The sequence below is a fragment of the Ovis canadensis genome, chromosome 8 (assembly GCF_042477335.2).
Source record: "Ovis canadensis isolate MfBH-ARS-UI-01 breed Bighorn chromosome 8, ARS-UI_OviCan_v2, whole genome shotgun sequence".
NCBI lineage: Eukaryota > Metazoa > Chordata > Mammalia > Artiodactyla > Bovidae > Ovis > Ovis canadensis.
This window is the reverse complement of record NC_091252.1, coordinates 36,221,189-36,509,546: the sequence shown is the minus strand read 5'-3', so window position 1 is coordinate 36,509,546 and position 288,358 is coordinate 36,221,189. Positions and strand designations below refer to the sequence as shown.

At 41.1% G+C, this 288,358-nt stretch overlaps 4 protein-coding genes and 1 long non-coding RNA gene across 19 annotated transcripts; 2 read left to right on the top strand and 3 right to left on the bottom strand.

Moving 5' to 3' along the window:
* Positions 1-36,939: 36,939 nt before the first annotated feature.
* LOC138444728 (uncharacterized) lies at positions 36,940-42,473 on the bottom strand. Its single transcript, XR_011258563.1, has 3 exons — positions 42,379-42,473; positions 41,927-42,137; positions 36,940-37,573 (listed from the first exon to the last, which is right to left on the bottom strand). It is a non-coding gene; the product is annotated as an uncharacterized lncRNA (long non-coding RNA).
* Positions 42,474-64,172: 21,699 nt separating this feature from the next.
* On the top strand, positions 64,173-81,327 carry CCN6 (cellular communication network factor 6). Of its 3 annotated transcripts, none has more exons than XM_069598077.1 (6): positions 64,173-64,457; positions 64,964-65,075; positions 70,932-71,229; positions 75,391-75,633; positions 78,816-79,009; positions 80,088-81,327. In XM_069598077.1, exons 1-6 carry the CDS (start codon positions 64,447-64,449, stop codon positions 80,367-80,369), a joined length of 1,140 nt encoding a protein of 379 aa, XP_069454178.1. In that variant the 5' UTR covers positions 64,173-64,446; the 3' UTR covers positions 80,370-81,327. The 3 variants fall into 3 exon arrangements, 2 of the variants coding, with proteins under 2 accessions (XP_069454178.1, XP_069454180.1); XR_011258562.1 differs by lacking the exons at positions 64,173-64,457; positions 64,964-65,075 and adding exons at positions 65,174-65,319; positions 77,789-77,850; XM_069598079.1 differs by lacking the exons at positions 64,173-64,457; positions 64,964-65,075 and adding an exon at positions 65,113-65,319.
* TUBE1 (tubulin epsilon 1) lies at positions 81,162-103,038 on the bottom strand. Its single transcript, XM_069598076.1, has 12 exons — positions 102,909-103,038; positions 102,740-102,813; positions 101,609-101,661; positions 98,530-98,587; positions 92,673-92,788; positions 91,457-91,578; positions 88,419-88,606; positions 88,019-88,194; positions 87,112-87,252; positions 83,082-83,222; positions 82,283-82,457; positions 81,162-81,932 (listed from the first exon to the last, which is right to left on the bottom strand). The coding sequence occupies exons 1-12, from the start codon at positions 102,931-102,933 to the stop codon at positions 81,774-81,776; spliced, it is 1,428 nt and encodes a 475-aa protein (XP_069454177.1). The 5' UTR covers positions 102,934-103,038; the 3' UTR covers positions 81,162-81,773.
* Positions 103,039-103,075: 37 nt separating this feature from the next.
* Positions 103,076-112,667, top strand: FAM229B (family with sequence similarity 229 member B). Of its 6 annotated transcripts, none has more exons than XM_069598080.1 (4): positions 103,076-103,215; positions 108,548-108,707; positions 110,597-110,735; positions 112,442-112,667. In XM_069598080.1, the coding sequence occupies exons 3-4, from the start codon at positions 110,611-110,613 to the stop codon at positions 112,557-112,559; spliced, it is 243 nt and encodes an 80-aa protein (XP_069454181.1). In that variant the 5' UTR covers positions 103,076-103,215; positions 108,548-108,707; positions 110,597-110,610; the 3' UTR covers positions 112,560-112,667. The 6 variants fall into 6 exon arrangements, with proteins under 6 accessions (XP_069454181.1, XP_069454183.1, XP_069454182.1 ...); XM_069598082.1 differs by having other exon boundaries at positions 103,082-103,215; positions 108,551-108,707; XM_069598081.1 differs by having other exon boundaries at positions 103,082-103,226.
* Positions 112,668-118,224: 5,557 nt separating this feature from the next.
* Positions 118,225-263,349, bottom strand: LAMA4 (laminin subunit alpha 4). Of its 8 annotated transcripts, none has more exons than XM_069598067.1 (39): positions 263,168-263,349; positions 262,167-262,513; positions 224,751-224,852; positions 216,395-216,519; positions 211,360-211,440; positions 200,124-200,338; positions 198,040-198,135; positions 195,703-195,854; positions 193,782-193,892; positions 186,844-186,955; positions 183,837-184,004; positions 181,106-181,299; positions 176,421-176,537; positions 172,806-172,954; positions 168,519-168,660; positions 167,725-167,821; positions 161,515-161,631; positions 159,747-159,926; positions 157,578-157,717; positions 155,215-155,391; positions 154,385-154,530; positions 153,781-153,943; positions 152,766-152,899; positions 152,129-152,300; positions 145,536-145,667; positions 144,265-144,407; positions 142,079-142,217; positions 141,492-141,629; positions 139,346-139,479; positions 138,274-138,438; positions 135,272-135,425; positions 131,688-131,875; positions 129,288-129,477; positions 128,372-128,527; positions 126,638-126,797; positions 124,549-124,679; positions 123,435-123,528; positions 122,846-122,965; positions 118,225-118,683 (listed from the first exon to the last, which is right to left on the bottom strand). In XM_069598067.1, exons 1-39 carry the CDS (start codon positions 263,268-263,270, stop codon positions 118,538-118,540), a joined length of 5,730 nt encoding a protein of 1,909 aa, XP_069454168.1. In that variant the 5' UTR covers positions 263,271-263,349; the 3' UTR covers positions 118,225-118,537. The 8 variants fall into 8 exon arrangements, with proteins under 8 accessions (XP_069454168.1, XP_069454169.1, XP_069454175.1 ...); XM_069598068.1 differs by having other exon boundaries at positions 198,061-198,135; XM_069598074.1 differs by lacking the exon at positions 263,168-263,349 and adding an exon at positions 262,810-262,983 and having other exon boundaries at positions 198,061-198,135.
* Positions 263,350-288,358: the final 25,009 nt, after the last annotated feature.

Below are 288,358 nucleotides of genomic sequence, written 5' to 3'. Positions count from 1 at the left end.
AAATAAATCAATGACCAAACCTATCCATGGTCACAAAATACAGATATATGGAAAGGCCTAATTCATGATTTATTTATTCATTTCCTGATTGCTGGACACATTCTGTTTATCCCCCTACCCCAACCTCTTACATTTTTTTTTTTTTGGTATTATAAATTTTGCTGCTATGAAAATCCTTGTATTAACATCTTGGTGAACTTTCATTCAGATAATGAGTAAGTGGGTGAAAGTCACTCAGTCATGTCTGACTCTTTGCGACCCCATAGACTATAAAGTCCATGGAATTCTCTAGGCCAGAATACTGGAGTGGGTAGCCTTTCCCTTCTCCAGGGGATCTTCCCAACCCAGGGATCAAACCCAGGTCTTCCGCATTACAGGCAGATTCTTTACCAGCTGAGCCACCAGGGAAGCCCAAGAATACTGGAGTGGGTAGCCTATCCCTTCTCCAGCAGATCTTCCCGACCTAGGAATCACACCAGGGTCTCCTGCATTGCAGGCAGATTCTTTAGCAGCTGAGCTACCAGGGAAGCCCTATTCAGATACAAAGAGGGCAAATTCTGAACACTAAGAAGTTAATAGAAATGTGTAACAATCATGGTAGGTCATAGCTACCTTTTACTAAACAACTACTTTGAGCCAAGAAAAGTTCTAGATGTTATTTTTAAAGTTAATAATTAATTAGTTAATTTGTCTGTGCTGGATCTCAGTTGTGGCATTCATGATCTTTTAGCTGTGGCACACGAATTCTTAGTTTGTGGCATGTGGAACCTGGTTCCTTGGTCAGGGATCAAACCTGGGCCCCCTGCATTGGAAGTGTGGAGTCAGCCACTGGACCACCAGGGAAGTCCCCAGGTATTACTTTTAATCCTCACCATAACCTGCAAAGTCATTGACTTCATGGTCACGGGGGAGGGTGACCTGAAATTCAGGCAAGGGGAAGGTCTTGCCTCAGGTAACAGCTGCCAAGGACAGAGCTGGAATTCAGTTGCAAGTCCTTCTGACTTGAAACTGACGTGGCCACCTTAAGGTTACAAATACCATTCGAGAGGAGATTATCAAACTTATGAACATGGGAGAGGGGAGGAGAGGGTGAGATGTAAGGAAAGAGTAACATGGAAACTTATATTACCATATGTAAAATAGATAGCCAATGAGAATTTGCTGTATGGCTTAGGAAACTCAAACAGGGGCTCTGTATCAATCTAGAAGGGTGGGATGGGGTGGGAGATAGGAGAGAGGTTCAAAAGGGAGGGAATATATGCATATTTATGGCTGATTCATGTTGAGGTTTGACAGAAAACAACAAAATTCTATAAAGCAATTATCCTTCAATTAAAAAAAACAAACAAACTGGAAGGTCCTTGGCCATCTCCTTGTCTAAAGCTTTCAATTCTAGCCATGGCAGGGAGTCTTCAAGGTCAATGTTGTGCCAAAGGCCGCAGAGCTAGGTTGAACCCAGGCCCTGCCTTCCGAGATGGAGCCTTCCAAGTTCACTGCTGGGTTTGCATGTTGGGGACCACAGATGGCCTTCTTCCAAGGAAAAGCTTGTGTGAAGCCTAGGACTTCAGAGCTGCTCTGTTTGAGCAGGAGAAGGTCCAGTGCCCACCTCTCCCTGTTCTCTTTCTAACTCTGTCTTGGAACCTCTGGGGAACACAGTTTGACAACCACCGGTTTATACCACGGCTGGCTTCTGCAGGCAGAGTTAATTATCCTTGTGGTACTGAGTTCCTCCCCATGGCTATGTAGTGCCTGGGGCCCCTTGGGTTCCCTTGGCCTCACCCTCCTGTCTGGTGGCCTTATGATGGTGCCAGTCCATGCTTCTTGCCTGTTGGACCGTCTATTACAGATGCATTTAGGACCCTGGGGTTGTAAAAAGCCACTATTACTAATCCTAGAAGAAGAGAGGAAAACATATAAGAAAGAAGAAATAATCAAAACAGTTTAAAATGTGAAACTATCTTCTTCTGCCTGGGGTGGTGTGGGCAGAGACGTACAGCTGCTAAACTGACAAGTGCGATAAGTGTTTTTAGGCCGGATGTACCACAAGAAGAAGAGTGAAAACACCAGGAGCCATGTGTCTATAGAGGGAGCCAAACAGGAAATTTGATGTGAGTCATTGGAACACAGACCGCGCAGAGGGGCGTGTGGCTTCATCAGAGATGAAGCGCATGGTGCTGTGTCGTTTAGGGCAGCGGGTGGGAGAAAGCACATTGGCGGGATCTAAGACAGAGACGCGGGGCGGCTGGGTGTACCTAAAGCTGAAATGAACAGATTCTGCTGCTGGAGGCGGGACAGTTTAGGAAATCGGAAATGAACTTCAGCTTCAGGCTCTGTGAGATGAGCCTATACTGACGCACAAGGAGTAATGCGAGGAGTTCTGTGTCTGAGGTGCTATAAAAACCTTCAGCAGACCATGTGACCTCAGCTCATTTTCTGGTCATTTATCCAACAGTTTCTGTCACCTGCCACCATGGGGGTGGGGAGGCAGCATCTTCATCCTTGCAGGTAGGCATAGAGTAATCAGAGCTACACAAGGCCAAGCAGGTCTTCCGTTCAGTGAGACCACCATTTGACAAGAGTGAGGCTGCCTGCACCCTTGGACCCTGGGTGGAGTGGGTGGGTGGGGGTCCCATGGCCCCTGGTCTCTACTCTACCTGGCTTCCCACACATGCAGGAGGTAAGGCGGAAGGTTGGGCACAGGTGATCTAGGCTGTGATGCCATCTGAAAACTGGAGCACCCTGAACACTGAGAGAGCCCAGGGGTCCTTTTCTCCAAAGAGGAATTCTGGACACTACCTCTTGTTCATATCAGCTCCCCTTTCAGCCTCAAAACTGACAGCTTTTGTAGGCCCATGGATTCCAGCTTGTGATACCAGTAAGAGGAGGTCCAGGTGGTTTTGAAGGTGTTCGAGTCATTTCCCACAAGGACATTAACAAATGCTGCAGGATGAAACAAAGGCAGAGAAGGGAAGAGTCCAGGATTTGGACTCTAGAGAGGAGGCTTTGAGAGCCTCTCTTGCCACTGGACTCTTGGGCTTCATTTTTGTCTCTTTCCTCTCCTGTTACATAAAGAGGCTGGACTATGAGATGACTGAGGCTATTCCCACCAACCTTGGTGGCAGGACACTGTCTCCTGACTGTTCCCCACTCCTTGGGTCTCTCTCCTTTCCTGGACACCTCATATCTTCCTAAGACTAATCTGACTGCGTGTCAGCTACAGCACTGTTCATAATGCGTAATGGATACAAATTGCTCAATGCTATGGGGAAATAGATGGGGAAACAGTGGAAACCGTGTCAGACTTTATTTTGGGGGGCTCTAAAATCACTACAGATGGTGATTGCAACCATGAAATTAAGACGCTTACTCTTTGGAAGGAAAGTTATGGCCAACCTAGACAGCATATTAAAAAGTAGAGACATTACTTTGTCAACAAAGGTCCATCTAGTCGAGACTATGGTTTTTCCAGTGGTCATGTATGGATGTGAGAGTTGGACTGTGAAGAAAGCTGAGCACCGAAGAATTGATGCTTTTGAACTGTGGTGTGGAGAAGACTCTTGAGAGTCCCTTGGACTGCAATTAGATCCAACCAGTCCATCCTAAAGGAGACCAGTCCTGGGTATTCACTGGAAAAGCTGATGCTGAGGCTGAAACTCCAATACTTTGGCCATCTCATGTGAAGAGTTGACTCATTGGAAAAGACCCTGATGCTGGAAGGGATTGAGGGCAGGAGGAGAAGGGGATGACAGAGGATGAGATGGCTGGATGGCATCATCGACTTGATGCATATGAGTCTGGGTGAACTCTGGGAGTTGGTGATGGACAGGGAGGCCTGGCATGCTGTGATTCATGGGGTCACAAAGAGTCTGACATGACTGAGCGACTGAACTGAACTGAACTGATGGGGTAAATGATCTTTTCTCTACCTTACAGGTGGAAGAATCGAGGCACAGAGAAATTATGTAACCAGTTCAGGGTCACATAGGTAGGAAGTGGCCAAGCTGAAGCAGAAACATACTGCCTCTAAAGTGTACAGTCATTCAAAAATGGGTAAAGGACTTGAATGGACATTTCATCAAAAGATATACCAATGGTCAATAAACACATGAAAAGATGTTCAACACCATTAATCATTAGGAAAATGCAAATAAAAACCACAATGAAATACCCCTCTAGACTCATTAGAATGGCCATTATCAGAAACCTAGAAAATTACAAGTGCTGGTGAGGACATGGAGAAATTGAAACCTTGTGCTTTGCTGGTCGGACTATAAAGTGGTATAGCTGCTGTGGAAACCAATTTGGTAGTTCTGCAAAAAGTTAAAATAGAATTACCATAATGAGCCAGCAATTCCAATCCTAGGTATATATCCCAAAGAATTGAAAGCAGGGGCCCAAAGAGATACTTTTAAACCAATGTTCATAGTAGTATATTCACCATAGCCAAAAGAAAGTAGAAGCAACCCATGTATCCATCAACAAATGAACAGATACACACAGTGTAATCTATACACACAATGGAAAACAATCCAGCCTTAGAGGGGAATGAGGTTCTGACACATACTGTAGCGTGGATGGACCTTGAAGACACTACACAGCATGAGATAAGCAAGACACAGAAGGGCAAAGGTTCTATGAGTCCACTTGTACGTGACACCTGCCGCTGCTGCTGCTGCTGCTAAGTCGCATGAGTTGTGTCCGACTCTGTGCGACCCCACAGACGGCAGCCCAACAGCCTCCTCTGTCCCTGGGATTCTCCAGGCAAGAATACTGGAGTGGGTTGCCATTTCCTTCTCCAATCATGAAAGTGAAAAGTGAAAGTGAAGTCGCTCAGTCGTTCCCGCCTCTAGTGAGCCCACCAGGCTCCTCCGTCCATGGGATTTTCCAGGCAAAAGTACTGGAGTGGGGTGCCATTGCCTTCTCCGACGTGACACCTAGATCAGATGAAGTCCCAGAGACAGAAAGGACATTACAGGTTATCGTGGACTGGGGGAGGAGGAGGTGGGGAATTATTGTTTAATGGGTACAGAGTTTCTGTTTGAGATGATGATAAAGTCCCTGAGATGGATAGCTGCAATGGTGTACAATCATGTGGATATGCTAACTGAATTGTACACTTAAAAATGATTAAAATGGTACATTTTATGTTTTGTATATTTTGCCACAATTAAAAAGTGTGCGTCCAGACTCCTCATCACGATATACACTGTGCTCCTCCCGCTCTGCCACCTTCAGCGGTTCCCTTGCTCCTTTCTAACTCAGCAACAGCACCTCAGCCTGGGGCAAGAGCATCACCTGGGTCTCCCCACAGAAGCCATGCTTCTGTTTACTTCCCTGCCCTTGCCAAGCTGCTCCTGTCCCCACATGCTCCCACCTCTGCTTGTAACCCGCAAGCAGAAAGGTTTAAGCCCCCCTACTCTTCAGCAAGAGACCTTCTCTGTCTACACCGGTGCTTTGGGCTCTGTCTTTTAGGAATTTCCCTAAGAGATGGAGTCAGTGCTACAGTCTTCATACTGACATACATGGTCTCGTAGCAGCACCTGTATGTGTAAGGACTCTGCATCAACATCTATTAATAGATTCTACTCTGGATCTAGAGTAAAAGACAGAAGTGGAAATGCAGCAAATAATAAAGAAACACTTTGGGACTTGCCTGGAAACAATGATACTGCTGGCTTTTTTTGTCAACTCCAGCCTCTATATTGCCTTTGAGATGGGTCTGTGTGAAATGGACTGCAACTTGCAAAGTCAGGACTAAAGAAGGGACAGGTGAACATAATTAGGAAAATTAGGAACAGAATAATAGGAATCAGCCAGCCTGCGATCTGTTCGTGGGTAATGGCCTTCGATTAGAATCGTACTGCTCCTTGAGTGGCAGTTCTAGAAATCTCAGCATCGAGAGAGGCTGTAATTGCTTCCAGTGTTATCTGCTTTGTTGTCTTGTCATTTTATTTCTTAGCTGTTTTATATTCTGGGCACAGAACCAGCTGGGGAGGATACCAACCCAGTGGTGTCATTGCTGGTGGCTCGCTGCTGGTACCGTCTGTTTAAACCTTGGCTTTTTATCCAGGTCCTTCTTACTGTTCATGGTGGGTCACTTGGAAAGATGTGGTTCCATTTGGTAAGTTGAGGAGGAGAGGGCAAGCGTTTTAAAGGTCACCAATTAGGCAGTGCTTTACAATTGGAAGTACCTTTGGCAATTTGCTTTTTTCCTTTGTTATACTTCGGCCTGTGTCAGGAAGAGCAACGCACGCACTTGCAGGCTCCGGCCTCCTGACATACCTGCCCTGGGTGTGACCAAGCAGATTTCCCAGCCGCCGGAGCCTGCAGGTTCCTCCCACTGTGTGAAGAGAGGCGGTCAGCCCTTCCCCCACCCGCCTTGAACATGAGGTTGGAGCGTAATGAGCAGCGACCTCTAGTGTGTGGTTCAGGATTTGCGTTTGGCTAAGAGCACAGAATGAAAAGAGCAAAGATGGGAATTCTGAAATTCCCTGCAAACAAAGGCAAGACGAACGGTTTCCTCCTTGTTTTTCCCGGGTAGACAAGCTCAGGACGGAGGATTTGTTTCACTTGCATTAGCACACAGCCATCAGGTCTGTAGATGCTACTCAAAGAGTTACCTTTTTATTTCTCCAGCAGATTTCCTCCAAGTAGATCACCAGTACTTTTTTTTTTTTTCTTTTAAGCCTTCTTGGTTGCTTTTAGAGTTCAGTCAGGTTAGCATCAACCTCTCTAACTGTGGAGAGTGTATACCTACTGGAGAGAGCGTTGAGCAGGGGAGGATCGGGATGGGGGGATGCTCAGAGAGGGGCGTCAGGCAGGGTCTGTGGGGAAACTCAGGGTCTCCAGCTCGGCCTTCCTCGGTGGCAGCGGCTCTCCGGGGGTGGCTGTCTCTCCATTTCTTCATCTGGCTATCGGCTGTAGAAGACTTCCTTCCCCTGACCTGGTCCTTCCAATAACAGCCAGCGAGGTTCCTGCCCTCTCTCTCTCCTTTCCTTGTGTCCAGCCCTTCCCACCCTTCTGAAGCCGGGTTTTGAGTCTCAGGGGTGATGTTGAGGCCAAGTTAGCTCACAGGCTGATGGTGTTCGTTCCCTCTGAACAATGAGGTCAAAGGATGATCTCCAAACTCTTGTCAGGAGCCAGGAGGAGAGTGTTCAGAGAAAGGCTAAAATCACAGTGCCTGGTCCATGACTTTGCTGTTTTGCAATGGGAATGGGGGTTTGGGGTTTGGGGAGGGAATATATTTCCCTGTAACTTCAACCCACTGAAGGCTGTTACGTTCACAGGATGTTTTTACGATAAGAACTGGGTTTGCCTCCTGCATCGCCCCCACCCCCTGCCTTTTAACAAAACTTCAAAGTAGAAATGCTGCACTTTTATGACTGCTTTTACTTTTTCAGTTATTTATCTTTTACTGCGTTGGGTCTTGGTGCATGTGGGATCTTTTGTTGTTGTGGGCAGGCTCCAGAGCATGGGGACTCTGTAGCTGTGGCCTGAGGACTTAGTTGATCCAAGGAATCTGTGATCTTAGTTCCTCAACCAGGGATCAGTCTGAGTCCCCTGCATGGGAAGGTGGATTCTCAACCACTGGACCCCCAGAGAAGCTCCTTGGCTGCTGTTTTTAAAGCTGTGAGCACATCACTGTGCTTGAGCCTTCCTGGTTTCACGAGTGCTTCCTCCTCCCTGCACTTTTAGATCGCGGACCTAAGCAGATGCTTCAAGTAAGAGCCAATCTTACAGCTGACAAACCAGATCCTGGGCTCAGGTTGTCCCTGGCCCTGTGTGCTCCCTTAACATCACACTTATATGCCAGGATCGGGAGTGACAGAGGAGGGTGAGCCCATGAACAGGAAGATAAAGGGAGTGGTGGGAATTACACATAGTCAGGGCCAGGGAAGCCTGTGAGAGCACTGGATCGGTTCAGCAAGTTTTCCCAGGTGGCCTGGCTAAGCCTGTGGCACAGCTTAGGAACAGGTTTGGGGCAAGAAGAAGGTCAGGCCAAGGGGGAGGGACATAGCGAAGAGGAAAGGTGGCTAAAGCTCCCTGGCCTTGGAAACAAACGATCAGCACCTTGGCTCTGTCTTTGGTGATGTGGAAAGCTGCTAGAATCCCAGCTCAAGAAGGGTAAGAAAAGTAAAATAAAAATGACGGCTCAATAAAAACAATATTACTCAGCCATAAAGAGGAATGAAACTGGGTCATTTGCAGAGGCGTGGATGGACCTGGAGTCTGTCATACAGAGCGAAGTAAGTCAGAAAGAGAAAAACAAATATTCTATATTAACACATGTATGTGGAATCTAGAAAAATGGTACAGATGATCCTAGTTTCAGGGCAAGAGTAGAGACACAGACGTAAAGAATGTATGTGTGGACACGGTGGGAAGAGGAGAGTGGGATGAATCGGGAAATTAGGTTGGACGTAAATACACCACCATGTGTGGAACCACAGCGGGTGGGAAGTTGCTGCATAACACCGGGAGCTCAGCTTGGCGCTCTCTGATGACGTGGATGGCTGGGAGGGAGGGGCCGTATGTATATTATAGCTGATTCATTTGTTGTACAGCAGAAAATAACACAACATTGTTGAGCAGCTATACTCCAATAAATAAAAAGAAAAAAAAACAAAAATGACACCAGTAGGGGAAGATAATTCTGGTTGAGGTGGCAAGGGTCAGTGCAGGAGGGTAGCAGATTTAGAGGGAAGAAGTCTGTGGTGGAGGATTGTCCCCATGGGAATTTATCAGTGTCTCTTCTCAGGCTGTGACGGTACAAAAGAAAGGTAGGAGGACTCAATAGTAAGAGACGAAAGTGGCAGCAGGACTTGCTAATGAACTGGACTAATGAAGATTAGGAATGAACCAAAGATTTCTCAGAAGTTCTCTGTCATGGAATAGGCAAATGGTAGCATGGATGAAGGGAGCACTCAGGAAGGGCGGGCTTTTCCTGGAAGTAGATGGTGATCCAGGTAAGGGCTGCACCCTGCAAGCAGAGCCCCGCTGGAGAAAGGTCAGGCTCACTTTCAGTTCTCACTGTCCCCCTTCTACACCCCTCTGCCTTTGCCTGGCATGGTTGCCATTCATCCAAAATGCGTGTTGACCCAGCAGATACTAATGGCCTTCTCTCCTTCCTCAAACCTCCAAACCACCTTCTTCATCTCATGCTCCTTCCGGTTACCTGCAGGAGCAGGCGCAGGTAGTTTTGGTTCTCCCATGACTTATAACTCTTTGGAGGGGAGTGAATCATCTTACGTGTCCTTTATTTCTCATAGTGTATGCTTGGCATGTCACTGAACACCTAAAGTGTTCTTTACATGCATATGTCAGTCAGGGCTCTTCAGAGAACACACACACACAGACTTAAGAATTGGCTCACATGCTTGTGGGGTTCTGGAAAGTCCTAAATCTGTAGGGCAGGCAGCAGCTAGGAAACTCAGGCGGAAATAGATATTATAAGTCTTGACAGCATTTCTTCTTTGAGAAGCCTGTTCTTGCTCTTAAGGCCTTCAGCTGATTGAACAAGACTCACCCACATTGTTTAGGGTCATCTCCTTAAGGTCAACTATTGTAGATGTTCACCACATCAACCAAATGCCTTCACAGAAACACCTAGATTAGCATTTTATTGAATAACCAGATACCAAATTGACATATATTAAAATTAACCGTCATAGAGCATTTGTTAATGGAAGCATGTTGAAGTACCAGTCACAGCTCGTTTCTTTGCACTTTGCTTTATTGTGCTTTGGGCTTCCCTGAAAGCTCAGTTGGTAAAGAATCTGCCTGCAGGATTCTTTAGGAGACCCCAGTTCAGTTCCTGAGTTGGGAAGATCCCCTGGAGAAGGGAAAGGCTACCCACTCCAGGATTCTGGCCTGGAGAATTCCATGGACTGTACAGTCCATGGGGTCGCAAAGAGTCGGACACGACCGAGTGACTTTCTCTTTCACTTCACTTATTGTGATTCATGTACACTGTGTGTTTTTTTTGTTTGTTTGTTTTTGTTTTAACACATGGGAGGTTTTGGGTAACCTGTGCCAAGCAACCCTATTGGTGCTATTTTTCCAACAGCATTTGCTCATTTTATGTCTCTCTTTCACATTTTGGTAATTCTCACCATATTTCAAACTTTTTATTATTATTATATTTGCTATAATAATAATATAATTATATAATAATTATCTATCTATCTATCTATATATGGGCTTCCTGGTGGCTCAGAGGTTAAAACATCTGCCTGCAATGTGGGAGACCCGGGTTCGATCCCTGGGTCAGGAAGATCCCCCGGAGAAGGAAATGGCAACCCATTCCAGTATTCCTGCCTGGAGAATCCCATGGACAGGGGAGCCTGGTGGGTTACAGTCCACAGGGTCACAAAGAGTCAGACACGACTGAGCAGCTTCACTCATATATGTATATAATTTGTGATCAGTGATCTTCGATTCTATTACTACAACTTAGCAATATTTTTCAATTAAAGTATGTACCTTTTTTTTGGCATAATGTTGTTGCACACTAAATGACCACCGTATAGTGTAAATGTTAACTTTTATATTCATTGAGAGACCAAGAAATTCGTGTGACTCATTTTATTGAAATATTTGCTTGACTGTGATGGTCTGGAACCAAACCTACAATATCTCTGAGGTCTGCCTATAACTCATTGTATAGGATTCAACAAAGTGGAGTCTTCAGAGAGAGAATGGAGAAAGATCACCGAGGGAACTTGACAAGATGCATCAAATCTCTGGGGTGTGCAGAGCAGAAAGCTACACTGTGCTCCTGGTCAACTGGCTCTCAAGAAATTTTACGAATCAGCGGGAACTTGCAAGATTTTGGCTGTTTGAGGATTAAAAGGAAGAGGTGGGGAGATCACTCTTGGAAGGTGCTGGAAATATTTCAGTGCAAAAGAGTGGGGTGGGCTTGGGGAGAAATGAGGAGAGACAGAAGCAAGGGAAGAGAGAGAAGGGGGGTGGGAAGGAAGGGAGAGAGAAGAGGGGGAGAGAGAGGAGGAGGAAGAAAGGAGAGGCAGGGAGGGGAGAGACAGGGCAGTGTTTCAAGTCGCTGTTTGTTGTCTGTGACTAAGCGAAACTGAGGTTAAATTTAAGTGGCTTCAAAATTAGAAAGAAATTTTGTCTTCTTAAACTGATAGAAACTAGTGAGAGACTCTGGAAATGTGAGAATAAAGTCAATAGGAACCCGAGAAAAGCAAAGCAGATGCTCTAGTGAGGAGAAGGAGCTTTTGACAGATTTTCAGATGACAAAAAGCCAATTTTTATCTGGAAATTGGTTTTTTTCAAATAAATTTGTGTAGATAAGACCTTGCAGGAGTTAAAGAAAAAAAAAAACCCAAACAATTAGAAAAGCCAAACAAAACCGCTTACAACAGAAATCCAGATATCTGCTGCAAAACAATTAGTATTAGCATTGCTGCAGCATTCCCGAAATAGATGAGCTTCACCATTAGCCTTCTGTGAATTCAAGCAAAGAGGCATCATTATCCAAATTATATGCCTGGAGAAGGGGGCTTCTGCACCAAGATGAACTTGTGAAAAGACCGTTTAAACTGAAGGCAATTTTGTCTGTCTGTAATTTGTACTATTCCCCTTGCTATCATTGAAGATATTTGTGCTTGAGCAAATTTCTCACTCTCAATCTGATTTCTCCTTTTTCTTAATCCAACCATGAAGTCATAAAATCCCCTGTTTGGGACAATATGATTTGCTGCCATGGAAACAATTACAATATCATAAATTTATCTTGCCCTGTGATATCAAAGAGGAAAAGCAATGATACTAACATTTTGCTGTTAAATAGTGCCACTCATTCAGCAGTCACTGGCTGTAAATATCATCGATTTGCAGATGGGGAAAACTGAAGCCAGGAGCTCTCAGGCTTGGGTCTAAAACTCCTGAATTTTAGACTGTGGCAAGAATGCCCAGCTCTTTCTGATTCCCACCCAGAGCAGCAGTTAAGGGGCCAGACTCTTGGTCTCCATGCCTCTTTTTGGATGAGGGTGGAAAACCGCCTCCTCTCCCAGTGCCTGTAGTTTACCAACTGTTCCCAATTATGAGAGTATTGGATGGAAGCTAGTTTGATAAAATATATAAATGAAAAGCCTTTGGCAGTTGCCACAGTAGTGAAAACATTTATATACATAGGAATAAGAAAGAGGTTCTGAAAAGTGCATTAAAAAATAGCACTCATATCCAGCCCAGCCTTGGCCTGACACTCCTCAAGTCTTATCTATATGCTCATTCTCTTGGTTCCTTGCCATCTGTGGATTTACCTAGAAGCTAATGGCACTTGAACTTCAGGGCTCCTCACATGTATAGACTCTTTTCAAGGCTCTGGGAAGGTGCTCTAGCATTGTGTTCACTAGGCAGACTTTTTAAACAGATCTGCACTCCTACTTCCTCTTGTGTTGCGTGTTGTTGACATTTTGGGTTCCTGGTAAAAGGAGGTGAGCTAGGGATGCATTTGTATTAAGTGCTTTGCACTCACTTCTTGTATGGTTAAGTTACAGGTAGCCATTTGCAAGCAGCAGTGGCTTCCAGGAATGCTCTTATCATCCAATATGTGGTGTGAAGTATTAATAAGTCTCAGGTACCCATTACTGGAAACAGGCATTGTTGGCCTTCTTTCTTCGTGGAGCCATGCACATGATGCGATAATTTATCCCTTATTTTGGAGAGGATGCCCTGGCATTCCTCAGATCCCTGGGGACCTAAAAGTCTTACCAATGTTCCTGAATCTTCATAGGATTTATTGCCCACCCTCTAGAGTGCATGTTGCTTAACCAGGCCTGCAATGTGTTAGCCACTTCTTGTTCATCCAATCCAATTAGCATGATGTCACTAGTATAATGAACCAGTGTGATATTCTGTGGGATGTCTAACCAGTCCAAGGTTTTATTTTGAACTATGTTATGCTTCCCTGGTGGCTCAGATGGTAAAGAATCTGCCTGCAGTGAGGCAGACTCAGGTTCAATTCCTGGGTCAGGAAGATCCCCTGGAGAAAGGAATGGATAGCCACACCAGCATTCTTGCCTGGAGAATTCCATGGTGGGCTGCAGTCATGGGGTTGCAGAGAGTCGGACATGACTGAGCAGCCAGCACATACATTATGACAGCAGGGGGGAGAGCTGATCTAGACCTCAGGCTGGAGTTATACACACTGTTCTCTGTTTCGGATCCTCTTTTTTGTATTTGCCAGTTCAGTGGCTACATTCCATGTACCCAAGGCCATGTTCATCTGGTTAAACAAATATCCCACATCTGGTACAGCAGCTGTGTTTGGGCTTGGTTGAGTGGTGTCATCTACAGTCATCCTTTAGGGCCTGTCTGGTTTTTGTAGAGACCAGACTGGTTAAGTAAATGGATATGTATCCTCCCATTCCCCTAAGAAACTATATTGCCTTTGATTTATTACTATTTTGAACTGGGTTTGGTAAGAAATGCTGTTTCAAAAGTTTCCACTTGGATTTCCCCACAGTCCAAGGCAATAGTGTGGGTGTATGTGCATTGAACTGTACATTTAGAGACTTGGGAATAACCATTGAATGGGTCCATGGATTCAGTAAGCCAGACCTACGCCAGGCTGCCTCCTGGAACTGATGTGTCCTCACTCAAAACAGAAGGGCCACGTTGACACTGAGTCTCCAGTTATCAATGTTGAGTCAGATCTTAGGTTCAATAGACCTCAGAATATTTGGGCATTTTCCTTGCCTCAGTGTATGTGTGGCAAACAGCACACTTCTTTTTGGGAAAGGACTGGAGGAATCATTCCTGGCTACACTTGCTGTGATGTTTCAGGGTCCTTCCTCCTGGGGACCTGACCTCTCCTTCAATTATTAGGTCTTCAAAACTTGCTCATATCTGGAAACAGGGCAAGGGATCATGGCTTCTTATTGGTATGGTAGCCCTTAGCTTCCTGGTCATTCATCCTTGATTTATCTTTGTTTCAGATTAAATAGCATCCTTTCTGGGTACCCATTAATTTTATCCTAGGGATATAGAGAAGTGTGGGGGTGCTTCTGAAGTCTCAGAGAGTTCAGAACAATCGAAGAATTCAAGATTTTGAGGGCTCCACCTTAACTGCTCCTGTCCGGGGTGTGACTTGTATTACATGCACTCCAAGGTCTATTTTACCCCTGAAACGTCTCTCAAGAATGACATTTTAGGGACTTCTTGGTGGTCCAGTGGTTAAGCACCTGCCTTGCAATGCAGGGGATGTGGGTTCAATCCCTGGTTGGGGAACTAAGATACCACATGTTGCAGACCGACTAAGTCTACATGCTGCAACTACCGACCTCACGTCCTCTGGAGCCCCTGCCCCATAACTAGAGAGTCCATGCACCACAGTGAAATATCTCACATGCCGTGACCAAGACCCAGGGCAGCCAAATAATTAGTTAATTAATTTAAAAAGAACGATGTTTTAGATCTAATTCCTTAAGCAGCAAGACACAGGCTCTGGGAGCAGACCACAAAGATTCTAACTGTGGCTCTGCATTTAACTAACTATGGGACCTTGAGCAAGTCACTTAATATCTCTAAGCCTCAGTTTCTTCATCTCTAAAATGGTAAAAACAAAATACTTCTCTAAGAGGAGGAAATGAATTAATGTATGTAAATAAAGCATTGATCATGATGCCTAGTACACGTTAGGTTGCTTTGTGTAAATGTTTGTTATCCTGGCTCCTGTGTTCAGTAAGCTCACGCTCATTTTCAGATCTGAACATCAATTTCTGCTGTCCCTGTGCCCTGTGTGTTCTGCATGCCATGTTTAACCTTTAGCACAGTGCTCAGCACATTCATTATGGTGACTTGGGCCTTTCTGATTTTCCTGCCTCAGTTTGAGCTCCTCAAGGGCCCAAGTATGTCTTGGGTTCTCGCTGCTCCTGACAGAGCGCAGCTGTTGAATAAATAATCCTTTGAGTGAATAAGTGAGCCTACAGTCTAGAAACTGGCCTGTGTTAGGCTGGGTCCTAAAGTGATTTTAGGACCCAGCTTTTTCTTAGCCAACTGCAGCTGCATTCTATCAGACCTGCACATCTGCACGCCTTGGTCACAGAGCACTTGCTGCCTGGCTTCTCCAGCCAGTGAACCATCCTCCAGGCACACATGCATTCTGACTGTCACTACAGTCATTCGTTTCCCCTATTTATGAAACCTACGTTCTGCCCCCTTACTTATTTTGGTGATTGAGAACCACCGGTTCCTACCATTTTCCTAGCTTTGCAGATTATTAATTAGCTTCTCAAAATCAGCATCTTAGCTTTTCACATCTCTGCTTTGACCTCCATGCTCCTAAGCTTTTGTTTTGCTCCCTAGGCAAATAATGCAGAATCTCTTGTTTCTGTTCTGGCTTCTTGTGCTAAGATCCCTCACCTAGCTTCTGGCTTCTTGGAAAGCTGAAGCACTTTTAATATTTCCCATCTCCACACCTAGGTATTTGATTGGTACTGCCTGACCTCCTACAGCAGGGATGACACAGTCATGGCCACTCCCCATCCTGTGCCCAGGGCAGACAGGGCTAATCAATCACAGCACTCTTTCCTTGTGTCCCCACAAAGCTGCAGGTCATGTTCAACTCCCAGCTGCCACTACCAATCAGAGTTGGCACATGAGTGCAATCCTGTTTGGCCTCCTTGAATTAGATCATGGCCCTTGCCCACATGGATCCAGTTTGCTAGTTTCACCTCTGCCTCTCTGGACTTGACCTTTCTCCTGTCCATTTGACAGATGAAGCCCACCTACCATTCTTCTTGGTCCTTGGTCCCCACCAGACAGCTCTGGGCTGGTTGGACTTTAGCTACCAAGACTCTACAGAATCTAGGAGAATTATGTCACAGGGTCAGATGTGACTCTTAGCCCACAACTTCTCTATCCAAGTGTTTGAAGGAAGCCCAGAGACATCACAGATCTTTTCTGAAATGTCCTGGTTTCTTCTCTGTGCCCATTTATAGGGTTTTCTTGGGGAGAGATCCAGGTCAGAGTAATTGGGAGAGCTTTCCTGATGAGCACTTGGAACTGGTCTTTTTAGTAGGCTCTGTGAGGACCCAATCTCCCGTCATCCCTGTGTCCTCCACCAAAAAACCCCTTATTCCATCCCTCTATTCCCGAGGACAATTGTGCTGATGTGGGTCAGTGAGATTACTGAACCCTGGTGCTAGGGTTGAGGCTTGTGGTGTGAAAAGCAACACGTTTAAATACTTTGGCTTCCACATAGTCATTTGCTGAGTTTCCACTTTTCTCTTTGGCTGCTTGTTGTGGGGTGCCATCTCCGGCCGGGAAAAACTGAAGAGGAATCAGGGGCCTGGGGCAGGAGGTTACATCCCAGGGCCCTGGTTTTAGGGTACGCTCTTTTTCTTTCCACTCTTTGCTGAGGTTGGTCTTTGCTCAGCCCTCTCACCGTTGCAAGGTCAAGGTCAGCATGTTGCTGGGAGAAGAGCCCACAAGGCTGGCCCACGTGCCTTTGGTATCAGCTGCTTAGGATGCCTGATCTCTAGCATCTCAAGTGGCCATTGCTGCTGCAGGGTGCCAAGGGAAGCCGCATGCCTCACTGAAGAGGTCAGCAACTGACTGCCTGGTGGCACCTACAGCCCACATGATGTATTTTTTTTGAAAGTGAAGTCGCTCTGTTGTGTCTGACTCTTTGCGACCCCATAGACTGTAGCCTACCAGCTCGTCTGTCCATGGGATTTTCCAGGCAATAGTACTAGAGTGAATTGCCATTTCCTTCTCCAGGGGATCTTCTCAACCCAGGGCTCGAACCCAGGTCTCCCACGTTGTAGACAGACGCTTTACCGTCCTTTTTTCCATATAATATTTTTCAAGAAAGAAAACGTAGTTGTCTACATTTTAAAGTTGAGGATTTCATGTGAAATTCCATATTTCTGCTTTCTCCTGAGAAATAAGATGTACCATCCATGTTGGTTGGACCCGCATTATGGTGGACTTCCACTTTAGTGGAAGTCAAGTAATGGCTCCTCTTTTAGAGGGTGTCATGGGCTAAACTGTGTCCCCCCAAATCATATGTTGACATCCTAACTCCCAGTACCTCAGAATGTGACTAAATATGGAAATTAGCATCTTTAAAGAGGTGATTATAAGATGAGATCACTATGGTGGGCCCTAATCCAATATGACTGGTGTCTCGATAAGAAGAGATTAGGACACAGGGAGATAGAGAGGAAAAGAACATGTGAGCACCCAGCCAAAGACAGCCATCTGCACGGCGAGAGGAGAGGCGGCAGAGGAAACTGAACCTGCCACCGCCTTGATCTTGGAATTCTAGCCCCCAGAACTAAGAGAAAATACATTTCTATTGTTTGAGCCACCCATCCTGGGGCGCTTTGTTATGACAGGCCTAGCAGGCTAAAACAGACTAACATAGCATGCTCTCCAGGGGGCCACGGTTCCCACCACTCCTCTTCCTGGTCCCCTTCAGCCATTTCCACTGTCCCTCTGACCCCTGGGGGCATATTGTTTGTGACCCAGTTCTTATCAGAACAAAGAGACTGCTTTTTCCTTTTGGGGGAGGGCGCGTCCATCTACTTCCCTCACATTCTCACGGAGTGGTGGGTTTGATGATTCTGAATCTGGGCCTAAAGTCTATACTTTGCATCTTGACGACCCTTTAAGATACTTCGAATTCATTTATATCCACAGTGGGTTTAGTCACTAAGTCGTGTCCGCCCCTTGCGACCTCATGGACTGTAGGCCACCAGACTTCTCTGTCCATGAGATTTTCCAGGCAAGAATACTGGAGTGGGTAGCAATTCCCTTCTCCAGGGGCCCCCACCCAGAGGCTGAACCCTGCTCTCCTGCATGGCGGGCAGATTCTTTACCTACTGAGCTACCAGGGAAGCCAATATTCAGCGTAACCTTGGGTAATGCAGCATTCGTGCAGTCCCAGGAAATCCAAAAGAAAGCACTGAGGCAAATTCTGAAGTGAGAGTCAAGCAGAGACAATACAAGGAGCGTTAATCTGAGGAGACAGTAGCGTGCTTGCAAACTAGGGAAGAGGCAGCTGGACGGAGAATGCAGACACCGGGCAGAACAGACATGCCCAGGGTGAGGGACCAGAGTGGGAGAGCAGGCCTCAGCGGGAGAAAAGCCAGGAGGTTTTTCTAGAGTGGCTATGACTGTGTCCCTGGTGATGTATGGGAGCTTAAACAACCAGAGGAGGGCCATATTGTGCTGCTGCTGCTGCTGCTGCTAAGTCGCATCAGTCGTGTCCGACTCTGTGGGACCCCATAGACAGCAGCCCACCAGGCTCCCACCATCCCTGGGATTCTCCAGGCAAGAACACTGGAGTGGGTTGCCATTTCCTTCTCCAATGCATGAAAGTGAAAAATGAAAGTGAAGTTGCTCAGTCGTGTCTGACTCTTAGCGACCCTATGGACTGCAGCCTACCAGGCTCCTCCATCCATGGGATTTTCCAGGCAAGAGTACTGGAGTGGGATGCTGCATGCTATTTAAAAAAAAGCCTCCTTTAGGCTTCTCAAACAACTTGTATAAGTTCTCAGCCTATACTGGGGAGGCATAAACCAAATTAAAGTGGAAGTTCACAGAGGACAGAGATCCCCACTGGTTCCAGCCCCTAGAGGCCTTACCAATTTACTTACACAGGAATTAGGGAACGGGCATTGCTGGTGACCACATAAGCCTCTCCACTCGACTGCTTTTTCCTAGAATGTATTAATATTTTTATTTTGATACCTTCTGTCCTTCTGTGTGAGAGGATAAAGAATTGTTTCCTCCTGCTGAGGTTTCTGTGCAGGTGGATTTTGCTTATGTTGGTGGAGGAAAATCAGGGCTTTTGAGTGACTGTTGTTCCATCACTCAGTTGTGTCACCTCTTTGCGACCCCATGGCCTGTAGCACGCCAGGCTTCCCTGTCCTTCACTATCTCCCGGAGTTTGCTTAGACTTATGTCCATTGAGTCGATGAGGCCATCCAGCCATCTCATGCTCTCTTCTCCTCATGCCCTCAATCTTTTCCAGCTTCAGGGTCTTCTCCAGTGAGTCAATTCTTCACATCAGGTGGCTGAAATATTAGAGCTTCAGCTTTAGCATCAGTCTTTCCAATGAATATTCAGGGCTGATCTCCTTGCAGTCCAGGGCACTCTCAAGAGCCTTCTCCAACACCACAGTTCAAAAGCATCAATTCTTCGGCGCTCAGCTTTCTTTATAGTCCAACTCCCACATCCATACATGACTACTGGGAAAAACCATAGGTTTGACTAGACAGACCTTTGTTGGCAAAGTAATGTCTCTGGTTTTTAATATGCTGTCTAGGTGGTTCATAGTTTTTCTTCAAAGGAGCAAGTGTCTTTTAGTTTCATGGCTGCAGTCACCATTTGCAGTGATTTTGGAACCCAGGAAAATAAAGTCTGTCACTGTTTCCACTTTTTCCCCATCTATTTGCTATGAAGTGATGGGGCCTAATGCCATGATCTTCGTTTTTTGAATGCTGAGTTTTAAGCCAGCCTTCCTACTCTTCTCTTTCACCTTTATCAAGAGGCTCTTTAGTCCCTCTTTGCTTTCTGCCATTATAGGGGAATCAACTACATCTGAGGTTAGTGATATTTCTCCTGGCAAACTTGATTCCAGCTTGTGATTCATCTAGCCTGGCATTTTGCATGATGTATTCTGCATGTAATTTAAATAAGCAGGGTGACGATATACAGCCCTGATGTAATTTGAGTAATATGTTGGCTGAGGGCCAGCTCCTGCCCCGGGTGGAGCAGACTGCACTGTTTGCTTCATTGCCTACGTCATGGCTTTACTGGTGCTCATGAAGCAAAGTTGACACCATGCCTTTATTATTTCAAGTCTCCACGGTATATGGGAAGTTGGGTTAGTTTCTGCTATACAGCAAAGTGATTCAGTTATAGACACATATATGTGTTCTTTTCCATTGTGGTTTATCACAGAATAGTGAATATAGTTCCCTGTGCTATAGAGTAGTTCCTTGTTGCTTATCTATTTCATATATAGCAGTTTGTAGCTGCTAATCCCATACTGCTAACTTAGCCCTCCTCTCCCACTTTCCCCTTTGGTAACCATAAGTCTGTTCTAGGGTCAATGAGTCTGTTTCTCTTTTGTAGATGAGTTCAGTTGAGTCATATTTTAGAGTCAACATGTAAGTGATCTCAAGTGGGATTTGTCTTTCTCTCTCTGACTTACTTCACTTAAGAGAATAAATCAGCACTTCCCTGGTGATCCAGTAGCTAAGACTCCAGACTCCCAGTGCAGGGGGCCCAGGTTCCATCCTTGGTTAGGGAGCTAGCTAGATCCCACACACTGCAACTAAGAGTTCACTTGCTGCAACTGAAGAGTCTGCGTGTGTGACTGAAAGATCTCGAATGCTGCAACTAAGGGCAGTCAACTAAATAAGTGTTTTTTTAAACAAGAAATAATAAATCATTTTTTTCTCTTTGTAATTTTGCACACCTAAAGATTCATGACTCCCCTTCATCTGTCTCCTTAAAACCAAACATAGGCCATCTTTTTTGTATTTTCTCCTAAGACCTGTTTTTCGAAACTTTCATTGTTCTCGTTTTCCTCAGAAGCTTCTTTAATTGGTTTACATTGATATTGCCATTTGGAACTTGAAGAATATACTTAGTATCCCCACCGGGTTTGTACTTAGTGAAAGCCAAATCAAACATAATGAACTCATGCCTGTTTGACCTTAAAGTTCCTGCAGCCCAGCCTGACACATCAGGCTCTGCTGTTGCCTTGGGGCCCTCCATGGACTTCCAAACCATTTATGACTCATGCTCAGCCAGATCAACAGTGCCAATCCTCTGCTTGCTCCATATCTGTTCATGTGGAAACCACTTTGTTTTTCTTCATTGAGTCTCTGACTGATCTGAGCCCAGTCTCTAATTTTGACAAGGCACATGTTTTATTATCCTCACTCACGCAGGAAACCATCACTTTTAGTGCTCAGATACTTCATCAACAATGTTTTGGTCTAACAAGAATCACATCTTCTGAAAATTCACATAATAGAATTCCAAATTACAGAATAAATGTACCAAATGTTTTATAATCCCCTGGCCACATCTATTTTGGGAAATGAAGCATTTACTTCATTAGATAGATATTAAAATACATTATAAAACTCAAAAAAAGCACATCTTATGAGTATATATTAAGTTGGCTAAAGAGGAATATTCACTAATTCACTCATACTCTCAGTAACTGTTGATGTTCCATTCTGTGCAAGTATATGGAGGATATAACGCAGAACGAGACATAACTGCTCTGGCCTTAGGGATGAGGCTCCTTCTTTCAGTTGACCAAGAACATAATTGTGATTGAGTATATATTTTCTTCCCTCCTTGGACATGCTTCAAATTCAGAATATCCAATAAAGGTTTATTCTGGGCTTAGTGAACTGCTTTCAATAAGTGACCCTCTCCTCCACCTTCTCCCCCCAATACACACCACCACCGTGTTTGCTTCTAATCTAACATGTGGGAATTTTGATTTTGCAACTGGGAGCAAGAAAAGAAGATGAGGTGGAGGAGATCCTGCAACATCTGTCCCCATCGAGTCCAGGGAGCAGGTGAGTGCTATGCTCAGGGGTGGAGGAATCTTGTCAGGAGCTGGTTGGAACCACTCAGACTGTGGAAATAAACTCAAGGTACAAAGCCTGGCCCAGAGGTGGGAGAAAGGGCCATTCTCCCAGACACATCGGGAACCTGCCCTAGTTTTTGAGCTCTGAAGACTGGACACGTCATGACCATTAGAAGGTAATACCCTAGATGCAAGCTTTAGGTTGTTGTGGTAAGTGTACCCATTTGGAATACATCAGTTCAGTTCAGTCACTCAGTCATGGCCAACTCTTTGTGACCCCATGAATCACAGCACACCAGGCCTCCGTGTCCATTGGAGTACATGGGAGAGTCTAATTCCCGCTAACTTTGCTCCCTTCCTGAGAATTCCTAACAAAAGCAGGAAATGAGAGCATGACAGCTAGCTTGGAGACTTAATGGGTTGTTATTTGATATATAAATTGAGGACTTCCCTAGTGGTCCAGTGGCTAAGACTATGCTCCAAATGCAGGGGGCCCCAGGTTCAATCCTGAGTTGGGGAATTAGATTCTACATTCTGCAACTGAAGATCCTGCATGCTGCAGTGAAGATCAAAGATCCAAGCTGCTGCAACTAAGACCTGGTACATCCAAATAGTATAAATAACTAGAAATAAATATTTTTTAATTGAAAATGTCTAGCTAGAGTGGGCATTGCAGGAAGGGAGGAGAAGGAAAAAGGGAGGATGAATATTATCTTGAGTTTATATAACACACAACACATTGGGTGTTTGAAAAATATTTTGTCTTAACTTATCCACACAATAACCCTGTGAGACAGAGATCATCATCTTTATTTTCAGATAAGTAAAACAAGACTAAGCGAGGTTAGGTTACTTGACTAAACCAGGATTTGACTCTAAAGTCTGTTTGACTCAAATACTATATTCTTTCCATGATCTTAATACCACTGAACCGTTATTATGAATGAGATTCCCTTTCACACTCTTCTGCTGTCGTGTCATATGACCTAACCACATAAGCTTGGTCTGCTTTGGGAGTGAGGCCTCCTTCTCATTATTTTGAGATAATGTGACTCACCATCACACTCCCAATACAGAGAACTTCCAAGTCAACAGAGAGCGTGTTGCTTCAGTGCTCTTCTCTTCTGTAACAGAACATTGTTCCAAGTCTGGTTTGGGGTAGAATCTTTCTGTGTGGTAAAAGCCCATAGATTCCTCCTAGAAAAGAAATGCTTATGCGATTTTTTACTGAATTTTAATGAGAGGAAAATTGGGTCTAGGAAATTAGTTACTTACCCACCCAGCTGACTTCAGCTGGTTGTCAGAAAAGATTTCAGGGACCTTTAATCAGGCATACTTTTTCTTTTGTATCTGGCAATGTTATATGCACCATTTTCTTTGCCAATAGAGTATCTCTGGTTTGGAGTACTAGGGCCTTTTTCCCTGTAAGCATGGTTGTGGTAATATGCTGATACTTTCTCATAACTAAATTATCTGAAATTTTTTCTTTAACACATAGATAATAGATATAAACATGATATCTACTAACAGCATTTGTTGAACTCCCACAATATGTTAGGCAAGTTTTAAGTATGGGGTTAGCCAAAAATTCATTTGGGTTATGCTTGAATGAATTTTATGAAAAACAGCTTACATAAAACCCAAATGAACTTTTTGGTCAACCCAGTTGATTACATGTATTATCTCATTTTATTGTCAAATGACCATTTTATTGTCAAATGATAAGTTAGGTACTGTTAGCACCCTCATTTCACAGATGAGAAAACTGAGACTTAGGGAAGTGATTTTTCCAGCATCTCACAGCTAGTTAAAGTGGTAGAGCTGGGGTATAAATCCAGACAATCCTACATCAGTCCAGTGCTTCTTACTTTATCCCCATGATGCTGCAGGTCTCCTCTCCTTTGTTTTAAAATGTTTGATAGCTTTTGCCTTATGAAACTTTGAATATCAGTATTCTTGTATTTTCTGCTGGATTTTTACCCACCTTTCAACTAGGCAAAAAAAAAAAAAAAATGCCAAAATGTTACGCTTTGATTTCATTTCTTTATCTGGTTGAAATGTGTCATAATCATTTTTTGTTCTGACCCTTCAAACTTGCTTTTCCTGGGGGAAATGGAGAGATTTTTAGCCAAGAAATGACGTGATCTGACTTGTACATTTATTTTCTTTCATTTTATCACTTATTTGTTTTATTTTCAGTTATATTCACATCAAAAGAATAATTTTCAATAGCAGCTATAATAATCAGAGATATTGTTCTACAATTATGTACTCATATACAATCAGACCATTGAATTCATACAGTAACATTTAAGCTGATGCCTGTTATTTTAAACATTTTAAAGCTATTATTGGGCTTTCCTGGTGGCTCAGTTGGTAAGGAATCTGCCTGCAATGTGGGAGACCTGGGTTTGATCCCTGGAGGAGATACTGGCAAGAATATTGGCAATCCACTCCAGTATTCTTGCCTGTAGAATCCCCATGGGCAGAGGAGCCTGGTTGACCATGGTCCATGGGGTAGCAAAGAGTTGGACACAACTGAGTGACTAAGCACAAAGCTATTACTACTTTTCCCTTCAGAAGATTACATTAAATAACTAAAAAATACTTCTTGATGAGTAGGCATATTCATGTGGCCTAGAATATTAGAAATAACTGGTGTATCATGTTTTCTCTTAACTTACAAAATTAATATATTCAAAAATAAAAATAAATAATATATAACAAAAAATAATATATTCCAAGGAGAAGGAAATGGCAATACACTCCAGTGTTCTTGCCTGGAGAATCCCAGGGACGGGGGAGCCTAGTGGGCTGCTGTCTATTCAGCATGACTGAAGCGACTTAGCAGCAACAGCAATATATTCCAAAGTAACATATTCACCTCTTTTTTTGTTATTTTTTTGCTTTGATCTTCTTTAATAAATAGCAGATATGTTTATTTGCTAACCGTATATATGTATACATACAAATATATGTATTGCTGAGTCTCTTTGCCTGAAACTATCACAACATTGTTACATTGTTACTCTGCCATACCCCAATACAAAATAAAAAGTTCAAAAAAAATATAGATGATATTTAGAATTAAGACTGGATGAGAGACGATTAATGAAGTAAGTTACATAATAAATAACAATATTGCCATGGTTGACTTGTGTCTTTAAAGGCTCACTCTGTGGTCTAGAGAAGAGACTGCAGGAGGGCGAGGGTGGAAGCAAGGAAAACAACCAGGAGATACAGTAATCGAAATGCGAGCCATGGTGTCCAGGACATAAGGGCGAGAATTAGCTAGGGTCTACATATATTTTGAAGGTAAAGTCAAAAGATTTGGGTAAATCAGCTCTGGGTAAGGAGTCACAGAGTGACGGGAGGCTGTCTGTGCACAGAAAAGGAAAGATGGCTCGTCTTCTGAGCATGGAAGCCATGCTCCTCCCCATAGACCAGAAGGTTCCTCCTTGTGGGAGTCATCTTAAACCCTGAGATAAAGGATATTAGGGTTTTAATGGTTCAAGTTAGCCATGGTTTCCTTTATGAATGGTCCTGTCTACTGCTTGGAGCAGTTTATAAAAACACTTTTCTCATTCAACTATTTTTAGCAGCATACATTCTTATAATATCCATGGTTTTGATTTGATTTTCTTCTTGTTTAAATTTGCCCCCTTTAAATTGCATTTCCCATATTGTATGAAACCTCTTTTGAGGTGTCTTCCCAGGGCATTGTCCCTCCTTCTGAGAACTGTTCACCCTGATCTCAGGTGATGGCCTTGTCTGCCATTTAATTCTTTATAGACAGCCTGTGTAATCTTTAGCTAATAAATTACTCCCTAATTTATCAACCTGGATAAATTGCACTGATGAACCTGGATTTTCTTATGTAGGTTTCACCTATCAAAGAGATAGACCTTCTTACTATTACCCATAAGAAGACTGTCTGCATGTTAATATAAATAATTATCTATATGTATACCCAGATCTGTATATGTTTATGCATATATATATTTATGAACATTTACTTATTTAAACTGTCAAAATTTAAGGTTAGGGGTTCGAGCATGCTGAGTCGCTTCAGTTGTGTCCAACTCTTTGCAACCCTATGGACTGTAACCTGCTAGGCTTCTCTATCTACGGGATTCTCCAGGCAAGAATACTGGAGTGGTATGCCATTTCCTCCTCCAAGGGATCTTCCCGACCCAAGGATCGAACCCGCATTTCTTACTTCTCTTTCATTGGCAGGCAAATTTTTTACCACTACTGCCGCCTTGGAAGCCCAAGGTTAGGGGTACCACGAATAAGTCTCTGTTAGGATCCTAAGTTAAGATCTCAGCCTTAGCAATAGAAATTCTCATTCAAGTCCCTGTGGGAGCTCTAGAGCTGAAAGTGAGACTGGAATCATACCAGAGGGATGAGATGCTGCTGCCCAACCTGGGCTCTGTGATTATTTAGGCATAGGGTCCTAATCTCCCCATGTTCTCTTGCTCATAATTTTAAAATCAGATTTGTTTCTATTACACAGTGATGTAGGCTATCTGAGCAGGAATCATCAGTCCATCTGGCTGAGTGATTCACTGAAAGTGACAGAAACTCAGCTGAAACTGACTTAAGCACAAAAATGAATTAATTGGCTTATGTAAAAAATGTTGAGGTTAGTCTGGCTTCCCTGGTGACTCAGACGGTAAAGAATCCGCCTGCAATGCTGGAGACCTGGGTTCAATCCCTGGGATGGGAAGATCCCTGGAGAAGGGAAGGACAACCCACTCCAGTATTGTTGCCTGGAGAGTTCCATGGACAGAGGAGCCTGGCAGGCTACAGGCCATGGGGTTGCAAAGAGTCAGACATGACTGAGCACCTTTCACTTTGCTTCACAGTCTGGCTTCAGGAATGGTTGAACCCAGGCACTCACACTACACAGCTGGGAGGAATCTGGCGCTTTGTTTCTTGGCTCGGTTTTCCTGTGCTCTTCATATATATAGCTGCACTGGATCTTCATTACTACACAGTCTATTCTCTAGCTGCTTCTCATTGCAGTGGCTTCTGTTGGGCACTTCCCTGGTGGCTCATACGGTAAAGCGTCTGCCTACAATGCAGGAGGCCCAGGTTCAATCCCTGGATCAGGAAGATCTCCTGGAGAAGGAAATGGAAACCCACTCCAGTGTTCTTGCCTGGAAAATCCCACGGACGGAGGAACCTGGTGGGCTACAGTCCATGGGGTCGCGAAGAGTCGGACACAACTGAGTGACTTCACTTTCTTTCCTTTCTTTCTGTTGTTGCAGAGCACAGGCCCTAGTGCAGGGGCTTCAGTAGTTGGGGCTCATGGGCTTAGTTGCTCCAAGGTATATGAAATCTTTCCCGACCAGGGATCGACCCCGTGTCCCCTGCATTGGCAGGTGGATTCTTTATCACTGGACCACCAGAAAAGTCCTCCAGTGTTCTCAAGGCAGGATCTCCTGACCACATGAACACCAGCAGCTCCAGGCTTATGTCTCAGAGGCTGGAAACGTCAGTGAAAGGAGAGTCAATTCCAGCAACTGGGTCTCAGTGGGACTTGGGTTATATTCCCAACCCTGTTCCCATCATTGTGGATGGTGGGACATAATAGCGTTTGTCTGTATGACATGGAAGTTGAAAAGACATGGTACCCCAGAGAAAATCACTGGAAGCAGAGAGACAGATTCCAGACCTTCCCACCAGCAGGTGTCCTATCTTAGATTTAAGTTCTGTTTCTGCTCCCTTGGGCTCTATCCTTAGTGGACAAGCATCTTCCCTGAGGCTTGAGTAAACGGTGTCCATTAAATTCCCAACTTGCGAGAAAGCTCTTTTTGGAAAGTGAAACAATAAGGTTGTTTCTTCAGGAGCTTTAAAAAAAGTACTTCCTCCCCCCACCCCGTGCATGAATTTGATCTTTATATTTCCATCAAAAATACTTTCTAGTGTTCTTTCATCCACAAATAAACACTGGTGTTGTCTTTGTCTGCATGTATTATTTATCATTCAATTCATGGTCTCTCTGTCAATCAGCCTGTGGGTGTGTGTGCCTGAATTTAAATGAAATTTATCTGTGTGGTCAAAGAAGTCCTTTAGGAAACTAAAAAAGAGGCTGGGAGTGGGGGTGCAGCAGCTTGGGCACGTGCTGCCCAGGGAGCAGGAAGCTGACTTTGGAGCAGCTGCCTCTACAGAGCGCATGCGGCCCTTCTTAGCTCTAAGGTCACCAGGCAAGTGGATCTAGAAGCCTGGAAGGCAATTCCTGGATCTACTACAAAAGAATCGGTCAGCCCAATGAAGACCTTCAAGTACCTGATAGCAAGGATACAGCATAGATGGTTAGCTTGCAACTCACAACTGATGAGAACTCATTGCCCATTCTCCTGCTTTATAATTTCTAATTTCCCTCAAAAAGGACAACTGCAAGGAAAAGAAACTGAAAAGCAATTTATTTGTTCCCTTCTACTCTGAAGTGGTTATAGGTTTTCAGAATTTGTTGGTGGAAATTATAGATGCCATTTGCAAAATAATAGTAATAATACCAGCATTTCCCTGCATGTAGCCAGCCGCTGGAAACAATAGTTGAAGGGTTTTCATTCCCATGGCAACAGGATGTACTCCCGGAAATAAGGCGGAGGGGCCAACACCTTGGAGGCCTTTTACTCTCTCTGTGGACCCTGTGTCTGACTTTGTCCACTTGGCCAGGAAACGTTCACAGGGTCAACAGCTAATAGTTTCGGTCCCTGGAGCTGCTGTTTAAAGGTGGAGAAGCCCAGACTTTATCTTGATGAATTCCCAAGTGCAGCTCTCCTCTTCTGATGCAAATTTAAAGAGATTTTGTTAAAAGATGAGATGCTTTTGAAAAGAACCACAAGTTGGAAAATTTCCTTAGAGTTATTGAAAAGAAAATTTTAGGCAAAATCTCCACAAAGGATATTCTCTTTCCCCTCCTCCTTTCCTTGCCCAAGTATCAAATGAGTGAATTAAGTAGGAGGCATACATAGCAGCATCCAAACTGGAGAGACAAGGCTTGGGCTTGAATAAAAACAGCCAGTGGCAATGTACAGTAATCACTGCCCCGTGGCACACAGCAATTCGCACAGGTCATTGTGGCCTAACAAACCTGAAGGAACGTCAAACAACAACTCCCTTTGTGAATCTCGTTCAAGAAAATATTTCAACATCCTACAGTTCCTTAGGGCATTGTGTATTGTGTGTGTTATTGGACAGGCTGTCCCCATAAACGCTGCCAGATCCCGAGCTGTGTGTGAATTACAGCTGTAGGACTATTACTCCCTTCCTCCTCCCCGTTTCCTTTTCCCCTCCTGCCCCACCCTTCTTTCTTTAGCACTTTTTATAGAATATCTCTTTCATCCCTAACTTCATGGTGACCTGTGTTCATTTCTGGTGAGGAACACCCTCCCCTTAAATCTCACAACACTGTAGAAACTCAGACCTTGACTTGCAGATTTGAGAACCTCTCCCTTCCAGCTGGCATGTGGAGTTGGTATTCTCCCAGTGGACGTGAGAATTGCTTACATTCTGGTTTCCTTTTGGGGACAGAGTTCACATATAATCTTCTCTCTGCCTCACAACTTTTCCTTGATATAAGATGGGGGTCAACTTGGTGTGCCTTCAAGAAGCCCCCATCCAGTACCATAGAGCTTGGTGGCTGTGGTAGAGAGTGCAGACCCTGGAGCCCAACCACTAGGGCTTGAGTTGTGCTTTGCCACTTGTGTGCTGTGTTGCTTTGGTAAATCACTCAACTTCTCTGTGCTCCTCTTAACTAAGTAAATCACTTAACTTCCTTTACTCCTCTTTCACATGGGGGCAACAGTACCGACGTTGTTGTTCAGTCACTCTGTCGTGTCTGACTGTTTGCAACCCCATGGACTGCAGCATGCCAGGCCGCCCTGTCCTTCACCATCTCCCTACTATACATTGTAGGGTTGTGAAAATTAAATGAGTTAACCTATGTTCCAAGCTTCCTTCCTTAGAAGAGTGGTTACCAATGGGTAAACTACACAATAAGTATAGCTGCTGCTGCTGCTAAGTCACTTCAGTCATGTCCAACTCTGTGCGACCCCATAGACAGAAGCCCACCAGATTCCCCCGTCCCTGGGATTCTCTAGGCAAGAACACTGGAGTAGGTTGCCATTTCCTTCTCCAATGCATGAAAGTGAAAAGTGAAAGGGAAGTCATTCAGTCGTGTCTGACTCTTCAGGATCCAATGGACTGCAGCCTACCAGGCTCCTCTGTCCATGGAATTTTCTAGGCAAGAGTTCTGGAGTGGGGTGCCATTGCCTTCTCCGATAAGTATAGCTATTATTATTCAAAAAGTGATGGTCCTGGGGCTAACATCTGAAGCCAAGCACGGTACTGAGTTAGTACATCTGACCTGCACAAAGCCCTTTTGGGGCATGAAATATTACCACCTTGGTCTTGTAGATGAGGAAACTTGCCACCTGATGTCAGTCAATTATCCATTAACAAGTAACAGAAACAGGTAACTAACCTGGTTCTGTGTGATACTGAAGCATAGACACTGAATTACAATGCTGGACTGTGTGTATATGAGTTTGGCTTTTGTTTTACAATGTGGGTGAAGGTTTGGGTAGGAAAAGCAACCTTTTCAGAGAGTAATTTTTGTCTTCTTAGTCTCTCACTTGGATTTGAGAAACTAATTCCTGTTAGATAATGACTGGATCCATGAAGATCATTTTATATAAGCGGATCCTCTGCATGCATGTCTTTCTTGGCATATATCTCTTAGATGCTCAATGGATTATACATGGCGTGGGAAAGTATGGCCAATTTCAGAAGTGGGTCCAAAGCTGGGTAAAGGAAGATAAGCCACTGCTATTGACTGTGGCTTCCACAGTATCTAAAAGTGCTTCTCTTCCCTGAAAAACACCAGCCCTGTGTTCTAATCAGTTTACTGGTCACCTTGGAGGAAGCTCAAAAAATCGAGTCCAGGACACAAATTCTAATGAGAGCAAGAGGGGGCAGGACTGGGGCCTCCACAGGTGAGGGGCCTGGGTAGCTGGGATTACTTGCAGGTTGTTGTTGTCGGCCAGTCAGTAAGTTGTGTCCAACTCTTTGCGACCCCACAGACTGCAGCACACCAATCTTCCCTGTCCTTCACTATTTCCTGGAGTTTGCTCAAACTCATGTCCATTGAGTCGGGATGCCATCCAACCATCTCATCCTCTGTCACCCCCTTCTCCTCCTGCCCTCAATCTTTCCCAGCCTCATGGTCTTTTCCAGTGAACCAGCTCTTCACATCAGGTGGCCAAAGTATTGAAGCTTCAGCTTCAGCATTAGTACTTCCAATGAATATCTAGGGTTGATTTCCTTTAGGACTGACTTATTTGATCTCCATGCTGCCCAAGGGACTATCAGGAGTCTTCTCCAACACCACAGTTAGAAAGCATTAATTCTTTGGCGCTCAGCCTTCTTTATGGTCCAACTTTCACATCCACTCATGACTACTGGAAAAGCCATAGCTTTGACTGTATGGATGTGAGAGTTGGACTGTACAGAAGGCTGAGTGCCGAAGAACTGATGCTTTTGAAGTGTGGTGTTGGAGAAGACTCTTGAGAGTCCCTTGGACTGCAAGGAGATCCAACCAGTCCATTCTGAAGGAGATCAACCCTGGGATTTCTTTGGAAGGAATGATGCTAAAGCTGAAACTCCAGTACTTTGGTCACCTCATGCGAAGAGTTGACTCATTGGAAAAGACTCTGATGCTGGGAGGGATTGGGGGCAGGAGGAGAAGGGGACGACAGAGGATGAGATGGCTGGATGGCATCACTGACTCGATGGACGTGAGTCTGAGTGAACTCCAGGAGTTGGTGATGGACAGGGAGGCCTGGCGTGCTGTGATTCACGGGGTCACAAAGAGTCGGACACGACTGAGCGACTGAACTGAACTGAACTGATTGTATGGACCTTTGTTGGCAAAGTGATGTTTCTGCTTTTCAATACTCTGTCTAGTTTCGTCATAGCTTTTCTTCCTAGGAGCACATGTCTTTTAATTTCATGGCTGCAGTCACCATCTGCCAGAATTTTGGAGCTCAAGAAAATAAAGTCTGTCACTGTTTCCACTTTTTCCCCTTCTATATGCCATGAAGAGATGGAACCAGTTGCCATGATCTTTGTTTTTTGAATGAGTTTTAAGCCAGCTTTTTCACTCTCCTTTTTCACCTCCATCAACAGGCTATTCAGTTTCTCTTCAATTTTAGTGGTATCATCTGCATATCTGAGGTTGTTGATATTTCTCACAGTAATCTTGATTCCAGCTTGTGAGTCATCCAGCCCAGCATTTTGTGTGATGCACTCTGCATGGAAGTTAAATAAGTAGGGTAACAATATACAGCCTTGATACATTCCTTTCCCAATTTTGAACCAGTTTGTTGTTCCCATGTCTGGTTCTAACTGTTGCTTCTTGACCTGCATACAGGTATCTTAGGAGACAGGTAAGGTGGTCTGATATTCCCATTTTCTTAAGAATTTTCCAGTTTGTTGTCATCTGCATAGTCAAAGTCTTTCACGTAGTCAATGAAGCAGAAGTAGGTGTTTTTCTGGAATTCCCTTGCTTTTTCTACTTGCAGGTAGCTGACACCTGAGGCTGTCTGGGGTTTCCTAAATGAAGAAGGTGTTGATCAAAAGAACTATTGCAGATCACTTTTATTTGAGAACTTTTGCCTAAATCTGGCCTTGGGTAACCCATTAAGTTTCTGGAAACCAGTAGTTCTTCCTTCATATGCCAAAACACATGCACCGCTTACTCTCTGGGGGTATTTAAACACTGGTGTTGTATTAAATTTCACCTTATTAAAATAACTGCTATAGGGGGGAAATCCTATTGGGCACACGAGCTGTAGCAAATGGAAGCTACATTTATTCTTTCCCTCTTTAACATGCACAGTCCACTGGGCTGATAACCAAACCCCAGTCTCCCTCAATAAACTCAGAGGACTGCTCTGTCTAGAAATGAATATCTGTAATTACAAGGTTTCTTTTACATAAGGAGCACCCTGAATCACGTACCTTCTAGGTCCCTTGTGGCTTTGTCTCAATTCACAAAGGAAGAATTTCATTTTCTTTCTCCAGAGGAGACTTTTAAAGGATGTTGGCTTTCGCCAAAGCGTTTTCGGAAGTAGGACAATGAAGCAGGTTGGCTTTTTCCCTGAAGCCCTGGTTCCATCTTCCTTGGTGAACTGCAGGCATTTCACCCCCATAGACAAGGATCCACCTGCTGCGGTTTTGCATTCACCTGCAGTTCCCATGGGAACGGCCTGAAGCCATGTGACTTCCCTGAACCTCATTTTCCTCCAGGTTTAAAATGAGTTTAACAGAAGTAACTGCTTCACAAGACTCTTATGAGAATTAAGCAATAAAGCACAAGAAGCACCTGGTGCTGTGCTTGTCGTAGAATAAGCACTCAATTAACAACTAGTACGATCCCTCCAGCCTTGTTGGAGTCTGGTCTTGTCTCCTTAGGTGTCATGGTTCTGAAAAGTCCATTCTGGTGTCTTCTAGAAACTCGTGAGAGAGTCGTGTAATTTTCCTTAACTAACTCCTTGCAAGCCTGTGCTAATTTACCCATGCGGTTCTCCAACAGCATTAAAGGAATGCCTCACACCTTCTCAAATGTGGAATTAAAATCAAAGACTGTAGTCATTGCCCTCAGTTATACGAGGCATAAATAAACTTCTCTGAGAGACTTGGAAAGTTGCCTAGTTCAAGGCTAGTTAGCTCTACATCTCCAGACTGTGTGTACTATGGCGCAGGGCTCCCTCCAGCTTGGAAATTTTGTTATTTAACGATATTTCAGTGCCTGGGAGGGGGTTTCACAGCACATCTCTAAGAGTCAGGGCCTCCCTCCTTGTGTTTGGGGTTTGAGAGAGGGTGTAGTCCCTCTGACCACAGAGACTGTGTTTCAACTTCAGGACAACTCTTTCATGGGGAGTTGTCAGAATGCAGTCAGCCTTGGTGGTAAAGAAGGACTCACGAGGCAGACCTTGGATGAAACAGTCAGGTGAAATCTTCAGCATCCACCTATTTTCTGAATCCTAGAATTTCAGCTAGAACATTTCCAATGGCCATTCTCGCAGTTATTCTGAAAGTGAAGACAGGTAAGGGGATTGTTTTGAGTACTGCCTTCCAGGGCAAAGCATCTCGAAAAGTTGTCAGAGCTTGCTATTTCTTGTTCCTTTCTCCATTCTCTCCTGAGACCTCTCCCATCAGACTTTTGACCCCTTCTCTGCATTTAAACAGCCCTTGCTAAGATTGACAGTGACCTCCACGTTGTTACACCCAGTACTCCTAGAGCTCCTGTTACTGGACCCATCATTGTATTTGATACGGTTGATTACTCTCTGCTGTTTCAGAAGCATCCAGTGGGTGCCTCTCAGAAGCCTCCCAGTTTCCCTCTGGCCTCTCCATCTGCTCCTTTCAGTCTCCTTTGCTGACTTCTCCCAGTATCCCACACTTGTGAACACTGGAGGGGCCCAGGCCTGGGTTTTGGACATCCTGTTCTTCAGGCACTCCCTGGGTGGTCCAGCCTCATGAACATAAATACTGATGACTTGTAGATTTATGCCTCCAGCTTGTACCTCTCCCCTGAAATCCAGACTCATATATGGAATTTCTTATGCAACATCTCCACTTGGATGTCTGGTAGGCTGAGGCTACCTCCAAAACATATCTGCCTCATAGTTCCTGCCACATATGTGTGCTACTTTAAATGGCAAAGGGCAGTTGATGATTATGCGATTATGTTAAAGGTACTGAAACACGGAGATGCTCCTGGTTTGTCTGGGTGGGTCTGAGATGCAATCACCTGTAACCTTACAAGAGGAAGGGGCAGGGAGACCTGACACACAGAAGACGAGAAGGCCGTGTGACCACGTGTCCATGGAAGCAGAACTTGAAGTGCTGCAGGAATGCCAGGAGCCCAGGAATGCCAGCAGCCACCAGGAGCTGGAAGCTGCAAGGAACCGATTCTCTCCTGGAGCCCTGTGGTGGCCCTGCTGACCCCCCGATCTCATCCACTGAAACGAATTTCGGACTTCTGCTCTGTAGAACTGTGAGAGGATACATTTGGTTATTTCAAGCCACCAGGTTTGTGGTAATTCATTAGGCAGTCATAGAAGGAAATCGAATACCAGGCAGCGGACTTCGCTGGTGATCCAGTAGTTAAGACTCTGTGCTTCCATTGCAAGGAGCGTGGGTTCGATCCCTGGTTGGGGAACTAAGATCCCACATGACATGCGTTGTGGTCAAAAATAAATAAATAAATTTAAAAAATTGAATACCAGGCTTAATAGGTGTCTAGAACCCAACCCTATGGATCCAGAATCGCACTCCTGAGATTGCCTGTAAGTCTGCTATGAAACTTCGATTCTTCCAACTGCTCAGACCAGAAACCCTAGAGTTAGTCGTAACCCTTCTCTTTATTTCGTATTTCACATCCCATTTGGTGAATCCTGCTTACTCTGCCTTCAGAATATATCCAGCTGCTGCCCCTGCCATCCTGTCCAGGCCGTTGCCACCTCTTGTCTGAATCATCACAGAGCCTCTAGCACGTCTCCCTTCATCCTCTTGCCCCTGACATAGTCAAGAAGAGACCAAACAGCATCCAGAGACCCTCCACATGGTGCCCTGGGGCCCCGAGGACGCGTGTGCTCAGTTGTGAAAGCAGAAGCCAAAATTCTCAGGATGACTTCAGGGCCCCCTATGACTCGACGCCTACCTCCTTCTCTTCATGCCCTCACACACTTCTCACCTCTCATTCTATTCCAGCCACAGGGCTCTGGCTTCCGTTCCCTGAACTCTCATGCCCTGAGGCCTTTGCACTCGCTGTCCCTTCTGCCCACAGTGCTCTTCTCTAGGGTATCTGACTCCCTCACCTTTTTCAGGGCTTTCAAATGCCACCTTCCTCATGAGGTCTTCCTGGTCATTCTATTTAAAATTTCTCCCCTAATGGAAACCCTTCACTCCACTATGCCCCTGATTTCATTTTCTCTTTAGAGCTTATGAAGATCTGACGTACGTATTTATATTATATATTTTATATACTTATTGTGTTGATTGCCCTTTGCCTGCACCAGAATATGAAGTTTATGAAGAAATAGTTTTTTTTTTTTTAAAGTTCTGTCCAGGGCTTCCCTGGTGGTCCAGTGGTTAAGAATCTGCCTGCCAATGCAGAGCACACGGGTTTGATCCCTGGTCTGGGAGGATCCCACATGCCACAGGGCAACTAAGCCCTTGTGCCACAGCTACTGAAGCTGGCACACGCTAGAGCCTGCGCTCGGCAATAAGAGAGGCCTCTGCAGTGAGAAGCCTGCACACCACAACTAGAGAGAGCCCACGTGCAGTGATGAAGACCCCGTGCACCCAAAAACAAATAAAAACACATTTCCATTAAAAAAAAAGTTCTATCCATTGCCATATGCCCAGTGCCTAAAGTAGTACCTAATACATATTGAAAGTATTAGTCGCTCAGTCATGTCCGACTCTTTGCGACCCCATTGACTGTAGCCCACCAGGCTCCTCAGACCACGGAATCTTCCAGGCAAGAATACTGGAATGGACTGCTGTTCCCTTCTCCAGGGGATCTTTCTTACCCAAGTATTCAACCCAGGTCGTCTACATTAAAGGCAGATTCTTTATGGTCTGAGCCACTAGGGAAGCCCTAGCACATAGTAAGTGCTCAATAAATACTTGCTGAATGGTTGATAGATGAATGAATGATGAATTAATTTCCTGGTGGCCATTTTAGCCAAGGGAGTAGAGATATTCACACCCCTTTCCCAAAGAAACTACAACACTCCCACATCGTAATTAAGTTTCACTAGTGGTGTGAAGTATAAGAGATCCTTTGTTTAGGAAAGAATCCTTTGTTTAAAATGAAAAGAGAATAGTAATTCCTTAATTTCCTTTGTCCTCACCCACTAGCCTGTTAGCTATTTCAATTCTTCATTCATAGAGTCTTTTAAAGTTCTCCTAGTCTCTTGAGTTTCTGGGGTTATGTAAATTATGAGAAAGTTAGAAATGTAGAGAAGAAACTGATGAAAATCTAGGATCATTTTACTTTTAATGGTTCCGTATCAGAAATAATAAAATAATATAAAATATTCTTCCCTGGCAGGTCACACCAGAACACGCGAGATCCTTAGCTCTCCTCTAGCACAGGGAAGGTGCAAAGTTAGTGCCTAGTAAATGAAAGTACAGTCAGCCTTCTGTATTCTCAGATTCCATGCCTTGGAATTCAACCAACCACGGACTGAATTTTCTTGAGATAGGGACCATTACTAATCTTTTCTTTAAAAAAACAATGAAACTCTGGCACAAAGAAATTAATTTGCTAAAAGTCACTGTATTACTTTTCCCATGGCTACCATACGTAACAAAGCTCTACAGACTGGCTGGCTTAAACAATAGAAATCATTTCTCACGGTTTTGGAAGCCAGAAGTCTGAATCAAGGTGCTGGCAGGGCCATGCCCCCTCTGCTCCAGGCCTCTCCCCTAGCTGTGGCTGTCCCTGGCCCTGCGCGTGTCTTCACGCAGCATTCTCCCTCTGTGTGTCTCTGCGTCCACATTTCTTCTTTTTATTAATATAAGGACACCAGTCATATTGGACTAGAGGCCCACCCTTCTGTAACATGATCTCATTTTCACTGATCACATCTGCCAACACCCCAGTTTCCAAATAAGGTCACATTCTGAAGTCCCTGGGGGAGTAGGACTTCAACATATGAATTCTGGGAGCACGCAACCGCAGTCGCCCACCAATCAGCAAGCGGCAGAACCAGGACTTGAACTCAGTTGTCTGCTGTTGACACCACGATGGTCTATGACCCGTGCCTGGACAGATTGCAGGGACGATGGTGGTGCTGCAGAGAGGGTGGGGACCAGATCCGCGGCTGTGGTGCTTGGAGTCATTGTCTTTGTACGGTGCTCAGGATGTTCATTTGCCCTCACCTTCTACTTCTATGAAAAAAAAAAAGAATAGAACCATGGCTGATGTCTCACACGTTTTATAATAAATTTTTGCCTACTTTTGACTGTTCTGTTGCCTTTCTGACAACGCTGATGGTTTTCCACTGGGATTTAGGATGTTACAGTGAGACATCTTGGAGTAATGGATGGGGGTGAGTGAACATGATTCCCCTACCCTGGACTAGACTGAGAGCTAACGATTTATCTTCGCATTATTTAATCAGTAAATTATTGAGCCCTCCTATTGTGCTGGGCAGCATGCTAGTCATGGAGATAACCTGAGACCATGTCAGACTTCAGGCCTGCCCTCTCAGAGACTGCAGTCTCATAGGGGGTGGGCAGTTATGACAGAGGCTGTGGATTTGGGGTGAAGCGCAGGTCCATGAATCAAAAACCATGCAAGGAAGGCAGTGGTAAGCTTTTCATGTTGGTGAACAACAAGTATAGTTCATGAAAAATCCTGAGGATACTTTCATATCTTAGAGGAAGCAATACCATGGACACACGTGCACAGCATTTAGATTGCTTTCCTATTACTGAGCCATGTGGCGGATGGAAAGAGGGTGGAGTGAGGTAAAGTTGCAGTGGCTGGTTTTCTGCACCCCATGATTGTGATTTTCTATGTCAAGCCTTTCATACTTCCACCCCTACCCAGCCCACATGATTGTCGGTGTCAAAGACCAAGCTGGAAAACCAGCCGCAGGACAGCTAACAACAGACAATGTCAGGAGTCTTATTTCTGCTCCAGGCAGGATGCATTTTTATCTCTCTCTGAACACTGGAAATCACTCTTTCCATCACGTGCTTCCCTTCTACCATTTTACTCAAAAGCCCAGAGAACATGGGGCATAGAACACACTCATGACAGCCCGTGGGGCAGAGAGAGGGTGTAAGAGAGCCAGTCCCCCAGTGACAGGGAAAGATTCAGCTGGCAGGCAGCATGGTGCCCAGTGTGTGGGAGGCACAGAGCTGCAACTCAGCCTGGAGAGAGGCCAAGTCAGGCAGCAACCAACAGAGGAGGGGCGGCCCAGGAGAAGAGGCGCCTGAACACATCAGAACTCAAGCCAGTTGGCAGCAAACTCCTTTATCAGCTCCCAAATGATAAAGAGGTGGAATTATGTCTTGGATCCCAACGCACACCATCATCTGAAGTTGTGTGTGCAGAGATGTCTAAGTGCGCTCTGTGTAACATACATCTGGCTCTCAGTCCAGGGTACTGGTCCAGCTTCCCCCAGTAAATGCTTCTAGCATGTCCTTAAAAATCCTTGATCCAAGAACCTTCTCAGGTGTCACTTTAGATGGTTGTCTGTATGGAGTATTCAAATCTTTTCCGTGGCCAGAGGGGGAAAACTTAGAAAATCATACAGCTTCCAGAATGGAGCTAAAACATGGCTTATCTCAGTCTGTTGTACCTTACACCCTCATTACACAACAGGGACTGTGTCTTGATTTTTTACTTCCCATAGCACCAAGCACTACATGTGGCAGGCATTAAATAAACATACATATATATGTATGTGTGTGTGTGTATATATATGTATATATATGAACATATGTTGAAATAAACTACATGTTCTGACAGTTTCAGTCAACACTACACATTTTGGGCTGGGGTTTCCAGGCTTTCTGTGTCATCCAGCCCCATAGGGCTGCTAAGACATGTGAGTTTTGACTGTCTAACCACATCCTGTTGTGCACAGGTACTTGCCACCCAAGCACTTGTGAAAGCAGTTGACTCTACTAATCTAAAGTGATAACAGATTACTGATGGTGACGTTGGATAAGCGCCTCCAAGAGTAGTAGACCCACTGCCGTTACTGTTTGTTAATCAGACGTGAGCTGAGATGATCTTTCCTGAATGTCAAAGAGGGCAGGGTCCATAGAAAAAAACTCTCAGCGTTCCAGTTGATCTTTAAACAGGATCTCTCATCTTGTGAGGCAAGATATCTGATACACAGAGTAAATATGCCCAGTTGAAGGACACAGCTACAAGTTAAGCTGTAGAGTTTAATTCCTGGTGAAAGGGTCAGAGGGCAGCCAGTCTCCTCGCAGGAGCTTTTAGCATCATGTGTCTGGGTTGTGAATTCCCAAGTGGTGGGGTGATTATTGCCCTCCAAAAGGTAAAGACAGAGAAATCTGGCTTCTGTTCTTCCTCATTCCCTCCTCCATTCCATGCAGCCCTAGGAACACACTTTACAGAAGTGTGGGCTTATGAGGTCGATGACCTCTGGGTTATCTACCTGAGTAGCAGAGTCAGTGAAACCTGGACGGAGTAATGGGTTTTGGGTTTGAACTCAATATGTATACCTAGAAGTCTCTATTGCTAACCTCCTCCTTTTTATTGGCCAAACGAAATGCAAATCAACTGATACAGCTCAGAAGTGTGGCATCCAGAGAAACCCTAGGCTTGCACCGGAGGTAAATCATGGTTCAGTCAAGTGGCACAGAGAAAACCCAAGAGCAGAGGGCCTTCACGGAAGGGCCCAGCTTCTTGCTGCTCGGGCCTCACACTGTGGGAAAGAAAAGGACTGTTGAAGAAATATCTTGCTGTTCTTAATTGCTCTAAGAGCTGTTCAGGCAAATTTAAGGGAAAGAAATCTAGGCCAGGAATCATTCTACCCCTGTATTGCTGTAGGCTCCACTCGCCAACTCCCTCTAGGACGAGGCTCCCTGCTGGTACTCATCACAGATTCCTTGTACACTGAGACAATGAACTTGCCCTAATAGATTTTCTCATGTTCAAAGTATTAAGATTGGGCTAGAATACAAAGCTGTATGGCAGTTGCCCTAAGGCTGGTCTGAGGGTCAGATGAATGTGCTGTGATTTGTGTACAGACAGAAGGCAGGTGGAGTGACAAGAGAAAACTAAGAGCCCACAGTTTTATCCCAGGAGGATTCTGGTGAGATCGGATCTGTTGACTGGCTTCTGAAGGCATCCTCTGTGGACCAGTACAGTCTTCATCTGCAAGACTTTCTGCTGGAGATGCAGAGACCACCTAAAGTCAGTCCTCACTATGCAGATTTCTGCACATTCTGTCTTTGGCACTAACAATAAACAAGATACATTAGGAAGGACGGGAGTCGGGAGGGCACAGGGATTCGTGGCACTTAAGATCTGGTCGTCGGACGGTGTGAACTATTGCTGAAATGGCTGTTGAGCAGGACTGCGGCAGAGGCGATGGTGAACCTGCTTCTCTGTGTTCCCTGTGGCTGCTCTCCCGGGGCCGCACTTGGGCAGGAGGAGAATCTGGTGACAGCAGTGGCTTCTTTTCTCTTCCACGCGCCGTCTCTCTGTTATTCAGCAATCTGCAGGGTGCATTATGTGCAAGCATTCTTCTCTTTCAGCTTCTCCCCTGTTTCCCAGGGATCAGATTCAGGGAGTCAAAAGTTACTGAGGGAACGTGTAGCCCTCCATTCTTCTCTAATCTCAGAATAATTCTGCAGAGCTGTGCCTATCATATAAGTGTTTTAACACAATTTGACACCCAGGACCCCCTAAGTTTAAAGGAAATGTCCTGGGTCTGGGACAAAATGCTCGATTTAAATCATGCAAACAAATAAATAAATCATGCGCGCCTGTGTGTATTCAGCACATCTGGACACGCACCTACTGTGTCACTAGACTTTAACGAAAGCCTCCGACTTAACCTCCTCCCTCTTTAGACTTTCTGTGATGTGGCCCCATGCCACCTATCTGATCCTACTTCCCACTCATTTGGAACCTCTTTGGCTGAGTACACACACCCACGAGGGTGTACCACAAGCTCACTGCCGGCACGCAGCGTTGCTGCTGGCCAGCGTGCCATCTGTGATACTGCTCATCCTCATCACAGCACGGTTCACCGAGAGGAGCCTGCAGCTGGCCTCCAGTAAATACTAGACTCATCGGTTCATCTGTGAAGCCACTGTCTTTGAACTCATCAGTGAGGGGTATCTGGAGTTGCCTGGTGCAACTGAAAAGGGAAATTTTGAGAAACCAAGGAATCTAGGGCAGCTTCTGCTTTGAATTTGGGACTGAAGCTAATTTAAAAGGCTGCCAAAAATCTGGAACCACTTTGCTGGCTGCAAGTTGTTGGTGAAGGCATGGAGAGTGTTTCCTTTTTCCTGAGGTCAGTTTATAACATTCTGGAAAGGTTGTCCTCTCCCCCAGGCTGAAATCAACCTCACCCTCATTAGTTTCCTTTAAGGCTTGCCTGTCCTTCCCAGCATCCCCTGCCACACACACTCACACACACACACACACACACTCGGCTGGACCAGGATTGTTAATCTCCTCCTTTTTTAAGGCTCCTGGAATTCATTACCATCCTTTCCCACTTACCCAGACATAACCTGAAATCTTACCAACATCAGAATTGTCTTCATATAAGGTGTTTCTTCAGTGACTCTTTGCACTCAGTGCTGTGCTGGGCAAAGCAGCAGATAAGCTCAGGGATTGAGGTCTACGCCGCTCGGTTGTATTGCCTTTCCATGTTTAGGATCTTTGGTCAGTTAATAAATAACTTCTTTTCGTTTCCCTTTACTTTTTCTTTGCATTATTTCCTTTTCTTTTTGCCTGTAAAATGGGAATAAGATCACTTATCTCATGGAGCTGTTCAGAGGAATAAGTGAAGTCATCTACCCAAAGCACTTTGACAACTATAAAAACTCATGTAACATGCTTGCTGTTATTTCCATCATCAAGTGGAAAGCCTGGCACTTTAGCACATTTTGGTTGAAAGAAAGAAAGAATTAATTAATTAAATAAAACCCAAAGTCTGAACCACAGAATCAGGTTGGGAAGAGGTTACACTCACCCATGATATACCACGAGAACAGTGTCTAACGATACCTCACTAACTGAGACGCCCGTTTTGGGCAGCAGCAATTATTGAGAACATAGTTGAAGACCAGTGTCCCCAGGTCAGCCAGAATAAATATTCCTGAACACATGCACCAAAACACGTGCCCTTTACTCACTAAGGCGGTCTTCAAACAGAGCCGATTTGTTCTCACGATTTTGTTTGTTCTTCGAACAACATGCTTCTCTGGGCTCCCAACCTCACAGAAACATTTTGGAGCAAACGAAAGATGGGAACATCTGGCTAAAGGAAACTTGTCACAGGCCCAGGAGGCATCACCGTGATCGACCCTCATGTCATAATTTGATGTTTTTAATGACGGCCATTTGTAATCAGGCAAAGCCTCAAGTAGATTTAGTACCTCCTGAAGTCATTTAAGCTAAATAAAACATTTAAGAAATGTCAGAAAGAAAAGAAATTTGCGTGCTTAAAATCAGAAAAGCGCAGGGAAAGTGTAGCATGGCTGTGTCCCCAGATGCGGAAGGACACTGTCTGGGTTACATATGTGACTGCTGAGAAGGGCAAGCCGAGGCTGGTCACAGAGGGCGTCCCTTCCCAGAAGAGAGGATGTGAGGGGTAACCGCTTTTGTGGTAGCAGGGGTCTTCATCTGTGCTCCACACAGCTCTAAGTGCTTTTCCTGTATCAACACTAAATCCGTGGAACAGCTTTATGAAGTAGCCTTGTTAGTATCTTCCTGTTATAGATGAGAAACAGAGAGGTTAAGTAACTTCCCCCAGGTCACATAGTCGTGGAGGTTAGTCTGGCTCCAGACTCTATGCTCCTATTGCTCCCCCAGGTTTTAAAAGAGGAGAATAAAATTCACCGATAGGAAGAAAAACCATAGGAGCAATGCACTGAGTGCGGATGATGAAGGAAAAAGAAATTATTAAAATAGTACTTTGAAACTGTGAGATCAGGAAGAAGGCTGCCCTGTAGCTTTTTGCTGTTGTTAAAGAAAAATTCATGGGACATCCCTGGTGGTCCAGTGGTTAAGACTCCCAGCTTCCATTGCAGGGGGCACCAGTTCGATTCCTAAGAGAATCCAACTAAGGGAGAACTAAGAACATGCTGCCGATTCAGCAAAACAAAAAACATCAAAAAAATTCATGAAAAGAATGTGGTTTAGGGAGTTGTCTGAATGATGCATTAGAAGAGACCATCATTCAAAAACAGGAGTGATGATGATTTTATAAAACTCTTGTTTCAATTGTGAGTGTGTGTGCTGGGATGTGATAAACTATTTTTCTTACTAAGAGTCACAGTCAAGAGACTCTGAAAGCCCTTGCCATCTAGAGTTCGCTGCTCCACTGGGACTAAGCTGGCTGGATTTGCAGTCTCATTGCTGCTGGTCGCCTAATAGCTCCATCCATGCTGCCCACTCATTTCCAGCGGGAGAGTCCATCACTGACCGACTTGCTTGGGCAGCATCCAGAGTGTGGGTACGTGGATTCGTTCACAAGGGGCTCGTATCAGAGGCTGTGTCCATAGGTCAGTTGTGAAGTGTGGGAAAGACCAGACTGACAATAAACAAATGTGGATCAAGCGCCTACTATGTGAAGCGGCCTGTGTTAGGCGACTGGCGCTCTGACATTTTTGATTTAACAAATCTAAGTCTGGTGTAAATTTAAGAAACAGCAGAAGGAAAATTTTGTTTTGAAATGAGAGAGAGAAAACCAAGTCCTCCCCCGTGCGTAGCTCTGTAGCTTGACAAGCTTCAATATACGGGCTGGCTTTAACTCTGTTTTCACTTCCAGTGGGTATGCTTTGAGTTGGCACACAAAGTCAGTGTGTGAATGGCGTGGGAGTTGAGAAAGTTGCATTGCTGTTTCTCTTCTTAAAATTAACAGTGAAATCCTTATGAGAGCAGTGTAGGCCCAGGAATGTGCCTCACATGGTTCTCTAACTGCATAATTAGGGAGTTCTTCGTAAGAAAATAGTCCTCATTCTTCCCGAGATTGGTGCCCCCTCCTCCACAGCCTCCTCTGAGAAGGGGCTGACTGACAGAAGCGCCACAGCTTCTCCAAGTCCTAGAACCTTGCTGTCGATATAGTATCCACCCCTCGCCATTAGGCCCTGTCAGGTGAGGTTTACGGATGTTTTGAACTCTCCTGAAGCCGTGTTGTGTTGAGCTTCCCTGCTTTTCTGAACCGCAGTGGCTGTCTCATCATCTAGAGTATGTGTCTAAGTTCCCAGAAGAGGTCAGTCTACAGTGGCCCAGGGCCACCTTCATAGCCAAGAGCCTTCTACAAAAAGTGGTCAGCATGGGAGCTTGTTAGCAATGCAGACTGTCAGGGCCCATCTTCGCCCCACCAGATCAGAACCTGCATTTAATAAGAGACTCAGGTGATCTGTGTGCACAGTGAAGTTAGAGAAGTACTGGGGTTGAAACCTAGGAGCAACTCAGAGGCAGTCTGCTGCTGCTGCTAAGTCCCTTCAGTCGTGTCCTACTCTGTGTGACCCCATTGACAGCAGCCCACCAGGCTCCCCCGTCCCTGGGATTCTCCAGGCAAGAACACTGGAGTGGGTTGCCATTTCCTTCTCCAATGCATGAACGTGAAAAGTGAAAGTGAAGTCACTCAGTTGTGTCTCACTTCGCGACCCCATGGACTGCAGCCCACCAGGCTCCTCTGTCCATGGGATTTTCCAGGCAAGAGTACTGGAGAGGGCTGCCATTGCCTTCTAGAGGCAGTCTAGAATTCGATTAATATGTGGAGCCTCAACCAACTGCTGACCTAAAACAAATAGACTGCAAGTTATTTCTTCAACAAAAATTGGGTTTATTCCAAGGTCAGCAAAGAATTACAACTGGAGTTTTGCAACCTTGGTGAACTCTATGCTAGTCCCATCACAGCAAAGAGGGGAGAACTCTTCTGAAGATGCGGAGAGGAAGCTAGGGTGGGGGTGGCCATTGGAGGAACTGAGAGCTCAAAGTATAGTGGTTTTTCACTGGCTGAGTGTGACAGTCGCTCGTTGGCCTAGCTCTTGCCAGGCAAGAAGAGGAGGTCTTTCTTCTTCCTTTTGAGCTCTGCTCTGGTGGGAGGGGCTTGAGAGTTCCCCCTTTTGGCCTCTTGGCTCTGTTTTAGTTGCAGGTTCTCTTTATTGATTTTTACACACCAACCAACTAACCAGCCAGTCAATGTCTACGTTTCTTATAGAACATCTACCATGTCTAGCATGATAACCAATACAGAGATCAAAGCAGCAAAAAAGCGCAGTCCTCGTGCCTCCCGAGTAAAAACTTTCATCACAATGGAAGCAGGATCAAGGACAATACCTAGGTCCAAGGAAGCAGTAGTAAGTGGGAGGCATTTGGTAAGTCTGTGGTTCCTGCAAACACGGAGGTCGGGAGGCAACTTTGGCTAATTGTGATTCCATCATAGTGAGTGGTCAAAGTGACAACAGAGAGAAAAACTTTGGTTTTCGTTTTTGACAAAAAGTAAACTGTTGGGACAGGTGGGAGGGCATGAAGGTAGGCACTGTGTCCTGTTGTGGCTTGAAACCTCTTCCAGAGAACTGTCAACCAGAGTCTGTACTTATACAATGGCTACAAAACCACTCCTTAGGAATACACCAGTCATGGACAGTTTTCCCTCGGTATCCATGAGGGGTTGGTTGAGAACCTCTTGTGGATAACAAAATCCATAGATGCTCAAGTCCCCTCCCCATCTCGTCCTTTCGTGGGTGTTGATCTCTGTTGAACATCGTGCACCCCAAATTCCCTCTCAGAGTCTGCTTGCAGAGAACTTGCTCTGGGACAGTAAGATTACCACATTAACAAGCATTACAGGAAGACACTGGCTAGTTCATCTGTAGCCTGACAAGCCTATACATTCAGGTCGGCTACCAACTAAAAAATTCATCTCATTGGGAAATTGGATTTTACCTTATGAGCAAATGTTTTTATTTGCATACCCTCAGCACTCCCCCCTCCGCCCTCCAGGAAATGGCAGCGCGCTCTAGTGTCTTGCCTGGAGAATCCCAGGGACAGAGGAGCCTGGTGGGCTGCAGTCCATGGGGTCACACAGAGTCGGACACAACTGAGTGACTTAGCAGCAGCTGCCCCCGCCTCGCAGCAGTGTTGTATTCAGGCCCATCCACTCCATGTCCTCCACACTGCATTCTGCTCCCTGGACCACACCCCACCCCCCTCATTCCTGCTCTTAGGTTTTGTCTTATGCTGTTCCCACCGCTATAAATGCCCTTCCTTCTGCCCTGTTGCATGTCTGTGTAAATCCTACTCATTCAAGGTCTTCAAGGAAGGTACCACTTCCTCCATGAAGGCCTCCTTGCCTCAAGTAGCTCTCTTGTTATTCCTTTATTTTTTAAATTGAATTAATTTTATTGTATTTTAATAATACAGCTCAATTAGGCACTGTTATTCTTATCTTGTTTCATGTGAAGCAGATACCAAATTCATACTTCCTAGTACCTGATATAGTCCAGAGCATTAGGTAGACACCCATAAAATGAAGAAGGCGATGGCACCCCACTCCAGTACTCTTGCCTGGAAAATCCCATGGATGGAGGAGCCTGGTAGGCTGCAGTCCATGGGGTCACTAAGAGTTGGACACGACTGAGCGACTTCCCTTTCACTTTTCACGTTCATGTATTGGAGAAGGAAATGGCAACCCACTCCAGTGTTCTTGCCTGGAGAATCCCTGGGACAGGGGAGCCTGGTGGGCCGCCGTCTATGGGGTCGCACAGAGTCGGACATGACTGAAGTGACTTAGCAGCAGCAGTAGCATAAAACACTAGTCAACTGAATAAAAGACATGGATGATGATATCAATATTGAAAATATTAGGAAATGCATCCAGGAAAGTTTAAATTTTAAATCATACCCTGAAGCAGTGTGTTCCAAAGCCCACTTCTTGAATTTGTTGTTTAAGATAGTTTTTGCAGTCAAATTCATTTGGAAAATTTTGCCTCTAGGGTCTTCCTACTGGAGATGGGCACACTGGCCTATCAAATAGTAAAGGATCCGAGAAATCCTAGAGTAAACAAATCTGGTTGACTTTAACCCAAACTACTTTAATATAAAAAAATACATTCATTTTCCATTTTTCCATAGCATCTATTAGTATCCCCCATGGAATTGGTATAGAACACACTCTGGGAGCCATAACCCAGCAGAGGGCAGAGGGGGTGTCAGCGCTGAAAGCACAGGTAGGCCTGAAGGCAGAGACATCAGCAAATGGGCCGATGAGTGCTATTCCCAAGCTCAGATGGGCAACAGGGTCCACAGGCAGGGGGACAATAGCAGAAGGACCAGCAGGAGGCAGGGCTGCAGTTCACACCAACGACTCCCGGGAAGGGCTCGCTTTAGGCAGCCAGGCTTAGCTCTGGCTGCCAACTGGCATCACCTGGGGGAGCTTGGAAACATCCAGACGCCTGGGTCTCACCCTGCAAAATGTTGATGCCACTGGTCTGAGGTGAGTCCTAGGCACTGGGAGGTTTCAAGCTCCCCAAGTCATCCCAGTGGCAGCTCAAGTTGAGAGCCACTGCTTTAGGGGAAAGGGAATAGAAATGTTGAAAAGGATCGGCTCTTCTGCATGCTGGTGTTCCTTTATTGAGTGTGTCTGCTGTACCAGAAGTTGCTCTGGGAGACTGTCAACCTCTGCTGCATAAGTAACAGCCATGCTGCTCACTGTGGACCTGAGCTTTCTGCTTCAGGTTGGGGTCCATGGGCCACCAGCACTGACTCCACCTGGGGGCCAGTCAGAGGGGCAAAACTCCAGGTCCTGAATGGCGATCTCTGTGAGATCTGTATTTGGCCCAGAGGCACTGAGCCAGCACAGCTGCTCCACTCAGCGTGATGCCATCCAGAGAGGTCGCCTGTGGGCTCTTCATTCATCTTGGGTTGGAAGGCACATCTCTCCTGGTCCATAGTCACTGGCCTCCTAGACCTCAGGTCTGCTACCCAGGAGGCCTGGCTGCCTGGCTCTCGAAGGAGCCTCCAGGGTCCCCAGATTAAAATTTTCAAAGTCAGTAGTTTGAGTCATCCAATCCTAAATTGGTGGAAACTTGTCTAGTTGTGTTCCCCTGATGCGGTCAAAAAAGAAAAACAAACAAACCAGAAATGTAGTTAGATTTACAGGGATGACAAAGGGTGTCCAAAATGGTTCTTTAAGCTTTGGGTTAAATAAAGAATGGGGGAAAATCAGAAATCTAGGTCATAAGAGATCAGCCAAGTCATCCAAATTGGTCTGAGTCAGGAAAGAAGAGTCTGTTGCCCAGGAGCTTCATGGGGCTGAGCCAGGTGGGCAAAGATGGGGAGCTTAGTGGAACACCGCTCCCCCACCCCGAGACAGAGGTGAGCCACTTGTGGCCCCATGAGTGACTGTCCCACAGCCTGAGCCCACGTCTCCTGCTCCGTGCGCTTTCTACCTTCACAGAAGGATTTAATTGTCGGTTCTCGCGATGCAAAACAAACAGACCCAAACAGCCTCATACTTCTGTAATAAGTTGAGACCCAAACAGCCTCATACTTCTGTAGTGAGTTGATGTTCTGGATCACCAGCTGTCCTCTTCCTTCTCCATTACCAAGCTCACGGAAGGTCTGTCCTTCCAGGGCCAACACGAACGGCAGGTTCCTCATTCTACTCCTTCCCTCGTGAATTAGCTCGCTTGTTCATTTGTTCAACAAAGGTTTATTATCTAGTGTTTATTGTGAAGAGCAATACATATGCTCATGTCTACCCAGAACTCAGAGAAAGCACACCTGTGGACAGTGTTGAACTGTTGGGAGCCAGCGTGCGGAACTCCACCCATGGCAAAGGTCATGAGGAAGGAAGCTTGGCATACGCAAAGGTGTGATCAAGCCTCAGGAAAACCCCTGTTCCCGAGCATCTACCCCCAAACCAGAGTACTTTACGAGGAGCTCTCCCCCATAACCATTTCTCTCAGAGAAGGAGTTAACCTGCAGCTCCAGTTAATAAAAATTCCTGGGCGTGACCAGAGTGTTTCAACTTACGAACTCTGAAGTTTCTCTGGCCTGCCTGATCGGGCTAGTCCAGCCGCATGTGATTGTTTACAGCCTCCCAACTGTGAGAGGCACGGGATGTTTTAAAACTTTCTAAATACAGACTCTTTTGAGAAGTTAGAAGATCATTAGTATAATATAGTGGGTTGATTAGGAATTATATTGGTGAAGGGTTTTTTCATTTATCCTGCCAATAATTACTGCTAATTCCCTGCCCTGGGTGTGACAAGGATGTCTCAGGTCAAACCTCTCTGCTGACAGACTAGCTTGTGTGACAACCTCTCAACCATAAACAGCACAGAGAGTTTGGAGTATTAGCATAGGGCTTTTTTCATTGATGAGTCAATGATTGCCATCAGGCCTCCATATCCTTAGGCACCTGGGAATATATTAATCAATGTATTTGGAATATAGAAAAGGAAATATAGTAGTTTTTTGATGTTAGCAATACTAGACTTTTTGAGTTAATGAATCTTCTCTTTTGTTATAGATCACTGTACTTTGTTATAAATCACTGTGCCCTTGCTATGCAAAAATGTAACTTTATCACTATCTTAAAACAAAATAGATCTTAAGGGGAACATTGGTGAAGGGTTTACATTTGTTGAGCCAATATTTGCTGCTAAATCTCCATATTCCTGCCCTTATAATGAATATAGCTAGCATATAGGAGAAATAAGTATTAACCTTTAAGATTAATCATGTTAAACCTTAGGTTAAGTAAATTCCTTTCTTGACTGTAACTCACTACACCCTCACCCTATAGGAATGCAACTTTATTTGGAGGGTAAGTGCCTGATTTAAGAAAAAAATCACCCCTGGAAAAATAAGTTTTCTGGTTAACTGACCAGTATCAGAAAGGGCCATAAAATGACAGCAGACCTCATGGCTAAAAGATGATGAAACTCATAAGACCTTTGTATAATTTTATATGAAGCACCTGACTGTGACAAGGATCAGGTCTGCTGACCCCAGCGTGACTCTGTATTCATCCCTATGTATAACAAAAAGGCATATAAACAAACCTGAAAAATAAAGAAATCGGATCAGTTTCTGGAAAGACTGACTCCCCCGTGTCGTTTCTTTCTCGATCCCCGTTTTCCTGGCTGAATTCCCATCTGAAATGTGGGTACTCACCAAGCCTGCTTATTCTGCCTGGGCTTCTGAGATCGGACCGGGGAGGCCTCAGTGCCTCCTCTCTTTTGGGAGAATGGAAAGACGCCTGTGGCCTACGTAGGTGGTGATTGGTATTCCATGTAAACCAGTTATTCAGCCTCTTTTCTCCACTAATTCTCCTACTACACTATCTGTTTCTAATCTCCCTCTATATCTGTAATTAAATAAGTTTTTTCCAGGACACCGACTCTGTCCCCACCTTCAAATCACCCTGGATCCACCGGGGCTGGACCCCGGCATTGAACGAAAAGTTTCTGGGCTGTTAGGTGAAAACTATATGTCAGGTGAAACTATAAACTCTACTCCACCAAGAGAGAATACTAATTTATTAACCTAAAGGAGAAGATCATTATTAGAGGTGTTCTGGCACATACACTTCAAATAAAAGCTGACCATTTGTATATACATTCAGTCACTCTAGGCTTCCCTGGTGGCTCAGACAGTAAAGAAACTGCCTGCCAATGCCGGAGATGTGGGTTTGATCCCTGGGTTGGGATGATCCTCTGGAGAAGGGAATGGCAACCCATTCCAGTATTCTTGACTAGAGAATTCCAAGGACAGAGGAACCTGGTGGCCTACAGTCCATGGGGTGGCAACGAGTTGGGCACGACTGAGTGACTTTCACTTCTTTCACTCATTCTGAAGACAACTTCTTTTCCTCTCTCCAGAATGTGACGTGAGCCCTCAAACTGGTAACTTTGGAAGCAGAGCAGTGTGTCTGGTACCTGCTCGGTCCTTCTGACCTCTTCCATCACAGGCTGGGCTGTGGTACAATAGTCAGGTCAAATATGGCCCAGTGGCAGTCTAAGCACTGTAGGATTGTGCATGAGTTAAGCTGACTTTATTTTTCTGGGCTCCAAAATCACTGTGGATGGTGATTGCAGCCATGAAATTAAAAGACACTTGCTCCTTGGACCAACCTAGACAGCATATTAAAAAGCAGAGATATTACTTTGCCAACGAAGGTCCGTCTAGTCAAGGCTATGGTTTTTCCAGTGGTCATGTGTGGATGTGAGAGTTGGACTGTGAAGAAAGCTGAATGGCAAAGAATTGATGCTCCTGAACTGTGGTATTGGAGAAGACTCTTGAGAGTGCCTTGGACTGCAAGGAGATCCAATCAGCCCATCCTAAAGGAGATCAGTCCTGGGTGTTCATTGGAAGGACTGATGTTGAAGCTGAAACTCCAATACTTTGGCCACCTGATGCAAAGAGCTGACTCCTTGGAAAAGACCCTGATGCTGGGAAAGATTGAGGGCAGGAGGAGAGGGGACGACAGAGGATGAGATGGCTGGATGGCATCACTGATACAATGGACAGGGGTTTGGGTGGACTCTGGGAGTTGGTGATGGACAGGGAGGCCTGGTGTGCTGTGGTTCGTGGGGTTGCAAAGAGTCGGATACGACTGAGTGACTGAGCTGAACTGAACTGAACTGATAGAAATGTGCCCACCTTGGGGACTGGAGCAGGAATGTAGATTGAAGGTGGTCCAGCAAGAGCCCAGAGAGGAAGATGTGTTTATTTTTGGTCATTTAGTTACTCAAAGAGGTGAAGGGGAAAAGCAAGGTTCTTGGGTACAGACCAAAGGCAGGACAGTTCACTGGCAACACACTGGGCGCCTCACAGAAGGGTCAGGAAGACTGCAGAACTAGGCTTGGAAATTGGGAGGCTGGGCAGGGCGAGCCCGTGACGGTCAGATCTCAGGAATAATCAGGGCGGCCCATTGGCACCAGCGCCAGCCCCTCTGGATTGGAGTCTGGACGTCAGCACCACCGTCACCATGACGGCCACAAGTCACACCTGTGTCGCTCCTTCCAGAGTCCCGATTTTGAGCATTCAATGACCCCGGCCCAGGTCCTGTGTCCACACTGTATCTGCCAGGGGAGGGGAGAAAAGGGTCACCTGGCAACTCCCACCTCCTGTAGTAGGAAATGGGACCCTATCTCCCTGCAAGGCGCATCTGCTGGAGGGCTTATTCCCAAATAAATGGGTGTGGTTACTGGGCAGCCAAAAATATGGCACAAGTCCACCAAAGGTCATACCTTTGAAGCTGAGTCTATCTGAGCTCTCCTGTCCCACACACCCTGCCTGAGCATCTGAGGAAGCTTAGGTCCACCCGGCCATCTGCACACGGAAGATGACAGGTAGCACTCCAGAAGATGGCACACAAGTTAGAACTCTGCTGGGTACAGGGACTAGAAACCCAATCTGAATTCGCTGACTTGAAACAGAATATTATTTTAAGAGTATGAGGAGGCATGTGTTTCTTGGAGCCCAGGGGCTGGTAATCGTTAAGACTGTGGCGACAACACAGTCCAGTAACTTGAATGCTGTCAGGATCCTGACTGAATACTATTATAATTAATCATAATATTTGTGAAGCAGTTATGTCCTTACATTTATTATTATTATTTTTTACAACAACTCTGTGAAGTCTGAACTAAAATCACTCCCATCTTACAGAAGATGAAGCCTGGAGAAGTTAGGGCTTACGGCCAGCGTAAGCTACTAGGTACAGTACCTAGCACAGCTGGTGGGTAAGAGCTGTGACCTGGGAACCCGTGCACACGACCCTCAGCACACGTGTCCTCCTGGCTCCTCAGTGCAGACCACCGTGCTCTGCACCCAGCTCCACAGACCCCAAGTTTCCTGCTCGGGTCCACTGGCCCAGGGAGACGTCACTCTCCCCTGTGTCCCAAGTCCAGTCTTTCAGCTGGACCACTGTGATTGGCGTCACCCCGAGCCACTGTGTCATAACCTAGCAGATGTCGTGGGCAATGGCTGGGGGCTTCAGAGGCATGGCAACTGTTCTCAAAAACTAAGGGTTGCTGGCAGACAAACACTCATTAACTATACATTTCCACCGTGCCTCCTGGTGACTCTTCATGTTTGCCTCACTTTCCAGCAATTTAGAAATAAATTTAATTTTCAAAGGCAAGGACTAACTCAGTCCATGTGTCTGGGAACATCTATTTCTCTCTCTCACAGAATTGCTTTCTTCTTTTATTATTAAATTTTTTTTCAATTTTTCCATTTCATGCTACACTTGATTTTTTTGGTAATCCTTTTTGGAACTTTTATGAAAGTAGGTGATGTACACGTCATAGATTAAAAGCGAAAAAGACCAGAGCATTGTGCTGTCCAGCAACAACCAACAAAACATAGCCACGTATGGCTATTTAAATTTAATTAAGCTAAAGCTGAAACTCCAGTACTTTGGCCACCTCATGCGAAGAGTTGACTCATTGGAAAAGACTTTGATGCTGGGAGGGATTGGGAGCAGGAGAAGGGGATGACAGAGGATGAGATGGCTGGATGGCATCACTGACTCGATGAACATGAATCTGAGTGAACTCCAGGATATGGTGATGGACAGGGAGGCCTGGCGTGCTGCGATTCATGGGGTTGCAAGGAGTTGGACACGACTGAGCGACTGAACTGAACTGAACTGAAAATTTAAAATTCAGTTTCTCAGTTATACTAAGCCATATTCTAAGTACCTAGTAGCAAGCACACTATCACAGCAAACTCTATATTACAGAGTCTTTCCATCAGAAAGTTTCCCTAATGGAGTTCCTTAAGGGAAGTGGTCCCTAACAGAGTGGTTCACTGACCCAGACCAGCCCTTCTGTTCCAGGGGCTGTGAATTCTAGTTTGCCTTCTCATCACTATACCTCCTGCCAATTCCTTTCTGATTTGCTCCCATACTCGTTTTCTCAAAGCCAACAATAGAATCACATAAACGTGAGTTATTTTTTCTTTTCTATAGTAGAATCAGTGTGCAACTATAGTAGAAGTATCTTGGGCTGGAGGAACATTTATTGCTGATACTGAAATGTAATGCACTTGCTTAATTAGTGGTGGGATGGAAGTGATGTCTGAGCTGGAGCTGCTGGTTAACAAGATGAAATGTTTGCATATGGAGATGCTTCGAGTCCAACAGCAGGGGCCCTGTGTTCTCCATGGCGGGGAAGTTTCCATCCCTCCTCTTTTTATAACTGTTCGGGAAAGACAAGGTATTCTTGATGAAAGCTGCTTTGAATCATTAAAATTGTTTCTTTCCTCATTAAAAAAGAACTCATTTCCATGCAGTGCCAATCCACAAACTGTTTCTACCACCCTTTGATGCTAAGGGTGGTGTGTGTGTGTGTCGGGGGGTCCTAGTTGCTCCTGTTTACAGTAAATTCTGCCCTGGAGGTGTGTCTTTGGAGGCAGCTGGGTGTCTGTGTGCTGAGAAGGGGTCAGGACATTCCCAGAGTGTACCTAGCCAGAGAGATTGGACCCCAGATGCAGGAACTTCCAGCTCACCAGGGGTCGTCATGCCCCAAGAGAGGCACAGAAACAGCCAGGTCTTCAGAGCCCAAGGAACCGCAGAGACAGGGACAGCGTGGCCTGTGGGCTGCAGGAACCTGCAACCCTGGCACAGATCAGGACGAGCAGGTGTCCATTGATGGTTATGATTCAACTGCCCCTCAGCTTAGTGGAAGGGGACTTGGAGTCACATTTAACTTGATGTAAGGGATCCTAAAAATATAGGATATTTTTCATGCGTCTGAGTTTCAGGACTAAAATTCTTGCTTGCTGCAGTTGGATATACTAAGTTTGGGCATAAAATCTGAGGGGCTGTTAAGAACAGTGTCTGTGTGACTGGCAGGGGACACAGATGGCATTCCAGCCTCCAGAACTGGAGAGTTGCTCTCCACACTGAAAATCTGACATGAGACTCACTTTGGGGAGGCCTTTGTGGATGAGCCTCATTGACTGACAGCCCTGTTGGGGGTGAAAGTGAGCCCCATTTTGTTCTGCCGGATCTTAAGTTAGGGTAGCATGTGATTTTGCAATTGACTCAATTACGTTGCAAGCGGATTTGGTAAAGTGGTAGATTAGGATATATTTTTCATTGGTCTTTTGAAAAACAGTGATTCCTTGTCTGAATTTAAGGAGAAGCTCTTTAAATGACTTCCATGTAACTGACTGGCCAGTTTAACTAGCTCTCCACTTCCTTTGTGAAATGTAGTGACTGTAATGACTGAGTGTTTGCCTTCCTCCAAAATTTGTATGTTGAAATCCAGCCTCCTTTGTGATGATATTAGGGAGCCCAGAGAGCTCTCTCCCTGTCTTTTCCCCACATCAGCCTATAGAGAGAACACTGCTGTTTTTCTGCCAGGAAGTGGGCCTGCACCAGAATCCGACCATGTCCTGATCTCAGACTTTCAGTCTCCTGAGCTATGAGAAACAAATTTCTGTCATGGGTAAGCCACCCAGTCTGCGGTGTTCTGTTGCAGTAGTGTGAGCTAAGATGCTGACTGATGCCCACAGCTCACTGAGGGCTGGTGGTACAGCAGAGGCTACTGCTTAGGGTCCACAGGGCATTGCTTGCTTCTTTCCTAACCTGTTAATTCCAATTGATTGTTTTCCAATAATTACACAGTTTGACCAGATACTATTAAAACTAGTGATACCTTGGTACACAAAGAAAGGGATGGGTTGCCAGTGAAAATTCTACTAAATGCTTAGGAAAGACTCAGGGAAGGAAAGTTGATATAAAAAGCATTGTTGAATTACATTTGATGATCATCAGTTACAGTATCTAGGAGGATTCTTGGGTCCAGGTGCTTTGTACCGTCTTTACACTCTCATTTACATTCTCATTTCACTGAGGAAACCCAGTGAAACAATGCAGAGGATGGGCTTTGTGTGTGTGTGTGTGTGGTTTGCAAAGAAAGGAAATAACACGGCACTCTAATCGGTCCATATTTCAAGAAAAGGCATTGGCTAGATAAAAGGACTAGTGAGTGAGTATACATTTTGAGTTCGCTTTTACAATAAAAGGTTGGCTGCATAAATTGATGCCCTTGGTCCTTTTTGTCTGAATGGATTATCGCCCTCTACTGGTCATTAGTGAAGGCTGCCAACCATGGATCACATGGCGGCCCCACCCACGGTTTAGTTTCAGAGCATCTTTTCCGTTAGAATGTGCAGATTTCCAGTTACAAGGCGGGATGAAAACGTACTCGCATCAGTATAACAATATAATGAAGTTATTTTACATCCAAACTATTTTCATCTATTTATTTTCATCCGTTTCATTTATAAAAGAATCTTTTGTAATTGTCTGATGAACACTCTCGTCCCACCCCTACATGATTTTAATGCCTTTTAATTATACTCGATGATATTTAAAAGGCGGTGGTCTTCAAGAAGTACAGTTGCTATTCTTTGGAGCCGTTGTTCACAATGACAACGTGAAACAAAAATAATTCTGACTATTGAAGAGATCCGGTATTCCTATGAATGAGAAAACTGTGCAACACAGAGCTCTCTCCTCCCACATCAAGGGACTTGGCAGGGAGGGGAAAGCATCTTGAAGGGCCGTCCAGGATGCTGCGGGAGACCTGGCGAGATGGCGGCGGGCTCCTCCCACCTCTGCGGCAGCCTTACAATCAATAATGCAGGGCTCTGCGGCAGCGCCGCGCCTTCTTTCTTAACCGGGTCCCGCAGCGGGGCGTAGGACGAACGTTGGTCCATTGCGCCATCTAGCGTCCATCAGTGTCCACTGCAGGTTGGATCTGGAAAATCAGAAACTGCGGTCTAAATTGTGCTTGGGACACCACCGCTTAATCTTCAAAAGGCTAAGAAAAGGCAAAGAAAAAAAATGACTGTCGTGTTTATTCACTTGCTTATAAAATGAATAACTTGAGATTAGAAACTCCAGGTGTCAATCATGTAAAGTAAATAAAGATTTTAAGCCAGTCATTTTGTGCTTCAGTTCAGTTCAGTCGCTGAGTCGTGTTCGACTCTTTGCGACCCCATGAATCGCAGCACGCCAGGCCTCCCTGTCCATCACCATCTCCCGGAGTTCACTCAGACTCATGTCCATCGAGTCAGTGATGCCATCCAGTCATCTCATCCTCGGTCGTCCCCTCCTCCTGCCCCCAGTCCCTCCCAGCATCAGAGTCTTTTCCAATGAGTCAACTCTTCGCATGAGGTGGCCAAAGTACTGGAGTTTCAGCTTCAGCATCAGTCCTTCCAAAGAAATCCCAGGGCTGATCTCCTTTAGGATGGACTGGTTGGATCTCCTTGCATTCCAAGGGACTCTCAAGAGTCTTCTCCAACACCACAGTTCAAAAGCATCAATTCTTCGGTGCTCAGCTTTCTTCACAGTCCAACTCTCACATCCATACATGACTACTGAAAAAACAATAACCTTGACTAGACGAACCTTAGTCGGCAAAGTAATGTATCTGCTTTTGAATATGCTATCTAGGTTGGTCATAACTTTTTTCCCAAGGAGTAAGTGTCTTTTAATTTCATGGCTGCAGTCACCATCTGCAGTGATTTTGGAGCCAAAAAAGATAAAGTCTGACACTGTTTCCACTGTTTCCCCAGCTATTTCCGATGAAGTGATGGGACCAGATGCCAGGATCTTCGTTTTCTGAATGTTGAGCTTTAAGCCAACTTTTTCACTCTCCTCTTTCACTTTCATCAAGAGGCTTTTTAGCTCCTCTTCACTTTCTGCCATAAGGGTGGTGTCATCTGCATATCTGAGGTTATTGATATTTCTCCCGGCAATCTTGATTCCAGCTTGTGCTTCTTTCAGCCCAGTGTTTCTCATGATGTACTCTGCATATAAGTTAAATAAGCAGGGTGACAATATACAGCCTTGACGTACTCCTTTTCCTATTTGGAACCAGTCTGTTGTTCCATGTCCAGTTCTAACTGTTGCTTCCTGACCTGCATATAGGTTTCTCAAGAGGCAGGTCAGGTGGTCTGGTATTCCCATCTCTTTCAGAATTTTCCACAGTTTATTGTGATCCATACAGTCAAAGGCTTTGACGCTTACCTAGAAAGAAAAAAGAAAGTGAAGTCCCTCACTTGTGTCTGACTCTGCGACCCCATGGACTGCAGCCCACCAGGCTCCTCCGTCCATGGGATTCTCCAGGCAAGAGTACTGGAGTGGGTGCCATACGAATACAGTCTCATCAGCCTCCACCCTCATGTGACTCAGTCCAGTAGGGAAAATCCATATAAACTATGTTCAGCTAAATTTGAGGTTCACGTTAACAGTGAATAAATTTTTAGTATAAATGTGTCTCATATATATTAAAATTTTAACTGGGCATCCAATCATTATTATTACCATTCTTGTTATTAGCTAAATCTCACAACCCTCCATGGAAACACAGAAATTGCAATACAGGTTTTACAAGGCCATCAGTGGTAAACAAAGGTACTGAGGAGCTCAGAGGTGCTGGTTAGGAAGGATTCTCAGGGGGGGCTCTCAGACATAACCAAGTGAGTGAATGGCGAGGAGGGTTCTCTGGGCAGAACCTCACAAACAAAGGCAGGAGGCTGGGGAAACACATAGCATAGTGCAGTTCTGTGCTGCATAAGTGCAGGGGTGAGGACGGGAGAGGCCCAAGAGCAGGTTCCTGTATCACAAATGGCCGTTTACTGTGCTACCCAGAAGTAGGGTTTTATCCTGGGTGAAAGGGGAGGTGGTGGTGTTTTTCAGTCGCTAAGTTGTGTCCGACTCTGCCAGCCCATGAACTGCAGCATATCAGGCTCCTCTGTCCTCCGCTATCTCCTGGAATTTGCTCAAATTCATGTCCATTGGCTCGGTGATGATCTCTTAACCATTTCATCCTCTGCCGCCTCCTTCTCCTTTTGCCTTCAATCTTTCCCTGCCTTTAATCTTTCCCAGCCTCAGGGACTTTTCCAGTGAATCAGTTCTTTGCATCAAGTGGTCAAAGTATTGGAGCTTCAGCTTCAGCAACAGTCCTTCCAATGAAAACTCAGGGTTGATTTCCTTTAGGACTGACTAGTTTGATCTCCTTGCAGTGCAAGGGACTCTCGGGAGTCTTCTGCAGCATCACAATCTGAAGGCATCAATTCGAAAGAGGGAGTAGAAGAAGGGTATTGAGTAGGAGGGTGACGTGGTCAAATCTGTGCTGAAGGAAGATAAATCTGCAGCAGTATCTGGCAGGTAAAGAAGCCCAGAGGTGGGGAGGTGTGGTGGAGACTGTCCAAGGTCCGCGAGCTGGTACGTAGCAGAACTTGGATTGTGAAGGAGTCCACTGGCTCCAAGTCTGCCAATGGGCCTGCCCATCTAATAGGGTTATGATTCACACATGTGGTCATTTTCAGGCTCAGGAATGACACCACATTATGCATATTTTCCTTCCTGAAAGATGAGCTCCACCCACATTTCAAAATACAGGAACTACGTCTCCTCTCCCTTCCAACTTTTCAGGAGGCCCCTCAGCACCTGCGTCTGATTGCCTTGGCCCTCTTTCCCACACAGGGCTCCTTTTGCAAACCAGTTGCAAACCAGAGCCAAGTGACAAAGTGAATTAGATCCTCCGAGCCATTTGGCCTTATTTTCCTTGGGCCACAGCCTGACTTTCTGATGCCCTGGGAACGAGGGCACCTGCCTCTTTTCAAGGAGACTCTGCTTCGAGGCCCATGCGGATGCCAGGGCCGCTGATTTCTGGCGGCTCCTTCTTGGACCTGGTTCACTAAAAGCTGGACGGGAGGCCAAGCAGAGCCTGGCAACCCTTCCAGCCTGCCCTCCAAGGTGGCAGCATTGAAGGACCTTAGCACACACACCGCAGCCCCTCAGAGCACACACAGGTGTTGGTGAACTAGGCTTGTCGGTTAGTGGAGGAAGAAGAGAGTGTACACCTGCCCTTCCAGGCATGTATCGTGAAATTCATATCGGAATCTTAGGGGCAGAGTTTTGTGAGGGAAAAAAATGGGATGCATTTAACAGAAGATTGCCAGTGAGACTGGCGATTAGAAAAGGGCACGGAAGGATACAGTGGATAAATTATGCAAGATTAGAGTCATGCATAACTACTTCAATAGCTTCAGGGTGATTTTGATGAGTCCTTTTAAATAAGCAACAAGATTTCATTGGACATCTGCCACGTGAATGTCCTTCAGCACCATTGGGTCCACAGGAGCAACCAGACTGGAAGAATCCCCGATTCGAGACCTAGCTGCTGACCCAGGCGGAGCTGACAGAGAGCCGGAGGAGATGCTGTGGAAGCTCTTGGCACCGGTTTTGGTTTCAAGGCCTGTGAGTTTTCAGGAGAGAGTACACACTCCAGGCGGATGGCGATTTTGGGAGACTTACAGTATTTGTAGCAAGGATGAAAGTGAAGCCACAGATCCAGGGGTGTAGGAGGATCCGTTTCTTCATTTTCCTCAAATTAAAGTTTTAATTAATTCAATTCAATTAATTAATTTTAATTAAAGTTGAAATTTAAATTAACGCTGGCTCCAAACCAACCTCCCCCATCTCCATCTGGAGATAAATGTATTATTATTCTAAGCCACCATCAGTGGGCTCCTCCCAGGTCTACCACCACCATCATGACAGGTTGAACAGCAATGCAGGAGGCCTAGCTGGTGCCTGGAGAAGAGGCCAGGCCATTGGCCTTCTCTTTCTGAAGTTCCTGCCCACACCTTGATGGTTCACATCCGAATGGGCAGTGAAGGCTCTTGCAAGGACACAGAGGTCCTCGGGGAACTTGTGCAGAATGGCTGAAGCGTCCTGCTCTCACCTCCCCACACCCCAACCCCCACTCAGGGGCTTCCTGAGCTTCCTCATCCCCTTGGCTGCCCCAGACTCCCTCCTCTTACCTCTCGCAGCATCACCTCTTCCATGAGATCCACTTTCCCCAAGAGACAAAGCACTGTGGCAGCTCCTTTCTGCCTGGACAAGTACAAGGGCAAGGTTAGTCACTTCAGTCATGTCCGACTCTTTGGGGCCCCAAAGAGTAGCCCGCCAAGCTCCTCTGTCAATGGGATTCTCCAGGCAAGAATACTGGAATGGGTTGCCATGCTCTCCTCCAGGGGATCTTCCCAACCCAGGGATCCAACCCAGGTCTCATGCATTGCAGGTGGATTCTTTATTGTCTGAGCCACCAGGGAATCCTTCTGCTTAGAGGGAACTCTAAATGACCTCACTAACTTCTTAAAACTAGAGAGGGGAGCAGGAGGGGGAAAAATCATAGAGAATGCAATGCAGAGCAATAGTCTCACGGAATCATCCTGCTGCAGGTGGTTCTGTGACATAGAAGCCATGCAGAGGGCAGCAGAGCAGGGGGCTAAATGCTTGGGATCTCGGTCCTACCTCTTGCTATTCGCATGGCCTTGCCTCAGTTTCCTCATAGATGGTACTAACTGAACCTCCCGGCAGTGATGCTGGGAGAAGCAGCTGGGTCCACACAGGTGCAGCACAATAGGGATGGGGCACCTTGAGCACTTGATCATTGTTTGCTGCGGTTATTATTATTTGTTGTTGTTGTTGTTTAGTCACTAAGTTGTGTCTGTGTCTGACTGTTTGCGACCGCTTGGATTGTAGACCACCAAGCTCCTCTGTCCAAGGGTTTTCCCAGGCAGGAATACTGGAGTGGGTTGTCATTTCCTTCTCCAGGAGAATCTTCCCCACCCAGGGATCAAACCTGCATTTCCTGCGTCTCCTGCGTTGGCGGGCAGATTCTTTACCTCTGAGCCACCTGGGAAGCTCTGTTTCCCTGAAGCACACGTTCAGGGCATGATTGCACCAACAATATTGGTCTCTCTTCTGGGACAGACAATGCTTCTCTCTCCGCCACATGCAGGAGAGGGAGGGACTGTTGAGGGGGTGAGCAGAGGGGACTCCTCCCCTGCTCGGGGCACTGACAGAGCTGTGGGTGCTGATCTCTGCCTGCCCAGGTGACACAGGAGAAGGGACTGTCCTTGCTGTGATGCTGTTCCTGTGTGTGTTTTGCCAGTGGAGACAGCCCTATACCAGGACTCTTCCCCACTCTCCCTCTGGCTTCCCGTCTCAATTCTTAGTTCCCCCTGCCACTGATTTAACTTAGCTCCTACCTGTCGTTCTCCCCTGTGGTTTTTTGTTCTTTATTATTAGCCTTTAGCCTTTATTCAGTTTTTCCTCAGGGATACTTTGCATGTTTATTTGTTCAGCATCTTTTCTCTCTGTAGATTATATAGCTCTACGGGGCAGGGATTAAGTATGTTTTGTGGACCAAGTACAATCACTTAACCTCAACTTTTTAATCTGCTAAATGAAGATGGTTTTAAATACTGCTTTTGCCTACCTCACTGAGCTGTGAAATTAAAAAAGATAATACATGTGAACTTCCTTGTAAATCGTGAAACATGATGCAAATATTAGTTATGCTCAAGGTACATGTCTATTTGAATGTACATCACAAACTGAACGCTTGTGAAATGGACGCCTAGGCAGATTAGCATTTTGTTAAATGAGATAACAGAGGAATGTGTTCAGAGCAAGACACACACCAGGACGGCTCCTGGTGTCCAAAGTAGAAGATGGCAGAAAAGCCGTATTCATTCAGTCCATCCATAGTGGGCTTGAAGTTGTTGAATAGGAGCACACCCACGGCTGGAGATGTCTAAACACAAGCTGCAGTGAGTAGTCCAGAGCCCCTCCGTCTTGTACACTGGGGGAGAGGACTCACAGGTTCATTCTCAACTAAGATGTTCCTTTCCTACCAAGAGCCAAGGATGGGAGTTTGACCCCTTCCCCTGCCCCGTGGCAGAGAGACTGTAGAGGGAGGAAAGCCATTTCCAGAGGAATGGCTGCTGCCGTCAGCATTTACAGAGAACACGTGGAAGGGGCGAGTCTCCTTAAGTTCAGACACTGAACAGATAGGTGCAGTATCACATTCAGAACGGGAGGGATGTTGTTCATGAGTCTGCTGATCCTGGGCTTAGATTCTTCTGCCTTCGATGAACCAGTGAGGAAATGAGAGCTGATCCTTTCTCATGACCACTCTGGTGCATGAAACCCTGAGGCTGGGAACCCAAAGATCAGATGGTGTTAAACCAGAGACATAAAAATAATGGGTCAGACTGGACTAACACAGACCCATCTTCCTTCATTAGGCTGTTTTCAGGTGTCAGGGAGACCAAGCTTATCCTGCTCCCTGTACGACAGGCCAATCAGTCTAGAGACGAACTCTTTGGGCAAGGAACATAGCTTTATTTGGAAAGTCAGCAAGCCAAGAAGATGGTGGAACCGTGCCCCAAAGAACCATCTTCCCAGAGTTAGAATTCAGGCTTATTTTATACCAAAAGGGAAGGGAGGAAAGTCAAACATTTCCTGATCCGTCAGCCTCCAGAGGGGATGTGTTAATATCTTCCTTCCTGCAGTTATTCACAGGAGGGTCTGGTCCAGGTGCTTCCTGTGAGCTAAACAAAGGTATTTTATTGATATAGCTTTATTCTCATTACTTGGGAGGCAGGGTTCCCAGAGATGGGCCATGATGTTTAACTTTAGCTTATAGGCAACATCCCTTTAGTGATTAACTTGCAATAGAATACGAAGGCTTTCCCCTGTTACACAGGTTTTATCCTATTTCTCAGGCAGGAAGATGAGGAGTTGACATCATACCTACGCTGGGTATTCCTTGTTGTTTGGTGTGTGTGTGATTATGGTGTAATTAACTACTTAGTAAACCATGTGGGGTATGTTTGCACATTTTATGGAGTCCCTGGCTCTCTGAGGATCTCAGAGTCCTTGTTGTTGGCAGGAAGCCCAGTTTTTCTCCAGGTCTTGGGCCCTCAGTCACTATGTCTTTATACACAGAAAGAGAGGTGAGCAGTGAGCCCAGGAGAGCTAACAGGTAAATCGAAGGCAGGTGACGGATCACAGGGAATAGAAATTGGCCCTAGAATGGGGGCAGGAAGATGGGCCAGACACTGGATCCACAAGAAGACAAAACCCCATCGGAGGTGCACCCCAAGATATACAGACAAAGACCATAGTTGAAAGCTGCGTAAAGAAGCCACAAACCACTGGACCCAGGAGGAGATGGGCTGCTGACCACACATGCTGGGGAGGTGAGAATTAGAAGGGAAGGGGCGTACAAATCTGTAATAACTAAAAAAAATTCTTGATTTGTTAAATGAATGATTGCCACTAGTGTAACTGTTTTGTCTTAGCCCTAAAAGATGGGGGGTAACTTTACTCTGGTCTGTCACGGGGCTGTGGCCACAGAAAGCGGCTTCTCTCAGTCCCGGGACTGTAGGCGTCCACCTGGGTTCCATCTACAGATTTCCAAACCTAATCCACCTGGTAGGAGAAATGTGCTCTAACAGAGGTAGGCACCTGGCACTGTGATAAGCTGCAGAGTGAGGGAAGGTGGGGCAGACCTGTTACAATGTGGTGGGAGAACTGGGCAGGGGCAGGCTGTGACGGGGTGGTCAGAGGCCAGACTTGTCCCCTGTGTTTTGAGGGCCCCAGGAGAATAAGCAAGCAGCAAAGAGAGGGCCTGGGGCGGCAAACCCAGACGAGAGGCTGAGGGTTAAGGCGGGTAACTGCGTCTAACATCACCATTTTGTTCAAGGCTAGCTCTGATCTCCTGGAGCGGGAAGAACAACATTTTTTTCAATCAGAAGTCACCCTTGGTCTGGCCCCCTCTCAGTCCCGGGAGAAGCGCGCTCCAGGCCTCTGCGAAGGTAAATATGAGAAGAGTCGCCTGAAAGTAAACAGGGTATTAAAAGGGATCTGGGAAAGCGAAAGCAGAGTCTGAGAGCTGGAGCCCAAAGTCGGGAGCTGGGAGGTGGAGGCGTGGGTCCTTCCTCCAGGAGACAGAGGGGAGCTTTGTGCGCCGGCCTCGCAGCATCTCCGGCTGCGCGAGGCCGGCCCGGGGCCATGCGGGGGCCGCTGCTCTCCACGCTTCTCCTGGCCTCGCTGTCGCAGGTACGTCCTGGCTCTCCCGCCGCTCCGTCCCGCCAGGGGGCTGCGGTGGCCCTCATTTCCTCAGGTCAGAAATCAAAAAGGAAGAGAAGACGGGGGCACTGGAGGGGTGCATTCCTTGTGGAAATAGCTCCAGATGAGTAGGGAGCCATGTTCTTCTAATCAAGTCCTGTTTTAGTTCATGAGCTTCCGGGAAGAGTGGAAAACGTTGCTCCCTTTCGGGGTAGGGTACTTAATCCTGCTTCTGATATGTTTGAACAGCCCCCAGGTTTTCATAAAATGTATTTGTTCCTTTTTTTAACTGGAGTCTGCCGGGAGCTGGCTGCCCTGCGGGCAGGGTGGGTGGCGGTGCCGCTCTGCAGGCGCCAGGCGGGCGGACTGCACAGAGCTGCTGGAAAAACTGACCCTGACGGCTCTCTTCAGCTAAGCCTCTGCTTGTTTGAGAACACTTCGGAGCAAACACTTAATATTTTTAAAACATTATATATATTTTTTGGTCTTTTCTTAACTCATGTGTTTTTCACTTTTCATGAGACAGAATCAGTCCAAAAGATTTTTAAATATTTTGAGCAGCAGACCAAAGGGCAGTTTAATTCAATATGAGCTATTCTTTGCTTTAGCATTTTTTTTAATTAGACGATTGAAACGGAGTGGCTTATTTTATGGATTTATCTACATGGTGGAGGTTTTTGCTAGCTCAGAGGACAGAGCTTTTGAAACTCTGTGTTTTAGAATACAGGGATGTGTGTGTGAGTTAATTTGATTGAGGTAGTTAAGCAGCAGATGTATTTTAGAAAACAGGGGGTTGAAAATTGTTATATATGGAGAGATTTAAGAGCTTAAAAGGGTCATAACAAGAATGTCAGCGGTACCATTAGGTGGACAGATGGAGAGATGCTTTTCCCCAGTAGGAGTGAGAGGGGGCTGTCTATTGCCTAGTCCACTGCCCTTCAGGAAAACGCCTAACACTTTTGTAGATTGAGAACTACAGCATATCCCTAAGCAGCAAGTATTCCAACCGAGAGAGATGTGCCCAAAATAAAAAAAAAAAAAAAAGAGGTTATAGATAGAGCAACAAGAAAATATTATGCTTAAAGGCAAAGTTAAGGGTCTGAAGTTTTGAAGGGTTTGATAGTACCTATCATGTATAGAAAATCTAATATGTGCCAAGAACTGTACTTCACAGGTTAGTGATTAATAACTCAAAATAACCTTGCAAAGTGGGTATTCTTGATCCTGCTTTACAGAGGAGGATTGAAGCTCAAAGATCAAATAAATGAATGTTATCTAAGATAAGCATAGCTCTGTGGTCAAAGCCCTCATTCTTTCTGTTGTATTATCCTGATGATTCTTTCGTTGTCTTAATATTTCGATTTTGAAAACAATCAAAATATCTGAAGAGAAGAGAAAGTTATATGTAATTCTTTGTATTTACCCACATATTTACCATTTCTAGCACCCCTGATTTTTTCTTATATTTCTACATACTGTCTGTTGTAATCTTTCAGGTGGAAGAGCTTCCTTTACTACTTCTTGTGAGGCAGACATGTTAGCAACAGTTGCTCTCAGTTTTTGTTGATCTGGAAATGTCTTTAATTTCACCTTCATTTTTGAGAGAGAGTTCTACTGGAGAGAGAATCCCAGGTTGACAGTTTTTCCACTCCCCACTCTTGGCATTGTCTCAGGGTGTCTTGTTCTTATTTTCCTTCTCCTTTTTTAAAGACATAATATCCTGGTGTTTTTTAGGGTCACAGCAAATTTGAGAGGAAGGTTTCAGAGATTCCCTGTGTACCGCCTGCTGCCGCAAGTGCATAGCCTCCCCCCTCCACTCCCTGATTGTCAATGTCCCCCGCGACAGTGACACCTTTGCTACAACGAATGAACTGCATTGTAGTAATAGTTCTGCATGAACCTAATGAACCTACCTTGACACATCGTAACCATTCATTGTCATTACTTACAGTAGCTTTCACTCTTGGTGTTGTACTTTCTGTGAGTTTGGGCAAATGCATGATAATGTGTATCCACTACTGTAGTTATCATACAGAGTATTTTCACTTTCCAAAAAATCCTTTTGTGTTCTACCTGTTTATCGCTTCCCTCAACCCCTGACAACCACTGGTCTTTTTACTGTCTTCATCATTTTGCCCTTTCCAGAATGTAATATATTTGGAATCATACAAGATGTAGAATTTTCTAGTTGACGTCTTTCACTTAGTGATATGCCTGTCTTTTCAAGGCTTGATGGCTCAGTTCCTTTTAGCATGGAAATATTACTCCATTGTCTGGATGTGCCACAGTTTATCCACTTACCTACTGAAGGACATCTTGGTTTCCTTCTTTTAATGAGAAGTCAGATCACATATTTATTGTTTTTTCTCTTGTATGTAATAATACTCTCCCTTTCTTAGACTGATTCCAGGATTTTCTCTCTATCCTTGGTTTTCAACAGCGTTACCTTGTCACCTTGGAGATTGTATAGAAATGCTACAAGAACGAGAAAGATAAACATGTGTTCCCAGGTGGGAAGTTTGGGGAGTGGGCACTTCATTAGAGGAAGCAACATCAGGAAAAGCATGGAGGAGAAGCCAGCCTGGCCCCTCTTGTCAAGTGCATGGCATGGGAGGAGAGTGCATTGAGCAATGCAGCTAGAGAGGAAGGCAGGAATCAGCACATATAGGGTTTAGATACCCTGCTCAGAAGTTTGGACTGTATACTCTTGACAGTAGGGAGCCATTGATGGGTTTTAAGATGAGAAGTAAACTAAGATACTTTTTTGTTTGTTTGTTGGTGGAGATGCTGGGGACCAACAGATATTTTTTAAAGAGATCCTTAAAAAGTGGGAGATTCATTGAAGTCCTTCTTGAGAGGAGGAGACCAGTTAGGAACTTACTGCTGCAGTACTCAGTAGCAGTGAAAATGAGGGAAGAATGACTAGTTTTAGGGATATGAGGATGGTAAGAGGATTAGTTGCTAAATGACTGTAGGAGGTGCGGGAGAGGAAGATGACCTGGATGACTCCCAACTTCCTACCTCCAGAGTGTGGAAACACTGTCTCAGGTGGGTGGGCCAATGATGAGTTTGTTATGTGAGTTTTCCTATAGGAGATGCTAGTGGAGATGTCCAGTAGGCAGTCAGCTCTGTGGGTCTGAGCTCAGTGGAGTCATCCTGGATGGAAATTTATATTTGAAGCTGCATAGGGTTAAAAACGAAGGCAAGAGAGTGAGTGAGAGTGGGGACAGTGAGATCAGCAATCCATTAAAGTCATCAAGCACCCATGAGCCTAAATCTAAGTCAAATTTAGGGTTACAGGAGCCTGCAAAGGAGATTGACAAAATATGTCCAGAGGTAGGGATAGAATTGGGTTGGGGTGACAGGGAGGGGCTGGTGTCATGAAAGTCAAGGGAGAGCGGAGAATTGAGAGTCCAGTGCCTTAGAGAGGGGGTCAGGTGGGGACAGAGAGTTCCGGAGCATGAGCCCAGCTGAGAGGCCACTGAGCCTGGCAAGGTGTTCCTGGTAACCACGGCTGAACCTGGGCAAGAATGAGAAGCAGGCACTCACTGTTTCTACCCTTGCTATTTCTACTCCTTTCACATTTTGAATTTCCATTGCCCCTCCTCATCCTCCAGAAGCCCAGCACTGTACCCTCAAAAAGTCTATTCTCACATTGTACATTCAACTCAAATAGTAGCTGAAAGTGTTACTCTGGGGAATACATATTTCATCAGTGGTAAGAAAAAAAAAGGCTGAAGATTTAATGGTGGAATTTCAAACAGATACTTTAAAGTGTAGGGTTTTTGAGTTGGAAAGAGGTTTGGATCTCTGGATCAATCTAACTGCCTTTAGTTCCATCAAATAAAAGTTGAGAATAACAGACGTTACTTGCCAGGCTCTGTGCTAAGGGCCAGTGATGAACCAGCAAGTGAACCTCAGGTTCCTGTGGTTGGGTAGCTTTATGGCAAGTGGTGAAGACAGGCTCTTATTCACAGTTTCAGTACACAGGTAAAAGGGAGCATGGAGAGATTACAGAAACTCTTCTGGAAAAGGTGGTAACTCAGTGAGGGAGTGTGGGGGGCTGAAGAATTTTGTAGGAAGATTGAACAGCCTCAGATATGCAGGGAACCGCAGGCATTTTCGTTTGCTGGAAGCTAAGGGATGTAAAGAACTCAGGAGACAGGAGGGCCCTGAATGCTGTGCTCAGGAGCTTGGACCTCACTGCAGGTCCATGACCTTCAGGTGTGAGGGAGGAAGGAGATGGAGCAGGTAAGGCTGGGAAACTCAGCGGATGGTGTCACACCATTCACTAAAATGGGGACCAGCTGAGAGCAGTTTCTTGGGGAGAGAGAGAAAGTGAGGTCCTTGTGGGACATCAAAGTGGGAGAAATCCTGCAGAAAGGATTGAGCTAGTTATGAGCCCATGGGGAGAGTCTGGGCTGGAGAGGAGAACCAGATGCAGAGATTCAGTGATCTGTTCAATATCCAATCTGATTTGTGGCAAGACCCGGCCTAGGGAAGGGAGGTGGGAAGGTTCTGGAAGCTGCCTGCCTGGTTTAAGTACCTTTTCTTCTATTTACTTGATGTGTGACCTAGAGTATCTTAAGCAGTGTGAGCCCCATAGTCTTCCTTTGTTACATAGAGCGCATTATTTCCTGTTGCTATTGAAACAAATGGCTACAATCTTAGTGGCTCAAACAGTGCAGATTTATTCTTTTGCAGTTCTGGCCTCTGTAGTCTAAAATCAGAGCTAAAATCAAAGCAGGGCTGTGTTCCATCTGGGGCATCTAGGGGGAATCTGTCCTTTGCCTTTTCTAGCTTTCATAAGCTACCTGCATCCCTTGGCCTGTGACTTCCCTTCAGCAGCGGCCTCATGTTCCCTCTCGTTCTAGCATCACATCTCCTCTGATGCACCTGCCTCTCTCTTTCCCTTAAAGGGAGAGCAGATTGGAGGGAAGAACTGGGAGGATGTGTCTGATCTTGTGAAGTCTGCTATGCTTATTGCATGTCTAAGTGGAGATCTGTTAAGTAGGCAGTTTGAGTCTGAGCTCAGAAGAGAAGCCTGGGTGGAGATAGGAGATACAATGAGGAATGTTACTTTAGAGCACTTGCCCACAGGGAGCTCCAGTGCTCAGAGACCAGAAGAAACCAGCAGACGAGACTGAGAAGGAGCCATTGGTGAGAAAGGAGGAGTAAGAAAGAGTCATGTGTTGGAAGCTGAGTGCAGAAAAGTTTAAGGAGAGACTGATTATGTCAATTGGGCTTCCCAGGTGGCTCAGTGACAAAGAAAGCTGCTATCAGAGCAGGCGATGCAGGAGATGGGATTCGATTGCTGGGTTGGGAAGGTCCCCTGGAGAAGGAAATGGCAACCTGCTCCAGTAGTCTTGCCTGGGAAATTGCATGGACCCATGGACAGAGGGGCCTGGTGGGCCACCATCCATGGGGTCACAAAGAGTCTGACATGACTTAGCGTGCATGCACGGTCATGTCAAATACTGATATTATTACAACTTACCATGCTGTATTCTAATGTTAATAATTTGGGTGAAATCTACTTCTAGCAAACCTCTGAAATTGGTTTTAGGAACCATATCTAACACCACCTTTATTGTCCGATGAAGTTCTGCTACAGGGCCCAGGGTGCTGGGCTGTCAGACACAGCAGGCGAAGGAAGTCCTGGAGAGGTGGCAGAAGGGCACCATCGTAAGCAGTTTTGCCACTGGCCCTGTCAGTGCCCCGGTCGGAAGCCAAGCTGCCCTCCTGGAGTGAGCCTGGTGAGAGATGGCTGCGGATGCTGCAAAATCTGTGCCAGGCAGCCAGGGGACACCTGCAACGAAGCTGACCTCTGTGACCCCCACAAAGGGCTGTACTGTGACTACTCAGCAGACAGGCCTAGGTACGAGACCGGAGTGTGTGCACGTAAGTGTTTCCTTCTGGACCGGCTGGAAAATGTGGAGTCTAGACAGGACTTTTTTCTGCAGATTTTACATTGGAATAATCATCTTCATTTGACTAAATCTGAGGTGGGTTTAGTTTTCATGCACCAGTGAGACTGGCCTTGTCATATTGAACACATCTGAACTGAGCAGATGTGACGTACACGCTCAGAAACCCGTTGTTTTCTTGCATTGAAATGATCTTGAAGTTCTTCTCAGGTAATTGCTTTTAGTGATAAAAATAGGAGAAATTATGTGAACAGTCTGACTTATTATAGTGGCAAAAAGGACAGTTTTTGTTATACTATCAAATGCAATCTGAATTCAGCCTTTTGTGTACCTGAAAAATATTCTTAATATGTAAGGATATATCTCTAGTATTCAGATATACTGCTTTAACCTCAGACTTCCAAACTAACCATCAAGTTTCTGTACTTTTCACTGAGGCAGATTTGTAAGAAAGAGGGCGGGGCACCCCAAATCTCAGTTGGGCCCTCAGCTTTATGAAGGGAGGGTCTTAGCTCTGGAGACTGGAATGTGCTCAGTTGCTTCAGTCATGTCTGACTCTTTGTGACCTTATAGACTGTAGCTCGCCAGGCTCCTCTGTCCACTGGGATTCTCCAGGCAAGAATACTGGAGTGGGTTGTCATGCTGTCTTCCAGAGGACCTTCCTGACCCAAGGATCAAACCCGTGTTTCTTATGTCTCCTGCATTGGCAGGCGGTTTCTTAACCACTAACGCCACCTGGGGAGACTGCTCAAGACCTTCTAAACCTATGCCTTGACAATAATCGAAGATGCTGATTTATTTAGGAATAAAAAGTAAAATTTCTAAGGGAAGGGGAAATATTCATGTCAACTGAGTGGTTAAGTTCCTCTGTAGAACAGTCTAAGTGGGAAGATTAATTACTAGCAGAAGTTAGGTTGTGAGTGTGGGGTGAGACAACATCTCTGGAGCTGGGGTGAATGTGTGGAATCATTCAAGTTCAGTAGCCTGATGCCTCTGTCCAATTCAGTCACTCAGCCATGTCTGACTCTTTGCGACCCCATGAACCACAGCACGCCAGGCCTCCCTGTCCATCACCAACTCCCAGAGTCCACCGAAACCCATGTCCATTGAGTCAGTGATGCCATCCAACCATCTCATCCTCTGTCGTCCCCTTCTCCTCCTGCCCTCAGTCTTTCCCAGCATCAGGGTCTTTTCAAATGAGTCAGCTCTTCGCATCAGGTGGCCAAAGTATTGGAGTTTCAGCTTCAACATCAGCCCTTCCAATGAACACCCGGGACTGGTCTCCTTTAGGATGGACTGGTTGGATCTCCTCACCATCCAAGGGACTCTCAAACGTCTTCTCCAACACCACAGTTCAAAAGCATCAATTCTTTGGTGCTCAGCTTTCTTTATAGTCCAACTCTCACATCCATACATGAGCACTGGAAAAACCATAGCCTTGACTAGACGGACCTTTGTTGGCAAAGTAATGTCTCTGCTTTTTAATATGCTGTCTAGGTTGGTCATACCTTTCCTTCCAAGGAGTAAGCATCTTTTAATTTCGTGGTTTATTATATTGATTATCTCTGGGTTCAGATTCTGAACTCTGTTTGTGGAGTGACCTTGAACAAGTTGCCTAACCTCTCTGTGGCTCAGTTATATCGTATGTACTTTCTATCTTATAGAGTTCTTAGGAAGGTCAAATGAAATGATGACACAAAACCCAAAATATCTGGTATCACAATATCTGGTGTGTAGTAAATTCTCAAAAATGTAATTCCATGTACAGTATGATGAGTATGGTAACAGAGCACAGCCATGAGAAAGGGGGTGACTCTGGGACCAGATCTGGCCCACAGTCTGTTTCTGTAAATGATGTCTCATCAGAGAACCACCATGCCAGTTCAGTTACATATAGTCTGTGACTGCTTTATAATAGCAGTATCTAGTAGTTGCAACAGAGACCAAATAGTCTATAAAGGCTATATAACTTTACAGAGAATGTGCTGATTCATCATCTAGAACAATGGTTTTCAACCTTTTTTTTTGGTCTGAGGATCCCTTTAGTCTTATAAATTAATAAGGACCGAAAGAGGTTCTGTTTATGAATTATTTCTTGGAATTTAATGGATTAGAAATTTAAAACTATTTACTAATTCATTTGAAATAAAATAACCTTCCCATTGCAAATTAATAGAAATAATATATATTTGTGAAAGAACTTACTTTAAAAACAAAGAAAAATTTGGAGACAAGTGAAAGTGGAATTGTTTGACATTTTTTGCAAATCTCTCTAATGTCTAGCTTAACAGAAGATAGATTCTTACATCTGCTTCTGCATTCAGTATATTGCTATATGTTGTTTTAGATTGGAATATATGAAGGGATTCCATCCTCACACAGATATATTGCTGGAAAAGGAAGGAATGTTTTAACTTTTCAAATAATTATATTTTTTTCATATTATAACTTAAGTGGAGTTTCTAAAAATTAGCTGCATCACTGCTAATCATGTGGACTCTGAAAACACGATGAACTTATGACTCTGTGACATTAAAATACATTGGTTTAGTCAAAGACCCACTTGGAATAGGGCTTTTCCTCATGCATAATTTTATAGCAATAGCATACACTAGTTATTTGGAAAATACCAGTTTGGAACAATGGTTTATGGAGACTTTTTTCTTTTTTAAATCACATTATTTAGTACCAAACTCATCAGAAAAGCCTACATCTTGGGTAGCTATAGAGATCTCAGTGGTGGACACAAGTTTTCCAGAATTCTAATTTTTGCTCGACAGCCTTAAATTCTGTCATTGGCAACAAGTACTGTCAGTTGTTTTCCTTGAAGTGATAGGCTCACCTTGTTGATTTTTAAGAAAATATCTGCCAAATACCCAAGTCTGAGTAACCATGATGTATCGGTCAGTCACTTCTTTAGGGGAAATTACCACTAAAAATGTGGCTAGTTAGGCCCACAACTGAAATAGTAACATAGGTGCTTTTCCTCAAGATAACTTATCGTACTTTGGTACAGTATTTACAGGAAAGCCCTATGCATACTTCTGTTTTTTTTTACATGGAATATTAAAAAGATGTTTTGATCATTAAGATTTAATAAAATCTGTGTTGTTAAAGACATTCTTAGTAAAATTAAGAACTCTTTTTTAAAAAAAGTATGCTTACGTACAAATGCATGGCAAGGAAAAATACAATGGCTAACATGTACAGTCTGATTCATTCTAAGGTGCCAGCAGCTATTTTAGCCACCCCTCCTTTTGTACGTTCGGTACAAATATCAGCTGAGTGAACAAAGTCGGTCACATCTTGGTACTGCGAAAAAGTTTTGACTTTCCAGTTCTGTGAAGGGGCCTCAGGTACTGCCAAAGGGCCCATGGACCACACTTTGTGAGAACTGCTGATCCAGGTCAAGATAACCCTCAGAGGAAGTAAAAGTTTTCTTCCAGTTCTCTTAAAAACAAAATCAGTTACTGTGCAGTATTGTAAACAGATGATGATTTCTTCATCCATTCACTTACTCCAACTTCCTAGGACCATATCCCAGCCTATTATTGAACATCTGGGGATATGTGTCTCACCAGCCATCAACTCGGCTCTGAGGTTTACAGTCATCCTGGTACTATATTATGGGGGTTTCCAGATGGCACTGGTGGTAAAGAACTGGCCCACCAGTGCAGGAGGTGTAAGAGATGCGTGTTTGATCCTGGGTTGGGAAGATCCCCTGGAAAAGGAAATGGCAACCCATTCCAGTATTCTTGCCTGGGAAATCCCATGGACAGAGGAGCCTGGTGGGCTACAGTTTGTGGGGTTGCAGAATCTGACACGACTGAAGTGACTTAGCACGCAGCACGCACACAGTGCTGTATTCATAGTGGTGGGTTTTTTTTTTTTTTTTCAATTTACTGCAGAACAGGGTCTGAATTTTGAAGGTGATCACTTGGGGCAGAGTATCTCCAAATCTAATGAAAATGTCTCATGTTCACTTTTTACAGATGTTCTGTGAAGGAGGCTCCAGATGGGACCAAGGAAATTGAGAACTACATAAAGCAGAGAACAGTTTGCTCTAGGGTTTACAGCTGGAGGTCTAGACTAGCAGTTACAGTTCTTTGGTGATTTTGTTCTTTTCTCCTTTCAGATCTCATTGCTGTGGGGTGTGAGTTCAACGGGGTGCATTATCAAAATGGCCAGGCGTTTCAGCCCAGTCCCCTGTTCAGCTGCCTGTGTGTTGGCGGGGCCATTGGATGCACACCTCTGTTCATACCAAAGCTGGCCAACAGGCACTGCTCTGGGGCTAAAGGTGGAGAGAAGACTGATCAGTCAAAATGTGGCCTGGGGTCGTCACAGAAACAGCTCTCAACAAGCTACAAAACAATGCCAGGTACTTGTTACGTAGAACTATTTCTCACGGACGACTTTGCCTGGTTTTCTTTCCTGTTCCTTTTATGTACCAAGGGACCCAGTATGCACTTATTGATTGGTGGTCAGTGTGAGATTTAGTTTGAGTATGCCATTGTACTTGGTCTTTGCCTCAGGCAGGTATGCTTTAAGTATCTGAAAAGGGAATTTTATAGTGTTTTAGATTTTTTTCCTTTTTTCTTTGATCACGTCGCTTTGTAGGAAGGAGCTCAGTTCCCCAACCAGGAATTGAACCCAGGCCATGGCAGTGAGAGTACTGAATCGTAACCACTAGAGAACTCCCAAACTATTCCAGTTTTCTGCTAGGTCAGGAAATTCTAAATTACTACCTCTCATTTCCATTCAGCCTCTCAGGGCTTTCCAGATGGTGCTAGTGGTAAAGAACTCTCCTGCCAGTCCAGGAGACGTTAACAGACATGGGCTCAATCCCTGGGTCAGGAAGATCCCCTGGTGAAGGGCATGGCAACTCACTCCAGTATTCTTGCCTGAAGAATCCCATAGGCAGAGGAGCCTGGCAGGCTACAGTCCATAGGGTTGCAAAGAATTGGACACAGCTGAAGTGACTTAGCATGCTCACGCATAGGAAAACTGACCAAATATTGTTGACATGTACCCTAGCCTGGAAAAACATTTATTTGTATTATTATGGGCAAGAAGTATGAACTCTCCAGTTCCAATACAACTCTTCCGTATGGTAAAAGCAGAAATGAAAGGCTACTGATTAAAAACATTAGAGGGTATGTGTTGAATTTGTAAATATTTCTAAAAACAGATAAAATTACCCTTTCCTTCACTCTGAAAGTGAAGCTTAATAATTACCGGCCTCTAAATAAATGTGCACACAGGCATCTTTAAGTAGGTTGCCCAGGTATGTGAGTAGTCAGAAACTTAGTGAGATTCTGTATTACTCAGCTGGAGCACCTGGCCATTTATAGTTGGTGTCACTGTATTCATGACCCTTGTATTTGGTCCACTCTGAGTTAGCACCTTATTTAGGTGCTGGGGTTTTTCGGGGGACAGGGTTTTCAAAATTGCCAGCAGCTGAAGCACAGGTGAAGGACTCAAAAGGGGGTAATACTCATGCCTGTTATTATTCACATCCGTGTTTTCATATGGAAATCAAGACTGGCTTTTTCTTGAAATGTAAAGCTTAGTAACTGAAAGGTGCCATGGAAATATGGAGTATTTATATATGCTAAAGACTCCTAAATGCACTTGTTATGGGAATAGTTAATAAAAGCAACCATAATCAGAGAAATAAGTTTTAGATCTTTAAAACCTAATCCTTGAAGGGGGAACATTCTCTGGGATTCCAATTATGACTGTTAATTCAAAAAAAATTTAACAGGCGATGGCAAATTGGCATTTACCATATGTGGCTTTTTAGCTAACAGCCTGATACTACTAATGCTCGAAAACTTTTTAAAATTATAAGCCAAAATTTTTTTTTCCAAATGGACAAGATCAGTTGATTTTCTGCATTGAATCTGCGTGACTTAAGTCCTTAGGATCCATGTGTGAACCTCCCTGATGAGACCAACTTAGAGCAGCAGTTGTCCCCAGGTAAAGGCCTTTGGATCAAAGTCAAGTTGGTCTCATTTGTTAAGTTAGAGTGGCTTCAGTGGATTCACTTGGAACCTGGTGGAGGACACATCAGATGGTCATTCTTAGTGGTTAATACTTTGCTACAAAAAATTAGACTCTCTCAAGTGCTGTTTATTAATATACGGACCTAGATTTGTTTCTGAGGAAGTATACGTTCAGTGTAATATCTCTTGCTTATCTTTAAAACTGTACTTATGGGCCCAGACAAGTTTGGCTTTTAAAATGAAGCACAAGGACACATACACACTTTAAGATGTATTTGTCTAGTAACTTAGTTAATTCCAGAGTCCATGGTTGGAATCTAGCTTTTACTTGGACAGCAGGAAGCATGCAATGACTTAATGCCTCTATGCTTTACTCACTGCTCATTTGACACTAAACTTTTACAATTTCTTCCAGTTTTCTTGCCCTTAAATGAATGCTAAGCAAATTTCCTGAACTGCAGCTCTTGGCTTAACTCTGAGGGGGATTACTGGTAACACGACAGTCTAAACTACCTTTATTTATTGCAGATGCGCCAAGCTTTTACCCTGCTTCCTGCCCTGATGTCTTTAAACTGCTGCCTGCCTTCCAGGTATCTCCATTTTTCTGCTTCCTCTCCCTCAGTTCTGTGTGCAGTTGGAAGATCCTACTGTAATAAAACTGCCAACAGTTATCAAAGTATCATTGTATTTGAAGACAGCACATACTTCCAAGTGACTGATGTTTCCTATCAAGAAAGCATGGGGAACAGTCCTTTTTAAATTGACATTTTAAAGTAATGTAGCCAGAATTTTGCTGTGTTCAATTGCAGACTCAAATCTCTACCTTACTTCTGAAGCACCCACTTTAGGATGTAATATTAACCTGAAGGAAATGCTTTCCATTCATTCTGAAGTGGCATGAAATGTCTAGACAATGGAAGGGTTAGGCCTGATACCACTGGGAACGTTAATAATTAAACTGAATAAAATAGATGGCACATTTTTCATGACTTAGTATATGATTATTTAGTGTAGAGAATCTTCTAAAGGACTAGATTTTTAAGTGGTGAAAAAAATAACTGGTCTCATTGATAGCTGAATTCTCAGATTTAACTTTTGTATTTTAGATTTTAATATAACCATGAAATTTAATAGTAAGACCACATTGTCTGATTAATATCCTAAATTCCTTAATCCTACTCATGTCTGTCTCAACATCTGTTGAAAATAACATCAAGCATAAGCCAAGAACCGGAGAAAAGGTGGCTGTCCATCAAAGCATACGCTTGTTGAGTACTCAGGGGGTGGGCTAAGCAGAAACAGGCAAATGGGCATTTTACCCAGTTTCTCAAAGATAATGCATTTTTATTCCTAAGCTAGTGGACTATAATATTTGGTCAAAAGGTAATTTGGGGAGTAGGGAAAATAGAATAATTAGACCATAAGCTTATTTTATTCAGAGTTACATTATATAAAGTTCAGATCTGTAAATTATTAGCTTAAAAATCAGGATTAAAAATTACCTGCATGAGTACATACATATTTAAGTACATGTACTCCCCTTCCTCTATTTTAGCATATAGGACTCTCCCACTGATTTGGAAAAGAAAATGTCTCGTGCAAGCAACAAAGTGGACCCCTTGCTCCAGAACATGTGGGATGGGAATATCGAACAGAGTGACCAATGAGAACACCAACTGTGAAATGAGAAAAGAGAAAAGACTGTGTTACATTCAGCCTTGTGACAGTGATATCTCAAAGACAGCAAAGGTAAAGTTTAATTATATTTTTCATTATAATTCAATATTGAGACTCCTGAAAAGTGTGAGTGTGTGTATGTGTGTGTTCTGGAGGTGTTTGTTAATAAAACCACTTCATGAAACTCTTGGAGTCAAACTATCTTGAAGGAAAGCAAATATTAACTAGCTGCACTTTGTGGGAAAAATTTTCATTGAGCAGAGAGAAAATGTTAACCTGTGGATTCTAGAATATTCTAACAATGTAATAGTCAGGTCTCGATCAGTCTGATTTGTTGTGGTACCCCACCATGTATACTGTTTAGGAGAAGATCTTTTTCAGATTCTTTTTCCTATATTAATTATATGTAGTGGAATCAGAGCCATCAATAAAAGATTTTGGTTGCTACCCTGTAATTAGGAAAACAAACATATGAACAGCAGAGCAGTTCTGATCTTAAGTTATATATTACCAGCTTGGAGAGGGAACCACACCATTTCCAGAATGCTTTGCTTAGTTACTGCTTCCCAAAGGACTGTAATGTCATAATACACACTCTAAGGTTGCTTGGTATAACTAGAGCTGGTCCTGTTTCTGGAACTAAGCAAGATGACTGTCTCGAGACTAATTTTTAGAAATGCTACAAAACCAGTCTTATCCCCAAGTTATTCCCCATCAGAAAGTTGACAGTTTCAAAGGGATTAAGATGTTTATTCATCTATCCATTTACTTAAACTGTGTTAGCTAATTCTCTAAGTCTTGGCCCTGGACATTAAATAAAACAAAGATTTTCATTTATTGTGGAACGAAGTGAAAGGCGGACAAGAAAAACACATTGGGGAGTGGGTGGGGGATGCACAGGGAGGACTTTCAAAGTCCTCTTGTGGGAGGGGATTTTAAAGGTCGAAAAGGGCTGGACATGACTGAATGCAACTATTAATGCCCTATTAATATTAATAAATATTTATTTTAATAAAATGCAACTATTAATGTCCTAAATGCAGCTATTTTCTGTGTATGTATAATAGTCTATAGTCTATGAAGTATCACTTTTCTGAACTATTATAATCAAGTTTAAAGAGTGACTACTTAATGTTATATATCTTTTCAGATTCCCAAAGGAAAAACGTGCCAACCTACTTTCCAACCTGTCAAAGCTGAAAAATTTGTCTTTTCTGGATGCTCAAGCACTCAGAGTTATAGACCCACTTTCTGTGGAATATGCTTGGATAAGAGATGCTGTGTGCCTAATAAGTCTAAAATGATTACCATTCAATTTGACTGCCCCAATGAAGGGTCATTTAAATGGAAGATGCTGTGGATTACATCTTGTGTGTGTCAGAGAAACTGCAGAGATCCAGGGGATATATTTTCTGAGCTCAAGATTCTATAAAATGAAGCACAAGGAGGAAAAGTTAAGGTTAATCATGTTATTACATCAAAATTTAAAATGGTTTTAAGAGGGTGGCAAATTTGCCTTATTAGTTTCAAACAGTAAGAATGCCTGGATGTTCTCAGATAACTGTATTTAAGGCATTAGAAGCTTAAAAAAAGGTTCTCCCAAAAATATATGTAAAATATGAAAAACCTTAAAATTGAGCTCTTAAAATGTATAATTATGTAATAGTTGGTTCTGTCTACATATTCCATGAAATAAAAAATTATACAATTCACAAGAGAACATTTTATCCTATAAGATTTTCTAGATTAAATCTTAAACAGGAGTAAGATTAAGCTGTAAATATATTTATTATTTTCATTGCCCTATCCTGAATATTAATTAAGATTTCTTTTGGAAGGAAAGAATGGAACTTCTTTGACCACTGTTGACAGTTACCTAAACTTTTATACCAAACTGTAAAAAATTTGATTTCCAAGGTAAAAACCAAGAGCAGTATACTTACTTTGAAAAGGAAATAAAATAACACTAAAGAAAGCACACAAGATTTTTTTTGGCTTGAAAATAAATTTTCTCAAAATTACTTCCTTAAATGGTAAGTCCATCAGTGAGTTTGAAATATATAATAAATTAAATTAATGCTGAAGACTAAAACTGGAGATTTATAGTAATTGGAACACTTTCACCAGACTATTACATTTACTGCAAAGTTTCAAAGAAAGTATCAAGCTTAGTAATATTCTGTTTGCTATATAAATAGTGACAATCAAAACTGGTAACAAGGAACAGTTTTAAAAGGTGAACATTTATTATTACAAAACCAACTGGTTTGATTAAAAAAACATTTTATAATAAATAACTTAATACAGGTTAATTGTAAACTGTGATTCTTTTGAGTGCAAACAAGTGGTTACCCAAAGAAGAAATAAAACCTCCTTAAATTGTAATAAAATCTATTCCTGAAGTTAGTGGCTGTTACAAAAGAAATATTTATATTATGTTCTACTCCTGTATTTACTTTTAAAGAGTCAGAATTTAAACAGACTATGAAAACAAGTTATAAATATAAAAATATCTGTACAAGATTTTATTGCAGCCATGATTATCTCTGTATAAATGACTAAATATGAGACGATAAATAAAGTAAAATGTTGAGCTCTATTCTCAATTTTAGAAAACGACTTTTTTGGAAGACAAATGTTTGACGTTAAGGCACTAGTACTTGGCTAATTTCACACAATGGTATCATCAACAAATTGTAATTAAATGGAAACCATTCTAAAGACAGTCTTCTCAATATGAAAAACACATTAGGCTTTCTGAATCACAAAAATTCTGAAGCAGAAAGGTAAGGGGGTAAAAAATGTGAAATTAAAGTGTTATCTTTGGGTTTCTTTTTCACACAGCTACGTTTAGTCTAGGTAAATCTTCCACAGGCATGCTTTTTGTGGCATCCAGTTGGTTATATTCCTGTATAAGTGCTGATAAAGATGACACGGCTTCTGAGAAACAGCTTTCCTCCATCCCTTCAATTTGTAGATAGTGATGAAGATGAGCCTATAAATAAAAAAACCAATGCTGACCAGTTTTAGGAATTTAATACAGACAACTATCCTATAATGTAAAATATTCTTATTAAAATGATAGTTCACTCTGCTTTACAAGAGAAATGAGAACCGAAATCCTATAAACCCATGAGATTTCTCATTTAGAATGTGAGTAAGCCTCTCCTCTTCAGTTATAATCAATACACTGATACAGCAAACAGGATCACGCCTGATTTATATTGTGTAATTCTTGAGAATACCCCTTGCATGCGCTTAGTCGCTCAGTCGTGTATGACTGTGACTCCATGGACTGTAAATAGCCAAAATAAACACACAGTTGAAAGGTGTACTGATGGTTACCTTTTTCTTGTAGAGCCTTATGAATCTCTCTCTCAGTTCTACGAAGGTAGGCTTCACGCACGTGTTGTTTGCCAATGCTAATAATGAATGGGAATGGCCCACGGGAGGTACTGAACACAAGCTGGTCTTCCAGCCTTCTTGATTCCAGGAGACAAACTGTAGTGAAGGTTTTAATCTGAGAGGCAAAAACTCAAAGGTAAGAATTAAAGTGCTAAAATGTCTGCCATATTATGGCCACCCACATTAGTTAAACTAGGACGTTACTAATGGTACCATTCTAAGTGCTTAAATTATAATGTAGGTTATCTAATTTTTAATACCAGCAGTATCAAGGTATAGTCTGACAGTGAACTAAGGGATGTTAAATTGGCTGTAATGGTGATTCAAGAAGCTAGAAACATATTCTTTAACATTAGAAATCTGGGGATGAAAAGAAATAAAGGTATTATAATTTTCCTTGCTTTGAAATTCAATAAAGCAACTTCCCTAAAAAACAGACTGTCACTAAATAGTAAAAGAAACTAAGAAGCAGTGTAGTAGTGGTGGTGGTAATAAACACAATAGTTAAACTTTCTGAACACTTCCAGAAGATACCATCTCATCATTTAACGTGCATAACATAATTAACAACATTGTACTATTATTCTTTTCTAAATTTGAGGAAAAATAAGGCTCAGAATGGCTAAGTAGCTTGCTCAAGGTCACACTTCAACTGAAGTTCACAATGCTACTTAACTACATGCTCCACCATTGCAAACAGTGCACATAACACATTATCTTGAGAAGTATAAAATCGAACCTTTCAATGTTTCTGCGAAGATCAGAAATCTGTACATTTCCTCTAACCATGAGGGCACAGGCGAGGTAGAGACTATGTCTGGGGTCAGCTCGAATTAGCTGGTGATCTTTACTAAAGGCATCTGAAAACATCTGATCCAGCCTAGAACAAAGGAAGAGTCACTGTTTATACAAATATTACATCATTCTTCTATCTGTAACTATAAGATGAAAAGACAGTCATCTATAGGTAAATAAACCACACACAATTATATTCTGAATCTCTGCTATCATTTTCTCAAAGCAATCTGGGTAAATATGAAGAGAGGAAATCAAGCAATTTTGAGGGGGGTGATAGAGCTTCTGCAATATACTGGTGATTTCAGATAGCTACAAAATGTTGACTAAATCATCAGTTAACTATGTGGTACTAATGTCTAAAACTTATGTCATTATTACTTAGTTCAATATGTTTATCTACTTCATAATATCAGAACTATCAAAACTAATTAAAAACCTATTAGACTACTGTCTATAAAATATATCACAAATTAGTTTGGAATAATTAAGAAACTATCAAAGGACAATACTAAGTTCTCTAAAAGAGACACAACTTTCTATTATTATTCCTGAAAACGGATACTTTTAAGTGAATGAAGTCTTTTAACTTCTTTTATTCTTTAAAGAGAGGAAGATAAAAGTGACTGATGAAGTTTATATAATAATACAGGCTCCTAGGCCTTTAATATGGCCCCAGTCTGATTCTGAAATCCCATTTAACTCAATACAAGTATGATTAAGTTCCTTTGATAACTCTAGCCAGAACTCTGTGTGTTGAATCTGCAGACTGTCTAGGAAGAGCCACAGAAATTGCACTATGCTGCGATTTCATTCAGTAGATATTTACTAAATGCCAAGCAACATTCTAGGTGCAAGAGACCCAGCAGTGAACAACAAAAATTCCCTACTCTAGTGGAGCCTATATTCTATCCTCATTCTTCTATAGTAAGAAGGATAGAGGACTCTCTTAGTGGATGGTGAGCTTTGGGGGACTTATGATTCCTCTACTGTGTTCAAAATTTTGGTATGTGCTTTTGGACATTTTAATCCAGAAAAGGTTAAGAACCACTATACAATAAGCAGGCAAACTCATTCTTGATTTACCGTTTGTCAAAAAACTTAACAATTAGCAAGGAGCTATTTAAAGTTCTTGGCACGTTTATATTTACATTAGAAATAAGGAATTTAAAGGAGCATATACACCTTCCACAGTGGCGCCCACTCCAGCACTCTCGCCTGGAAAATCCCATGGACGGAGGAGCCTGGCAGGCTGCAGTCCACGGGGTCACTAAGAGTTGGACACGACTGAGTGACTTCACTTTCACTTTTCACTTTCATGCATTGGAGAAGGAAATAGCAACCTACTCCAGTGTTCTTGCCTGGAGAATCCCAGGGACGGGGGAGCCTGGTGGGCTGCCGTCTCTGGGGTCGCACAGAGTCAGATACGACTGAAGCGACTTAGCAGCAGCAGCAGCAAACACATTCCAATATGTGTTTTTCTATTTTCACTGATAAAAATGGACTAGATGACATTTATTAATACAAAGCACAACCAAAAATCATTCTTAGTTGTTTGAGACTACTAATACATTAAAGTTTTAAAACTATGCCTTTTAACAGTATAATTTTAAAACAATTTATTATTTGCTTAAGGATAAATATGTTTGTATGTAGATATGGCGGCCTTTGAAATACCTCTAGTATAGTAGAGGGAAAAAGGAGAAGAACACAAAGCTAGAAAGAGCATTGTGATTAGTTTCTTAAGAGTCTAACATTTTTTAAGTTCTCTACAGATTTTCCTAACATGTTTTAATTAAAAACAAACCTTTAACAAGTTATACTTATATAAGTATACATTTTAAATGTTGACATGGTATTTTTATCAAAATATACCAAGGAGGATTATGCTGAACTTAATTAGAAATTACATGTCTTTAGCTTTTAAGGATTAACTTTAAATGTCTGGATCATCACTACTGTACAATAAATAGTCTGCACCACTTTACATTCTGTGTCCACAGTGAAGGTGTATCTTTCACCAGTATACTCATTTTTAATATGCTGGGCTGATAATAAAAGCAAACATTTATGGTTGACTCCCATGATCAATAAAACAAATTGTGCAAGTTGCTTAAGCTCATTAGCATCTCACACAGAAAAGAGACTGTGCCTACTAGTTTGCATAGTTGGCTATTTGCTCAAATAAAATTTAATCAATATCACTGTGACATTCCACAATATAGAATTAGCTTGACAAAATTTAAACTCTTAAAAAAAGATCTGTAATCTAGTTTTCATTTTATCATTTACAAACTTTCCTCTAAAAGAGGTTTTTTTTTGGGGGGGGGGGGCGGCGGTGCTGGCAGGGAGGCATGAGGGATCTTAGTTCTCCTAATAGGGATGGAACCCAGGCTGTCTGCAGTGGAAGCTCGGAGCCCTAACCACTGGACTGCCAGGGAATTTCAATTTTCCTCTAACAGAGTCTGACAAGACCTTTTTCCTCAGCCAACTGTGAATGTCAGCATGACCGTATCAAGTTCATCATCACTGTCTATACTAAGAATACATTTTTTGTTCAGTAAATTGATATAACTTTTATGCTTAAATTATAAAACAAGGTATTCTGGAGATGACATATAACAGAGAAAATCGGGAAAGGAGTACGTCAAGGCTGTATATTGTCACCCTGCTTATTTAACTTATATGCAGACTACATCATGAGAAATGCTGGACTGGATGAAGCACAAGCTAGAATCAAGATTGCTGGGAGAAATATCAATAACAGATGTGCAGATGACACCACCCTTATGGCAGAAAGTGAAGAGGAACTAAAAAGCCTCTCGATGAAAGTGAAAGAGGAGAGTGAAAAAGTTGGCTTAAAGCTCAACATTCAGAAAACTAAGATCATGGGATCTGGTCCCATCACTTCATGGCAAATAGATGGGGAAAAAATGGAAACTAAGAGACTTTAGACAGCATATTAAAAGGCAGAGACATTACTTTGCCAACAAAAGTCCGTACATTTAAAGCTATGGTTTTTCCAGTAGTCATGTATGGATGTGAGAGTTGGACTATAAAGAAAGCTGAGTGTCAAAGAATTAATGCTTTTGAACTGTGGTGTTGGAGAACACTCTTGAGAGTCCCTTGGACTGCAAGGAGATCCAACCAGTCCATTCTAAAGGGAAACAGTCCTTTATAGTCATTGGAGGGACTGATGCTGAAGCTGAAACTCCAATCCTTTGGCTACCTGATATGAAGAACTGACTCTCTTGAAAAGATCCTGATGCTGGCAAAGATTGAAGGCAGGAGGAGAAAGGGACGACAGAGGATGAGATGGTTGGATGGCATCACTGACTCAATGGACATGAGTTTGAGTCAACTCTGGGAGTTGGTGATGGACAGGGAGGCCTGGCGTGCTGCAGTCCACGGGGTCACAAAGAGTCGGGCACAACTGAGCGACTGAACTGAACTGAATAGAGCAGTATCTGTAAGCCTTCTATGGTGCTAGACTGTGGTAAGAGCTCTAAAAGATACTCTTATTCAATATACCCAAAACGCATATGAGGTAGGCACTTTGACTCTCATTTTTAAAGATGAGAAAACTAAAAGTTCAGCTCCTGCCCAAGGTCCTGTAATGAGGAAGTGACAGAGCTAGCATTCATACTTATGTGTCAGACTTCAAAGCTGTTAAATCTTTTTCAGTAAAAATTATATCTGTAAAATTTAGTTATTAGATTTAATTTCAAACAACTTAATATTGAGATTTTTAAAAAGACTTCTATTTTTAAAATTTTTATTTTTTATTTTAAACTGACTTCTGAAGCAGCATTCACTGAATAGAAAAAGGCTGTCATCAACTATTTTATATACTTCTCATAAAGACGATGATATGTAGAAACAACTAGTTATTATACAGTTATCTCTTAAAAACGTGTTTGTTTTTAAAGCAATCTGAATCCTCAAGTAATTGAAATACAGTTACTAAATCTTACCTTCGAGGAGGAATGTTAACATCTGCCAGTGTATACAGAGGTGTTAGGCTTGAAACAAGATAATGCAGTTGAGGAAAAGGAACTAAATTCATGCTGATTTCATTTAGGTCCATATTAAGGGATCCTTCAAACCTGGCAGAGCTAAAAAATTAACATTAAAACATGAAAAATATTAATGAAGCTTGATTTCATCAGCAGGCACTTTCTTACTTTTGTACACTGTACTTAAGTAAAGAATATATGCTTTTTCTGTATTAGTGAAATTTAGTATCATGAACATAAAGATAATTATAACACAACATCTACAACAATTCTTATTTCTGGATTATCTAAAGTATAACCAGATACATGACCACAGTTGTTAATTATATACATAAAATTTTTACTTTTAAGACAGACTTCAGATTGAATCAAATACATATAGTTCAATAGTTAATTCTATAAATCTTACTATTAATAAATTCCCCCAGGGTTTGCTTATATGTGCGATAATTTGGAATAATGCCAAAGTAATCTTTTAGATCAAAGTCAAAGAAATATTTTGGACCAGCTAATAAAGTTATGTATCAGCTGGTTTAAAAGGTTAATTTACAGAAAGGAAAAGAAAAAACATTTGCTTTTATCTAACCAAAGTGTTTCTCAGGTATATCTCCCACAAAACCTATTATCATTTAACACCTATTAATATTTCATGGAATGTACTTGGGGAAAATGCTGCTCTGGAGTCAGTGAAAGTAAAATTCTGATCTATCATTCACAGATCTGAAAATACTAAACAAAATTTTTTTAATAAAAATTTTAAAAAGTTTCTACACCTTAGACTAACTAAAAAATGCCACTGCAAAACATCATCAAAAGCACAGAGAAGTTTTTAAACTGCCCTTAGGTACACTGTGAATAGAATTACCTTGTTAAATTGAGCAGCAAATTTGCCACAATGTTGTTCATTGCATCGAAAGGTTTCTCCTGCCGCTTTTTAAAAACTCCAGTACTTGAAGTAACCAGACTCTTTGGCTTTATAGCTGCACCCAACTTTCCAGAATTCACCATGACGTCAATTTTGCTAATGATGTCAAATAAAGACTTTTAAAAGAAAAAATATTGGGAAAGAAGCTATTTAAGAAGGGAAGACATAGATGACAATTCTTCCAGGAAGACAAAAAAAACCCCACAAAAATCAATTTAAACTTATTTTTTCTCTTAGATGGAAAGGCTGAAAGTGGAGACTGTTTCACATAAACATATACGCATGACACAAGACTGAACGTATACACAAGACGTCCATAAATCACAATGCTGTTTCTTACTTGGTTGTCAATGGGCAAAACACAGTCTGCATGCTCATTAAGCTCCTTCATTGCCAAGATGCTATTGTAAGGTGAGGTTATGACATCATCCTCACCAGAAGGATAAATCGAAGTCACGAATCTGTATACTTCTGAGAATTCATCCTCGAGCACCTTTAAAAGAAATGTGCCAAGTCCAGATCCTGTTCCTGAGGATTAAGATTTCAAAAAGAAAACAGCATAAATAGTTCAGAATGTAATTGTAAAGAACCTGGATTTCTGTCGGGTATTTTTGGTAAAAATATTTATTAAAGACAATTTTCAACTCATACCTGTGATTATATATATATATTAACTAATTAATTTCAGATAAAGAAATGAAGACAATATAGGTAGTGAGACTTAAAGCCATGAATTCAATCTCTGGGTCTGGCTATGATGATAAGAGACCTTTCTACACTTTATACTTTTTTACATTCAAATTATATCTATATGATGCCAAGAGAACTGATCGAAGAGTAAAAAATTCACCTAAGACAGTATTCAGTCTACACTTGATGCTAAGCAACTTAAAAAAACCAAACTGTCTTGACGTCTTTAGTGTAGCACCTACATAATCCTAATGATGAAAGGTATCATGACATGAAGCAATTTAAAACACGGAGTTAAAACGGTTCAAAGCTAAGCATGACCAACTATAATTTACATAATTTTAAAACAGGAAACTTTTTTTACTATCTGTCTAAAAGCAGAAACTCTAAGAATTCCATTCAGGTAACTTTCTGATACACAGAGTTCTATTTCTACAAATTCAGATATTTTTAAGAAGTTAAAGAGAGAAAACTGGAATCCTTCATCCTGGTGGTTTTCAAAGTATGGCTTGTGAACCGTTAGTGGGTTATAAACCCAATTTATAAGACCATGACTAGTATTCTCTTTTCTTAAATGAAATATTAGTAAGTCACATGTAGTGTGGGTAAATACTCTTCTGTTTTAGTTTGTGCATGTGTTTGTGTGTGTGTGCTGGGCTGTGATATAAAATGTACTTCTTGCTATTCTGATGAAAGAAAAGTTTAAAAGCCAATGCTCTAACCCCATGTGAATAAAATATTAAAAGGTTATGATGTTAAAATATAAGATGAAAGTGATAGAGATCTTTTGGGTTAGAAAGAGATTTTTGGGGGTTAATCCCTAATAAGGACTTTCTAAGCATTATAAAAAAACAAAGCCATTATAGAAAAAGACAGTTTTGATTCCATTAAAAATAAAATTCCTCTCTCCATATATATGGAAAAAAAAGCAAACTAAGAAAAAAAATCTTCAAAACATATGATGGAGGACTAAATTTCTTTAATAAAGAGAGTTACAAATCAACAGTAAAAAACATGAATAATGCAATGGAAAAATGAGCTAAGGATACAAATTGTAATAATTATAATTATTACAATAAAATAAACCAAATAATAAAATAAACCAAATTGCAAATAGATGTAAAGATGCTCAACCTTTCATCTAATTAAACATGCAAATTAACACAATATAATTTTGAATATATTAATGTCTCATAATACGCAGTGTTGGTGACAGTGTGGGGAAATAAACTCTTATAAATTGCTGCTAATAATATAGACTGGCACAGTATTGTGGCAAGATAATTTGGTAGTATCAATCAAAACTTAAAATGTACCAACAAACTTTGGTTCCACTTTCCTATCGAGGAATATTGCTTACAGCTATTGTGGCACAAACGAACAAAGATGGAGATACCAAATGTTCGCTGGGGATTTTTATGTTGTAACTAAAAACCATGAACAATTTGACATCCATTAATGAGGAACTGACTTCAAAAATTATTACATATTTACACAATCGGACAGGGCTGATATTAAAAAATGTTCAGAAACAATTTAAGGTGAAAATATGGTAGAGTAATATGTATTGCATGATCTTATGTAAAAACACACAAAATGTGCACAGAAAATATCTGGAAGGAGAGACACTGGCAAACTTGATTATCTGTGAGGAGAGAGATTAGGGATTAGATGTGGGAAAAGAATTCATTTTTAATCTGCAATATTGTTTCAAGTATATTTGCCATTTTCAGTGAACTATGAATAAAGTACAATCTACTGAGATTCTGAGTAATAAAGGGATATAGAAAGGTACCATAAAGAACTATAAATCAAACTGGTATTTTTTGGAAAACTTACTCAAAATCTGCAGGTTAATTATGTCATTACAAAGAAAACTAGTTTCTTAATTTAATTATTATAAAGGCCTTCTAAAGGCATGGTTACACTGCAATTTTCAAATACTATCATACTGAGTAAAAATGAAAGTCAATTGTACATAACCTGCTGAATATAAAAATCTTAATCTCAGCTTGGAGGAAAAAAGTGTGGCAAATTTTTCTTTTAAAATAGGCTAATTCTCTCTTGAAATTAGCAAATTATGATCAGTTTCTACTTCATGGAATAGAGGAGCAAAATACTTCCCTTGCAAGGTACAGGCTTCCCTGGGAAAGAAAGCAATGCAGATCATTTATTCTAGGTTAAGGCAGTTAATTACCATGTAAGGAATGATTTAAAGGAGCTATGAGGATTTCTTTTACTTATTTCTCTTATTGAACACAAGAAAGGGCTGAAGGTGGTTAAAGAAAGGGTACTGGTATTCTTCTGCAAGCACATCTATGAATATGCACAAATACTTAGCTCTAGTTAGGATGCAGAATCACATAAGAAAACTCTTAGGAGAAAGGCAGCATTCTCAAAAAGCTTATAGTGAAATCTACCGTCCACTGAAGATAGAAGAAAAGTTTTTTCAGATTCAGTTCTATTGGCTCTTTAAATGCTTTTTAAGTTTGTAAAAAATGGTCAGTGACACAATTTGACAAAAATTTAAGATAAAAAGCTGTTATGTACATGCACTCATAAACATACTCTTAATTCTTAATAGTTCTATCTTTTCAAAGTAAGGCCTGAAAATAAGACTTATGTTGACAAAATGAATATCCACTTGCATTTTCACACTGTAATAGACAAATGACTGAATAATTTTACCTCCTCCCATGGAATGTATTATAAAAAAACACTGCAAACAATCACAGTGCTCTGCTGACTTTCTGAGTTTCTCTAAAATCTTTTCCTGATAAAGACTGCCAAACACTTTGTGACCCACAGCCCTAGAAAAAAGAATACAGATTAAAAAAAAATCTTGCATTTATTATTTCAAGATTTTATTATTTCTGACTTAAAAGACTATAAACTTGAAAAGGTATTTTTACTATTTTAAGTAAATTCTATTCCTGTTTAATATCAATAAATCATATTATATAATCTCAAAGATACTTGGTAGAAAATTGAGCAAATAAACACATACACACACACATATATATTTAAAAATATAATCCATAAATAACCTGGTAAGATAGTTCACTATCAATGGATATTAAACTACAGTTTTTAAAATTTATCTTCCCTTAAGGTATAAATACAACAAAATGGGTTTTAGTTACATAGATTTTTTCCCTCATCTTCACTTAATCTCTGACTATGTATGGTGTATGTTATGTATTAAAAAGCAGATTGTGGTCAACTAGAAAGACATGAAAAATAAAAAATTCTAAATGGACCTTAGGCTTAAAATATGAGAAAAACATTGGTCACATCATGTTAGGACTAGATGAAATGTTTCATCTAGTACTAATATTCATGAGGCTCTGCAAGCCTTTTTGGTTGCCCAGATTTGCAAGTATTATTATGGTGAACTGAAATGTAAGAATGACTTCCACACAACATGTGGTCAGGTGTAACTCAAAAGTTACAGAATAAGTTATATATGCTGGGACACTGGTTTGGTTTGCATCTCGGTATTTGTATCATCATTTCCTATTAAATCTGACTGATAGGAAGACTTTGATAGAGTCTTTACTATTACCTACAGTAATAGGTAAGAGAACAGTTTATACTTGCAATTTTTGTCATTACCTAGCATTTACAAAGAATCAAATTACAAGGAGAAATTTTAGTAAATGAATTTTTCATGATTCATCTTTTTCTTTAAAAACAAAAGAGAGAGAAACAACTAGGATGCAGATAGCCTCCAAGCATTGTGAAACGCTATCATCTTGAAGGAAAAGATGATGGGCTGAAAGGCCTAGTGTGAGGCGTGGCAAATTACATCTTGCTTTCATGTCAGGGGGACCTAACAGAATGAAACAAAGATTCCTCATGTTTTTCAGATGACATTTGATTTTTACATTCAGCATAATCTCACCAATTATTCCCTGAGCCAGAAATATCAGTGATGAGCTGCTTACTATCAAATACATCTCTCAATGGTCCCTGAAGAATTTCATTTACTACCCCTTCCTCCATGTCAATCAAAACAGCCTGAGAAAGAGAAATAAAATGTAATCAGCATATTTTTCTTTAGTCACTCTATAAACAAAAATGATTTTTGAGCTTATAGTTGCATTGTTCTTTTTATAATTTAAACCCAATCAAATCTTTGATGCTTTTTTATAGAATATGTTACAAAAATTAAAAAATTAATTTCACCCTGCTGCAAAAGTGGAATCCAATGAAAAAATGGATTCTGAACCCTTACCCAAAGAATAAGAAGGAAAAAAGGGAACTGAATCATTCTCTCTGGTTTTCTAACAATTCTTTTATGCATATGCCTAGTGTTAGCTGCTTAGTCGTGTCTGACTCTTTGTGACCCCATGGACTGTACCCCATCAGGCTCCTCTGTCCATAAAGTTTTCCTGGCCAGGATACTGGAGTGGGTTGCCATTTCCTTCTCCAGGGGAAAATAAGAATAGCTATAGTAAAAGTCACTCAGCCATGTCTGATTTATGTGCCTATGTGACTATAAATTTCTTGAGAACAAGGTCTCAGAAGTCTAGATGGTAACCTTAACCAGAAAAAATTCTAAATGAATGTAGGGTGCATTAATGTATTTGCTCACTAGGTACAACCATGCTACTCTTTATGAAATCACAGCTGAAAACTGTCCAGTTCAAATCAGTAAACTACTTATATGTGCAAAGCCAAGGTACTGGACAGATGTCAAAAGATGATGACAGTGTCCCTCCTTGCCAGTAATTCACAATAAAAACTCACAAACTCATAAATGCCACAAGCTTTACTGACATGGGAGACGACATCTACTACTAAAAAGAAAACGAGAACCTCCTGAAGTCAGTCTTGAGACAATCACCCTTTTCATAGTCACTTAGCACTAAACCCTGACAGTCTATAACTCTTTCGATCTTTCCTTTGTCATATCAGACCATTGTTTCTCCCTTGGAAGTTAATGACAATTGGAAGGAATTATTCTGGATTCCTCACTTAGTTAGCCTAGGTCTGGAGTCATAGCTTTTAAGATTTGACGTTTACTATTTTATTTCAGAGCTACCTGGTGATAGCTATCAGGCCTTTCAGACTTCCCTAACTGTAATACAGGATTTACCAAATTCCGAGTGTTTGCCTGTTAACCTAAGATATTGGACACAGGGGAGGAACCCAACTACCAAGTTGTCGTTTAAAGTTTAGACTCTTCAGTGATCGTAGCCACATGATACCAAGACGACTAAGGAGAAATGGAAGAAAGCTTTGTAGGAAAAAAGTCAAAGTCTACAGAAACATGCTGATTTACCCTTTCCCAACAGTGTTTCCTCCGTTTCCCAACTTGCTCACTGGTATGGTGGTGGTCAAGGCTGTATACTGTCACTCTGCTTATTTAACTTATAGGCAAAGTACATCATGAGAAACCCTGGGCTGGAAGAAGCACAAGCTGGAATCAAGATTGCCGGTAGAAATATCAATAACCTCAGATATGCAGATGACACCACCCTTATGGCAGAAAGTGAAGAGGAGTTAAAAAGCCTCTTGGTGAAAGTGAAAGAAGAGACTGAAAAAGCTGGCTTAAAGCTCAACATTCAGAAAACTAAGATCCTGGCATCTGGTCCCATCACTTCATGGCAAACAGATGGGGAAACAGTGGAAACAGTGTCAGACTTTATGTTTTTGGGCTCTGAAATCACTACAGATGGTGACTGCAGCCATGAAATTAAAAGACACTTACTCCTTGGAAGAAAAGTTATGACCAACCTAGACAGCATATTGAAAAGCAGAGACATTACTCTGCCAACAAAGGTCTGTCTAGTCAAGGCTATGGTTTTTCCAGTGGTCATGTATGGACGTTAGAGTTGGACTGTAAAGAAAGCTGAGCACCGAAGAATTGATGCTTTTGAACTGTGGTGTTGGAGAAGACTCTTGAGAGTCCCCTGGACTGCAAGGAGATCCAACCAGTCCATTCTAAAGGAGATCAGCCCTGGGATTTCTTTGGAAGGAATGATGCTAAAGCTGAAACTCCAATACTTTGGCCACCTCATGTGAAGAGCTGACTCATTGGAAAAGACTTTGATGCTGGGAGGGATTGGGGGCAGGAGGAAAAGGGGACGACAGAGGATGAGATGCCTGGATGGCATCACTGACTCGATGGACCTGAGTTTGAGTGAACTCCGGGAGATGGTGATGGACAGGGAGGCCTGGCGTGCTGTGATTCACGGGGTCACAAAGAGTCAGACACGACTGAGCGACTGAACTGAAGTGAACTGAATGGTGGTGGGATAGAGCTCAAACTGGGAGTGGACTAGGAAAAGTCAACATTTCTTTATCTCTGAGTAAGATCTGGTAGGGATTAACATATTCCCTAAGGCATAAACTATACCAAAGGTTAACCAATTAATCTAATTAGGTTAATCAATTATCCTAACAAGCACATGGTCTCCTAAAACACAAGGAGATGGTACCCAGATACCACAACACTACTGTTCTCTACTCTTTCAGCCATTCCTCCAGGTCTGATCCTTATCATCTCAATTATTTCCATAGCATCTAAACTACCTTTATTTTTGTCATAATCAAATATTACTGATCAACAGTTGGAAAAAGCAGTCTGTTGCAGAGACACAATCATAGAAGGGAAGTGTTGTTAGAATTAGTCTAAGACTAAACACAAGCTATTGACTAGAAGTATTTTTGTTCAGGAGTTTTTACATGGTTATGGTTTGTATTCACTACAATATGGCTGAATCCATGCTTTGTATTGTGAGCTAAGATGAGAAGAAATTTTTCACCATATTCAAATGAAAATTAACCTCCATGAGAAAGTATTTTGGAAAAGGGAATGGCAAACCACTTCGGTATTCTTGTCTTAAGAACCCCATGAAGAGTATGAAAAAGCAAAAACATACAACACTGAAAGGTTGGGCATCTACCTTCAGGTTGGTAGATGCCCAACAGACTACTGGAAAAGAGTGGAGAAACAGCTGTAGAAAGAATGAAGAGGCTGAGCCAAAGTGAAAACAACGCCCAGTAGTGGATGTGTCTGGTGATGGATGTTACATAGGGCGCTGGAAAGCAAAAGTAGGAAGTCAAGAGATATACTTGGAGTAACAGGCAAGTTTGGCCTTGGAGTACAAAATGAAGCGAGGCAAAGGCTAACAGTTTTGCCAAGAGAACACAGTGGTCATAGTAAAACCCTCTTCTAAAACATAAGAGATGACTCTACACTTGGACATCACCAGATGGTCAATACCGAAAGCAGACTGATTATATTCTTTGCAACTGAAGATGGAGAAGCTCTATATAGTCAGTAAAATCAACACTGGGAGCTGACTGTGGCTCAGATCATGAACTCCTTATTGCAAACTTCAGCCTTAACCTGAAAAGTAGGGAAAATCACTAGACTATTCAGGTATGATCTAAATAAAATCCCTTACAATTATACAGTGGACGTGACAAATAGATTCAAGGGATTAGATCTGACAGACAGACTGCCTGAAGAACTATGGATGGAGATTTGTAACACTGCACAGGAGGCGGTGATCCAAATCATCCCCAAGAAAAGGAAATGCAAAAATGCAAAATGGTTGTCTGGGGTGGCTTTACAAGTAGCTGAGAAAAGAAGAGAAGTGAAAGGCAAGGGAGAAAATGAAAGCTATATCCATCTGAATGCAAAGTTCAAAAGAATAGCAAGGAGAGATAAGAAAGCCTTCCTCAGTAATCAGTGCAAAGAAATAGAGGAAAACAATAGAATGGGAAAGACTAGAGATCTCATCAAGAAAATCAGAGATACCAAGGGAACATTTCATGCAAAGATGGGCACAATAAAGGACAGAAATGGCATGGACCTAACAGAAGCAGAAGATATTAAGAAGAGGCAGCAAAAATACACAGAAGAACTATACAAAAAAGATCCTAATTATTAATTACCCCGATAACCACAATGGTGTGATCACTCACCTAGGGGCAGAGCCAGACATCCTGGAATGTGAAATCAAGTGGGCCTTAGGAAACATCACTAGGAACAAAGCAAGTGGAGGTGATGGAATTCCAGCTAAGCTATTTCAAATCCTGAAAGATGATGCTGTGAAAGTGCTACACTTAATATGCCAGCAAATTTGGAAAACTCAGCAGTGGCCACAGGACTGGAAAAGGTCAGTTTTCATTCCAATCCCTAAGAAAGGCAATGCCAAAGAATGTTCAAGTTACTGCACAACTGCACTCATCTCAAATGCTAGCAAAGTAATGTTCAAAATTCTCCAAGCCAGGCTTCAACAGTACATGAACCGTGAACTTTCAGATATTCAGGCTGGAATCAGAAAAGGCAGAGGAACCAGAGATCAAATTGCCAATATCCGCTGGATCATCCAAAAAGCAAGAGAATTCCAGAAAAACATTTATTTCTGCTTCATTGACTATGCTAAAGCCTTTGACTCTGTGGATCACAATAAACTGGAAAATTCTTAAAGAGATGGGAATACCAGACCACCTTACCTGCCTCCTGAGAAACCTGTATGCAGGTCAAGAAGCAACAGTTAGAACTAGACATGGAACACTGGACTGGTTCCAAATCAGGAAAGGGGTATGTTAAGGCTGTATATTGTTACCCTGCTTATTTAATTTATATGCAGAGTACATCATGCAAAATGCCAGGCTGGATGAAGCACAAGCTGGAATCAAGATTGCCGGGAAAGAAATCAGTAACCTTAGATACACAGATGACACCATCCTTATGATAAAAAGCAAAGAGGAATAAAGAGCCTGTTGATGAAGTTCAAAGAGGAGAGTTACAAAGCTAGCTTAAAACTCAACATTCAGAAAACGAAGATCATGGCATCAGGTCCTATCACTTGATGGCAAATAGGTGGGGAAACGGTGGAAACAGTGACAGGCTTTATTTTCTTGGGCTCCAAAATCACTGCAGATGGTGAATGCAGCCATGAAATTAAGCCACTTGCTCCCTTGGAAGAAAAGCTATGACAAACCTAGACAGCATATTAAAAAGCAGAGACATTACTTTGCCAACAAAAGTCCACCTAGTCAAAGCTGTGGTTTTTCCAGTAGTCATGTATGGATGTGAGAGTTGGACCATAAAGAAAGCTGACTGCTGAAGAATTGATGGTTTTGAACTGTGGTGTTGGAGAATACTCTTGAAAGCCCCTTGGACTGCAAGATCAAACCAGTCAATTGTAAAGGAAATCAGTCCTGAATATTTACTGAAGTACTGAATGCTGAAGCTGAAGCTCCAATACTTTGGCCACCTGATGTGAAGAAATGACTCACTGGAAAAGATCCTGCTGCTGGGAAAGAAAGACTGAAGGCAGGAGAAGGGAATGACAGAGGATGAGATGGTTGGATGGCATCACCAACTTGATGGATGTGAGTTGGAGCAAGCTCCAGGAGTCAGTGATGGACAGGGAAGCTTGGTGTGCTGCAGGCCAAGGGGTCACAAAGAGTCAGACATGACTGAGCAACTGGACTGAGAATGTATTTTAGGCTTAGAGTTAAGATGGCTTTTATTATTTATCTAGACATATATTTCCCCTAAAATATTTAGACAAAAAATGCTAAAAATGCAGCATTTTTACTTTAAGCACGAATTTTTTCCCCTGAAGTTTCATGGAGACAAAAATGTCTGCTTAATCATATTTATATTAAATGTGGCTTAGCAAATACTTTTTTGAAAGTTGAGAAGTAAAATTTTATTCTAACGATAGTTACAGAAGTACAGTTATTTTAAAAACACATGCCATATAAGAATCCAAGTGTATACAACTTACACGTGCTTTTAAAGAACAAATTTTCCCTTTGGAAATACTGCCACCATCACCAACCACTCTGAAAGATAAAACATGAGAAAAGGTCATAAGATAGCCCATGGGTAATAATGCTATTAGATAATAAGGTTAACTTTCATTTGTAGAGTAAAGCTACTTATACGCCAAGAGAGGCAAACACAAAAGGCAACAAAGGGGCCATTCTTAGCCTCCATCCCCCTTATCCATCTCCCATCAGGCTGAAAAAGTGAGGTACTTATTTCCCTGTCTTTGTTTGCAGTTTGGGCTGGCCATGAAATCTAGTTCTGGGTAGTGAGATAAAAAGGAGTTATTCTGGGAAGCTTTCTGATAAAAATGACCAGATGTAGCTGGTCCTTTTTCCTATCTTGAACATGAACATGGATGGGATTCCTGGCAGTGGAGGCTGTCATTTTATAGTTACAAGTAAAAATACACGAGGTCAAAAAACCAACACATGCAACAATATGACAGTATCTTGGTCTTTAGGGCACTTCTCCAGAGATCATCCGATTCCCAGTTTTCTTTGAATGTAACATAACTGGATACATCTACTGTTTAAGCCACCATTAGTGAGGCTTCCTATTGCAGCCAAACACACGCCAACTAACTACCAGTTATATACTGTTGAGTATCTAAAGCTGTTTCTAGAATTTCATGTTGAAGATAAGTTATCAAAGTAACTAAATCTGTGACCACAAACAGTGTACAGGTCAGTATAGTATAGTTTACAAGACAGAATATAGGAAGGAAGCTGCGTTGAATATAGATGATGCCATAGGTCAGGAGTTGATAAAATATAATCCTCAGGCAAGCTCTGACCAGCTACTTGTGAAAACAAGTTTTACTGGAACAAAGTCACATCATTTGTTTATGTACTATCTATACCTGCATTCCGGAGAAGGCAATGGCACCCCACTCCAGTACTCTTGCCTGGAAAATCCCATGGACAGAGGAGCCTGGTAGGCTGTAGTCCATGGGGTCGCTAAGAGTCAGACACGACTGAGTGACTTGACTTTCAATTTTCACTTTCCTGCATTGGAGAAGGAAATGGCAACCCGCTCCAGTGTCCTTGCCTGGAGAGTCCCAGGGACGGGGGAGCCTGGTGAGCTGCTGTCTATGGGGTTGCACAGAGTCGGACACGACTGAAGCGACTTAGCAGCAGCAGCAGCAGCAGCAGCAGCAGCAGCAGCAGCAGCAGCAGACCTGCATTCATGCTATCAGAGCAGACTAAATGAGATGTGGCACATGGCCTTTATGGTCTGCAAAACCTAAAATATTTACCACTGGTCCTTTATAGGAAAGGCTTGCCAACCCTTGGTATAGGTAAATTCCTATCATGTTATTAAAAAGGTATGATAATTTCCTCAAATAGATAAAGTATATAAAAAGATGTGCTCCTGTTCTTGAAAAAGAATTTTTGTACTACTTTGTGGAATAGATGCTGCATGTATTCATAGCACATGGAAAGAAGAGCAAGATGCCAAGGCCTTCTCTTCAAACTTGATACTAGGGAAATATATAAGAATGCTCTCAGGTTACACTATAAAACAAACCAAGGAGATGAAAATATAGTTATGTAAAATCACCTTATTAAGAGAGAATGGCTTCCAGGCTGAGTCTCAACTATGTAACAATAAAAGGAATATTACAGAGGGACTAGGAGTACGAATTTAGTTAGAATACCACCTACAAGGAAGTAATGCAAAGGCAAATTTGAGTCTCTTAATAGTATTTAAGGGAGAAGATACTACAGTGTACAAACAAGAGGAAACCTAGTCTATATAACAGATGTCTCTATATTAATAAAGATAAATAACACCAGTCATTGTTAAGTTAGTTAATATATCTCACTTATTTGGTCTGATTCCATGGTCACTAAGCAACCTTCTATTACTTAGATTTCCTGATAGATTTCTTACAGAACAGAATGTGCCTGTGAAAGATAATAAGTATCTAGTCTTGAGTCCTATTGTCCATGACTACATTGACTTTCTGCTTTTTAATCTCCCATTTTAGTTTGGTTTTCTGCCTGTACGGGAGAGCACTGGACCCATTCTCAAGGTGTCAATGAAGTTTCTGAGTTTGCAACCCTGAGGATCAAAATCTGAAATTCACCAAAAAGTGGGGCCTAACTAGCCTTCCCTGGGAGATAACTGCCTCAGATATCCAACCAACTAATTCAAAGTAGAACTGAAATTTTTATTAGATTAAAACTCATATAAACCATTTATTTTTCAGTTCAAGCCCAGCAGGTTTAGTTTTATTAAGCCTTTTGAGAATGCATGAACTTCATGACTTAACATTAGAAGCTTAGAAAAAATACTCTGAACATCATATTACTCTTTCAGGTAAAAGATATATACTTACATATTTGTGGTGTTGTTTAGTCGCTAAGTCATGTCCAACTCTTTTGCAATCCCATGTACTGTAGCCCACCAGGCTCCTCTGTCCATGGGATTTCCCAGAAAAGAATACTGGAGTAGGTTGCCATTTCCAGGGAATCTTCCTGACCCAGGAATACAACCAGCGTCTCCTGCATTGAGTTCTTTACCACTGAGCCACCTGGGAAGCTCTATATTTACATATACTCTTTTTTAAATTAACAAAACTAATCTGACAACATCTGCTTTGTTTCTTTCTAGCACATTCTATTTGTAGAGCAAATACTCCTGACCACAAGTAATACCACAGGAATGTAAACAGTACAGTTTTCTTTCAAAAGTTAGCCATTATTGAATGCATTAACAAGATACTCTCAGGGAAATTTTCAGCATTCCTTATAGTGAAACTTTATTTCAAGGTCAAGTAACAGAACATACATTAAAGGTTCTTTTTATTTCTTGATATAAAGGAACAGAAAGGAAAAGAAGTCCTGCTCTGCTGAATGATATGAGAATATTAATGACAAGAGAATATACTTTCAATAATGAGAAAAACAAACAAAAAGATGGACAACTTCTTTACAGCTATCAACTGTTATTATCCTTTGAAAAATTGTATCCCAAACTGCCGACATAAAAATAATGATTATGCTATGTGATAAACTTTAATCCCACCTTACCTGGTATCCACATTTCTAAAGAAGCTGCTTATCGCCTCATCATAAATCCCTTTCTAAAAAGAAAAAAATACATGTATTGGTGTTTGATTACATTTAGCCTCTTTTCCAAATTAAGTCCTTTTAATTCAAGGATTATTAATTTATTTATCCCTCAATACTTTAAAGGCTGGCATACAGCTACAATAAAAAAAAGCAAATAATCATAAAATGCTTAGATTCATTCTTCCAATCTAGATAAGAGGAAACATAGTGAGAGCTTTGAATTAAATTCAGCTGATGGCAATGAAGAATGATGACGTCACAGAATTGTAGAACAGATGCATCAAATGAAAGCTTTCCTGAGATTCTTGGCAATCATTTAAAAAGCTAACTGGTTAAATTAAGGATTACAATACCACACATGTTACCTATTAATGCAGAGTGGCCTGCTGCAGTCCATGAAGTCAGACTTGGACATGACTTAGCGACTGAACAACTACTTTCACATATGCTATAGCATTGCTCCTCACAAGAAACCTGACAAAGATGCAATTCTGAGAATTAAGACTAAGGTCTCTGGCCAGTGTTCCTTAAGACTGTTGTGTGTCTAATGCCAACTTAAATTTGTCTTTAACGTTTGTCCATAAGTTTGAGTCACTTTGCTGTGCAGAAGAAATAACCACAACATTGTAAATCAACCACGTTGTCGTTGTTTTAGTTGCTAAGTCGCGTCCCACTCTTTTGCGACCTCATGGACTGTCACCCGCCAGGCTCTCCGGTCCATGGGATTCCTAGGGTCTCTTACATCTGCATTGGCAGGTGGGTTCTCTACCACTAGCGCCGCCTGGGAACCACCAACAATACTGGAGTGTGTTGCCGTTTCCTACTCCGGTAATCTTCCTGACCCAGGGATCAAATCCCCTTCTCCTGCATTGGCAGGCGGATTCTTTACAGCGGAGCCACCAAGGAAGCTCCCAAATCAATTGTACTTCACTAACATTTAAAAACAAAAACCAGTTTGCCCTCTACCAAGAAGATCTCATATAAAAATATTGGCCAGACAAGAGCTCACAGAGAGTGATTCCTGCTTATTTTTTGGAAGAGCCTCAGTGACAGATCTGGGTGCGGGTGGGGAGTTAGGGTTAGCCGTACCTTGTTGACGGCGGCGTGCTCCCTCAGCGCCAGGTCCCAGAAGCAGCAGCCGATCTGGTTTCCGCACTGGCCGACTGTGCCCAGGAATGAAAGAGAACAGACATTAGGCGGAAAAAAGGGCCACTCGCCTCGGCAGCGACTGAGTCCCCATCCTTCCAAGGAGGCTTACCCTGTACGACCACCGACTGGGTCATGCTTCGGCACGGCCAGTCCACCGCACCCGAGCCCGCGCCGGCCTCCGTATTCCGCGCCCACCAACGGGCGCTCTCCAAGGGGGCGGGGCGGCCGTAAGTCACTCCGCTGCCGCAAGTCGCCGCCGTCGCTCCGCTCCTCTCTAGGTTCAGATAAAGATTTTCCGTCAGAAGGCCGCGCAAGTGTACTTGCGCCTCACCGTTACCATAGCGACTGGGCCTCCGGACCGCTGATCCTCGCTGCCTTGTCAACATCTTTGAGCGTCGGCAGCTCCGGAGGCCGTGGTAACTGGCGGGTAACTAGGCTTTGGAGTGGGATTTTAAAACACGTGTCTTTAAAGCTGTCTTGATATGTCAGAGGTTTAGTCTTCGTTGCCAGTCTTAATGCTCGCGTCAGTGGGTCAAATTCCGTTTATTCCGATTACTTGGGACGCGGAGTTACTTTATCTATTCAACAAGCCCTTTGTTCTGATAGAAAATAGACTGTGGATGAGCACAAAGAAACCCCAGACCGACAGACGTGTCAGGGTACAGCCGAAACTAGGTGATTATACCCTCTGACTAAAATGGCGCTTCAGAGACCTAAGCTGTGTATGGTGAAGTCGCATGCTCCCAACATTAACTTCTAGACCTTCTGGAGGATTCAAAAGAAATTAAGACATAGATCCAGCTCCAAGAAGCTTGCCGTCTAATTGAAGATACACACGAAATACTCAAAAAAATTGTGACCATGTTGTGTAGCGCTGAGTATAAGTGTAATAGGATTCAGTGGGTGAGAATATAAACCAGTAAATAGAAGGTTGGAGAGCTGTTCAGTTGATCTCAACTTTCTTCTCCTGGGTTTGGCTAGGATTAGCATCCAAGGCCTCCACTTAATTATTGACATTGTGTCTTTCAGCCTCTTCACTTAGCATTCAAGTTCATTAGCAAATCAGTGCTTTCTTGGTTATCACAGTTTTCCAAAGATTTTTTCCAATAGGTTTGCCACTGAACAACTTAGATAACTATCATTATCCTTAAAGTTTCCAGGAATAATTTTCTTGATACTTGCTGCTTGACGGCTATGCTAGTGACTTGGCAGGACCTAAGTCTGTATAAGTCAGGATAAAACTAGTCACATGGGCTCCAAGTAATCATAAGGAGGGCAGGGATTGCAATTTCTGGAAAACAGAAAGCCAGAAATACTTGATGAGCAACGTTTGGAAGTACACCACAAGCACTTGCAAACATGACACCAAAACACAGGATCTGTGGCAGGCAGGGGAAAGAAAAAAGGAGAATGACTTTGAATGGAAATGTAGACCTACTCCAAGGGATAAAGAACACTGAAAATGATACATATGTGGGTAGATACAAAATACTTCTCTTGAAAATTTCTTAAAGAGATGATTGCTTAGAGAAGAAATGATGTGTTGTGGGGTTTATGGTATATGTAGAAGTATATATAACAACAAAGTAGTACAGGACATGAGAGGGGAAATAGAATATACTCCTGTAATTTTCTCGCATTAAAAGTGGTATAATGTTATTGAAGGCATACTGAAATGTTAAGCTGTATACCTTACCCTTAAAGTAGTCCAAAGCAACATTCAAGCTTGTATAGCAATACACCAATAAAGGAGATAAAATAGATTCATAAAATATATTCAGTTGTTTGTTTCAAAAGTACAGAATAAGAACAAAGGGGGAACAAAAAATAGATGGCACAAATAGAATATAAACAGCAAGAAGGCAGATTTATGTTCAGTCATATCTATCACATTACATATACATGCGTGCAACCCCATGGACTGTAGCCCGTCAGGCTCCTTCGCCCAAGTAACCTTCTAGGCAAGAATACTGGAGTGGGTTGCCATTTCCTACTCCAAGATCGTGTTACATATAAATAATCAAAACACTGTAATTTAAAAGTCAGAGGTCATCAAGGTGGATTTTTAAAAGCAAGACTTAACTGTATACTGGTTAAAAGACAGCTACATTGGATATAAAGGTTAACACGAAAACTATAGGAAAAGATAAATTATATGAATGAGTAGAAAGTAGCTATGTAAATTTTAGAGTAGATTTTAGAGCAAGGGATATTAAAACTAAAACTAGGAAAAGATACATTACACGAATACTAGTGAGTGGAAAGTAGCTATGTAAATTTTAGAGTAGATTTCAGAGCAGAGAATATTACTAGGGATAAAGAAAGATAATAATAAAAATTTATCCAGAGTACATAATACTACTAAAAATTTATGCACCTAATAAGAGTTTGAAAATATGTGAAGTGAAAACTGGCAGAATAGAAAAGAGAAACATATTCATAATTATAGTTGGATATTTCAATATCCTTATTTCAATAATTGATAAACTAGTATACAGAAAATAAGAACGTAGAAGACTTGAAAAACTGTCAGTCATCTAATTACATGTATAGAACACGCCACCCAACAGCAGCAGGATACACATTCTTTTTAAGTGTACATGGAACATTTGCCAGATAGTCCATATTCTGGCCATAAACAGGCCTCAGTAAATTTAAAGGAATTAAAATACTATAAAGAATGTTCTCTGATAACAATGGAATCAAGAAATCAGTAACATATTAATAACTAGAATATCCCCAGATATTTGAAAACAAAATATCACTGTTCTAAAGGGCTTTTCTGGTACTTCAGATGGTAAAGAATCTGCCTGCAATGTGGGAGACCCAAGTTTGATCCCTGGGTTGAGAAGATCTCAGGGAAGTTCCCCTGGAGAAGGAAATGGCAGCCCTCTCCAGTATTCTTGCCTGGAGAATTCTATAGACAGAGAAGGCTGTGGACTATGCCTCATGGGGTCACAAGGAGTCGGACAAGACTAAGTGACTAACACTAACAAATAACCCGTAGGTGGAAGAAGAAACCAGAAAGAAAAAGTTTAACTGAAGGAACTGAACATACAAAATTTCAAAATTTGTGTAGTGAAGCTAAAGCAGTGCTTTGATTGAGATTTATAGAATTAAATGCTTATGTTAATAAAATAGGTATCAAATCAATGATCTATGCTTCTATTTTAAGAAACTAGACAAACAAAAACAAACCCAAAGTGAACAGTAAAAAGGAAGTGCCAAAGATGGAGTTGAAATCAAATAAATAGAAAGCAGAAAATTTAATAGAGAAAAATCACTGAAACCTAAATATATTTTCCAGGAGATTAAAACTATTTTGTGGACTCCCTTGCTCATAAGATAAAGTCTAAACTCTTTAACTGGGTTCATGTTCCTGCTTGACTTAACCACTACTTACTCTTTCTGACCTGGTTTCTTTTTTCTGTTTTTTAGATTTTCTATTTTCCTGTCTGTTGGCACATGACCTTTGTACATGCTGTTTCCTCTGTTAGCCTCCTTCCCAAATGTTTCAGTGTCTTTGCTTCCCACTCATTTCCACCTAGTTAATGCCTGCTCATCCTCTAGATTTTGTCCTAGTCTAGTGTGCTCTCCCCTAACCTGGAAACTCCGCTAGGACAGACACTATTTGATTTGCTCACTATTTTATCTTTAGTACTTAACACATGCCTGGCTTATGGTGGATTATCAGCAAATGCATATTTTTTTGTATGAATGAGGTAATTCTAATAATGGATCTGTTTTCTTAGGATGTGACCAGTTCAAAGATTACTCTTTTTCTGTATCTCATGAATCAATATCCTGAAGAGTGAAAGATCACATATTCTTGGGCTTATGAGAATTGAGAGAGAGTATTTAGAGGTTTCATCATTTTTTTGCTGTCTATAGTTTGCTTATTCATCCATTTCTCTGTGAATATACTCTGATGTATATACTCATACTGGATAGTTTCATCATTAAGACTACTTTTTGGTTTGTTTGGTTGTGTCATCCATATTAAAGAAGAAACTTGGCACAACTTGTGCCAAATAAACTAATTTAAAATGATAAATTGGGGGAATTTAAGAACATTCCACTTCCCTGGTGGCTCAGATGGTAAAGCGTCTGCCTGCAATGCAGGAGACCTGGGTTTGATTCCTGGGTAGGGAAGATCCCCTGGAGAAGGAAATGGCAATCCACTCCAGCACTCTTGCCTGGAAAATTCCATGGACGGAGGAGCCTGACAGGCTACAGTCCATGGGGTTGCAAAGAGTTGGAAAGGACTGAGTGACTTCACTTTCAAGAACATTTCACTTGCCAGTGCCTTATTTTGCAGTTTAAAGGTAGCGTCAATATGTCTGTGATTGAAAAGTGAAATCAGTGCCTCAGCACTCTGATTTTAAGAATTATGCAAAAAGATAAGAGAACTTGTGCTGTGATTGAATTTTTGTATCCCAGGCATTAGATTTTTATTCCTCAAAACAACTCTGTGATGTAGGAATTAGTACCATTTTACAAGCTTAGTGATTTGCTCAGTCTCAGAGCTAACATGGTGTTCAAATTTAAACCTAATTCTAATGCCAAAAGCCATGAGTTCCACACTGCCACCTCCATAAAGAATTCAAACTGTTAAAGAACATTTTGCCATCCTAAGGACCCGATGTTTGGTCCCAGCGATATACCAGCTAATAATGGCTAGCAATTATTTCAGTCTATCTGACCATGACAGGTAAATGGCTTCTCTGATTGAAATTGTGATAAGCTCTTCACAAATAGCACCCTAGTGAGAAAGAGAAGGTAGAATTAAGGTTTTGTCTAACGTCATCTGAATTATGGAAAATGCTCTTTCCCTACTGTATAAAGCTTATGAAAACAGAACAGTGGGAACTTAGCATAAAATGTAGGTAGTAAAGAAGACTTTCATTAAATGTGAAAAATGCTCGCTAGCATTTAATAGTTCAGTCATCACTAAGAAAACTGAAAAAAATTGAGTAGCTGAAAAGTAATTTTCTGGCTTAAGCGTTAAACTTAAGTATTACACTCAGTACAGTAAGCTGTTGTTGATACAGAGATTGGGAGAGAGAGGTTGGTCCAGAAGATAAGTTGCAGCTTGTTGCTGGAATGACAAATTGAGACACTTTATTCTCTAGCAGGTAGGAAACTATATGATAGAATCTCTGATGTCATAATTTCTGGGTGTCACTGGGCTCTTTGGTCATCATTCATTTGGCAAAGATGGTACGAACAGAGGAGAGTCTCAGAGTTCAGGGAGCAGAAGAGAGGGGATCCTATGAGATGTGTTCTCCCTTTCTCAACTGTCATTATTCCTGTCACTTAGGAATTTCAAGGCTCTTTTGAGGAAACAAGAAATAAGAGGTAGTCCAGGCCTTAAAGAGAGGTTGTAGAAAGTCCTGCACAGGAAGCACTAGAGATAAATTTGTAAAAGTGCATTGTGAGGCCTTTTCAGTGGGATGAGGAATAGGTAGATTAAATTGATCTGGGTTATTAATTAAGGGAAAGCCTGGCAGACAAAGATAATGAGAAAAATAACATATGAAGTGAGAAGAATCTCATGTGATTTTGCGCAGGTTGATTAGATGGCTTATTTAGAACAGAGATGCAGCATTCATAGATTAAAATATTTAATGTTACTAGAAAACAAGGCCGTGACAGCAAGAATAAAACCCTCATATATACGTTAGAGACAATTTTTAGCTACGTTTTAGCTTGTGCTGGAGCTGTGAATTGTGATGTTTTATTTGTTAGCAGGTAGGAAACTATGTGAAAGAATCTTCTGATGTCACAATTTCTGGGTGTCACTGGAACATTTGACCATCATTCCTTTGGCAGTTCCAGCCTTCCCTGGAAGGTCAGTAGAAGCAATTGATTTATTCACCTCTACAGGAATCAGACTGGGCCTATTTTGGTAAGTCTATGTATCAAATTAGCTGAAACTTAATACTTACATACAATAGTTAAACTAAGCCATAGATTTTTACTATGGTTTTACTAACTTGTCATTGAATGTGACATTTTTTTTCCTTGATAATTGATACACAGTCTATAAAAACTAATATTCAAATTCCAAAGCTTTAATAATTTAGTTTTATTATTACTATCATAAATACTTATTAGGCATAGAATACTGCACTAGGCATAAGAAACAGTTATGAGATATTTTTCACTTTTCCTGTCCTTTGCTGAAGATGTGAATTTATACAAGATAGAGCTACTATGCTCAGACAGTAAAGGGTCTGCCTATAATACAGAAGATGCTGGTTCGATCCCTCAGTTGGGAAGATCCTCTGGAGAAGGGAATAGCAACCCACTCTAGTACTATTGCCTGGAAAATTCCATGAACAGGGGAGCCTGGGAGGCTACAGTCCATGGGGTCGCAGTGTGTCGGAGATGACTGAGTGACTAACATTTTCACTTTCACTTTCCCAGGCACTGTTCTAGGTATTAAGGATTGAATCCAGGGTGACAAAGATACAGAATGAGAGTGGGGCCGGGGCGGGTGGCAGGGGACAACGATTAAGAAAAACATTTACAGAATTTTAGCACGCTGGTTCTTAACAGGTGGAGATTTTTCTCCCTTTTTCTACCAAGAGACATTTGGCAATGTCTGAAGACATTTTTGACTGTCACAACTTTGAGGATAGGGTGCTATTGGTGTGTAAGTAAGTGGAGGCCTTGGATGCTACAGAACTTCCCACAAGGTGCAGGACAGCCTTCTTCCTCCTCAACAAAAAATTATGTGATCTTAAATGTCAGTAGTGTTGCAGTTGAGAAATCCTGAATCAGAGTGATGATAACTGTTATGAAGTAGTAATAGAATGCTAAGAAAACATATAGTGGAGGGTTATAAAGGGCACCTCTGAGAAAGTGAAATTTAAATTCAGACTTAATGAATGATTTGGCCCTAACAAGTAAAGAGTGGGAGCAGTGAGGTGGGGAAGAATTCCAAGCAGAGGCAACAGTGGACAGTCAGGAGCTTATTTTGTGTAGCTGTGTGTGTATCATACATATCTCATATATACATTGTATTGTATATGTATATATATTTAATGATGCTCAGCAACTGCTGAGTAATAATAGTTAACATCTATTGAGCATGTACTATGTCTTAGGCACTGCATTTTACATGTATTACTTCATTTAATCCTCATTATTACCCTGGAGGTGGATACCATTACTAAGCTCAGTTTATTTTTGAAAACATACTTGGTTAAGTATCTTTACTAAGATTACATAGTTGGCAAGTGCCAGAACCAGGATTTGAACCCAGGTCAATCCAAGTCTCCTATGGCACTTTCTTTACTAATGCACTGTAAATGTGGAGGAGGAGCAGGGGTTACTGAATGGTCATGAGGGACAGAAGGAATAGCTGTGGATATCATGTAGATGTGAAACGGCTGTGTATCAAAGGAAGAGAAGCGCTTAGATAGGCAGAGAGGCAGAGAGATCAAGCCTGTTGTTGCATAACCAGTGAAATAGTTATTTGACTAATAGTTAAATAGATAGATAAAGTCAGATAGTTATTTTTCATGTAACAGAAATGGACTTCAGTTATGTTAACCATAGGGCACAATTTAATTTTATCATCTAGTGGCCATTTAATATTTGCTCAAGACTTAAAATTGTATGTAAGAGAGAGTTGTATAAATAGAGTGTATATGCACTTTTATAGATCTTTAAAAGTGTCATTTTTCAGAATGTTTCTATGTGCCTGTAGCAGAATTAATGTTAAGAATTCCGAAGAGCTTTTTGAAAACAGCTCACTTCTATCTCCCTTATTTTAACTTTTTAACCTAGGTTTTCAGTGAATTATGCCTTTTCGGTTTGGGACTCAGCCAAGGAGGTTTCCGGTGGAAGGGGGAGATTCTTCAATTGGGCTGGAGCCTGGACTGAGCTCCAGTGCTGCCTGTAATGGGAAAGAGATGTCACCAACCAGGTAAAAAGTCTTCTTACCCTAATAACTGAGGAGACATATATGGCTATCATCAATATGAGCTTTAGTTAACATTGAATTAGTAAGAAAGAAGCCCCGGAATATTGCTGTTATTAAATTGGTATTTTTTATAAAGGCTTTTTTTTTTTTTTGGTGTCGACCATTTTTTAAAAAGTCTTTGTTGAATTTATTACAGTATTGTTTCTGTTTTATGTTTCCACTTTTGACTGCAGGGCATGTGGGATCTTAGGTCCCTGACCAGGGATTGAGCCCACACCCCCTGCCTTGGAAGGTGAAGTGTTAACCACTGGACTGCCAGGGAAGTCCCCTGAAATTAATCTTAATAGAGCCTAGGTTTTCTTAGCATAGTCTGTGTATTATACCTCTGTAAGTCTGAATGGTAGACCATTTTTTGGGGGTAAATATTTATCTTGATTTTGTTATTTATAGTTTCAAAATTATATAACATCCCATCAAATAAGCAAACCTCAGTGTTCTTTGTGTGCAGGGCACTGTGCTAGGCTTAAGGCTATAAAATGTGAAAAAACTCAGACCTCAGATTTAGTGTCTCTTTGGCTTTTACTTGACATTTGGCAGAAGGTCAGTGATACAGAAGTGAAGATTCTATGAAACAAAATCATTTTTGCAAAATTGAAGAAAACTATAATAGGATTTTTTCTGCTGTTTACCATAGCAAATAGTACATTGATTTCTCATGGCTTGGAGATTTTCAGAACATGAATTTAAACTTAATAAGGGAGGTAACTTTAAACATCAGAGTTGTTCAGGTATAAAACAGAAATAGTTATCACTAGTCTTTAGAAACGGTGAAGGCAATGGCACCCCACTCCAGTACTCTTGCCTGGAAAATCCCATGGATGGAGGAGCCTGGAAGGCTGCAGTCCATGGGGTTGCTGAGGGTCAGACACGACTGAGTGACTTCACTTTCACTTTTTACTTTCATGCATTGGAGAAGGGAATGGCAACCCAATTCTGTGTTCTTGCCTGGAGAATCCCAGGGACGGTGGAGCCTGGTGGGCTGCCGTCTCTGGGGTCGCACAGAGTCAGACACAACTGAAGCGACGCAGCAGCAGCAGCAGCAGCAGCAGCAGCAGCAGCAGCAGCAGCAGCAGCAGCAGTCTTTAGAAATGTTTAAGGTTGGGTTATTGTTTGGTGGGGATGTTGGAAAGGAAATTCAAGCACTCGGTGTATTTTTGGACTAGATGTCATTTAAGGCTCTTAACTTGGGATCCTATCGACATTTGAATAGTACATGGAGTCATATGTTCAGTTTTATATTTTTCCACAAATAGTCTAGTTTTTAAATCACTCAACTGGAGTGATTTTAAGATGCATATACATATGAATTGCCATAGTATTATCACTTAGGTTTACAACTATGCACTTCCCCTTCCAGTTTTCTTGGCTATTAAGTAATCACTGCATACCTTTCAGAATGAGCATATGGAAGGTTATCTTTATATTTATAAATTTCCTTTGATTAAATGTATGTTGCTAACTATTTAGCAACAATTTCTTTGCGATGTAAGTCTAAAATGTCTGCTCCGTTAGTGCCACTGTGTTATAATTATTTTCTGACATTGAGAGATTTCAAAATGACTTAGCTGAATATGCATTCAAACTTTGGTGCTCTGAAAAAAAATTTCCTTTTTTATATCTCACTACGTGTCATTTGTTGTTTTATTTAGGCAACTCCGAAGATGCCCTGGAAGTCATTGCCTGACAATAACCGATGTTCCCATCACTGTCTATGCAACAATGCGAAAGCCACCTGCACAAAGCAGCAAGGAAATGCATCCCAAATAGCACCATTAAGTCTTTTGTAGAGGTCTGACTAGGTCAAGGGTAATGGGCCAGTATCATCTTATGATCTGGTAAACAAATAAAAGTGGTGGCACCTTTGGATGATGACAATAGTTGAAATATTTACTTTTAGTTGGGAAAGACAGAAATGTAGTCTGTAAAACGTGTGCAGTGAGAAGTCATCAGTTATGTTTGATAGATAAGACAGACTAATATTTCACAGTTAGAAAGCACCTTCGAGATCATCTTGCTCACAGTGGATCATTAATATCAATAATTCATGGTGAAGCTTAAGTCACCTTGATTATCAGATAGGAAGGGCTCATCCTCAATGCTTAATGTGTTTTGGGCTGGTTTCCTTTGCTTATATTTGAATTGCTACTTAGCTGAACCCTTTCACTTGAATACCCCAAGCCAGTTTCTGTCTTTTGACAATGTTCTGCCCAGGAATGATTATACTGGGTGAATATAATGGAACCCTGTGGGTTATGCATTTTGGAATAATACCCAAGACCAAAGGAGATTCTTAGTCCATGGTTAATCTGCAAAGCATATATACTGCTATCATAAGGGAGCTCAGGTTATTGGTTAACTTTATTATAATGAGGTCAAGGCTATGATTCTGACCCCAGGGAATAATGATGTCTCCTCATCACACTCTACCTCAAGTCCCAGCCAGTCATCTTGAAATTGTCTAAAGTTAGTATTGAGAAACTTCAGATGGATCTTTTTATTTGATTAGACTTAAGGTTCAGTTTTGAGGTCTAGGCCAGCTTTTTCAGTTTTCTTTTTCTTCTTGTAATGGTTCCAAGAAACTCAGCTTGCTTGCGTTTCCTCTTGATGGTTGCCACCCTTCATTCTATAAAATTTTCTTTTTTCCAGAAGACTGACTTTAGTGTCAGATAGTTTCCCCAGTTTCTTGTCTACTTCCTACATTACATAAGGCTTGTACATAAGCCTTTTTAAATGAAAGGCTTATTATCTGTAGTTACATGGACATAGATGCATGTGTGCTACATGAGGCGAAAAGAAAACCTTTTCATCAGGGATTTATAAATGGAGAAATTCTGAGAGCTCACATAGTGGTGAAAGGTGTCTGAATTCCAACCAGCCAGATTGGAAAGACTTCGTGAACATGTGTGGCATTGAATAGAGGCCTCAAAAAGGTCATATATCTTAATAGGAGGTCTACACTAGCAGTATACTAAAAACTAATATACGTGAACATTAACAAAGCTTAAAAATAAGACTTGAGAGAATCAAGGTGATTCATGAGTAGCTTAGTTATCTGCCAAACAAAAATTTAAGACGCCTTAAAGGAAGAGAACAAAATCCTTAAAGGAAATTGCCTAAGGCTGGGGAAAGCATGATGAGAACGGAGAAAGGAGTCATGAAAAATTCCTCTGAGCTCATACAAGGCTGGGAGTAATTTGTGTTCAACCATAGTGGAAGGATCATTTAATGATATATCAGTTAGATACTGCCTCAGCGGGGGTGGGTCTGGAGTGGAGGATAGCTGTGGACTGAAGGCTGCTCTGAATCTGCTGTAGCAAAGCTTAAACTGATTCCAAGTAACTAAACTGCATCCAAGGAGGGGAAGTAACCTGCCCACCCCATGATTTGGCAGATTATCAGGCTTTCACCTATAAAACTCATCTACGACTCTACCCACACCATCCTGCCCCCGGTAGTATCCTCTGGGAATGGTGTCCTCTGGTGCTGTGAAGTTTATAAATTGAATGACCTTATCCATGGTAGCCAACATTTTCATCAACTTTTCAAGACTTGAAAGGTTACTAAAGACTTGAGGGAACGCTTGTCTCTCTGATATGATATGCCATTTTTTCCTTGGTACTCTCTCTATGCTAAGTTGCTTCAGTCATGTGTGACTCTTTGCAACCCTTTGTAGCCCGTCAGGCTCCTTTGTCCACAGGATTCTCCAGTCAGGAATACTGGAGTGGGTTGCCATGCCCTCCTCCGGGGATTGTCTACATAAATACAGGCAAATCAGAGATCCCTAGGGCTCAGGAGAACCCGAGTGAAGGAGTCAGTATCACTTTTTCCTTTTTGAAGATTGCCAAGTACTTTATAAGTGATTGCCTTGGGAGGCAAGATGAGGGGGTAACTTTTATGGAAACTTTGCTTTCCTGAAATTTGTTCAAAGAATATATATTGAGCACATACCTACATGTCAGGTACTGTTCTAGGTTTTTACGACACATCAGTGGATAATAGACAAAATTCATGAAGCTTGACATGCAGGACAGTACCTCTACTGTTGCCTTTCTTTACACAGACTGTGTATGTGTGTGGTATGTTGGGGGCATTTACTGCTTATACTGAAATGACCTCTCTGAGCCAGTCCTCTGTGTGTGTGTGTGTGTGTGTGTGTGTGTGTGTGTGTGTGTGTGTGTGTGTGTTACATCTGTTGGGAGCATTGTGGTTTTACTGCTTATACTGAAATGACCTCTCTGAGCCAGTCCTCTGTGTGTGTGTGTGTGTGTGTGTGTGTGTGTGTGTGTGTGTGTGTGTGTTACGGTATGTTGGGAGCATTGTGGTTTTACTGCTTATACTGAAATGACCTCTCTGAGCCAGTCCTGTGTGTGTGTGTGTGTGTGTGTGTGTGTGTGTTACGGTATGTTGGGAGCATTGTGGTTTTACTGCTTATACTGAAATGACCTCTCTGAGCCAGTCGTGTGTGTGTGTGTGTGTGTGTGTGTGTTACGGTATGTTGGGAGCATTGTGGTTTTACTGCTTATACTGAAATGACCTCTCTGAGCCAGTCCTCTGTGTGTGTGTGTGTGTGTGTGTGTGTTATGGTATGTTGGGGGCATTGTGGTTTTACTGCTTATACTGAAATGACCTCTCTGAGCCAGTCCTCTGTGTGTGTGTGTGTGTGTGTTATGGTATGTTGGGGGCATTGTGGTTTTACTGCTTATACTGAAATGACCTCTCTGAGCCAGTCCTAAAGAGAAGGGATTGGCTTCACGCTTCAGTGTGGTAAACCTGAACAGTCTTAGTTGAAGTCTGTATTCACCGATTAAGGTAAGCAAAGACCCTACTTAACACCCTGTACTGCCATTTACATACAAGGAAATAGGGCCCAGGGAACAGAAATAGCCCAGTGTCTTCTGAGATATCCCTTTACAAACTGTGAGCCCAGAACTGAGGTGGTTCTTAATGGACAAAAGGTGTGTGTGTGGGCTACGTTGCTTCAGTCATGTCTGGCTCTTTGCAACCCTATGGACTGGAGGTGGATATATATTGTTGTATGTTTATAGAATGAGAAGTGTTGTGTCTTTAAATGTGTATGGTAAACACTTAAAACCATACTTCTAGATGAGATCATTTGTGCTTCAGCTTTTATTGCTATGTGCTTGATCCTTTGTGTTTTGCAAGTCACGGTTTCATGAGAAAATGTTCAGTTGTTGGAACTCATCTTTTCACACCACTGGATAATGGGATGTTGCTTCACTGTAAAGCTCTTGGAGGGTGCCCTCTGCCAATCAGCTGTGGCCATGAGATAAGGACGGTAGGGTACAGGCCCAAATAGGCTGCTCCTTCAAACCGGAGCTATGGGAGGCCTCATTTTGAAGGTGCTTTGAATAGGCAGGGGTCATGAATGACAACCAGTCAAAATTACTCCGAACATCCATCCATGTTTCTCTATATGAAGTTTCAATATACTATGATTAAAAGAAAGGACAACTTCTCCCTAGACGGGAGTTGAGAGATGAGGTCCCACCTAAGAACTGAATCAAGCTTTTATAAATGGTAAACTCAAAAGTTTCTGAGTGTCATCATGTGGTTGTTAACCGGGTCAGCAGATAGGGGCCGGTAGGTTCTTCTTTGCCGAGCATAAGTGTGAAATACCAACTGCAAAGAAGTGGCCTTGTAATTGTAGAGAAGATATTAAATAGAAGGATTTTTGTGGTTTAGTCTGCATACATGTGAGTCTGTGTACACACCAGCTGGAACCACTGGAGGCCCAGCCAGTCTGCAGCTTGGCTGGTGGAGTTGACTTTGGGCCACTGCTGAGAATGAAGGGACAGAAGGGCCCTCTAGGATGTCTCAGGAAAATTTTGGGAAAAGAAAATGGTAGGGTGTTTCAGGGCTACTGCCTCCTGCTTGGAGCTAGTGTAGGAAACACTGTGAGGGCTTAGTGTGTTTGAAGCATTGGTTCAACCTATACTAGTTAAGGCCCGACTGGATTCAGAGTCTTTAGCCCAGAAACCACATTAGCCCAGAGCCCCTTAGCTCTCAGAAGGTTTTGTTTGGTCTGCCCAGTGTTTTTGTCATTTTAATTGCTGTTGTTTTTAATTAGTTACTAACTGAAAAATCAGGCCATTTCAAGCCCCTCAAATTTCACATTTCCGTCTTCTTTTGGAAACTCTGGCCCTTTAAGACTTGTGTTCTTTTATGGTAATAATTGGCTGAGTACCTGCTGCCCTTCTAGATGAGCCATGGCAAGTGCCCTTTTGATTTTGTCAGACCCAACCAGCTTCACTCGTGTATCTTTCTGGCTTGGTAGGTGGTTGAGTTTGTGACTCCAGCTTTGGAGACCAGCTGAGGGCTGGCCCGATGGCAGACAGTCCCCTGGAGGCAAGAAGGAAGGGGACACTCGTGCTGGCTCTGGAGGTAGGCAGCGGTCCTGTTACCAGTCTGGCTCCTCAGTCTAGCTGGATGACAGCTGGCACGTTATTTAACAGTTCTGAATCTCAGGTTCTCATCTGCAAATGCTGCCTTGTAGGATGTGTGATGGTCAAGTGAAATCTACTTCAGTTTACCTTATTGTGAGGCTGGCACTTAGTAAGTCCTCTATGAGTAGATATTAGCTATTTTCACTGATCATCATCATTATTATTAATGTATCAGAGACATGAGCGTAGTAGGGGAATGTAAATAATTACATATGTGTATGCAAGAGATTATTTTATTCCCTTAGTAATTCCTCAAAACATTTTATACTTCCTCCCCATAGCCCCAGTTACTCCTCTTACATACCTTCAGTCCTGTTGATATGAGGGCCTATTTTCTCATTTTGTCTTCAATGCTGATTTTCTTTTCATGTATAATTCTTTTATTTCAGTTTCTATATTTTAATATCCTATCAGCTAGTAAAACCAATTTTCCCTTTTCTAGATTTTATTACTATATATACCTTAATATGATTATAACATTTTATAAATAAGACTATTTGTGTTGCAGGTATGTGGGGAAAAAACTTTTAATAGAAGGACTTTTATACTTTTAAGTGGATGCATGGTTTTGTCTTACTCTTTGCTATATAATGTCCTTCATGACTCCTACAAAATGCACTGTAACAATTTCCTACAAGAACCTCTCCTCACACAATTTATTTTTCTTTTAAGGAAGTAAGGGGAAAAAAAGTAAGCATTTATTCGATTGAGGCATTTTTTTTTTCCTTATCTGGAAACAAATTACCATTCTGATAATTTGTTAGAAATTTATTAAAACTTGATAAGCCTAAAATATTCTTGCTATCCTGATAGACCAAAGTGGTAAAAGCAAATCTGATCATCTAATTTTAGGTTTTATGTAAATCAGTAAATCTTTTCAGGATAAAGGAAGTATACTAAAGACAGTTTGGTTTAAGTTGAATGTTATCATCCCTAAATGAAAGAGGAATCTGAGGATCCAGCCACACTTTAAAAATATGTGCCAGTGTTTATTTAGAATCCCTTCTATTTTATTAGAAACAGGAACAGGAATTTCACCAGCAGGAAGTTATAAAATACAGGTAAGTTTAACGCTCCTTTGATTGTTATCCATGGCAGACATTTTGGATCCAAGGTAAGAATCCAAGTAAGAAATAATAAACATCCAGTCCCTGATGACTCATAAGTCCTGCTCAACTAGATGAAAGCTTCTACCGAGAGGAAGCACTGCCCCTCCTCCTGGCTGGCCTTGTGTTTCTTTCAGTGCTCTAAAGAACTTTGTGCTTGGATGGCTCTGCTGTGTCAGGCTGCTGGACAGGAGTTGATGCTCACGGCACCGCTGACCAGGGCTGCTTTACTGAAGCTCACCGGGCGCCCGTCGATCACGAAGTGACGGATGCAGCCTGTGAAGGGTCTGCCGGGGGCCAAGCGTGGTGTCAGTAGAGACTCTGGAAAAAGAAATGAACACCAAGTTTGCAATCGAGGCATCCCAAGCCCAAATACTACTTTGTGGCAAAAATACACGTCATAACCACTTAGATTATCACAATGATCTACATGTCAAAGATGGAATACAGTAATTTACTTAATATTATCTGCTTTTGAAGTAATATGAACATGTAGTAATTTTAGAGTTTTGAGTATAATTCAGCTGTGTATTTACCACTGAAATTTACCACTTACAAGTAAAATCTCAGCAGTGAGTTTTCAGGATTTGCTTATGCTTTTTAGAGTTAATTTTACCTGGGCCTCACTTATTTTGTATGATTTACTGAGACAGGAAAGAAAATTCAGCTTCCAGACTCTTCTTGGAATTGGTTAATGTTTCTGTTTAATTCATATCATTACCCTTCATCCTTAATCCTCCACATTTTTGCCAAGCTCATAAAATATAATGAGAAAATAATGAATTCAAATAAACTAAATTTTAATTTTCCTGAGCTCTCAGGGTTTAAGAACTATAAATAGGATAAAGATAACTAGCCTAGTCTTTGTGTGGGTACAGGTGCCCTGGGGTATGCCAGAGGAACTTTCTCCCCTTATCTTAATTAGCGATCTGGAAGAAGCCTTGTGCTTATTAATTGTACAGACACAATTAAATGTGTTGAAATGATAGAAGCAATATAATTTAAAGCAATTTAGGGAGCTTAGGAATATCATGAAATTAAAATCCATTTAGTCAAAGTTATAATTATGTACAAAACAGCTATGTGAACAGTGGCAGATAAAAAGATAGAAAACACTCGGAAATCAGTAACTTGGGAAAGAACATAAAAAAGGACAGCAAGTTAAATACCATCAAGGGGCTGTAATAAGTTTTCTAAGTAATGTAGATTAAGAATATGCAGAAGCTTGTTTATTGAAAATGATGGAAATAGTATTTCATGTTTAGAATGATAAGCATCGTTTTAGATTTGTAAGTGGCCTAAGAGATCAATTCCCCTTGTCTCTAGATTAGTATGACTTTGTCATACTTTTGTCATTCTTCAAGACTGTACAGTATATGTACATCATCAGAATAAAGAGTGAACAGGAAAGAATATAAGGGGTAAAACATCTCTTCCGTTCATTTTAGATACTAGTTTTAGAACATGGATTTTGAATCTGCCCAGGCTTACCACTGTTTGGTTCATGGGGGACAAATTCTAGAGGAAACAGTTCATATAGAAATTATGGTTTGCATAATTCACTATATAATTTATTACAGTGGTGGCAAACTGCCCCAGAACCCTAAGTAATTGATTAATAAAATCAACACATGATTTTAAGAGCAAACATTCCTCAGGTTAAAAGCTTGACTATATACAGAATAATGCAAGATTTTCAGCAGAGGAATGAATAGTTGCTAACTCAAAAACTTAACTTCTCATTTTGATTTTTGAATGATCATACAATAAAGTTGAATTTTCTGATACGAAGTTCATGAATTTCAGTGCATTAACTCTTTGTTGACAGAAATAGTGTGTTACCAGAGCTCTGCCTGGTATAAGAGCACTGGTTGGGATTCTAAGATTTCAGGACATACAGTGGTTTTGTTTATGCCTAATTTCCTTTAGTTATTCTTTTTCATGCCCTAGTTTCTGATACGATTTTAGTGGAGTTAATCTTGAACAGCTCAAAAATTATGTAATTAATGATGTTCATCTTAAATTATACTTTTTTTTTGTCTTAGACTTGCTGCATGATCTGTAGATGGAATTAAAAGCTGCAGTGGTGCAGGCTGGTGGGTAGACCTCACTGGCCTTGCTAATTCCTGTGTACTGGCTCATTAGCTCAAATTTGCTATTCATGATCTGTCTCAGGTAGGCAGAATTTGGCTTCAGGTATATCCTGCCCAGCCAGCCTATGGAGCAAGTCTTGTAGTGAGAGATGATGGTAGTGTGTCATGCTGGAATAAGACTCAAAGAAACAGAAATCAGAGAAATATGTGTCTGAATGATGCAGTAAGCACTTCGGGTGCAAAGTAAAGAACAAATACTGTAACTTCTGTGAGGGAGGGCCATGCTTGTTTGGTCCATCTCCTGGAGCCTAGCACAGTGCTTACTAGACACTCAGTATCCCAGGTGGCACGAGGGGTAAAGAAACTGCCTGCCAATGCAGGAGACACAAGAGATGCAGGTTAGATCCCTGGGTCAGGAAGATCTTCTGGAGAAGGGAATGGCAACCCACTCCAGTATTCTTGTCTGGAGACTCCCCGTGGACAGAGGACCCTGGCGGGCTATAGTCTATTGGGTCGCAAAGAGTTGGACACGACTGAAGCGACAGCATGTACATGTTTGTTGTGTGATGAAGTCATGCTCTCTGGAAGCAAGGAGTATGCTATTTAGCTTCAATCATATTCTGCAGTGAGTGCCATAAAAGTGATATTCAGGGTGAGGTGGGGTGGGGCATGTGTGTAAGAAGCTTGTGAGTTGGATCCTCAAGGTCAATAGGAGTTAAGTTGGTGGAGAAGTGGGAGAAACAAGAAAGAAGAGCATTTTCTAGAAATTGAGGCCTTGTGCTCTGTGTGAAGGCCTGGAGCAAAGTTCACCACTGAACATTCAGAGAACTGCAAGCCCCAGGAGGTAGGGGGAGGCCCTAGAGGCAAGGGGGCAAAGTGGGGAGAGATAATCAGGACCTTGTATGCTAGGCTGACTTTGATCCTGTAGGCCTCTGGGAACCTGCACTATTTTAAAATATGTTGTGATCTCCAGGAAGAAAGCAACGTGCAGAAACGGAAGGACTGACAGCACCCATCTTCCTCACTACCTGCATGAATTGCAGTGTGGTCTTTGCCAGTATTTCAGAACTGAAGCCTGGAGCAGGAGGAGAGGACTAAGGAATGGAGACAGGAGTGGATAATAGAAGTAAAGGAGAAAGACTGCTTTTTGAGGGTCTCCTATTTCATCAATGAGTTGTTATTGTCTATATTGGCATTTTGAAAAATCCACATTACAAAGCAGAGGACTGCTTAGTTGCTACTATTTTGTGAGTACCCAAGACTGGATGCTTAATCTTTCTCCCTCTGTTGGTTAAAGCATTATTTGCCTTTACATGGGTCAGTCTAAAATAGTATAGTTAGGATGCAAAGAAAAACTATATTAAGTTTTTCCTTTAAATTCTCACCAAATTCCAGTTGTAAAAGCTTGATTTTTCCCTCATGCTACCTTTATCATTCAGTTTTCCCAAGCGAATGAAGTGTGTGAAATAAACACTTGCAACAGAAGGTCATGGTCCCTGCTTTAGAGGCTTAAAGTAACTGTGGGGGGTCCATACGTGCCCCATCACCATCCGGACTACGCACCATTCTTGGCAGATGACAGCACTGATGTTACAATGATGTTTACAGAACTGCAGCTGGGAACGTCTCTTAGGGAATGTCACTATGTAGGAACAACAGAACTTATGGTCTGCAGCTGTTTTCACGTTTCACACTAGTCCTGGACGGGAAGAACTGTGTATTCTCTCTGAGTGTGGAAGAGGAGTAATTGTCACCAAACTTTTAGTCTTCTAAGGTTCTCAGATCCTACAGCAGCAGTAACAAATTTTTCTTTGTGTAAGAGAGAAAACAGTGTGTTTCGCTGTGGGTATGTGAGGTGTGTGTAAAGAGAAGAGAACATTCAGCAGACAGAGCAGAAGGAGAGCCCTATCTACCGTTTGGAATGCAGCGTGTAATTCTCATCTGTTACTTTGTTTTGGATGCCCCAGGTAGTTCTCATCTGTTACTTTGTTTTGGTGCTTGGATGATTTTCCTATGAAAGGATGTGTGTGTGCTCAGTCGCTCAGTCCTGTCCGACTCTGTGACCACAGGGACTGTATCCTCCAGGCTCCTCTGTCCATGCAATTTCCCAGGCAAGAACACTGGAACGGATTGCCATTTCCTCCTCCCAGGGATCGCCCTGACCTAGGGATTGAACCCACATCTCTTGCATCTCCTGCATTGGCAGGCAGGTTATTTACCACTGCACCACCTGGGAAAGTCCCCTATGAAAGGATATTGTATATAAAATTCTTGGAGTTACTAGGTGAATTATAAAAATACATAGCTCAACTCTTAATACTGTAATAACAATTATGAGAACTTAAGTGTTTTTTTGGATTTGGAAACTCGTCACTTTAAATAACTCTTACCTGGAACACCTCCAACAAACACAGGCTCCCTGTGATCAACTGGTTTTGGATTTAGGGGTCCAACCACGTGGTTCACTTCAGAGTCTACATCCAACTGAACCACATTTGAATCTCTAATAACTGAAATACAGGGAAAAGAGTGGTCATAAGTGATATTGAGGTAATTAATTTTCACATGAAAGGGAATAATTTATTATAGCAATAGCTTTTATTTATTCCAGAATAAACCATACACTTCCCTCTAATCACTGAAAACATCAGTGTCTAACCAATCACTGTAAAATTTTCCTTTGAAAGGGAGAATATTTAGAATACACTTTTTGATACTTTTTCTTTGCTTCATAAATAATGCATTATTTAAACAACTCCATAAGACTATTTTGGCAGCATTAATATTTTCAAATCACATGTGGATTCAATATACACATTTTAGTACATTTGATTCTCTTTTCTTGACTACTTTTAGACTGTCAGTTATTACCTATTCTGTCATATGTTATACAGACTAAGTTCTTTCAAGTCATCATGTCAGAGGTGGGTGTACAGGCTCACTTTATCAGGGAAACCCAGGACACACAGCTTTCCTCACCTGTAATTCTGTGCCATCTGCCATCACAGAGACTCTGCTTGGGTGTCACTGAGGTGGAAAAATCTTTGATGCCATTGTTGACTTTCACTATGACCTGCAAAAAACAGGGCACATTGTGGAATTTTATTTCATTTCTCCTCATTGAGATAAGATGAGATTTCTTACATTTACCACAAGGAAGCAAAACTTTGAACATCCAGACATTAGCTTTGCAATTTGAACACAAGGGGTCACTGTTCAGTAGACTAGAGAAAATGTGTTCCTCAGAAAGAGAACAAAATAAAGACACCGGAGAGAAGAGGGGGCAGAGGAACAGTAAGATAGCACAATGAATTCTTTTAAAGATGGAATGTGCTGTACAAGGCAGGTGAAGGTACTGAGGAAGAGCTGGACTCTAGAGCCAGACTGCCTGGACTCATACTCAAGCGCTCCTATGTCCCTCACTCTGTGCCACGTTTTCTCATTTGCAAAATAAGGGTGATAACTATAATACTTCACAGAGTTATTGGGATTAAATGAGTTAATCCATATAAAGCATTTAGAATAGTATTTGACATACAGTAAGCACCATATAAGGATTTGTTTTCATTGTTATATGGTTTTATAGAATATACTGGAACTCAAATGAAAATTATATTAAGTTAGGGACACTGATGAAAATATGCTTCATATTTATTTGAATACTCTCATGTTTTTTAGTAATATTATTTAAGGATGAAAGTGGTGTTTAATTATAATAATTGTTTTTATTTTTAGCAGCTGAAAAGAATGTATGTGTGGTATGCATACATATTATAGACAGATGAACGTTTGCTGCTTCCATTTGTTGTAAAAAATTCCTCTTCTGATTCTTTTATTAAAACTTTTTAATTATTGATTTTTTGGGCTTTGCCACAATTTCATGGCTCTTTGCTCTAATCAAGTCAATTCCCAACATATGAATCTGAATCTAAAAATTGCCTGCATTTAAATTTTATGTTTGAGCTTCCCTGTTTGTTTTTCCCCTCAGTTAGGAAAGATCAACAAAATAATTCTGTGAAATAAAATACTGCTTCAGATCTAGAATCCAAGGTCAGAGAAGACAGACTTGTTAAAACAGTTTGTAACACACTACCTGTCCATTTTTCATGTGAACATTTAGGTATTCCCCATTGACACTGTGGCCGTGAACAAGGGTTCCAGAACTGCTTCTGGGACGGACTTCAAATGCAATCTCAAACTTCAATCCAATATTGAAAGACTCATCTGTGGAGAGAAATACTATTAGTTCTCAAGAACAGCAACCTAAAGTTTGTAACCATGGCGTGATTTCGTAATCTCATGTTTTTGGTATCCCTTTTGGAAAGTTTGACGCATTTTCAGTAGATAGGTGGAAAGTGTCATTTTCCATGTCAAACACACTGGAAAGCTCTGAGCGGGTCTGGAGTGCGGGGTGGAAACAGCACGCTGAAAATTCGTCATGGCTATGGGAGCTCAGGTGAGGAAAAATTGATTCCAACTAGCAGGACGATTTATTATTTCAAAAGTGAGAAGCAGGAAAGAGCTAACTAGGAAGAACTGGTCTGAACACAAGTGCAGAGTCTGGGATGTCTGGAGAGCACTGCAGAGGCCTGCGAGCGAGGGTGGAGGGAGGGTGAGTAGAGAAGGCCAGCAGGAGCCACACGGGGAAGGGCTCCAGGGCTCCAGGGCTCCAGAAGGGAAGATAGACTTTATACTGCAGACAATAAGCATAGGAGGTGACTTGATCAGATCTGTATTTAAAATAATTCTTAAAAAAGATCACTGGAGCCAGTGCTGCAGAGCATTTGGGAGGAAAGAGAAAGTAAGAACAGCAAAAGCGGTTAGGAGCTGTTTTTGCAGTGATTTAAGAAAATGAATTCTTCTTAAGAATAGCTGTGTTCACTCCAAGAGACTCACTGCAAAGGTGGGCATCTTAATAGTGTTCACTTCACATGGCTTCTTATAGATCACTTTTTAAAGTTTTCCTGCTATTAATGTTTATTGAGAACATAAATTGTGCAGGTTGCTATGCTTTTCAGGCTGTCTAAACCTTTCAGTTCTTTTCACTGAAATTCAATGAAAGGCAGAGGAATGTGCCTGTTGGTGTTTTAGTAGGGATAAAGAAGGAGCTGCTGCTGCTGCTGCTGCTAAGTCACTTCAGTCATGTCTGACTCTGTGCGACCCCGTAGATGGCAGCCCACCAGGCTCCGCTGTCCCTGAGATTCTCCAGGCAAGAACACTGGAGTGGGTTGCCATTTCCTTCTCCAATGCATGAAAGTGAAAAGTGAAAGTGAAGTCGCTCAGTTGTGTCTGACTTTTAGCGACCCCATGGACTGCAGCCCACCAGGCTCCTCCGTCCATGGGATTTTCCAGGCAGGAGTGCTGGAGTGGGTTAAGGAGAAAGGAAAGTAAAATCGTGAACTAGACAAAGAGAGGAAACATTGCCTCCGGCTACTCGGTTGGACATGGGGATGGTTTAAGAAGGGATAACTGGCTGCACTGTAGGTCTTTATTCAGGGCATGTTGAAGGCAGGAACATTCTCCTGTTTTCCTTCTTGGCACCTGTTCTGGTGCCCTCCTCACACCTGATGGTTACTCTACAGGATGCTGTTGGAATGGACTAGATGGTGACTGTGGGTAGTCTGTTTAGGATTTTATTTCCTTATTTTTAGAACCATTATGTTCCCTCACTTGGCACAGGGACTGTCATACCAAGAGGCACACAATGAAAACTTTGTTGAATGACAGTAAGAGTTGAGAATAAAAATCCAGAAAGAAAATTTTTTAAGGATAGCTTTGTCTGCTGGAGTTGCTGGAGAGGGGAGGAAGTGGAACTTTCCTTAGCAGGAACAATGGGTGCTGCTTAGAAGGAGCAGAGAAAACCCCAGTGTGTGAGGTAGCCAAAAGCCCACACAGGTTAGACCACGGTGCAGCACAGAAAGTCTAAAGGAGCCAAGATGGTCTATCCCGAGAGGCTTGCCAGCTGTGGGGAAGCACTGGCTGGGGAAAGCAAACAGGGATTGGCATGGTCCATGTGTCTATCTGGACGGCAGCAGAGGAGAAAAGTGATCCTTACGAAAAGTGACCATTTTCAAGGGCTGAGTTTGCTATTGTGGCTTTTAACTTTGGGCCCAATATCCCTGTTAGCCATCTCCAGGAAAGAAGTGTTTCATGATTCATGTTTTAATGTAAATCATTGTTACCTAGGACCACGTAACCTCCTTCTGTTGAGAAGTATGTTCCTGTTTCCATTGGACCTTCGAAACAAGGAGTCACACTAAATGTCTGAGCCGCAGAGGTGATGGAGGCCCCATTGAGCTGAAGATTGCTGAGGCAGCCGCTGAAGCTGTAGACCGAGTTTATCTGAGAGGAGAAGGCACTTCTTAAAATCCATTTTCTCACCACTCACAGACGCACCAATGAAGGGATTTGTGTCCTGAGAGGAACCTACCAATTTCTTGCCCTATTTGTTTTAGCTATCTGAATAGTCAATCATTTTCCAGATTGTTGCTTTTTAACTAGATCTTTGAAGCTAGAATTTTGTATTAGATAATAACAGCCTACCTAATTAAGGTACAAAAATTTCAACATTTTTCACAAGGTAAATTGCAGCTGTGGTTTTCAAATTGAATTAGAAATATTCTCATTTGTTTTCTTCAAGAAAGACAGCTGTGCCCTAGATCACCTAATGCTGATGAGGGCTAGCAAAGAACTAAACTGTTAAATCTACCATGGTTAAATAAACAGCAGAGGATTTGCTTTACTGGCTTGTGTTTGAGCATTTATCATACCACAGGACATGAAACATGGGCCACTTCAGATAACCGATTTCACAGTTTTAGAAATCTTTCTTTTAAAGAAGCTGTCATGGAATTGGGGCTACTCATCTAAAATCAAATTAAATATGAACATTTCCCCCCACTTTTGCTTTACACACACATATTAATGGATCTTTGTTGTTGTTTAGTCACTAAATTGTGTCTGACTTTTTTGTGACCCTGTGATCTGTAGCCTGCTAGACTTCTCTATCCATGGGATTTTCCAGGCAAGAATACTGGAATGGATTGCTAATTCCTTCTCCAGGGGATCTTTCTGACCCAGGGATCAAACCTGAATCTCCTGCATTGGCAGGCAGATTCTTTACCACTGAGCCACCAGGGAAGCCATTTAATGGATCTTAGAAGTGTATTCTTTGTGTTAAAGTCAAACCTGTATTTATATTAAAAATAAACTTAGTCCTTTGATGCATTCCTTTTTTGCTAAATATATTTGAAGGTCCAATATTTTAAACTTTTAAATTACAAAAATAATGTTGTTTTCTTCTACCATATCCTCATGTCCCCCAAGGGGTAACCACATTTCCTTGTACAATTACAAATTGTGTGTGTGTGTGTGTGTGTAAGAAATGAAAATGAGATCATAGTTTACATAATGGCCTGAAAGTTTTTTTTTTTTACCCAATAATATATAATATAATGACTTGCTTTCTCTTTTGGCTAGTTTTTTTGGGGGGCTGTGCCATGCAGCCTGCAGGATCTTAGTTCCCTGACCAGGGACTGAGCCCAGGCCTGGGCGGTGAAAGCACTGAGTCCTAACCACTTGAGCACCAGGGAATTCTCTTTTGGGTGTTCTTTAAGACTAAAAGCGTGGGTACTTGCTGAACCAATAAGCATCCCTTGAGACATAATGTTTCATGACAGTTTATACCTCTGAAACATTTTTCATCTCACCTTTACCTTAGAATCAAAAGATTACTCTGGGCTTTGTGATGTCACAGGGTGGACAGATAACCATTAAACAATACCCACTTATGTATCCCATCTCCAGCCAAAGTACAGTTTTACTTTTGCTAGTTTTCTAATCATAAAGTGAGGGCTAGACTAAACAATCTTTCAACTCTAAAGGTTGATGGCTCTACTTGATCACACCTGGCTTACCTGGACATTTTTCACAGCCCTTCCAGGGGCCACACCTCCCAAATAAATAGGACCCCTGATTTTCCAGTCAGCTCCTGCAGGGGGAAGACTTTCTTCTAAGATTCGAAGTCCATCAATTATCATTCGGCCGCTGCTCTTTTCCCGAATAAATATCACCTTGATGGAGAGAAGGACAACCGCGTATCTTTAGCACATCCAAAGATTAGTGGAAAGGCTGTGTTGCTTCTCCTCCCAACTGTGCTATCATCTGCAGTGCTGCAGAGGTTCTTTAAAGAGTGGTCCTTTCACCAAAGGTCAGGACTTTGTCTCTTCTTTCGAAGCCTGATTTAAAGTTACAGGCTTAATCTCTGAATACAGCTTATGTTTAGCAGAGTTCTCTGTCCCAGCTGGCAGCCTACATGCTCTCGCTTCTAAATTTGATTATAATTAATTGTAATGCAGCTGACACTGCTTACTTTCCCACTATACACACACTGAATTGCTTTGATATTTAGGTTATTCTACCTGTTGTATCCTTTCTTCCTAACAGATTTACTCTATTTTGTACCTTCCATAGCTTAGTCTATAAGACACTCAGCAATCATAGAAAATTTAGAATATTATAGGCAGTGGAAAAAAACCCAGTCAAGTGAAAAATCCTTAGAAACCAAACTTCAGCTTATGCTGACCACTGATCTTTTGTTTAAAGTAACTGCACTAAAAATAGCTGATCTGTCAAAACAAATTATACTCAGATTATATTTCTTTTAAAATAATAAGCTTCAAGATTTTTGTAATAAATCAATGAAAGTTTCTGAAACTGAACTCTGAACATATAGCAACAAAATTTGTAAATGGATGTTTCTAGAGAAACCACTAGTGGGGTATTAGAATGGTGGATGTTTGCTGATAATAATATTCTCTGCCTTCAACTTACATCATGCCACAATCCATCATTGTATTTCTCCTGGCTTCTAATCTTCAGTTTCTTGTGGCCAACATTAAACATGAAAACCAAGCGGCCATGGGCTAAGAACAGAGTCATGAAGTTATTCTCTTCTTGATCTGAGACATAGAAAATCATCCCATGGGAGGAACGTGTTTTCAGACGAATGGAAAACTGGGATCTGGTAAATGAGAAGGAAAAGCTTACCACTTGTCAAAGAAGACTGTGATCTCTAACTTCCCAAGACAATACAGCGTAAGGAAGAATAAAGCCATCTGATCTAATCCCAAGCAACATTACTTCTAATTACATCTTATTATTATTGTGAATATCGGGTAAGCACTGCTAATTCAAAAATGTAAATCCTTCTCCATTTCCTCATACAACGGGGATAAATCCCACATTTAAGAAAGTGTTGTTTCAATAAATGCTGGAGAAAATGTGGAGAAAAGGGAACCCTCTGGACTGCTGGTGGGAATGTAAGTTGATACAGCCATTATGGAGAACAGTGTGGCGATTTCTTAAAAAACTAGGAATAAAACTACCATATGCATGCATGCTAAGTTGCTTCAGTCGTGTCTGACTCTTTGCGACCCTATGGACTATATCCCATGAGGCTCCTCTGTTCATGGGATTCTCCAGGCAAGATTACTGGAGTGCATTGCCATGCCCTCCTCCAGGGGATTTTCCTGACCCAGGGATCAAACCCACATCTCTTACGTCTCCTGCACTGGCAGGTGGGTTCTTTATCACTAGCACCACCTCAGAAGCATAAAATTACCATTAAGACCCAGCAATTTCACTGCTGGGCATATGCCCTGAGAAAATCACAACTGAAAAAGACACCAGTACCCCAATGTTTATCGCAGCATTATTTACAACAGCCAGGACATGGAAGCAACCTAGATGTCCACTGGCAGATAAATAAAGAAGATGTGGATATACGTACAATGGAGTATTCCTCAGCCATAAAAAGAAAAAGAGTTTGAATCACCTCTAGTGAGGTGGATGAACCTAGAGCCTGTTACTGCAGAATGAAGTAAATCAGAGAAGAACAAGTTTCATAAAATAACACATACATATAGAATCTAGAAAAATGGTACTGATGAACCTATCTGCAGGGCAGGAAGAGACGCAGACACAGAGAACAGACTTGTGGACACAGTGAGGGAAGGAGAGGGCGGGACCAATTGAGAGAGTACCATGGAAACGTATATATTACCATATGTAAAATAGATGGCTAGTGGGAAGCTGCCATATAACATAGGGAGCTCAAACCAGAGATGCCTAGAGGGTTGCGATGTTGGGGGGAGTGGGCAGGAGGTTCAAGAAGGAGGGGACATATGTATAATTATGGCTGATTTCACACTGTTGTATGGCAGAAACCGACACAACATTGTAAAGCAATTATCCTCCAACGAAAATGTTTTTAAAAGAAAATATCATGTCTTCCTTTGAAAAACTGATTGCACTTAATTTAGTAAAAATCTTTATGCTAAGGAAGCTTCATGTAGACAAAATACTAGAGAGCAATTAATGTGCATATACAAATTTGCATAGAAACAATATGATTTATGTACTATCTAAAATACAGATTCAGTTTTCTCCCCATAAAAATTAATCAATGGATATCACATGCTAAAAACAGCTACCAAAATGTGTAGAAGTCAAATAAAATTTCTAGAAATTCAGCTTTACGCCACAGATAAGATACATTTATTAAGCTAATTTTCAGTTTGATTAACTCTGTATTTTTCCTGAAGAATACAAAATACTGATTCTGCCTATTAGGAAAATAGGAAATTAGGAGTTTTTTATTGAATCTACTGACGGTATGAATGTTTGAAAGAGCTATATAAGAGTATCTGGGTGCTAATACTGGAAAAGAAATCTTAAATAATCCTAAATAACTTGGAGAGTTGTGAAACACCAGGAAGAGGTGATGAACTTTAGAGATAGCTTGAGGGTCAACAGAGACACAGTGCATTTGTATTTTTAGTGTCTTTCCTTATTAACCTTCCAGCAGTTCAGATGCATTCCCACTTATAGTCTGAAAGCAATTTGTGTCGGAAAGGGAAGGTGACAGTAAGGTTACATGATGAGTCATTTAAAATTTCCCCCATCTTCCTTTCTTTGTTTGTATTTTCTTTTTCATTAAGTACAGCAAACTCCTAGGACAATGCTGTTATATGCACCTTACTTTTGGGAAGAAAGTCACAGAGAATGTTATTTATTGGAGAGTTTGAATTATGTTCTATTTAGTAATTGTTTTGATGAAAAAAAGAACAAGATTAAAGCAGCACAGAAAAATTATAGGAAAAAGAACATATGGCAAGTAAGGATGAAGCCCAGCCATGGCATCATTTCTGAACGGATAGTGTGTTACTTTACTTTTCACCAAAATCTCCTTTTAGGTGTTCAAACTCTTGACGACTGTTGGCTGTCCCTCCATACTGATAGGCGTGCTCTATCGCTCTAGGGCTGTTGGAAAGCTGGCAGTGCGAGTCTCTTGGAATATTCCTCTCTAGGAATTTCAGGCCAACAGGATCCCACGAAGGAGCATCTTTACTTTTCCCTCCCTGTAAGAGTAGGAAATGACTCATTTAAGGGATAAAACTGACATACTAGTAGCAAAAATTCGCTTTTAATTTTTTATCATTAACAATGATGATTCAATAATTAAACTGTATATTCTTTGTACATATTCCACTCATAAAATATTAGACCTCTCCATTCCTCTACTACCATAAGCAAATGCCAGCAGTAGCTGCAGCAGTAACAACAAATGACAACAGAGTTATGTTAACAAACCCAAAATTCCCATTTACAGTCTGAAAACAATTTGTATAGTGAAGTTATAGAGACAAGGGCTCTGTGATTTAAATTAAATGCACATTTTAATCAATGGTGGAAAATGAAAAAATTGGCAATAAAGACTCCTGAGAGACTTGATAAATAAAATCCTCATATCATATGCAACAATACCACTTGAATACACATATTATTATTTACATATCCTGCATAAAAAGTTAAATACATAGTAACATCTTCAAAATATTTTTTTAAGAATGTTTTGGGTGATAAGATATGTAGCAAACTTATGTGACAATTTAAAAAATGATTTAAAAAAATTATTTTGTGCTCTTGAAATTGCACTATTGATTTTAAAATTTACAGTTCTGAAGCTACAGACTAATACTTAATGGTTATTTAGTCAATTCCTGAAGCAAAAGTAAATGCAAGTAAATCTGAGCATTCAGTCATTTACTCATTTATTCAAGCAAATGTTTATTGAGTACCTAATAGGTAGGCATGAAGAAGAAGAAGAAAAAAAACAATGTTTCTGTGTGCCTTCAGTGGGCAGTGTGTGGTGGGGAACAGAAAGGTGAGTGAGACATGGTTCCTGTTTTTTAAGGACTGAAAATTGATTTGGCTTTTAAACAACAAATTGGAAGACAGGTTGTAGCTGGATAGAAAGAACCTTAGATGACTTGGTAAAGGATGGGGCTTTGTTTTTTAGGTGATGAGAAGCACCACAGGTTTGAAAACAGAGAGTGGCCTGATCTGATCCACTTGGGAAGAAATCTTGCAATAAAGTAAGAAGAGAGAGGAAATGTTTGGAGCTAGGGAGAGCTGGAGAACACAGCAAGAGTCAGGTTGAGATACAGGATCAGAGGGGAGAGGACAGTTTCTGGTTTAGGATTGCTGAATGAATGCACACAGCTTTCCCCCTCCCTAATTCCCATAGAAATGTCGGAAGAACTATACACATAAAAATAAATCTACCGTAGTCCTGGAAGTATAGGAGGATTTCTACTAGTCAAACAAAGCAGTGTGGAATTTCCATAAAACAATACTGTAATACAGACTGGAACAGACTGACAATATATATCTATTTTTGGTTGTGCTGGATATTCATTGCTGTGCACAGGTTTTCTCTAATTGTGGCAAGTGGAGGGCATGTAGAATCTTCCTAGACCAGGGATTGAACTCGCATCCCCTGTATTAGCAGGTGGATTCTTCACCACTAGACCACAGGGAAGCCCCAAACTCTTAATCTCATATGGGGAAAAGATAAGACCTCCAAAAAAGTCTGTGTTCTGGGCAAATCCAAGAAATCAGGGAAATGCAAATCAAACCCACAGTGAGCTATCACCTCACACTTGTCAGAATGGCTATCATCAAAAAGAACACAAATTGGTGAGGATGTGGAGAAAAAGGTATCCTTTTATACTGTTGGTGGGAATGCAGACTGGTGCAGCTATTGTGGAAAATAGTATGAAGGTATTGCAAAAAACTAAAAATATAACAGAACTCCCATATGACCCAGCAATTCCACTCCTGGGTATATACCCAAAAATAACACAAAAACTCTAATTTGAAAAGATACATATACCCAATGTTCACAGCAGCATTGTTTACAATTGCCAAGATATGGAAACAACCTAAAAGAGCATCAAAAGATGAATAAGAAGATACATACATTATACACACACACACAATGGACCTACTTAGTCATAAAAAGAACAGAATTTTGCCATTTGCAGCAACATAGATGGACTTGCAGAGCATAATGTTAAGTGAATAAGTCAGAGAAAGACAAATACTGTGGGATATCCTTTATATGTGAAATCTAAAAAAGACAACAAACTAGTGAATATAACAAAAAAGAAGCAGACTCAGAGAGAGAACAAACTAGTGGTCACCAGAGGGGAAAGGAAAGTGGGGAGGGGCAACACAAGGGTGGAGAATAAGAGGTACGAACTATTAGGTATAAAATAAGCTACAAGGATATATTGTACAGCATGGGGAATATGGCCAATATTTTATATTAACTATAAACAGAGTACAACCTTTAAAAATCGAGAATCACTACATATTGTATACTTGTAACTTACGTAACATTATACAACTATACTTCAATCAAAAAAACGAATAAAATAAAACAGGGGTTAAGGCTGGTCTCACTGATCAGATGAGAGCTGGGCAATCCTTGAGAAGCTGTCAATGCAGATATTTGGGGGAAGCATGGTCTAGGTAAGAGGAAAGTTCAAGGGAGGACCTTAAGGCAGGAGTGTACCTGGCTTACTCTAGAAACAGCCGGTAGATCAATAGGAGGAGAAGAGCAAGTGAGAACAAGGGTCCCTTACGACACTGTAGGAACTTCAGCGTTTAATCTGAGTGCAGTGGGAGGACCATTTTGAACACAGAAGTAACATGATAAGGCATGTTTAAAAGGATCTGGTTATTGTGCTGAGAATATATTATTGGGGAACAAGGTAAAACAGGGAGGTCTGTTGGGAGGCTATTACAGTAGTTCAGATGAGAGACGACAATGGCTTGGACCAGGATGGCAGCACTGGCACTTGACTGCATTGTTTACATTGGGCCAGGAAGGAGTAGGGAGGGTCAGACTGAGAGAATGAGAAGGGATTGGACTTTCGTTTGTAATGAAGGCAAGTAATGTACATGCTAGGTGTAAAACGAATGAGAGAACAGTTATCAGTGACCGCAACTGAAGACTCAAGATTTTGAATGCAAAGTCACTCTAGTTGATGCCACAGATCAACTGTGGATGTGAGTGGTTAAAAGGAAGGTCAGGAAGGAGGGAAAAACAAGGTAAGATCAGAAACCAATGATTTCTAGGACTGTGACAGAAACTAGAGGCTGTTATGCAACAACAAATGATACTAGAGAATGATCATAGTATACATTTCTATATAAAATACACAGCAATTTTAACCACTGCAATGAAAAGCAGTTAGAAGCAAGAGCAAAAGCTTACTCAAACTGTTTCTTTGGGAATAAGAACTGATATAACAAATTTAGTAAACTGCAATATCAGATACTACAGAAATCATATCTTTCATACAAATACAGTTGCAAATGAGTAAATTCAATAAAGCACCAGTGACTAGAATTGTATGTGTGGAATACAAGGGCAATCTAGAAGTTGGTGCAGCATTATCTTTTACCTTTTTATTCTGATTTGTTTTAGGCTTTGAGGAATTTCTTCCTTTTTTGTGAAGGAGAAACAATGGTGAAGACTCAATGGGACACTCATAAAGAGAAGTGTGGACCTTTTCAGAATACCGCTGGAAATCTTCGACCTCTACATCTCTGTCCAACCTGTGTTTGTAACAGAGGAAAGAAAAATCTTAAGAACGTTGTTCAGAATTACATGACCAAACTATGAAGTCAAAGAACTTTAGCAATTAATTCATGTGTGTGTGTGTGTGTGTGTGTATGTGATGGGTCTTGATCCACCAACCACTATCTTAATTAGAACCCTTTAAATGATCACTTAACCAATTAACTAATAACTCTGTGCCTGGCACCAGCACACTCTGACAGGTGAACATGTCTTCCCTCACCATGTCCTGGATGATGGGGACCTCATCTGTGTTACTTAATCTGTATTAAATTCCTCCCTTGCATGTTTTTGAACTCAGGGGGTTCTCATTGTCTTTGTTAAGGATAAAACAACATGATAGTCTACCGAATTGGAGAAGATATTTTCAAAGAATATATCTGATCAGGGGTTAATATGAAAAATACACAAAGAACTCATACAATTCAACATAAAAACCAAACAACTTGATTGAAAAAGGGGGCATAGGACCTAAATAGCCACTTCTCCAAAGAAGACATAAAGACAGAAAATAGACACATGAAAAGATGCTAAACACCACTAATCATCAGGGAAATGCAAATCAAAACCACAAAGAGATACCACTCACCTGTCATGATGCCTATCATAAAAAAGACAAGACACAATAAGTGTTAGTGAGATGCAGAGAAAAGGGAACCCTCACGTTTTGTTGGTAGGAATGTAACTTAGTGCAGCCACTATGGAAAATAGGCTTCTCAAAACATTAAAAATAGAACTACCATATGACCCAGCAATGGGTATTTACCAGAAGAAAACAAAAAGACTAATTTGAAAAGATACATGCACCTCTAGTTTCACTGCAGCATTATTTACAACAGCCACAATATGGAAGCAACTTAAGCGCTGACTGATAGATGAATGGATAAAGATGGGGTATGTATATGTATATGAAATATTATTTAGCCATGAAAAATGAAATATTATTTAGCCATGAAAAATGAAAGCTTGCCATTTGTGACATGGATGCATCTAGGGGGTATTATGTTAAATGAAATAAGTCAGATGGAGAAAGACAATACTATATGATTTCACTTAAAAGTGGAATCTAAAAAACAAACAACAAAACAGGGTCACAGATACAGAGAGCAAATGGGTGGATGCAGAAGGGGAGGTATGAGTCCAAAATTGGTGAAAAGGATTAAGAGGTACAAACCTCCACTTATAAATAAGCCATGGGCATCTAATAAATAACATAAGGAATACAGTCGATAACATTATAACAACAGTATGGAGAAAGATGGTTAGTAGACTTATCTCGGTGAGTACTTCATATACGCAAACGTCTCCTGAGAAATCTGTATGCAAGCCAAGAAGCAGCAGTTACAACTGGATATGGAACAATGGACTGGTTCCAAATTGGGGAAGGAGTATGTCAAGGCTGTATAATGTCACTCTGCTTATTTAACCTATATGCAGAGTATATCATAAGAAACGCCAGGCTAGATGAATCACAAGCTGGAATCAGGATTGCTGGGAGAAACAGAAACAACCTCAGATGCGCAGATGATACCACTCTAATGGCAGAAAGTGAAGAGTAATTAGAGAACTTCTTGATGAGGGCAAAAGAGAAGAGTGAAAAAGCTGGCTTAAGACTTAACAGTCAAAAAACTAAGATCATGGCATCCAGTCCCATAACTTTATGGCAAATAGATGGGGAAAAAGTGGAAGCCGTGACAGATTTTATTTTCTTGGGCTCCGAAATCACTGTGGACGGTGATGGCAGCCATGAAATTAAAAGATACTTGCTCCTTGGAAGAAAAGCTATGACAAACCGAGACAACATATTAAAAAGCAGAGACATCATTTTGCTGACAAAGGTCTGTATAGTCAAAGCTACGGTTTTCCCAGTAGTGATGTACGAATCTGACAGTTGAACACACAAAGAAGGCTGAGCACTGCAGAATTGATGCTTTTGAATTGTGAAGCTGGAGAAGACTCTTGAGAGTCCCTTTGATTGCAAGGAGATCAAACCAGTCAATCCTAAAGGAAATCAATCTTGAATATTCATTGGAAGGACTGATGCTGCAGCTGAAGCTCCAATACTTTGGCCACCTGATGTGAAGAGCCCACTCATTAGAAAAGAACCTGATGCTGGGAAAGATTGAAGGCAAAAGGAGAAGGGGGTGGCAGAGGATGAGATGGTTAGATAGCAACACCAACTCAAAGGACATGAGTACGAGCAAACTCAAGGAGATAACAGAGGACAGAGGAGCCTGGTGTGCTGCAGTCCATGGGGCTGAAAACAGTCAGATCTGACTTAGAGACTGAACAACAATCAGATGTCAAATCACTATGTAGTATACCTGAAACTAAAATAATATTGTACATCAACCAAATTTCAACAAGAGAAAATTAATGAAAAAATAGTCATGCATTAAATTAACACAAAAAAGACTTTCTTAAACCTCTGAGGATGATTTGGGTATGTTGCTCTGTATTGTACCACTGATAGTAAGTACAGAAATAACCACATTTAACATTCACAGTTTGCTGTATGCCATGTGCTTTATGCACATTATCTCAATTAATCCTCATAACAAGTTTACCAAGTAGGCCCTATTATTATCTGCATTTTGCAGCTGAAGAAACAAAGGCTTACTTAGCCGGTGCCATACAAAAATTAAAAAGCAAAAAACTTACAAACCCAAGTGTGTCAGTTTTTCAAGCACATGCAAGCATTTAATTACTACCCTCTTATGCCCCCAATATTTCATAGTTCTTAATTTTAATAAGGTAAATAATTTAATTTTCAACTTGAACGTCTTTACTGATCATGCAGATTTATGAATACTAAAAATACTGTACCTGGTAAAGTAGGCATTACTTATACATCCGGTGAAATTAGCATACTGGGGAGTGATGGGTGAGCCGCCGAAGTAGAACTTTTTTTCACCTGCTTGGGTCTGCTCCACTTTCCCTTTGGTAGGGTTCTTACTCCCAAGTCTGCTTTTATCTACTATCAATTCATACCTGTAAGGGAAAAAGCTTTTTTAAGCACTACACAGTTAACGTATTACTTGAGTTCCATTCTAGGTTGTATGTTTTCTCATGGAATTGAGAAATGGAACATTTGGTTAATGATAAGATAGCAAGTTGCCGGACTCTTTGTGAGGCTCAGAATAAAATGGATGAATATTTCTATAGGCAGAAAAGACTCTCCAAATCGTGACTGGAATTTAAACCCATAGAAGCAGGTTCAAATGACTAGTCATCAGCAACTTCTTTTTTTTTTTTTGGTGTGGAAAAATCAGAACATAAATCATGGTGATCATTTAACCACATTTGTGGGAAGCTATTTTCATTCTAAAGCACATTGACAGTGATTGGAAATGGCGTCTTGAAAAGACCTATTAACATTTCCTTTTAATGGAAGGGCTCCCCAGGAATGGACACAGAATAGTAGCAGTCTGCAACAGAAAATATATTGCTTTTACAGAAAGAATTTTCCTTTTACGAAAGAGAAATACAGTATTACATACTTTAAAGATAAAGTTAAGACTTTTTAAAGTGAAGTTAAAGTGTTAGTCACTCAGTTGTGTCTGACTCTTTGTGACCCCACAGACTGTAGTCACCAGGCTCCTCTGTCAATGGAATTCTCCAGGCAAGAATACTGGAGTGGGCTGCCATTTCCTTCTCCAAAGACTTTTTAAACTTTTTAAATTTTTATATACCTGTTAATTAATTTTATAGTGACTTATTTGGCATGTTTTAAAAATTAACAGCAATGAAAAAAAGAAGTAAGTTGTTCCTTCTACCATTTTTTTAAACACTAGAAAGGTAATAAGAGATAGTCTACTATTAGTAGTGGTCATTGGACGAATTCATGTCCTACAGGTAAAGCCACCTGGTGGAAAGAATATAAAGTGAGGAGCTATACCTTGCTGGGGAGACGGAGGTAACGATGAAGTGGGACAGCCCATCATTGTACTGCTTATCTGCCGATTGCACCTTGATTCCCTTCACATCCATGATTACGGTGCCATTATTCAATGAGATGGAGAACATATCTGACTGAAATGCAAGCACAGGTTTTTTAACAATGGAAGCCAGGGATCCAAAAGGTGGACATGTTTTCAACATTTACTTATGGGACTGCTGAAAGGAACACACATATGTGAGAAGTTTGCTTGAAAAATAATTTCTATGAACAGCTACTAGAAAATACTCTATTGCCTGGACTGGTATGCTACTTATAAAATTAGACACATTTCAATGGAAAGAGGAATTTCCTGTATTTGAACTGAAAATTTCAGGTGATTTTGTCATGCTAAGTAGCTGTTATCCCAGAGTCAGTTACTTTCTTTACTCAAGCATTTCTCTTTTGTCATCAGCCTCACTTTTGAAAAACCAGTATTTTAATTTCTTTGGGGATATAGTGAGATGACTAGGCAAGAGTTATTTTGCTATTGTGGCTTTTAAAAATGTTTCACTTTCCAGCTATGGTACATATACACAATGGAGTATTATTCAGCCATTAAAAAGAATGCATTTGAATTGGTTCTAATGAGGTGGATGAACCTGGAGCCTATTATACACAGCAAAGTAAGTCAGAAAGAAAAACACAAATACAGTATATTAACACATATATATGGAAGTTATAAAGATGGTAACGATGACCCTATATGCGAGACAGCAAAAGAGAGACAGATGTAAAGAACAGACTTTTGGACTCTGTGGGAGAAGGTGAGGGTGGGATGGTTTGAGAGAATAGCATTAAAACATGTATATTATCATATGTGAAATAGATCGCCAGTCCAGGTTTGATGCATGAGACAGGGTGCTCAGGGCTGGTGCACTGGGATGACCCTGAGGGATGGGATGGGGAGAGAGGTGTGAGGGGAGTTCAGAATGGGGAACACATGTACACCCATGGCTGATTCATGTGAATGAATGGCAAAAACCACCACAATATTGTAAAGTAATTAGCCTCCAATTAAAAAAAAAATGAACAGGAAAAAGAAAAAAGAAAAAAAAATGTTTCACTTTCCATCTACTGAGGCAGAAAAATTTAAAAATAGCAGAAGTTAACATCTATTTTTCTGAATTTCTTTATTGTTTGGCAATATTCCTTAAAATATTGGCAAAATGATAATCTTCCTTTTCTTCCCTGATATGGGCCTCAATCTCTACAGTTAGCTCTCAACATAAATACTTTAAGGTCACCAAACTTTTATAAACGTTATCTTATTCTTAACATAGTATTAGTATATCTTTGTTCAGTTCGGTTCAGTTGCTCAGTTGTGTCCAACTCTTTGCAACCCCAAGGACTGCTACCCATGGACTGGAGCTAAAGTTCTACAGCAAATTAATAAACTATTTCATAAGTTGAGTCACACGTATGTTAGTACTGTATATATACACTGAGGTTCTTAACATATTTTGTGCTGTGACTCTTTCGGTAGTTTGGTGACACACATGGGCTCCTTCATAACATATTTTAAAATCACTCAACAAAATATGTAGGAATACAAAGGAAACCAATTATATTGAAACACAGTTTCAAAATACCAAAATGATAAATATGTGATATATATGTACTTCTACATTAAGGCACTAAATAATAAAATCTAGTAGCAGATCTAATAACTACTTTAATTTAGAAGTGGTATTTTGAGATATATATGACAACTATAACATGAAATGAAAAATACCTTTAATTTCTACTAAAGACAAAATCATAGGTACTGCTAATATTACTGTGGTTTGTTGCTGACATTCACAATTGAAGAAAATGTTAAATTTTAGTTAGAGAAAATAAAGATTTAATTTTTTTCTCACCTAGTTCATGGACCCACTGAATTCTCTTCATGAACTCCTTAGGGAGGTTTATGAAGCCCAGGTTAAAAACTCACATATGATATATTTATAATATTTTACAAACTGTTTGAAAAGAGACATTCCATGTGTGTATAGGAGTCAAAATTAACCTGAATTGAAAATTACTTTTAATGTGCTTAGAAGTATTTTTAATAGACAAAACAATTAGCACAAAGAAGTTTCCACCACAAAAAACAAATACTTACCCCTGATGCATAATAGAACAGTAATCCATTTGGCTGTAATGTTCGGAAATTAAAACCTCCTTCAAAGCCATCAAAAAAAGATATTTTCTGACTTGAAGCAATGTAACTCTGTCCATTGAAATATGCTCTGCGAGATATCTGTGTGCCAAAGAAAGTATGAATACAGAGTTTGTGATAATTATCAAATGCCTAAAATGTCCATTCCCTACATACCAAAGGCCTTATCTGCTAGCTCCTATATAAATAGTTATGTTTTGATTTCCAGTTTATGCTAGAATTCAGGCCTGTTAGCCTTCCTTCTGTATGCTGCTGCTAACAGATGGGGTTTCGGCTTGCCTACTTTCTCTACTGTGAGTGAGTGAAGACACTCACATAGCCTCTCTAGCCTTTGGCATTCCAGCCATTGAAGGGTGCAGCAACTGGACAAGTCCAGAGGATTCCCATAAGCCTTTTTAGCTTAATGATTCTGCTGGTGGCAGAAAGGAACCCAAGGTGTACATAGGATCACAGAGAAAAGAGTTTTTTCAGCTTTTAAGAGAGGTAAGTTTTTTGTCTATTTATTAAAAACCTTTCAATTGTGTACTTACAAGAGAGTCTTCTGGGCATCCATAGCCAACTCCCAGGGTTTCTGTCTGTTCTAATAAATTGAAATCTTTCTTTTGGAACTGGAAGCCCTTCATGCATCCTCTGAAATTGATATCTAGGGGAAGATGTGCTCTTAAGGTCCTGGAAAAGAAAATCAGTCTTTACTGATACAGCTGTGATGATGATGGTGGTAGAGGTGATGATGATGTCACCCAACACATATGCAGGAGTAAAATTTGATTTTATTTATAGTTATTTTTAATAGCTTTGTAATTATTCACATTTTCATGCTTTCTTTCATAAGCACACAGTAATTTCTAATTTTGGTATATAGAACAGCTTTATTCTGCATGGAGCCAATTTGTTTACTTCTTTATAGTTTTCAAGATCCTTTAACTTACATCAGCTCATTTTATCTTTATAACAATTCAGAGAGCTAGATGGTGATGCTATTCTTTCTCTTTTACAGATGATTAATAGGTTCAACCATAATGAATCGACATATGTATAGGTCAAAAACTGTGAACTCTTGGCAGTTTCACAAGGTTTATCTATAAAATGAAACTAAGAAATATTAAGTCTTTTTTTTTTTTTCCTATGTCACAAGTAGAAAGTTAGGATTTGAACCCATGTCTTCAGTTGTCCACTAATCCTACTTGAGTCATCAACTCAATTGCTTGTCTTATTTGCAACACGTTAATCAACCAAGGCTAGAGAAGTTTTCAATGAACGTTGGGACTTTGGAGCAACAGGCAAGTGAGAAATCCTCTAAGATCAAAGATGGCATTTTGCTCAAAACAGTACCCATCACTATGCCTAATAGATAGGAAGTGCCCAAGAACATAGTATTGGATACTGAATGAATATGAAGTTAATTCTGAGTAGGTTACAATGACTTCAATGTATTTTAGATGAACACTGACCAAACTAAGGAGTAATAGTCCCACTGTATTCTGCTCTCACAAGATCATGCCTGGATGACATGCTAATTGATTGATTAAACTGCACATATAGCAACCACAATCGTTAAAGATCCCAAGTGGCATGGCTGAAGGAATTGAGGATATTTAGTTTGGAAAGGAAGCTTAAAGTTGGGGTCTTATCCCAGAAAAATTAGAATTTCTGGAGAATGATTGTGGGCAGTGATGTTTATAACCATTCTCTAGGTCATTCTAATGAGAACCAGGGTTGAGAGTGACTGGACTGGAATATCAGAATATCCTAATGCTGTCTCTCAGGTTAGGATCTCTCATGCTATGAAATGACTGTAATGAGAGATAGCTGAATTTCTGAATATATCAGAATAATATTTCATTACATTTAATTTGGGTTTCCCAGGCAGCGCTAGTGGTCAAGAACCCACCTGCCAATGCAGGAGACATAGGTTCGATCCCTGGATCAGGAAGATCCCCTCGAAAAGGGCAGGACAACTCACTCCAGTATTCATGCCTGGAGAATCCCATGGACAGAGGAACCTGGGGAGCTACTGTCTATAGGGCTGCAAAGAGTCCATATGACTGAAGAGACTTAGCACGCACACATACTTAATTCATGAGGCTTCCCTGGTGGCTCAGCAGTAAAGAATCTGCCTGCAAATGCAGGAGACGTAAGTTTGATTTCTGGGTGGAGAAGATCCCCGCGTGGGGGAAATGGCAACTCACTCCAATATTCTTGCCTGGGAAATCTGATGGACAGAAAAGCCTGGCAGGCTACCATCCTTGGAGTCGCAAAAGAGTCGGACACAACTCATTGACTAAACAACAACAACATACTTAATTCACAACTCCTGGGACAGGCTTAAAATTTTGGTTTAGTCTCAATACTATTTGAGAGTTCAAATAACTCTAAATTAATATGAAAACAAAAGTAAATGGACACAATGCTTCTTTGCTTTCACATATGCTCCACCTTTCTTCTTGTGGATGAGAAATACTGCATTAGACCATGTTCTAAGAGTAACAATAAAGACTTTTGTAGATCACATTTACCTGATGCTAATTTAAGGGGGTCACAAGGACTGGCTGCACAGGGCACACAGGTATATGACTGTGTGTGTGCCCTTGCACATGTGCATAGAAGTAGGTGCATAGAAGTAGTATGTTCAAACACATACTACACTTCTTCTGGATGTTGAGTCCTCAGCCCCGTGTGTTAGGAACAAACAGCTTAAAAGAAGAAAAAAGCTTACCTTGATTGTAAGATTTCTGGGGGAGCTCCTCCAATGTATATGTCTGTAAAAGGTATCTTCATCTTTTCATTATCCATGCTCTTGACATGTCGTCTGTCAACTACCAAAATCATTTTCTTATCATTGTGGTAAATGATTGAGATCTGGGAGAAATAATACATAAGAAGTCCTGATCATTGCTTAACAATCAGCTTTTTGAAGATTGCTATGTATTTTAATTATTTAATAATAATTTAATTATTATTCATAATTATTTAATTATGTTGTAACAGCGGGGCCTCCATGATCTTATACTTATTTGTTTACAAAATGGGCAATAGCTCTTCTTTCCTTACTCACAGACATGAAAACTCTTAGTCATATTACCAGAAGTTCCCATTTGCTGGAGAAGGATTCCATATGGATTCACAGCTAGCCCAAGAAAAATTCTGTTATGAGATCAACTTTTTAATTAATATTTTGCTTCTTTGAGGGGATTCAGGAAAAAACTGTAAACAGGTGCCTTCTGAATCCTGGTATGCATGTTGCTAGATGTCATTTTTTGGTGACACAATAAGTTTTAATGAATGTGGGAAAATTCTAGTCAGAGAAATAGTTAAAATATTCTTCTGTTGTAAAGTACCCCCATGAAGGCTATGGACTTTGAACTGAAAAGAGAAATATAGCCTCTACTCTGCATTTTAGTTCAACTTAGATGATACTATGACTTCTACATATTTTAATAAAGTATAGATTTAAAGTAGTTGTTAGTAAAAACAGATGAAATATCAGTATACTGCACATCTGTGTCAAGACAGATGAGCATTCTTTGCGGGTTCTCATTTTATAAGAAAATTTGTGTTACTATTTTCTAAGTTTTGGAGAAAAGGTTTAAAAAGGAAATTCTTCACTTATATTTACTTTTTATATTTAATGGGACTCAAGGAAAAAGCAAAAACAAAATAGCTGTATATCTACATTCTCATTTTCAACAAATGTACAGAAGTGCCATCATAATCAATATATTGAATATCAATAGGAGTCTTTTGATCAATGAAGCAATTAAAATGTATCTTCACTGACTCTTTTAGGAAACTCCAATATGACAAAAATGTCCACTCTTTTGAAGCAAATGTTATCCTGGAGTTGGGTATATGAGGGCCCTTCATTGGTTTTTATATGTGAAAGTGTTCAGTTTAATTACTTTCTCACCTATCTCATTTGACCATGTGATTAGATCAATAGATCCAAATATAAATAAAACAAAGCATTCAAACTGCAATGATCAGTACCTCATGGTATTTTGCATCATTAATTTGAGCTTTCTTTAATGTGTCTTCAAGATGCACAGGGCCATTGCTAAACCCAAAGTCATAGAACACATGTAGGTAACCATTGCGCATTTCCAAGCTGAAAAACATACTCTGTGGAGAAGAAAAAAGTTGTAGACGTGAAGAGTCTGCTATTATGAAAGAGCAGGTTTAGCTGAATTTGAGAAATAACACTATACTCTTTATTACTGAAACTGTCTGAAGACTGCAGAAGTCTCCTGAAATTCTTACTATGAAATAAAAATCACAACTACATTCAGATCAGCAGTTATATCTCATATACCAAAGTTTTAATATTCACACACAATTTAAAACAATTATCTTCAACTGTTTTTACCTGTGAATTAATGAAAATTTAAATTTACCTTATTGATTTTTAACAATCTTGAAAACAGAGTACTATAGGCCATATGTATTCAACGGCCCTATTTTAAGGCAATGTTTGAATGTTGCAACAGGCCAACAGATGTGACTACCTTTCATTTTTAAGAGCAAAATTGGTACCACTGAAAAATAATTCCAAGGTATGCTGAAAAGAATCTTGGAAAATTATCAGTAAATACGGATAAAAGGAAAAGAAGGCCCACTTCTGTAACACTGGATTTACATAAATAAACATGGAATTGTTATGCACTTAGATCACATGATATTCAACAACCAAAGTAATTCTATACAACTCAAGTAATTTACTGGTCAGGCTTGCTTGTTTTAGAAGACAGTTCACAGACACAAGAATTCAGTGGATATGAACAATAAAGTATTATGGTTGCCGTTCAGTTGCCAAGTCGTGTCTGACTCCCCAACCCTAACTATCTCCTGGAGTTTGTTCAAATTTATGTTCATTGAGTTGGTGATGGTAAAGTCCCTATTTCACTGAAAGTGATCTCTTGGACAGAGTTTATATACTCCTAAGTATGTGGAGAATCCCAGGGATGGGGGACCCTGGTGGGCTGCTGTCTATGGGGTCACACAGAGTTGGACACGACTGAAGTGACTTAGCAGCAGCAAGAATGTGGTACACAATCCACTGGGGGACTAGAAAGAAAACATTTCAACTTCAATTTATATTCATTTTAAAACTCTAAAATAGAGAAGCCAACTTTTAATATTTAATACATAGATTTACTCTGGGCCTTCATTTTGTCCCTTGAGTGGGTTTTCACAGGATTCAGATTCACACTTTGAGAATGAAGTTTCACACTTGAAGGTGGGCCACGGGCCACTCTGCACTGATTTCTTTGTGTTTAGCCTATTGCAATTACTGCAGTTTATGGGTACCTGGTTACATGGATTTATGAATAAGGCCACTTAATAGTAGAATTATTTATAATTATATTCTACTGAAATATTGTGATGTGAAAATATTCTGAGACACATAGATATTTTCAGATTAATTCCTACAAATTACTAAAAATGTGGTCAAATTTTGAGAGCATTACACATTTGCTTTATAAAATGAATTATTCTAAACTTATTGACTTTTACTTGTGATGACAAATGTCTTTTAGTAGTATGAAACCCACTAGCTACTTAAAAAATATACTTGATCTGTTGTTTCAAGGTAGTGACATTATAACAATGAAGGAGAAACTATTTTGGTGGGGAAGAAAGTTGTACTCTGGAGAGATGGTTTTTTTTAAAAAAAGAATCTGAAAATTTTTCTACTGTTAAGTAAATTTGCTGATGAAAACAATGTAATTTTTCATGTTTTTATGTACTACCATAAAAACTCTCATATCTACACTACTAAAACTTTTTTGGAAAAAGAAGTTTTTTTTTTTTTTTTTAAGTTTAAAAGTTTTTCAAATGAAGATTTTAATGGTCTTGAATTCTTTTGTTAAAGTTTACAAAATGATATACTATCTGATTAGCTCCCAAGAACTGACATCAGGGAAGATGAAAAGTGCCAGCCATTTTCCAAGACAACTTCTGGCAATCAGTGAATGAAATAATAGTGATATCATGATTTACTAAGCATAGCCAATGATATACTTCCAACATTTTTATTTATATGAGTTATCTTGTCTAGTTATGACGGCCAATAAAACTTGGTACTGAAATAAACTGGACTCATGATAAGACTTTAGTATCACAAAGAATTTAATGTGACTTAAAAAATACTTAAACATATTTAATTACATTGTTCTCACTAATACTACCATTAATACTTTTTGTGTCATTAGCAAAATAAAAATAATATTTTAAACTTCTTTGTTTTCTTGCCTGGAGAATCTCATGAACAGAGGAGCCTGGAGGGCTACAATCCACGGGGTCGCAAGAGTTGGACACGACCTGGCAGCTAAACCACTACTACCATTTTAAACGTGCATTTACTTCAGCATTTTATATTTATATAAATTATATTTCTCCTAGTTTTAAATATTATATTCATATACAGTATGTGTATATCATTAATAAAGAAATGCATATATATACACACATATGTTAAGCATTCAAACTCTTTTCTAACTGATTAGAGCATATGATTTAAAAAGAAAGTGCTAAATTTCTGTTGACATATACAAAGAGTCGGACATGACAGCAACTGAACTGATGCTCATTTAGATCTTGGTGCTGATTTTCACCAAAGTTCTCTTAGTTTATTGAATGTATTATATTTAATATACATCTAAAAATATAGCGTGGGCGGCTGCGACCGGTGCACATAGCACGGCTGAGAGGAGCTACCGCACATCCGAGGTCAGGGGCAGAAGCTGGGAGGACCCCATGCCTGAGGGGCGGCGGCCAAGAGGAGTTACCCCACGTCCGAGGTCAGGGGCAGCGGCTGAGAGTGCCAGGCTGTGATGGTGCAGGAACTGTCAAGAGGTCAGGGGCGGCGGCCGAGAGTGCAGCCAAGAGGAGCTACCCCATGTCCAAGGCCAGGGGAGGCGGCCGGGAGGAGTAATCCCACGTTCAAGGAGCGCTGGCTGCACGGGCACAGGAGGGCCTAGAGGAGCTATTCCACGTTCAAGGTCAGGAGGGGCAGCGGTGAGGAGATACCCCTTGTCCAAGGTAAGGAGCAGCAGCTGCGCTTTGCTGGAGCGGCCGTGAAGAGATACCCCACGTCCAAGGTAAGAGAAACCCAAGTAAGACGGTAGATGTTGCAAGAGGACATCAGAGGGCAGACACACCGAAACCATAATCACAGAAAGCTAGTCAATCTAACCACACTAGGACCACAGCCTTGTCTAACTCAATGAAACTAAGCCATGCCTGTGGGGCCACCCAAGACAGGCGAGTCATGGTGGAGAGGTCTGACAGAATGTGGTCCACTGGAGAAGGGAATGGCAAACCACTTGAGTATTCTTGCCTTGAGAACCCCATGAACAGTATGAAAAGGCAAAATGATAGGACACTGAAAGAGGAACTCCCCAGGTCAGTAGGTGCCCAATATGCTACTGGAGATCAGTGGAGAAATAACTCCAGAAAGAATGAAGGGATGGAGCCAAAGCAAAAACAATACCCAGCTGTGGATGTGACTAGTGATAGAAGCAAGGTTCGATGCTGTAAAGAGCAAATTGCGTAGGAACCTGGACTGTCAGGTCCATGAATCAAGGCAAATTGGAAGTGGCCAAACAAAAGATGGCAAGAGTGAACATCAACATTCTAGGAATCAGAGAACTAAAATGGACTGGAATGGGTGAATTTAACTCAGATGACCATTATATCTACTACTGTGGATAGGAATCCCTTAGAAGAAATGGCGTAGCCATCATGGTCAACAAAAGAGTCCGAAATGCAGTACTTGGATGCAATCTCAAAAACGACAGAACGACCTCTGTTCATTTCCAAGGCAAACCATTCAATATCACAGTAATCCAAGTCTATGCCCCAACCAGTTAACGCTGAAGAAGCTGAAGTTGAACGGTTCTATGAAGACCTACAAGACCTTTTAGAACTAACACCCAAAACAGATGTCCTTTTCATTATAGGGGACTGGAATGCAAAAGTAGGAAGTCAAGAAACACCTGGAGTAACAGGCAAATTTGGCCTTGGAATACGGAACGAAGCAGGGCAAAGACTAACAGAGTTTTGCCAAGAAAATGCACTGGTCATAGCAAACACCCTCTTCCAACAAACACAAGAGAAGACTCTACACATGGACATCACCAGATGGTCAACACTGAAATCAGATTGATTATATTCTTTGCAGCCAAAGATGGAGAAGCTTTATACAGTCAACAAAAAGAAGACCAGGAGCTAACTGTGGCTCAGAACATGAACTCCTTATTGCCAAATTCAAACTTAAATTGAAGAAAGTAGGGAAAACCACTAGACCATTCAGGTATGACCTAAATCAAATCCCTTATGATTATACAGTGGAAGTGAGAAATAGATTTAAGGGCCTAGATCTGATAGAGTGCCTGATGAACTATGGACTGAGGTTCGTGACATTGTACAGGAGACAGGGATCAAGACCATCCCCATGGAAAAGAAATGCAAAAAAGCAAAATGGCTGTCTGGGGAGGCCTTACAAATAGCTGTGAAAAGAAGAGAGGTGAAAAGCAAAGGAGAAAAGGAAAGATACAAGCATCTGAATGCAGAATTTCAAAGAATAGCAAGAAGAAATAAGAAAGCCTTCCTCAGCAATCAATGCAAAGAAATAGAGGAAAACAACAGAATGGGAAAGACTAGAGATCTCTTCAAGAAAATTAGAGATACCAAGGGAATATTTCATGCAAAGATGGGCTTGATAAAGGACAGAAATGGTATGGACCTAACAGAAGGAGAAGATATTAAGAGGTGGCAAGAATACACAGAAGAACTGTACAAAAAAGATCTTCAAGACCAAGATAATCACGATGGTGTGATCACTCACCCAGAGCCAGACATCCTGGAATGTGAAGTCAAGTGGGCCTTAGAAAGCATCACTATGAACAAAGCTAGTGGAGGTGATGGAATTCCAGTTGAGCTATTTCAAATCCTGAAAGATGATGCTGTGAAAGTGCTACACTTAATATGCCAGCAAATTTGGAAAACTCAGCAGTGGCCACAGGACTGGAAAAGGTCAGTTTTCATTCCAATCCCAAAGAAAGGCAATGCCAAAGAATGCTCAAACTACCGCACAATTGCACTCATCTCACATGCTAGTAAAGTAATGCTCAAAATTCTCCAAGCCAGGCTTCAGCAGTATGTGAACCGTGAACTCCCTGATGTTCAAGCTGGTTTTAGAAAAGGCAGAGGAACCAGAGATCAAACTGCCAACATCTGCTGGATCATGGAAAAAGCAATAGAGTTCCAGAAAAACATCTATTTCTGCTTTATTGACTATGCCAAAGCCTTTGACTGTATGGATCACAATAAACTGTGGAAAATTCTTCAAGAGATGGGCATACCAGACCACCTGACCTGCCTCTTGAGAAACCTATATGCATGCCAGGAAGCAACAGTTAGAACTGGACATGGAACAACAGACTGGTTTCAAATAAGAAAAGGAGTACGTCAAGGCTGTATATTGTCACCCTGCTGATTTAACTTCTATGCAGAGTACATCATGAGAAACCCTGGGCTGGAAGAAGTAAAAGCTGGAATCAAGATTGCCAGGAGAAATATCAATAACCTCAGATATGCAGATGACACCACTCTTATGGAAGAAAGTGAAGAGGAACTAAAAAGCCTCTTGATGAAAGTGAAAGTGGAGTGTGAAAAAGTTGGCTTAAAGCTCAACATTCAGAAAACGAAGATCATGGCATCTGGGGCCATCACTTCATGGGAAATAGATGGGGAAACAGTGTCAGACTTTATTTTGGGGGGCTCCAAAATCACTACAGACGGTGACTGCAGCCATGAAATTAAAAGACGCTTACTCCTTGGAAAAAAAGTTATGACCAACCTAGACAGCATATTGAAAAGCAGAGACATTACTTTGCCAACTAAGGTCCATCTGGTCAAGGCTATGGTTTTTCCAGTAGTCATGTATGGATGTGAGAGTTGAACTGTGAAGAAGGTTGAGCACCGAAGAACTGATGCATTTGAACTGTGGTGTTGGAGAAGACTCTTGAGAGTCCCTTGGACTGCAAGGAGATCCAACCAGTCCATCCTAAAGGAGATCAGCCCTGGGATTTCTTTGGAAGGAATGACACTGAAGCTGAAACTGTAGTACTTTGGCCACCTCATGCAAAGAGTTGACTCACTGGAAAATACTCTGATGCTGGGAGTGATTGGGGGCAGGAGGAGAAGTGGACGACAGAGGATGAGATGGCTGGATGGCATCACTGACTCGATGGACGTGAGTCTGAGTGAACTCCGGGAGTTGGTAATGGACAGGGAGGCCTGGCATGCTGCGATTCATGGGGTCACATAGAGTCAGACACGACTGAGTGACTAAACTGAAATGAACTGAACTGAAAAATCTAGCGCAGGGAAATGCCATTTCATGGCTGCTTTTCTTACTGCTGACATCATGTCCCTGCAGGAAAAGAAAACCAATTTTGCTTTATAAACTAAACCTTCAGTTTTATGGCATGACACACTCAACTTGGGAAGGTTCCTAGAAACATGCATGGTGGGAAAGTAAAGGCAATAAGGGAGAAGATGGAGGACTTTTTACTCACTCCGTTGACCATGAGGAGCACGAGGCCATTGTCAGTTGGTGTTCTAACTTCGATGTCAAAGCGAGTCACCTGACCAAACTTCCCTCTCCTCGTGATATCCCTCACTATGGCATAACTAGAGCCATCGAAGAAATAGCTGGCAGCCCGACTCTGCGTAAAGGCCAGTTTGTCTCTGAAATAAAAATGCAAGGATCATATAAACATGACAGTATCTGTTATGCTTTCAAATGAGGTTCTTTTCAACACGTTTTCATGACATTTTCCATGGGTCTTACAGCATTTAAATGAAGTCCTGATGTCTGCATGTGAGACATAAAGAAGCATTAAAAAAAAAACTGTCTGTGATATATTTTTTTTTCTTAGCACCCTGTGTGCTAAGAACAGAAGGTTCCAGTGAGACCCTAGTTTCTGTTAGCCAAAACCAAAGCTGCAATTTAGGAGTTTAACTTTTTAATAATTGTGCATGCTCATTATGATAGAGAAGAACTGAAAAGCTGTTTACATGCATGACTATTAAGCAGTTTCAAAATTCATTTTCCCCAAGAAAAGACTAAAAACCTGAATACTGACCCACACTTGTCCTATCTGCAGCTCTTGCATAGCCATCAAATTTTTAGTGCTCTTAGCATGCTCTTACCTGGCACAGGGCACTGATTTGGAGGGGTCCATATTATAGATGTGCTTAAAGTTGTACAAACTGATCACATCATTATTCAAAGTGGCCAGTTCCAGGCAGCCAACAAAGCCAGGCAGGTTTAAGCTAGCAGGGAGCTGTGAAACGAAGTGAAGTCAATTCTCCCACAACTACATTTCATCCAGTTCACACAGATCAGGCTGGGAGACAAAGGTCAAGGGGACCTTCCCATTGACAGAAATATCATTCTAGACCTGAGTTTGTGTCTATTCTATGCCAAACCATTCAGATATAGAATTATTGTCCAGTTGTTCATACCTTAGCAGAGAGGGTATGGGTTTACTGAGCATATACTACGTGCCAGTCACTCGCCTGACAATGCATTCATGACCAAAGTCAATCCTCACACTAGCTCCATGAGGTAGGTATTCCTGTCCTCACATAAAAAGAGAGAAAGTAATTCTCAGAAAAGTTCAATAATGTGCCTCTAACTAGTGAGTAATAGTTCTGCACCTGAAATTGTAGATCAACTCCTTATCTTCTTGGGCCCTTCCTGAACCTGCCCTTCATCAGGTCTCATCTGTCTCCCTAGATCCTACCCCTCCCACATCCCAAGTATTTCATTTCCTGCTTGTGTTATCAGCTGAAATAACTGAGTTTTTGAAACTGTCATCTGTAAACCTGAAGACTAGCTATAAACCTACAAGGTACAGACATTCTTGCAGTAGATGGGGTAATATTAATTATAAATGCATGTATCAGATTAAAACCCATTTGATATTCAAGTTTTAGCTATAGCATGAAAGTATTTGATACTATGAAAATATTTGTAGCAGAGATCAGATTTACATAGCATATTTACAGACCCTGATTCAGAATTCTACCAACTACTGACCTAAACTCTGTTTTTAAGGTATCAAGGCTTCCAGTCAACCCCGAGTCACTGAAGGTGTTATGGACTTCTAAAAACAATCATTGTAGATTTGCAATTAAGCAAAAATACGGCTGGATAGCTCACCTTGAAGTTTGATGGCACACCCCCAACATAAAACACAGTGTCTTCGGGATCCAGATCCAACAAGGAGTCATCTCCAGAAAATTCCCCCTTTTTAATAAACTTTTCCTCTGCGGTGCTACTTAGACTTGGGACTGTTAAAAACACCTTTCCATGTTTTCCTACCCTGTTCAGATAAAGAATTTTCACTCCTTAGTAGCCAGATAATTTGTATAAGATACATTATTTTTATTTTTAGATGTCAAAATGTGAAAATCCCTTCATCACAGACTTGGTGACTTGATTTTGTCATTTTCATAAGCATTTACAGAATGTCAGCAATCAATGGGAAGGGGAAACACCACATTCCACCTTGGAACTGGATTTGTGGATTGGCCAGATTAGAAAAAAAACAACTAATAATCAGATTTCTATTTAGAAGTGATGACTATTTTTTCTAATTTTTTGTTTTCTACCAAGGTACTTGTGAAGAAATACATAAATAATGGAAGAAAGAGGAGCAACATCCACAGAAAGACTGTGTGTATGTATCTGTGTGTGTGTGAGTGCATTCAATAGATTTCTTATGAAATGTGCAGATCAGCCCTGCGTCATGGATTCACTTTACCTTTCAATCTTGACAATGCTGAAGTAAGCAGGCCAGGTACTGACAGGCTTGGAGTCCAGGGGAATCTCTACATCCTTAGTTCCCAAATTATAAACGTACACCAGGTTGTCATTTTTGATTGCAAGACCCATGTACTCTTTTTTGGCCTGAAATGTTAAGAAGTCTTGTAAATAAAATTCATATGAATGAATATCATCTTTTGTTCTCATTTCTTTAAAGGACAATTAGCAATCTAAACGTTTGGCTGTCTATAAGGCATATCTGTCTTAAGTTATTATCAGAGTGCCTGTTAGACTGGGCAGCGCCTCCTCCTTTCCAGCCTTCCTATTGCTGCATCAGTGTGAGGCCCCTGCCTACTACCCAACCCCCACCATACTCCTCTGGTCCTAAGTATATCCTGGACAGGAAGGCGAGCAACTCTGGGCTTGTGGACATTTGACGGCTGCCCGGAAGGTGCTAACCTTGTTTCGTTAATCTGGGAATATAATGCCGCCTGCCAATACCGACTGCTATATACCTTCAAGCAGGGTTCAGCATTAAATACAGTAAGTCTCTGTACTCTGGATGTCTTTGAAATGCAGCATTCAGACTCCTGAGTTTGCAGTGTGAGGGTGATTTAGGAAACCACGAAATATCCCCACAGAGGAAGAATTACCTGTCCCACACAAAGAAGGAATTGCTACTTTAGTCTTGGCCTTCTGATCTACACCTTCTGAGGTGCTAGAATGGGAATTTTGTTTGTTTGCACAGGTAGTTTTTTTTGAGGCAAGAGAAAAGCACTTATCTTTCCTTTGAATGTAATTCCATCTTTTAAAACCACTTGCTCTTACGTTTTTGCTTCCGAGGTACAGGATGAACTGATCTGCAGTCACAGCCAGTTCTGATTGCTTCACAGGAGGAGGCTTCATGTACAGGCTCAGAGATGTATAGGTCTTTAAGTCATCCATGCTGGCTCTGGGGTGCACCTCGACTGCCGACTGGCCATCAAACATCATGGAGACTTGGATCTGAAGTTAGAAAATTATTTCATTAAAATGCAGAAGTACAGAAATGGGCATAGTGCTTTCCCATGGGCTCAATGGGCTTCCCTCATTTCTTATGAGGTCTCTGAGCTTTACTCATGACCTCCAAGCCTTTGTTTACTTATGTCCTCATCTGTTGGAGAAAGGATTTAAAGATAATACAGCTTAAATTTAAAGCTAGGTGAAAGAAAGCAAAACAAAAAGGCAACAAAGTAGGTCTAAGAATGAGGGTAAATATGAATTCCACAATGAACTACATATTTGGTTAAAGTGAACTAAACAGCTTGAAAGGATACTTTGTTATACAATTCACAAGGTCTATAAATTTAACAACTAATTGATCAGGAGAATAATAATTAATCTTGGCTTCTAATACAGCTAGGACTTTTTCCCTAGGGTCTTCAAAAGAGGAGCACTGGTGAGGCTGTGAGCAGTATCCTAGACCATGTTTAGACAGTTGGGAGGGGTCTAGACCCAGCTCCTAAGTCTTATATGAGGTCTTGAAACTTGGCTGTACCACTTACTAGCTGTGGAACCATGAGCAAATCACTTAACCTGCAGTTTTCTCATCATTATATGAGGAAAAAAGATTTGTTAAGAGGATGAAACAAGGAACTATAAAGTGTTTTCCAGTGTCTGGCTCTATCATAATAACTGTAATGATGACTTCATTAAGATTTTCCTTATAATAATCCTTAGAAAGGCATCACAATGAAGCACAATTCAGAAAGTGCATTTCTAAGAGGCCCAATATAACATGCTGACCTGGTCTGATTCAAGGTGATTTTCAGAATATTCAGAAGTGGAAGGACTGTGTATATTCACGCCATAATGCAAATATTTATGAATAATTAGATATATTACATCAATTGACTAATATTAATTTAGTTAATATTGATGGCAAGTGAGTTCAAGATTATATTTCCAAGTGCCTAAGGTGCAGCTGTCCTATGTTGCCAGTTGAGAAGAATACATCGTAGTAAATAATCAAGTAGTATATGAGGTTAAAGTCTGTAAAAATTGAGAGTTTGAAAAAGATATCCATTTGTATTAGAAAGCATCTCCCTTTGGGGAGCTGTGTGGGTTTCCAAAGGCATTGCCAGGACTTTCTTCAGAAAATGGTTTTAGGTGATTAAGGCTCCTAAATTCTACTCCATAGAAACAAAAGTACCAGAAGGCATTCACAGAAACCTAGCTTTGGAAATGCCATTTACTGACAATAAATCTCTTCTGCAATATTCTCCAAGGTATCTAAAAGGTGATTTGTGGTGTAGGGCTAATTATCATATATTATTTAAAAGTTAGCAATAATAATTTCCTTCATTACAAAACAGTTGATTTCCAATTCTTAATTCTGTCAGTAGTTAGGGCCAATAGTCTGTTCAGGTTGACTTGCAATTGAGAAAATAAAACCAATCAAATAATAATTTGGTTGTTAAAAAATCATGCTGGTCTATAAATGAATAAAAAACAAATTAGAAAAGGGGCTAAGAACAAGCCCTGTTGTGCCACAGTGAAAATGCTAATTGTTGTGTTAGGATATTTCCTATCAATGCTGGCACTAGTTACAGTGTTGTGTTGCTTCTGTGCAGCATATCAGAAAGGGGACTTTGTTGAAATTGTTTAGTTTAGCTGCTATGTGTTAAGCCGGTGGAGAGGTCAGTAAAAGTTTCGTATCATCTATGCTGTGCCAGAGAATTCTTTGAAAAGGCAGATGAGCAAGAATATTCCACTTAGCAATTACACAAAGATAGTTTTTAGGATAATGAATAGTAATAATAAAATTGAGTCTTTAATTGGGGTTGGCCTTCTTTGATTCCTTTTGCTCTATGAGCTATGTTGACTAGGCTAAAAGTATACCTCTGAATCTTGGCTACACATTAGAATCACTGAGGAGCTTCCAAAAAAAAAAAAAAAAAAAAAACACAGAAAACAAACCACAGGTTTTGAGCCCTCATGTAGAGAGCCTGATTATTGCTTTATGGTTGGGACCAGGAATTGGTTTGGTTTTCAAATCTCCTCGCTGAGTCTAATGAACAGATGGAGCTGAGAACTATCAAGCTGGATTACACAGTAGAAAGTTTCTAGCTCTGGAAGCTGCTCTAGGATCTAAGCTCAGCCTCACGCTGTCCTTATCACTGAGTGACTGATAATGACTCTTCACTGGTTACCTTGCTGGCAACACTTCTGGTCTGAGCAATGAGCTCTCGGATCCTCTGGATGCTGGCGGAAACATTGCTTGCAGGCCGCTTCTGTTCTACCGTACGAAGCTGGTCCAGGAGCTGAGGGACAACCTCTGTCAGGTTTCCAACTGTGGTTAATAAAAATGAACCATTTGAGTAGATATCTCAGTAGTTAAGTCTACTTCAGCAATCAGGTGAAGAGATAACAAATGCATGGTTACTTCTGGTAGAACTATAAGAAACTATATTTAATTCTAAAAAATTAATAGTTAAGTCCAAAGCATAATCAGTTTCTATTCTGCGATGTTTACAATACAAGCTGCTGCTGCTGCTGCTGCTAAGTCACTTCAGTCGTGTCCAACTCTGTGCGACCCCATAGATGGCAGCCCACCAAGCTCCCTGTCTCTGGGATTCTCCAGGCAAGAACACTGGAATGGGTTGCCATTTCCTTCTCCAATGCATGAAAGTGAAAAGTGAAAGTGAAGTTGCTCAGTCGTGTCCAGCCCTCAGCAACCCCATGGACTGCAGCCTTCCAGGCTGCTCTGTCCATGGGATTCTCCAGGCAAGAGTACTGGAGTGGGTTACAATACATATTGATCTATAAATTGTATGCAGAGCAAGCTGACATACAATGTACATTTCTAAAGGGCGGGACCCATGACAGATACACAGATGTTTCACTAAAGAGCACAAGTTCTGCTTACATTTCTAACTGATATAACAGGTCAAAAGAAATGCTGGGCAAGGTGGGGTGGGTGGGAAGGTTTTTTTCTAAGATGGCTGTTCACTTATCACAATGCCACTGCAGTGGTCCCAGCAGAAGCAGAGCTGGATGGAAGAAATAAGGGAGCGTGCCCAGAAAAGTGGCAGTTGTGCCAAGGTTGGGGGTCATGATCTATGGGGAGTCATGATCTATGATCCTAGACGAAGGTGATAGTATGAGCAGACCATACTGATTTTTAAGGTTATTTTCTTTTTGTGTGTGTAGGGGGGAGGAGGTAGGGAGGAGGAGGGGATATATAATTTACACAGAGAAAAGAGCACAAATCATGAGGATACAACTTGATGAAAAAAAAAAAATCCAAAACAGAGAATAGCATAGCTCTCTTAAAAGTTTCATGGACTGAAGCAGTGGTTCTCAATGTGTGGTCCCCAGACCAGCAATATGGGGATAGGGTCCAGGTGGTTCTAATGCACACTTGTGTTCGAGAACCACCAGAGTAGAAAACAAATACCTCTGGGCAAACTCCTAGCTAAGGGCAGGGCATGGTCACTGAGCATGAGCAGCTGAGCAAAAGCAAGCCTCTTCCTGGAGCCAAATTAAACTCAGATTCAGGAGAATAGGGCTTCCCTGGAGGCTGAGCTGGTAAAGAATCCACCTGTAATGTGGGAGACCTGGGTTTGATCTCTGGGTTGGGAAGATCCCCTGGAGAAGGGAAAGGTTACCCACTCCAGTATTGTGGCCTGGAGAATTCCATGGACTGTACAGTCCATGGGGTCGTAAAGAGTCAGACACGACTGAGCGACTTTCATTTTCATACTTCAGGAGACTATTTCAGTGAGGACCTAGGAAACATCTCTTTTCTGTACTTAGGAAACAAACTGCTTCTCCAACAAAAGGAAAGAAATTAGGTAAATAATTAGCTACTATCAGTTTAGTGTGTTTATTAATACAGAGGTAAATGTATGTTATTTGGATCACTGACCACAAGAGCCATACTATAAAATGACTATTATTATATAGTATAATAGTGTTTAACATTAAAGGCAGTAGAGCACATTTAAAGCATTACATTAAATGTTGGTTATGAAAATGCGAACAAAATAGGGTTTCTCTCCCCTCAATTCTCTCAGAGAAATGGAGCCACTTTAGAGTCTTTATGAACTCTCATATCACATTATGCTTTTTAATTTACTTGTTTTGTATGGCAACCCACTCCAGTATTCTTGCCTGGACAGAAGAGCCTGGTGGGCTATAGTCCATGGGGTCACAAAGAGTCAGATATGACTGAGCGATTAAGCACACAAGCTAACTTCTACAACATTCTAATCTAAAACTCAAATGAAAAAAAAAAAACTGCTTCTTAATGAAAGATATGCAGGATTTAATGGCCAGTTCCTCAATTGGATGCAAGCTGTGAAGTTGCTAGGTGATACCTGCATCTCTGGCAGAATCCACAGCAGTGTTGTAAGCAGAAGAGTCAAAACTTTGAAGATTCTGTGACCAGTTGGTTAGATTGCTAGCCATCGGGGCGGTTGCCTCTTGGACTTCCATTGTGGTCTTGTTAGCTTCTGCGGTGATCAGCTGGGACTGACCCAGGCGCTGCTGAGCATCACCTTCACACAGAGCACAAGGACATTTATTTTGCAAAGAAGTAGGGCCTTTGATGGGATCATGGATACTCATTTAATCACTGGGATGAAACAGACCTCAGGTTTAGGCTTTTCAGTCTAACTGAGACCTTTACATGCATGTTAATCATGGTGTAAGTTAGGTGCATAAGAATACTGTAAACAGTACAAATGAGATTGAAAGACTCTATAAAGTCTCAATAAAGTCAGGTAGTTCATTTAAAACATTTTCAAATTAGAGGTAATTTTTTTTAAAAAGAGTAATACTACTTCAGGTTAGAGACCTGGTGAGAAAGCTATACAAAATGTGCATGAGATACTAACTCATAAAATGTTTGCCTGAAATTTACTGTAAATATCACTTTCATCTCTGTAGGACACCTTCTGCCATTAAAATGATGCTCTAGTACAGACATAAATTGGTAAGGAAAGGTATTTTTGAATAAGAAAAGTAAGTTTCAAAAGAGATCTATAGTGCAATTTTTAAGTCCTATATTTAAAAAGTCTACAACAAAATGTTTGTTTCCTAGATAATGAAATTATAACAGAGTTCCCTTGTTTTTTTCTCTTTTGTTATCTATATTTTCTAATTTTTCTACAATGGGCATGCATTACTTCTGTAATAAAAACAAAAATCTCTCAGGTGAGGTTTAGCTTCTTTTTCTTTTTTTAACCAGAGAAACATTTAACTCAACCTCTCATGTTCTGAACTCGTGACGGTTGTGGCTTTGAATCCTGGGTCATCGTCTTTGTATTGCTGTACCGTTCAGAGCAAGCTCCCCAAACTTGACAAGCCTTGGGGTTCACATCTGCCTAAAAGCAATACTTTCCCACATGAGATGATGTTTGTAAAATGCAGTGCAGGGCTTAGCATGTAGCAGCTCTGATGATACTGATGAGACAGACCCATCTGGCCAGGGCTTTGGTGTCCTGTGGTACTGCTGCCGGATCTGCTCCGTGTAGTGAAACACCACATCCAGCAGCAATGTGCTAACTTTCACTATGCCGGGCAAGGCACATCTGCTCCCCATCACATCTTTGTGAGATACCCCCGCAGTTTCAGATTAGGCCACATGAGTGCTCTTGTTTCCCTCTCTGGCTAGGTGGCTTCTCTGCTTGCACTATAAGAAAGACATGCTATGTAACAGAGAGCAGCTGTTTATTGCTGGGGCCAGAGAAACCCAATAACCAAATTAGGGCTTACCTGTTAATGAAAAAGGATGTTCACAAGAAAGTAGGTTACCCAACAGTATAAACATCCTGATCTCATTCACATACACATACACACACACACACACACACACACACACAAGACTGGAGGAAAATGCTCTTAAATTTAATTGTCATCCCTAGGTGATGTAGCTACAGCTTTTATTATCTTCCAGGACTTTTGTGTATGTGTGTGTATGTCTGTGTGTCTGTGTGTGTGAGATAAACAGTTTCTTTTGTCATCAGAAAGCAACATTATTTATAAAAAGATTAATAAGCAGCGAATCACTTACTCTTTCCTCAGAGGTTTACCTTAATATCAGTGAACAAACGGATGAGCTTAAGTTTTGTTTGAGATCCTCACCTCTCTCTGCGGCTTGCAGTCTTTTAATGGCATCATTTAATCTGTTTCTGAGAGCACTCTTCCTTGCTAGGGCTCCACCCACACGCCTGCTGGTGTCCACCACTGCCTCATCACTGCCTGTGGAGAAGAAGCCAAAAGAAGCACAAGTAGGGCAAAGATGGGGGTGGGGTGGGGTGTGTGGTGAAATTTCTGTTTCAACGAAAAAATTCTGGTTTGTACCATGGAAATGAAGTAAAGTGAAAGTTGTTGTCATGTCCGAATCTTTGCAACTCCATGCACTATATAGTCCATGGAATTCTCCAGGCTAGGATACTGGAGTGGGTTGCCTAACCCTTCTCCAGCAGATCTTCCCGGTCCAGGAATTGAACTGGGGTCTCCTGCATTGCAGGGGGATTCTTTACCAACTGAGCTATTAGGGAAGCCCCTTGTACAATGGAGTCATCTGTGATATTCTGAATGATATAAACACAGAATGCCAATTCTGGTAAGCGGCACTTCAGTTAAGAGGTAAAGGACTGCGGAAAACCTGTAACACTGCTTGGGAGTGATATAGGATGTCATAAAGGAACTCACAAAGGGTATAGAGATAATGGCTAATTTTTAGATTGAAAATATAGTACTGCTATGACTAGCAACACCTAGTAGCACAACTGATTAAGAGCAGCCTGGTTAGATAAGAATAGTTTTTTTCTTGTTTTAATAAAATTTTAACTGATACACAACACGCATCTAGAAAATGGTACACAATTACAAGTGCATGGCTTGATGAATTTTCCCAAACTGAACGCCAAATATAACCAATACCCAGGCAACAAAAAGAGCATTATTAGCCTTTCTGGTTTCCTGGGACCTCCACACTTACCTGAAGGTAGTCCTACCTCTGTTCCTTAGCTGTGTCTATTTTTAAGCTTTATTCAAAAGAAGTGATAGAATATTATAATTTTTATATATTTTGTATCACTGTCTTAATTTCTGTACAGTTAAAAGTCTTGAGTAGTTTAAATCTTCCAACTGTTTTTTTATTCTTTAAGACTGTGCTGGCTATTCTTGCCTACCCTTTCCATGCCCATTTCCAAAGAAATTCTAGAAACATCCTGTATGTGTATATACAGTTCTGGTACTTTAATTGCAATTATATTGAATCTATAGATAAATTCTGGCAGAAACTCTTATTTTTACAAATTCAAATCTTCCACTTAATGTAAGTTATTATATAAAAACTATATTTATATATACAATGTTAATATATATATAAATAATACATTATACTCATAAATAAACAATTGCACTCCTTTCACATGCTAGCAAGGTAATGCTCAAAATCCTTCAAGCTAGGCTTCAACAGTATGTGGACCAAGAACTTCTATATTTATAAGCTGGATTTAGAAAAGACAAAGGAGCCAGAGATCAAATTGCCAACATCCGCTGGATCATAGAAAAAGCAAGAGAGTTCCAGAAAAATATCTACTTCTGCCTCATTGACTATGCTAAAGCCTCTGACTGTGTGGACCACAACAAACTGTGGAAAATTCTTCAAGAGATGGGAATACCAGACCACCTTACCTGCCACCTAACCTGTATGCAGGCCAAGAAGCAACAGTTAGAACCAGACAAGGAACAATGGACTGGTTCAAAATTGGGAAAGTAGTACGTCAGACTGTATACTGTCATACTGCTTATTTAACTTACATGCAGAGTACCTCATGAGAAACGTTGGGCTGAATGAAGTACGAGCTGGAATCAAGATTGCTGGAAGAAATATTAATAACCTCAGATGTGCAGATGACACCATCCTTATGGCAGAAAGCCAAGAGGAACTAGAGAGCCACTTGATGAAGGCAAAAGAGGAGAGTGAAAAAGCTGGCTTAAAACTCAACATTCAGAAAACTAAGATCATGGTATCCAGTCCCATTGCTTCATGGCAAATAGATGGGGAAACAATGGAAACAGTGACAGACTATTTTCTTGGGCTTCAGTATCACTGTGGATGGTGACTGCAGCCATGAAATTAAAAGATGTTTGCTCCTCAGAAGGAAAGCTATGACAAACCTAGACAATGTATTAAAAAAGAGAAACATTAGTTGGCTGACAAAGGTCCATATAGTCAAAGCTATGATCGCTCCGGTAGTCATAATGGATGTCAGAGTTGGACCATAAAGAAGGCTGAGTGCTGAAGAACTGATGCTTTCGAACTGTGATATTGGAGAAGACTCTTAAGAGTCTTCTCAAGGTCCAAAGGGACGTTGGATTGCAAGGAGCTCAAACCAGTCAATCCTAAGGGAAATCAACTCTGAATATTCATTAGAAGGACAGATGCTGAAGCTGAAGCGCCAATACTGTGGCCACCTGTTTCGAAGAGCCGACTCATTGGAAAAGACCCTGATGCTGGGAAAGATTGAAGGCAGAAGGGGAAGGAGATGACAGAGGACGAAATGGTTGTATGGCCTTACCGACTCAATGGACATGAGTTTGAGCAAACTCTGGGAGATGATGAATGACAGGGAAACATGACCTGCTGCAGTCCATGGGGTTGCAAAGAGTCAGACATGACTGAGCAACTGAACAAAAACATATATAAATAATACAGTTTATAGAGTTTTTAATATAATAAAAACTTTCATTTAATTGAAGTTTTTAATTATATAAAATGTATATGTATTTATATATTAAATATATATGAATACAATACAGTTTTTATTTATTCTTCCTTAGATCTAAATTCTCATTTTGATCTCTATTTATTTATATCATCTTTTAATTTCTTCAGTAGTGTACCATAGTTTGATGTGTAAAGATCTTAGCATCTTTCATCAGATTTATTCCTAGGTATTTTGTTATGGCAAACAGTGTTATTTTAAAAGTTAATTTCTAATTGTTTTACACAGAATTAAACTACGTACTTACACAATGAATTGGTAACGTGGGTCATCCTTGTCTTATTTCCAATCCTAATGGGGAGGCTTTCAATATTTCAGTATGAATATATGCTGGCTGAATATTATTTTATTCTTCCTTGTTAGATTATGGAAGTTTCCTTCTATTCTTAGTTTGCTATCAGTTTTTTTAAAACATGAGTGGGTACTGAATTTTGTTAATATGATCTTCCTGCACATAGTGAGATAAGCATATGAATGGTCTCCTATGTTTGGTAAATGTGGTGAATTGCTACTAATGTTTTAAATGTTAAAATATTGAAATTCTGGAATAAATCTAACTTGATCATGTATTAACCAATTTTATGTATGCTAGATTTGATTGGCTAATTTTTTGATAGGATTTTCACATCTTTGTTCCTGAGAGAATCTGGCTTATATTTTTCCTTCTTTATAATGAATGTCCTTAGGATTTGATGTCTAAATTTTGTTGACTTCATGGAAAGACAGAGGATTTCCAATTTTTCTATTTTCTGGAAGAATTTATATACTAACGGAGTTATATCTTCAAGTGTTTTGGAGAATTCGCTAGTGGAGCCATCTGAGCCTTGAGATTTTCTTATGGGAGGGCTTAATTACTGATTAGATTTATTATACATATGTACATACATATAATTCTCCAGATTACATACATCAGATTTTCCACTCATTTTTAGTACCTGTTTGATTATAAGTCTTTTCCTTGAAAAATTAGTTTCGAAAATGTGCTTGTAGCATAGACCTTAATTGGGGCTATCTTGGCACAAATCTAAACAAGTCACGATGTAAAATCTCGTCACCTAAACTGAAGGATCAACTTCCCAAGAATTGTTTCATGCTTTGTTTACTTCCAAAGCATCAAGAAATGTATGTTTCTTGACAGATAAGTAATTTCTTCACTTCCCATTCTTCTTTTCCTTCTCTCTAATGGGCTTACAGATATATACCCTTCCTCAGTATACTGTCTCTTTTCAATTATACAGTATTGGTGTGCTTGGTATTATTGTACAATTATTTTTTTCCCATACATGTGTATAACGGGTATATATAGCTGATGCTTAGTTGATTCTGCCAATGTACTTTGTACCAAGTACAACATAACTAAAGTACAAGCGCTTCTTTCTTGTTTCCTCTGGTTTGTGTCAATAATTCCCCAGAATTCAAGGAGGGTCTTAAACATCTTTTGTAGCTGTTTTGTGCCTTCTCTCCTTTTAGTTTCAACTTTTAAATATTGTGATACAGCAGTCTATTCACTCCTTCTTTTGGGTCTGTTACTGCAAAAAACACTGGCTGAAATATCGAGGCTAAATATATTTAACTATATTTGGAGTCTGATAAAAATAGGAGAAAGAAAATCTATTTGGGGCTGGATGTTTAAGAGAAGAAATGCTTCATAAAATGTCTGTCCTATTTGGAACTTACTGTCTTACATAAACATTTTCCATTTTACAAATGAATTCAGTAGAAGATTTTTAAAAATAGTAGCTTCCTGAGTTTATTACATATTGCTAACTATTTGACATAGATAATGAAGAAAAGGAAACCTGGTAAATAAAGATTATTGATCATTGGAACTCATTTGGAAATGAATTAATAGTAATCTTAAATTATAATATAACTAGAGATGAATATGATTCAATTTGAAAATGTGAATTTATATTACAAACACTCATATTTTCTAAAGGGAAGCAAGTTCTGAGCCACACAGTCTTAAGTCCCCATAGGTGTCTCTTTTGCAAATAAACATATGAAGGGATTTAACCAAACAAGATCATGAAACAGGTGATCAGATCTGCAAAATATTCAGAGACCAAACCAGAGAGACTAATCTACACATAAAATATGCAACTTTGAAGAGATAGCATTATTAGAATAGAAAAACTGCTTTCACGGGGTTCAACAACTCAATAATGACAAGACTGAGAAAATACGTTGCAAATTATTAAGGAGACTAAAATACTTTGTCACTGCATCACAAAGACCCACATATTTTTGTCTTTACAAACAAAAGCAATACACAAATATGACAACATTTATCCAAAATATTTTACTACCGATATTCTAATTCTTTACTGTTAATATTCTAATTCTTTTCTAAAGAGCATGTGTTAAGACTAGACTTGTATAATAAATTAATTAGAATGAAGAAACAGCATTTTTAATGCCTTTGTTTACCCAGAAAAGATAATAGTTGTTTTATGTAATTAAATAGTTAAATAGTCTGCATATAAAAACAAATGCATTTTTTATTTTCTTTGGAAAAAAAGAGAAAATGAACATTTAGGCTTGGGATTAATTACTTTGATAAAATCACATGAAATCTTCAGTTTCAAACTTGGTCTTTGTTTTTAGGTGGCAGAAGTTAGCTAGATAATGGATTTCCGACCTCATTGGTCACTGCTCGAATATCCTTAGGAATGAGCTCATTACCCCAGAGATGAGTAAGTTTTAGTAAAAATTTTGTTTGTTTTTAAGAGTAACTAACAAGATTCAAAGCTAACCAGAATCATTTCACTTTTGTTTTTTCTTCCCTCTGCCAACGTTAGATGTGCTTGATTTAGCAGATGCAGGCCTCAGCCTTTGGAAGTGCTTCTTTCCATGTGCTCATTAGGGCTGTCCTAAATGCAGCAATTGAGTAGAATACAAACTACAAAAAAGTGCAAGAAAAGAGGGCTCTGTGGTACCCTGTCCTCCTGACTCAGTGCTGACCCATCTCTTCATGGTAAAATTTGAGTATTTATTTGTATTTCTTTATTTGGCAGCACGGGATTCAGGATCTTTTAGTTGTGGCATGTGGGGTCTAGTTCCCAGACCAGGGATCAAACCCGCCTCCCTTCCCCCAGCGTGGGGGCACCGTCTTAGCCACTGGACCACCAGAGAAGACGCCCTTCATGGTAAAGTTTTAAAGGGCTTCTGAATTCTTCAAGAAAGGTTACATTATGCGTGATATAATTTTAGGGTGAAGCATATTTTATGGTAATAACTTCCTGAAAATTGGTATTTATAGCAAGTTTCTACTAATTAGCCTTTTTGATTAGCAAGAATATCCACTATATGTTTCCATGTAATTTACTACATGGAAATTTTTTAAAACCACAATTTATTTTAAAATATCGAATAGCTGCTTTTTTTATACCTCGACCAAGAGCAGGAACTATTAAGGCAGTATTCAAATGAAACAGAATTTCTTCTTTTTGTTCCTAGAATTTTGAAACCTCTGTTTACAGGCAGAAACACTGTGTGAAAGGAGGGAAGCAGCTACAAATCAAAAGGCAGACAGGAAAGTGAAGATATTTACTAGAATCTGCCCTTGCTTGCAGCTCTCTGGCTTGACTGAGGAGGTTCTCGCTCTCATCTTTATGGTAAATGATCTGAGTGTCAATCCCGCTCACAGCCTACAAAGGAAGCGGAGAGAGAAGGTAAGGATGACAGCAACAGAAATCAAGTTTTCATCGTTCTAGGATTTTAATGCTTGACACTTTATCTGCTAAACACCAAACAAAATTCATACAGCTTCATTTTCACAGTTCAAAATGAAGATCGAATGTAAACATGAGAAAATAATATCCTTGATATTTACAAGATAAATGGTTTTTGAAGAAAATTCAGTGAACTCAGAACAGTGCCTGGCCAAGGCCCCACCAAAGAAAGCGCTTGTCATGAAGAAGCCGTTGAATAAACAATGTTTCTGAGTTGAGGAAATCTGAATATATGCATAAAGTATCTTCTCTAGTGGCGTGCTGCAGTCTACAGCGTCACAAAGAGTTGGACACGACTGAGCAACTGAACAACAACAATCCTCTATATCAGCAGGAACTAGTCTTTGATATTTTTTATTCAGGGACTTTGGTTTAAAAAAGCTTAGGTTAAAGGAGCTGGCATTCACTGACTGGGGTATGAGACACCTTGAAGAACCTGTACTACTGAAGCATTCATAACATAAATAAAATGGTCTTTTCTCAGTTCTGCTGCTCTTTCTGCCATTTGAGTTACATTGGAAGCTCAAGAGATGACATTAGGAAACAAAGTCATAAGCCAGGAAAAGGTAACATATTGATATAAAAATGAATGTTAAAATAAGGGAATACTCACATCATAAATTCGATCAGTGATGTTCAAAGCCTGTTCTGCTGTTTCATTGGCTTCACTAACATAATTGGCAATATTTTCATAGACATTTGAAGCATCCAAAGCCTTCTGTACCAGTCCATTCATATCTGAACTGTGCAAATTCCTGTTAATGAACAAACCTGGCATTATTGCCCCTTTTTACCTCATTGGGAAATAGGGCCATTTTTAGAGTCTGATTAGAATACTGCCAGGACTACAGGCACTTCCTTTTTGTTTTTTTAAAGTTACCTGGCTGGGCAGTGTTCACCCACGTGCCCCCTCCTCACCCCTCCACTGCCCCCGCTCCCACCTCGTGGCCTTTCTTAGGGGCACATCGTCTTTCCGTTCCTCTGCTTTTAGTTCTTTCAAGACTTCACCTTGTTTTGGCTCCTTGGCAACTGCCTGCCTGGCAGCGGCCTCGGGGAAAGGAAATGCTGATTTTAAAACAGCATCTGCACCTCTTCAAGCAAAAGCTTGTTTATGTGGTGGCGTCAGGCAGAGGAATGAACCCACATTCATCCCCACCTACTGCTTACCCAAATCAGCACTGTTATTCCCTTCCTGTCAAAGAAAGTAAGGCTCTCAGAGAAGGTGCATAACCTCAGCACGGTATTATTAATAAATATTAGCTGGTTTCACTCTATTTATTCAATCTTGTTTCTTTCTTTTATATAACAGATCGCATACTTCTTGAAGAAGGGTTATAATATGTATTGAGCATCACATGCAGATATTGGGTCAGCCCCATTCCGTATACTATATCTCTACGTCTTATCACACCTGTGAAGTTGACATTGTTATTCCTTATCCACAGAAGTTGCTGAGGCTCTGAGGAAGGGTGCACAACTTGCCCAGGGCAAACATGGTTAAGGTCTGTCTCATTCCTGAAGCCTGGTTGCTCCCCTTACGTGCACAGTCCCACCTCACAATCACCCTGATCCTTACACCACTTTCTCTACCTTTGTCTCCTCTGACTCTTGTAAGGTTCTGCTAATATTTACTGATACCCATCATACAATGGGGGGCTTCCCTGGTAGCTCAGCTGGTAAAGAATCTGCCTACAATGCAGGAGATCCTGGTTCAATACCTGGGTCAGAAAGTTCCCTTGGAGAAGGGATAGGCTACCCACTCCAGTATTCCTGGGCTTCCCTGGTGGCTCAGATGGTAAAGAATCTACTTGCAAAGAGGGAGACCTGAGCTCGATTCTTAGGTTGGGAAGATCTCCTGGAGGAGGACTTGGCAACCCACGGCAGTATTCTTGCCTGGAGAATCCTCATGGACAGAGGAGCCTGGAGGGCTACAGTCCATGGGGTCACAAAGAGTTGGACAGGACTGAGCGACTAAGCACAGCACAGCACATCATGCACTAGACACCCCCGTGCAGAGGCTGATAACAATATGTGCCTCAAAGGATTGAAGTGAGGTCCAACAGGGATAGAATATGTTTAGTGCTTGGTACCATGCCTGGCATCTAGCGAATCTTAGGGCTTATTATTACACTTAAACTATTTGCTAAATGGAAATTTCAAACTGTATGGGTATCCACATAGTAATTCTTATTACTGACAAACTCTTCTTCCTCTATACTATGAACTCCACCTTCACTCTGCAGCCCATCCTAAACCCTTTGTCTTAATTTTATTCAGTCTTAAACCCACCAGTTCCATCCTTTCCCCCCAACTCTGGATACTGATGACTAGTATCACTTTATTCATCAGTAACTTTTGACTGAGGCGACTTAGCAGCAGCAGCAGCAGCAGCAGCAACTTCTCACAAGAGTCACTGTGACGTGGTCTACAGGACACTACAGATCCCACACTGGCTGCTCTCTTCACGCCACCTGGACCTACTGAGCTCAGCTAATCGATTCTCAGCCTCCATCCAGTTTCAGTCTCTGCGCATCAGCTTAGGCTTAGAGAGGCTTCCTCTGAATTTCCTTGGCAACTCCCTTCTCTTTTGTCCAAGTTCACCATCATTCTGGCTCCTCTACAATAAGGCTGATATCTATTAGACACACTAAGGGCCCACAAAGATGCTTTCATGCTAATTTTTTTTTTGAAATCAGAAGAAGAAAAATAAGGATAACAGTAATTCTTACATTAGCTTTTATATCAAGGTTCAGTTCAGTTCAGTTTAGTCGCTCAGTCGTTTCCAACTCTTTACGACCCCATGAATCACAGCACGCCAGGCCTCCCTGTCCATCACCAACTCCCAGAGTTCACTCAAACTCATGTCCATTGAGTCGGTGATGCCATCCAGCCATCTCATCCTCTGTCGTCCCCTTCTCCTGCCCCCAATCCCTCCCAGCATCAGAGTCTTTTCCAATGAGTCAACTCTTCACATGAGGTGGCCAAAGTACTGGAGTTTCAGCTTTAGCATCATTCCTTCCAAAGAACACCCCGGACTGATTATATAATTAAAATTTTTTTATAGCCCATGAAAATTATAATGCAGCCCTGCTCTGCAAAGGTAATTCTAATCCAAATGTTTGCTACTTATATCTCCCTATAACTCCCTGTTCAGAAATGGAAAAGAGTAAAATCTGAGGCTTTACAAGAAATGGATAAAAGGTATAAAATGTTACCAATATTTTAAATACTTAAAAATTCTGCTGGCTAGAGTTGGTGAGCAGATATACCTAAGAACTTGAAACAAAAAGCCTTTATTTCTTCGTTTTCATTACTAGGCACAAAATGGGTACTATATTGATATACAAAATAAAAATGTGCTTTTGAATTGGAAGCTTCTTGATGAATTATATGTATTTCTATTTGAGACAAAATATGCAAATCTACTGGGTATACCAGATAGATGTCGAAGAATATTCACATTTTGAAGGGAAGACATCTATAAATTTGGATGTTTTCCTGAATACATGTAGAAATATGCTAAACATAAAAAGGAGACTTAAAGTGATTGATATTTCTGATTATGTTTTGTGTACAGCTTGGGGTTACTTCCTTAAAAGTTCTAGCTAGAACTCTGTTTGCTGCTGGGTGACATCTAGAGGTTTGTGTTGGTATCCCATTCAATGAGCTGTTAGTTGCTCAGTGGTGTCTGACTCTTTGTAACCCCATGAACTATATAGCCTGCCAGGCTTCTCTGTCCATGGAATTTCCCAGGCAAGAATACTGGATTGGGTTGCCTGTCCCTTCTTCAGGGGTTCTTCCCAACCCAGGGATCGAATCCAGGTCTCCTGCATTGCTGGCAGATTCTTTACCATTTGAGCCACCAGGGAACTCCCAAACAGCTGTAGTTACTAAATGACAAAAGAACGACGAAGACAGCCATAAAATTAATCTCAAAAACAATAACTTACCCACACAGTTATTACCAAAGCTAGCATTTTCTCCAAGTTCCATTTGACTGGCTTGATAAAAAGCCCATTTCCTGGGAACATGACACTGAGCTGTATATAACACCATCTCACACACCAAGGTTTTACCTATGATCTATCCATCCCTACTCCAACTCTGCCCTCTCTTCTTGGGAGACTTGGAAGGATATTTGAAAATTTTGGCAATCAGGAAAAAAAGGTGATTTAGTTTTGAACAGAAGTGACTACTGGTTCTTATTTAATTCATGACCTTTACCAATCCTTGTTTCTAATTGCCAGATTTGCAATCTTTCTTTTCAATGATCTCGCTATTTACCTATATCTTTCAGGATCATGAATTAAATTCCAGTCTTTTAGTACATTTCAATCAACATTAAATGAGTGCTTATGACTCTCTTCTAGACACTGTGAGGAAAAACATAAACCAATGCTCTTTTAACAGGTGTTGAAATAGTTCCTGCTAGGCACTGTGGGGCAGCTAGAAGATCTGACACAAGTCCCTTAATTGTCGACTTCCTACCAGCTTTACTTAAGACATCTGGGTATGAAAAGCTCATGCTGTCTCTGAAATGATGACAGAATTGGACCTTGCAAAGGGATCTGATTTACCTGATAATATTCTGTGGAGCAGTTATATCCCTAACTAAAACGTGTTAGGTTATCCTATTAATTGTGGAACAGAGCTACCCCGCTACAACACAGATCTCTAATCTGACTGATTTTTTAAAATTGAAAAACTGTCTCCCCAGAGCAATTTCAGTAAACAACTGGTTCTCAAACTGGCCAACCAACAAACAGACAGACAAACACGCAAACCCAGTCCTAAAAACAAAACTATTAACACTGTATCCCAGCAACCCGGCCATGTGAAAGTGATCAAAAATAAGTTACTCAGTCTGGAGATGTCTGCATTCTTACAACCAGGGTATTACCTGCTCAACTCATCAGCCTCTTGCTGAAGGTTCCGTGCATGGTCAACAGCTTCCTGAACTAAATCATGACTGAGGTTGCTCAGGTTGGATAGTTTTCTTTGAAGTTCATTTTTGGCTCCATCTATTTCGGCATAAATCCCTGATGCATTCTAAAGAAAATATTGAAAAAAACTGAATTTAGAGGGACTTAAAATATTTTCCCTAGGGAGCACCAAAGATAACCTCTATTCCTCCTTACTGTGAAGTTCAGTAAGCTTCAGGCCAGATCCAGAAGAGTCTAAAAGACTATGCATGCATGTTTAGTCGATTTAATTGTATCCGACTCTGTGCGACCCTATGGACTGTAGTCCACGAGGCTCCTCTGTCCATGGGATTCTCCAGGCAAGAATACTGGAGTGGGCTGCCATGCCCTCCTCCAGGGGATCTTCCCGACCCAAGGATCAAAGCTGCATCGCATGCCCTGCAGGTGGATTCTTTACGGCTGAGCCACCAGGGAAGTCTAAACAACTATATACATAGATATTTACCTATCTGCATCTTCACCTCCTTCTCTACTGATTCAGACATGCTTTGCCATCTCTCGTCTAAAAAGAAACGTAAACTAATAGAGATGCTCCACTGTCCTCACTTCTCCCTAATTTTAAATCTTTTCATAGCAAAATAGAACCCCTCTGCAAATAAAGTGTTTATACATGCTATCTCTATTTCATCATTTTAAAATTCACTTTTGACTTATTCCAGTCTGGTTTTTACCTCATTGCTCCACCAACACAGAAATTTACTTGATGATTTCTGAGCTACTAAGTCTCATGGTTATCATTCAGTTCTCATCTTATCTGAATTCTCACCTACACTTCCTGTGCTGACTACTCTCACTGACACTCACTTTACCATGTGACCTCTCTTAACTTTCAGTTCAACTGTGGATCTATGATCTTAGCTAGAGATCACACATAGGATGCTGCTACAAATCTATTACTTCCAGCCTTGGCTGGGCCCTCAACGCTGAAATTTGCTCTCTTGGTCATTCAATAGTTATTCTAAACACTCTCACCTCTTCTTCTTCCCCTCACCTCTATCTGATTCTCAGCAGGTCACTTAATTTTCTTTTTTATCTAGAAGACATAAGCCAACTGTTAGTGGGGAGCACTTTTTTCGAGTGCCTGAGGTGATGTTCCATCTCTATGAAGGGAGCTCAGTTAGTGACCTTTTCACTTTTTCCTTACTTTGCTCTGAGAGGAGAAGTGGTTTATTTAATTGGTAAATTTGAGGGTATAACTATATAGACTCTGCTAAACTCCAGACTGCTGCTTCTGGGAAGCAAGCTGCCAGCAGAAAGCTGAGTTTTCCTATGCTCCTCCATACAGTGCAAGCTGCCCTGGGCACCCCCATGAACCTTGCAGTATTGGCAGTTTCAGTGGGTAAACCTGCTAATTCTGGAACTGAGTATCAGCCATCCCACTTGGCTAACAGATCTTTTAAAAAGCCACACCTCAATTTAGCTGAAATAAAGGTGATATTCTTGATCTTCATATTTACTGTTTTACAACTTTTTAAACTTTTTTTTAACTTAGGTCCTCAAGGTGGGTAGCATTTACTGATAGCTCTCCTCAGAGACTCCAACACTGATGACAACCAGTAATTTCTCCAAATGGGTTAGGTATAGTAGACAGTGGGGGGCTGGAAGGTGGAAATGGCAACTATATAGAACTCTTGAGATGTTGTTGTGAAGCAGAGTAATGGTGCAGCGATCAGAGAGGATGTGAAAGTTTTTTTTTTTTAATTTTAAAAGATATCAGATACTAGATGTTTCTATGTTGGCAGTAGTGATTCAGTAGAGTAAGAACTGGGCAAAACAGAAGAGAGAGGGCACAAGTTGATGGACTGAAACCCAGCAACCCTACTGTTGAGCAGAGGAAGCATAGGATTCAGAACACAGGTGGCGGGACTGAACTCTGAGACGAGGAGAGGCATTTCACTAATCAGAACAGAAAGAGAGAAGTAGGATACACATGCAAGCAGACTGGTAGATGTGGGGAGCAAAAATGAAGGGAGTTCTCTTCTCATTGTTCCTATTTTTAATGAAGCATGAAGCAAGTTCACCAGCCAGACTGAGAGATGGGAGGTGGGTTTCCCACCAGTCATCCTGGCTTCTCTGGTGTGGCCACGATGCTGAGGGTACTTGGGTTTACTGGGTTATGAGATTAGAATTCTCAGGTGAGTATAATAGAGAAAGAAGTATGTATGGAAGTAAAGGGTGTTTGCAAAGAATGATTATACCGATAATTTTAACTGCTCGTGCTGCAGTTCACAGGGTCACAGAGTCGGACACAACTGATCGACTGAACAGAAGGAAGGAAGACTATGAAAGGAGTAGCGCGAATGAGATAGAGGAGGTTTTGGAGTGGCTAGAGTTTCTGGAGTGTATACTCTACAGTAAGGGCGATAAGAGATGGTGCTTAGGGTGCTCAGTAGTGTCTGACTCTTTGCAATCCCATGAACTGCAGCCTGCCAGGCTCCACTGTCTATGGAATTTTCCAGGCAACAATAGTGGAATGGTTTTCCATTTCCTTCTCCAAGCTTAGGGAGCTTGATACTCGGATTTGGGAGAGGTACTCTTATTGATGATAAGATCTGGGTCTGGTCATATGAGGGATTACAGAGGTGGATGGGGAGGAAGAGCTTGTTGGACAGGAGAAGTGGAAGGAACTGGAGGTCTGAGAGCTGAAAGACTCATTGATGTGGGTTTTGATGTCACTGAGGAACCAGATGGGAGTAGGGATAGAAAGGAAGCTAAAACTGTTAAAGAATAGGATGGTGATCAGATGACTTTAAGAGAATATACTTTTAGAGGTAATAAAAATGAGCCGAGAGTACTTCAGTGATAGTTTGGTTCACTGCATTCATTGGAAAATTTCTACTTTAAAAAATGTGACTTTCATTGATTTTGAATCCCAGCTTTATTAAACGCACAACTTATGTGTAAAGAGTGAGTAGGACGCATCTACATTTGCACTTTCAACAGAACTTTCTGTGACTGGCTGTGCTGCCCAAAATGGCAGCCACCAGCCACATGTGGTGCTACTGAGCACATGAAACGTGGCTAATGTGACTGAGGAATTTTTTTTTAAGTATTTACGTTTGGCTTCCTTGCTGCAAGAGGGATATCTCTAGTTGCAAGGCGAGCACTTCTCACTGTGGTGGCTTCTTCGGTTGTAGAGCACAGGCTCCAGGGTGAGCAGGCTTGCAGCAGCAGTTGCAGCATGAAGGCTCAGAGCAATCGTGGCGCTTGGGCTAAGTTGCTCTGCGGCACGTGGAATCTTCCCGGATTAGGGATTGAACCTCTGTCCTCTGCATGAGCAGGCGGATTCTTAATCACCAGACCACCAGGGAAGTCCTAAACTTTATTTCGTTTCGAGTAATTTAAAATTTAAGTAGCCATATGTGGCTAGTGGCAACTGAACAATGAAAGAAAGTGAAAACTGCAGTCACCTGATCTTAGTTTAACAACGCCACCTAACTTGATGGAATGGAGTCGATTGCTCCTCTGTGACACTGAGCTAATGTGCTAACCTACTATGAAAACTAACCTGAAAAAGTCACATGTGTCCTTACCTTTATTATGTTATCAAGTTCTGAGAGGGTCAGTCGTGGCATCATCAGTGAGTCAGAAGATGTCCTCAGAGAGGTGTTCACCCCTTCTGTCTGCTCCCTTACTCTCTCATGCTGTTTCTGCAGGAGGAAAAGCAAGGGAGAGAGAAAGAGAAGGCCACTTTAGACAAGGAAGGCATTAGGGAGAGTGCTGTCAGCCTGCTGTCACTGCACTCAGACAGATCCTATCTCAGACCCACCACCGAACTGCTGGGCCACGCTAGGGAATTCTACCTAGCCCAGGCTCAGCTGTCTCATTTATAAAATGGAGACAATGAAAGCAAGCTCCTCAGGAGCTTTGAAGAACTGAGTCATGATTATTACTTACAGTGCCACCACATCAAAGAGAACTGACACTCCAAAGAGGGCCTCTGATTCCTTCTCCATAAATGTGAAGTGGGGCCAAGGCTACGGGACTGAACACAGGCTCCGTATTTGCAGTCACTGAAAAGTGACCTAATTCCAGAAAGCATTTATCATGTGCTAACTTTGGGCCAGGCACAAATAGCTCATCTGGACAGGAATAAAGTATATATAAAAGAATCTGAAAGTCTTTTCAGAAATTTAAAGTGACCCTAATATCAAAGCGTAAAATTCTGATCTCGCTTCTTCCTACTCTTTATGTTAGATGCTCAGGTGTTCTGAAGAGGTAAATTGCCCAAGTGTGGATATAGTTTGTCCCTCTTTTTAAAAAAATATTTAAAATTTTTATTTATGTATTTTTGGCTGTGCTAGGTCTTCGTTGCTTCGTGGGCTTTTCTCCAGTCGTAGCAAGCGGGGTCAACTCTCTAGTGGTGGCGCGCGGGCTTCTCACTGAGGGGTCTTCTCTGTGGAGCACACGGGCTTCAGTGGTTGTGGCACACGGGCTCAGCAGTTGCAGCTCTTGGGCTCTAGAGCTCAGGCTCAGTAGCTGTAGCACACAGGCTTAGCTGCTCTGCAGCATGTGGGATCTTCCCGGACCAGGGATAGAACCCGTGTCTCTTGCACTGGCAGATTCTTTACCACTGAGCTACCAGGGGAGCTCTTTCTTCCTTTTTTCCCTTTTCAAAAAATTTTAAAATTGAAGTATAGTTGATTTACAATGCTGTGCTACCTCTGCTGTACAGCGAAGTGACTCAGTTACACACGTATATACATTGCTTTTCTATGTTCTTTCTCCATTATGTTTTATCACAGGATATTAAATATAGTTCCCTGTGCTACACGTTAGAACTTGTTGTCTATCCATTCTAAACATAATACGTTGTATCTACCAACCCCAAACTCTCAGTTCATCCCTCTGCCTTGCCACACCCCTCCTTGGCAACCAGAAGTCTGTTCTCCCTGTCTACAAGTCTGTTTCTGTTTTGGAGATAGGTTCGTTTGTGCCATACTTAGATTCCACATGTAAGTAATACCACATGGTATTGGTCTTTCTCTTTCTGACTTCCTTCACTTGGTATGATAATCTCTAGTTGCATCCATGTTGCTGCAAATGGCATTATTTGGTTCTTTTTTTTTTTATGGCTGAGTAGTATTCTATTGCAGAAAGAAACAGCAACCCACTCCAGTAATTCTGCCTGGAAAATTCCATGGATAGAGGAGCCTGGTAGGCTACAGCCCATGGTGTTGCAGAGTCAGACACGACTGAGCACACACACAGTATCCACTGTATGTATATACTACATCTTCTGCATCCAGTCATCTGTCAATGACATTTTGGTTTTTTCCATGTTTTCACTATTGTGAATAGTGTTGCTATGAATACTGGGGTGCATGTATCCTTTTGAATTGTGACTTTCTCCAGGTATATGCCAAGGAGTGGGACTGCTGAGTCATATGGTAGTTCTACTGCTAGTTTTTTAAGGCATCTTCATATTGCTTTCCATAGTGGCTGCACTAATTTTTATTTCCACCCACACTGTGGGAGGGTTCCCTTTTCTCCACACCCTCTCCAGCATTTGTTATTTGTAAACTTTTAAATAATGTCCATTCTGACCAGTGTGAACTGACAGCGCACCACAGTTTTTATTTGCATTTCTCTAATAATTAGTGGTGTTGGGTATCTTTTTCATGTGCTTCTTGGCCTTCCGTATTTCTTCTTTGGAGAAATTTCCATTTTTCCATTGGGTTGTTCCAAGTGCGGATATATTTTCTGATGAACACTTTGATTTATACTTGCCACTCTGGAGTTTCACAGGCAGGGATGCTGTGATTCTGAAGAAACACTGTGGCATTTCAGAGATTGAAAGGAACATAGAGTGAAACTTTAGGAGGGGAAAAAGTAAAAGCCTCAGTTTTTAATCTGAGTAAAAAATGAGCTGAAGTTACTTTAGAAATGGTAATTTAAATTGGAATTGAAATTTTTGTTATGGTACGATATCACAGAAATCATTACAAAAGCCTACACTTGAATGATATATTTTAAAACTTTTTAAGTTCCTCTTAATGTCCTGTCTCACTCCCTGGACTCTTTTCTAATTTAGTGGAAAAGAAGAATGGAACCCATTTTCTCCACATACCTTGCTACAGGGGAAGACATAGGTCTAGCGACAGAAAAGCTTCTCATTTGAACATCCTCTTAAAGTAAGAACTTTAAAAAAATAAAATCAATTGCTCTTCAAAATCCATCAAGCTTAATACAGTATGACTATCTGGGATTAACCATTCTTGTCTTCACAAGGGTAGTTATACAGCTCTGCACAAAAGCAATATTTTAAAGTACGTAAGGAAGAAGGGTGAAAAAGATTGGCATTATCTGGATCTCTCAGAGCAGTTTTCTCGTTACAGAATCTGAGATATGACCCCTTCCAGAAGCTCGTCTATCTGAGCTGCCTTATGGGAACACAGCTAACACCCTGAAGTAACAACCAAGCTTCCAAACCATGTGCAAACAGCACTGCCTGATAAGCTCATTGGTAGGAGTTGGAAACGATGTGCTTCAAGTTAAAGGGCTTCTATCACTCGCCAGATACAGAATTAGACAGAAATGAATAAAATTAGCTTTGAAACAGATATTCTTACAGAGAGATGGACAATTTGAACAGAAGAAAATTTAGAAACTAATAAATAGTGAAAAATGACATAATTAGTATTTTTTAGCATGCTTCAATATCCACATATGCCAAAAATAAAAGTCTGCTCAGACTTAAAAAAAAGAGACAGAAAGTCTTGGGAAGGTGGAACTTTGGTTTATCAGAGTCCCTAAATAGACAGAATCTCATATTCATCTGATAAAGATTTTTATTATTCTGTTATCCTTTCACATTGGGAGTAGGAAGACAAAATAAATAATGTAATCACTAGTTGTGTGGCTATTATTTGCACACATCAAAATGATTGAACTTTGTGGTTATTTTTGGTTTTGTATAAGGACTGAAATTTTGGCATTTTTTTTTAAGCCATACTGTAGTTCTTACAGGGAAATGTGATATTAAAACACTTATGGTGAGTGGGGGAGACATCTACTAGCAGATGATCACAATACAGAAGCAAGAATGGAGGGCAGTGGAGGAGGCTATTTTAGTTGAGAAATAACAAAGGCCCACACTGAAGAAGTCGTAGAAGAACGGAAAAGAAGGAAGATAGTTAAAAATACTCCAAAGGTAAAATGGGCCAGATCCTGTTTTGACAGGATGTGAGGGTGGGAAAAATTCAAGGATAAGGATGAGTCCCAGTAACTTTCTTAAATTCTGCTTAAAGAATTTATTTTGTATTACACGCATAATTTTGTTGTGCCAGATAATCATGTTTTTGTTTTTAAACAAAAATGCTATCCTGACCATTATTATTCTAAAAAAATATTGGCTAAGAGATTGCTCCAATGGTGCAAAATGGCGATAATAAGTACAATTCACTTTTATTTAGGAAATTTGACAATGACTTACTGAAAGGTAGTGATGACTGAAAATCAGGATGGAGAACCTAATTTAAGTTGGGTTTGCTGATAACATAATTGAAGTAATGAATTTGCTCATAGCTGCTTCCTATTTCTGACACTGCTTTTAGAGGCACATGTTTTCCTATCAGAAAATGACCATTCACAGTGATGGTGTGAGCGCATGTATTGCTCAGGGTAGAAGTGTAAGCACCACCAGTTCTAAATCTGGAGGTGTGGGCATGCACAAATCCTGGCCCCGTAAGGTGACCACTTTGGCAAGCTCTGGCCAAGCCTGGGAAATTTTTTCACCTCTTTGTAAGACCTTAGCTTGAATTAGACTCCCTATCTCTGCAGCTGCTGACCAGTCAGGCTGTGAGATTTGCTAATCAGGCCCTTCCAAAATCACACATATCCTTACAGGAAACACGGTTCTTGGTTGCTTTGGGATTTTTAGTACTCTTGGTATAAAAGAAGTTATACACAAGAATTACGCCTTGTTTTCTCAGTTGCAAGAGAAATACATCCAACACAGGCAGACAGAAGCATGAAGAACAACTGCATTCTTCTTAATCAACACACAAGCTAAACAACTGCAACAGTTTCAACTTGATTTTAGTTGTACACACTTATATTAGCAAATGACAGTGGCAAAAGGTGTGCAGATAATTTTAAAAATAAAGATTTAAATGTACCAATATTTTAAAAACTGTTTACCAACTGTCTTGTCTTAGGATAACTTCGTACTGTATTAATATATGCCCCAAATGCATTTACATTTAGTCCACTGTACCTCATGGTCCCGCTGCCTGGCTGCTGTGGCTCTGTTCATGTCTTCAGCATCCCTGACATGGTTAAGGGCCTGGTCAAGTGATTCCTGGAGGTCTGACAGCTTGGCGTTATAGTCGTCCAGCTGCTCCAGGACCACAGGAAACAGAGAGCGAGTGTCATTGTACTGCCTCTGCCAACTCTCAGCCTGGCTCAGCACTGGGGAGAAAGGTACACAGAAACTCAGTCTGGGCTCCTCCCTTCTCCTCCCATCCCAGCCCACAGAAGCAAAGATGCAAATTTGGCAGGCGATGTCCTTAGCATCAGTGACTGAAGCTGTTGGTCACAAAAATGGCCCCATTATTTGAAGTTTTAAATACTATTTTGTAGGATTTGGACCGTCCTAGACCACCATCAGCTAAAAAGGGAGTTGATTAGTTTTCCTGTCAAGATGCTGCCTTATGTGGAAATGATGTCATTCAACTAGGTTGATTATTACACAGATTATTCATAGTTTTACCATACAAACGAAACTTGGATATACTACAGTTTTACTATTAGAGATATCTCCAATTATTTTGTCTATTATTGGAAAATGTACAACCACTCATCTTCTGTATTCTCTCCAGGCAGCTATTTTTAGTTAGCTCCTTTATTTCGGTCAAACTTAATCATTATTCTGGAATCATTATTCTGAAAGATAGAATGGCAATGAAATATTCTTAAACTTTGCCTATGTATTAATTCTCTAATCAAAGTTACATGCATTGCTTCTGTACCTTGATTCTATTTTTTCTCCAGGGACTATCAGTCTGTCTTATTGAGGTTTTGTATTTACTTTCATCATCATGAGCAGAAAGATACAAGTTCACAGCTGAGTAGAGAAAGTGGCTGAAAAAATGCCTTTACTCAGTGGAAGGCTGCTAAGTGGGAGATGTATTTGGTTCCATTTCCCTAGAGTAGTCTTGTTAAATCCCCAAATAGGCAAAGCATCTGGCTGTGACATGAGAGCTCCAGGCTTCCTGACTGCTGGCCTCATCTGGACTCAGAAACGGGCCTGAGATTCTGCCTTATTTCTTACTGTTTCTAAGACCTTGTAAGTCTGCTATCACAATACACCTTTATGCCAAAAATACTCCTCTATTAAAATATTCACAATAAGTTTTAACAGAAGTTGATACTGACAATTGTAGGAAAATGATCTAATGTAGGTGTTCTTAACCCTTTCTGTATCATGGGCCCCTTTACAACCTGGCAAAGCCTTCAGATTCCTTCTTATATGTTTTTAAAGGTACAAGATAAAATATGTAGCACAAAAAAGATTATAAAAATTGGTAATTTAATAATACATGTGCTTCCTTATCAGTGTGTTAACTAATAAGATTTAGAGGTGAAACCAGTAACTACTAAAATTCTTGAATTATTGATGAATTTAACATTGTGAAATAACAGTGACAACTAAAATATGATACACAAACTTGTAGCCTCTTTTCATTGACTGTGTAGATTAAAATGGACACAATTTTTTGTAACTCTTCTATCAAGAGTCAAGTCTTTTTCCTCACCCATGAATCTGGGCTGGTTTTGACCAACAGAGGGCTTCCCTCATATCTCAGTTGGTAAAGAATCCATTTGCAAAGCAGAAGAGCCCAGTTTTATTCCTGGGTTGGGAAGATCTCCTGAAGAAGGGATAGGCTACCCACTCCAATATTCTTGGGCTTCCTTTGTGGCTCAGCTGGTAAAGAATTCACCTGCAATGTGGGAGATCTGGGTTTGATCCCCAGGTTGGGAAGATCCCCTGGAGAAGGGATAGGCTACCCACTCCAGAATTCTGGTGTGGAGAATTCCATGGACTATACTTGCAAAGAGTTGGACATGATTGATCAACTTTCACTTTCACTTTGACCAACAGAATGAATATGACATTGCTGAGTTCCAAGGCTAGGCCTTGAGAGACCTTGTACTTTCCATTCCTGCCCTCCTGGAAGGCTTCTGCCATATGAACAAGCTCAGTGAGCTCCCCAGAGAATAAAACCCCACATGGAGGGAGATGCCCGGCCATCCCAGCTAAGACCCCAGACATGTGAGTGAACTCCACCACATGGAGCAGAGATGACCTGTCTAGGTTGAGTCCAACCCAAACTGCCAACCTATGAAATCATGAACAAATAAATGCTTATTGTTTTAATGTTTGGGGTAGCCTGTGAGATAGTAATTGATAACTGATATAGTGACCAAGTCATAGATTCACTAATACTACTGTGGTTTGTTATTTACATTAGTCATTAAAGGGAATGTTAAATTTCCAGTGAGGTTTCAAAGTCATTAAAAGTCACTCACGGATATCAGAACATGAATGTTGCTGGACTTCCTTACATCTTTACTGCTTTCTCAATGAGACTTCTCTTACTGAAGTTCTGGGAATTGCTTCCCTTCGCTTTCCTTCTCCTGTTTTTTTCACTAGCTGCTGTATTCCTATTTTCTCTCCTCAGGAGTAAAATCTTGTAGATTCCTGTGGAATCTCAGCAGTTTCTCAAAACCTGAAGGTTGGGTCTGGATTTAAAATTCCTGGTCTATATATATAGAGAGAGTCAAGCTGTCCTGAAGAACTCCCTGAGGCCACTTTAAATGCTCAGTGACTCTGAATATTGGGAACTGGTTGCTTTGACCAAATGTTGCCCTGTGACTAGGTGTCCTCTCTTGGACTCACAAAGGAAGCAGACATGTGCTGGCCTCTAGAAGTTGAATATACCTACATTCATGGGCTTCGTCTGCCTCCTCGTCCACAAGTTCCCGTTGGGTGAGGAAAGGCTGACGGCGTCGGATCTCCTCAAGCATCTTCTGTGCCAACACTAGCTTCTCAGAGATTTCCTCAGAGCTAAGTTCCTGCTCTTCCCCATAATACAGCATCTTGCTGCTGATCTCTGAAAGGAAGGGCATGGTGAGAGAAGGCAGGAGGGAGAGGTGATGGGGAGTCTGACAGTGACGTCACTGAAAACACAAACAGTGAGGGGAATGGGCAGGGCTGATCCTAAAGCAGAGACAGAGACCCAATGCAAAGACAGCGTGGTGATGGTCATGCTGAGAATACTGGTGCTGGCCCTGGAGTTCATCATATATTCCAGGGAGAGCTTAAACCAAAGGAAGTCACTCTTTTCTGCTTTTTATCTGGCAACTTCAAAACAAGAGTGGAATTAATGCAAAATTTGCTCTGATTTCAGATGAGTCTGATTTCACCGTGATTCAAAACTAATATTTAAGAAACACAAATCTAGGGTCTTTGATCAATCTTTTATATAATAAAATATATAATTTGGAGAAAATGTTCTGATGTATCACCTGTCACACATAGGAGGCCCTGGAGATATTAATTGTAATTTAGCCAAGGATTTTAGCTAAGCTCTAAGCCAAAATGAGTGTATACTGATGGCTGCTCAAGTGAGTCTTTCAGATTGTTGTACAGACTAGATATAATACAGAGGTTTCTTACAGCAGGATGTGAGCTTTTAATCATTTATATATATATATAGCAACTGCTGTTTGCCTTCTGTGGTATAACTGCCTGGCAAGACTGTTTAATTCTGACTCTGGGTCATTCTCAGCCTACATCCATAAGTAGCATCCATTTCAGAACCAGAGGGACTGCTGAGGCTCAGAGGCATTAGATGGGTTGTCTGAATATTGGCAGAGCTGAGCAGGCCTCTGGCTCCCTCTTCCTACTATATATGATCAGATGAAAGTTATGTAATTGCCACCTTGTCCTACGGTAGCTCCAGGAGGAAGCATTTTATCTTCCTGGCATAAATGAAATTGTCTGTCTATGGTTTACTATGATCTATGTGGTTGGCCAGACAAGATGGGTAAACAACACTGGTCTCACATAAATCATACCAGGATAAGGGCTTGTATTTTATATGGATAACAGCTTGAAGGTCACCAATAGTTATTTTAGAGATGGCTGGGAATAAGGAATGACACACTATTGGTGTTGTGCAGCATCCCTGAATTCTGAAGCAAGGGAGATAAATGGTGGAAGAGGTTTTCAGTACTGTAAATATTACTGATAAAAGTTTTAGAGAAACTAAGATATGCTTAAACAAAACTCAAGAAGGAATTAAATACTCATTTCTCAAGTAAAGTCTAAAATATTAACCCTTGAAGTAAACTAAACATATATTTTCCTTAGATCTAGCATTGGCAATGCTGAATTTCTTGGCGTTTTGATGCAGATATTATATTTACAATCTGGCTTATTTTATTTTAGCCATGTCTGCTCTATATTAGAAAAAGGAAATACAGAGAATAACATTTATGCTTTTGGTCTTTGAAGGCTGTTCATACATTATTTTAAAAAGGTAGAAACTGATGGAAATTACTGTTTTCTATTTACATTTCTTTTGTATTTTTTCCTTCTTATCCTATGACCTAAGGGTCAAATAAGAAGGCTCAGATTCCTTCCAAATAAAATACCCTAGAATCAAAATTTGAGTTAGACAGCAAAGGTGAACTGTTTTGTTTTTGTTTTTTTTTTCCTGAATGGCTAAGATCTAGGATGCTGGCTTCATCTGCTGCTGAGAGGGACATTTATTTCTTAAATAGATGAGATCAGCTAATCTAGGTTTAATCTTACTTTTTGAACAAATCAATTTTAACTATAAAATATTATAGGGAAAGAACATTTTATTGGTAGATGCAAAAGCATGAAATAGTAAGGACGGGAGCAGGGGATGTTTGAAATGCATACCATTTGTTTTTATTATGTATTATGGGCACCGAAGGAAATACAGCGAATGATTAATCTTGGCTCAATACATCCCTTGTCCTGGAATATGCTCCCTCTACCTCAGTATAAAGATATGAATCTTCCATTGTGAGTCCCTTTACTGTCATTGTGCCCTTGAGATGTACTTGTAGTTGTCATCCAGCTCTTAATATATAGGATAATAAAAACTATGGAAACACACAAATACTGCATCTTAGCAGACTGTAACCCAAGTAAATTCTCTTTATCTTAGAACCAAAGCAATCGCCTGTTTTCTGTCGGTAAACTGAAGGCTTGCTTTCAGCGTGCTATCAAGATAGCCTTCAAAATGCAGCCGGCATTTACAAGAAGCTGGAATACAAGTAAGTAAACCCACAAGAAGAAAAGTAAAATCTGACAGTTTTATGCTTTTTGCAAAGAACTCTTCCACACCCCTTCTTGGCTTTTCTTCTGGACTGGGGACCAGAGTATGCACCTGCCTGGTTCTTAGGACAGCATCAGAGGGACAGCGCAGGATAACTTGGATTAGTGGACAGTTGACTGCCGCTCTAAAGCCAGGGTTTTCACTGTGAATAACTGAGAAAAATGTGACTCCTACTCAACTTGCATTTTAGAGACAACACAGAATGTAATTTCCTCTACTGGAAAGGTATACTGGCATTTCACTTCTGTGAAATGTGTGGAAAAGGAATGATTTTTAACGTACATTCTTTTTTTTTTTTCCTTTTGGCTGCACTGCCTGAGTCCTAACCACTGGACTGTCAGGAAATTTCCTCTACTCTCCACATTTATTATTAAAAATAGACAGTAAGTAGAGATGAGTGCTCAGAAGTCCCAGACAAACAAATGTGAAAGAAGATCTTACATGAGTTTGAAATGGTAACTCTCTAACAACAGGCCCCGGCACACAATAAACACTAACAGTAGCCATTACTGTTATTGCTGTTAATAACATGACTGATTCCTTAACATGGAGCTGAACCAGTAGAGAGTATATTTACCTTGGATTTTATCCCTCATATTGTGGGCTTGCTCTGCAAGCTGAGTTGCGTGGTTAATGGTATCCATGCTTTCCTTCTGAGCCAACTGGACCTTTCTTGAAGCTTGGCTTTCCTATAAATAATCCGTATAAACACCAGATTAATTTTACGAGAAGGAAGGCTGTGTATGTGCATGTGGGGGTGGGTGAGCATAATGTATTCTGTAAACATAAATTTCCCTGACATGCCAAAGTTCTGTAACATAAAATGGACTCATGCATGAAGATGGATGTGATGACCAGTTTCAGAATTACAGATGCTATTTCTATTCCTAAGCCATCAGTCACAGTTCAATCCAAACCACCCATCTTTCATAAGTAATCTACTCTTTGAATTTTTACTGTATCTCAAGATGCCAGACTAGGGAATTATCCATGTCTGCTGATCAGTTTGACATTGTGTTGACTTAAATGCTTAAGGGTTCAAAGGGAAACATGTTGAGAAAGCAGGCAGATCTCAAAATGTTCCATGCATCCAGTGGCTTCTGGGTGGTCCAGCCACTGCTGCAACTAAATTACCACAGAGATTGAAAGGATTATGCTCACTAGGCTAAACGCTATTTTCAGTGCTGCCTTCCAAATTCCCATCAACACTGAAGGCACTTGTGTACAAATAATTACTCAAGGAGCTTTGGCTCAGAGTGAATGAAGTTCTCTGAGAAGCTGATTTCATTCTTCCAACTCTGTTTCAGAACTCACACGTAGGATCTGTCAAGATGTGGCTCCTGAAGAAAGGATGTGTGGGTATGCACGTGTACATGTGTATTTCTCTCTGTGTGTATAAAGACAGAAGAGAAAGTAAAGTGAAAATGTAGTCACTTGGTTGTGTCCAACTCTTTGCAATCCCAGGCACCTCTGTCCATGGAATTCTCTAGGCAAGTATACTGGAATTCTCTAGGCAAGAATACTGGAATTCTCTAGGCAAGAATACTGGAGTGGAAGGCCATTTCCTCCTCCAAGGAATCTTCCTGATTCAGCGATCGAACCTGGGTCTCATGCATTGCAGACAGATTCTTTACTGTCTGAGGCACAAGGGAAGCATGTCTTAAAAAAATAGTTCAAGGCCAGGACACCAGCCTGGATGCACAGCATGGGGATGGGTACTTACTGTGGCATCAGAAAGACGGATTCATGGGTTATATTTAAGAGGTGGGATACTTCTTCAGTCTGGCATTTGATCAAGCGCCCACTCGCCTTGCCCAGTGTCTTTCTGGCTCAGCTCTGTGACAAAGGAGCTGTACCTGCCTGGATTGCCAGGTGACCTGCTACACAGAGTGCTGGCTGGTAGGCCCCCAGAACAGGAGAGTGGCTGTTTCAAATCTCTCTCATCTCTTGTTCCGGTGGGAGGATTAGGCCATGCTTTTACCTGGAATGTTTTTATGCAACCCACTCCAGTAGTCTCGTCTGGGAAATCCCAGGGACAGAGGAGCCCAGCACCACAGGCCATGGAGTCACAAAGAGTTGGAGGCGACTGAGTGACTAAACCACCACCACAAAGCATGACCCAAGCCACCGGCCCTTCAAGGAGGAGAATGCAGAAATGGTATCCTAGCAAACACACGCCCGGGAGCTTTCCGTCCGCACTGTGTCCAACATCCCTCCAAACAAAGCTCCCCGTGCAGCAATACTGCAGCTCCTTCGCTGCAATGCGTGCTCTCTGAATGGACACAACAATCTGAGTCACATGTTCTTTCCCCAGTTTCAATCTCCCTCTTTCCCTGTTCTACTGCTTTCTGGAAACACAAGCTTTGTGGTCACTTTAAAATTAGATGATGCAGAAAATAAGATCAATCTTATTCGTAACTTCATCCCTCCCTGCTTTTAAAAAATAGGGACACAGACCTATAAAACATTAAAAAAAATTTTAAGAAGTTGATTTTTGGTCCAGTTTAAATTCAGTTGTATTTACAAAATACAACATGCATATTTTTGACTTTGGCTTTATCCTTCAAGGGAAAAGGTTTATTGTTATTACTGTGTTCATTTATTTCTTGATATGGAAACTCTGAATTCACTGAAGTAATGAAAGACAGCTAGAAGATAACTCAAAGACAAGCTCTTTCGACCAACACCAGAGGGCACTTAGATATACATATTTAAAAAAAGACAGCAGCAAAGAGGAACATCTGTTACTTTAAACTGCAAAATTACTGGATATAATATACAGTGATGCCTTATTTGAAAGTTCTACAGTCTTCTTTAACTTTGATTATGGAAGGAAAATAATGATATGGGCACATGGTAAAACAGGTGCACCCTGCTCTAAGTAAAACTGTATTGAAAAATTAGCTCACAACTGTAAGCTGGTTGATGTTTAGCATTACAAATGGATTAATCGTTTACCTCAGCAGTGAATTCTGACACATATTTGATGTAAAAGGTAGCAAGAATTTAATTTACTATACAGGGAATAAAGTATAGTGTACCTAGAATACTATTCTATTGAGTGAGGATGGTAATCATTATCTAGCATGGTCCAGACTCTTTTGAGAGTGAAAGGGGATCTTTTAATAATAGCTCTAAGATAAGCATAAACAGAGGCAGTGCTGGACAAAACAGGCAGTAGGAATATTGGTGCGCCATTTCACAATCTGTACGGTGATGTCTACTTGGGTTTAACTATCTCTTAAACATTGAAATACTTTTCCAGCCTTGATCTCTTCTCTTGAGCTACAGACTCAAATCTCTGGCATCCACAGGTACTTCACCTGACGAGGTCCAGAGAATCCATTCTGAATTATCAGTCTTGGCCATTTATTTTTCCAAGTCTAATAGCTTACATCTTTGCACCTCCTCATATTCAGCTGGTCACTGAATCGCTTTGATTTCACTTGCCATTCTGGCCTCTCTTCTTCCCCACCACTAGTTTCAGTTCATCCCAGTTCACTGCAATTTCCTTTCCAATGAAGACAAGGTAGCAACTGACTGCTCTTGTTTGGATTACTGTGACAGTCTACTAACTGGTGTCCCTGTCTTCAGTCTTAAACTCACCAATTTATCACCCCCACTGCAGAGGAAGGTTTCTGAAACTTCGCACCTAATCAACTCATTGTTGTAGGTAAATGCTCCAATATCTTCCAAAGTCCATAGGATAAGCATAGTGGGCAAGGGTCTTCACGATTTGGCCTCTGAGAGCCTCTTCAGCATTGTCTTCTGCTCCTTGCTTTTTTAGTTAATATTCTGCAATGCCAAGGCTGAAATTCTACAGTCTTCTGGTCAACTGTAATTGAAACATATTTTGACTTTTTGTTCTGTCTTTTTATCAGGATTGGAGATGAGGCTTTTGATGTATGGAAGTGACCTACTTTCCTTCCAATCCTAAAGGTCTTCATACATGCTGCTGTAGCTGAAGGAGTAAGGATGAGATGGAGATGGAGAAGTGTAGGGAACAGTGTGGCACCCTCCTGAGCCAGCTCTTGGGAGACTGGGCTCTAGATCCAGATGGCAAAGGGCAGCACTGAGACTGGGAGAGGGTCACTATCTTCACTTCTGCTTGTAGCCTAGTTCACTCTGGCTCTGAGCATGGTGTGTTCGGGAACACGGGAGAGTGGAATCTTGACAGAGGCTTTGGTATTTCATTACAGACATGATCAGCAGTGGCAAAATCGAGACTTTTTTGAGCAGCAGCTCTTTGGGAACACAAATGCATGGGTATCCTTTAGGGGTTTCCCAGAAGTTGCTGTTGTTCAGTCACTCAGTCATGTCTGACTCTTTGCAACCCCATGGACTGCACCACGCTAGGCTTCCCAGTCCTTCACCATCTCCTAAAGCTTGCTTAAACTCATGTCCATCGAGTCGGTGATGCCATCCAACTATCTCATCCTCTCTTGTCCGTTTCTTCTCCCACCTTGAACCTTTCCCAGCATCAGGGTCTTTTCTAATGAGTCAGTTCTTCGCATCTGGTGGCCAAAGGATTGGCACTTCAGCTTCAGCATCAGTCCTTCCAATGAATATTCAGGACTGATTTCCTTTAGGATTGCCTGGTGTGCTCTCCTTGCAGTCCAAGGGACTCTCAAAAGTCTTCTCCAACACCATAGTTCAAAAGCATAAATTCTTCAGTGCTCAGCCCTCTTTATGGTCCAACTCTCACATCCATACATGACTACTGGAAAAATCATAGCTTTGACTATACGGTCCTCTGTTGGCAAAGTAATGTCTCTGGTTTTTAATACGCTGTCTAGGTTGGTCATAGCTTTTCTTCCAAGGAGCAAGTATCTTTTAACTTCCTGGCTGTAGTCACCATCTGCAGTGATTTTGGAGCTCAAGAAAATGAAGTCTCTCACTGTTTCCACTTCTATTTGCCATGAAGTGATGGGACTGGATGCCATGATCTTAATTTTTTTAATGTTGAGTTTTAAGTCAGCTTTTTCACTCTCCTCTTTCACCTTCATCAAAAGACTCTTTAGTTTCTCTTTGCTTTCTGCCATAAGGGTGGTGTCATCTGCATATCTGAGGTTATTGATATTTCTCCTGGCAATCTTGATTCCATCTTGTGCTTCACCCAGCCTGGCATTTTGCATGATGTACTCTGCATATAAGTTAAATAAGCAGGGTGACAATATACAGCCTTGATGTATTCCTTTCCCAATTTGGAACCAATCTATTGTTCTATGTCCAGTTCTAACTGTTGCTTCTTGACCTGCATACAGGTTTCTCAGGAGGCAGGTAAATTTCCATAAGTATAGGGTGGGAAGAGGTAGTAGGATTTATCAAAAGAGGGCTAGATATGGAAGCTTAGATATGGAAGTTGGGGCAAAAACCCAGTAACTTTAAGTTAATGTAAACTGTGAGATTTGGGTTACATTAGATTCACGTAACAGCTACTTTGCATACAGAGGGTGCAGTTGTCCCTTGAACAATGCAGGTGTTTGGGGCACTGATACAGTTGAAAATCCACATATAACTTTACAGTTGGCCCCAATATCTGAGGTTCTATATCCTTGGACTCAACCAACTGTGGATCATGTAATACCATTGTACCATAGTATCAAAAAACACCTGTGTGTAAGTGGATCCTCGAAGTTCCAACCCAAGTTGTTCAAGGATCAACCACATTTTCAATTTTTAGAGGCAACATTACTGTGATTTTTACCACACTGAGGGAATCTACAGTGAAATTCTTCATTCTAGTTAAAGCTAAATATTGTGAACTCTTCTTGATAAAAGGCTTTCTAAGACAAAGCTTTTATTACATCCTTCTAAGAATCAATTATGAACTTTTCTAGACCAAGGGCTTGAAGGATGCTTGAGAAGTCATTAAGACTAGCTCTGGGTGTTTGTTTCAAAATGTTTCAGCAGGTTCTTGTACCATCAGGACTGTTGATATCACAACAAGAACGATGTTATTTTCAGTAGGAATCAATGGAAACAACTGGGTTAATGTTCTAGTAGCTTTATCATCAACTTCCTGCTTTGATGATCTGTTCTTGTTGCTCAGGAGCCTTTTCTATTATGATATTCTTTTGAAGCTTACATTATTTCCTCCCCATGAAAACCTGCATTTAAATAATATTGGAAGTAGGAAAACTGTACAAGAAAACAATCAGTAACTCTGTATCTAAGCTATGGGAGGAACTAATCTTGGTGAAAACATTTCCTCAAGAATTTGAGACACTTCCAGCAAGTTCCAGCCATGACATAGAAATGAAATTACAATGAGTTTCACAAAGATTTCTTTCATGGTATTTTCCTTTGAAATTTAAGAGATCTCACTGCTCCTCAAATGCTAATGGTTGGATTAATATGCTCTATTGCATGGAGAAAGGGGGACACAATTTTTATATGCATTTAAAAGCAGTTGAATCTTCTAAGGATTCAATTAAAGTAATTCATATTTTTAGAAGCATAATCTCTTAGTTTAAGAGGTCCAAGGTCAAAGAGATTATCAGAGTCATTTTAACTATTATTTTTGCAGAAAATGAGAATTGTTTCTGAAAAGAACAACAGTTTATGTCAAATATTAGTATCTGAAAGCAGAAATTCCAGGGTACTCTGGGCAGAACTGGTGGAACATAATCAGGGGAAAAAATGTGTTAAAGATTTTAGTATATTAAACATGGTGCCTTGGAGCTTAGTTGCATTTTCTATTTTTTTATTAGATGGATATTTTTCCATTAGACCCTTGGGGAATGACTTTGCTCATGTTTTAATGTTTTTGTTAATTTGTGAGAGCTTTTACAAGCCACATTTCCCTCAACATTTTTCTTAGTCTCACAGACTTTTTTCATTTATTTAATTGTTTTACTGAGTATTTGCAATTTTACCTTGTCAAATCTATTATTTCTTTTTACTACAATTCTTCACACTATATTTAATTGCATTTTTATTTCAAGATTTAATAATTATCTAGTTCTGTTTTCTTGAAAATTTTAGATTTAAACTAAAGTCTTTAATCTGTTTGAAGTTCATTTTATTAATAGTGTATGGTAAAAAATGAGGATCCAAAGTGTTCTTTCTTCCCAGCCAAACTGCAAAATTGCTTTCTCAACACAATTTCTCCTCTTTCCTTTTATTATTTAATGCATCCTGTAACAAACATTTAAAGTTTATATTCTATGTAATAAAGTTTACTTCTGGACGCTCTATAGCTCTTGGCCATAAAATGTTAAGGCAAACAGCCGAACGAATATCCAAATGAAATATATATCAATGGTATTTACCAGCAGCAAACACAACGAAAGTTCCCCATAAACATGGTTTTTCAAGGAAACCAATCAAAATGGAAGATATAGTAGAGACCAAGTGTTTAACTTTATCCTCAGGTTTTGCCTTGATTTATTTTAAGGCACCTGGGTCCCTGTATTTTTTTTCTGGGCTGTTAAGCCTCAGCCATTTGTGACTAGCCAGTCTCACACTAGCTAAATCCCTCATTGAAGTTAGTCTCAGAGACCAAATACATACCTTTTCAGCTAATTCCTCCACGTCAGACTGAAGGCTTTTCATTGTGTTTTCAGCATTGTTGATTTGTATCTTTCTTAGGACATACTGGTTTTCTCTTTCTGACAATTTTGTCTGTGGATTAAAAAAAACCAAATACATATTTTTCCATAGTCAGTAGATGTGCACACCAGGTTTATAAAAATAAACAGAAAACCCTTTCAGTGTAAGAGGACTACAGTAGAGAGTTAGCCTTTATTCTCAAAATAGTGGGGTCCACAGGCTACTGCAAGCTGGTATGAAATTTGAGGTCTGCATGAGGAGACTGAGATCTCTGGGGACAGAAATTCTGTGAGCTCCCCTCAGCAGGCTGGAGAATCTGGTGTGGGCTGTGCTGGTTCTGAGGAAAGGGTACTTTTTGCAAATTTGCAAAATGGCTCAATAGAGACGGGCGGTGGCCTTGCTTGTCTGAGCTTTAAAATTTCAATTTCGGCAGGTCTTCGAGGAAATGATAACCCACCTTGATCAATGAAAGTTGAGTTCTAGAAATTAAGTTTCCTCTTTCTAATGTAAGGAGAACAATTATTTTTATTTCAGACAATTTGCCCTTTTCATTTCCATTTTTGAGGAGTTTGCACCAGGTGTAGCTTTCCTTAAATTTGGAGTAAGTCCTTCAATCTGGGCACTGACTTCCTATCAGCTACAAAACTATTATATCTGATATAATAACTAGTTCTACCTTGAAGCTGTCCTTTTGGGGAAAGAGGATTCAAGCAGTATCAGGGGGACTGAGTCTGGGTGACTCCTCTGAGAAATACTGCCTTCATGTGTCCAAATAGATGAGTTTGGACAAAAAACAATTCCCCAACTGGGAATAGAGTGCTTACTAAGACTTCATCCAGCTTTACAACTTTGTGATTTTTATTTTGTTCTACACTTTGCTGATTTGGGCAATTGCTGTGGATATTATTTGTACCTCCTAAAAGCAGAGAACTGAGCACTTTCTATGTTAGATTCTATTCTGACTGCTCTCTATATAACAACTCACTGAATTCTCTCAACAACCCATGAGATAGGTGTAATAATTATCCTCAATTTCAGATGAGGGGAATGAAAACTAAAAAGGTTAAATAATTTATTCAAGGTCGCAAAGCTAGTAAGTGTCAGAGCTGGGATTTGAATCTAAGCATTCTGGTGTCAAAATTTATGCTCTTAACCACTACGTTAATTTGACTAACAAAATAAAAAAGTATACTGGTATTAGTTCTATTAACCTTTCAGCTGATTATCATTGTTTTAAAAAGTATCTGTTGGTTGTGACAGAAGCCTATAATTTAGAGAGGGAAAAAACATCTCTTAAAGCTTAGATATATAAGCATGTTACAGTTTTTGACTACTGTCTGCCTTTAACTTGCTTATCAGATTTAACCACTAGATCAAGGAAGAGAAACGGAGCATATGAGCATGCTTGTGTGTTTGAGTGTGTGTTTGAGTATGGAAAAATGAGAAAAAATGTGTGTCAGTGAGATGGAATGGCAAGGGCAGAAGAAAGAGGGAGGAAAGAAAGGAAAAAGAGAGAACAGTGTATGTATTAGTTTTCAGAGAAACCCACGAAAACATAGCAAACTGAAGCTAAGGTAATAGTATGTTATGTTGACTTAAGTAACCAATGTACAGCTTAAGAAAATAAGTGTTTCTCCTCTATCAATAGCTTTGTACATAGATACTAGTTTTTCAGGCATCTCATTTTCCATTAACCTTTTTCATAGATGACAGCTCCTGGTTTAGGATGGAGCGCATGACTATAATCAACTTTTCATAATTTCCAAGGACTAGCAATCTGTAATGTAACTAGTGGACTCAGATAAGAAAAGGGTAGGAGGTACTAGGAGTGACCCTGTGAAACCAGAGTGAAAATACCCGAAAGTACACCATTCCTGCATACTTTGAGGAGGTAGATGGTGGAGTTGATTTCGTTCACATGCCTATGAGCTGCGGCACCAGATGACACACTCAACAGGCCAGATTTGCTTTCTTCAATTGAGAGCGCTGCTAACCGAAGGTCATCAGTCAGATCCCAGATGCATTTATCGCAGCCTGGTGGTACAACGGGCATGTCATTTCCTCAAAATCAAAGGTCAGCTGGGAAGCATGCTGCTCTAAGTTGGTCATTATATGCCCTTCCTTGGTTAATACTATTCGTATTTTTGTTTCCTGAGGAGCTATTCTGGACCATGGAACTAGTCCTTATACTTAGAGAGCCTCAGATGACCAAAGTGTACGTTGGGCACTATCCCTGCTTAAAACATAAAAAAAAAACATGCCACTGAAAAGCAGGTTACCATGAACGCTAATGGCTGAGCTGAGGAGGAAAGGAAGCACAAAGGGCAAGGCATCTGAGAGACGGTGGGTGGTTGAAAAGAACCTTCTCCCCACTTTTCTCTGGTTAGGGGAAAGCTGTCTGGGAGGATGCCCTCCACGTCAGGCTGTGGGTTTCCGCTTGGTGCTGGCCAGTGAAGATGGAACTCGCCTGCCATTTCTCCTCTCCCAGCAGCTTTCCTTACTGACTGTTCAGATTCCAGTGCTTTCTCCTCACTCCATGGATGGCCCGGTGCCTCCCCATGGCCTGACCTCCTGTCTGAACAGGTCGGCAGGACCTCACTGTTTGCTAATATTACTCTCTGACAGCTGACGACCCTGCACATGTGGTGAGGAGGGTGGTGGTTTCTCGCGGCTTTCTGCATTTCACATTCGAGTCCCTCTGACCACTGTCATCACCCCCACAATCCAATGCCCTCCTGGGACACACTAAGGACACTCTTTGAAATTTTTCTGTTTCCAACCTCTTTCCTCCAGACGTACTCTCTTCTAGAGAACTGATAAATGAAGACTAAAGGGTTAATGGTTGTTAATATGTTAATTTGTTACTTGAAGTTTAATGCAGTCTTCCTCATATGCTCTCTCTAAGGAAACTCCCCAGCCAGTACATCAGGCTGGTGGAGGAGACACATAGAGGCCAAGCAGGCACCTTGACATCCTTAAAGTGACTGTGCATAGAGGATCACCAATGCTGTCAGTATGCAAACTTTGCCCAGCCTGTGCCTTCCATCCTATGTCACCTTCTAATATGGGATTCATTGTGATATTAATCTCTTGTGCCCAGAGGGACTGAGAGGCCAAGATGTTTTTGTTTGGGGGAAGGGATATCTAATATTAAAGTAGTCTTTAAAACACTCTACTGAAAGCCAAATATTAGTTACTTTCTTGATAGAAGGCTTTCTAAGGCAAAACTTTCCTTAAATCCTTCTAAAAATCAATCATGGACTTTTCTAGGCTACTGGCTTAAAGGATGCTTGAGAAGTCATTAAGACTGGCTCTGGGCTTTTGTTTGGAAATGTTTCAGCAGGTAGACTATTAGGCCTACTCATGATTTGAATTGGGCTTCCCTGATAGCTCAGTGGGTAAAGAATCCGCCTGCAATGCAGGAGACTCTGGTTCAATTCCTGGGTCGGGAAGATCCACTGGAGAAGGGATAGGCTACTCTCTCCAGTATTCTTGGCTTCCCCTGTGGCTCAGCTGGTAAAGAATCCATCTGCAATGTGGGAGACCTGGGTTCGATCCCTGGGCTGGGAAGATCCCCTGGAGTAAGGGAAAGACTACCTACTCCAGTATTCTGGTCTGGAGAATTCCATGGACAGTATAATCCACGGGATCCCAAAGAGTTGGACACGACTGAGCAACATCCACTTTCACTTTCATGATTTGAATGACAGGAGAGACAGGAAAGAGAGAAGGTTGCTCCTTTTCATAAGGACTGAATATTATATTACTGGTGCCACTTCAGATTTGGAGTGATCTGGGGAAAAGCACTTAAATCTCTGGGTATATGAGTTTACCAAATGTTGTAAAGCATTGTCTATGGATTACATTATCTGAGGACCTGAAAAGATAATATAGAAAAAGGACCTAAAATGAACTCAGTCATTGGGAACTGTATTTCCAACTTTACCTACTAAGTAAGATGTTGAACTTAAAGACTTGACAAAAGTAATTTTTCTAATATAGAGCTGTTTAAATGCAACTTGCTATTTGCCAATTGGAATCAAGTGGAATGAATGTCTTTTGCTTAGGGTCCATTTGGTTGAGGCACAGACAGGGTTAAAGCCAACAGTGGGACTCAGACAGTTTCTAGAGAGGGTGGGATTGCATAGCTCTTCTTAATCCTACACCTGCAGCACATTAGAGAAAGTGGGGTTAGTCAATCATGTACTGTTATTTTTACTTATGGTTGGGCAGTCCGTGCCTGTAGGGGGCTCAAAACCTTCTTCCAAGCACTCTCCAGTTACACTGTCACATGGACCTCCCCCACAACTGCACGCTGTGGGAAACAAAAACAAGAGATTAGGGATTCATTTTCTTAATGCCTAAAGTATCACAGTGTTTTTTGGTTTGCAGAAATACTTGCTATCAGTATATAATTCTTCAGTGGGGATTAATTTATATTCTTTCTTAAGATCATGAGGAATACATGATTTAGGGATTACTCTTCTTACCCAGTTAAGCCCCAGCTTGGTGAGACTTTCAAAGGTGACCCTGGGCCAAAAGTAGATAAATCTCAACATTCTAGGGTTCCCATCCCAACTTTTTGAAATCCTGACATGACTTTGTAACTGCTTCAGTCCAAAGAGATCCGGGTCAGTTTTACAAGGTAAAAAATGATCACACAGTCCATCATTCAGCTGGAATCCAAGTCATCCTTTTATCGCAGTCAGATTCTCCAGTTTAATCCAAGTCTAGGTTTGATTACTGCCAGGTGTGAGCGAGGAGCAGCCCACTAGGAGTGAGGGGACCCAAGAGCGATTCTTGGCTCCTACAGGGCTTGACCCTTGGCAAGACTGACTCCAAACCTCCCAATGATAGCTACCAGTGGGACAGTTGAGAACAATGTTGTGAAAAGAATTAGGACCATATTTACATGAGTTTAGAAGACTTGAGAGCCCATTATTAATCTATTGATGATTTTCAAGAATGCTTTTTGGGGAAAAAACAAAAACAAAACCTCAATCTCACCAGACTGTTCATTTTCCAGTGCATTTTGGAGTGGATATTAATTTTTAATATTTATAAAGGATTTCTTCAGTTATGTAGGCTAGCAGTAAGCTGGAATAGAATTGTGAACTTCCTCCCACCTCTTAACTGTCTTTACAGAATAATCATAAAAAATTGGCTTCAAGGATAACATACATTTATTACATTTTGCCTGTTAAAATGTTCCACAAAATACAGATTTATGAAACACTTCAGCAAGGTCATGCATTATTGCTTCCAACATTAGCTTCTTTTCTAAGAGTGATCTGCAATCATGTCATTTAAACATGAGTTTAGTTAATATTTTGAGAATCAGGATGTCAATGTTTAAGTCTTTGGCTTTGCCAACCCTCTTTCTGATGCCCACTTCTCTCTAGTCTGACTGGACACAGTGCTCCTCTCCTCCCTCTGTTATTCTCGGGGTTATGCTTCTGTGCACACAGCTTTCCTGGAGGCATGGTTACTTTTCTGTGACTTTTGCAGACCATATTTGTTTTCTTCTCAATTTCAAACTCTTCACTTCTTAAAAATCTCTTTAAGTGGAAACCTGTTTCAGTGAGAGTATCTCCAACTGAAGCAAGCCACAAGAGAACAATACCCCTTCCTCAGTCTTCTTCATCTCAAAGGCACATAAAAGGAGGAATACTCAGTCTCAGCCTCCCTTTAATCCTGCAGGAAGGCAATTTAACTTCACTTCTGAAGAGCTTCACTCTCTGAGGTAAATGGATTGGAGAAATCCCAAATAAAATTGGTACTTTTCAGTCTAACTGAAGTCTAACCAGGAAGATACTATCCCTGGAATATTTTCTCTGATAATTTGAAGAAATAGGGGGAGGAAACTACTTCTGGATTTGCTAATCTATTTCACTGAAATGCTAATTTTTACCAAATATAACTACAAAGACAGACATAGTTTGCAGAATAAGAAAACTGATGTGAACCATGCAAGATTTCATTCAGTCCTCTGGTCAATGATAGGTTATCTGCAGAAGTCTGATTTATTTCTTTGGTCAAAACTGGAAGGACATATAGATGATAAGACAAAAGGTCACTGGAGTTAAGTGTCTCATGGTCCACTCTACCCGTGAGCTAAGATACACTAGTCGTGACAAAAATATCTACCCCTATGAATGTGGGATGCATACCTTGAGCCTCCATATTACCCTGGAAAAGTGTCAAGGGGGTAACTGCAGTATGTCCCCAAGAGAAATCCACTTGGCCTGCTCCTATCACACGTGCGCCCGTCGGGTGGCTGCAGTCGTGTGCACAGCACTGTACCTGCACAGTTCTTGGCTCTCCTCGCATCTCCATAGTACCCAGGTGCGCACCGTTCACACTTGAATCCAGTGGTGTTGCGTAAGCAATTCCTACACTGGCCAGTGACCTCATCACAATCTTCAAAGATCAGGTTAGGATCTGAATTCCCACTGCAGTCACATTTCTTACAAGTGCTTCCGATCAGCAAGGGGTTTCCATAGTAACCAGGAGCACACCTGAAGGGGAATCACATGTTAAAAATTGAGCATCCATAGTTTTCTTCCTTTTTGTCTTCTTTCCTACCTAGAAGAAAATATAATGAATCTCTTTGGACTGTTCTCCCAGAATTAATCCCCCCTCTCCCACCTTCCTATAGAACTGGACTTTGTTTTCTAAGGAACTACCCTTCTTCATTGTGTTCCAGCCCGGTCAGTTCAGCAAGACCTTCAGGTGCAGGAGTGTCTGGCTATAACCAGTTTGTGGGCATTTGTGGTCACACCCCAATGACTGGGATGCACTGCTGCCATAGGATGGTGGTACTAGATACGCTAAATGTGGCATAAGATTTGCCACTAGGGCACAGCTAAGAATTGTTCTGGACAAAATTTTAATAATACCTTTACTGAGAATCACTGGCATATATTCCACCTTGCCAGAGTGATTGTTCTGATACTAAACCTGAGCCAATCAGTGCCTGGCACTGTCCCAGTCAAAATGGTTTGGCACAGGAGTGATTCAATTGGAGTGGAGCTTGGGCTGTTTGAGGGCTTTGTGACGGCATTCTCTCCATCCGCAGGTGAATAAAGAGGCAGGCAGCATGACTGGCTCTGGCAGCCATCCTGTGACTGAAAGAAGACAGTGTGGAGATGAAGCAGAGGGCAGAGCTGAGGGAGTCCCACAGATAAGTGGAGATAAGTGGAGTTGGAGCCAGATGGCCATTACTCTGTAGGTTTTAGATATATAAGCCTACAGAGACCAGATACCTAGCTGCATTTGTTGTGGGGGCAGAGCTGATGCCTATGGTCATGCCAGCTGGCCCTTAATGAAGAGAATCCAGCCCAGTTGGAGAGTAGAGACTGATATCTTTCCAGCCTTTGCTGGCTTTGCCAAGTTGCGCACTCTGGGTGGGGCTGCCTCTACCCAGAGGAAAAATACCTTTCTTTACTGTTTCCAAAAGGTAACCTGTAGGCCAGCAGAAGCCCTGCTGAGCGTGATGGGACCACAGGCCTCATCTGAGGGGGCAGGCGCTTCTCAGCTCCTATCAACTGTTTCCACACTGTACCTGTGAGGGAATGATCTGTCCGGTAAATCTTACTGTTTTTAAAGGAAATGTTGAAATTTGGATTTGTATGTGAAATCTTAGTTTTTAAAGGTTGCTTCAAACTTTGTAAGAATACTGTTTGAGCCAATATACACATTTTCTGGCTGGCTATTGTCCCCTAAATTGGTGTTGAAGACTGGCTAAGGTGGGCTGAAGCAGCTTTGGGAGTGGCTGGAAAGAATGTGCAGCTGCACCATCATGGGACTGAAGGTTGGGCACAGGAGTCAGTTTTGAAGACAGAGAAAAAGGAAGAGAGCCAGTGAAGGTTTTCATGTGTGATAAAAGTAATGGTGAGTGAAGCCAGTGTTGGCATAAGAGTTCAGGATGGACCGTGGGCTGGAATAGGAGACCGGGATTGGGTGGGGAAGGCCTCGGGTGGAACCTTGGCCTTGGGAGTGGAAAGCAAGACTTTCCAAGGAAACCAATAAGACCCAGCCAGTAATAATAAGACACCACATTTTTAAGGCCACCATTTAAAGCAAAAGAATTATGATTCAGAACATTTGAAAAACAGAGAAACTAAAAAAAAAAAAGATCACCCCTGTAATCCCAAGACCTTAACAAAATCACTGTTCAACATTTTGCATATGTTTTCCCAGGCTTTATTCCTGTCTCAGTTTTTTGATGTAATCATAATGATGGTGTATGTTCAGTCACTTGCATTGCATCTCATGGCTTCGACTAGATAAGTTTATTTAATTACCACAGACACCCAGGAGGGAGGGCACCCAGGCCTGGCGTTCTGAGGTTGAGAGGCTAGTTTGATTTCCCAGTCTCGCACAGCCAGGAAGTGACAGCATATGACCCAGACCCTCTAACCCTGATGTTCTTTTCTTCACTCCACCCTGGATCACACTGCTGCTGCTTTACATGAATGAGTGAATTCAACCAACAGAAGGGCAATTCATGTCTATTTGTGTAAGGCATGGAGAGACAGGAAGAGGAAAAACACACAGCCTATGCACTGAAAGAACAGGAAAGGAATTAGGCATAATTATACAAACTCTAGATACCAAGGACCATGAAGAAGATAAGAATGAATGTTAAGTGCCATACAACCCACCAAGAGGAAATGTTTGATACATTTTGTTATTCATACTTATGTCTCTGTACCTCTAGTTTATAGGCCCTCTGGTTCCCAAGTTAGCAAACATCATTCCTCTGTGGAACTCACGGTTGGACTGAATTACTATCCTGGGCTGCAATCCACTAAACAGAATACTAGGATTCTTAGGTTCACTAAAATGGGATGTGGATCTGCCTCCTCAGTGTGCAACTGGGAGCCCGAGGCCCGGGAGCGAACAGACTTGTCCACGCTCACAGAAGCCAGATGCCAGTTACTTTCTTTCCTCTGTTTGATTCCACTGTTTTTGATCTCCATAGGCAGTCTCCTGGTTTTATACAAGAGAAAAACCAAACTCTCTCTTCTCTAAGTCAGAATCTCAACCACAGTAGAGACCTACTTTGAGTTACTTTGAATTTCAAGAACATCTTTTGGTGGCAGTCTCAAAGGCAACTCTGAAGTCACAATCCCAACTTCAACCCTACAGATGTTATAGCCTGAGAACGCAAAGGTTTTGTACTAAACCCTCTCTGACTCCAAGTTTATAGATGAGGAAACCAGATGATGAAGAAGCTGGATGACTGGTTCACCACTACATGGCTCAAGCATCAAGCGGGACTCCCAAGTTTATACTCTTTCCACTCCACAAGTATGGCATTAATGAGTCAACTAATTAAGCCATTAATGATATAACAGGTGAGTAATCAAATGCCATCTATTAATATGCCTAATTCCTGCCCTCAAAGAGTAAATTACAAAGGATACAAAAGGACCAGGAATTGGATTCAGAGTCAACACAGGAGTCCAGGTACCCAGGACTGGTGCACTTTTATTTGCTTCCGTAATTTCATTTCTAGTTATACTAATGACTTAATTCACTCAGAGAAAATAGAGCTGATAAATATACAAAGCAAATGAAAAAACAGTGACATATGAACTTTGTTATTTCAGTCAGTAATCATATCATTTGGCAAAATGGGGGGAAAAAAGATAGGCTTTTTGGAAAAAACATTTTGGTAAAAAAAAAAATTCTTGACGAAAAACTATTATTTGGGGAGTTTTTGTAGTGTTTTCCCTGTCCTCTGCTCTTTCTCCTTTGTTTCTCTTCCCAGGGCTACATTCTAGCCCTCACTGAATGCCTTTATCAAAGGTGCCAAAATTCCCAGCCCAGGTGGCACAGAAGCTTTTCTGAGGAGGACATGGCTCTATAGTCATTTGGGTTAAATTAAACAAAGAAAAAAAGTATCTGTTACATAGTAGGTGCCAGATAAATGCTCTCCACTTCTCCACCAAAGACTGGGAACTAAAGCTAGGGGAATATAAGTAACCCATTCCAGGTCACAGGGCAAGAATCCAGAAATGGAGCAGGCAAGAGTAGGGCTTATAAGAAGAATCTTGTACAGATAACAGGTCTGACAGCTTAAGTTTGTAAAACATGATGCCTGCATAAAGGATCAGACTAAATCACCAAATCATAATATGGTGCGTGTTTAGTTGTGTCTGACTCTTTGTGAGCCCATGGGTCATAGCCCTCCAGGCTCCTCTGTCCATGGGATATTCCCAGCAAGAATACATTTCCTACCCTAGGGGATCTTCCCAACCCACGGATCGAACCTGAGTCTCCTGCCCTGGCAGGCAGATTCTTTACCACTGCGCCATCTCGGAAACCTGAATCATAATATAATCCTCAATAAATGTTAGCTTCCTCTTATTTTTTTCTAACTTCAAGGTCATTATCAAAATCATTGTCACTGTCCTCATCATGGTCTCTGATGATATTATGTTTGGCCTTTCCTGTTAGATTTTCAGATTCCCTTAAATCTACTTTAATTTGCCCCATTCTTCTTTCCTGATCCTTAAGCAATAAGAGCCACCTAATAAATCCTCATATGGTTTCAGCATGTCTCTCAGTCCCTCAAAGAGCTGAATGGATGAAGGTACACTGTTAAAGCTGCCACAAGAGACAATATGGATTACTTAGAGCATGGATATCATATATGTTGAGTAACTGAAAACTCTTCATTCAACAATGAGGGTTGTGTGACCTTAGATTAAATCTCAAGGATCTGAGTCTCAGGCCCCTCCATCTTTAAATAAAATGCACTACTTAGGAGCAGAGGGAAGGTCACTCTGAATGAGAATGAGATTCAAAACTCCTGTCCATATGATTGTTCATTTTATAATTATTTGCCTCAGAAGATAACCTACATTTGCAACCTCTATTCAATTCTGGATCTTTGATTTTCCAGGCATGGGGTGAGAAGTAGGGTGTCAAATGGTGCAAGAAATGTCTGACTCTTGTCACTGCATGGAGTCTTCTAAAAGGAATAATAAAAGTTCTGGGGTTTTTTAGTAAAAAAGTTTTAAAGAAGCATTACTGAAACAAATGTAACTCAGTGCCTACAATATTCTAGATACTTTAATGGGGGAAGAATGAAGAGAGACATAAATAAGACACTACTGTTGAGAAGCTCACAGTTCAAAGAGATTTTTAAAAATTGTTTGACTTTGAACAAGTGGATTAACCTCTCTGTGTCTCACTTTCTTTCTCTGTAAATAAGGATGAAAATGGTATCTCACAGGATTTTTCTTTGAGGTTTAAATGTTTCATTGCCTGCAAAGAAAGTGCTGACAATAGTATCTGGCATACAGTAAGCACTAGTAAATATTACTGATTATTTTTACCATTATCACCATGATCGTCATCTAAATGCAATAATATGTGGTAAGCTCTACAGCTGACCCAGTGGGTGTTAAGAGCAGCAGGTCCAGTACGGGGAGTTTAAATTATGAGGTGAGAAAGGGCTTTGGGAAAAGACAGGCAGGGCCCAGAGTAGGCTAAATAACTTGGACCTTACTGGGAAGACTGGCATGTTTGAGCTATTTTACACAGTACTAAAGAGGCTCATGTCTTTCCTATTTTAGACCAGTGTTGAGCAAACATGTATGTTGTATGCATCCTTGTGAAAAGGAAAACATTTATATAGACTATCTCTTCCAGTGTTCACTTAAATCATCCTTAAATACTTCAAACAGAAAACTAAGTAGTAACTCTCTATCTCTATGACTCTTATATATCTTGAAAAACCAGAATAAATTTTCCAAATAAAACACAACAAAACTATAAAATGAATCAAATTCAAATTAACAGCATCATTCAGGCAACAGACGATGTTGTTGCAACTGAATGGCCATTTGCAATGTGACATGGTAGAGGGCTGTTGGACTGCAGCATGCATGACCTGCCCTGTGCTGTGTGAGGACTCAGTTCAGTTCAGCTCAGTTGCCCAGTCATGTCCAACTCTTTGTGACCCCAGGGACTGCAGTTTTCCAGGCTTCCCTGTCCATCACCAACTTCTGGAGCTTGCTCAAACTCATGTCCATTGAGTCAGTGATGCCATCCAGCCATCTTGTCCTCTGTCGTCCCCTTCTCCTCCCGCTTTCAATCTTTCCTACCATCAGGGTCTTTTCCAATGAGTCAGTTCTTCACATCAGGTGGCCAGAGTATTGGAGTTTCAGCTTCAGCTTCATTCCTTCCAATGAATATTTAGAACTGATTTCTTTGCAGTCCAAGGGACTCTCAAGAGTCTTTTCCAACACCACAGTTCAAAAGCATCAATTCTTTGGCGCTCAGCCTTCTTTATAGTCCAACTCTCACATCCATACACGACTACTGGAAAAACCATAGTTTTGACTATATGGACCTCTGTTGGCAAAGTAATGTCTCTGCTTTTTAATACACTGTCTATGTTGGTCAAAACTTTTCTTCCAAGGAGTAAGCCTATTTTAATTTCATGGCAGCAGTCACCATCTGTAGTGATTTTGGAGCTCCCTAAAATAAAGTCTGTCACTGTTTTCATTGTTTCCCTATCTATTTGCCATGAAGTGATGGGACTTGATGCCATGATCTTAGTTTTCTGAATGTTGAGTTTTAAGCCAACTTTTTCACTCTCCTCTTCCACTTTCATCAAGACGTTCTTTAGTTTTTCGCTTTCTGCCATCAGGGTTGTGCCATCTGTTTATCTGAGGTTATTGATATTTCTCCCAGCAATCTGGATTCCAGCTTGTACTTCATCCAGCCTGGCATTTTGCATGATGTACTCTGCATATAAGTTAAATAAAAGTGAAGTCACTCAGTCATGTCCGACTCTTTGCGACCCCATGGACACCAGGCTCCTCCGTCCATGGGATTTTCTAGGCAAGAGTAACTGGAGTGTGTTGCCTTTTCCTTCTCCAGGGAACTTCCTGACCCAGGGATCGAACCCAGGTCTCCCGCATTGTAGACAGACACTTTACCATCTGAGCCACCAGGGTAGTCAAGTTAAATAAGCATGGTGACAATATATAGCCTTGACTTATTCCTTTCCTGATTTGGAACCAGTCTATTGTTCCATGTCCAGTTCTAACTGTTGCTTCTTGACCTACATACAGATTTCTCAGGAGGCAGGTAAGGTGGTCTGGTATTCCCATCTCTTGAAGAGTTTTCCACAGTTTGTTGTGATCCACACAGTCAAAGGCTTTGGCATAGTCAATAAAGAAGTAGATGTTTTCTGGAACTCTTTTGCTTTTTCTATGATCCAATGGATCTTGGCAATTTGATCTCTGGTTCCTCTGCCTTTTCTAAAAGCAGCTTGAACATCAGGAAATTCATGGTTCATGTACTGTTGAAGCCTGGCTTGGAGAATTTTAAGTATTACTTTGCTAGCATGTGAGATGAGTGTAAATTGTGCAGTAGTTTGAACATTCTTTGGCATTGCCTTTCTTTGGGGACTGGAATGAAAACTGACCTTTTCCAGTCCTGTGGCCACTGCTAAGTTTTCCAAATTTGCTGGCATATTGAGTACAGCACTTTAAAAGTATCATCTTTTAGGATTTTGAAATACCTCAAGTGGAATTCCATTACCTCCACTCACTTTGTTCGTAGTGAGGTTTCGTAAAGTCCACTTGACTTTGCATTCCAGGATGTCTGGCTCTAGGTGACTGATCACTCCACCATAGTTATCTGGGTCATTAAGATGTTTTTGTACAGTTCTTCTGGTATTCTTGGCACCTCTTCTTCTTATCTTCTGCTGCATGGTGACTCAGTTTGCCTCAGTGTCATGTCTTTGGGCCTCCAGCTGTCTGTAATGTCTTACTGACACACCATCAGCCATTATTTTCTCCTTCGCTCTGAGGCAGATAGATCCTCCTCTATTATAACATGGTACTACAGAATATATAGAACACGTTTCAGTGAACTTTTTTTCCCTCGGGATTATCACTGAAATAAAACACAAAATTAAGAAAAAACTCACAGAGAACCCATGAACCTCCACAAATATTTCCAAGGACACCTGTGGCTCTTGTGTCCCAGTTTGGGAAACACTATTTTATAGTCTGTGGGTGCGGTATCAAAGGTTGAAACAGCAGTAGTTCACAAGCCAGTGAGACGATTGCTGTGAGAACCCAATGGGGAGTCAAAATATGGGTCCCCCAGCCTCACCTGAAAGGTCTCTTTTCAGTGGGGCACAGAGGAGTTTAGGCAGGGCCTGGGAATCCAAAGGTTTCCAGGAGATACATACACAAAGTCAGACTTGAAAACCACCTTTGATTAAATGATTTCTAAGTAGAGAAACACCCAGTGTGTTCTTGTTTGGACGAATGAGATAGATATCCATACAAACCAGCTACATATTTTGAAAAGATGTTTACAAATTAACTGAAACATATTAGATGAAGTTTACAAATTAACTGAAAACATATTAGATGAAGTTTAACTGGAAAAATTTAACAATCTGATGATTAAACTCAAAACAGAGGCCCCCCTCCCCTCAGTTTCAGAGTCAAAGAAATCACAAGCGGTTGAGGCCACCTCCTGTGAGATGACTCAGCCCCTCCATGGGAAGGAAATCTCTCCTTTCACTACAGTTGTGAAGAGCCTCTGCTAGCCTTCTCTTTAGCATTTCCTTTTTTCTGTCTGGCAATCAGTGCTTTTGAGGTTTGTCTCCTCCCCTAGCTTTGACTTCATTGAGGACAAGAGACCGTATCGTACCTGTATCACATCCCTACCCGCTCCACTACAATCTGTTTCCGTGTTATATTTTGAGGAAGAGTTCCCTGGATTATCAGGTCAATTTTTAATGCAAAAGACCTCAGTACATTCTCTTTAAAACAGCAGGGTATGAGGAAGGATGGACAGGAAATATGGAGAAATTTATTCTAAGTGATCCTCCCCCAAAGCAGATGAAAGGCCTTAGAACAGCCCCTGTAGATGTAGCCTCCTTTCAAAGGGAATTGTCAACAGATTAAACGTTTTTCTCCCCCACATCAGAAGTTCATCTAGCTCATTAATCATCAATGTTTAAAACAGGAGACTCTTAGGAAGACATTTGGGAAAAGCAGAATGGGAGAAAAATACAAATGTTTAGCCCAAATTTTCCAAATCCTGGTTCACCTGCAAAATGATAAAATATGAGCACCTCTAGGGGCAGTTATGAGGCTGAGAGAGGACACAAGAGACAATCATAGTAAAGGCACTGTTTCTAGTTAAGGAAACTGAGATTTAGGGAAACAAGCCAACTGGTCCCAAGCACACATTATGCCAGTGGTGGAAACAGGACAATAGGCACAACGACGCACACTGTCACCAGTTAATTACTATCGAACATTTATTAAGTCTCAGGTGCCATACTAAGAACTTCACAGTACTCCTCACGGCAGTCTTATGAGGTGGATATTTTTCATTTTTTTCCTTTCTAGAGACGTGGAAATTGCCATATAGAGACCAAATAACTTACCCAGGAGGATCACAAAGAGATCACAAAGGAATCCAAAGCTGAGAGATGGACTCAGCCAGGCTGATGCTACATCTCAGCACTTTACTTCCACCTTCCAAACTGGTGATCTCTCCTCCATCCTATCAATCCAGGTCCAGCTAAGCAGCAGAGCTCACTGAGCCTTGCTGATTAATGCCAAGCTCCAGGAGCCTCCAATGTGTGCCGGGGGATTTATCACCCACAGCTCCATGTCTGAGGGTACATGCTGTCTTGTGGCAGGCCCCCCGCTGTTGCTGACAGAACCCTATCCACACCCCTGTGTGATTGTGTAGAACTGAGCCCTTGGGGTCCAGATTACTTCACTTCTGGGGGAATGTGTGTTCGGTCAGCAGGACTCTAAGACTATTAATTCCCCTCTCAGGAGCCATCTAGCACCCATTAGCCAGTAATATTGCTCAATCCTTATCAGACTAAACTGAGTTTAATCTCAGACACTGATGAGAAGAAGCTCCATCCCTGGCTGATAAACAACCTCTCACACCCCTGGGGAGCCAAATAATGAGTAAATCAGATGGTTCACGTTCCTGGGTCCCCACATAAAGAAATACAGAATAAGCGTGTCACCAACATTCATCAGCTGAAGGTCGTCTGATCATCTCTAGCAGTCCCCCTAAAGGATGACATTCACATGGTCTCTTAGCTTTCACAGTCCTCTTCTCTCACAGTAAAAGGGGGGAAAATCCCACAACTTTTTAGCAAAAGAATTATCCATATTGTGCATATTTAACAATTACAATAACAATCTCCTCAAAATATAGAGGTTTTCTACATTCCATAGACACTCTGCCTTTTTCTAAAGAGTTCCAGAGCAACACTTTGAGAGGTGGAGGGTGTTTTCTTTGGATGTGAAATGGTAATTGAGGTTTACCTTTTGAACCCTAGGCTGAGTCTGTGAGCCCCACCCAGGGCAGTAGGCAGTGTGCTGTGTGAAGCGAGCACCCCACGACCATGGAGATATGGGACTAGATGTCTGACTGGTCCTTCCTGGCCCTTCCTTCCCTGTCTTGAGGACACCGCGCATCATTTTGCTGCCTAAATACATGGGGAAGCTGAGGTTAATGGCATTTGTGTTAAAAATAAGGCCTCTCTGTGAGACTCTTTTAGTGAAAGCCCTTTTATCTTAGAAACCTGTGAGCAGCTGAGGGAGGATGGGAAATATCTTGCCAGAAATCATTTGGTGGGAAGCCGTGCGCTCTTGCTTGCCAAGTCCTTTCCTGTTTGAGCAAAGCCCAAAGCAACTTAAAAAAGTGTTAGGTATAAATACCAAAAAAGGCATTCAGAAAATCCAAACTCATGGAATTACTTTTCAGGAGAGGAAATGGTATAAAAAATCGGTTAAATAATAGGTTTGTGCCTTTTTCAATGCATCACTGTATTAACCAACCAGTTAATAAAAAAAGGAATGCCTGAAGAAGTCTTTCTCTCTTTCTCCCTCTCTTTTGGACATTAATTATTGTACTCAGAGAGAGAGAGAGAGAAAGGACGGTTCCCAAAACCATCTCTTCAAAATACAGACATTCATTTTCCTCTTTCCTTACCCATTTATCCTGTGATGTAGCCATGGACGCCTATGGAACAATCTTTTTTTTTTAAACTAATTAACTTTTGACTCCACTGCGTCTTTGTTGCTGCTCGGGCTCTCTCTAGCTGTGGTGAGCGGGGGCTACTCTCTAGCTGTGGTGCACAGGCGTCTCATTGCAGTGGCTTCTCCTGTTGTGGAGCACAGGCTCTAGACAGCACAGGTTTCAGTAGCTGTGGCACACGGATTTAGTTGCTCCGTGGCATGTGGGCTCTTCCCCATCCAGGGACTGAACCCGTGGTCCCCTGCATTGGCAGGCAGGTTCTTATCCATTAGACCACGAGGGAAGTCCTTAGGGAGCATTCTTATAGTTGTATCTATGGCATGGGGTTTGGGAAAGTTCCCCTAAAGGGTTCTGAAATGCTATCCCTCATTGTCTCTTAAGACCTATTGAATGAGAGCATGGCAGAACTGATAAATGTAGGAAACAGGAAGTTTCCTTTTACCGTCACAGAGCATAGGGGTATTTAGGAGCCTACCTTTCACAATTAGGTCCAGCATAGTTTTCTTTACAAATACACCGAACAGCTCCGTTTTTCCTATAGCAGGACTCTGCAAAACTAGAATTGAAAGAGAATATTAGAAGTCAATTCCATACATCACTGAAGAGGCTGTCTTAATTTTGATTAGATCATCTCTACCTTGGTCCCCCTCAAGGTCAAAAGGGTGTGATCACTTGCTTCATTTAAATTAAATCTCCCTCCTTTTAGGAAAGCTTAGAATATCAGGCTCAGACAGAAAGTGACACACCACTGGTGACACCAGTTCTGTCTACCTCATTTGTTTTTGCACAGAGGCACTTCATTATTTTGACTTAAAACAGTGGGAATTTGCAGAACATAACGTTTATTTGTGTGTGTGTGTGTGTGTGTGTGTGTGTGTATGTATTTAATGCAAGTCTAAACCACATGCTGGATATAAAATAAGCAAATTTTACCTGTGATTTTAGATTCATATGAGAATTTTCTTTTTTCCATCACTTTCTGTGATGTTCAAAGTTTTCCTCTTTTTTCCTGCATTAGCTCTCTTTCACGCTTCAACATCATGAGCCAGTTCTAAACTATGCTTTATAATCTCCACAGAAGTTTAATTTCTTTCATGTGTACCTTAAGGGTTGGGAATAAAGGGTGCAGGGACTGGCTCAACTGACCAAAGTCACAAAGCAAGTACTCAGATCCAGAGAGATGATATGGGGTGGGAGGTGGGAGGGGGGTTCATGTTTGGGAACTCATGTACACCTGTGGTAGATTCATGTCAATGTACGGCAAAACCAATACAGTATTGTAAAGTAAAATAAAATAAAAATTAAAATAAAAAAAAAAGAAAGAAAAACAGGACCCACAGTAAAAAGGATTCTAGTCCATGAAACCCTCTCTCTTGATTCTTCTTCTTTTTTTGATAATAAAAAGTAGGACACAGAACAGAAAACAAACAAACACTGTTTCAGCAGAATAAATATTTTAATTATCAAGGCAGGGAAATGGAATATTACTCTATATGTTTTGAAAATTCTACATTGACAGGAATCTATCCCTATGAAGATGGTATACAACATTTTAAAGACTTTTAAATTAGTTTTGGCTTAGGCAGTGTACAATCCATGGAGCGTGACCTGCTATTCTCACATTTCTGCATGTATCAGCAAAGACCTAACGGTCTTTGGAGGAAAGCAAATGGATATGTTTGCTTTGTGTGAATACATTTATAAAATCAATCAGAAAACAACATGTGCTTCTCAGTAAAAGGCAGTACACACAATTTATTTTCTCTAGCAGTTTGGTTAAAAACACTCCAATGAATTACATTTCTTTGGCATTTATCCTTTATTTTTCTTGTTCTTATTCCTCAGCCTCCTTAAAGAAGCACCATCAGTTAAGCGTCCAGAACATGCATATTTCTTTGAAGATGTTCCACCCAGTTGGCCCACCCATGGCTTGAAGGAATGAAATATCTGCCTGGAGTTATCGTCTTTGAGCTAACATCCTACTGTTATGAACAGATGACATTTTCCTTACTTGGAGCAATTATTAGTAGACATGGAGGATGTCTGGCCAAACCCCAAATAAATAACTGAGCTCTGTGTAAATGGACCCTGGGAACAGCTATGTGGCCACTGGTCTTGGTGGAGGGAGACGCAGGGGCAGTAGGGCCGTCGAGAGCTCCTGTTTTTTCTTTTCATCAGCATTAGCTGTTTACATTCTGCTTAGGCTGAAGTCTGTTTGGAGCTAGGGAAATGAAGTCACTGCGCCCTTCTCAGCCCACACTAACAACCATGGTGCCCTCTCCAAGTGGAAGGCAGTCTTATGCTTTTGAAAAACCCTCAGGGAACTTAAAGGAAAACAGACTCAGCACTGTTTGTTTGCAAAACTCCCTCAAGCATCACTTTCTTGCTTTCAGATGTGGCTTTTGTAACTGGGGATCCAAATCCTGGGTCTGTAGGCTCAACTGGTGTATCTTTCTAACAGAACTGAGATTCCACACATGGTGCCTTTCTGAGAGCTCAAATAAAAGTCCTGGCACTTTGATTTTTATAGAAGGCAGCAATATGAATGATTTTTATAGAAAGCACCAATATGAATGATTTTTATAGAAAGCAGCAATATGAATTTTAAGAAAAGCTGAAAGAGGCAGTGGGGAGTCTGATTTTATATGATATTTGATTAGTATTTGAGATTAGTTAACTCAGTCAATAATAAGGCCAGATCAAAGACTAGCATTTTATAGGATCCAGGCCAATTTGTCCTATTCTAGGATTGCAGACTACTCCCAGCTTTTTGGAGCCAGTTTTCTCCCTGAAGGGATTCAGGAAGTAGAACTATTGCCACTACAGAGAAAGCAGTTCTCTCCTACCCTTCCCCATTCCTCCATACTCTCACATATGTTCTTTACTTATAGGTTGTATATTTTTGCTTTTGTGTGAATTTTCAACAGGTTTTTTCATCTCAAATCTGTCCTCTAGAAACTTCAGTTTTTATATCTGTGAATATGTACCTAACTGCACAATCCATTCTTTAAGTCCCTCAATTGCTCTTTTGAACTCAGATCTACACACACAAGCAGAGAAAGAACATGGGTGGAAATGGTATTTCTTGGTGCCTATGGAACTACCTGTGTTTTCTCTTTTAAGACATGAAGCTCATTACCCAACTGGCAAGTTTCTGCTTATTTTATTTAAAAGCATTAACAGTCTTCAAAAGAGCTTCTTAATGAACTAAGACACTGGATAATCTGTCTCATAGATTAAAAGGTCATATGCTTTAGAAGCGTCAAAATACTGTTGCAATCTGATCTGTTTTAAGGAAGGCAGGAGTTTTTGACCATTCTATTCACAACTGTGACCAACAACCAGTACATGACTGGCACATAATAAGTGCTTGATTAATATTTATTGATTTTACATAGATAAGACTTCTCAGCCAATGAGGTTCCAGAAGCCTCATATTTCAAAGCATTAATGTCACATAATTTAGATAAGTAATTGTCATATGTATGGTGCAAAAAAGTACAAAAGTCAGACAACACAATGAAGAATTTGGGATTACCTTTCTAATTCATCTGTTAATTTCTAAAGAAACTGCAGCTCTAACCTTATAAACCTGCTTTGAGCAGATGATGCTATATAACAACTTTGTTCATGTGGGAGAATGAGTGAAACCCGTTATTAGAAAGTTGGAGGTAAACATAGTTAACAAAATAACTACACCACGGTAAGGGAATGGCACACTGAACACGCCATCAGATATGGTTAAGACTCACGCTTGAGAGCAGAATATTAATGAACAATTAAATAATGTATCTAGATGAAGCAAAGGGAGCTCATAAATCAGGACATGCTTGAATAAAAATAACAGAACACAGTGTTTGAGTTTTCCACTCTCACTCTCAGTACCATCCATTCTGTACACATTATTAATACCACTGAACAGGAAAAGTCACAAAGCAAGGGCTAAGGCAGTTTAATGGTTCCTAAAGAAAGATGGGACTGTAAAACTTTTGACTTCTGCACTGCCTGCCAGACTCATCAGAGGCTCTGAACAAATCACAAGCTATGAGGTGAAATGTTAGGCGATACTGGTGTTCAATAAAGGGGAAAACAGTTAGGGGGAAACTTGGCTGTCATCTCTTTTCTCTTGATAAGAAAGTATGTGGGATGATATTACTTATATGTGGAATCGAACATATGGCATAAATGAACTTATCTATGGGACAGAAACTGATTCACAGATATAGGGAACAGCCTGGCGGTTGTCAGGTGGCCTGAGAGGGGTGGGAGAGGGATGGACTGGGAGTTTGGGGTTAGCCGATGCGAACTATTACATATAAGGTGGATAAACACCAAGATCCTATTATATAGCACAGGGAACTATCTTCAGCATCCTGTATGAAGCCATAATAAAAAGGAAAACAAGAAAGACAGAGCGTGTATGTGTGTGTGAGACAGAGAGAGACACAGAGAGAGTGTGTGTGTATGTAAGGCATTCAAGACTTTTTCTAGTTACTTTACAGTTAAGGTGAGGTGAAGTCGCTCAGTCGTATCCGACTCTTTGCGACCCCATGGACTTCTCCGTCCATGGGATTCTCCAGGTAAGAATACTGGAGTGGATTGCCATTTCCTTCTCCAGGGGATCTTCCCGACCCAGGGATCGAACCCAGGTCTCCTGCATTGGAGGCAGACGCTTTAACCTCTGATGCATTATTTAATCAAGGAGCAACAACTATCAAGGAAATATTACATCCAAACAATCAGAAGAGCACTTGATATAGAGTAAGCAAAACGTTGGAAAACTAAATACCATTACATCATTTTAATTCTACATTTAATTCTACATTACATTCTACATTTTTAATAAAATAAAATAATGGCTAGTCCAATAAAATGGCTAGTCCTGACTTGACTACTGGATTTATACATATATGTGCCTGAAAAGGATTCCAATATTTCCACTAAGATGTATGTGTATTGTCTTTAACTTCTCATTCAGGAAACACAGCCAGAAGTAAAAATTCATTTTCTCAGAAATCTTCTATGTGCTGGCTGGTCTAAAGCACTCTGTTTATCTATGCTCTATTTCTACCTGAAAATCCACTTAGCTGCCACATGTAGAAAAGGTCTGCTCTGTGGGAGTCAGAAGAAACTACTACTACTGAAAACACTGAATTATAATGTCTGTTGGCATCACCATTTGCAGGCTTTCTAGGTCAAGGGATAGCAGAGAAAAAATGAGACTAGCCTTGCTTATAAAGCTTGGGAAACTTCACTGTGTCTGTGATGTGTCCTGCAACCCACCCCCAATATTTAGGGAACAGAGTCATCACCTATACTGCAAGTGTTTTAAGTTTTCCTGAAAGTGGATTCGGTCTAGAAAACTTTCCTGTATCTTTTCCAATTTCATTACAACAGGAGATACTCAATTTTGATTGTACAAAAACTCTAGAACTCTATACAGGGAGAAAAAAGAAAAGAAAATCAAAGGGAATAAGCAGGAGAAAAGGCTATTTTCCTTTAAGACTTACTTGGCAACATGAGGCAGGGGGCAGGGGCATGGCTGGCAGAACCGGGGGGGTCCCCTGATGGCATCTCCAATATAACCATCTAGACATTTCTCACAGTGCTCGCCTGTTGTGTTCCGCTGGCAGTGCTATGAGACAAAAAGATAAGAAAATTGACAAGGGCACACAAGAAATCTTATACAGAGCAAATGTGGGAATCAAGCAGTGTTTCAAGCAAAAGGGACATCGGGCCTGACAAAATAGATGGTATGTACTGATACTTACTGGTCAGCATAGAGGAGCTAGGCTGGCCCCAGTGGATGCTACAAAGTGTGAACCATGGGGAAGACTTCTGCGCGTGCACTGGCAGCCTGGGGGCTCTCTTCAGAGTTGGTGTGAAGAGCAGATTATTAGTCATTCATTTCAATTCAGAATGATAATCAGAATGATCAAGCTCTGAATATCCTGGAAGCATCAGTTTACTGACTAGTAAATATGAAATGAAAAAAAAAATATCCCCTCCTGGTAAACATTAGGCGGAACATTTTAAGAATTTATGGGCTCAGAAGAATAAAATGTGTCCAAGTAAAGTATAATGGACTAGAAGGTAGAAGGTAGATAAAGAATATTCTGCTAATGGGCTGGTATCTTGCATAATGATATACGAGAAATAGTAAGCTATTGTGTGATTCTTCCATTTATGGTGGGAATAATTGGAAGAAAACCTCACAACAGTTGATTCTTCTGCCTAGAGTGCCTGTTTATCATTCAAGATCTGCACCAGGCCTTTGAGAGTTTCAGGATTCCTTCCTGATGACCCCTCCTCGATCCTTCCTTCCTTCCCTACACACATTATCATCAGCTCCCAGCCTCGGGTGGCAAAGTGGTGAAGAACCCACCCACCAATGCAAGAGACATAAGAGACGCGGGTTCAATTACTGGGTCGGAAAGATCCCTTGGAGTAGGAAATAGCAACCTGCTCCAGTATTCTTGCCTGGGAAATCCCGTGGACAAAGGAGCCTGAAGGGCTACAATACACAGGGCTGCGAAGAGTCGGACGCAACTGAGCACACAGGGACACCCAGCCTCAGCAGTGCTTCCCCCTACGCTGTCTCTCAGCAGTGCGCTGCCATCAGCTTCAGTGGAGTGGTACTCAGCAGCTGTTTGTTGAACTGGTGGATTAATTTCTCACTAGTCCTCTGTAAGAGGCAGTGATGCAGGTCTACTGGTATTTTCTCCAACTGGACTAGACTAGACCCCTCAGGGCAATGCCAGTAGCATGACGATGTTTTCATCTTTATATTCACCAGAGTGTATAAAGTTTGAATAGGCTTTTCAGTGAAAAACTGTACTACTAGAAGAGACACCCTACTGTTTGAGCAACTCCCTTGGTAACACCTATGCACCAGAACTTAAACAGTTAACTTTTTTCAAACAGGGCTCTGTGGAGGAATCTTGGGGAAGGCAAGATGGAGGGACTGCGAACTTAACTTTGAGCTCTTTATTTTGTCTCTACGTCCTATGTTGAGGTTCAAATTAAAATAATAGTGAAGTCCTGCTCTAAACATTTTATGTGGATTAATTTAATTTTCATAATTCTAAGGTCCTATTTTCTTTTCATACTTTACAAAATGAATAGAGATACAAGGAGGTTAAGCAAATTGCCCAGTGCTACACAGACGGTAGGTGTGTCTCAAAAGTGAGATTTCAGCTCAAGTAATCTGGCTCTAGAGGTTAGGCTGGAAATTCCCGTACTACACTGCTTCTCCAGTGTGCTGGAGAAAAGGTTCCTTTCCCAAAAAGAGTCATAAAATGACTGCACTGGAAAGTGCCATACTGTTTCACTAACAGTTTGGACTTCAAATCAAGCACAACACACTAGACATTGGGCCACAGCTATCATGGTTGAACGGTCTTTAGCCAATTGATCAGCCATTAGACTTGGCCATTAGCCACCTTTGACTGCTGATTAGAATTATGTTAACAGAATAGGATTAAAGAGGCTAGTTCAGGACGCCTGACAGATGAGAAACTGAAAAAATAGTGTGATGCGCAGACAACAAGATGTTAACACATTTCCCTCACTGTTCTTAATGCTGCGTCACGTGCTGAGTGAAACTTGCAAATATTTGTTGAAAAGAAAGAGGAAGGCCGAGGTGGGAAAGGGTGAATTCGTATCTGGAGCAAGTAAAGGAAATTAACACACACCCAGAGCCAGCTCAAAACTGGTGGCAGTCTCTTATCCCAGGGAAAACCAATGAGCCCTGTCCAACTCCCCAGAATTTAAGCCATAAGCAGGGCTTCCCAGGTGGCACTAGTGGTAAAGAACCCACCTGCCAATGCAGGAAACGTAGGAGACATGGGTTCCATCCCTGGGTCGGGAAGATCCCTCTGGAGGGGGCCATGGCAACACATTCCAGTATTCTTGCTGGGACAATCTCAAGGACAGAGGAGCGTGGCAGGCTATAGTCCACAGGATCACAAAGATCTGGGCATGACTGAAGCGACCGAGCATGCAGCACAAGCCATAAGCAATCTGGCAGGGCTACTCTAGAGTGGGGTCAAACTAGCCCGAGTCCTTGTTGGTCAGATGGAACCCATCTGTGCAGAAGGAAACAGGACTGCTGTCAGATGTCAGACCATTCTTGGCGACTCCATGGGTGCTTTGGCTTCCTTGTTAGGGCCCTATTTCTGCCATGGCAGCCACAGGGAGCAATTACCCTCAAGGGCTAAGCCTCCAAATCACTATGACCTCTAAGTGCTCAGAGTGCAAACACTGACTTTAGTCATCTGCCTTCTTTGAAGAGCTTGCTATGAAATTTCCTAAAAGGTAAATGAAGTACATTCTGTGAGATTGGCAGGGACAGAGCTGGCAGCAGGGAGAATTCCCTAGCTCCTCCGGTGTATAGATGACTGAACTTGAACAACTCAGGTGAATTTTCTGTCTCTATTCTCTGTCTGTAAAACAAAGATCTAGCCGAGACAGAGTACAATGTTTCTTAAATCTTTTACTCTGAGACTGCAAATATCCTTTACCTTCATTGTTCTGCCATTTAAAAATCAGAAAGGAAAAAAATGACAATAATAAATAGCATACTGTTGTTGCGAAAATTTTAAAATATTCAATTTTTTAATAAAACTGACCTCACTTAAAAATGAAAAAAGCATTCTGAATCTTTGGCCAATGGTTAAGAAAGCTATGTCTGGACAATCAATCACAGATTAGGTGTCAGGAATGACATCTGGGCACCAGCTCTGTCTCCTTCATGTGAGAAATGGAGTCTCTAGACACCTGGGCCACACCACCAATATAAGGTAAGAAGAAAGCCTAATACTATCAGGTTAGTGGCTGGTCAGATGCTTCATGGGTCACTGTAGTCTGTCTAGACTTGTGGTTCTCAAAATATGTCCAGGGAGATGGCAGTGAGAAGCTTACTGAGGCTGGAATAGAAATCCTTGAAGGATTTTAGAAAAGGGGATGCCTTGATTAAGGTGTTTTTAAAAAATATCTCCATTGCTAGTGAGGAAGACAGATTAGGGAAGGGGAGTCTGGAGCAGGGCATCATGAGTAGTTGGGAAGGTGTACTAGTCATCAGGGAGGGATGCTGCGGGCATGAATTAACACAGTAGGATGGCACAGAACAGAGGAGGCTCTCTCCTAGGTTGAACTAGTAGGATTTGGTGTCCAGCTAAATATCAGTGAAAAGAAAAAGGAAGTTGATGAAGCACGCAGGACATCTAAGTGTGGAGGATTGGCAGAATGGTGCTGTCATTAACTGAGGTGGGGAATACGAAAGGAGAGACATGTTTAGGGTTGGGAGAAGGAAAAACAACGTATAGAGAACTTATTACCTGTCTTAGTTCTCATCATATTATTATGCTAGGGGCACAAAGCTCCAGGGGACTCCACTGAGCTAGCTATCCTTAGAATCCTTTGCACATTTAATTTTATGACTTTATTTCAAAACCTTAGCTAGCAAGGAAATAAATCATTATTTGCAAAATTTGGACTTTTCCAAGCTTGCAACAGACTGGAAAATTGTCAAGATTTTAATGTAAGAATTATGCTCTCGATTTAGATACTAATTTTATAGTTGCATGTAAAACATGAAAAAAAATCCCTATTACTCAGTTTCTTCTTTCTCTTTGATACCTAATGAGGGTGTTGGTTTACCGATCACACATGTGTAGTCTTAAAGGGACTTAGATTGGTTGATTTTGACTTTACACACATAAAGGAGAGTGTGAAAGTCACAAGAAAAATGCTACAGAAATTAGAGATGTAAAATCTTTGCTTTCCTGAATTAGGTTTTAATTAGGCTTTGGGAGTAATAAAAAATTCATTAGCCTTAAATATGTTGAATTACTTCCCTTTCTCCATTGTGCTTAGAATGAGGTAGAATTTCATCTGAACATCAATCTTTTTAATTATAAAATTATTACAGACAGTTGTAGAACACTTGGGCAGGTATACTAGAAAGCGAAAAGAAGAAAATAAAAATTCATTCACATTTCCACCAGCCAGATGTGAACACTTAACAGCTTGATGGTTTTCTCTCTAGGTTTCAATTATGTTTTTGCGGTTGAGTGGTTTCAAATCTACTTTCATTCAGATTTAGCTTTTTCCCCCCCTGAAATTCTGGCACAGACTTCAAAATTTATCTTTTTTTTTTTTTATTGTTACTGAGCAAGTGGGGGTTTCTGCATATATTTCTAAAGCTCCCATGGTCCTCTTACTTTGAATTTCATTACATTGGTCACATCCACAGGCATTTTCAACTAGTGTTCTTCCCTACAGCTCTTCAGTCCACATAATGGAGGCCACTTAACCCAGATCCTAGAATAGTGTCAGGCAGTTAAGTGGTACTCAAAAAATGCTTATTTGTTAAGTGGATAAATGAAATCAATAAATCAATCCTTAGTCAAAAGAATCTAAGGGATCCCGTGCAAGTGGTCAATTTCAAGTCAGATTCTCTCCATCCTAGTTCTGGTCAGTGGGCTCCATGCTTTCTGCTAATGATGAAGCACCAGTTCTTTAGACGGTAACTGGCCTTAGTCATGACCTCGTCTTGGTTCTCTGTACCTAGCCTCTAGAACTCGGATAAAGTATGGGTTATCAGTGACCAGGCATTCCCATCACTAGCCATCTGTCTGCTCTATTTCTACACCTTAATTCCTTTCTCATGCCTCTTTCAAGTGCTTTCCTAGAGAATCTGCCATGCCCACTCGAGCTGCCTGGCCTCTGGGGCTCTGCCTAGCTGATTCTGCTGAAACCCCAATGCACCAAAATTCTGATAAGATGCAAGGCAGACCTTTGAAAAGACCATCAGTACATATTGGATTTCATTAGTTAAGCCACTTTTCATTTGGCCACCTTTCTGCATTTGAAGAATTGTCAATCCTCTTGTAAAGAAATCTGTAAATTTTTTGGTATGTCTAAAATGGTAGCATGACTTTGTCTACTCTCTGTATTTTATTGTCAAATGGCTTAGTTTTTTAAAATCAGTTTGTAAAATACAAGGTTAAATTGAAACTGAACATGGGAATGGAGGGAGAATTAAAAACAAATAGGGGAAGACAAGACAGAAGCATTACAAGCCTTCAAAATAAAATGAAACAAAAGAAGCCGTTTATTTCTGGTTGTTTATGGAAGGTGGGAGAAATGAGTTAGCTCAGGCAAACTGTAAGAACTGCCTGAAACTCTGGTGCCCAGAGTGAGCTGCCAGGTGTTAGGTGGAACTGAGAATGAGCTGGGGTTACAGCTCCTACAGGGCAGGAGCTGAGAAGCTGGCCCTGCTTGACCAGCAAACTGGAACAAGGATGACAAAGGAAACAGAAAAATGTGAGATTGATTCCAGCGTGCCACCACAGACAATGTATTTGCCAACTAGGTAACAACATACTCTTTTTATATTGGCAAGCCTCTTCTGCTTCCTCACTCACACTTATTGTTAGCCACTCATTTGTGTCCGACCCTTTGCAACCCCACGGTCTGCAGGCCGCCAGGCTCCTGTTCATGAAGTTCTCCAGGCAGGAATACTAGAGTGGGTCGCCACTTCCTTCTCCAGGGGATCTTCCTGACCCAGGGATTGAACCCGGTCTCCTGCACTGCGGGCAGATTCTTTACAATCTCAGTCATCTGGGAAGCCCATCATCTAGTCTTACTTACCTAAATTAAATTTACAGGAATATAGACACATGTTTCGGAGAAGGCAGTGGCACCCCACTCCAGTACTCTTGCCTTGAAAATCCCATGGACAGAGGAGCCTGGTAGGCTGTAGTCCATGGGGTCACTAAGAGTCGGGCACGACTGAGCGACTTCACTTTCCCTTTTCACTTTCATGCATTGGAGAAGGAAATGGCAACCCACTCCAGTGTTCTTGCCTGGAGAATCCCAGGGATGGGGGAGCCTGGTGGGCTGCCAACTATAGGGTCACACAGAGTCGGACACGACTGAAGCGACTTAGCAGCAGCAGCAGACACATGTTTAGCTCTTGGAGATGAGATTGTGGGTAATTTTTCACTCTGAATTCCATGTATAGTATATACATGTGTGTATTTTTTACTTTGAGCATATATTACTTTAATCGGGGAAAAGACACTTCCCTCTAGGTAGGGTGAGGTGGAGGGACCACTTTTAGGATAAGTAAGATGGCTTTTTTTTAATGTTCCATCTGGGAACAAAGTAATTTCAGGAAGATTGGCAACTGACCTGAGTGTGTTTATAAACGTTTATACCCAAGTCCATCCCCAAATTTATATCAGAACCTTGTATGCTCCAGGAACGATGAAGAAATCACATGATGACCACCCCCTTTGGAAGCTCAAGTCCAGGTCGAAGATAAAACCACGATAGCTTCTTTCTTGACAAGGTCATTGTAAGGAAGAGTAGTTTTATCATAGCTCTCCATAGGCATAACAAGAGGGATTTTTTTTTCCCCTTTAATTTATTTCAGTCTTCCATCTTACTGACTGCCTAAAAGCAGCTGATGGGCTGGCCAGTCCCTATTGTCTTACACTTAAATAAACCAGATAAGGAAGAGCCCTTAATTGGTCAAATTATCAGAGATGTACATTATTAGTTCAAGTGCATTCATGGGATTCTCTTTTCAAATGTCACTGGGATTAAAATAACAGGAAACCGGAGATGGAAGCATTAGAAAGGGGTCGATTTGGCAGCTGCATGTGCCTACACTGCTACAGAGGACATCCTGGATGTAATGGTTATTTAAGAAGATGGGGGAAGGGGAAAATAGAAACACCAGGACTAAACAAACACTACAATGCATTAGCAACCTTTAGTGTTTGCCACTTAACTTCTGTCCCTAGAAAAATGTGAATTGTTAGGTTTAAAATAAATGGAAATATTCTAATTTGCATCTTAATGGAATGCGTGAGTAAAATAACACCTTCATGTACACACCATGAAGACCACTTATAATCAAATCCATCTGTCTAATGCCATTAATTATGCTAATTTTGAGGTAGATAGGTGTATTTAAGTATTTTTGCAGTTTCCAGTTTATGCAAAAATATCCTTGCATTTTGAAAAGCTGCTTTTGCCTCCTGGGAACTAGAAGAATCCACTTCTGCTATGTAGTATAGCTCATGAAGGAAAACATGATCTTAGAGTATAAGTCTTTAAAAATGCCTCCTACGACTTCTACTGAAGTCACTTCTGGTAAATACTTCAATCACCATTTTCACTAGGTTTTCAATCCATTCAGTGAAAATGGGAAATATGTAGCAAGCACTTTTGCTAAAAGGTTTCTCAGTCTCCTTCATAAATCTCTATCATGTTTCACTGTCTACTAGAAAATTCATTTCAGTTAAAGGGGAAAAAGTCTCTGGGGGCTTGATTACAGAGTTACAAAGACCACAATGCCAAAGTTCTCATTTTTATTAGCTATTTGGTTCAAATTTTTTTTTTTTTAGGAAATTTTGATCTATAGACCTGACTATCTTAAGTTATAAAACAAGGCTATGAAACAACTGTTTTATTCTCCTAGTTTATGTGGAGTGAAGCCAAACATATGGCAAACTATACTATTACAGAGGAATCTGGATGGATAGTTTCCTCCTCTGTGTATTATTTTTCAGGTCCATCCCCAGTGGCTGATTGCTGGAAATCAGCTGCCGAAAGTGGTGGGGCAGTTACCACCAGGGACAGGGGCACATTCACAGATACACCTTGGTGGCCACTTAGAATCATAAGCAGTTTATATGAGGTGTTTTACAGGAAAAGCTGAAGGGTAAAGAGAAAGCATGATTAGCAGTTCGCTTCTCCGTAGCCCAAATGTCCAGGGAGAACATTTCATCTCCACCAGAGATGCAAAGGCTCAATGAAATATATGGAAAGTGACACGTGCCCCCGACCTACCACACAGAGTCCTGAGCCGTCCAAGCACTCGTTGGAATTACCATTACAGTCACAGGGCAAACATTCTTCCGAGTAGGCAAAGAAGAATCCAGCGTCGCATTTCTGAAACAGACACAACAAAAGCATCTTCATGATTGAAAAGGTCAATTTTGGGCAACATTTTCTGGGAGGAGTAAGAGATGATTAGTAAACGATCTACATATTTCTTTACAGCACACGTACTGAAATGAACTATTTATGCTACCATTCAATTGTCTTTGTTATGTATCTTTCTTTCCTCTTTTCCCACTCTTCGCGGTTTCAGGGAGCTGCAGGGGAGGGCTCCTGACGCAGCCGGGACACCGCGAGGACAAATGGCGCCCAAATCTCGCGATGTGCAGCTGCCTGCGCGCACCGTGACCTCGTCTGCACTGCGCGAACTCCTGTCCCTTTCTGAGGACAACAGGAACACCTTTAACACCGTCCAAAGTTGTTAGGAAGGATGAGAAGATTTTAGGTAACAATGAAGGAGAAACTTTCTAATGTTTTCTTTCCTTCCAAAACAAGACAAAACAAAACCACATCAGGGTGAAGAACTACGTCGTGCTCCCTGTTGAATAAAGACTTAATGGGTTCAGAAATTATTGGCTGTGGCAGAACGACTTAAAAGATGGGCTTCATACAGTTGTACCCTTAAAAAAAAATCCTCTTCTCAGATCCTAAAGTTGTGAACGGAGGGGTTAGGAAGTTAATGAATCCTTACACATGTCTTGGGTTGTGTGTACCCGTCCCTGTATTTTGTTTATCCGCATGACTGTGAGATATACATTGTTTTCCTTCCTTCTGGTAGTGAGATAATTAAGCCCAGAGATGCTGTGGGTTGTGATGGTAGACTACCTTGCATTTGCTGAATGGCCCTCCCCAAATGTCACTAGGAGTCAGGTTGAGAACTATGAGATTGTTCCTCGTTTATGCCATGGTTCCTGGCTTATAGACACGTATTTTGCATTTCTTTGGAATGTTTCAGCGCTGCAAGGCAGAAATGCCATGCCGTCACAGGTCTGGAAGTTCAGTCCTTGCCTATCAGACAGATTTACATCTAAAGAATTCCAGACAGATAAGAATCTGGGTTGTTTCCACAAACTTACAAAGTAAGAGGGTTCCCATCACACCCGCCATTGACTCATTGTAGTTTGTACTGTCCTTTGACCAGGAAACTTTTCATTGTATCTGGCTGAGGTCCCTGACTGTTACACAAAGCCATTTCCTCTTGCTTGTTTCTCTCTAGAGACTCACTAGATACCATTCACAGTATAAAAACACTGTAGTCCTAAAACTAAAATTTAATATATTCCATTTGAAATAAGTTTAATAGAGCACAATGACTTTTTTTTTTTTAATTAAAAGGTGAAGAAATTCTGTCTTTCTAAGTGAAAAGGCTGAGAGGGGACCAGTTTATAATGGAGACTTTATAGTTGATGATAAGCCTTTTTTCAGTTTCCACTAGGGAACAAAAGAGAGGAAAAGAAGCTAAAATTGCTGTAGGAAGCATTTAATTCAGACCACCTAATTTCACATATGGTAAAAATTTTAATTATAAGAGGAATGGATAACAGTAGAGAAGGGCTTAGTATTAGTTATCTCAGGAGCCTCCAAACCAGTGGTTTCTGAGTTTTCTAACTGCCTAAGTTAAGGATATTTATTTGGGGAGTTTCTGATTCAGTAGGTCTGATGGTGAAACAAAAGAATCTACATTTTTTAATAAATATTATATTTTAAAAATTGTTTAACTCTTTCCCCCAGCCTTACTGAGATATAACTGACATATAACATTGTACCTCATGTGAAGAGTTGACTCATTGGAAAAGACTCTGATGCTGGGAGGGATTGGGGGCGGGAGGAGAAAGGGACAACAGAGGATGAGATGGCTGGATGACATCACTGGCTCGATGGATGTGAGTCTGAGTGATCTCCGGGAGTTGGTGATGGACAGGGAAGCCTGGCGTGCTGCAATTCATGGGGTCACAAAGAGTCAGACACAACTGAGCGACTGAACTGAACTGAACTGAAGTTTAAGATATACAACATGTGGGGAGGGAGGTGGGAGGGGGGTTCATGTTTGGGAATGCATGTACACCCATGGTGGATTCATGTCAATGTATGGCAAAACCAATACAGTATTGTAAAGTAAAATAAAGTAAAAAAAAAAAAAATTGAATTGGCCCCCCCCCCCCAAAAAAAGATATACAACATGCTCATTTGATAGTATGGATTGCAAAATGATTACCACCATAGCATTAGCTAACAGCTCCATCTTGTCACATAATTACCATTTCTTTTTTGTGGTGAAAATATGTAAGATTTGCTCTCTTAGCAACTCTCAAATGTATAATACAGTATTACTAACTGTACATTAGATAACCCAAATTTGTTAGCTTTTTAACTGGAAGTTTTACTCTGACCAGCCTCTCTCAGTTTGCCTGTCTCCCATCCCAGCCTCTGTAACCACCATTCTGGCCTCTGTTTCTATGCCTTCCAAGGAGTGGGGGAGAGACCGGAGGTGTATTTGAAAAAGAAAAACACACTGGTGGTGGCAGAGAGCCTGGAAGCAGTACATGAAAAGCTCCACTTGTACCATCAGCTATAGTAAAGACCTTCCTCTGGCCCAAGGAATCAAATTTCTGTAAGGGTGTTTTAAATTGGTAGTAGCTCCAGTCTTTTAGGCATTCTTGCAGCTCTTTCTTCTGAAGTAGACAAAGATAGTTAAGATTTGCCCTGAATGAATGCATCATTTTAAATATGACAGTGACTAATCTCTTATATCCCTGAGGCCCTAGCTAAATTAAGAGACTCATTAAAAAAAAGAAAAAAAACTAAAATTATCGCAACATAGGAAAAAACCCAAAAAGCAACAAAAAAGGGGAAGATTTTATATTTTAGAATAATTTTAAGTTTACTGAAAAAAATTGAGGGATATGTATTTTTAAAAGACCCCATGAAATTTCTCTGTGAGACGAGGTTTGAAAAGATTATTTCAAAGAGGCACTCACAGTGATTTGTACACTGTCATTGCTCAATGAACCCTTGTGACTTGAATGGTTTGGATTAGGATAGGACATCTGAGGCATACATGCTGTTGGAAACCAGTGATTAGTCCTGCTAACCCACTCACTGCTGTCTCCTGGGGCTGCATTGGGACTGCAGTTTTTCTCATCACAGTCCAGGCAACCACTACCTAGACTGTGTACTAGATGAAATCTATTTATTTTATGCTAAGTTTAGGAGGTGACTTCACTCTGTCATTATCCGCTTACCCACCCACTAGGCAAAGGCTCTGACCTTATGTGAAAGATGTCTTGGCTCAGGTCTCATACTGTGAGAGATGGGAAGACAAGGGAGGCAGGAACAAGGTTGTGTGGAACAGTCATTTGGCCCCCTGCTGAGAGGCACCAAAAGTTGGAAGCCTGGCCAGCTCCTTTGTTGCTGGGTTTTGTACACCTGGAAGGATTGTATTTTCTAACTCATCTATCCAGACGGAAGGCACCATTTAAAAATTCGCATGAAGGCACCACTATTGGATAATAAAAATTCTGGAAATGGGGAGCTTCTGATGCCATTACTAGACCCCATAAACTTGATACCTTAGACTTTGTATTGTAGAACTTTAGAGGATTTCTTGGAATGGTAGATTGTTAAATGGTTCGAGAGAAGCTTGAGTATCCTTAGGAAGAGTGTTTAAGGCTAATTCTTTCATGTAAAAACATTTCATCATTTTCCCCCCAGAAAGTTCTGTTAATTTTTACTAAATCTCTTCTTGAAATTCTATAGAAACTGACAAAATTGACCTTTGTGATATTTTTAAGAATGAAAATGTGGCTATTTTTTTTTTTTAGTTTTGCTCCTGCTTAACAATCTTTTAAGTAATCCAAGACCTGTGATGTTTAGAGGCCTGTGAAGACTCTTGAGAGTCCCTTGGACTGCAAGGAGATCCAACCAGTCCATCCTAAAGGAGATCAGTCCTGGGTGCTCATTGGTAGGACTGATATTGAAGCTGAAACTCCAAAACTCTGGCCACCTAATGCGAAGACCTGACTCATTTGAGAAGACCCTGATGCTGGGAAAGATTGAGGGCAGGAGGAGAAGGGGATGACAGGGGATGAGATGGTTGGATGGCATCACCGATTCAATGGACATGGGTTTGGGTGGACTCTGGGAGTTGGTGATGGACAGGGAGGCCTGGCGTGCTGCGGTTCATGGGGTTGCAAAAAGTTGGACACGACTGAGCGACTGAACTGAACTGAACTGAAAGCCGAATAGTCTTCTTACAAAGAAAATATTACCTGTCTGCTTCCCTTGAGAGTATTCTCCAGAATTCACTAAACAAAGATGTGTTTGTGTATATACATGTGTGTGTAAGCAAGAGAAGAAGTCTTACAATCAATTTTTCAATGCTACCCTGAATCCTCTTGTCTTTCTAAGATTGACCTACAGCAGACAACTGTATAACACGTGGGTGGGTGATTTAGAGAGCACTCGGGGGATTTGTACCTTCTGGCATGGTGCCACAACTTTTAAAAAATTGATAATAACAAGGATGATAATTGCAATAATGATGATAATCATAATATAATTACTATTTACTGAAAGTCTATGTACCAAGTATTGTGATGAGTACTATATCCATGTTATAGTATTTACTTTTCACAGCATCTCTGTGAATTAGATGTAAGTATCTGCATTTTGGGCTTCCCAGGTACCCTGGTGGCTCAGAGGGTAAAGCATCTGCCTGCAATGCAGGAGACCTGGGTTCGATCCCTGGGTCAGGAAGATCCCCTGGAGAAGGAAATGGCAACCCACTCCATTACTCTTGCCTGGAAAATCCCATGGACGGAGAAGCCTGGTAGACTACAGTCCATGGGATTGCAAAGAGTCGAACACGACTGAGCGACTTCACTCACTCTCTTAGGTAGCTCAGCTAGTGAAGAATCTGCCTGCAATGCAGGAGACCCCGGTTCAGTTCCTGGGTTGGGAAGATCCCCTGCAGGAAGGCATGACAACCCATTCCCCATGGACAGAGGAGCCTGGTGGGCTACAATCCATGGGTTGCAAAGAGTCTGACACAGCTGAGCGACTAAGCACAGCACAGCAGAGCACAGCACTTGGAGTTTAGCAGTGAACAAACTGAGAGTGAGAGAAGATTAGCAATGCATCCAGTATCACATAGATTTGTAAGGGGTTCAGACTGACCCAAATCTTGCTTCTCTACTATACCATGTTGCCCCTTGTAAATAAGTAAATTTTAAAAATGTATTTAATTTACATTATAAATTAATTGAGCATAAATATCTGCCATGCTTAAGTCACTGCTTTGGTCACGTTGTATAGGTCTTTTGTTTTTACCCCACCATAGCCCTATGAGGTAGCTTCTATTACATTCATTTTGCTGATCAGGTCTGTGTGGCTTACAGTAATTGTTCCCAGATCAAATAACACAGATAAGAAATGGTGGACCCAGAAATTAGATCCATTTTTTGACTATCAGTTTGAGCTGTTAACCATCTGGTATACCATAATATATGCTAATCAAACCCTTTTTGTTGGGCATTCAGGTTATTTCCAATGTTTTGCCATTATAAACAGCAAATCCAAAGCAGGCTACAATGAATAAAAATGTAAAATCTCTCATTTAAGCCCCAGAAAATTAAAAAAAAAGGTACATGCTTAAAAATATATCCAATTATTAATATATAAAAGCCACTGAATGAGAATATTTACTTTCTAAGCAAGTTACTTCAGCCACATTGTTGTTTTGACCAATTCTTTCCACTAAATCACTTGTAGACCTTTTACAGCTCTCCACTATTAAGCCACTCTTAACACACAGCTTGCCTCCTGCTCTGACACTGAGATTGGATTAATTAATAACATTTACTTCTCCCTTTGAAGAATAAGAGTTAAAATTGCCATTTGCTTACTTTGTTATGATTAGTGTGATGTCTGACTTGGAGTAAAAATCAATGTATGTGTACTTGACTAATTTTATATTTACAGAAATTAGAACTAGGTGGTCCTTAGGAAGAAATTAGTGTGGTATATCCATGTGCCACTTAGAACTCAAAATGACAGTATATATATATATATATATATATGTTGATATCCCTGCAGAAGGCATTATTTCCAGAGGTTCATCACATAATCACAATGTTAATTATTTAACTATATATAGTTATAATTAAGATTGTTTCTTAACAAAGAGGATAACATTTATACAGCTGATCATTTTTGTCCTCATTGAAAGAAATCCCCTTGAAAACACTAGACTTAAACCAACAATACTGTCATCATTATGTTTTGAATGTTCTTAAAAGTTCTTAAATTGTAGTCTTTTGAAGTACAGTTCAGTCTGCATCCTTTGGTTGTGACAAATTCCTAAAAATCTCTTGGAGTTATCAAATAAATTGAATACCAAGCAAAGTAATACTGTTTCAAGTTAAAAACTCACAAGAATCTCACTGTGTGTTCCAAATAATATCACAGAGGAGCCAATTAGTTGGAGTTGGCTACAAGCCACTGCTTTCACATAGATACTGAATCTCTAGGACCACCAGATAGCATCACTGACTTGAGGACAAGAGTTTGAGCAAGCTTCAGGAGTTGGTGATGGACAGGGAAGCCTGGTGGGCTGAGGTTCATGGGGTCGCAGAGTCAGACATGACTGAGGGACTGAACTGAACTGAGGACCTTCAAAATTACTGTTGAAAAGCCCAGTTGACTAAACAGCTTAAATGGTCTAATAGCATTCTGTAGGAATCTGAGGTCTCCAGTCATCCATTAAAAAACTAACAATGGCAAAAGTGACCAGACTTAGGAGGAGCCTGAAGCTGTCATCTGAGAGACTGAGATATATCTTGAGATCTCTGAGTAGACTTGATGACCCTGCTCAGAGAGAAACAGACTCTCATCTCCAGTTCCAACAAATAATGAATTAATGATAATAAAATTCCATTACCGAGAGCATACTCCACAGCCCTCTGCCTCTTTTAATAGGATTTGACCTATTATAGGAATTTTTGTATTGTGTCTTCAACCAAGGATCTACAAACACTTTACAAATGTTTCAACTCATCTTGCTTTCTGAATTGGACTCCTAACATTCTGATTCGTTAATTTTTGCTTTAATTTACTAAGACTTACTGTGGAAAGCTTTAAAAAAATTTTTCTCTAAATTCATTCACTTACATACAGAGTCACTGCTATCTTCTAAATTAGTATTCTTAAAATTTAACAGCCCACATTCAGTTACCTTCCTGATTCAATTTTTTTATGGGCATAATGAATCCACTTTTCTCTTGTTTCCAGGTTACAATGGTTTTAGCTCTAGTTTTAGTGATTTCCATTTTTTTTTCATTTTTAATGTGTGAGTCACCTTAAAATTTAGTCACCTTAAGGTTGAATGTTATGCTAATTAAAGATCTAAAGCTTTGTGCCTTTACTGAAGGGTCTCCGGATCTTACACAATGCTGAGGTCCATCTGTTTAAAACTTGAGAAGAATTAAAATCAGACAGTATCTAGGGACCTAATAGCAACCAGTAGTTTAATCTATTTAACATAGTTAATTTAGGGACTTCCTTGTTGGTCCAGTGGCTAAGGCTCTGGGCTGTCAGTGCAAGGGGCCTGGGTTCAATCCCTGGTCAGGGAACTAGATCTCATGTGCTGCAACTAAAAAAGATCCTGCGTCCCTTAACTAAATATCTCATATGCTGCAATTAAAAGATCCCCCATGCGGAACGAAGATTGAAGATCCCACGTGTTGCCACTGAGACCCAGTACAACCAGATACATAGATAAAAATAAATACTAAAAAAAAAATCAGTCAATTTAGCCTTTGCTGGGGAAGAGTGACTTCTAAGAACATATTAACTTATTACATGGGTAGGCATCTCACGAGCTTCCCAAGTGGCACTAGTGGTAAAGAACCCACTTGCCAGTGCAGGAGACATAAGAGATGTGGGTTTGATCCCTGGGTTGGGAAGATTCCCTGGAGGAGGGCATGGCAACCCACTCCAGTATTCTTGCCTGGAGAATCTCCATGGATAGAGGAGTCTGGCAGGCTGCATATTGTCCATAGGATCACAAAGAGTCAGACACGACTGAAGTGACTTAGCATGCATGCATGCAGGCATCTCACAGGCTATTTTTTTCTATATCTATAAAAGCAAAAGATAAAGTATCTGTCATGGAAAGCAGTCCTTAATTAAGTTATTGATAACTTTGCCTCTCTTTTTTTTTTTTTGATAGGACTTAACATGTTCTGATTATTCATATACAAAACTGTAATGGAAGTGCTAAAATAAGTTAAATGCATTATGCAATGGGTTACAGTTAGCAAAAAATTGCCTTTTTGATTGATTTTACTTGAATATGGAGAGAATTACCCATGTATCATCCCTTGGGTCTCTTTAAGCTCTTGTTTGCGTCATTGAAATTCCCTACATTTCAATAGGCAAAGTTAATTTTTAGATTTTGACAGTGATTTCACCATAGCTTGATTAGGAAAGTGGTTTCAACATTCCTCAGGAGTTTATCCAATTCAAAGATATTTCTTCTTAGGATTGGCATCATAAAGCTAGGGTATCAGCTGAACACAAACCATGGTGCTGGTTTCTCCTAGTTGGCTCTTAGAACTACCTTTGTGCTTTTTGCTTAGGAGCTCTATCTGCCATACCTTGGCAAGCTTATAAAACTCTCCAGTCAATTTAATAGTCAGATGAACTAGAGCCACTGATTTAGGTCTTGAGGAATTCTGAGGAACACAACGTTGCTATCTTGTCCACAGTTAACGTTTAATTTTGTAGAGTGGAGAGATATTTATCATGGCATTTACTTTGTATTTCTGTGGCTATTCCTCAGCACACTTTGTAGGTCTTCTTGGTATTCTCTTGGGCGTGGAAACCAGTACTCCACTCAAAGATCTCAAATAACTGTTCTCAAACCCCGTACTTGATCAAATGCTTATTTGGACTTGTAGATAACACTAGACTCAGGCTGTGATGAAATACTTACCATGTGTGCTAATAAATAGCTCTCTTTAGTTGTAAAACCAAGAGGATCAAACAAGAAAAGTTTAGAGCCCCAGAGCCATAAAAAATTTTCTTTTAAAGAGTTGGATTGGAGCATGATTATGCTCCAATTATCATCATTAATGCTGATGAAAATTTCTTTAATTTCCTCCTTGAAAAGTTACTTAAAACACTTTTTAAGTTGCTCATTTATAGTACTGATTACCACTTATAAAACATAATGGGGCTTTAGCAATGCCTTTTTTCCCTTCAATTTTTCTTAAAAAAAAAAAAAAAGGAAAGAAAAGAAATCTCCTGCTAGCATCTGCCTTTCTGCTCCAAGTCCTCCTCACATTGCCTCATGTTGCTGGCTTGTGCATTTCACTCTTTCCCTTCCAAGTTATGATTACACAACATAGCCTCTGCCAATTTTTTTTTTTAATATCTGAAAACTGACTCAGTTTTATTTAATTTACTGGGGCAAATGCCATGGACACATTTCCAAGAAAGGAAGAGATGCGAACCACAAGGGCTAGCCTTAAGAGCAAGGAGAGAGAAATAACTTTAGAGTTACAAGGTTTAGGGGATTTTGATATGACTCCTTAACTGCTTAGTGGGAATCAGTGTTGTAAGATGCAGACATCTCTGTCCTCTTCAACTGCTTTTCGTGAATAATAACAGCTAATGTTTATTGACAGACTCCAGGTACTGAGCCAAGTGCTCTTTATAGATATTCCAATTTGATCATTACCCACAGGATTGCAAATGCCTGCCTAAATTACCATTACTTTTTACAAGAAATTGAGTTTAATTGTCTATAGACTGACAATGGCTCCTGTTTAGTGTGCCCTGGGAAGGCAGCAGTGCTTCCTTGGATGAGTCCTCTGTTTGAGGTGTTTCATCAATTTCCATTGCTAGTAGATGTACCTGTTTCTGTCTTGAGGTACCCAGTGTAGCTCATTGCTGCCTCCACACTGGACCACTCAGGATGCAAAGCAGAATGTCACTGGCAGTACCTGTCATTCTTTATGCTCTTCCTCATGGGTTTATGCAACACAGAAGAAACATTGTGGTGAATTAGTAGGAAAGGAGAAATGCATGCCAAATCTCTGCTCTATCCTTTTAATCTCAGGAGATAACCATTCCTCTTTTAATGAGAAGATGGAGGTCATTGGGTGCAAAATCTCATACTACATCTCTTCTCTTTCTCAAAACTCATCTTTATCGTGATTTGTCCTAATGTCCTCTGCCCACCTCGGAGGACGTCGTGTTCCTCTTCTTAGGAAAGACTCCCCCTCTATCCATGCTCTGGGGCTCGCACATCTGTGGCCAGCAGGCTCTGTTCCAACACCTAGCCTCCCTCCCTAACATGCCACCCGTCTCTTTGCACCCGTAGGGATGAGGAGAAGCAGAGTACAGTTAGGTGCCCGGTCCTGTATTGGATGAGCCCTGACTTCTTCCCTCAGGTTCAAATTGTAAGAACACCTTCCCTCAGCTCTTCCCCTTCTTCATTTTCCTCCATTCTTGCCCAGCCAAGCTTGGTGAGAGAGAACTCAGTCACACCGGCTCTGCTTCCTTCTATGCTGATCTCAGCCTCTGTCTCCATTGTGCTGCTGAAACTGCCCTGACAAAGCTGTCAGGTGAGGTCTTTGTGGCTTTGATTTTCCAGTGTTACTTGTTCTTATCCAGCACTTAATATTTTTGAGATTTCTGCCTCCCCCTACCCCCTTGCCTTGAAATTCTCTCTTCTCTCTGCAGGAAAACTCCCTCTTTGGGTTTTGCTCCTGCCTGTCTTTTTTCAGTGTTTGGGGTCAGGGAGCATTTGAGGGAAAGGAAGGTAGGTTGTCCCTCTTCCTCTGCTGCTCCTACTTGGTTGGTGTCCCCCAAGATAACCTTTGTATCCTTCTTTTCTATCTACATACTTTTGTTTGGTGAGGTCAACTTCTCCGAAAATTTCAGCCTCCATCTATATTCTGGTGGCCCCCAAAACTCGCTACATAACCCCGATCTCACTCTTCTATGCCATGCTTTTGTTTCCAAGTGCTTGTTAGACAAGTCCTTTTCCAGTTCTGTAGGCATATGGAGTTAAATGTATCCCATGGTGATCTTATTATATTCTCTCCCTAATCTGTTTTTCTTCTTATATCTCGGTTAATGATAAAGATTAAGGAATATAAAAGGAAAAAGCAATGAATTAATGCTTTTAAATCACATGAATGTATTTTGCATTAATGTAGTTTTTGGAAATGTTTCCAAAAGAGTGAACTCTGCAAGAATCAGGGAATGGTTTGCATATAGAATGACAAAGTTTAAGTACTCACATTTTATTTCTTTTTTACAAGCACTATGCTATCTTTGTTTATTTCAAATATATGGTTTAAATGGAGGTAAATGAAGTATCACAGAGTTTAGAGTCTCGAGTTAGAAACTACTTTAAAAAATTCTGAATTGTTATAAATTTACTTTCTAAATGAATATCTCTACCTGTTTGGACAGTAGGACTGGATGTTCTCCAAATAAATTTCTGTGTAGGATACAATGTTTATCCAGGTTAAGTTAACTGGAATGTGCTAATTTGAAGCTTACGTGTTTGTTATATTGTTATATTGTTTGTTATATTACTTAACAGTTACCACAGCGACTGGTTAGAACTTAGACAACAGAAGATTTTTTAGGGAAGAGAATTTTGTCATGGACATTATTTAGAATTGCTGGCACACAGTGCTAATAAAAAGCAGATTGTGGTTTAGTAAGTTTTATTACTATTTTAAAATTCTCTGTACAAAATGCGCCCCTTATTGCCGCCACCTGGGTAAGACTGATCCCACCTCCTGTCACCCTTTGTATATCTATTATGTCATAGAGTTTGCACTCTTCCTTTGAAATATTTAGCAAAATAACTCTTCCTCCTTGTTCCTAATACCAATGTTTAGCTCAGAATCTTGGCATTTCTCTCGTGGATTATCATAATGACCTTCACTCTCTTCTCTTGATCATCAGTTTTTCTGCCTTCTGGTCCATTCTTTATTACCAGAGGTAATTTTTAATAACTTCACCATACTACTTTTCTGCCTCAGACCTCCCAATGGCTCTTTATTCATTGCATACATGAGTAAGTAAAATTCCTTAGCATGACATACGAGGCTCCTATTTCCCAATACAATTTCTAACGATCTCTTCACGTTCAACCTCAGCTCCCTCTGCTCTAATTTAACTGCGTATTTCCTCCACCCCACAGCATACTATTCTCTTGACCACCTCGACTTTGCATGTACTGTGCAACAGGGTCTTGGGGTGCCTTTTTTATCTCCATCACCTATGAATCCTTTCCTCAGTCTCAGACTCAGTTGCTCCTCCTCTGTGTTTACATGGCACTCTGTACACACCTCATTAGAGCACATGGATCATGCAATTACAAGTTTTTTTTTTAAAGTCTTTATTGAATTTGTTACAACATTGTTCCTGTTTTTTGGCCGTGAGGCATGTGGAATCTTAGCTCCCTGACCAGGGGTCAAATCTGTACGCCCTGCATTGGAAGACAAACTCTTAACCACTGAACTGCCAGTGCAGTCCCGATTGCAAGTTTTAATTTATGCTCCACCTCCGCCCCCCTGAAATCACCGTGAGCTCCTTGACAACAAGGATAGTGTCTTATTCATCTTTGTATCCTTATTATCTATTAATATTAGAGTAATTAACAAATAGTCAGTAGATGGTGAAAATATGTTAATTGAAAAAGTGGATTTGAACTTGTAAAGAAGGAATGAAGAGAGGGAAAAGTCATGTAAAAACTTTGAAGAGCAATTTGACAAATCTCAGAAATGAAAACCTCCAGTCATGAATGAGTCTTTAAAAAATATTAAAGAAAAAGGCAAGCCGTAGAATAGAAACAGTATAATATTTATATTGTATTTTAAAACATGCAAAATAATTTTATGTTATATGATGTGTAGGGATGCATGCATATAAAGAAAAGTATAAGAAATAAATTGAAACCTACCAAATCAGGCAATTTAAGGGTAAAGGAGAGGAGTGAGACTGAAGATATATGGGCAATATTTTATTTCTTAAGATACATGTAGGGGATACAAATGCTCATGAAAGCATGCTGTATCCTGCATCGGACATAGACTGGCGATTCGTTTCTTACATGATAGTATACATGTTTCAGTGCCATCCTCCCAAATCATACCCCCTCTCCCTCTGAGTCCAAAAGTCCGCTCTACACATCTGTGTCTCTTTTGCTGTCTTGCATTCAGGGTCATCATTGCCATCTTTCTAAATTCCATATATATGTGTTAGTATACTGTATTGGTGTTTTTCTTTCTGGCTTACTTCACTCTGCATAATCGGCTCCAGTTTCATCCATCTCATTGGAACTGATTCAAATGTATTCTTTTTAATGGCTGAGTAATACTCCATTGTGTATATGTACCACAGCTTTCTTGTCCATTCATCTGCTGATGGACATCTAGGTTGTTTCCATGTCCTGGCTATTATAAACAGTGCTGCGATGAACATTGGGGTACACGGGTCTCTTTCAATTCTGGTTTCCTCGGTGTGTATGCCCAGCAGTGGGATTGCTGGGGCTGGTGCACGGGGATGACCCAGAGAGATGTTATGGGGAGGGAGGTGGGAGGGGGGGTTCATGTTTGGGAACGCATGTACACCCGTGGTGGATTCATGTCAATGTATGGCAAAACCAATACAGTATTGTAAAGTAAAATAAAGTAAAAATAAAAATTTAAAAAAAAAAAGAAAGAAGGGAACAGAAAGAACAAAAGGAAGGAAGAAAAATGAAAGGTCCCACTTAGAGTGGCTGGCTATTGGATTTCCACGTCTAGACCTGGTGAGGTCTCTAAAATATCATCTCTAGGAAGTGACTAATGCAGTCATGACAATAGATTCAGCTGCCTGTGTATATTAACTTCCTTGTTGTTCACCTTATGTACCATTATCACACACAGTTAAAAAAATAAGCAGAAGAACATTCCTTACTCAATTTGTTCTTCCTTTGTTTTCTACCATACAGCTAATAGCTACCTCATCTTACCTGGAAGCCTTTCACACGTCTGTATGTCTAAGTTAAGACGTACACCAACTTTCAGATTCTTCTAAGATGTTTAAATGACAATTTGATTTACACTTACTAATTTATTCTGTCAGGAAAGCTATGTGTCCTAGGCTACCTGTGCAATATGGAGGACTTTAAGGGTGCCTATTTATTCTAGTTGGGACTTACCTCTGCAAAACCATAACCACACCCATGATCTCCTCCAACATCCTGAACCCAGTTTTACATTTCATATATATTTCATCAATTCTTGGACAATAACTAGTCTTTGTTCAAGTGGAAAGGTCTTTTTTAAGCAGTAATCATCCTAAATATTAATGGGGTGACAACAGATTTTTAAGTGGTTCTATTAGGGACCACAGTCAAGAAAGTATATGGATATGAGTGTCTCTAACAAAGCATATTTTTGGAATAGCCAGTTATAGACTGAAAAGAACTAGAAAATTGACTTCTATCCATCTGGAGACTGAAACTGCACCATCTAAAGATGGATTGCACTTCACATATTTGGACCCTTCTTTCATAATTTATAACAATCTGGGAAAAGTGACAGATTTCCCCTGTTCAATTGATAAAGCATATTTTCAAGGAATCCAAGTAGATAAGAGATTGTATTCAAAGGAAGGATCCCTTTCAAGTATCAATTTTGATAGATTTCTCAATGAATTGCAGTCAGTCAGTCATTAAATTCAGAGCATTTTGTAGGTAGAGCAATTTTCTTTTCAAATGTGTTATCTCTGCCTCTTTTTTCTCCTCATTCTTTCAACAGCTAACAGATCCTCTACTTCCCCTGTAACATATATCTGTAGGTAATTTTTCTTTAGAATTTGCACCCCAAGTTGTCAGAATATGTTGAAAATCTACTCTTTGGCATTTTAAGAAGTACACACATGTATATCCATGTTCAAGTCCCCATTTGTCAACCTTGCATCTGGCAGTGATTCAGCTCAGTAAATATTTGTTGAGTGAATCTCTCCTCTAAATATGTTTGCATTGAGGATACCCCCAGATTCTAGACCTCACCATTTTATCTCCTATATGTATTGATATGGTGTAGTACAATCTGTTCCTTAGAGAAGCTATAATTCACTGTAGTTAAATCCCCTGGAGATAAACTGGAGCAGTGGAAAGCATGAAATCTGATTCCAATTCCAGTTTTACTAACCTTGCCTGGCTTATTTAACATGAGGTCTCAGGTTGGTTTGTTTGTTTGTTTTTTTCCTGGAAAAAAAAAAAAAAGGGGCACGATCACCACTTTATCTCCCAGAGTGGTTGTGAGGATCAACTAATGTTGTGCATTTAAAGCCCAATGGAAGGGGTTCAATAGCTATTAGTTTTCTCCCTTCCTTTTGGATGTGTCTGTGCCAGGGTTGTCTGTTTTAACTGATAGCTCTTCATTAAGCTCTAAGTCTTTCTTTATGGGACATAGCTCAGCAGTGACACCTGGTTCACTGGCTTTCTTCCTCGGAAGACTTAACTCCCTGAGAACAGAATCTGGATTTTTCTGGTTTGTTGCTGTATCCTCAGTGCCTTGCATAGCAGGTGCTTAATGAATATGTAGTGAATGTATCTTGGCATTACAGAATCACAGGATTCCAGGGCTGCCAAGGATGTTAGTGGTTCCCTCATCTAACCTCTCATTTAAAGTTTGGGAAATTGCAACCTAGAAAAGTAAGGGACTAAGGCAGTTACATAGAGCAAGTTAATGCCACGTTTAGTGTACCTTCCACTAAGCCACACTTCTGATGATGATGATGAGAAAAGTGATGTTAAGAATTGTGCAGGGTTGTGGGACTTCCCTGGCAGTCCAGTGGTTAAGACTCACCTTCCAGCGCCCAGGTCACTGGTTGGAGTACTAAGATCCCACATGCCACATGATATGGCCAAAGGAAAAAGGAAAAAAAAAAAAAAATGAAGGTTGTGCTGAAGCTCACACCTCGTTTGGGGCTGCAAACAGGCCCACACTGTCTATCTCTGCCTTTCCCAGGCATATCTGGGTAAGAATCAACTTTGCTTATGGTTATTAGATTTATGAAGAATTTCATTAAAAGTATTCCATTAGTACCATCTCCTGAATTTCAGAACTGAGTGCTATCAATCATCGAAGGGTCTGAATACCGGTCCCCAGGCATGAGGGTGAGGGAGTGGGGTGAGATGGGATGGAGCAGTTGGGCAGGTGAGGGAGGAGAACACTGTAAACCTCGCTCAGGTTTGCGCTGAGTGTGTGGCTCAGTCCAGATAGGAAACATTATCCATCAGCCATCAGCCCTCTGCATTACTAGATGTGGCATATGGCAATTATTTGTAATTGAAATATAATAATTTATAGCTGGTGTGTTTCAATTTTTAACAGTTTCTATTTAGTGCAGATAGAAATAGACTGCGAAGCAAATACTATAATTACTCACTAAAGAAGTCAGCTCTCGTTAGAAGCTGGTTATGTGACATCCAGCTGCATCCCTGACACCTCCCTTGCTTCATTTGAGGGATCTGACGGTGGGCCTTGGGAAAGGATGCCCCTTTATGTAACATTTGCAGGTGCTTCCCTTTATGAGTCAGAAGCAGATGTCTGGTTAGGCAGAATGTATGACAGCTTGACACACATCTGGTCCCACCTAGCAGGAAAACTATGACCTGTAAATTGTGCTAATAAAATACCATCACTCCCATTTTGACTGGGCCATGAAACCAACACCTTCGTCCTTCAACGCTGAAGGAGGCTAGATCCCACACAGAGGGTTTGTGAGTGGCTCAAAGCTTAGGATTGTAAGTTGAACCTACATGCTGCCTTTGATGTATTTTACAAGACAAATTTTATGAGGCAAATGACAATGTGATCTAACCCCAAGTGTTCTTATTTGCAGAAAGGGAGCAGTAGAATTCATTAAGCTAACATTTTACATCTCTACATGTCAAGCACTTAGAAGGCTCAGGGGATGGAATCTTTTAGGCCACAATGAAGAATTTCAGAGCGGTGGTCTATTCAGAGACTCTGATGACAGGGCCGTTTTCAAACAGCTCATTAATAAAGATATCAAACACTAACCACTTACAGAAGGCAAGGCAAATGAGTTACCATCCTGCACATTTAGCTCCTCAATTTGGAGGGCTAATTAAAACAACAACAGAAAAACTTTTCCAACAAGTTGTAAATCTATACTCACAGAATGTTAACTACAATATCATGAACTGTTCATAAGTTCTATTATTTTTAGCACATGATTGATATTCAGAGTTGGTACAGAATTTCCATTCTTTTCATCTTATTTGGGATTATTTCCCACAATTTTTCTCCCTAACTTCCCTCCTCTAAAATTTTATTTTGTGATTTTGGTAAAATACTACTTAATTTAAATCTTTATTTCTTTCCATTTTATATTGATAAATACCATAAATAACCGGCACATTTTATTTTTAGTAAAAATTCTGAAGGGTAGTTTCAGAATCACTTTACAATCTGGTATCATCTGTTTGTAGCTTTTAAATTTTGTCCCCAAATTACTGTTTTGATCCAGATAGTTATTCTGTTAAAGCATGTCTATAAAAGTGAAGGTAAAGTACACAAAGTGAAAAGAAAATGACTGTAGAGATGACAATTCCTCAAGTGCCATAGATCTCTTCTCTGCCCTGCTGTTTTTAATGACAGCAAAATAATACACATTTATGAAAGGAAATGGATGGGGAAGGCTGAGAGTGTTTGATTTAAAGTAATTTTGTTATCTGTCATATAAGGCGGGGAAAATCGTACTGATTTTAAAGCGATCGTTTAGTTACAGATGTTTCCAGACCCCTTCCCTGATCCAAGGAAACAAAATACCATTCAACAACAAGCCCAGATTTAGAGATGGGGCTTGTTCCAATATAAACATTTCTTAGCTAGACCTTCTCCATGAAAGTGCATAGTCAATTTTTCCATATACAGTGGGAAAGACAAAGCTTTTAGCTTAAAAGGCATTCTTGCCCGTGGCACAGAGCTCCTGGAATGAGCAGCCTAGGGACTCCATGGTTCACAATGCTGATTTGTTCATCAGGAGTACATGACAGGATTATGGCAGAATGCACATGTGCCACAAATAGAACGCTCAGCACCATTTTGGCTTTCAGTGTTTGGTATGGTCATGTATTCGCTCTGCGTCTCTCTTTGATGTAGCACTGTTTACCCAGGGCCCGGTTTAGTGTGTGGCGCAAAGCAGGTATTCAACAAATAAGGAAAGCATGAACTATTTTCCTGAGCAACTATTATCCCGAAGGCACTTGGCCAGGCAATTTGGGGAACCAGAAGATGAATTATGGATACTTCTGGCCTCCAGGAGGTTAGTTGGGGCATTTAAGGTATATATGTAACTTACTATAATATATAGTAGAAGGTGCTAAGAGTCATAATATAGGAGAAGTACAGAGAAATGCTGAGAGAGGGAAGAGGAAGGGAAATTTACTTTTAACCTGGAGGTGGGTAGCGGATCAAGGATGATTCTTCAGAGGAGGTAGAATCTGTGCAGGGTTTTCTTGAAAGAGAACACTGAAGCCGAAAGGCTGGGAAACACAGGACCGTTTTTAATCACTTCACATAAGGCAGAGAGGCTAGCACTCATATTCCTCTCATTGTTTTATTGCTTCAAGTAGACATCCTCCCTGCTGCCTTCCTCCCAGCCCTCAGTAACCTTCAATAAAAGGCACCAGATGGAATGACTTTTTTTTTTTTTTAACTTTCTGGGATCTTCTTCGGAAGGATTAGTTTAATATTAGCGATTAAACTCATGTGACATCTTCAGCAACCTTCTGGCTTATAGTATACTCACACAGAGATACCACTTTCTGTCTACACCACCTTCTGTTTTCATAGATAACACTGGAGACATGCCCTAAACCCCGAACTAAGTGTTAGGTATGCCTAGAAGCCTCATTCATTCCTTGTGGTCACTGGGATCCCATAAAAAACTGTTATGTAGCTAGGAGTTAGGAGTTTGGAACAGACAATAATTTCCAAGTCAAAATTTGTGCATAGGGATAATGCCATTCAACTATAAGAAGAGAATATTTTCATATTATCCTCTTTCATTCTGCTATCTAATGCATTTTACACAAAAGTGAGATGAACCAAAGCATGATAATAGAAATACTTGGTTGTATGGCCCTCTCAGTAGCTACAAGATTGATTTAATTGATTGAGAATCTATTAATAATTAAAGCAAGAACCTTGTGCACTTGGGTTTTATTACTCTACTGTCAATAGCCCAGTCACTGAATGGTTGAAACAGAGCAAAACTCTATCCTCATTTAAAGCTTTGACTGCTATTTCAGTTTTTTCTCCTTTTAAAAAGTTTGTAAATTTCTTAGATGATGTGAGCTAAGTTCCAAGGAAATCCATGCTGACTCATGACTTTGAGGAGAGAGCACATTTTCTAGACGAATTTATGTTAGCAGATTTAAAAAAGAGAGACTGTAATCAAAGGAAAATCAAAACAGTTTAGATAATCAGAGATGAAGATACAATATCTTAAAATCAAAACAAGGGTACAACACTTGTTAGCTTTCAAAACAACTGAATGGGAGAGCAGACAAAAAGATGTTCTGCAGAAAAAAAACAATAAAACGCTTATTTCCACTGAACATTTTGATATATTGCAGGTCCAAAAACACAGGTCACAGGGAAAATGTGCTTCACCTGCCAAAATAATCACAGAGAGTCTTTGAGAGTAGGAAGAGCCCAGCTCTTTAATAAAGCCCAGAGATTTTAAGCACCTTAAAAAAGAGTATTATCCTTCCCCCATAAAGATAATTACTCAATCTTACAAATATATTTATATTTTCTTAAATACAGTATTACTTTCACTATACTGAGGATCTTTCCCACAACAAAGATCGGGAGGATAACAAGGGATGATGGTGCCCACTATTTTGAAAGTGAACCATTGAGTGTGCAGCAGGTTAGAGCTATTCTGCCTCCCAGAGACCTTATTTTGCTGACTACGTGGGGGCTGCCCTAACCCCCTGAAGTCTTTCTTATTTCTCATTCCCTATTAGACTCAGGGCACATCTAAGCAGTGCTATTTCTGGGGAAATCCCTGGATTTTGTGTGTGGAGGTGGGGGGTACTTCTCTGGTGGTTCAGTGGTAAAGAATCCACCTGCCAATGCAGGAGATGCAGGTTTAATCCCTGGGTCGGGAAGATCCACTGGAGAAGGAAATGGCTACCCACTCCAGTATTCTTGCCTGGGAAATTCCATGGACGGAGGAGCCAAGCAGGTTGGATTCCAGGGGCAGTCCCTGGATTTTACTAACTATAGTTCTGTTGGGAATTGGTAGATTGTCCTTGAGAAACTTTCTGTTAGAAGAGTAGGGTGACTTGGCTTTGAGATCAGCTCCACAGGTTAAAATGGAGATGCTGAAACTCAGAACTGTTACAAAGCAGTTTGGGACAGTCACAGTGGGGTACAACTGCCAGAGGAGACCACTTTGGTGCCAGCACACATTTAATTTTCTTCATTAATTTCTCAGCTTGTAATTGCTTTGCATCACGATAGGGAAATTTCTTAAAGTCCTGTGGAAACCTGAATGATGACTGTGTGCAGCAGGAAAAGCAGACATAATGTGGTCTGGGAATTTTTAAACTTAGTTCTTCAATTGTTTTAAAACAAAAGGGTCATTGTTCATTTTTGAAGTAGATCTTTTTTCTTTCCTCCTTTTGAGATCCAGGATGTGTTGTTTATTTTTATATGACCATCAGAAAAACTCTAGCCGGAAATTCTGAAATCTTACTGCACTTGAAAGCTTTCTTTTTAAGTATAGGTGCTGAAAGCATAATTGAAGAGATCAGTAGCCATATGAGGCCTAAGCAAAAATTCTTGAAATGAAAGAAGCTACGAGTAGTGTGGTTATAAATTAAATTCAAACTTTGGGTAAATATACTGATCAAAAGCTAAGGGAATTTCTAATATCTTAGTAGTTAAATTATTTGGGAATAAGGCATCAATGGTGATATGTCACAACAAGAAAGTGAACATGGATACGCTCTTGTCTGATCCAACTTGTTTAATATCCCAACACACAGATCACTAGATGTTCCTCACCCCTATTATTTGGCCTGGTTGCGGTGCCCAGGCTGTGATTCAGTAGGACAAAAAGACTGCTCTAAAAGTCAGGAAACTTGGGTTGGTTCCAGTTCTGGAAACCTTGAGCAAGTGACTTAGCTTCATGATATTTGTGGCACGATGCTTTCTAGGCTCTTCCCATCCTAATGATCTAGAATTCTGTAAACCTTCCTGCTGTTTCATATTTGTTCCATGCTATGAAACTTTGAGCAAATTATTTAACATGTCCACATTTTGGAAAGTGAACGTGTTAGTAGTTCAGTCATGTCCAGCTCTTTGTAACCCATGGACTGTAGCTTCTGTCCATGGGATTTCCCAGGCAAGAATACTGGAGTGGGTAGCCATTCCCTTCTTCAGGGGATCTTCCTGACCCAGGGATGGAACCACAGTCTCTGGCATTGCAGGCAGATTCTTTTTTGTCTGAGCCACCAGAGAAGCCTAACATTAACATATTTATATAAATTAGACCGATAATAGCTAGCCTGCCTGGTTTGCAAGGAATAAAGGTGGAAATATATATGAATATATCTTGTAAATCACAGAAAATTTTAAGTATTAACATTGTTTTTTGATTAAGTTAGTCATTGGAAATTCCATTATTTTTCATTTGTAAATAACAGTTGTCCAATGTCAGCAGCTTTTTGAAAGCTGTGCTCTTTAAACTTTGGTTGAGATATATAGGGAGCTTTCCTAATTTATCAGAAGATCAGTTCTGTCTCAGTATTCTGAATATTTGCCATAAAGCAAAATAAAATATCTCGCCTTAATGACACTGTGAAAAGTTTCAGGTGTCACTTTTTTATTCAAATAAAAAAAGATAAAGTTGAAAGTATTTATTTTCTTCCTTTTAGTAGACATAGCATTCATAGCGGAAGCATTTTGGCCTTTGGAGATGAAGGACTCCAGATGGTTGTAATCCTGTGTTGAGAGAGGGGAAAGTAAGACCAAGAGTTATCTTTTTAAGTCAGAGTGCAGATGAGAAAGGGTGGTTAGATTTTAAGTTAAGATTATGTTAATAATGATAAAATAATTGGTTTAGAAAAGTAAGAACCATGCAAACGTCTGACTGTTCCTATGAGGACTGAAAGATACCATCATCTGCTCTGCCCAATACCACCCTCCAATACCACCCTGCAAAACTCATTTGCTGTTTTGTTCAGCATTCCCAGGTAATGACTGAGACAAAAGTGGGATTTCCTATTTCCTAGGAAAGGGTCAGAAATATCTTCTGACAGGAACAGGATGCATAAAAATATCTTAGGAGAGCACCACTTGTTTAGAGATTTCTAGCTTGTGTTTGGAGCTGCAGCAGAGGTGCTCAGAGCACCAGAAGCTCTGTGCAATCAGCAGTACACAGTGACTCTGAGGCAGGTGTGTGTAACACTGAGATACTGCCTAGGAAGCACTGATTTGAATGAGATTTTGGGCAACATTTTGGAGATCTGTCATGATTTAGAATATCAGCTTGGAAGCCCCCAGTATGATGATTCTCAAACATTGCGGCGGAAAGAATTTCCTTTTTCTCTTTCTACATGAGGGAAATCTCATATAGAATTCACCTATGAAACTGATTAAAAAGATACACTGGTTAAAGGAAGCAGAGCCTCTGCCTCTTGCTGCTCACACTCCCACACCCCAAGCTGTACCTGAGGCAGGACATTTCCATGAAGCCTCAGTTTGAAAGCTGCTGATTTAGTAGGTCTTGTGTTAAAAGGTCTCTAAAGAGATTTTTTTTTCCTATGATGTATTTACAGTTCTACAATTGTATTGCAATAATACAGTACAATTCTACAGTAGCACCTCTGACTCCTCTGTCATCCTTGCTCTCCAAAACATGGCAAGTCATCTAATAAAATCTCTGCAATGATCCCAGCATCTGTTTCCTCTGTTGCAGACCATGGCCACCATCTAAATCCAGACCCTTCTTACACTCTCGTGGACAATTACCAATACATGATATAAGTTACTCTGGTTCCAGGCTCCCTGTTGCCTACTGCCTTATCCATCCAATAGCTCCTTTCCAGATCGATGTTGATGAATTCTCATTGAGCTTCTTTATGCTTTGAAATCTTCAGTGACTCCTTGTTGTCCAGTCCCACCAATTTGGACTATCTCCCTTTTCAGAAGAACCTTGTGTCTTTTTGATCTTTATTTATCTGATCCCCTCAGCTTGAATTTTCCTCAGTCTTAAAGACTCAACTTAAATGTCACCTGTTCCATGAAGTCACCTATGAACTTCCCACTGGAAGTGAATATTCCTTCTAAACCCTCCTAAATAAGAGTTTTGATAACATACCAATTTAGTTGTCGTACACGATTAGTTACTTGTTTTATCTCTTTGATTGTGTTCTATGCATCCTTGTAGCATACAAAGCAACTTGCTGAGGTAGTAGGTACCCTTTGAAAATAATAAAACAAAAACATTGATGCTGATCAATCAAGTGTCTCTGGACACCTAAGGAATACAAAGTGGCCATATAGGACTAAATATACTGTTCTTCATATTTCGAAATATCTAATAAAATTAATTGTGACATGCTCATAGAAACATACAACTGAACTGAAATGCTAAATTTTTGTGTTTGTTTTGCTTTTGGCTGAAGTTAATACAGAGTGATGACACATTATTTTATCAGAAGCTCTGTTTTGCTGTTATAAATTACTTTGCCTCATTAAAAACTGAGATACTGCATAACGTACTTCCCTAGGTAGGTGTTATTGACTCAGTTATGTGTCCTGCTCCCTGCCCTACCCCCATCCAATTCATATGTTAAAGTTCTGTGCATGATATCAATGTATTTGGATGTAGTGCATATAAAGAGGTAATAAAGGTTGAGTGAGATCATAAGGATAAGTCCTTAATCTGATGGAACTGGTGTTTTTATGAAAGAGGATGATCTCTCTCTCTGCATGTGCACAGAATAAAGGCCATGTGAGGACTCAGAGAGAGGATGGTCACTTACAAGTCAGGAAGAGAGCTCTCACCAGAAACCAATTCTGACAACTTGATTCCAGACTGCTACGCTCCAGAAAGATGAGAAAATAAATTTCTATTGTTTAAATCTCCCAGTCTGTGCAATAACATCATGGCAGCCCAAGCAAACTACTCCAGTGAGCAAAGCAGCTCCAAACCAGAGACTAGAGGAGCAGGAGAAGCAGTAGAGATTCTTGGGCCTGACAGTCTGGGGAAGCACTGCTCTGACACCTTCCTTTCTCCAAGGTTAACAACAGACCCCACAAGTGACTACTCGCAGAGCTGTCCTGGTTCAGGAGGGCAGAGACTACCTGGGTGTGTTCCAGACGGAGTCACTGATGCCTGGCCTGGTTCCTCTCAGCTCTCAGCCACTTTGAGCTGAATGAGTAACTCACTTATTTCAGACATGTTATTTTATTAATATATAGTGCTTGAAAATTTCTAGGAAAGAAGTTAACAGCCTATATGTCTTTTAGGTCTGACTTGAAACCTACAGTTTTTAAGCTCCCTTTCTTTCCATTCTGTCATTTATAGAGAAAAAAATTTAAAGATAAACAGTTTCTAAGCCTTCACTCAGTTTTCGTATAGTGGACATACTTTGTCTAATCATTTCCCCTGAGACTTTGCCTTTACTACAGTTCAAGTTCTTTCTTTAGCTTTCTATCAAGTTCTTTCAAGTTATAGGTTCCTAATGTAAACTCAGGATTCCACTGAAGCGACTAATGTTTAGCTTAGGTGGAGATAAATAAATACATACACATTCAGATATTATGTCAATCTTTAAGGTTCTTCTGCCCAAAGAAGAACCTCCCATTGTTATTGAGATGATAGAGTGAGTTTACTCTGGAACTTGAAAAACAAGTTAAAGTATAAACATACCACTAATTTAATGTTCTTTAAATAAACTCATCAGCTACTAAGACCACTCTGGCATTCCTGGATGATACCGGGGACCCTTGTTAGCTGAGCGACTGTAAGACACTCTGAGATTTAGAAACAGATGTTAGAGGATATTTACAAGACAAAAGCTTGGAGTCAGATTCCCTGACTCAATTTTTTATTCAGCTTCTATATGACTCAGTTTCCTCATCTGTAGACTAGTGCTAACAGTAGTAACTTCCTCCTTATGTATGATCAAAACTAATAATAGAGTGTCTCAAACAATGCCTAGGACACAGCAAGTGCTAAGCAGGTGCTTAGGCATTAAAAGAATGACAGCTGTTCTGTAAGGTTGTTATAAAAGGGCTGAGGCTGCCTCAGGGAGACCTGGAATCATCCAGGAGGATGGGGACTACTCCACTGATGCAGGAAGAGACAGAGACTCTGTCTCAAGAGCACTTTCCTGCAGATCTCAGCCCCCTCTAGAAAAGTACTAGCTTGAGGACTGCTGCTGCTGCTGCTAAGTCGCTTCAGTCGTGTCTGACTCTGTGAGACCCCATAGATGGCAGCCCACCAGGCTCCTCCGTCCCTGGGACTAGCCTTGGCAATTTTCATTTTGGGGAACTAGCTCTTCCAAATCTCTTGTCAGTATCTTTCTAGTTTATATCAGAGACCATACTCCTCCCCAAAGTCACATCATCCTCCCTATCGAAAGGCTCCCTTATTAGCAAAAGAAACATTATAATCCCACTATTTTGAGTCTGGCAACACCCTGTTTTCCAGAAGATTCCATGAGTAAATTCTCCCCATCTCCACTCCCTTCCTCTGAAGGACACAGAGTCTCCAGTGGTCCTGTTCCTAGGCTGCGTGTGCTGGGAGCAGGAGAGAGTAGAAACCTTCCCTATCATTTCATGCCTTTCGTGACATCCCCATCCTGAACACCTACTATGTGCTCACCAGGCTTTTAGGAAGTGATGTTACCATCTCAGCTCCTCCAGATGCCTCGAAGCAGCAGTTTTCTTTGAAGATTGAATTTTATTCTAAAGTGCACCTTTCCAGGTCAGGCACTAGTACTGGGGTGAACCTGTAAGCTCTCTCACTAGCCTTTTGCAGCCATGATTTAGTTTTATATTTTAGGCCTCTTTGTAATTACATCAAAAACACTTCCTTTTCTGGATTCTCAATTTCCTGAAGTCCATTAAAGTCTAAACCCAGCTGCATTTTTGAGACTAGCAGTTCTCACCCTTTAACGTTCCTGTGAACAACCTGGGCATCTGGTAGAAAATGCAGATTCTGATTCTTGAGTGGGTCCTGGGAGTCTGCATGCCCAACACTGGCCCATGTGTGGCTGGCACTGCCATCCTTGGGCCACATTTGGTGTCTCCATGACGTCGACTCCTCCTCCACATAGTCATTCACGCTTCTGAGCAATTCTGATACACTGACAATTCTGACTTCCAGAAAGGTCCTTTCAAAAAATATTTGCTTCCAAATGTTGAGTTCTGATTTCTGCCCAGGCTAGAAAGGGCTATCAATTTAGGCTTCCTCTTTACCTTATCATAAAGGCTCAGTTGGCAGCAATGATACTGTGTCTATTATAATACAGTGATTTCAGTTGATGTTTATGATGAGTCAGTAATCTCTCACTGGCTCTTCCTTCCTTTTGCAGAGTGAAAAGACAGTCTCCTCTCTGGACCTTCTGCCACAGGTCACTTAAGTGTTAGAAGACACATGGACATGAGTTCCCATGTCCCTCATCTTGTCTATTGTCATACTTCCTGTTTTTCCATGTGGAGCTTAATGCTTAGAATCACCCTGAAGGGTCTGCAGGGGCAGACAGCAGTATCCAGGAACCCCGATGTGGGAGACTGTAAAGGTTCACTGGCTACACTTAGGTCTCTCTCCTGGATACTGGCTGGGAAACTCCTGGGTGAGTCACCTTGGAAAGGCTCATATCCACGGCTGGGCCAGTGCTCTGTTCTGCATTCCGTCCTCAGCCCTGCCCCTGGGGTTCTGAGGAAGCAGGAACAAGGACTCTGTTAAACCATTCCCATCCACCCTCTTCACCGGATCAGGACCCCATGTTTCCCTCAGGCTCGGATACTACACCTTTGGGTTCTCACTAGGACAGAAGCTGGACTCTGAGTGATTCTGTTCCTTAAGGTGGCTTCTCTTTAATAGTTTATAATTTGATCTGTTTATTAGACAATTATAGAACTTTGTTGGTTACATTAACCTTGACTTTGTTTTATTCTTTTCAAGTCATCCCGGGAGGTGAAGGGTCTTGTTCAGGTTCCTTTAACTGATAAGTGTGATATGATGGTTAGTGGCATGGCCAAAAACCAGAACAGTTAGTTCCAGACTCACAGTTCAGTGCTTTTTCCCACTCTACTCAATTCTGGGAGACTTTCCTACTGATAATTCAACTTAAGGTTAACTAGAGACAGTAAAGAGTGAAGTGGTAGTATATTGCATGCATGTCTGCTTAGTCATGTCTAACTCTTTGCAACCCTATGGACTGTAGCCCACTAGGCTCTTCTGTCCATGGGATTCTTCAGGCGAAAATACTGGAGTGGGTTGCCATTTCCTCTTCCCGGGATAGTATATTAGAAGTAAACAGTTTTTTTCTTAAAGATATCTATATCTATCTATCTATCTATCTATCTATCTATCTATCTATCTATCTATCTATCTCAGTTCAGTTCAGTCACTCAGTCGTGTCTGACTCTTTGCGACCCCATGAATCACAGCACGCCAGGCCTCCCTGTCCATCACCAACTCCCAGAGTTCACTCAGATTCACGTCCATCGAGTCAGTGATGCCATCCAGCCATCTCATCCTCTGTTGTCCCCTTCTCCTCCTGCCCCCAATCCCTCCCAGCATCAGAGTCTTTTCCAATGAGTCAACTCTTCGCATGAGGTGGCCAAAGTACTGGAGCTTCAGCTTTAGCATCATTCCTTCCAAAGAAATCCCAGGGCCAGTCTCCTTCAGAATGGACTGGTTGGATCTCCTTGCAGTCCAAGGGACTCTCAAGAGTCTTCTCCAACACCACAGTTCAAAAGCATCAAATCTTTGGCACTCAGCCTTCTTCACAGTCCAACTCTCACATCCATACATGACTACTGGAAAAACCATAGCCTTGACTAGACGGACCTTAGTCAGCAAAGTAATGTCTCTGCTTTTGAATATACTGTCTAGGTTGGTCATAACTTTTCTTCCAAGGAATAAGCGTCTTTTAATTTCATGGCTGCAGTCACCATCTGCAGTGATTTTGGAGCCCCAAAAAATAAAGTTTGACACTGTTTCCACTGTTTCCCCATCTATTTCCCATATATATATATATATATATATGTATGTATGTATATGTATATATGTATATATTATTGCTGTTGTTTAGTCACTAAATCATGTCTGACTCTCTTGCGATCCCATGGACTATAGCCCTCCAAGCTCCTCTGTTCATGGGATTTCCCAGACAAGAATATTGGTGTGGATTGCCATTTCCTTCTCCAGGGGCTTCCTGACCCAGGGATCAAACCTGTGTCTCCTGCATTGGCAGGCAGATTCTTTACCACCAGGGCTCAGTGGTAAAGAATCCACCTGCAATGTGGGAGACCTGGGTCCTATCCCTGGGTCGGGAAGATCCCTTGGAGGAGGGCATGGCAACCCACTCCAGTATTCTTGACTGGAAAATCCCCATAGAGGAACTTGGCGGGCTATAGTCCATGGGGTTGCAAAGAGTCAGACATGACTGAGTGACTAAGCACAGCACACATATATAAAACACTTAATGATCCCCAGTTCTAAAGCTAACGATGATTAAGTCCCTTGAAACAATTTGAAAGAAAATAAGGCTGGAAGTCAGAAGACATGGTTCCTGGCACTGCTGCTTGTGAGCTCTGTGTCCTTGAGTGAAGCACCTCAACCCCTCTAAGACTCAACTTCCTTACCTATAAAATGAGAGGGTTTGAATCCCTAAACTCCCCTTCCAGATCTAATATCCTGTGATCCCTTTGATTTTATGGTTCCCACTGCAAGGTCCAACAGAGTTACACATCCAGTGATAACCACCCACGGGCTGGCATTCAAACAGGTCTCCTCTATGCTGAATTCTGTGCTGCAGTAGAGGCTTCAGGGCTTGTCTCTGGTTTAAGTTGCATTTCAAGGTGTCTGCTGGCATTAATCACAACAGACAATAATTCCAAGGGAACAATACAGAATGAGGCAATCATTCATGCACCACAAAGAACCACTGGCCGGTCTCCAGGCATTCAGACTCAGTTCAGCCTCCAAATAACAGGCACTTAGCACCTCACCTGTGACCTGGGGATTGACAGAATCACAGATGACAGAACTGCTCTGCTGTTCCAGGACTAATGGCATACCGACAGGAAGAGACGTTACACTTAGGGCACACTTAGCTTGTCAAATTATAGCACTGTTTATCAAAGGGTAGCATACATAGTGGGACTGTGAACCTTGAAAGGCACTACAGAATACTTCTGCTATGGAAGAAGAAGCCAGCCATGATTTTAAACCCTGATTTTGCTCTGGCTCTTGTTGTGATTCTAAATGGTTCTACAGCCCTGGCATCCCACAATACAAGGCTTTGCTAGACATTTGTCTTGCCTTCTGCTGGTATCTATAAAATGCATTCCTTTGGTCCCACATTTAGCTTTTTAGAGCTGCTCAGTGCAGGGTGCCATGCTGTAGTTCGTAAATAGACAACAGTATAGCATGTAACAGTGAATTTAAGTGAAGACATCTTTGATCTCTAGACATCCCGATTTCCTTTAAAGCAGCCATGCCACTCCATGTAATGGAGGGCATAATTTCAAAAATAAATATTAATATATAGAATCTGCACTGTGCTTGAGAGTCCTGTTAGCTGTAGAATGCAGCATGGATCACTGCTCTAGTCTCCAAGAGACTTGGGCTAATGCAGCTTTTAATGTTATGGGATTTCTCCAACTCATTGGTTCCCATGGAGTCATAAACGTTGATACTTGACTCCATTTAGGTAAACACTAGAATCTCTAGCTTCCAACAAAACACAAGACACAAACTAAGAAATTCCTGGAAGTGAAAACAGGGCCATATTGCATGTTACTCAAAGTACAGCTGACCACTCCTCTCTTGTTTTTTTTTTAAAGAATTTTTTCTTCGTGTATTTTTTTTTCTTTATGTACAGGATTTGGGCTTTAATATGGACATTTTCCCACTACCATTCATCTTCGGAATGCTGTTTTCCCCAAGTTTCTCAGGATAAAAAGACTCAGATTCAGAGCTGAACTGCTGGCAGCTGAATTTCATTAAGACTTTGATGAGAAACTTAAGTTGGAATTACAAACATCTGTGGTTAAACTTCCCTTTAGTAAACCATTTCCCAGAATTTAACTGTACCACACTAGGAGCAAAAAGAAAAACAGCTGAAAAAAGAATTCTGCTCTTTGGCAAATGCTGGAGTAGATACTTAAATATTCTTCTATGTGATGACTATATCTCAGTCAAGTAGCAGATTACCTGCTTTAGAAAACACGTAAGTAATTGTTTGGAAATGCTAAGTTTTGGAACTCAGAGCATGTGCTAAAGATCTGATTTTAATGGTTTCTAATCCATCAAATGTCTCAGAATTATGTCTGGCCAAAATTATATGGTTACTTTGAGCAAGGAAAAACTCCATTCCTAAAGGAGAGGAGTATTTGGCATTATATGTTTAAGGAAATTATAACAAGTCAGATTTGAGAATTTAATTGTGAATGGGGGGTAAAAAGTTATAGTCCTTGTCATATCAAATTTACTGCGTTTTTTCTTTCTGTTTAACTTTTTTGAGATTTTGAAAAACTCATTCATTTCTCTTAACTACTCAGATTCCTGGGGAAAGGTTATGTTTAAAGAACCATTAGGGATACAATGATCATAATAATTAAGCTAGTTTCCTTCTCCAATGTTGAATAATCAATAAATTTGTAAGCAAAATTTGAGGGTAATCAAATATACAGAATAAATAAAAATTTAGATGAAAATAAGCAAATACTACAAACATAAATTTGCAGGTAGATAAAAACAGATAGTGGAAGAAAGAGGGTGAGGCGAGAAGGAGAGAAGAGAGAATGAGGGCAAACTTTGAGTTAGGCAGCTTATATACATAATTTCACTTAAATTTCACAAATAAGGCAAATACATTTGTACTCATTTTAAACCAAACAAACCAAGCCTCTGAGCTAATCTGCCTAAAAGTCAAACAGCTAGAAAGCAGGGGAGCTAGATTCCTACCACATCTGTCTGGCCAGATGCGCACATCACGCCTTTGTTGAAAGGTGAATTTCAAAAATAAAGCAGAGGACTGCAAATAAACAGTCTTCAGGCTGAACTGGACCATCAGATATGCTTCCCTCAGGGCATTAAAAAACTGAGTCAGCAATTTCACTGAAGAATCCAGATTCTATCTTGTTAATCACAGAGGTGGGTGCCCCCAGAAGAGGCACGCTTCCTCTGCTGTTTCTTGGGCCCCATCACTCATAGGACATGTTCCTTTCACTGCCCAGTTGATTTTTGCTTGGCCTCTATAAAAATCTGAGCTTCAAAACTTTCTCTGTTCTATAGGATCAGCAATTCTGTTTCTAGGTATATACCCAAAAGAACTGAAAGAAGAAACTCAAGTGGATAATTGTAGACCAATGTTCATAGCAAAACTTTTCATAGCAGCCAAAAGGTAGAAACAGCTCAATGTCCACCAACAGGTAAGTGGATAAACAAAATGCAATATATACATAGAATAGAATATCATTCAGCCTTAAAAAGGAATGAAATTTGGACACATGCTACAAAATGGATGAACCTTGAACACGTTATAGTGAGTGCAGTAAGGCAAATAAGAGAAGACAAGTAGATTTCACTTATATGAGATACCTAGAGTAGAATGGTGGCTGCCAGGGCCTTGGGAAAAGGCTAATGGGAATTATTGTTTAATGTACACAGTGTTGAGTTTCAGTCGGGGAGATGAAAAAGCTTTAAGATGGATAGTGGTGATGATGGATGTCAATGGATGATGATGAATGGTGAATGTACCCAATGTCATTTAAAAATGATTAAAATAGTAAATTTTGTGTATATTTTACCACAATTAAAAATTTTTCTTCTGGTTAAATCTGAGAACTCTAGAATCACAGCAAATGGAATTCTCTATTTTTCAGCAATCTTATAATAAATTCTGTGATATAGGCCATGTAATTTATGCTACTCATCTAGCAGGTTAGGTGTCAGTTGCTCAGTCATGTCTGACTCTGCAACCCCATGGACTGTAGCCTGCCAGGCTCCTCTGTCCATGGAGTTCTCCAGGCAAGAATACTGGAGTGGGTTGCCATTTCCTTCTCCAGGGGATCTTTCCCACCCAGGGATTGAACCCAGGTCTCCCGTATTGCAAGCAGATTCTTTACCATCTGAGAGCCACCAGGGAAGCCCTGCATAAATGGTCTTTGAATGGGATTTTATATATCTTCATTTTATTCCCAAACTTCGATGAAAATTATTTCCACATATAGTTCTATTTACCTAGCCACATTTTCCTAGATACTCTTGCAAAGTTGAATTACTTTCATAAACTCCTTCCTAGCTGTGCCACTTACCAGGTAGGATGCCTGGGCAAATGCTCTGTGCCTCAGTTTCCATGTTTGTAAAATGAGATGATAACTATGCCAGTCTATTGAACTGTTATGAGGGTTAAAGGAAATAACTCATGGCAAGGGCTTAGACCAGTGTCCGACACATGGGAAATACTCAATGAATGTCATCTATAGGCCATGGTATTACCATTATTACTGTTGTTGTTGTTACTATATTCCAGTTCTTCTAAAATAATGTTTCCTACAAGCCTTGTTCAGTGTTTGATGAGTGGCTGTGCTCTGCTCTCCTACCCCAGGAGTAGTACTTTTTTCTATATTACCCCCATGGCATTAGTGATAGTCATTCTTACAGAACATGAATTCATTCTGCTTTATATAGTGGCTATGTACATATCTTTCTATCTTAGATTGCTTACTCCTTGAGGGTTGGAATGCGACTGCTTTTTTTGTGTGTCCCTCCTGGCCCTTGCTTTATTGCTGTTTACATGGCTGAACTCAAAACCTCCTCTTTGGAGGATATTGAATGAAATAGGCTTCCCAGGTGGCACAGTGATAGTGAATCTGCCTGCCAAATGCAGGAGATGCAAGAGACGCAAGTTTGATCCCTGGGTTGGGATGATCCTCTGGAGTAGGAAACAGCCACCCATTCCAGTATTCTTGCCTGGGAAATTCCATGGACAGAGGAGCCTGGTGGGCTACAGTCCATGGGGTCACAGAGCGTCAGATAGAGTCAGACCAACAGAGCACACACACATAAGTGAATGAAATAATGATGGCACACCAGGGTGGATGTGAGGGTGTCAAATTACCAACCACACTGTCCAAGAGCAGTGCAGACCAGTGACTGGAAGTCTTAGTGTGATTCTACAGAGCCTCTTTCAAAGTCTGGGAGCAAGATAAGGAAAAGGAAAGCAGATAGAGAAAGAGATCTAAGCTGTCTTTTAATAAACATACTGCAGTCCTTTAGTGGCCAGGCACCTATGTGTTGGAGTACAGGATCACAAATAGACCATGAAAGGGAGTCTAGAAGAAAAGTACATCAGAGTGAGTCTCCTTCATAGTGCTTGTATTTTAGCGAGCAGGTTTGTCTCACGCAAGGTATACTTGTACATGCCGTTCATGGGGCACTGATTTTCTTGGAGGGAAGCTAAGAGCAGCAGCAGCAAAACCCAGGCAGGTTATTAGGAGATAAACTCCTGTTTGCCTCTCTCAGAGAAGTTTGCTCAATATTGTCAATTATTTCCTTTATTTTCTCAATAACCTACCAAAGGCAGTAACAGTGCTGTGGCCCTCCACCACTTCACACTTTGCCCCTCCAGCGGAGTCCCCATTCTCCTTCTGAGTCTCTGGGTGGCTTCTTTCCAGCCACAAAGAATATAGACAAACAAATGGCGATATTAAGTAAAACAGCACCATAAAGTCCTGAGAAATATGCCCAACTGATAGTTTCTTTTAATCAACCTCTAACCTAGTGTTTGTGACCTTGTTTAACTCCTGCTTCTTTCTGATAGACAAGAATGTCACGCTGTCCAAGGACACTTTGACACCCTCCTCTGGGGATGTTACTCTCTCTGTCCCTGCATCCCCGCCCGTTCTTCTGTGTCTCCATACTGGCCACAAAGATTCGTGCCTAGTTTCAATTGTGCCTATTATTCACTTGTATAATACAATTAAGACTTTGTTTTCCTAAATGTGGAATATTAGGATACTAAATCTACTTTATGACACACCCTAGTTTCCCCTTTCCCCACCCCTACCTACTGAAAATCATTGTTATCACCATACACTCAGGAAAAATGGACTCAGTAAATTATCTGCTTATATAAAAAAGCAAAGCTAGTGTTTTCCTCACCTAGATAGTGAGGAAATCCTGCCGACTAGCACAGAGTTACACATGGGTGCTCCTCTTTTCACACTCTCTGCATCCTGGGGGAAGCTTGTGCTTATTTTAGAAGGGAGGGAGGGGCCTTCCTTTTTGGTCAGCCGGTGCATCCTATCCTTTCCCTCACTGCACATTTAGTGCATCTGTGCACCAGTGTGCCTTCCTCTGTGCTGAGGGTGGAGGGCTCAGGGGTGGAGAAGATGTCAGTCCTGCTATGGAGGAGCCTGGGGGAGCCTTACAAAGACTACCAGCCTAGCACCTCCCATTGCTCCATGCTTGCCTTAATATTTTTCTTCCTTCCCTTTGAAGGCAAATTGAGGAATAACCATTTATATATATATATATACACACACATATACACACACACACGTATATATCCAATTCAAATAAAATGAATGTATTTTTAGAATATCCTTCCATCCACTTCTTGAACCCCCAACAAATAATGTTCTGTATGAACCCATGTTCTCTTTCTATAGATGAAAATATAGCCTCCTGAACCAATTCATCAGAGTGGCTGTACCATGTTATTAAATCTCCAGAATGTATTTGATTTCAGGTCTCCTTCCTGGCTATAAAGAGCATGGGAAACCCGACTGGTGGGGCACTGGGATCGCTGTGGGACCACAGGCTGACTGGAGGCATTATGTGAAACTATGCAGTGGGAACATAATTATCCCAATCCCACCCTTGCTACATCATATACTTTGAATGACTAATAGCTTCTTTCTCTTTCCCTAAACCAAAAACCTCAGTGGGCATTCTGAACCTGTTAGTCTCTGACAGTATTACAAATTTAACTCACTACAGGACATTCTTTTTGACTGAAAATATACAGACAAGCAATATTAAGTAGAATAGCAGCATAAAAATAAACTTCTGAGAAATATTCCCAAATAAGGGTTTCCTTCAGTCCAATAATCCATGTATTCCTCATAATAATAATAAAGACAACACTTAGGATGTATAAAGCATTTACACTGTCAGTCACTGTGTTAAGCTGTCTATGTATTTTATCTAATTTCATCACAGTTAGTATATGAAGTATGATGTAGACATCAGTAACTTCTCTAAGCCTCAGTTTCTTTATCTGCAAGTTGGGCATCTGTAGTTTGCCCAAGGTAAGGAGCACAGAAGCTAAAATTTGAGCTTGGGACCATCAGACTGCAAAGCCTGCAATCAAAAACTCTGATGTGCTGACTTCATATTATTTCACTGGGTATGTGAGGGGATAAGAAATTGTTTGGGATTTCAGCAATAAATTTAAGGTTCCCTAAAAATAAAATAATGATTTTCTTACTTTTTGTGAGAGGAGAATTACAAAACGTTATGTGCGCCTATCTTTTTAGAATTAGCAGGTAAAAATACAGAATGCCCAGATAAACTGAATTTCAGATCAACAATGAAAAATCTTTTTCGCATAAATACGTCTCATGAAATATTTGAGACATAACTAAAAATCTATTCGTTGTTTTTCTGAAATTAAAATTTAATTGGGTGTCCTGTATTCTATCTGGCATTCCTACTCTTAAGCCAAGCATTTCATCCTGGAACTTTCCACACGCAAAGCAACAGGTGGAGATAATGCTTCCTGAGGGGTTGATTCCAAGCCTGTTGAGAAGTGAAGCCTTCCCACTGTGTGGAGCGTCTCCTGATCTGGCTTCTTTCTGCATCTGAGTACAAAGTTGACTAGAAGGCATGCCTCTCTTTCTCATGGGGATTACATTTCACACCACAATAGGGGTTGGTATGCTCTGGCCCTACCCATTCTCCCCTCATTTTAGGGTGTGGGTAGAGCTCACTCCTGGAGAAGGACCATCTTCACGCAGCATATCTTATCAGTAGTAATTAATAAAGCTACAGTTATACTAACAGTTAGTAGGACTAGTAGCAATAATCCAGACGTCAGTGCTGTTAGCAATGGTGTCAATCCACGTAATAGCTTTGGTTCTACAGTGGCTGTAACCATAGCTATAGGGTGTGTGTATGTGTGTCTTCTTAGGTCAACTGCTCTTTCTTCTCCCATGAACTTAGGTGACTTCATTTTCCTCCTACTTAGCATCCCCCACGCACTGGACATGCTATTGTCTGTCTTGGCTCAAGGGGCTCTTAAACCACTTACTCTGTATCCATCTTCCTTTACCCAATTTCTACACTTTGGTTATGTTTTCAGTGTAAATGCTATTGCAAGGAATTCAAACAACAGCTCTTTGACTATCATCAATAGCATATATTCATCATTTTTATATTTGGTTGGGGCTTGACTTTCATCATGACCTCTTGTTTCTTGAATATAGGGGCGCCTGTCTATTTAAGGTATTTGCTCTGCAGTTTCCTAACAGCTTCTTTAGTGCCCTCACCCACCCCTCACCCTCCCCTGTTGCAGAGGACCTTCTGGTTAATTTGTGACCAAAAGATTGGCTGCGCACGGCTGTTCCCACTGTCCTAATATCACGGAGAGGAGGAGCAGGAAGGCAGTGACAGGGCACACACATTATGTGGTGTGACTTGACAAAAATGACTCTACTGGAACATACAAATGGCAGAAAGCCACAGAAGTGCCGCTGTGGCCCTAGGTGAGAGTCTAGCCTACTGACTCAGAGTATTCGGGGCACATGCCCTTTTGCCAGCTCGAACAAGGACGTGTTCCAAAGTCTCCGCTCTCAACTCACAAAGTCCAAATCTAAAGTACAAAGTAAAGCTCTTTATTTCAAGTTTCTGAACTGACCTAGTGCAGGTGAAACTCTCAAGGCGGGTGGAAAAGAGAAGGCGGGGGAGGGGAACAGCGAGTGTGGCACACGCGGCACGGGGCGCAGGTGCCCCAGGAGGGTGGCAACGGCGGGGGCACTGTACCTTGGCAGCAGGCGGCAGGCTTCCGGGAGCCACGCGGGGCTCGCTGGTCTCAGGCGGGTCTAGTCGGCCGAACGCTGAGCTCCCTTCCATGTCAAAAGGGAAGGCGCTGCCGTCCCCAGACGCGGCGCGGGAGCAGGCGGCACCGCAGAGGAGCCACAGGGGCAGGACTGCGCACCAGGCTGAGCTCAAAGCCATCTCTCCGCTGACATCCGACAGGGCTCGTCCAGGGGCTCGGCCAGCCTTAGTCCTTGCCAGCCCCCGCTGTGATGCGGTGGTGCCTCGCTTATGGTACCTTCTCTGCGTCTGCGGTATCCAGATGTGGAAACTCAGGGCAGCCCCGGGAGCAACTTGGTAGAAAAAGGGAGAGTGAGAGAGTAAGCTAGAGCCGGCCTCCCTCCCTGCCTCCCTCTCTCTTCGTTCTCTCTCCCCTGTTTCCCTCTCTCACTTTCTCTCTCTCTCCCCAGAGACACTGACTAAAGAATGTACAGATGTATGAAGCTAAAGCTCAGCATCAAGCGGCGGATGGGTTTGGGACGAGCCCGGGGAGCGCAGGCCACCTCCTGTCCCCGGCGGTCGGGAGGGGACTAAGGGTTGCGCTGCCCTGGCTCCCTTCCCACACCCATTCTTACCACTCCCTTTTTACCTTCTCTTCCAGGACCTCCCCCTCCAAGCTGGTCTTTCAGGCACTCTGGCTGGGCCTTTCCTGGCGTCCTCCCCTCCCCTCTCAGTTTGGAGCCCCTCCAAGTGCCCCAGATGAATATTCAGCTTTTGTAATTGCTTCCTCACTTCTCTTATTTATTTAGCTAAGGTGCCGGATGTCTTATCTATATTTATGCAGATCTTTTATGTGGCCCCGCTGGTTTGCAGGAAAGTGGGTGGGAAAGGGATTCGGGCTGGAGCCAGAGGTGGATACTCTCAGATGGCAGGGGAGAGGGCACCCACTTCCTTGGGCAGCTTTCTCCTTTTCTAGAGAGAGGCTGCTGCGGTCTTTGTGCTCATACCTTCCCTGGAGACTGGCTGGCCACCCTCTTCCTCCTGACAGTCCTCACCCAGAGGGCTTGGGAAAAGAATATCTTTCACTCCAGCACTGGAAAATGACTTCATTACTCAAATGCATGAACTTTTATTTACAAAGAACATCTTGTTTTCCTCCTAAAGCGGTGCTTTGTAAGGGGCCAGAAACAAGGCTTGCAGTGTATGAGCCTGTCAAATATACTGCCTACAGCCCGACCTCTTCCTCTTGGCCTGTAATCTCATGCCTACTACATCTGTCTGTCATGTAACCTTTACAAGACTTTGGGGTGAAGTTGAGCTACAATTATGTTGGGGTACCCATGTGGATGGGTCAGTGGCCACTACAGCTGAGATACCTTTGCATTCATGGACTTTATAAGGAGCTTTAAACATTCCCATGAGACTCAAAACATGTCTTAAAAAGGATTAGATGAGACACTCATACAATGACACTTAAGTAAGTTCTGAGGTGTTTGAAATCACTCACAGTTGTGGAATAAAACATTTCAATAAACCTAACTGTTAGCTCTATTTATAGGACAAAAATCATTTTATCTAAGAATATACAAAGCAGCCATTTATTTTGCACCTATCATATGCCAGATACTTTGCATGTGTAATTTGTAAGCCTCACAGCATTTTTGCAAAATAGGACTATTATTTCTTTTTTATAGAATTAAAAAGGGAGGTTCTGAAAGATTAGGACATTTGCCCGTCACACAGCTGATAGAAAGCTGGACTCGGTTCTCACTGATTCCAAAACTATCTTTCACGTTTATACCACACTGAAACTTGCAAAGTAAAGGCCACAAATTCAGAGACAGAAGAGATGACATGCCCATTTTTTTGGAGTACCTTCTAGGTGTCAAAAAGTTTACATTATCTAATTTATTTCCATCTTCACTATAATGAGGTAAGTATTGTTATATACATTTGGTGATAGGTATGCGGTAAAAGTACTACTAGAACAGGTAAATCTGATGCCAAGGTCATTGATTTTTCAACAACAAAATGGTATAGTGCAAAAGTACGAAAGCTGGAAGAAGCAAAAAACTTTCATATATCTCAAAGTATCTGTAATGTTTTCATTTTAAGATATAAAAATAGTATTGTAATGAACCATTAAGCTAATTTACGATCATCTTCTTCTACATAAGCTGCTTAACTTGCTAAATTAAGCAAAAGAACTTAAGAATATATATTTGGTTTGGTTGGTTCTTCAAGAAATTTATATTGGAAGACAAGATGACCAGACTCTAAAGAGGAAAAACTTGACGATCAAATATCCTGTCCCACTCTCACTTTTAAAAAAACTTTCAATAATAATAATTATTATTATTGTTACTATTATTTATGTACATATAATATTCTGACTTCAGACATAGACCTCATCAGTACAAAGAAGCTGTTCACATTTGTTTCCTGAAGGATTATGTCCTGTCCTTCGTTTAATGTCAATTAACTGCACACTTTTAATTTTATTCAGAGTCTCTTTTTCCTGTTTGCCAGGTAGTGTTCAGATTCTCTGAGAGGCCTGAGCAGTGGGGGTAGAAATACATTTATTCAAGACATATGAGCTTTTAATTTTTTCCTAAATGTGTACTTCTAACTCTTCCTCCTCATCTTCTTTCTACAGATACTACTATTATTTTTGAGACAAAGCAAGTAATACACAGGAACATGGGTTTTGTATGAAAGGAAATAGGCTTCAAATCCTAGGTTTGTTTACAGTGGTTCTGGGAGCTTGACAGAACTTGGTCTCTCTGAATGTCAGTTTCCTCATCTGTAAAGTGGGATCATGATGCCGCTTTTGCTGAGTAATAAATGAAATAATGTGACTAAAGCACTAACACAGCCTGGCATATAGTTAGTGCTCAGTATTTAGTATTTAACTACACTGTGTTTTAAAGTCTTAAAAAAGAATAGAATCTTTATTTTTAAAGAGAAAAAATAACTATGTTTATTTATCCTGTGACTTGAGTAACCTTCCATTTGCTGAAAATAGCGGTTCACATTTCTGGTTGCTGCTTGGGACTTCCCTGTATAACCATGAATGAGGCAGTCGTGAATCTTAGAGTGACAGAGCAGGCAGGAGCGGAGGGAGACTGGCTAACTATTTTATGGTGAATTGGAAGGCACGAGAACAAAGGTAATCATCACCAAAGGCCCACCTCAAGACCATCAAAGGCCTGAGAGAGGGAGAATTTTATTTCTGCTAACACTGCACCTGGGGAGTGTCTCCAGTGTGACTGCTCTCTTATCACGACTCTGCCTGCCTCCCTCTCCAGGCACTCAGCAAGTACCACACGTCCACTCTCTCTTTTGGGACTCCCACCTGCCCTGCGGTGGAGGGGGGGCTGCTCTGGCATTCCCAATGCACAGAAGGGAGCACAACATTGGGATAGGCTAGCAGGTTAAATGGGGCTTCCCTGGTGGCTCAGAGGGTAAAGAATCCACCTGCAACGCAGGAGACCTGGGTTCAATCCCTGGGTTGGGGAGATCCCCTGGAGAAGGGAATGACTACCTACTCCAGTATTCTTGCCTGGAGAATTCCATGGACAGAGGAGCCTGGCAGGCTACAGTTCATGGGGTCGAAAAGAGTCAGACCCAACTGAGCGACTAACACTTCCACTGCTGCTGCTGCTGCTAAGTCGCTTCAGTCGTGTCTGACTCTGTGTGACCCCAGAGATGGCAGCCCACCAGGCTCTTCTGACCCTGGGATTCTCCAGGCAAGAACACTGGAGTGGGTTGCCATTTCCTTCTTCAATGCATGAGAGTGAAAAGTGAAAGTGAAGTCACTCAGTCGTGTCTGACTCTTCGCGATCCCATGGACTGCAGCCCACCAGGCTCCTCCATCCATGGGATTTTCCAGGCATGAGTACTGGAGTGGGGTGCCATTGCCTTCTCCAAACTTTCACTAGATGGTGTTAAATGGCAAGGACATTAGGCTGGTTAGTGCAGGATGAGGGCCCCATGCCTTCTGATTCCTAGACCAATCCTTTCCCAACCAGACCAAGCTATTTTTAGTTCTGGCAGCAGCAGATCTGGTGGTTTGGAGGCTTTATCAACAGAGGGTTCTGGAATTCTCTTCTGAGTCCCCTACTACAGTTATCAACAGATAAATATCAGGGCTGCTCACTCCCTTCAGCACTTGGTTGTTGGGCCTGTCCATAGCGTCCAAGGATCTAGCGAGGGTGTTGTTAATGCATCCCATGTGCCCTTCTGCAAATAGAAAGTCATGTCAGATGCTATTTTGGATTTTTAAGTGCTAATCTTGGACATAATTAGACAGAGGATTGTGGTGGGGACTGTGTACTAGTGACAATTTTGTGATGAGATTGGTTAGAGAAGCAAGCATGAATTCTCCCTGCCGTGTGGTCTCTAATGGAGAGTCAAGTGGTAGGAAGGTAAGGAAGGAGGTGGGGCGGGGGGCGCGGGGGGGGGGTCTCTTTTCCTGTTGTCTCCTCTCTGGTCATGAGTCTCTTTTGTGAGCAACTCTGGTGGGAATTTAGGCCACCTGAGGAGAAGAAACAGCAAGAGTTCTGGGACAAGATGGGGCTTCTAAAAGTGGTTCTTTACCCATCAGTTTGTTCAGGCTTTTGTTCAGGATGTAGGTAATACGTGGTCTCTGTGCTTCGTCTCCTGACTCTGACGGTTGTCACAGCCCCATCTGGCTTTAGCATGTGCCACCTGCATCCTCTCCATCCATTATCTACTTAATGTATTCATTAATTTGCTTATTTATTTAATCAGCATTTATCGAACACTTCTATGTGGCATGTGAGATGCTGAGGGTAAAGTAATAAAAACATGATCCTGTCTCCCAAGGAATCCAGAGTCTGGTGGGACAGACCACATGTAAACCCTTGTAAGGAATAAAAAGTGATTACCAGGAATAGAAAGCAGAAGTCCAGATATCCTGATAATTAAGTATCTATATGGGCTTCCCTAGTGGCTCAGTAGTAAAGAATCCATCTGCCAGGTAGGAGACACGGGTTTGATCCCTGGGTTGGAAAGATACCCTAGAGAAGGAAATAACAACCCTCTCCAGTATTCTTGCTTGGGGAATCCTGTGGACAGAGGAGCCTGGAGGGCTGCAGTCCATGGGGTTGCAAAAGAGCTGGCCACAACTGAGTGACTAAACAACATCAAAGTATCTATATAGAACAAGCCCTTTACTGGGACTTGGCTAGGGAGGGTGGGCAAAGGCTGCAGAAGGGGGAAACAGTGCATCTCAACTGTGGAGAGGAGGGGAAGAATGGTGGTCCAATGGGAGAACTATATATGTAGACGACAAACGCATCAGGGCCCCAATGCCACAGGAGGGTGAGAAGACCATGGGATATCCAAAGGCTCTTTGAGTCCCCATCTTCACAATGCATAGTTATGCATGGCCTTCAGGGAGGTGAGATTCCATGGACGGAGGAGCCTGGTAGGCTGCAGTCCATGGGGTCGCTAAGAGTCTGGCACGACTGAGTGATTTCACTTTCACTTTTCACTTTTATGCATTGGAGAAGGAAATGGCAACCCACTCCAGTGTTCTTGCCTGGAGAATCCCAGGGAAGCCTGGTGGGCTGCCGTCTATGGAGTTGCACAGAGTCGGAGACGACTGAAGCTACGCAGCAGCAGCAGCAGCAGCAGCAGCAGCAGCAGCAGCAGGGACGTGAGAGGGAGCCCTGTAAGGAGGGAGAAAGGGCTTCCCAGCCTCCTACTCGCTTCTTGGTGCAATAGAAGGATCCTTCCCAAATGCAGATCTGAAGACTGGGGAGCTGTTCTCAGTTACACCGAAGTCCTGCTCAATAGCTTGAGAAAACTTTTGGGAGGAACAACTTTGAACAGAAAAAAAAAGTTTTTTTGTTTTTTTCTTTTAATTGTGGTGAGAACATGAGCCCTACCCTCTTAACCAGCCCTGAAGGGCACAGCATGGCATTTATCTATGGGAAAGAACCACTCGTAAAAGCTCCATCCTCTCCCAGCACTCTTGCTGTTGCTCTTCCTCAGGTGGCCTGAACTCCCACTGGAATCATTAGAAGAGGCGATGCGTGACTGGAGAGGAGAGTGCGCTCGGAAGAGTCCTCTTCAACCTTAACTTCCTGCTGCTTGATGGTCAGCTGGAAATCTCATACTTGCTTCTCTGACCAATCCCATTATAAAATTGTGATCCATTTTCTCAAGTTAAGAAATTTAAGCCCGGAAATGACTTACTCATGTTGGCATTTAAAGAATTTTTGAAGTACCAAATATATTCAGTTCAGATCAGTTGCTCAGTTGTGTCCGACTCTTTGCAGCCCCATGAACCGCAGCAAGCCAGGCCTCCCTGTCCATCACCAGCTGCTGGAGTCTACCCAGGCCCATGTCCATTGAGTCAGTGATGCCATCCAACCATCTCATTTTCTATCGTCCCCTTTCTCCTCCTGCTTTCAATCTTTCCCAGCATCGGGGTCTTTTCAAATGAGTCAGCTCTTCACATCAGGTGGCCAAAGTATTGGAGTTTCAGCTTCAAAAACGAAATATATTAAGTATAGTAAAATATAGTATAATTACAGTAGAATAGGAAATTATAGATATCCAGCAAGAAGGAAGTGAGGGGCAACCAGGAATCATACCACTCTGGGGCAATGACTGACAACACTGTAAATGCACATGCCTTCAGGCTTCTGTTGCATTTATGTTAATGAATTCCATCATCCTTATATTTTAAGTATTCCATTATATATATTTTTGTGTATGTAAACCATATTTTAATATATGTCCATTTTAAAGATTCCATCTACTTTTTTCTTATAGAAATGAATCAAACTGTATATATTTTTTCTCCATGTCATATCACTTAACTCCAGCATTACTGTGTATAGCTCACAGTGTTCAGATCGGCATTTTAGGAAGATTGGCTATTGTGGATAAGTGCTGTGCTGAGGGACCAGTAGGAGGCTAGGAAGTCCTTTCTTTTCACAGTGGCTCCATCAGCCTCAAGGGCAGGGACTGTACCCATGAAGAAGGGGCTCAGAGAGCATTTGAGAATGATAATAGCAATGAGGATGTCCTGATCCAAGCCTGATGGAGAAAGGGGTGAAACCAACAGATGAGATAGAATGGTCTTAATGAGGACTATCGATCGCCTCTGCTGAGGCCTTCCTTTAGGTCTGCTGGAATAATTACTTCATCAGGCTAAAGGGAAGTGACGGATGCTCTGTGGTAATGTAATCAACTGAGTAGGGAGGCATCAGCATCCATTAACTCAGGGATGAGATCAATAGAAAACAGGAGCACCAGAGACTTGACAATGAAATTATACAATTAAGGTGGATTGGGCAGCATTCCAAAGAGAAGGTCTGAGAAAAGGGCTTTATGTGTCCTTGCACATACCCCACCCCCAGCACCACAAAGGGAAGAGAAGACTCTTTAAGAGGAGGCTTGCTGTATGATGGGTGTATAAGCAGGGCAGAGGGCTAAAATGTGTTCTAACCTGCTTTGTGTGAGCAGCTGCAGACTAGGCTGTAAGATGCTAATGCAAATGTTTTATAGTCTTGCTCCCCATCCCTTGCATTATTCTCCAGAAAGTACATGCTGGACATGCTCACCTTGGGAAATCAACAGACTTTGGAAAACAAGTTTCAAATAGGGAGCACGTAACCATAAGAATGCCTTATATTTCCACAGTGTTTTATAGTCTGGAACTGAAGTACAGTTTTTGCTCCTCTAACAAATGAGAAACTGATCTGGTTCTGAAAGTTCAAATGTGCAGATTCTGACATTTAGAAGAAAGATTCTCAAGACAGTGTCCACTATATCTGTTAGGTGACCTACAGCCTTTGAAAATTTAACACTCTAAATGAGATTTATTCATCACCTAGTTATTCAACACATATTTTTGAATGTCTACTTCAAAAACGGCACTTTTATAGGCTCTGGAATAGAGTAAATGAGAATCAGATCAAAATTTCTGCCTTCGTGAAGTTTATATTCTTACTGAGGGAAGGTTAGGAGAAAGAGAATAAACAAGCAAGAGAAATACATATATGTATGAAATCCATTATGTCAAGTAGTAAGTGCTATGGATAAGAATAAAATGCTGTGGGATAGAGATTGAAGGCTGCAGAGCACGGAAAATGTGGGCCTTGTTGAGGAAGAGGTAGAATAAAGTGACTGAGGTAAAGAGAAGTTGGAGATGAAGTCAGAAAGGCAGGGGGCCATGTGGGGTAGATTACACAGGACCTTTGAGATCATTGTAAAGACCCTGGCTTCTGCCTTGAGTGAAATGGGAAGTATCTGGGAGTTCTGTACAGAAGTGATGTGATTTCATGAAAGAGATGAGGGAAGGAGTAGGGAGACTATTCAGAGGCTTTTGCAACAGTACAGGTGAGAGATGATGGTGGCTTGGTCCACAGTATTAGCATTAGATGTGAAGAGTCATGAGATTCTGGATTTATTTGAATGTAGAACTAATGAAATTTGCTGGATATGAGAAATGAGAGTAAGAAAGGACTCAAGGCTGAGGTCCATACTTTTGGCCTGAGCAGACTTAAATGACTGATTTGCCATTACTAACATGGAAAGGAAAATTGAAGGTGTAAGTTGGTAACAGAGATGATGAAAAGTTCAGTTTGGAGCAAGTTTTTTTTTGTGTGTGAAATGCCTCATATAAAATTCTTACACTGTATTCCTTCCTGTTTTAAAGACTTGTTTTTAAGACATTATAAATTCATAATACATCATGCACAAACTGTGTTTTTACTTGGGATCTACAAACCATTGTGGGTCATACTGCGGATAATACTAGGGACAACCTTATAGTCTAGTAAGGGAGATTTGTAGCATGTAGGTAACAGTAGGTGGTCAAGGTGGGTGCAAATCCATTGCTTTAAGCGGGAAGGGAACCCTTTGAGCTCAGTTAAGAGAAGGCATTATAGATTTGTGCCGGATCTCCACAAAGATATAGGAATTATCCCATGGACGGAGGAGCCTGGTAGGCTACAGTCCATGGGGTCGCAAAGAGTCGGACACGACTGAGCGACTTCACCTTCACCTTCAAGATTGGTGGGTGAAGGACATGGAGCAGGGAATGCCATGCAAATGGAACAGTGTAGACATAGGAATAGAAAAGTGAAGACACATGCTGTTCACGCGAGGGCAAGGGCAAAGGCAGACTGGCTGAGTCACTGTGAGAAGTTCATTTGGGTGGATAATGGGAGACAGTATGGAATGGACAAGTATGGACCTGAGAGTTAGTTTACTACTAGGGGAGAGAGAGGCTCACAGGCGAGTTAACCATGTGGAGAGAGCGCTGAAGTGGAGAGACTGGAGCCTGGGGGATGAGTTGGGAGATTGTTGCAGTAGCAGTCTAGGCTTCAGGTGACACAAAGAAAAATGTTTATGAGCTGTCACTGTGTCTCCCAAATGTAACTCCCCATCTCTGGGTCAATCCAGTTGCACCACAGCCATCTCAATTTGTAAAACCGATTTTTCCTTGAAACTGAGCTGAATTTCAAGTCAGCCCCCCCGTACCCTTTCCCCAACACTTCACCCTTGAAGGGAATGGATAGGCTGGGAAAGAAAACAATGTTTGATACTTGCCAACACATACCATCATGAGCTTGCCAGGCAACAACACGTTCTCCTCTTCTAGCGGAAGGTAATTCAGCCAGCTTGACAGTAATTCCTTAAGATAGCTTCTATCCATCATATACTTCATACTTAAGTAAAGTTGATTAATTACTGACCCTGGCTTTGCTTTGACTATTTCAACTACTTCCAAATAACTACTGATAGTTTTCTCCTTTCTTCTCTCTCATTCTTGCTTTCTTTTCTTCTCCTTTTTTTTTTTTTGGTCTTCATTTGTTTTCTCAAAAGTCCTACACTGTCTTTAATTATATTTACCTAAAGTTTAGTACATATTGGGGCTTCCCAGGTGGTGCAGTGTTGAAGAATTCTCCTGCCAATGCAGGAGACACAAGAGACTCAGGTTCTATCCCTGGGTCAGGAAGACCCGCCCTGGAGTAGGAAATGGCAACACACTTCCGTATTCTTGCCTGGAAAATTCCATGGACAGAGGAGCCTGACAGGCTATAGTCCATGGGCTTGCAAAGAGTCAGGCACGACTGAGTGAGCACGCACACGCACAAGTACATATTTCCTTTAATAAAAAGATAATCTTTCCTATTAAATCAACTCCCAAGGCTTCTGATACAAAGAAAAGGATTCTGATTTTAAAAAGTAGGAATTTAAGAACTGTGATTTTTGAAAGAGACTGTAATGAGTGTATCAGTGAGAAATAGATCACTAGCAGAGCAGCCACGTTATTCTCTAGAAGGAGACAACAGGAAAGCAAACAAGGTGTATATTGGTTTTCCATGAGCTTGTCAGTTTGGAGACATTTATTAGAAGAGGATTTAGATGTATTTGTTAAAAACCCAGTCTGTAGATTCACACACTTGCCAGCTGTGTGATCTTGGGAAGTTATTTCATTCTCGAAGCCTCAGCTGCCACATCTGTAAAATGGGGAGTGTACCTATTTCATAGAGTTTTTGTGATGGTAAAAATAGGATAATGTGTATAAATTGCCCAGAGTGATGCCTGGCAATAGTGAGCACTCAATAAATTCTAGCTGCTATTATTACTATTAACTTAGTATTGTTACTACGGTTATATGAATACTGTGTTCTGGAGAAAACTAGAAAACAGAGAGATAGGTTAATGATGACAAAGTTAATAGAATTCTCTGTTATCTATAGCAACTCAGTAACTGTTTTTCACTTTTAGTCATTTTAATGTTCAGAAGCTGTAGCTTAATTATAGATGCTTTGTTATCAATATGGTACCTAATATTTGTCAACATTTTTTGTGGAGCCTGCTACTCCGTCTAGCACGTGGCTGTGGTCACACTGTCAATCTGAGATAACATCTAGCTCTTCATTGTAGGTCCCTTCTTACTCCTTGGCACCATCCAGATAACTCATGGCTTCAACTACTTCATTCTTAATTACTTGACTCTTTCAGTCCAAAGTGATTTTATTATGAATCATGCCTTTAATGGACTCAGTTCTCTATTTGAATTTTCATTTGTTGACTCAGATATAGTAAAACTCCATATGAATAAGTTCCTAGAAGTAAACAGGCTTTTCTAGGGGACTAAGCAACCCACTCCAGTACTCTTGCCTAGAGAATCCGATGGGGGAGAGGAGCCTGGCGGGCTGCAGTCCACAGAGTCACAAAGAGCTGGACACAACTGAAGCAACTTAGCACAACACAGCACACAGACCATAATTTAAGGGATGGTTTCCTGTCTAGTATTCTCAGGCACTCAAATTCAGACTCTATAATTACTAAAATGTTTTAGAATTATGACATTTTACATAGGACTTCATTTCTCTTCATTTTGAGTAAGCAGAATGCTGACACTTACACTATCCCAAATAACTTTCCTGACAACTCTGTGGAGTCAGCACCATTATCCAACTTGAAACTGAGAGAAAGGAAAACATCAGGCAGTAGTAGACCAAGACGCAAAGGCTGCTTTTCAAGTTCTCTGCCTGGTGTGATCTCTTCCTATGGGATTGGAGAGAAGGAATGCATGTATGCAAGGAGACATATTTCATCATTAAACAACTGAACAAAAATGAAGTCTTATTTTCTCTTTCTTTGTGAACTGGGCTATCTGAGCACAATTTAAGGGCTAGGTTTATCATGGCCCAGGCTTGTATTCTAAGGGAAGAAATCTGGTTGAAAATGATTGTATACTAAAGACCTTGAAACAAGCAGTTCTTCCAGCTATCTGGGCGTTTCCATGGTGGCTCAGATGGTAAAGAATCTGCCTGCAATACAGGGAGACCCAGGTTTGATCCCTGGGTCAGAAATATCCCCTGGAGAAGGCAATGGCTGTCTACTCCAGTACTCTTGTCTTTGAAGTCCCATGGACAGAGGATCCTGGCAGGCTACAGTCCACGGGGTTGCAAAGAGTCAGACCTGACTGGGTGACTAACACTTTCACTTTCCAGCTAGCTACTAAAGATGAGCCTATGACATTTCTGTGCTTAATTCAGTGGGATCGCCTCTGGGAAAGGTCTAGTATGGATTTTAACCTGGTGTTATGATGAGTGCTGACAAGCAGATCCCTAAAGGGCGTAGGGAAGAGCACAGTGAGGAGAAGAGGCCCTGGACCTGGGCGCTGGAGACCTGATGTTTCCAAACCAGGGCTGCTCCTCTCAGTCATAGCCTTGAGTTCATCTCAAGTTCCCTGGCCTTCACTTTTTCCCTCTATAAAATAAAAAGAGACAGGACAAGCCTGGGGTTCCACTCAGCTTTATAGCTCTCATTTTCTAGAAAAGGACCCATCCCCAGACACCATGACAATTCTGGCTTGTAGCCAGGAGCGAAAGGATGGTTTAGAAAGCAAGATTGAGAGCACTATTCTGTGACCATCCCCAACAGAATGACCAGGATCTGGTCATTTCTACCTGAAGATAGGTACCTCGGAAAAGCCTGTGGACAATTCATGGAATAAATCAAATGCAGTAAAGGAAAGAGAAAGATGAGTTATCATTTTTAACTGCCAGATTCAGACCTGTAGATCAGACAAAAAATAAGGCCACTGCTGACCACAAAAGGAAAAGAATTTAAGAATGTTTCTCTTGTCCTTAAGTCACCCCTCTGTTAAGTCACAGTCAGACACAACTGCTATTACGTTTAGCCTTAATCAGTCACTGTCTTCCTGAAGGGCTGAACTGCTTGTTAAACTTGTTCAAAATGGTAGGTCAGCATTCACCAACAGAATTTTCATTCACTGGCATGCTTTCATATTTTATTAGGCAAATGAATATTGCCTTTACAATTGAAGCACTACCTCCGTCCACTTATCTGTTCACATGATGCTAGCATAGACATGATTCTTCAGATGAAAGTGGAACAACCCAGTGACCTATCCCTCACTTGAGCCTGCCGATCTAAACTCCAATCTGTCAGTCACTGTTGCAACTGTCTCCCATTTTGACACCATTTTCCTGAGCTTAGGAAATTTTTCTCATTAGCTCACAAGTTGCAGCTCCTCATTCCATTTCTTTATGTATTTATTGTTTGAAACATTTTTTTTTAAGCTGTTAGAACTCATCACCATCTCCCCTTACCAGCTTGCCTGTTCTTCACTACTTCTTGCCTCTACTCCAGCTTCTCTGCCTGGCCTTGACACAGAATGCCATGTAAAACATAGAGTCTACATTACAGTTCCTTCCTCTTAACTTTTTCAGAGTCCTCACAAATGCCTGGCAATCCACGTATTCATCAGTTTTGAATTATTTTTTTCATATCTCTAGAGGCTGTTGTACCGAACTGGCATTGTTGCTCACAAAAACGTATGTTCTTTGACAAGTCTTTGTGAAAATGGGTGGTTAGATTGAATCATCTCCAATGCCTCCCCAGCTCTAAAACAGAGTCCATGTTCCGAACCTTCACGATCTTTCTCAGATGCCAGTTACCACCACCCTCACTCTTAGGGATGACACTGGCTCCTACTTTATTGATAAAAATGACTGGGCTCCTCAGTTTCTCCTCCTTTCTGTAACATTGGCTTTGCTCAATGTTCTTTCAGGGAGGGAGGTTGACCCTGTTCAAGGTTAGTCCATTCTATTGCACTCTTCTTTCCTTTTCCCCCAGTGATTTTTGTATCTTTTTTTGACATAGTGAAATTATGAAAGAAATCCATGTTTGAATTTAAGAATTTGAAAATACAGGAGTGGTTAAAATGATAGTGTAGGGACTTTCCTGGTGGTCCAGTGGCTAAGACTCCGTACTCCCAAAGCAGGGGGCCCAGGGTTAATCCTTGACTGAGGAACTAGATCCCACATGCTGCAACTAAGAGCTTGCATGCTGAAACTAAAGATCCCACATACTGCAATAAAGAATGGAGATCTTGTATGCCTAAACTAAGCCACAGCATAGCCAAATGAATATTAATAAATAAAAACTTAAATACTTAAATAAAAATCACAATAAAATAACTATATGTACTTACTTCTCTTGCTCTACTTCCCATCCAACCCGACTTCCCAAAGATAACTAATTTGCTGAATAGTCTTCCAGAACTTTGTCCTACACACACGCCAACCCACACACATATATTTTAAGCATGTTTATTTTTGCATTTTACATGTTACTCTGCAACATGTTTCTAAAATCAACATTCCATTTACCAAGTATTTATTGAGCACCTGCTCTGGATCAAGCTCTATGCTAGGGTATGCGTATACAAGCTGACCAAACAGACATGGTTCTTGCTCCAGGAGAACTATGCACTTTCCACTCCACAGTGCAGTGGAAAGATACTGAACTTCATTACTTTTCAGCTTCATTCCATATGTATGTATATATCTAATTGTTTCTAAGGCCTGTGTGTTATCCTGTAGAAGAGGTCTACCATGATTTATTTAGATTTTCTTTATTGAAAGACATTTAGGTTCTCCATTTCTTGCTATTCAGTTCAGTTCAGTTGCTCAGTCATGTTCGACTCTTTGTGACCCCATGAATCGCAGCACGCCAGGCCTCCTTGTCCATCACCAATTCCTGGAGTTCACTCAGACTCACGTCCATCGAGTCAGTGATGCCATCCAGCCATCTCATCCTCTGTCGTCCCCTTCTCCTCCTGCCCCCAATCCCTCCCAGCATCAGAGTCTTTTCCAATGAGTCAACTCTTCGCATGAGGTGGCCAAAGTACTGGAGTTTCAGCTTCAGCATCATTCCTTCCAAAGAAATCCCAGGGCTGATCTCCTTCAGAATGGACTGGTTGGATCTCCTTGCAGTCCAAGGGACTCTCAAGAGTCTTCTCCAACACCACAGTTCAAAAGCATCAATTCTTCAGCACTCAGCCTTCTTCACAGTCCAACGCTCACATCCATACATGACTACTGGAAAAACCATAGCCTTGACTAGACGGACCTTAGTCGGCAAAGTAATGTCTCTGCTCTTGAATATGCTATCTAGGTTGGTCATAACTTTTCTTCCAAGGAGTAAGCGTCTTTTCATTTCATGGCTGCAGTCACCACCTGCAGTGATTTTGGAGCCCCCCCAAAATAAAGTCTGACACTGTTTCCACTGTTTCCCCATCTATTTCCCATGAAGTGATGGGACCGGATGCCCTGATCTTCATTTTCTGAATGTTGAGCTTTAAGCCAACTTTTTCACTCTCCTCTTTCATTTTCATCAAGAGGCTTTTTAGTTCCTCTTCACTTTCTGCCATAAGGGTGGTGTCATCTGCATATCTGAGGTTATTGATATTTCTCCCGGCAATCTTGATTCCAGCTTGTGTTTCTTCCAGTCCAGCGTTTCTCATGATGTACTCTGCATATAAGCAGGGTGACAATGATTTATTTAGAAGTTTCTTTATTGAAAGACATTTAGGTTCTCCATTTCTTGCTATTACAATTAATATTATGATGAATATCCCTGCACACCTGCTATAGTTTTTCTGTGGGACAGAATTTTGTTAGTGAAATTGCTAGATCAAAGGGTACTCACGCTTACAATTTTGATAGATATTGTCACATTGCTCTCTAAAAAGGCTTTATCAATTTGTCTTACATCAATTGCAAGTAGGCTCCTGACCTCAGTCCCCTACTTCTTTGAAATGTTACTTTATCAACTATTTCCCTTTTAGTTTACAGCGGGAATCACTTCCTTTGCCTACAGAAAAGCTTAGGCCATCCTACATTTTAAAAATGTGAGTTTTCCCTCTATTCTCCTGCCTAAATTACCAACCTATCTTTCTCATTCCTTTCATCAATGACATACCAAGACAGTGCTCATTGGCCATTCATTCCTCTGCACTCCTTCAATTCTTAGCCTTTTCCATAAAGCTTAGGTTCTTACCAACAGTTCAATTCAGTTAAGTCACTCAGTCATATCCAACTCTTTGCAACCCCATGAACTGCAGCACGCCAGGCCTCCCTACCCATCACCAACTCCCAGAGTTTACTCAAACTCATGTCCATCGAGTTGGTGATGCTATCCAACCATCTCATCCTCTGTCGTGCCCTTCTCCTGCCTTCAATCTTTCCCAGCATCAGGTCTTTTCTAATGAGTTGGCTCTTCACATCAGGTGGCCAAACTATTGGAGTTTCAGCTTCAGCATCAGTCCTTCCAATGAATATTCAGGGCTGATTTCCTTTAGGATGAACTGGTTTGATCTCCTTGCAGTCCAAGGGACTCTCAAGAGTCTTGTCCAACACCACAGTTCAAAAACATCAATTCTTCAGTGCTCAGCCTTCCTTATAGTCCAACTCTCACATCCATCCATGACTACTGGAAAAACAATAGCTTTGATTAGACTGACCTTTGTTGGTGAAGTAATGTCTCTGCTTTTTAATATGCTGTCTAGGTTGGTCATAGCTTTTCTTCCAAGGAGCAAGCATGTTTTAATTTCATGGCTGCAGTCACCATCTACAGTGATTTTGGAACCCAAGAAAATAAAGTCTCTCACTGTTTCCATTGTTTCCCCATCTATTTGCCATGAAGTGATGGGGCTGGATGTTATGATCTTAGTTTTCTAAATGTTGAGTTTTAAGCCAGTTTTTTCACTCTCCTCTTTCACTTTCATCAAGAGGCTCTTTAGTTCTTCTTTGCTTTCTGCCATAAGGTTGGTATCATCTGCATGTCTGAGGTTACTAGTATTTCTCCTGGCAAACTTGATTCCAGTTTGTGCTTCATCCAGCCCAGTATTTTGTGTGATGTACTCTGCATATAAATTAAGTAAGCAGGGTGACAATATATAGCCTTGATATACTCTTTTCCCAATTTGGTACCAGTCTGTTGTTCAATGTCCAGTTCTAACTGTTGCTTCTTGATCTGCATACAGATTTCTCAGGAGGCAGGTCTGGTGATCTGCTATCCCCATTCTTGCCTGGAATGCAAAAGTAGGAAGTCAGGGAATACCTGGAGTAACAGATAAATTTGGCCTTGAAGTACAAAATGAAGCAGGGCAAAGGCTAACAGAGTTTTGCCAAGAGAACACACTGGTTATAGCCAACACCCTCTGCCAGCAACACAAGAGAAGACTCTACACATGGACATCACCAAATGGTCAATACCGAAATCAGAATGATTATATTCTTTGTAGCCATAGATGGAGAAACTCTATACAGTTAGCAGAAATAAGACCGGGAGGTGACTGGCTCAGATCATGAACTCCTTATTTCCAAATTCAGATTGAAGTTGAAGAAAGTAGGGAAAACCACTAGACCATTCAGGTATGACCTAAATTAAATCCCTTATGATTATACAGTGAAAGTGACAAATAGATTCCAGGGATCAGATCTGATAGAGTGTCTGAAGAACTATGGACAGAGGTTCGTGACATTGTACAAGAGGCAGTGAACAAGACAATCCCCAAGAAAAATAAATGCAAAAAGGTAAAATGGTTGTCTGAGGAGGTCTTACAAATAGCTGAGAAAAGAAGAGAAGCTAAAGGCAAAGGAGAAAAGGAAAGATATACTCCTTTGAATGCAGAGTTCCAAAAAATAGCAAGGAGAGATAAGAAAGCCTTCCTCAGTGATCAGTGAAAAGAAATAGAGGAACACAAAAGAATGGGAAAGACCAGAGATCTTTTCAAGAAAATTAGAAATACCAAGGGAACATTTCATGTAAAGATGGCCACAATAAAGGACAGAAATGATATGGACTCTGATCAGGCTCACTAAATACAGTGAGATGTTTTGCTTTTGGCACGCTTTTTACTTTTTTCATAAGCTCCTTCCCAGATTTAATCTGTTGCCCTGACTTTAATTGCTACTTCTGTATGTGACTATGAAACCTTAATCTCTGGTCAGGATCATTCTAGTAAGCTTTGTGTGTGTTAGTTGCTCAGTCATTTCCAACTGCAGCCCCATTGTCTGTCCATGGAATTCTCACGATGAGAATACTAGACTGTGCCATTCCCTACTCCAGGGGAGTCTTCTCTACCCAGGGAATTGAACCAAGGTCTTCTGCATTGTAGACAGATTTTTTACCATCTGAGCTGCCAGGGAAACCTGGTCTAGTAAACTCTAGTCCTAAATTTCCAGCTAATGAACAATTATAGCCCAAAAGGGGTCTTCACATCAAACTCAGTATGCTCAGAATGGAACTCATCATTTCCCCACACCTGCAACCTTCTTCATGCTTCCTTTCATATGAAAATAACCGCTGTTTTCCCAATCATCCAGCCTCAACATATCTATACAATTTTTACTACTGTAACCTTTTTGAAACTCATTGCCTATTTATATTGCCAAGTCAATAGATTATATTGAAGCATTTCAAAAAGTATCATCTTACAGATAACAGGATAAACAAAATTAAAAAAAAATAAACAGCAATACTTCTCAGAGCCTTGTATTGGGTCCCATGCATTTCTCCACTAATTAGACCAAGGAGCATTTCGAGAGAAACCTATTGAGAAATCTCTGGAAGTAAAGGAATGCATTTTGGCAAATGCATGGAGAGAAAAAAAATCATCCTCTATAAAAGGCATCTGATGTGTCATTTCACTGAATTCATTCAGGAGTAAGCTATATGCAGAGTGGATGTGGACTCTTGCTTAACATTATTTTTGATTCCAGAAATAAATATTTGGCAGTTTGTTGCACTTAAGTTCCATATCAACACATAGGTAATCACAGATGCACAGGCTTTTAAAAATGGATAAAAACAATTTCATACTTATTCAGTGTTCCTTAGCTCAAAATTCTTTTAAGTGGTCAGCAGACATCTTATGGAGAATGAAATGGTAACCCAGTCCAGAAGGAAATGGCAACTCCTGGAAAGTCCCATGGATGGAGGAGCCTGGTAGGCTACAGTCCATGGGGTCACAAAGAGTTGGACATGACTGAGCGACTTCACTTTCACTTTTCACTTTCATGCATTGGAGAAGGAAATGGCAACCCACTCCAGTGTTCTTGCCTGGAGAATCTCAGGGACAGAGGAGCCCGGTGGGCTGCCATCTGTGGGGTTGCACAGAGTCAGACAGAACTGAAGTGACTTAGCAGCAGGAACAGCAGACATCTTACTTTGCCTCTCAGTTGGTCTTACTTGGGTTTATAAAGGGCTGTCTTTCACATGGTATTTACTAATTTCTATTCAAAGCTACTATTTCCATCCACAAGTAGAAAAACTATGCTCCAAGATTATTATAGTTAGCACTTTATAAAGGCCAAATTTATCAGTTTATTTGATAACAGATGAATAAATACATTTTTCTTTAGGTCTTAGAACTGTCTTTGGTTATAACTACCCAAGCCTATATGTAGCTCTGAAATTATGTTCCCAAAACTGTACTCACTGCTACACCAGCATAATTTTGTTTCTTTTTACATCAAAGAATATTTCCAGAATGTAATAAAATCAAAGTGTGTGGAAACATGAAAAATAAATATTTTGTTTGTTATGTGTTTCTCTTGTTAAAAGATAAACGTTTTTATGCAATAGCTGTAAAATATTTATTTCAAGTGGCATTTCTAGCTGTTAGCTGGCATGTTCTGCTGTACAGGGAGTGAGTATTCAAGGAAGGCAAGAAACTGAAAACCCCTACTCAAACTGGCATAGACGATAGAGAAATTCAGGTTCTCCCATCACTAGAGGCCCAGAAGCAGGGGCTGTGGCCACAGGCACAGGATGTGAGAGCTCCAGCTCTGCGCTACTGTGAGTCTCTTGGTTTTCTCTGTATCTTGATTATCCTTGTGAAGTGAAGTTGCTCAGTCGTGTCCAACTCTTTGCAACCCCATGGACACCAGGCTCCTCCGTCCATGGGATTTTCTAGGCAAGAGTACTGGAGTGGGTTGCCATTTCCTGATTATCCTTGGGCCATAGCAATTCCAGGTCTCATAGCCATACAGATCTCCTAACAGATTGCCCCCTCAGATTTCATTATTCACCAGTCAATGCGAATAGATTGTTTGCAACTTGTAGATGTCAAAGGCATCGACAATAAACCATAAATGGCAAGATAGTAGATCAGTAATCTAGATCAATCAAGACTCATTCTTAGAGGAGGGGATTAGGTCACCATCCTCTAAATCACTTGACTGATTTGAAACCTGACAGCAAGAAAGAAGGACAAATAGACGTTCAATAGAACTGGTAGCAACCGTAGCAATGGTTTATTATGGAGTAACAAGCCACCTCAAAATTTTAGTGCTTAAAATAATCACCATTTATTTGGTGTATGATTTGGGGCTTAGCAATTTAGGCTAGGCTCATCTGGATGGTTCTTTGCATTTGTTTTCGAATTTCAGACTCATGTGTCTAAAGTCAGCTATGGGTGGCTCTACTTTGAGGGGGTTGGGTGGCTGTCAGCTGGGGAACTTGCTTCGCCTTTAAAATTCTTGTGTTCTCTAGCAGGCTAGTCTAGGCTTCTTTACACGGTAGAGGCAGGTTATCAGAACAATAAAAAGGCATGCTCAGTGTGCAAGAGTCAGTTCCGCTTCTGCTTGGGTCCAGTTTGCTAATGCCCTACTGGCCAAAAGTGACAAGTTTGTGATCATGTTTGCAATATACCACACTGAGTTTGCTGCTATCTGCTTTGGCAAATTTTAGTCAAAGATAATTAGAAGGATAAATGCACCAATCTCCTTGCCTTTTTCTTTCACTTGATCCACTTCAGTACAATGCTACTTTATTATAATGGTTTAAGACAAACTTCGATTTCTAGATACCCAATATTCTGGATTTTTTTCTCTTCAACTATGTAAAATAGTTGCCTTCAGGCCTGGTATGATGTTTCTGTACCAGTTGGAATATCTGTTAGGAAATCTCAGCTACTTGGCTCTTTGCCTAATGAAAGGCTTAGAAACTTGGGACTTTCCTAGCGTTTTCTAACCAGGGATCAACATTCTCTAAGTAATCTCAGTTCACTAGGATAGTGCTTATGCTGTGGCAAGGCTATCCAGCTGAAGAAAGAGGTACATGATGATAATTAAGCCTTTCTCTACCTTAGGAGAGGTGGCCATTTTCATTTTCTTGTTCTATAAACTGAGGGAGGTTGGGATGATTAAATTTCTTACTTAATCACATAGAAATCAAACTTCAGGACTGAAATAGAATCTGAACTGTGATCTGAATCCTTTGCTCAATTATCATAAATAGTTTGAATTTTGGCATTTAATTTCTTCTCCCACTGAAAGCACATCTGAGAACAAGAAAGTGAGCAAAAAAGGTCTTTAACCCGTAGAAGTTAAGTCCATGAGATTCATTTTACTTGGAAGAAAGCCTCTCGAGACTCTCTCAGACCTCGTTTACTCTTATATTACCAACATTGATAACATGTTTGGCTAGTGGTTTCTAAGCCCACAGTGGATTATAAAACTATTTCTTAAGGGGAAAAGCAAGCATAATTATAAAAGAAAGTGAAACAATGTCTAATAATTTGGCAGGAAGGAAAAGAGAGAAAACTTAAAAAAATTAAAATCAGAGATTAAAAAATACAGAATTTGGATTCTTTCTTGAAAATGAAAACAGTTCTATATAACTGGCATGGAGAAGTATCTCTACAATGGTGGTTTAATGTAGCATACCCACATAAGCCAGTAAGGCAATATCTGGAAACAATATCTGACTTATCTGATTGCTCCCTTCAGATACTAGAATCTTCCTATATTTGTTAGTGCACTTATATCACTCCCCCAGGTCAAAAAGTAGCAATAACAATACTTGGAGAAGCTCCTTAATTTGAATATTTGCAACAAACAAGTAAAAGAATTTATTGAGAATGACTGAGCCCACACAGTATGAAAGTAACTACACATAGTTTGCTAAACTCCAATTCAATCATAAAAAGACATCATGAAAACACAGATCTTCCTAACGTGGTTCTAATGTTAGCTCAGAGCCCTTCTAAACCACCGTAAGTAAAGTCCCTAGCTATCTGTGGCCTAAGGCTCGTTGCTATGATATTTTCCACAATCTAGAGTCTGCAGGGCTCCTGACTCACATCTTTGGAGGAACTACTTTCCTGTGGAATGGGGTCCCCATTTGAACCTGAACTAGAAGTTACACTTGCCGGGGAAATGTAAAGTAAATGTAAAGACCATCTCGTACATGTGACCCAGCTATTCCGCATCTCCCTGAATTCCTAGGAGAAACCGACACACGTGCAACAGGGCATGATCTTGAGAATGTTCACAGCAGTGCTGCTCATGACAAGGAAAACACAGAAGAGTCCAGTCACCCACTGATGGGAGACTGGGGGCTAAAACTGTGGTCTACAGATATATGCCTTGCCCTGAGAAAGAATGGTTATGGCAGGACTGAAGGATGGTTTTCATGAAGTTAAAAAACAAGAACCCATATGGGAATGAGTGGGTGATCATAGCTTTCTTCCTGCCTTTGCTTAGAATATAGCTGTCCATGGCCTGTAGAAGGACCCCGCCCCACCCCAGTCACTCCCCATTTTGGGAGCACTGGGCATGAGCACCCTTGGCAGGGTATCAGGACCCATGTAGAGTGTCCCGCAGTAGAGTTTAAGGTGAAATGCCCCATAGTTCAGAGGTCAAGAGCAAGGGCTGAAGAGACTGCCTCCTTTTAGATGCTCTCTACTTGTACTTACTGACATTCTTTGAGACTCATTCTTCCCATCTGTAAAATGGAAATAATATTAGTACATACCTCATGGATTATCGTGAAGACTTAGTGATAAAATAGAATAGGGTAGTATTTGTAGTGCCCAGCCAAGAGATTTTAAGGCACCCTCTTAATAGTTTCATGGACAAAGGACGTTGAAAAGAACAGATACATCTGTTCTCTAGAAGGACCATAAGAAATGCAAGTGAACTGGGGTCTACTGATGAAGATTGACCCTACTTCCTAGTGAATTGTCACCCAGCCAATGTCTTACAGTTTTCTAGATCAGTTTGACAAGGCCTTCCCCTTGAGAAAGAGTTAGAAAGGAAGTGAGATGACAGAGGGAAAGAGGTGGGTCAGATGGTGGACTTTAATTAAAAAAAAAAAAAAAAAAGACCCGCAGTCAAACAAATAATTTGAATATCCTCTCATTATGAGGACAGAAATGTGAGATTTCCAAGATTTCCATCCAAAAGTATTAATAGAAACACTAATAAAATAGGTATTTAAAGAAGTTCACAGCTGTTCCCAAATCTGAGACCCCCAGAGGCTGGAGTGAGAAGCCAGTTTCCCCCACTGCAAGTAGGGAAACCCACCAGCATCCATTTTGGGTGTGATCATGAACTGAAAACCCAGGCCATTTTAATACATTCTGCATCTCCTCCTCTCTGAAGCATGCTGGAGATAAAGCTCAACAGGATGAGCAAGAGTCAGTGAGAGTAAGCATATATCTTGCAATATTTTCCCCCTTGAGGATTAACTGTGCTTTTCTGGTTTGGGATGGAATCTTAGATCCAAGTTTTTAAAAGCATCTTACTTTTCAAAACTATTTCTAGGTTAGTTTTCAGAGTGAACTTTAGCAATGATCTAAGAAATAGACATTTTGTGCAATCCAAGGCAGAGAAGATTAGTAATCCTTTCACTTTCCCTGCAGTTTGTGAGAGAGAAGTTATGACGGCCAGCAGAGCACTCTAGATCTCTGGAGAGCACTGCTCCTGCTCAAATAGAGAGGAAAAGGACGGTAGGATAGCGAGAATTGTGAACGTGGAACCAAGGTGCAAATCTTGGTTCTGTCTCTTCCCTGTCCCCACCCTACACTGCTCCTTCCCTTGGGCATCTGCTTTAGCAAGGCTCTGCCGCTTAAGGAGACTCAGCTGGTGGCTTGGCAGGCAGCTGTTTTTCTTACACAGCACATTTGACTTCCAAGATTTGGGACTAAAGCTCTATCATTTTCCTTTTCCACCCTAATGAAATCATTTCCTTTTACCATCCTGCAGCTTAGTTCCTATAGAAGAGAAGAGAAAGGGTTATAAAAGAGACAGGAGAGGGAAGGTCAAGAAAGGAACAGCCAGCTTATAAACATGCCAGGGTCTCATATGTGAGCTGGAAAGTGCACATTTGCAGAAAGACAATGGTGCCTAACGGCTTGAACTTGCCAATGTTTGAGGGTCACCTTTCTCATCTTCTCTGGGCCAGACTCCGGAAATGTACCATGCCATTCTTTCAAAGGAATCTTTGTTTCCTTGTTAATTAGCTATATTTTGCTTTAGCTTTTTAAAGATTGGTCAGGCTTTACAATATCAAGATCTCATTGGGAGTTAATGGGCAATTTTCAAAGTCGTGTTAAATCTTGGGATGGAAAAAATACTCCTTAATCCTCATAATCTTGCAAAAATGAAAAATGGCAAGCTTTACTTTTTTTTTCCACAGCACATGAAATTTTAAAAAATAGCATGAAGACTGCATCCAAATCCTCTCTCTCTCCTAAAATGGCATAGCAATCTAAAGAATGAGTACATGCACTAACATATGTAGTCAGCTGTCTTAATAAAAGAATGTTTCCATAATATGATGTTATTTCTTTAAGCTGCATTCAATATTCTTGGCTGCCAGATGACAAGAGGGGAAAAAAACAAGACACTTTTAGGGCAGAGGACAAAGACTCAAGGAAGGAGCTGGGGGTGGGGAGGAAAGGAGGAAAAAGTTAGTTTGACTTTTGCTGCTCTTCTGCCCGTCCTATTTAATTTCCCACCCATCCCAGGGGATGAGTGGGAAAGAGACACACAGTGTAGGAGTTTGGGGAAGACCAATCGCCATAACACTGGCAGTGATTTGGAGGAGGGTTTTATTTATTTTCATATTGAATGCTCCATTAACCAAAGGGCCAAAGTTGGGTAAACATGGATTCAAGGCAGGAGAGAAAGACCCTGCTACTCTCAGGCTGTCCTTAGGGAAGTATCAAGGGCTGTTGATATTCTAAGGGGTGGCCTGTCACACTCAGAGTTACCTTTTGAAGAGGTCAGTCACAAATGCAATAATATTGGCTTAAGATATTTAATAATGACATGGGTAGAATCTCTTTAGTGTTGAATTCAAGCTCTGACTTGTCCCAACACACACACACACACACCCCTCTCTAGCCTCAGTTCTGGTTAAGAGAGTGTGTTGTTTTTAGTTTTATTACATAAAGTGGCAAAGATGAGGAGCTTGAGAGGCTGGCTAGTGGGGCTTTTTGATATGCCCTTCCATTATAGCATTTTGAGCCTCCAAAGGATTTGATAACTGCTGACAGTGAAAAAAAAAACATAATTGGTTGAAAATATGTATTCTTAACCATGTTTACCATATGTTCTTATTTCTTTGGTTTGGTCTTCATCCATGTCAACAGGGTGAATATGGTAAATTGATTGAGGGTGGGAACAGTGCTGACATGGCTTAGATTTTCTAAGATAGCCCTGATTTCAGATGTTCTGCTCTGTGGGCTCTTGAAATACCCTCAAATTTATCAGAAGATCTGCTCCATAGCTAGTCTGTCTACATGGCCTCATGTTCAGAAAGGTTCTTAATTAAGGCTTTGTTGTGACGGCAGCGGCAAGTCCTCATTCATAGTTGGTCAGTGAAGACACCCAGGTCAGAGTCTTCTGATGCAGAATTGCTCCCATAAGTAGACACCTTGGCTTTATTCTTCTCAGAGTTCCAGAAGAAGAAAAGTCCTCTGAGCATCCGGGATAAATCTTTTTCTTTTTAAAAATGGTGAGCCTGAATAATTTTGCTTGATAAAATGAAACTTATTCCAGTGTTGGCAGTGACAGCATGAGTGTCTTGTTTTCAGGAAATGATCTGCAGCTCATAAATTTTGCCAAAACATAAATAAAACTAAAATATCCCTAAGTGAACTTAAACCCATTCTGGAACGGCAAAGATCCCCAGTGAGATGAGACTTGCTTTTTTTTTTTTTTTAAGTTAACCTTTGAAAATGAAATTTTACTTACTTTCTTTTCCTTTTCAGTGTTCTTGATACCTTTTTGAACAGTTCAGTTGAAGAATTCATCACCTTTTGGTTCCAATGGAGTACTACAGCAATTTTAGCAATTTAAAGTGCTTCAATTGGGATCTTATATTTTAATCCCCTCCAGCCTCTCCAAACACACACACACACTGCTGGAAGGGCAGCTTCTCTGAGTCATTGACTCAGGCAGCAGAATGACATATGCTGTAGTTGTTCAGCAACACAGCTGACATGGATTTGAAAAGTGAAGTGTTAGTGTCATTTAGAGAACAGAGCAATTTCCTTCAGCAGAGATGAACGCTTGGATTAAGAAACA

Coding starts and splice junctions, on each gene's coding strand:
- TUBE1 (XM_069598076.1), bottom strand. CDS start 102,933: ATGACCCAGTCGGTGGTCGTACAGG. Junction 101,662..102,739: donor AGCACGCCGCCGTCAACAAG/GTACGGCTAACC, acceptor TTTTCTTTTTAG/AAAGGGATTTATGATGAGGC. Junction 88,195..88,418: donor TTTTGCCCATTGACAACCAA/GTAAGAAACAGC, acceptor TTCTTTTAAAAG/TCTTTATTTGACATCATTAG.
- FAM229B (XM_069598080.1), top strand. CDS start 110,611: ATGCCTTTTCGGTTTGGGACTCAGCCAAGGAGGTTTCCGGTGGAAGGG. Junction 110,736..112,441: donor AAAGAGATGTCACCAACCAG/GTAAAAAGTCTT, acceptor TGTTTTATTTAG/GCAACTCCGAAGATGCCCTG.
- LAMA4 (XM_069598067.1), bottom strand. CDS start 263,270: ATGAAGTCATTTTCCAGTGCTGGAGTGAAAGATATTCTTTTCCCAAGC. Junction 195,855..198,039: donor CACGGACTGCCCAACCATAA/GTAAAAATAACA, acceptor TTGTACCACCAG/GCTGCGATAAATGCATCTGG. Junction 142,218..144,264: donor CCAGAAATCTTACAATCAAG/GTAAGCTTTTTT, acceptor TTTCTTTTCCAG/GACCTTAAGAGCACATCTTC.
- CCN6 (XM_069598077.1), top strand. Junction 65,076..70,931: donor CGCTCCAGGCCTCTGCGAAG/GTAAATATGAGA, acceptor TGTCCGATGAAG/TTCTGCTACAGGGCCCAGGG. Junction 71,230..75,390: donor CGAGACCGGAGTGTGTGCAC/GTAAGTGTTTCC, acceptor TTCTCCTTTCAG/ATCTCATTGCTGTGGGGTGT.